A 288,358-nucleotide genomic window follows, 5' to 3' on the forward strand; every position below is an offset into this window, starting at 1 on the left:
AATAAATGAGGTCAAAGCAGAAATATCATGCTATGCAAGACTCTAAGTGAAATCGGAAATTTTTCAAAGTCCCATCTCATTAATAATTAATAGTAACCAAGGTTCAGCAAAGCCACAAGACACAGATTTCTCTTCATCTGTAAAATAAGATAGGCAATATAACACCAGACACATTTCTGGCAAATTGGCTTCCCAAAGCAGATGTGTTTCTAAACGGGTCACTTTTTTGTTATTTGCATAGCTATATTCCTCTCAGGGATAGAAATTATGAGTAATGGCCTCCTGGAAAGACAGAGCTTTCTGCTGACTGTGTGAATCAGCTGACAGAGCTGTACACGATGTTCATATAATCATCGTCATGTGACCTTAAGGAAGCATACCAATGCTCACAGACTGTTTTCAGGATTTTTCTAGCCCAACATACCTGAAAGACCAAATGAGACAGTCCCCATGGGTCACATCAACTCCTTGTGACAACAACTTTTAGAAAAGAGAGTTTGAATATGCAAGCTCACAGAAACACAGAGGTGGCCTACGCTGAGAATCACTGTCTAAAGAATGTTCTCTTCAAAAATAAAAGACATTGAAATCAATCAGGGAATTCAAGAGTTAGCAAGAGATATGTCTTTCTTTATTGAACTGTTTGATCTTCCCATAGGATTTTGAGGGAGTAGAAGAGGTGAGAGAAAGGAAGAAAGCCGAACAGGTTGGGAGAAAGGACATGCCTGCAGGGAGATGAGCCTGGCCAGGCCTGTGCTGAGGACTGCTGCTGGGTGCAGTAATTTTGCATTTTCAGATATTCCTTCAGTAAGATTTTAGGTGTTGTGTTCCTATGAGGGTGTAAATACACATACACGCACACACACACACACACACACACACACACTTACATATCACATTGCCTGGTATAAACAACATGATCAAGAGCAGCAACGGTGAAAGATATTCAGGACGATGGAAATGTTCTGGGTCTTCACTGTCCAGTCTCATGAAGCTGTTGATCTCATCTCAAGATCCTATGTGTCTTAATTATATCAGCAAAGACCCTTTCTCCACAGAAGGTCACATTCACAGGGTCTAGGCATTGAGATAAAGACATTTATTTGGGGGAGCCACCATTCAATTCATTCCAGACCACACCAGCCTGGAGTCCATTGAAAGACCCATAACTCCCTCAAAAGAACTTTTGTGGGGAGCAGTGCTGCCTGGCATGCCCAGATAAGGTGCCACAGCTCAGATCTGCTGTAGCAACATGTCCAAGCCACACTTGACTGTTCCAGGTAAATGCTGAGCCCAGCGGGGCAGGTGATTGTGGGGGCAGGAGGGCGGTGACCAGTGCAGGAGATTCTTGCCCAACACAGGATTTCTCTAAAGAGCAACTTCTGCTTGGGGACCCCACACTGACCTGGCCAAGATTTTCTCAAAATTGTACTACAGGCTGACTTCCTCTTCAACCCTTCCTTCCCCCTCTCCCTGACTCTCCCTACCCATTTCTGCCCCCTCTCCTCTTTCTCCTTCATAGCATTTCACCTAAGGAATCTCTTGAATGTCTACCCTGCCTTGAGATCCACACAAGAATGGCACAGTCAGGCACTGGGGATGCTGGACCCAACCCTTGTCTCCATGGAGTTTCAAATATAGAGGCAGATATGTGAGGAATCATTTTTTCTTACTATTTTGAGAAAAGCTACAAGTGAAGTGTATGCGGTTCCCTGAGAAAATGTGCTGTGGTCTCTAAGCTGGTCAGGGGGTTCAGAGTAAGCATCCCCAAGGAAGGGCTACTTAAGATGGGACCTGAAGGATAAATAGGAGGTTTCAGGGGAAGATGTAGAAGGGTTTTCAGGCCCAAAACAATAAGGTGTGTCAAGACCCTAAGAGAGGAGGCCCTTTGGACATCTAAGAAAGGTGGTGACTAAGGGAATGGTGACATGATGATAGACAGTGAGAGGTAAGCAAGGGTCTGGTTATTTTATTTACTCCTAACAAGAGATCATAAGTCATTATAAATAATGAGGATAGGATAAATAGTGGCCAAATCATATCTGAATGAAACATAGAAAATCAAGAATTACAAATACCACCTAAACATTGTCAGAGAAAATGGAAAAATTACTTACAGAGGAATTAGAATTAAATTTACAGAGTATCTAACTAGCAACAGAGGTCAAAAGGCAATCAAACAATGTATTATAGATCCTATTTTGTCTTATAAACAAATAAATTCCTTTATTCAGAGTCCATACAAATACAGGTATCTTCAAATGTGCGATATTACCTGAGAAATAAAAGTTGAATAAATGCAGAGAGCCAATACTGCCCATATCCCTTCATAGGATGAGGGAGTTATCCAAGCTACACTGTTTACACTACCTGATTCCATCAACAACCAAGATAGAAATGAAGTGGAAGCAAACTGAGAGAAATCCAGGGTATTGAAATATTTCTGTCTCCCTCTGTCCATTTTGTATTGCTCAAAACCATTTTGTGATCTTGTAGTTGATAGATAGCATTTTAGAAAAAAGTCAGTGATGTCCAGTGAGGACTGGGAACTTCCAGGAAGCCTTATAGATATTATAGAATTTTATATCCCACTAAACCCTTATTGGCAAGTTAGAACAAAATGAAAGCCTCTCTAGTTATAAAAGCATAGTTCATAAGTCCAAAGACCCTAATTTAAAAAAATTAAAACTGGGCAGCCCCGGTGGCTCAGCGGTTTAACACCACCTTTGGCTTGGGGTGTGATCCTGGAGACCCAGGATCGAGTCCCACATCGGGCTCCCTGCATGGGGCCTGCTTCTCCCTCTGCCTGTGTCTGCCTCTCTCTCTCTCTCTCTCTCTCTCTCTCTCTCTCTCTCTCTCTGTCATGAATAGATAAATAAAATTTTTAAAAATAAAAATAATGAATAAACAAATAAATACTGATTAAAAAATGCACTAAAGCAAGAAGAAAGATGAACCCAGGAAAAAAAGACAGAGGAAGTCCAGAAAGAGTCACAATATATTCTTTTTTTTTTTTTTTTTACAATATATTCTTAAACTTAGTCATCTGATGATGGCAAAAAAAAAGCATGTTTTTTAAAAAGCAAATTCTAAATAATAATCACAAATAAAAAATGGTTAAGGGAAAGGTAAAGAATGTTAGATTTTGTAGTGGTCAAGAGGAGGAAGAAATATTGAATAACTTTTCTCATTATTAAAAAAATATGCATTTAAAATTTTTAAAATATATATATACATATATATACATCTGTTAAAGGAATAGAAATACAATCAATACACAGCTTTAAAACCAGCAGAAGAATAACAAGCACGTTTTGAGGACTTTCTGTATGCTAGCCACTGTTGAAGTGCTCCAGGCCACCCTTAGAACCATCTCATGAAAGAACTGCTTCTAGTCACCATTTCTCACAGGTGGGCAGCGAGGGTACAGGCAAGTGAATGATCCAAGGTCACATTGCTAAAAAGTGGAAGCCAGAACTCAAAGCCAGAGAGTGTGCTTTCAGAGGCTATGTCCTTTTTTTATCTGTGCTATGTAAAGGCAATTTTATTAAGCCATCTGATGACAGAGGTAAGGGAAGAAAAGGAAGTCGAGAGAAAAAGAATTGCAGATAGAGAATTACATGGAAACAAGTCCAAATATATCCATAAGAAGCGTAAATGGGTTTCATAAATTCATTATTTGGGAAAATAATCTGAAGTCCACACAGTAGCTTGCAGAGCCCACCTGCTCTGTCTGCCCCTATACCTCCCTGACTCTTTCTCGTACTTTCTCCCATTTCCCATCCTGTTCAGATGGCTCTGGCCTCTGTGATGCCGGCACACATGACCAGAATACAGTTGCCTGTGTTCTTTCCATTCACTATGCCAGACATGCTCTGTTCCCATCGGTTTTCTCCCTCCCTTCCCCGGGTCACCTTCACAGTGACACCTTTCCTTGCTGCCCTGTTTTTAAAATGAATTTAAAATCGAACTCTCACTGCCCTCACCTGGCATTCTCTGTGTCTTCTCCCTGCCTTATTTTTCTCCATAGCCGTATCCCTTCTAGTGTGCTTTACATTTTGCCTATTTATTGTGTTTCTTTGCTGTCTTCCTGACTAGAATATGAATTCCCCCAGGTAGGGAGTTCTGTGCATCTTGCTTTTCAGTGAACATCCAGCGCTTGGCACATGATGAGGAGTAAATAAATATTTCTGGAGTGAGTGCATGTGATGATAACAATAGAAATGACAAAATATTTAGGGCTACATGATAAGACAAGTATTGCATAATAAAACACATGCAAGACTCTACTGGATAGAACTACGAAACCCCATGAAAGTACTTAAAAGTAGATCTGAATAAATGTCCTAATAAAGACTTAATACAGTAAAGATGTCGACTCTTCCCAGTTGACCCATAAATTACAAGAGGGATTTTTCAGAAAGTAAAAATATCGTGGCTCAGCAGAAAGGAATAACTTGCTTACAAAGACACAGCTAGTAAGTGCCAAAGCTTGGACCAAGCTCTCTTCCCCGCCTTCCTGTCCCCCTCCTGGCCTCCAAAGCTCCCCTCCCTGCAGGGCTGAGGCTGGGTGGCAGAAAGAACCATCAACCAGCAATCATCAATTTTAACATTTGATGTTATTCGACTAACACTTACTGAAAACTGACTCATTTCAATGTACTTTTGGTAAAGTCATTTACTCTTCACCGTTATCCGTGGAGATAACTATCCTTCTGTTTTATATACAGGCTCAGGGAAAAAAAAAAAAAAAAGGAATGGCTTGGTTTTACAATGTAGGTTTATCCAGTAAAGGTTCTTCACAGGTTGTCTTGCCTGGAGGCTTAAACCTGGTGCTCAGTAAACGTTCATTAAAGCAGGTTGATCTTGGAGAGCTATATTACTTTTCTGGTCCAGAGTTTCTCATGGGAAAAAGGAAAGACTTTGTTTCCTAGAAGCCACACACATTGGAGACCAAGAGAATCTATTCATTCCTTCTAATATGTTTTGTTGGGTCTGCACAGTATATCTGAATGGTTGAATTAGTTGCCCAGCTTTAAAAATGTGGAGTTCTCATATAAAATCTGGATTCCCAGCTTTTGGGGGAAGAGTCTAAAGGACTAGAGCCTGCATTCCTTCATGGCAACAAATGTCGGGAGGTGAGTAGTTGCTGAACTTGGCATCATCGTTCATTTACTGTACCTGCCTCTCTGTGTAAGACATTTGATGTATAATTTCTGCAATGCCCAGATTCTCTGAAGATTTAATTATGAGTTAGGGTCAGAACAGAAGTTAGAACCCATGATTTGGCCCTGTCGATCCTCTCAGTGCAAATTCTTTGTACACATGCCAGTCTCAAGAAGGCCTTGAAATTCTTGGACTCACTAGAGACCCACCACAGGTCAGCAGTAGCCTATCAGATGGGGGACATTCCTTCCCATCTGTGTCTCCATGGAAGTCTCCTCATGCTCACACAGCCAGCCAAGGCAAGATCATCTCTCATCAGGCTGCAAAGGGAAGCAGCTAATCTCTTTCATGTGAGTTGACCCAGGGCATCCTTAAACATCCCTCTCACAGACTTATCAGCATTTCGTGGATGCTGTGCCCATCAGAAACTTCTCATCTCCTCCTTCCTTTCCACATGGCTGCTCTGCCACTGTGTGGTACCCAAATGTCAAAACAACAGCGAGATGGCACACTGTCAAATCTGCTCCCGAGTCTGGGCTCATTGCAGAGCCAGATGCTTCCGGTCACCTGGGAAATCACTCTGACAATAGCTACATATCGAGTTCAAGGTCAAAGTGAATTCTCAGCAGATCCTGCAAAAGTAGAATTTCTCAGCAGCTGTTTAAATAATTCATAACAGCAGAATGTATGCCTGCCTGAAAAGTGAGACATAAGATTTCACGTAAATGACATTTTTCTCTTCTGTCTTAGAGGGGAAGGCAATTGGGTATCTCCACACAGGGCATGTGGTCTAGTGGTAATGATGCACTTAAATCCCCGAGTTCTAATCTGACCTGGTTCATCCTCTGTCACCAAATAAAACTGAAGTTTCTGACAGATTAAGGAAACCACATCAGACCTACACACCATAGTCTAGCAAGGCAAGATTTTATGTCCAGAAAAAAGACGTGCTGTGTCATCATTTATTCAAGGTAGATCGAAGGAAGGTACTTGAGTGACAAGTCTGTTTTCTGGAAAGCAGACCTTCTAATACAGCTCATCTCCTTTCTTAAACTCTGTCCTCGGATGTGGGAAAAAGCCAAAGATCTACTGCATTCCCACCAGGCAGGCTCATGCTGGAGGCTTGAGGGGAGTGGTTGATTAGCTGATGTAGCAGATGAGGGAATTAGCTAAGTAGATGCCTAGGGAGAAGCACTCACAGTCACAGGGACGGCTGAGACCAGGGTCCTCAGGCAGGAATGTGTCTGGAGTGTTTATGAAACCAAGAAAGCCAGCGTGACTGGGGTGGAGTACAGTGTTGAGCGAGGGGAGGGGCAGATGACATCAGCGGAGCCAAAGAGCAGATGGCTAAGACCTGAGGAGTCGCTGTGGGAACCTGCCTTTTACTCCCACTGCACTGGAAAGATCAGTAGAGGCTACTCTGCAGAGGGCAGACTGATCCAAGTGCATTTAAGTATGTTTGGACCTACTTGGGTGTGCAAATCCACTTTGTCAAATGTCAATTTTATAAATCTGAATACAGATCAATTCTTTCCAAAGAAAATTTAGAGTCTGAATTACAATGGGCTGTAAGTGTAAAATACACATTGCATTTGAAAGACTTAGAGAGAAGCCCTGTAAAATATCTCAGAGGCAATTTTAATATTTATTTGCATGTTGAAATGGTAATATTCTGGATCTATTGTGTTAAATAAAACACAGTAGAATTAATTCAACTTTTTTTTTTTTCACTTTTTAAATATGGCTACCAGAAAACTTATAATTGCTCCCAGGAAGCTTCTTATAAGAAGAACACAATTTACCAAATCTGCTGCAGGAGAATCTACAACACGTGTAGGGTTGGACCTATAGACATGCATTTTAAGCAAGCGCTCCCAAGTGATGCTGATGGGTGTAAGGGCTCCTGCTCTAGAAACAAGCCCCAGAGTCTTTATTTTGCTAGTTCAAGATAAAGTTCCAAAGCCCCATCAAGGAGTCATGGTGGCAGTGACCGTAGCTCTTTTTCTCTTCTCTTTTTGAGATTTTATTTATTTATTTGAGAAAGAGAGTGAGCAGAGGGGAGCCACAGAGGCAGAGGGAGAAGCAGACTCCCAGCTGAGCAGGGAGCCCAGTGTGAGACGGCAAGGGGGCTCGATCCCAGGACCCAAGATCAGGACCTGAGCTGAAGGCAGATACTTAACTGACCGAGCTACCCAGGCACCCTGGCCGTAGAGCTCTTCTACATGCCAATAATCACCTGCTCTGCCATTCATCAGACTGGATCCCCATGCCAGTTTATTGCCTGGAATATTCGTTGAAAATACATCACAAATAATTATAGAACCACCAGTCCTAGCATTTATATAAGATTTTACCAATTCTAAATAGCTTTCACTCAAATGTAAATTTCAAAATTACTATGACAACTATTAAAGACCAAAACTAGTTTAGTAAGGAAAAACTCCAGTTCTCACAGCCATCTGACTTAATCACCAGCTGACTTAATCAAAAGTAAAAAAGAAATCCAGGAAAATTAATACTGATTCGTTTTATTAAATTTCTTTTCAATTATCTATTTTCATTACTTAATTTTTTCCTTATGGAAGTCTTTCATGTAACTATGTATTTTTAATTCAGATAGCATAGAGAGATAAATAAAAATTATCCCAAATCTTACCAGAAATAGGAATTGTTTTCTTTTTGGGGTGTTTCCAATCCATTTTACATGCTTTTAATCTTACTCCATTTACAGTTGGATATATTGTATTTTCACTTAACATTTTCAGGGTCAGAATACTATTTGTTTTATAACTATTCCATATTTTATTTATTTATTCTCCTTTTTTGAACATTTAGATATTTCCAAGATTTTGCTATTAATGTGCAATGAGCATACTTTTACAAAAATCTTTTTTTTTTTTACAAAAATCTTTAAATGTAATTACTGTCTTAGGTAGAGTGAGTCTAGAAAGTAGAATGTAAAAGGCGAGAGTTAAAAACTTTTTAAATATCATTAATACTGGGATCCCTGGGTGGCGCAGCGGTTTGGCGCCTGCCTTTGGCCCAGGGCGGGATCCTGGAGACCCGGGATCGAATCCCACATCGGGCTCCCGGTGCATGGAGCCTGCTTCTCTCTCTGCCTCTCTCTCTCTCTCTCTCTCTCTGTGACTATTATAAATAAAAATTTAAAAAAAAAAGAACTTTAAAAAAATATATCATTAATACTTACTGTTAAATTGCTTCTCAAAAAATCCTATCAATCCATAAGTATTGTCAGTTGATGTGTCAATAAACAATTATTAATAGTTTTGTATTGACTTTATTCACTTTTCAAAATCTTTGCTAACTTGTTAGGCCCGTTCAAAAAGAAAAAAGTATTTCATTGTTTTAATTTTCAGAATTAATTAGTGATGTTGGGCTTTTTTCATGTTTTTTGTCTTTTGAGTTTCTTCTAGGAATTGTCTGTAACTTCTTATCTACAAATTCACTAATGTTTTCAGTTTTCACTTTTAGAGCTACAGATTATATTGAAAATTTTAATAAAGTGAAGACCCAACAAATACTCTTTATTTTCACATACTTCAAAACTGTTGTCTCCAGATGATCCCTAGAATGGGTTCATCAATTTTTTTTAAATCCCATAGAGATTTCGATTGGGGTTCCATTAAATCTATATCTTACAAATAAATTGACTTCTTTAAAATATATAATCCCCTCACTATGGATTTTTTAAATAAATAAATGATTACTATCTTGTCATTTCCAGCAGTTTCACAAGTTATTTTTATTTCCTGCTCTGTTGTGCTGGACATAATTTCAAAAATGAGTTTTACTGCCCACCTTCTTGGAATATTTTCTTAAAAATATTCTGATATTCTATTCCACTCTATAGAAGTTAGGACAGTGTCCTCTAGGTTATTCTAATCCTTTGGGAGAATGCATTTAGGCCTGACATCCTAATTCAAGAGGCTTATAAATAAATGGAAACATGTTTGAGGGAGAGTGTCCATGATAGACTTAAGACCTTTGATCCCACATTAGATCACAAACAATTGAAAGAATTGAGGATGTTCATTCTGGAAAACAGACACTCATTAGAACATGATGGAACAAGAATTTTCATTAAAACAAGGATTGGTTGTGTAACCTCTCCAAAGAAAAGAATGAGAAATAAGCTACATTGAGGCCAGTTTGTGGTCATTGTGGATAGTCTTAATTAAAAAGTAAAGAGCATACCTTGGTAGGAAGGAGATCCTCCTATATGGGAAATACCCAAATATAGGGTCAATAATGAATTACAGAGATGCTTTGAAAAGATCTGAACATCAGATAAGCGGTTTGACTAATAACCTTTAAAATCCAAATTCCAGGGACTCCTGGGTGGCTCAGTGGTTGAGCATCTGCTTTGGGCTCAGGGCGTGATCCTGGGGTCCTGGGATGGAGTCACGCATCAGACTCCTCGCAGGGAGCCTGCTTCTCCCTCGCCTGTGTCTCTGCCTCTCTGTGTGTGTCTCTCGTGAATAAACACATAAAAATCTTTATAAAAAAATAAAATAAATCCAAACTCCATATTTCCACAACCCACTTCTATGGCCTATAGAGTGCCTTGCACAGAAATGTTTACTGAAATTCATTTAAACACAAATAGAAGTAGTATAAACAGCCATATTATTTTTAGACTTATTTTTTAAATAAGCACATCTTAGATTTAAATATATATAAAAATGTGTATGCATAAAAAAGGAGGGGCAGAGCCTGTGGTTCAGCGGTTTAGTGCCACCTTCGGCTGGGGGCCTGATCCTGGAGACTCAGGATGGAGTTCCACGTCAGGCTCCCTGCATGGAGCCTGCTTCTCCCTCTGCCTGTGTCTCTGCCTCTCTCTCTCTCTCTCTCTCTCTCTCTCTCTCTCTGTGTCTCTCATGAATAAGTAAATAAATAAAATATTTAGAAAAAAAAAGGAGTAAGACTTTCTCCAATCACTCCTTCAAACTGCAGCCTTGGATCAATCAACAAATATTTATTAAGCTAGGCCAAAAAAAAAATCAATATATACAGAAAACAAGGAAATGAATGTGCAAGGAAAACTATCACCATGAAAAATTTTCCAATCATTTTTACCCTATTGCAGAAGTGCATATGTTTAAACCTTAATTGAATTTCCAAATAGATACTGCTATCAGAGCATATGCTATTTAAGATTCATACTTTGCATTCCCAACAAAGAAACCTCGTCAGGAAATAGGTAACGAAAGCTGTCAATCGTTGCATGTCCTTCTCATTCAAGATTAATGTTCAACCTATATCTTCTTACATTTCCAAAATATCCCTGGGCAACCTTTGCCCAAGCAAATATTCTAAAACCAAATAATAGCAAAAATGCTTACAAGATAGAAACCTACTAAAAGTGATTGTCTGGGTCCTTGACCTTATCTTGAAAGATTTAGGTACAATTAACTTTTATAGTAACCTCACTGCAATCATATGTCCCCTACGATTAATTTTATCCTCAATCAACAAGTGTCAAAATTAACAATTTACCCCCAAAGTACAGAACTATGACATATTTTATAGAAAAGACAAGGCATAATTCTTATGCACCAGTTTTCATGTCCTGATGACAGTTGATGATTCTATAAAACATTTGATACCAGAAGTAGTAACAGAGAGAAACTGAGTAGCTGGTAGGATGGCGAGTTCATGACAGAAATAAGAAACTACATTCCTCCCTGGAAATTTTTGGCATGCTCTCTTCTCTTCGGGCACAAAGCAATATTCTAAAACTGTGGATTGATATGAAATTAAAGATACAAAGGAAAGCTCTATCTGAAAAACAAAACCCAGAATGAATAAGTCATGGAGATCCTTTTCCTCCCTGACAGTCTAACTCCCCAGGTGTTGAAAGACGGTCCAGAGAAGAGTGACATCTATTGTCCAGGAAGGTTTACTGGTGGGATCAACCAGTCCCACTGAGTAGACTGTGCATTTGGTTCATGAGCAAAAGGTGACCAGAGCCACCCAAGAAGGGGCAAATGGAAGCTAACATCCAGTTCATGAGAATTATCCAGGAAATGCGAGCAGAGATCAACAAGCTGGAGAAAGAGAATCATGTCCTTCGGATGAAGCTGACTTCAAGTAGTCAGAGAACCCCGGGCCCCAGCAGAGAATCAGGAGATGAAAGGGAAGAAGAAGTCACATACCTTGGTAACCTTGAAAAAGCATCTGAAAAATCTCCTGCAACTCTTCACTGTGGTGCTTCCACTGGGGCAGCTCCAGCTGTGCACGAACACCAAGGTACCAAATGTCCATAGCTCTTCTGGGCTGTGCCCGTCTTTGCAAAGCTCTCCTAAATTCGGGTTTATTGTGCCTCTCACATATCTGCATAAGTTGGTATTTGCAACGGTGAGTTTCATCCTTTTTCTCCTGGTAGATCACCTTTAAATCCCTAGGGGAACAAATCGTTAGCATCTTCAAGCAACATATTTTAGCAACATCAAAACTATTTCTAGATATTCCTGGAAAGGTAAGAATGACAGGTTGATGAAAACCCGTCACATTATAACAACAAAGTGGGTTTTTTTTCCCCTTCTTGACCTCAAGTCTTTAAATGTCACATAATAGCACACTGAATGGGTATATGTCAAATGCCATGTTCACTTATTAAGCCACAATATTGCACAGTAGTTAAGTGTATGGATATTACAGTCAGATAAATATGGTTGCAAGTGATTTGTCATTCATTATCCACTTGACTCAGAGATACGAGAAATCTCTAACCTTTGTTTTCTACATTAGGAAGCCTCAGAGTACTTACCTCACAGGGTTGCAGTACCTATCTCACTGCAATAATAGACTAAGTGCTTAACATAGCATCTGGCCAACACACAACAAATGGCAGATGTTGTTTCTTATCCATGTTTTACAAAGAACCTTACTGCCCTATAAGAATGTGTGTTGCATGTAAGTCAACCTCCTATACAGGTTGAAGATTTCAAGACGCAGGGTCAGTGTCTGATATATTCTGAAAATCAAATCCCTCATTTTTTATGGGAAAGTATTTTGACTGCGAAGACTACACACACGAAGTCGGAAATCAGCAGAGCGAAAAATACATTCTACATTTAAATTATCAGTGCTTGCCTACACACAGCATATTCAAATAAAATTGATGTACATAATTAAATACTCAAATCTTTTAATATTATCTGTCAAAGGCTTCAGGCAATGCCATTTAGAGGTTCTAAACAGCTTGGCAAGGGAACACGTCATGTTTGCCAGCTGGTTTTCTCTGTTGGAGAGTTCTCTCTCTAGCATGGGGCCCTACATTTCAAAACTGGAACAGATTCCAATCAGGGCTTTTTCCCTTTTTGCCAAGTGCAACTCTGGATCTGAGTAGTTCTGTCTGCTGGTTATTTAATAAAATTAAAGAATAACTGATAAAGAGGTTAGACTTTTTCCTGGTTAAAGAAAAGAAAAAAAGAAGAGAAAGATAGGGATATTTATAATACACACTTACCCCATAGTTCCTCAACCTCTGCAATCTTGGACATTTTGTACTAAATAGCTCTGTATTTAATGCATCTGTCTTGGATACTGTACACTGTTTAGCAGCTTTTCTGGCTTCTAAATACTAGATGCCAGTAGTACCTGCCTCTTACCCTCCAGTCGTAACCAACAAAAATGTCTTCAGACATTCCAGATGTTGCCTGAAGAACAAAATTCCCTCCATTTGAAAACCACTGCCTTACTCCAAAGGTAGATGACATTCCTTGAAATCTATTCTCTATAAGCTTATCATTAGCTTAACCTAATGAAAAAGTATGTTGAATCTTAGTATATCTGTGGCTATTTTACAACAAGAATTACACCATTCAAAGGACAAAGAGTATTACCCTTTAAACTCTCAGGGCCTGAATGCTATCAAGCTTAGGGGAGTTTAGACTATTAATTAGAGCTAAACACACAATTGATATCATACTTCTTCAGCATATGGATGGTAACTGCCAACAAGAACGCTAGCATTAAGTTTAAAAGGACTGGTGAAAAACTGGTAACATTTGGGGAACCCTCGTCAGTTGCATTAACAAAACAAAGAAAGAAATATGATTTAAATTTGTGCTTGGAAGCCCCGTTGAGTTACTCTGCATGTCTTTATCTGTGTCTTATATTTTATGTGCTATTACAAAAGTAAGTGACATAAGCAGGAAGAACATTGGCCTGAGCATGAGGACACTGTATTGTAGTCTCAATTTTGTAATAGTTGGTCAGTGCTAAGTAGGACACATAAAACTCCTGACCTCAGCATCCTCATGTAAAAATGAATGGAATAGATTAAACACCTTCCCAAGCCTCTCCTAACTGTAAAGTTCTGTAAAGTTCTACACATCCTATGAATGTAACATGCTTTTATGATCACTCACCTCATCTGTGAAATGGACATAGTGATTGAATCTATCTCCTATGGCTGTTGAGAACATTAAAAGAGATAGCACAGGTAAGATTCAACATGAGTTACTTGGTGGTAGTTATCTTCATATCATTGGATATGCAAAAAAAATGCTATTTGACTTTGGCATAAGTATTTTTTTTATCAGCAATTTTAATTTTAAGACATTGCCAGTATCTTAACTTCAAACTGAAGTGGCACTCATACTTAAAACTGAATCATAGACCTTTGCTACTAGAAAGGAATTTTCAAGATCATCCCCTTATTTTACAGTTGAGGATATAAGGCCTGGAGGTTAAGCAACCTGTCCAATCCTTTAAAAACAGAATAATATAAACCTATTCTTTGAGAAGGAACAATATGAAATCAGAAATGTGAATCTCTTTAAGAAAGGGAATAATTAAAGAGAACCTGGAAGAGAATCACTTGGAACTAAACGTTCTTTTGTTGGTTGTGCAATATGTGTAGTGAGACAAAAATGAGATTTTATGAATAGAGAAGCCTACTTCCCCATCATTCACCTGAGGGCACAGAGCTATGCTACATCCCAGGGACACAGCTGCTTGGGGATATATATAATATATATATTATGAAGAAGAATGCAGAAGAGCACCTGATTAGAATGAATCTTTGTTGAATAAACTCTCATGGAAGCATCTGTAATAGTGGATAAGCATTTGGTAGATATGAAATGCAACCAGCACTTTCAGGGATGCTGCCCTTACCCTCCTGCCCTGTGCAATGTCACCTTGGGACCATCAGGAGAGAAATACTTTGCTGCAAGGAAGATAAAAGAAATGATTCTTTATAGGGATCCCCCAGCATTGCTGGACCTTTGATTCTCTGCAATGTATTCATATCCTTTGCTGGCAAATACACTGCATTTGGCAGCGATCTCTGAAATTATGCTAATGACCCCATGATGTTGTGTTGAATATCCTTTCCCTTTTACAGATAAGAAGTGAAAGGATAACAGACTATTTGTGACCCAGAGAGATGAAAAAAGAGTAAAGTTGATCATCGGTCAAGTTGGAGAAGTTGGAGCATAGGTTTCCAAATAAGAATAAACTTCCCCTGGCCATCATCGGCACAATTTCCTCTATTGTGATTTCCTACCGTTCACTATAAAAAGATTGTTCCATAATCCTTTCAAACAAAAACTTTTATGATTGTCAATAGCCATAAACTTGTTTTTAGACAATTTAGAAGTTATAGATCATGGCCAAAGTAGTGTTTAGAAATAATTTAGAAAACAGTATTTGCATGCAATTATTAACTTCAGATAGATTTGAACTTAAACCACCTCCCCCCACCCCCAAACTCTTGCTTAAAAGTTAATCTTCTGCTCTTCCAAACCATAAAAGCCAGGGCAGCCTCCACTTTTTGCAATGGCCTTAATAATCAGCGGTCCACATTCTGCAGATGTAGGCAGCAAACCTAAGTAAGAAACAATTGTGCTTCTAGCACTCTTAAAACTGAAACACGATGCAGGCCTTTCTTAAATATCCATGCTAGTTCATGCCAGAACTGTAACAAGAAAGAAAAAAGATTTGACAAATATTCCTTAAGTGCTCCAGAAAATGAAAACCAACCCATGAGGTCAGAGTTCTTAGCCCCCTGGGTAATAACTGGATGTCTGGTCAGCATTAGTACAGTGTCATGAGGATTCAGACAAACTAAACTCCCGAAAATAAAGCTCTTTTAATCAAGTGCCTAAGTTACAAGGAACAGAGAACCTTGATTCACATCAAGAAAAGAACTTATTGAAAGTCCTTGGAAACTAAGGCCATTAATCTCTCCATCTCTCTCTCAGGAACACTCCAGTTTTCCATGCAAGGCACCTCTGCTTCTTTCCACATATGGTCCTGTGCTTTTATCTCTCAATCAACAGGCTTCCTCCTAATGCCAATCCCAACTAAAGTCAAGACACACCAGATATAGGCCAGTTAACAGCAACCAGTTCAATTATTTGTGGCCGTTCAGGTGGTGAGGGTCTATGATGAACAAGTGCTTCTACAATCTTCTAGAAGGAGAGAGAAAAGCTGTCCAGAGTTGGCGTCTCCAGAATGTCCATGGTCATCCCATTGTAAAGTCTTGTTTTATTATTTCTACATGTCCAGGTCTCTTTTCTAATGCATCTTCACAAAGGTCTTCCTGACCACACTATTTATACAGTTGTCAGAGCCCCTACCTCATCTGTCTCTATCCTTTTGCCTTTATCAGCCTAACTTGACTTCTTAGGACCTATCACTACCTGAATTTTATCACATGATGTTTGTTTATCATCTGCCTGCATGCAAGAAGGTAAGCTCGTGTGGGCAAGAGTTTTATGTGAGTCACTACCATATCCCCATCTCTATCTCATAAAAAAGTGCCTGGCATGTGACTGGCACTCAATTATTTGTGAAATAAATCAGGGAACAGATATAGTTTATGTGAGAAAAAAATGAATCAAAAGCAATAGATATATTTAGTTCATTTTAATGAAGTACTATTAATATAATTTGCCATTTGTGGATGTCATTCAAGGTAAAATTTTCATGAACTTAAATTTTGTGTCTCCTATACAGACAATGTCATGATTGTTAGACGCTATTCCATTTCCTCACCTATTCATTCATTTACTGCAAAGGATCCTCGGAAAGGTGGGGAAAGACACCCCAAGAGTGGGATTCTAGAAGCTCAGAGAAGAGTTAAATCACTGGCATGTTCTTCAGTTAAGAAGCAAGACAATGAAGAAGAGATGTTTGTAGCAGATTCTTTGACCAGCATGAGTTCCAACCAAAGAGCATCTCCTGAGCATGTTTTTGGTCAAGTAACCAGGTAAGATACAATCTGCCTCAATCCAGGTGATTGGCACATGCTGTGATGGGTGCTGAGACATTCCTCTGGATAAACAAGGTCTTAATCTAGTGGAGGAAACAAAACCAAGTAGGCTCTTAGGCCTAAATAATTTCCATCTCACTTATGTGCATTTAGGGATCAAAAGAAAGAAAAAATTCTTTTGAGGTCAAATGGCACTCTAACAAACTCCTCTATGAGCAGAACACCTCATCAGTCTGCTCATCGAACACCAATGACTGTACTCTGAGCTGGCCACTGTTGATAAAATATTCAGCAAAAGCAAAATGTTATGTTCGAAACTTTCATTCAGTGGCAAAGATACACAAGTGAACGATCACTCTAATAAAGTGCTTCTCAGGGAAAAGACACACTTCTTTTAGGAACTGAACACAAAATTCCTCTCTGAGAGAGGACTGTTCTTGTGCAGGAAGTGACCCAGTGGGTTTTGAGGGGTATAAAAAAGGCATAACTGAAAAGGGCCAAGAGACAAAGAGAAAAGGAATTTGTTCTGCCAACTATAGGAGCTGGTGTGTAGGGAGGTAGGCGCAGCCTGAGGAAAAAAGAGATTTGAGGAAATATTTGAGAGATAGGCAGGGAGTCTTTAAGAGGAATGTCGGACAGTGACACCAGAAGTGTGTAGAGCCAATGGCCCTTTCAGAACAAAATTGTCACTATCAAGTCTAATTTATTCCCTCTACAAGGCTAGAGCATGATCTGCCCTCCCCCATCCTTGCCTTCTGATTCCCAGTTAGGCCTTGACTCTCTACCAAGAGTCTCTACACATTTGTCTCCCTCAAGGAGAAAAAGAAGCCTGGGTTCACATGGAGAAGAGAAATTGGAACAAATGTGGTTGTGGGAAGAATAAAAGAGTCATCAAACTCAGCAGTGGCAAGAAACCAAATCGAGGGATAATACCAGTGATAGGCCTGCTAGGACTCTCATCAATATTGGAAAGAGCATGGACCTCCCACAGGATGCAGGACGCAAAGGCTGAGCCAGTTTCATTTGAATTTTATGAGACACGATGAAAATCGTGTTTCACTTATAGAAAGTTCTATTATAGGAATAGAGTAGCCTGAGTCATGAAAGACAGCGGCATGTAGCCAGGCAAAGGAAAATGGAAAGATCACCCCAGGTAGAGCAGAAAAAGCAAGGAGATAGAAGAAAACATGACTGGGGAAAACTAGAGTAGTCAAGTGAATGAGGTTGAAGGAGGGAGCAAGATCCATATGAGAGGCCGTGCAATGCTCACAAGTGTGTGCTTTGTCCTGTAATTATTGGAAAGCTAGTAAAAGAGGTCTTTCTGAAAAGTTTTAAAAGGCAAAAATATTCAGAAGCTAATGTTACAAATACCACTGTTTTCATCTGCAACAATTCTGTCACATTTTCTTCAGATGCTTTTATACATAAAAGGAAAAAAATGTTACTAACAGAGAGAAAGATCCTATATCTCTCTTCCCTGGTCCTGTCAATGGGCAGGTGTTATCCTAAGTTTCATTTCTATCCTCTTTATCTATTTTTTTATACCTTCATTACATTCATTCATTCATTCAATAAATAATCCTGGAGGCATGTCACATACTGGACAGGATTCTACGCCATGAGGATACAGTAAAAAATGACATTGTCCAAAGTCCCTGCCCACGGGGAGCATGTTCCTTTGTAACACTGATCATCCATAAACAAGAAAATACATAAAAGTGTATCATTTGTGTTAGATGGTGATACATATGAAAGATAACGTTAAACCAATTAAAAGGGGGAAAAGAAGGGTTGAAGGAGCAAGCATTGTTGAAATTGTACATATCATGGCTAGAAAATACCTCGCCATCTGAGTAAAAAGGGAAAGCGTCCTGATGATTGCTGGGTGGGAAAAACTTTCCAAGAATGGAGGACAACAAATACAAGAGATGCTGGGGGGCATATGACCAGTGTTTGAGGAAAGGAAAGGAGGCTGGTGTGACTGGAACAGAGTGAGAAAGCAAGAGAGAGGGAGAAGATGAAAGCAAAGCATGAGGGGATGACCTGCTACTCCCCTGCAATGATTCTGGATTTATTCCAAGTGAACTGAGTGCATAACATACTCCTTTCATTAAAATAAATAAATAAATAAATAAATAAATAAATAAATAAATAAAGATAAAAGACCATGTTAGGAGTTCTGCTTGAAAAAAGACTGTAGGAAAATGATACAGAAAATAAAAAGACCAGGTTTAAGGCTAAAAAAATTTATAATAATTGAGGTTAAGACACCTGAGTGGATCAGCAGTTGAGCTTCTGCTTTCAGCTCAGGGCATGATCCCAGAATCCGGGATCAAGTCCCACATCAGCGTCCTAGAAGGGAGCCTGCTTCACCCTCTGCCTATGTCTCTGCCTCTCTTTCTGTGTTTCTCATAAATAAATAAAATCTTTTTAAAAAATAACCGAGGCAAAAGATGATTATTTCTTGGCCAAGGGCAGTAATAGAGGATGTGGTTTCTGGATATACTTTGAAGATGAATCTCATAAGATTCATTGGCAGAGCAGATGTGGGATACAGAAGCAAGGGTGGACACCCAATCATGTGTTCCAATGGCCATGTGTTTTCCAAGAGGAGAGAGGGAAGAAAGGCAGAGAGGTGACTTTTGCTTAAAAAAAATTGTGTGTGTTTATGTATATAAAAGCACTAAATGTTCATCGTAAAAAAGAATGTCCGTTGTTTTAAAAAATTATATATATACACATATACTTACATATATATACATATGTATGCATGCATATATATATATATACAGTTTATAAAGGCACTAAATATTCATTATAAAACGAAAATTACAAAATATAAATGCATTCAAAGTAAAAAAGTATAAAAAGGAAAATCTTCTATAACTTCAGTCTATAACCACCATTTAGATTTTGATGGACATCTATCTTTCCAGTCTGTGTCTGCATATTTTGAAATTGTGCCATGCACATATCATAATGTTTTATTTTTTGCACTTAAACCATTACATTTCGCAGACCTACAATGCTGAGAAATATGGTATTATTAATTTTCCCACTTCAATTCATGTTATTTTCTGTGATCATTTGGCAGCCTAACCAACATTTATAGCGTATTATTTTTCTGAAGTAAAATGTTTTCCAAATTCCAAGCTGCCAAAGAATAAACTATTTAGAACACAGTTCATTGGTAATTTAGAATCTACTTTAATGGGAAAGACTGAGCCAATTGCAGGTTTGTGTTAAAACAAGAAAATCAGTAATGGCTTGAAATCAACAGCTGGGTTGGCATAAAATCCAATTGATGCAGATAACTGTTGAGAAGAATAAAGCATGTACTTTTTTGTTATAGTGCTTTTTAATTTTGTCTTTTACTTCCTCAGTAATTAACTAGTAAAGTAATGTGTCATCACATTAGTCCTCTAATTTTTTTGTAAATCCATTTACTTTCTAATAGCTCTCAAAGAATTCACAAAGATTTATCAAGAACCAATTTGCTTGGCTTTTGAAGCAGGCAGACATCATACCTAATTTGCTTGTGAGCCTTTTCATTATTATACCAAGAAAGTGTTTTACAAAATAATGCCAATGTCAATATTTCTAATAACAAACACTCTCCAAAAACCAGATAGAGAACTTTATTTTTTCCTTAGTTTTCATAGAAACTACAAACCTAGAAATCTAATGTTCTCTTGTGTTTAAGAAAAAAAAATCTCTGGATGTCAAAAAAAATGGGGGGAAAGGTCCATATAGAGCATAGCATGAAGCATAGAAATGTGTAATCACTATGTTGTAGACCTGAAACTAATCTAACATTGTGTGTCAACTGTACTCAAATTAATATTTTTTTTATTTTAAAGATTTTTATTTATTTATTCACAAGAGACACAGAGAGAGAGAGAGAGAGAGAGAGAGAGAGGCAGAGACATAGGTAGAGGAAGGAGAAGCAGGTTCCATGCAGAGAGCCGAATGTGGGACTCGACCCCTGGATTCTAGGATCACGCCCTGAGCCAAAGGCAGACGCTCAACCACTGAGTCACCCAGGCGTTCCTCAAATTAATATTTTTAATAAAAGTTAATTAATTAATTATGAATTTAATTAGAAATACTATATTATTCATTTTGCTGGTAGGAGAAACCAGACACATTAAATAAATACACAGTTGACTCTTGAACAACCCAGGTCTGAACTGCACCACTCCCCTTATATGTGGAATCTTTTCAGTAAGTACAATATCTTATGATTTTCTTAAGGAACATTTTCTTAACAATTGCCTTTATTTTCTCTAGTTTGCTTTATTATAAGAATACTGTATATAATACATACAATATGCTAAATATGTACTAATAGACTATTCATGTTATTGGTAAGGCTCCCAGTCAACAGTAGCCTAGTAGTAGTCAAGTTTGGGGGGGAATCAAAAGTTATGTGCAGATTTTCCACTCCCCCAGGGCTGAGAGCCCCTAACCCCTGTGTTGCTCAAGAGTCCAATGTATCCTTTCCTTTTCTTATAGCAAAATGGTTAAGAAAGCAGCCTCTGGAATCAGATGGATAAAATCTCAACTCCATCATTGGCCTTAGAAAAGTTATAACTCTATTTTATACCATAGTTTATTCTTTTGTAAAAAAAAAAAGGGGGGGGATCATAATAGCAGTTATCTCATAGTTTTTGTAAAGAACAAATGAGATAGTCAAGTGAGTGCTTATAAGTGGCAAAGCAGTTATTATTTTATTGATCCCAACATATGGAGCCACTAGCCTTCCTCCCAAGGGAGGGAGCAGATGTGTTCCCCTGGATACAGGCCACTATATGCCACTCAGTGAAATGATGGCCTTATCTACTACAAAGAGAGAGAGAGACAGAGAGAGGATGAAATTGGAGAAAAGACAGTGATTTCAAACACCATTCTTTTGACTTTTTCCTGAGAGTAGCATATCCTAATTTATGTCAAAATTCTATATAACACTGTTGGAGGTGAAAGGAGTGGGCACAATGGAACGATTTAATCCTTCAGATGACAGGAGTCCCTGACACCTCTCCTTTCTCCCCTTTGTTGTTCAGGTGTGATGGATATTCTGTTAATTCAAAGTCTATAATTGCAGGTTGATCTGGATTATAAAATAATGGTCTCAAATTTCTGCTTCATTTCACCTGAAGAGCTTCAATGTGAAAGACTCTTCGCCTGAGACAATATGATATTCTTTAACTTTAAACATTAAGAAAATAATCTTCCCTCAATTGTTTAAAGTTTAGTTTTATCAGCACTTAATGAAAAGTCCAATTCCAATATATTTTTGGCATTATTGTTAAATAACTAAACAAAATATATTATGATGTATTTCAAATGAGCTTTAATGCTTTAGGTAGTATTTGGTGGCTTAGAAAAATAGTTAATATTTTATATAAAGGCTCACTAAAAAGTCTTATTTACCTTCTCTTTATTCTGCTTTCTTTAGGGACAAGATAAAGACAGTCAGTTTCCTGTTACCCATGGATGTGTCTTCATATTCCAGAAATTCAAGTTCTTTGAAATGTTCACCAAATCAAACCACAAACCAGCTAAGTACCATTGCAGAATAGGCTGTGTGAGGTGATGAAATTTAAGAAACAGCTAATTCTCAAGACATGGAAACACTGAGGCCACTCTGGGTCAGTGTTCTCTCCTATAAAGAGCTCTGGAAAGATGCCCAGTAAGACATACAAAATGCTTGGAATCAGGTCAATGGACTTGTCAATGGACTTGGCCAAGAAATAGAAGTGATTACTTTCTGTTGTTGTTGAATACTAATGTTGATGGCTGTACAGTGACTATTGTAGTCTCTCTATGCAGCATGTGAGCAATTAAATGTAATTAAATTAAATTGCATGGTAGTGTTCAGTAGCTGCCTTATGCCATCAGGAAATGCTGCTGTTTACATTATAAGTGTCACTTCCCAGATGAACCTGTAACAAATTTAGGGGGAAAAAAAGTACTATTTTTGATTAATGGTATAGAAGCAATAGTGATTATCCTTATAGTTAATTGTTTGTTGATATTTCACTGATACTAACTCATTTGGTCTTTTAATATTCTGTGTCACAGGCATGGGAGCACAAATACAGCAGACTCCCATATGGTGGGCTCAGAGCAATTGTGGGCTGGCTAATGACAAAGCCACTAAACTTGCTTGGAAGGAAAGAAAAAAAGATTCAGACGATCATTACTTAGGGATTGGAAATGTCAGAATTCCATCAATTCCTGAACTTCTTTTCAGGAAAACATCTCCCCCTCCTGGTTTACAGCAATCACGTTCAAATACCAACGCCCTTTTAAAACTAATATATTAAAATATTCAGAGCTGGCAGCCCAGGTGGCTCAGCAGTTTAGTGGCTCCTTCAGCCCAGGGCCTGATCCTGGAGACCTGGGATCGAGTCCCACGTCGGGCTCCCTGCATGGAGCCTGCTTTTCCCTCTGCCTGTGTCTCTGCCATTCTCTCTCTTTCCCTCTCTCTCTCCTCTCTCTCTCTGTCTTAAATAAATAACAATCTTAAAATATTCAGAGCATTAAAATGCAGATTCCTGATGCATCTGGGTAGCTTAGCTGAGTAAGCATCCAACTCTTGATTTCTGCTTAGGTCGTGATCTCAGAGTCATGAGATCAAGTCCCCTGTTGGGCTCTGAGCCCAGCAGGGAATCTTCATGAGATTCTCTCTCTCCCTCTCCCTCTGCCCTTTCCCTTCATGTTCTCTCTCTCTCTCTCTAATAAATAAGTAGATCTTTTAAAAATGCAGATTCCTTGTTTCCTCCCCAATACCAACACTCTTTTTAAACAAATATTTTAAAGTCATCAGAATGTTAAAATACAAATTCTTTGGTTTCACCCCAGACAAATTGAATTGGCTGAAGAAGTAGGGGGACAGACAGGGAGCAAACAAGAAATTCTCATTTTAAATAAGCTTTCTCAGCTGATTTCTGCTAGTGTCAGCTATGCTTACAATTCACTATTGTAAATAATAACAAGCATAGTCCAGGGCTCTCAAATCTGATGCCAAGTTGAAGTGGAAGCAGTGAAGCAAGGAAAGGATAAGAATGGTCCAATCTGTTTCTAAGAAATGATTTTTTTTTTAGAAATGATTTTAATAGTCACAGACAAGCTCTTAGAAGGGAGATGGATGAATCAATGAAAACCCTGAGGTAAAAGCTACATAATGGGTCAAATGCTTCTTTTATTTATGATATTCATTTAAGATTAACAATATTCTCAACATTATAACAGATGTACAATAGGGTAAAAGTTACAACCAGAGGGGAAAGATACAAATGAAATTTAAAAACACATTCATCTGGAAATAAAGACACAATTCAGTGGATAATTAGATAGTAACCTATGAGATTCTTGGTATTTTTAGTCATGCACAATTATATTTTCTGCCTACTTGCAAAATAAAGACTTTTGTGTTAACATCAGTTAAAAGAAACATTTCCTAAACAGTAAAAAAAAAGGCAATAAATGACAACCACCCAAATTACAATGTTAAAACTGGCAGAGATATAATGACAAATTATCCCCAATACCAAGTTTGATGACTAGTATGTGATTGGCATTTCACACATGTTCTGTGAGCTGAATTGAATTAATATTAACAACTACATCATTCTAATACTGTCCGGTAAAAAACACAGCACCATCAAATGTTAAACTTTAATATTAAAGCATTTAATATTATGATTAAAGAAACAAAGCCTCATTTCTGGTCCCTGACTCACTATACTGTTTGATAGTAAATCTCCTGAGAAGATTTTTAAATATAGCGAGGTACAAAGAACATGAAGTGTATCTCAGTCATGCTCTGACCAATATATTTGTCTTCTTCTATGCCCCAAACTTAGTTAGTCAGGAACTCAAATGGCTACTAGGAACTGCAAGAAACAGAAATGAGTAGAGGCTCTGGGGAATAGACCTGTGCATGCCCCATACAAAAAGAGCTGCAGTCAACATTTGGATTCAAGATGACGACATAGGAAGACACTGAACTCACCTCATCCATGGAACACACCAAATTACAGCTATTGATAGAATAATTCCTCCTGAAGAATTGAGGGCTGACTGAATAGCTACTGAACAGGCAAAAACAGAGAGAATGGCAAGAGAACAGTGAGAGAGATGGAGAAACAGTAACAGAGGGAACTCCTAACACAATGGGAGCAGATCCTTCTGTCCTTGGGCACAGAAATACAAACAAACAAAAAAACACAGAGCTAGTATGTTAAATACACACACACACATACACACACACATACACATACACACACACACACACACACACACACCAGAACTCTGTCAAACAGTGAAGGAGCTACAGAAAAGCTCTCCAAGTCAAATGGACTGGGGAACATCACAGTTGACATTCCCAACCCCACTCTAAAAGCCTAGACTGAAGCAAGGTCTGCACACTATAACAGCCCAGTCCAAGAGTCTCAGGGAGCTCATGACTTCCAAGAGCCCAGAGTCCAGAATCACACACCAGCTGCTGTGCAGTGCTAGGGCTCAGAAAAACAGCTGTAGTTTGGGGGCAGAGAGGGTGTGGGTTTTTTTTTTTTTACTGTTTTATCCTGTTTTATTTATTTTTGAATATTTGTTGTCTTACTTTGTTTTCATTTTTGGTTTTGTTCTTTTCTTTTGTGTTTTCTTCATTTCTTTATTTCTTCTTTTCTCTTTTCTTTTTTCTTTCCTTTTATAATGTTCTTTTTTATTTTTTCATTATTCACTGTGTAAAAAGCCATGATCTAAAAGAGCAACTAGCACATACAAAAATCCACCAAAAGCCACCAAGCTCATACAGTCTGCATAGAGGTCACCATGCAGACCACTCCTTCAACTATAGAAGTAATCATTTCACCTAATCCATAGAAACAAACATAGAAAGTCAAGGAAAATGCGGAGACAGAAGAATACGCTCTAAAAAAAGAGGAAGAAAAAAAAAACCTCGGTAAAAGAATGAAATGAAAGAGAGTTAAGCAATATGTCTGATAAAGAATTTAAAGTTATGATCACAATGATATTCACCAGGCTGGAGAAAAGAGTGGAAGAAATCAGTGAGATCTTCAATAAAGAGATGGAAAATATTAAAAAGAACCAAACAGGGCTGAAGAATACAATAACTGAAATTTTAAAAAACACTCAAGAGAGAATCAGCATGCATTAGAGGTCACAGAAGAACATATCAGCAATCTGGAAGATGGTGTAATAGGAAGCACATGAGCTTAATAGCTAAAAGAGAAAAGAATTTTTTTAAATGAGGGTAGATTAAGAGATATCTTGGACATCAAGAGATTTTTGTTAAGGCTCCCAGAAGAAGAAGAGAGAGAGAAAGGTAGAAAACTTACTTGAAGAAATAATAATTACAGACTTCCCTAACCTGAGGAGAATAGACATTCAAGTCCATGAAGCACAGCGAATTCCAAATAAAATGAACCCAAACAGGACCATATGACATAACATAATAATTAAAATGTCAAAGATTAAAGATAAAGAGAGAATCCTAAAAGCAATAAGAGAGAAACAAAAAGTTACCTACAAGATAAACCCTATAATAATATCAGCTGATTTCTCAGTAGAAACTTTGCAAGCCAGAAGAAAGTAGCATGATATATTCAAAGTGCTGAAAGGAAAAAAAAAAACAAAAAAAAAAAAAAATAAAAAATAAAAAAAAATAAAAAAAATAAAAAAAAAAAAATAAAAATAAAAAAAAAGAAATTAAAAGGGATCCCTGGGTGGCGCAGCGGTTTGGCGCCTGCCTTTGGCCCAGGGCGCGATCCTGGAGACCCGGGATCGAATCCCACATCGGGCTCCCGGTGCATGGAGCCTGCTTCTCCCTCTGCCTGTGTCTCTGCCTCTCTCTCTCTGTCTCACTGTGTGCCTATCATAAATAAAAAAAATAAAATAAAATAAAAAAAGAAATTAAAAAAAAAAAAAAAACAAAGTGCTGAAAGGAACAGAACCTACAACCAAGAATATTCTACCCAGCAAAGTTATCACTCAGATTTGAAGGAGAGATATAGAGTTTCCCAGAGAAACAAAAAATAAGAAGTTTATCACCACTAAACCAACATTACAAGAAATGTGAAAGAGACTAAGTGGAAAAGAAATGGCCATAATTAGACATAAGAAAAATATGAATAAAAAGATGTAAAATGCAACAACATATATATAAACTGTGGAGAAGGGAGTAAAAAGGGAATAGAAGGGAAAAAGAAGAAAAAAAGTTTTTTTTTTCATTCCCCGCTTTTCTTTTTTTTTAAGAATGTGTTTGAATTTAAATGACCATCATATTAATATGGATTGTTATTTACTTAGGATGTTATATATGAACCTTGTGGTAACCACAAACCCAAAACTTATGATAGATACACAAAAAATAAAGAGAAAAAAAGCCAAATGAAACACTAACAGTATTCATTGTTCAAAAAGAAAGAGAGCAAGAGGAAAAAAAAAACACAGAAGAGCTACAAAACAAGAAAACAACTGTTTGAAATGGCAATAAATACATACCTATTAATAATTACTTTACCTGTAAGTGGCCTAAATTCTCCAATCAAAAATACAGAGTGGCAGAATGGAAAACAAGCAAAGAAACATGGAGAGGCTACACATCATACTAAATAGTCAGTGGGTTGATAAAGTAATCTAAGAGGAGCTCAAAAAAAAAAAAAACATGGAAACAAATGAAAATGAAAACACAATGGTTCAAAACCTCTTGGAAATAACAAAAGCAGTTCTAACTGGGAAGTTTATAGCAGTACAGCCTTACCTCAAGAAACAATAAAAAACTCAAATAAACCATTTAACCTTATTCCTGAAGGAACTAGAAAAAGAAGAACAAACAAACCCAAAGTGAGTAGAATAAAGGAAACAATAAAGATCATAGCAGAAATAAATGATGTTAAGAAACTTAAAAAAGTAATAGAAAAAAATCAATTAAACCAAAAGCTGGTTCTTTAAAAAGATAAACAAAATTGCAAACCCTTAGCCAGACTCAGCAAGAAAGAAAAGAACAAACCCAAATAAAATTAGAAAACAGAAATAACTACTGATACCACAGAAATATAAAGTATTACAAAAGAATACTATGAAAAATTATATGCCAACAAACTGTACAACGCAGAAAAAAAGGATAAATTCCTTGAAACATGCAGTCTTCCAGAACTGAACCAAGAAGAAATAGAAAATCTGAATAGATTGATTACAAGTAACTAAATTGATTGGTAATATAAAAAAAACTACCACAAAATAAAAGTCCAGAACTAGATGGATTTGCAAGTGAATTCTTTCAGACATTTAAAGAAGAGTTGATACCTATTCTCAAACTGTTTCAAAAAATAGAAGAAGGAAGGCTTACAAATAGATTCTATAAGGCTAACTTTACCTTGATACCAAAATCAGACAAAGACATTACAAAAAAGAAAACTACAGGTCACTATCCTTGATGAACATAGACGCAAAAATTCTCAGCAAAATATCAGCAAACCTCATAAAGCAACACATTAGAAAGATCATTCATCACAATCAAGTGGGATTTATTCCTGGGATGCAAGGATGGTTCAATATTCACAAGTCAATAAGCATGGTACACCACATCAACAGAATGAAGGATAAAAATCATATGATTTTCCCAAAAGATGCATTTGACAAGATTCAACATCCATTCATGATAAAAATTCTCAACAAAGTGGTGTTAGAGGGAAAATACTTCAACATAATAAAGGCTATATATGAAAAACCCACAGCTAACATCATTCTGATGAGAACTTTTCTTCTTTAAAAAAAATTATTTGAGAGAGAGAGCACATGAGCAGAGGGAGGGACAGAGGAGAGGGAGAGAGAAAATCTCAAGCAGACTTCATCTGAGTGCAGAGCCGGATATTGGGCTCAATCTCACAACCCTGAGATCACAACCTGAGCCAAAATCAAGAGTCAGACTCTCAATGGCTGAGCCACTCAGGCCCCCCTGAGAACTTTTCTTCTAAGGTCAGGAACAAGACAAGGATGTCCACCCTTAGTGGGTACTAAGGTGTCCAACATAGTACTAGAAGTCCTAGCCACAGCAATTGGACAAGAAAAAGAAAAAGAAGCATCTATATTGGTAAATAAATTAATCTGTCATTATTTGCAGATGACGTGATACTATACATAGAAAATCCTAAAGATTCCACCAGAAACTACTAGAAATAATAAGTTCAGTAAAGTAGCATTATATGAAATTAATACCCAGAAATCAATAGTGTTTCTTATATACTAATAATAAAGTCACAGAAATTGTTTTTAAAAACATCATTTACAATTGCACCAAAAAGGATAAAATAGTAGGAATAATCTTAACAAAGAGATGAAAGACCTATACTCTGAAAACTATAAAATACTGATGAAAGGAACTGAAGAGGACACAAACAAATGGAAAGATATTCCATGCTCATAGATTGGAAGAATTAATACTGTTGAAATGTCCATACTACTCAAAGCAAACTACAAATTCAATGCAAACCCCATCAAAATACCAACAGCATTTTTCACAAAACTAGAAAAAATAATACTAAAATATGTATAGAAGCATAGAAGAGTCCAAGTAGCCAAAGCCATCCTAAGAAAGAACAAAGCCAGGGATATCACAGTTCCAAATTTCAAGACATACTACAAAGTTGTAGTAATCAAAACAGTCTGGCACTAGGAGAAAAATAGAAACAGAAATCAATGGAACAGGAAAGAGACCCCAGAAATAAAATGCACACTTATAGAGTCAATTACTCTATGACAAATGAGGCAAGAATAGTCAATAGGAAAAAGTCTTTTCAATAAATGGTGCTGTCTGGGAACACTGGATAGCGACATGAAAAAAAAATGAAATGGACTACTTTCTAACACTTTACATAAAAATAAACCCAAAATGGATTAGAAACCTAAATATGAGACCTGAAACCATAAAAATCCTAGAAGAGAGCACAGGCAGTAATTTCTCTGACACCAATCATAGCAACATTTTTCTAGCTATGTCTTTCTAAAGCAAGGGAAACAAAAGCAAGAATAAACTATTGAGACTATTTCAAAATAAAAATGGTTTGCACAGCAAAAGGGGCATGTGGCTGACTCAGAGCAGTATGTGACTCTTGATGTCAGGGTCATGAGTTAGAGCTCCAGGTTGGGTAGAGAGATTACTTAAACTTAAAAAAATTAAAATTTTGGGGGTACCTAGGTGGATCAGGTGGTTAAGCATCTGACTCTTGGTTTCAGCTTAGGTCATGACCTCATGATGGTGAGATTGAGCTCTTTGTCAGGCTCTATGTTGAGCATGGAGTTTGCTTAATATTCTCTCTCTCCTCTCTCTCTCTCTCTCTCTACCCCTCCCTGCACTCTAAAAAAATGATTTAAAAAAAGCTTTGCCAAGCAAGGCAAAACAAAACAAAAAGGTAAGTCATTGAATGGAGGAAGATATTTGTAAATGATATAACCAGTGAGGGATTAGTATAGAAAATACATAAAGAATTCATACTACTCAACACCAAAAGAACAATCCAAGTTTAAAAATGGGCAGAAAAAAATAAGTAAATAAAAAATAAAAATGGGCAGAAGGGGCACCTACGTGGCTCAGAGTTTAAGTGTCTGTCTTTGGCTCAGGTTGTGATCTCAGGGTCCTGGGATTCGGTCCTGTATCAGACTCCCCACAGGGAGCCTGCTTTTCCTTCTGCCTATGTCTCTGCCTCTGTCTGTGTCTCTCATGAATAAATAAATAAAATCTTTAAAAAATGGGCAGAAGAGCTGAATATCCAATTTTTCCAAAAAAAGACATCCAGATGGCCAAAAGACACACAAGATGAAACTCAAAATCACTCATCATCAGGTTAATGTAAATCAAAATCACGAGATAACATGTCTAATCTGATAAAATGGCTAGAATAAAGAAGAAAGAAACAACAAATGTTGGTGAAAATGTGGAGGAGGAACCCTCATGTACTGTTGGTGGGAATGTAAACAGGTGCAATCACTGTGAAAGGCAACATGTAATTTCCTTAAAAAATTAAAAATGGTAATAACATATGATCCAATAATTCCACTATTGGGTATTTACCCAAGGAAAGTGAAAAACTAATTCAAAAAAATAGGGCAGCCTGGGTGGCTCAGTGGCTTAGCACCGCCTTCAGCCCAGGACCTGATTCTGAAGACCTGGGATCGAGTCCCACATTGGGCTCCCTGCATGGAGCCTGCTTCTCCCTCTACCTTTGTCTCTGCCTCTCTCTCTCTGTGTCTCTCATGAGTAAATAAATAAAATCTTTAAAGAATGCATATATATATATATATGCATTCCTATGTTTATTGCAGCATTATTTACAACAGCCAAAATATAAAAGCAGTCTAAGTGTTCATCAATAGATGAATGAATAAGGAAAATGTGATGTATATATACACAGTGGAATATTACACAGCCACAAAGAAGGATGAAATCACACCATTTGAGACAACATGGATGGGCCTAGAGGGTAATATACTAAATGAAATAAATCAGACTGAGAAAGACAAATGCCATATGATCTCACTCATATGGCAACAAACTGTTGTTGTTTGAATAAACAACAACAAAAAAGCAGAATAAGAACTATAAATACAGAGAACAAACTGATGATGGCCAGAAGGGAGAGAAGTAAGAGGTTGGGGAAAATGGGTGAAGGGGAGAAGGAGATACAGGCCTCCAGTTATGGAATGAAAAAGTCATGGGAATAAAAGGCATAAAGACACATGAATACCGTCAATGATATTAATAGCAATGTGCTGAAATATATGGCAGCTCCACCTATGATCAGTATAGCATGATGTATAAACTTGTCAAATCACTAAATTGTACACCTGAAACTAATGTAACATTGTATATTAACAATACTCAAATTTTAAAAAAAAATACTTACAAAAAAAAAAAAGCCAAAGGAACTGCAGCTACACACCTTCAGGAAGCTCTGTGGAAAAGCAGACACTGTACTGCCACATGCCCTATATTCCAAAGATGCTAAAAATCTGGATTTTTATGCAAAATCTCTTGGTTCATAAATACTAGCAATTTGTTCTATTTTTAAAACATTGTGAAAATAGGGGCGCCTGTGTGGCTCAGTCAGTTGGGCAGCCAACTCTTGATTTCAGTTTGGGTCATAGTCTTGGGGTCCACATGGGGCTCCACACTCAACAGGCAGTTTTCTTGAATATTCTCTTTCTCCCTCTCCCTCTACCCCTCCCCCTGTTTGTGTGCTCTCTCTCTCTCTCTCTCTCTCTCTCTCTCTCTCTCTCTCTCTAATAAATGAATAAATAAATCTTAACAAAAAGCAAAAAATAAAAATAAATACACAAAACATTGTGAAAACCAAACACAAAATATCTAGGGACCATCAAGGATGCCATATTTCAACATCTGACTTAAATTCAATTTCTTAAACGTAGAGATCTAAACCAAGAAAGTGGATGTACAAGGGAAAAAAGAGAGAGAGAGAGACAAACCAAGAAACAGCTATGGAGAACAAACTGATATGGGTACCAGAGGGGAAGTGGGCAGGGAAATAGGAGAAACAGGTGATGAGCACTGGGTGATGCGTGGAAGTGTTCAATCACTATGCTGTACACCTGAAACTAATCTTATAGTCTATGTTAACTCTATTAAAATTAAAATAAAAGCTTAAGAAACAAAAATCAAGAAAGTGAACCTGGAAAGCTACAGTTGAAAAACAGAAAGGGGGAAGAAGTTTAAGGTTGGGAAAAGAAGGTAAGATGGTATGAGTAAAATCTACTTAGATAAAAGGGCCAAAGTTCTGTTTCATCACAAAAATGTATCCTAATCCAGAGTCAATACATACTTGTTCACAGAACCAAAACACAATGCAAAATAGCATAAGCTGTGTTTTGTTTTGAAACTTTCTTCATTGTATATTTTTATTTTATATCTTTCACCTACATAGAACTCTTGGGGAATGGGGAATAATATATAAGCAAAAGCAAACGACCTGGTTGGTTTTTCTTCTTTTTGGTAAGGAAAGAAGCTTCTGAAGTCACGGGATCACAGAATTTTCCAGCACAATTGTAGTTTCAGACCAGAATTTTGAAGGGTAAGTATATAGCTCAGGGAAGTTACTCCACCAATCTGAAATGACAGAGTTTGTAGCAAAACCCAAACCAGACCTGGTATCCGATGATGCCAAGAATTCCATGCTGCAAGACATCCTGAATGTGTTGAGGTATTTTTAACAAGTGAAGATGACCTCCCTGTTGTCGATGTCCAGGGTACTGAAAGACCAAACAAGATCATGTATGGGGATATGTTGCATAAAGCACTAAGCAAATAAAAGACACTGTTACTTTGTTCCCTTCAAAACATAGACTCCCAACATATGTCTAATTTTAATTTTAAATAGAAGGTATTAAATTGGTGAAAATTTATATGTGACATTTCTAGCCTTTGTGTTTTCTAGCTTTTGATTTGCTCTTGATTAAGTTGATGAGTCATCAGCGAATATGTGGACAGCAAGCCCCTACCTACAGTCATGTACTTTAACCTGTAAAGAAGAGAAAGAACAAGAGAAAGAGGAAGAAGGAAGAAGAAACTGCCCCATGATGGTCACCAACCTGCCAATAATGGCAAATTAATAACTGGCTGAGCAAAGCCAAAGGCTAACAACTGCATCAATCTGTCATCAGAGTATACCAGCCTCTGCCAGAGTTATTTGCTTTCATAAATGTGACCTCCTGCAAACTTCCTTTAAAAAATAAGCATGTTGAAACAAAGGAAGACTTCAACAATGTTTTCAGAATCAAATGGAAAGCCCCAGACCCTGCATCTGCTGACAATTTTTCTAGCATCTCAGTTCAGTCTGCTCCCAATTTGTTGAGCTGCTTCTCCTTCCTAAGCTGTGAATCGGAAATAAACTTCATCAGAAAGATGGCTGTGTATGGGGACAATATGACCTTCATCTCATTCCTTGGGCCAAATTCTGATTTATCCTCCAGAAAACAGATCTTAGAAATCTCTAAGAATCTTGGCAGGTACAGCCATTGAGCCTGATGTTTTTGACACCAAAATAAGTTGCTTAAAGAGACTGAGTTCTGCCTCTTGCAGCAATACTTAATTTTTAAATATGATGCTGGGAAATAGTCGTTCATGTGTCTGAGAAAGCATGTGCATAGTTGGGGAATACACTTTCTCACATAGGAATGAATAAAAGACCTGTTGGAGCTTTAGTTCTTTTTTTCACTTCTGCCTTTTTCGTTAGTGCCATGAGACAGTCAAAATATTTCATGACTTCTATAATCGGCTCACAGAGAGTTTTCCAAAAGGTAAGAAATCAAAGACTGAATTTATCCAACTTCATACATACATACTTAAATGTTTGACATTATTAAAACTACTTTGAAAGTTGAACTTGATACTCAATTCACCCTGAACGGAGACAGAGATTAAGCGTGTTTCCGGCCAGGTTTCACTAAAAGATAATTCTCTGTAGCACTCAGGTTTCCATTCGGGAAAAAGCTCATTTTTCTTTTTTCCTTTCACTAGAATTTCTCCTCCTGCAATGACCTCAAAATTCTTACACTTGAGATGTCTGAATCTGAGGACCGACACTAAAACCCTATTCTTACCAATGATTTAAAAAAAAAAAAACCTCATTCTGCTCTCTGCTCAATATCAATTTATGAAGATCATATATACACCCAACTTTTTAAAAAGCAGTCCAAGAAATACAACACCTCTCTTATCTGTCTTTATCCATTCATGAAAATTGTCCCTAATTCCATCCAACATTAACTCCCAAGCCTGTACCCTCTTTCCTCCCTTTCCCCCTTAGTCTGGAGGATGTTTTAATTCACGCTAGGAATTCCCCTCTAATGGAAAGACAGGGGTGCAAGCAAGATTTTCCAAGCAGGGGAAAAATCTCACTCTCTAAAACACCCAGATTTTTTATTTTGAAATACCATGTCATCCAACAAATCCCATTCTTTAAAACAAGAGAAGGATTTCTAGACCTGCAATGAAGCTAACCCCAGCCACAGGAATCTAGCATTTATAGATTATAGCCCAGCAGAACGAAGCATAGTCCCTCAAGAGGCCATTGCAAGAAAAGCCAGGTCTCTCGGAAAACAGGAACTCCAAAAATCAGAAAGTGCCTCAGTCTTTCCAGCCTTCTCTCCCCAATCTCTGCGATTTCATATCAAGCAATGTTTATCAAGCAGAGTTTCTCAATCCTGGCCACAAAATGAAATAAATCCAGGGGCATTAAGAATCCCATTGCCCCGGCTGCATGTTAAATGGATGACGTCAACATCCCTGGGGAGGACGTGGGCATCAGTATTTTTAGGGCTTTCCCAGCAATTCCAGGGAGCAAGCAAGATGGAGATGCACTTGCAAAGATGAGGGATTGCTCAGACCAACGCTGCTTGCCATAGTTTTGGAAGAAGGAAGTGCACAGGTCTTGATATCAGACAGCCCTGAGCACACGACTAAGATCTGAGGCCTCCTTAAGCCTCAGTTCCCCCATCTGTAAAAGTAGAGATATACTAACATTCTCTGGCAGGTGGAGATTCAATGAGCTCAATTATGGAAAGCACCTACAACAGTACCTAGTACCCGGTTAGCACTCACAAGTAATAGTCATAGTAGTGGCAGTGGCCGTCGTATGTACGAGCCATGGTGTTTGCCTGCATGGAAGACTTAGGGGGAGAGTCATTCCCACCTCCTGCCCTGCACAAGGAGCTAGGGGCACACCGAGAAACCCCGTGTGCCGAGTCATGGGCCAGTGGTACCTTTTCCTCCACAGCTCACTTTTGTCCTTGACCAGCTCAACCCTCCTGTAGAGGATTTTTGCACCAAGACTGAAAGTGATCCCTATGTTCTTACCCATAAGAAATACTATGTTAAAAAAAGAAAGAAAAAAGAAAAAGAAATACTATATTTTGTTTTGCCTTTTTTTCCCTACTTCTTGAATGTATCCTTAGGGTTCCTGTCTTGTTTGAATGCTGGAGCAACTTCAAAAGGTTTCAATTAACTCTGAGCCACTTCTCATGAGTTGCAGTCCTTCTACAAGGGACCTGCTTCCCACAGGGATGGTCATTTACAGAGCTGCTGAGCTGAGCTGCCGTAGAAACCTGATGAAGTTGCAACTACCCTGGTGAAGGTTCCCAACCACGTGTCTACGCAGAAGACAGTATACCAGTGAACCACAACATCATTCCCCTGCTCGGCAGGACCTCAGAACAAAACGGGGTGTATAATTAACTGAACAAGCTCCTAAATAGAATAGGTCAGTGAAATTCTACTTATGGAGCAAAAATCACTTTGAGAGAGTATTAGTTAGAGGCAGATAAGTACATCTTGGTCGTTTTAAAAATAAGTTTGCATTCAGAGCTTTCAAAAGAAGATTACAAGCCTTTAAGGTAATGGGCACTTCCACAGCTACTCACTGAGAAGTACTTACACTGAATTAAATTTTCTTTGATATCCCATGACACTCTATGCATGGTATTATATTAACTGTGTTTCCAAATATTCAGTAAACGCACACCTTCTTCACTTGGGTCAGAGTGCCCTGTGTGCCAACTCTCACCCTTTTCAAACATGACAAGAGCATGCAGAGATTCAAAGGTCACTCACCTACTCAGCAGCATATCTCAATATCCACACAATTCCTGCAATGTTTCCTTTAGCTATCTCAACTTGAAGATTATTACATAGAGTGGACAAAAACCATTCTGCTGGTATGAGAAGAAATAGGAAACCAAAAAACTGAGAAAGAAACACAAGATCATTTTCCCTTCTTGACTAAAGAGTGAGTTGGGGGATGAGATGCTTGGAATCAAAACAGCAATCTTGTCACCCAGAGGCTTTAGGCTCCATGAAGAGAGGAGCCTAAAATCAAAAGGGAAAACCACACTGAAGATGTCAAAGAGAAATTTCAGAAAGAATTTCGGTTCTTGAATATGTCATTAAGCTGCTAAATTCAGCAACCCCTGAAACCATTCTACGTCCTACCATCACTCTGGGAAATCCTTATTGATTTCCTGTTGTTGCCATAACAAATTACCACAAACTTAGTGACTTAAACTACACAAATAGAAGTCAGATGTGCTAAAAGGGCTGTGTTGCTTCTGGAGGCTCAAGGGGAGAATCCACTTCCTTGCCTTTTCTAGTTTCTGCTGCATTCCTTAGCACATGACCTCTAGCTCAGAGCTTCATGGCCAACAGAGCAGCATCTTCAAATTTCTGTCTTTTTCCATCTCTCTCCCACTCCTCTCCTCCTTCCCTCCCTCCCATGTTTCTACCATTACATTGCCTTCTCTGACTCTGACTCTCCTGCTCCTTCGTGCCCTTATAGGACCCTTGTGATTACTTTTCCCTTTCACTCAAATAATCCATGATAATTCTCCAATCTCATATCTTTCACTTAATCAGACCTGTGAAGTCCCATTTGCCATCTACTGTAACATATTCATTGATCTGGGGAGCAAGACACGGACATCTGGCAAAAGAAGGGCGTTTTCCAGCTAACCACAGATGCAAGGAAAGGCAGATTTCTTCGGGCTATATTATGACAGAGAAAAAGAGGGTTGACATTGCCCTGGGGTAAAACTATAAGTGTGTTCTAATCTCTTCCATGTGAATGAAAATTGTTTCTCATCGTCTTTTCCAGTCGGCTTCCAAAAGAATGTGTTTGCAAAATCAATGGCCATACATCATATATCTGAGTTTGTATTAATCTGTTCTAACAAAGATACCTTAACTTGCTTGCTTAAGTTTTGGGGGGCCTGCACTGGTGAATTAAATGGAGAGATGGTGAGGATCACCAATCCAGCATTCTTCACAATCTCTCTGGCACTGATCTCTCCAGGACCCTTTGATGCAATATTGTTTTTTATGTACTGTCTTGTCCTGGGATAGGTAGTTTCAGATAGTTTCAGAGGCTTCTGCTTGAATTTCCTCACCCTATAAAGATCTTACTCCATAAGCCAATGACTGAGCGTGAGGGGATAGTTAAAGAAAAGAAGAAAGGAATATGTGGGTAATACTAGCCTTCTCTTTGAGAAGAGGAAAAAAATATATAAAATCTTGATGAGAAATGACTGTTTATATAATATATAGAAATCTCTCAAGGGAAAATAAGCAATCTCAATAGAGGCATTATTTTTAATCCTACAAGAGATAGTTCATATCTTAAAAAGTAGAACATAAGTGATTTACAGAAGAAAAAAATAAGTTGGGGTAAGTTTATCATAACAAAGAAAACAATAGCTATTTTTAAATGCAAGTAAGTATAAAAAGAAAAAGGGAAAAAAAAGCCACAAGTCTGGGGTATAAGAAGATAAAAAATTACCTTTTTTCCCGTCCTTTTATTTACCATGTTCTTTAATGTGTTCTGTTATTCTCCAGATTAAATAAAGCACCTGAGTTTTTATTGTCTGAGGTGTATTTTGAATCGCTCATGTTGATGAATGATAGCATCCATTATCTATCTGCCAAGCAGACACAATGAGAGTTATCTCAGAAAGGAAATAGAATGAGGAAGGAGATTCACTCAGCAATTTTCAACCCTATCTGTCCACAGAATCACAGGAAGAACATTTAGGAAATACAGTCTGGAGGAAATCCTGAAAACAAGGAAGTACCTAGAGGTACCCAAGTGATGAACTGAGCCCCACACTTATTCCTTCCTGTCCCCACTTTCCCACAGCAACCTTGGTCCCCCCGAAGATCAGGGTCAGTTCCCTGCCATGTTGTGGACTCTTCTCAGCTGCTGATCCCTGGATGTAAGGAGCTCCAACTGCCGGGCTACAGCAATGGTTTTTAATCCAATGGAACTTTTGCTGCGTTGCCTGGAAAGAGAGCACCCACTCTGAGAACCAGGACCTCTAACCCTAAAGCCCAGAGGTGCAGGCATCCAAAGGGCCCCAGTCAGGGATCAACCTGGAGGCCACAGTACACCCCTCATGCCTTAAGGAAGAGGCTCTCTGGAGAAGCAAGTTCAGAGCCTCTCTTGCTGGGGGAGAGAGTAAATGGAGCCTCTCTTGCTGGGAAAGAGAGTAAGTGGAGCTTAGTGGGATGAACTACAGCCTAAGTCACCCAGCCCTTCCTCCACTATCCATTCTTAATCCCTTGCTCTAAGATATCAGCACTGCCAGTCCTGGTGGCCCCTGGTGGTGTGGCCCAGCCCCTTCCTAAAGGTTCTCTGGCTCTGATAACTGACCCTGCTCAGCCCAGGAAGATGGCACTCGCGATCCCCAGGCACAGGAGAGGGAGGAACAAACAGCCCACACCCTCAATGCCCCTCAGTCACCATTCCTACCACGTAGTTCCATCTCCTCTGATCCTTAGCAACTTTGTCCAGGCCACTGTTTGGCATTTTTACTGCCCTGGTGGCAGGAATCATTTTTATATCATTATTTGAAGCTTTGAAGCTTCTACCCCAACCAGCACCATGTTTTTCATAGAGCAGATGTTCAGTCAATAGTTGATTGACAAGTTCACAATATGTAACCTAAGGATATTTTACAATCTATGAGTCCTTCAAATGATTTATTGACTGATGATATTTATCATAAAACAACATGTGTATTTTTGCTTCTAACAGAAACAAAAACCATTTGGCTACCTATAAATGACACATCACCTTTCTGAGAACATTCAAACTTGAATGAGTTGTAGGATGGTGTGTAATGATACACAAGTGTGTGTGAGAACATGCAAGAATGTGCCTGCATGTGCCTGTGCATGTGCATGTGCCTTGACTATGAGACTGTATTAGAGAAAGAGTTGGAAATTAGCAGAGGTAAACCTCAAGGTCACTAGCCCCAATGCTGAGGTCAGATACTCCGTAAGAGTTCACCACCCTTCTTTCCCATGCCCAACACAATGCACTGTCCTGTGCATCTCCACGCCTTCCCCCAAAGCCACAGAGATAGGGGCTATTTGGTCATTCTTCTATCCCTAGTGGCTTCAGGCACTTGTTCAATATGTGTGGATTGAATTAGTAAATTAATGACTAGAATAGCGCTGGGGATGCACAGAAATGACTTGATGTGATCTAAGCACCATGTTTGGAAGCACAGGGAAAGCAGAGTATGATAGTAAATATAGACTTTGAAGAGATCTAGCTTTTCACATAATGTCAGATTTGAGGAAAGTCCTTTCTCTGAGGCTCCATTTCTTCATTTGTTAAATAAATACTGAATTAGGGGAGAAAAACTGTTTTGAAAAATAAAAAAGATATATAAAGAGCCTAGGGTGATACCCAGATCAAAGGTGATTTCCCACATTTGGTAATTGCTATATTCTGTGGGCAGTGTGGGTATTTTAAAGCCTAAGACTATGGTTAGAAACATATGAAAGTTTTATGTGCTCCTTGCTCAGTGAGGAGCCTGCTTCTCCCTCTGCCTGTATCTCTGCCCCCCTCTCTCTCTCTATGTCTATCACAAAAAACAGGTGCCTTCTCTGATATAATCCAGGTTATGGTGCCTACATAGGCAACTGCTGTAAGTGTAAGAAGGAACTAAATGGCTTACAGGAAAGTGAGAGTGGTTTTCCTTGGATAAGACAGTCCAAATTTATTTACCAGTCCCTTTTATTTTATTTTTAAAAAGATTTTATTTATTTATTCATGAGACACACACACACACACACACACACACACACACACAGGCAGAGACACAGGCAGAGGGAGAAGCGGGCTCCATGCAGGGAACCCGCGATGTGGGACTCGATCCCCTGTCTCCAGGAACGGGCCCTGGGCTGAAGGCGGTGCTGAACCGCTGAGCTACCTGGGCTGCCCTTACCAGTCCCTTTTAGAGTCTATAAAAAATATTTTTAAAAAATACACATGCAAAGAAAGAAATTCCAGATCTTTTCTTTACACAATGCTTATATGTATTCAGGGTTTCAGGTGGGAAGGGTTACCATGCTTAAAGGTCTTCCAAGGCCACTATGCCCGACCTTGTAAATGTCGTTAAGAATGTCCTAACAGTCAAAAAAAAAAAAATAAGAATGTCCTAACAGGAGGACCACCTGGGTGGCTCATGAGTTAAGTGTCCAATTCTTGATGTCGACTCAGGTCATGATTTCAGAGTTGTGAGATCGTGCCACATGTAGGACTCTGCCCTGAACTTAGAGTCTGCTTAAGATTCTCTCATTCTAAGTAAAAAAGAAAAAAAATTCTCATGTTATCCTTCTTTTGACCTCATCCCTCCTCTAAAAACAAAGCAAAACAAAATATCCTAATAGGAAAATGTGTGTCAGGTCCTCTACAGACTGAGATTTTCTGGCTCCAAGAAAAATTCAAAAGAGGAACAACCTCAAATATGTATATTCTCCTTTTAGATTTTCAAACAGTTTTTGGGTCCACGTTACCTTTTTTTCATCAACTTACCAGCCTTAGTCATAAAAAGTCATTCTTTGCAGGTTCAATTTAAACAGCGAAATTTTTAACCACAAGTACTCCCCTTCCAGGAAAATGGTTAAAAGAGAAGCTATTCTATCAAAACAGAATATTAGGCTGAAGCCCAGAAATATATTCAGAGGGGTAGCTCCCCACCCCCAACAAGGAGGACAACCACCTTCCCCTCCAATCATCTGCATCAAAAGGCCCTACCACTGGAATGTGGCCAGAAAACACTGAGCCAATATGAGGAAAATTTCCAGATTGCTTGACCCAGTAACTATGGGTCTAGGAATTTACCCTGAGGAAGCAATCAAAACAACGCAAAATATATGCAAAGACACTCATTGTGATGTTATTTTAAAGAGCAAAAAATAGCTTTCATATCCAAAAATTGAGGATTGCTTGAATAAATCGAAGGACATAGGGATTTTATAGTTCCAGGAGAATATTTCATGACATAGGAATATACACATGATAAATGTTACAAAATAGAGCATATAAACCCATTTTGTTATTTTAAAAAGGAATATCACACCAGATAAAATACATCTCAACCCTAATGTGCTCATCTCTGAGTGACAGAATGATGAGTAAATAATTTTCTTCTTCACTCTTTTATTTTCCAATTTTCTACAGCGAAATTTTATGGTGTGGGGAAATGTTATTGATCACACAGAAAAACAAGTCAGATCTATCATGTGGACAGGGTGAGCTGATAGCATCACCTTCATGCATGAATAACAGCATAGTTGAAACATTCTGGAACCTTGCATTTTTGGCATGGTTGCTTCTCTCCATATTGTAGCATCATCCTTTTCTTGGTACAAAAAAAATTATACATAATTTTACTATATATGTATATACATACACGTATATATAATAATAATACACAATTAAAATTTAATATTAGCTAGCAATAGACATCGAAATAAGATATTTTGAAAATTACTTGAGGTTGTACAATGTAAAATTAACGGTCAAATTGAATGTCTGTGTTCTGAAGATCCGGAACAACTTTTCAAAGTTCATGCCAGTCTGCATCCCTCTGAACAGGTGAAAAAAGAATGCTTTATGTCCATGAAGTCAATAAACCAGGCTTCTCCCAAGTGTAACTTTAGCTAACCTGTTTCCCACAACCCATCAAAACTGCAGAACATTCCTTCACACAGAGACAGAGTGAGTTGGCGATTTCTAGTCAAAAGATGTCCCCGCAGTGCAACCTTGTCAGTTGAAAACTGGACTTAGAATGATGGAATTCTACATTATCTGAGAAACTAATACCTTACTTTGTGCTATTGCCCAAGTCCACATGATGCTAATGATACAGAATTTGCTCTTACTATATTGGTTTTTTAAGATATATTTATTTATTTGAGACAGAGAGAAAGAGAGCAGAGCGGGGGCAGGAGTGGTACAGAGGGAAAGAATCCCAAGCAGACTCCCCACTGAGTGGGGAGCCCCACATAGGGCTCCATCTCATGACCCTGAGATCATGACCCAAGCTGCAACCAAGAATCAGAGGCTCAACCGACTATACCACCCAGGTGCCCAACTATATTGATTTTTTTTTAACATGAGTTTCATATATTGCTATTGCCATGTGCTCTTCTCAATTTGATTCATATTTATTAAATAAGCAGTGAAATGAATGGAATTCGAGATCATGGCAATCCCTCTGCCTAGCTAGACCTCAAATTTCTTATCTGTAAAAAAGGACGTTGGATGGATAGATTTAGTGTCTTGCCACTACTGTCATACTATGATTTTATGACCATTGCCACAAGCTTATCTATTTTAACAAGGAATCATAGACCTGAGCACATACGAAGCCATGTGTCCAGCACCTAAAGGAGATCAAGAGGGGCTCCTATGAGATTTGGCTACGAACCCAAATAAATCCCATCAGTAGGTCAACACAAACTGAATGCATCCCCTTATTGCTCTGTTAGTTTGATATGTTTTATCATTGGGAGTTTTTCAGGGCTATCTCACTGGGCTAAAATCAAAGAATTGGCAGGTTTGTACTGCTTTCTGGAGGCTTTAGGGGAGAATATATTTTCTTGTCCACTCCTGCTTCTAGACACCACACACATTTTTTAGCTCATGATCCCCATCCTCCATCTTCAAAGCCAGTAATGGGGGTAGAGTGGAGTCCTTCTCACAGTGCACTGTTCTGACCTCCAGTTCTGTCTTCCTCTTCTGCTGTTAAGAATTCTTCTGATTTCATTGTCCCCACCCAGATAATCTAGAGTATCTCAAGTTTTATGAAGTAATTCATCAGATTTAGGACAGATGCCAACAGAATCCAAACTACTAAAAGTTAATTCATATTTCACTAGTCTGACATAAATAATCAGTCCAATTTAGCAGTAAATCAACTATCCAAGCTGATGCTTTGATTTAGCTGAAGGACATATGCAAAATCTACATAAAATATAACAGAGCATGCAAAAATGTTATGCAGCTTAAAAATCAATTCATCTGTTTGTCTCGTGCCCCCCAAACTAACTTACTCAAGAGATTATTAACTGTTATTTGATATTATGGATCATTTAATTTGCAGTTAACTTTGACTTCTAACCAGATAAACAAGCCAAGAGCTAAATCATTATCCCAATCTTGAAGGTTTTTATTCTGAGCTTCCTACTTAAATTTGCAATTGACTGAGAAGTTCTTAAAACTGAAAGTTTTTTTCAATTGCACAAACATTAGCTGGTGGTAAGATGAATAAAAATAGATGCAAAAGAATGGTACCAGCCTTATTTTAAAAGGTATTTTAGCTATTGCTTTGTTCTCCTTTAAAAAATATATTCACAACAGATACTTGCTATTTAAATTAAAGTATTTGTCTAAATACTCCACCATATGGTCTCAGTTACATTTGCACTATTTTGCCAATATGTATTATCACATTCGCTTGAGGAAAAAGAACTCGGTGAATTAAGTAAGAAAATAACATAAAATGAAAAGCCATACTTCTGGCCCTGTGCCAGCCTAATCCTGCTTACCTGTGCACCTGCTGCTCTGTTAGAGATCTGGGCCATCTTGCTTCTAGTATACCCTCTAAGCCTGGATATTGTGCCAAATATATTTCACTAGAAGCTGTATTGCTTCTCCACTGAATATAAATAATACTGTACCTGAACACTGGAGTTTTCCAGGTAATGAGGATAGTCATGTATTTATTTGCCAAGTGACTTCTCACCACATGTGAGATTGGAAGTGCCTTTTGGTCTCAAGAGTTCCAGGGAAAAGGAACTTTAAATTGGGAATTTAGCCCTCAAAGGGAAAAATCCAGGCATCAACATTGATAGGCAGTGGTTCAGATAATACAAGTCACTCTCCCAAAGTCATACTGCCACAAAGTGATTAACGCCTACTCAAACCATTCATTGCACTGTTTTGTGGCCTCCCAAGCCACAGAAGTCATAGTCATGTGTGCATACACCCTAAAAGAAGTCCACCTCTATTCTCTATGCACTAGCTGGTCAGAGAGGAAGAACACAGTGTTCCCTGTTTTTGATGATATTTTGAAATGCCATGGAGAGTCCAATTCCAGACTGATTCCAGCTCAAAAGACCTCAAAGAGTTGCATATGTCCCCAGAATTTCCAAGCCACACTTAGGTATACTGGCCAGGGAGGCAGCTCCAGAGGCATCTCAGATTCATTAGGATGATCTAGGAAATGAAAGCAAGATGCCACTTCAAAACACACTTGATTTCCCCAGTGTGAACTCACTCAGGAAAATATCCTAGATGCTGAGCACATCAGGATAGCCAATATCGTTTTGGACTGGGCAGTTTTCAAGGAGGCCACAATAAGAGACTCAAGATGGGTCATCTTCTGCAGCTTTTCTCACCTTCCAAGCTGAGGGGCTGTAAACACACAGTTAGCATTACCAGGAATACTCACACTTGCTCGTAGAAACATGGCTTTCAAATTCCTAAAGATATAGTATAGCTTTATATCAACGGCAATGTGCCTCCATGAAAGCCTGCCATTCAAGGACACATGGTTGCCACATAGTCCTTCCCAGAAAGTCCATTCCTTTTGTGTTCAAGCAATCTTAATTTAGCACCCACTAAATAGTGTGTCCGTGCTGGGATTGCTGCCATGAACTGTACAGGCTGGTCCCTGCTGGGCTAGCATTTACATTATGGTTGGGGAAGTAGACAAAGAGATTTACCAAGCAAGCAAGCAATGAAAAAACTACATAGAATAAATACTTATTTTTAAAAGATTTTATTTACTCATGAGAGGCAGAGAGAGAGGCAGAGACACAGGCAGAGGGAGAAGCAGGCTCCCTGTGGGGAACCTGATGTGGGACTCGATCCCAGGACCCCAGGATCACAACCTGAGCCAAAGCAGATGCTCAACCACTGAGCCACCCAGATGCCCCAATAAATACTTATTTTAATTAGTGTTGAGAAGAAAATCCACTGAATGCTGAATAGAGAATAATTAGGTCCCACTTTTATGAACTAAGGTTGAAGGGTGAGGTAGAGCCAGCTTTTGAAGAAATGGGAGAAGAGCATCCAGGGAGAGGAAAGAATAATTGTATTCCTAGCGCAAGTGGGTGCAGTCACCCCCAGTCGCAAACTCCCAGGAACCACTTTCCACTACCAGTGTCTCCATGGTCTTCCATGAAGGAAGAATGAGCATTATGCAAAATGGCCCTTGAATATGATCTTTTTGAGATCTCAGACCACAATCTTCATATATACATCTCAGCTCTGTGAGGAAGACAGCGCAGTAGAGTGTGAAGACCTGAATGTCTTCAAAACCCAGGCCCTGGCCCCAGCGCTGCCCTTCTCCGGGTGCGCCCTAGTTAACTGTGCTTCCAATCATTTAACTAGTCTGGGCTTCTATAAACTGGAGGCGTCAGATCATAAAGTCCCTTTCATCGCTCATACAGCTTATAATTAACTGGCAATTGCAAGGTTGTACCATCCCTTAATCTTTTTTATTATATCACATAAAACATACTATATTATATAGTTTTATTCCATATTATTGGCTTTTAGAAGCTTACCCTTGTGGTTTTTCAAGTGGATACAATACGGGGCCATTCCAAAAGTCCTCTCACCCCAAACATCCGAACGAAGAAAATGAATTTTCCATAAATGTCCTACCTTACACTTGCCCGTTATAATTTGTCCTTCATAGTGAGTTGACCTCCCATTTCCCACATTTTTAATTCCATGTGGCGTTTTTTATCTTTTATCTTTAGTTCTGTTTGTGCATGCTCAAAATGTCTCCTTTAGAATTTCCTTTGTACATAATTTTCCTTTCTCTCCAGGTAGACCGCACCACCTGTTACTAGAGGACTCCGGGAAAGTTGATTCCAAACCTGGCCCAGCAGCACGCTGCATGGGCACAGGGGTTTCTCAGCAAAATTTAAAGGCAAATTCCACTAAGATATCATAGTTCCCATTGAATGACTCAAGCATTCCAAACTAGGGCAGATTTTTGTCCTAAAAAAAAAAAAGCAAATCCTGTAAGTCCATTTATATTAAGTCCAAAACAAGCAAAATATAGCTGTAGCGTCGGAAGTCAAGAGAGCAATTACCTCTGGGGAGGCAGACAGGGTAGCAATTGGGGTGGGGGACATGCTGGGCTTCTGGGCACCAGTAATGGTCCACTGCTTAACCTGAGGGGTGTTTACTGGCATGTCTGTTTTGATAACTCACCCAGTGCACATTGGTGATTTTTATACTTTCTTGTCTGTGTGTTATATTTTAATTTAAGGTTCATTAACAAAGAAGCCCAAACCGCTGGCTTAGCACCATATCCTAGGGTAGGTAATTTAGTGGTTAAGCGTGTAACTTATGGAGCTCTGGGTTCCCTCATTTTATTGCTACACACCTTTCCTTGTCTGTAAAGTGGTAATGATGATTGGACCTACCTTGTTGCCCTAAGTACAGGAAGTGCCCTTAAACAATGCCAGGGCCATTGAGGGCAGTAATTTTTTTTTTTTTAATTTTGAAAAGCACTTGATAGCATTTACCATGTAATCAACCTCCTTCCACGTGGCTTCCAGCCACCAGGACACAGCACTCCCACCCCCAACATACAAACACACACCCTAATCTTCTCCTCAGCTCTTGTACTGGAGAAGTTGGCCTTCAAGACGGCAGCCTGTTCCGGAAGCTTTCCTTTCCCCAAAACTTTGTAGTAGACCGACTGCACCACATCGATGACAGGAGCAAGCAGCTCCTGTCTCATTTCTGGGAGCATTTGCCCATGTCTGCTCCCTGGCCAAAGGCCACAGTTTATCAAAGTTTAACAATCAGACAGAGGCTCTGATTCCTCTCTAAGTGGTATTGCCTCATACCAGCCTTTCCAAAGTACCCTGGGTAATATTTGTTGAAGTGGACCCTGTGGTGATGCATGCCACCAGCATTACCTGGGCCTCCTCGGTGCTTTTGATGCCTGCCCGTGAGGCCATGGCCTATGGCTCACGTGGCCCAGAAATTTCCAGGTTCCTCCATCTGGATGGCATGTTGGCAGCCCAGACAAAAGAGAGGGAGGGCAGTATTTACATATTATTTCTCCTGTAAACAAAATATGACTGGAGTCCTGAATAGACTTTCAGAATGCAACTTTCCCAAAGCTCAGAGCCTAAGATATCCTGAGGGCCCAGATGCAGCCTACATGGCCCTGTGATCCCCAACCCAGGTAAATCTCACCATTATTCACCCAGTCACTAAAGCCCAAAACCTAAGGCTCATTTGGGAAGCCTCATGGTGCTTTGATGGAAGAGGAAGGAATCCCCAAATCCCTTGCCGTGCCCTACAAAGTCCTGTGTGTGCTATCACCTTGGTTTGCTCTCAACTTCTTGGAGCCCCAAATTTTACAGATAAAGACAGCAGGGCACAAAGGGGCTGAGAAACTCGCTGCCGGGGCTACAGGGCTAGTGAGCGGCAGAGGCAGGATTGGAACAGACTCCAGGCAGCACTCTTCATCCTCATGCGAAGAACCCCCTGTTCTTCCTGCCCCACCCCCCCACCCCTGCCCCTGGTCTTCCCTCAGACTTCTTGTGTAGTTCCTTTATTCTTACCCCTAAGATCCCAGTTGAAATGTCATTCTGTCAGCCAGGTTTGCCCCCAGACCTCCCACCAACCCTTTCTTCATTTCCTTTGCGATCTTTATGCTGATGTGCAATCATTTAGTCCGTCCAGTTGTTTTTCCCTGTTTTCCTCATTAGTTCCTAAGCCCCATGAGGGCAGGCACTGTGTCTGCCTTGTTCTCTACCATTTCTGTTTCCTGGGACAGAGTGGTGTTCAAAAAAAGACTAGATAAATAAAGGGTGAGCGATTTCCACACTGGATGATTGTTACTCTCTACAAGGGAGGATTAGCCCAATATTTAGCCCATTGGTTTTTACATACTTTCAGGTATTACTAGTTAATGTTCAGGATGCCTGGGTGGCTCAGAGGTTGAGCGCCTCCCTTCAGCCCAGGGTGTGATCCTAGAGTCCCGGGATCGAGTCCCACGTCGGGCTCCCTGCATGGAGCCTGCTTCTCCCTCTGCCTATGTCTCTGCTTCTCTGTGTGTGTGTGTGTCTCATGAATAAATAAATAAAAACTTTAAAAAAAAATAGTAAGAGTTCTAAGTGGTGAGCAGATTTTTTTCATTCCTATTTTATAATCTTTTTGAATGTGCACTCATTCAAAACACTCAAGAAAACGAAGTTCCGTGGCCTCATGAAATTTACATTCTAATGAAGAGAATCAGACAACGGACATTTTCTTAACAGCAGGGGTCTTCTTTACAATTTGCCTTCAAAGATGAAATCATTTGAGGTCAAAGATATTTGAAAACATTATAGGTTTTCCTCCATTAGCTCCCAGGAAGGGAGTTGAATCTCACCAGAATTAACACAGGATACCAGATGAAAACTTAAGAGAACTAGGCTGAAGGAAAGGAGAGAAAGCAGAAATCATTATCCAAGGAAGGAATGAACGAACCATCATAAATTAATCCAACCAGGGCCATTGTAATCTGGTTCAAAATTCTTTTTGAACTCCACATCCAGTGAGAATCTGATGGTAAGACATAAAGGAAGTGAGACTTGAGAAGTGTCTCCAGGATAAGTCATTCAGGGAAGATGGGGGGAGTGCTACTGGGAAACTGGATGGGAAATGAGAAATGCAGAGTTCTGAGAAAGGTGAAGAAATGCCAGCTGGGATAACAAATAGTGTTGTCTGCTCTCAGGCATGTTTGGGTAGGAAGGAGAGTGGAGAGGTGATAGTAGCATCCAAGATTCTGTCTAAGTCAGATATGGCTGAATAATAAGTCATCCCAAAATTGTGTGGCTTGAAATAGCAGTAATGTGTTACTTTTCACAATACTGTGAGATGGCTCGGTTGTTCTTTTTTTTAAGATTTATTTATTTGAAAGAGAAAGAGAGCACACAAGCTGAGGATAGGGACAGAGGCAGAGAGAGAATCCCAAGCAGACTCCCCACTGCACATGGAGCCCTACACAGGGCTCAATTCCATGACCCTGAGATCATGACCTGAGCTGAAATCAAGAGTCAGACATTTAACCAACTGAGCCACCCAGGCACCCCAAAGCTGGGTAATTCTTCTGATGTCTTGCCAGGGCTGTCTCATGCTCTGCACTCGGCTGAAAGGCCTTCTGGGCTAGAAGGTCCAAGATGACTTTACTCAAATGCCAGGTAGTTGGTGTAGCTGTCCAGTAGGGTGCCTTACTTTCCCTCTCTGTGGCATCTTGTCCTCCAACACGGAGACAACTGCTTCCCTAGCTGGTGGTCTTAGGGCATATCCTGAGAGAACACAGAGGAAGCTAAAATTTAGGCAATAGAACTCTCACTATGTCATTTCTGCCACATTCCTTTGGTCAAGGCAAGTCTCAAGGCCAGCCTAGAATCAAGGGGAGGGCAAATCAATCTTACCTCTTGAGAGGAGCTACAAATCTGGAGACTAGGCTTTTCAGTTTATCATACCATTTGTCATAATCAACAATTATCTTCAAACTCTACTAGATTGCTGAGTGAAAGTTAACTCTGCACTACCTGGTACAATCTTCCATGATTCCAAGTTTGAGTAGAGGCAGCCTGCGAATAGTTGGACAACCGATGAACAATAATGAGGTCATGGTAATGTTGGGGCTGAAACTTATCATGAACATCAGAGGAACTTACCATGATTCCTGAGAAACTAAGCGTACATCTGAGAAAACTGCCTCATTTAAAATAGGGATACTCATCCCTTAATTAACAAAAAGCCTTTCAAGAATGTTCTGTTTTTTTTTAATTCTCTATGTATGGCGATAAATGTTAACTAGACTTATTGTGGTGATCATTTTGCAACAAATACAAATATTAAATTACTGTATTATACACCTAAAGCTAATATAATGTTGTAGGTCAATCATACTTCAAGGACATCTGGGTGCTCAGTGGTTGAGCATCTGCCTTTGGCTCAGGGTGTGATCCCGATCTCGGAATCGAGTCCCACATCGGGTTCCTTGCGAGAGGCCTGCTCCTCCCTCTGCTGTGTCTCTGCCTCTCTCTCTGTGTCTCTCATGAATAAATAAATAAAATCTTTTTTAAAAATCATACTTCAATGAAAAAATAAAAACAAATGTTTTAAAAAGAATATAACAGTAGCTATTGTTATTAACGCTATGTATGATCACCTTTCTTTAAAGTGATTTTTCTAGAAACATTACTGGCTGTGATGAGCTTCTCCTACTTCAATAACTGAACTCTTCATAACTTAAAAGAAAAAGCAAAGACTCTGAATAATAATACCATGTTTACTTTTGTGAGTTAGCCTAAATCCCTCCTTTATAAAATGAATACAAACAGCTGTCTGCCATTTAAGTTCCTTTCGAAAGCATAATGCTATTTGGTTGGGCCTTGCCAGGTTATATTTGTTTTGCCTTTAAGCAAAATGAGCTCTGCATATGTTCCCAAAGCTCAATGTGCTCAGTTGTTTATAAAGTGCCCTCTTGGAACAATCCTGTGCAATGCCTCTCATCCCAAATCAGTACAAACAATATGCCATCTCTGATTACTGATTTCTCAAGTATATATATAGAAGCAGAAAAATATTAATTAAGAATCATTTCCAATGGTTCCTTGGATTCAAACCTTTCGAGAAACTAGATGATTTTGTTAAATTAATTCATTCCTATAGGTCACTGGATTAACTCTGAATCTATGGAAAAGCGGACAGATTTGAGAAAAGTATCACTAATCTAGTGCTTTTATCTAAGAAGAGGTCTGATCTTAGATCTGTACTTCTCAATTTTAGCGTGCATCAGAATCACCCGAAGAGTTTGTTAAAAGTCCAGATTCCTGGGCCTCACCCTAGAGATTCTAATTCAGTAGGTCTTGGGTAGAGCCTAAAAATGTATACTTCTAGCAATTTCTCAAGTGACACTGATGCTTCTAGTACATAGGACACATATTGAGTAGGACTTTCCTAAATTAAATTACATCAGGTATGAACAGTCTGCAAAAGAAAGTACACCTTTTTTTTTAAGATTTTATTTTTATTCAAGAGAGAGAAAGAGCACAAGCAGGGGAGAGGAACAGAGGGAAAGAGAGAAGCAGACACCCTGCTGAGCAGGGAGCTGGACCCGGGACTCCATTCCAGGAGCCTGAGACCATGACCTGAGCTGAAGGCCGATGTTTAACTGAAAGTACACTTTTTATCTTTCACCTCTGCCTAAAGGTGATACGCAACATGTTCTTCCAATCCAATAATCTGTGAATGCTCTTTAACTTGCTCTATGAGGGATTCCTGGGTGGCACAGCGGTTTGGCGCCTGCCTTTGGCCCAGGGCGCGATCCTGGATCCCACGTTGGGCTCCTGGTGCATGGAGCCTGCTGTTCCCTCTGCCTATGTCTCTGCCTCTCTCTCTCTGTGTGTGTGACTATCATAAATAAATTAAAAAATTAAAAAAAATTAACTTGCTCTATGAAGAAGCTTAACTAGTTATTGCTAAAAGTAGATTCCACTGAAATTTGAATTTTGTTGTTGTTGTTACAAGTAGACCTTTCACACAGTTCTAGCAATGGTCTTTGGAATTAAAGTACCCAAATCACCTAAACAATAAAGGCAACCTCTTATATTGTCATTGTGGTAGACCGTTTAAAGGCCAGAAATTCCTCCCATCCCACACTGATTCTCACCCAGAACTGGAGTCTATCTTTCCATCTCCTGAGCTGAAGCTGATCTTGTGATTTGCTTTAACTAATGGAATTTGCTGACAGTGACTTTATGCAAGTCCCAGCCCCTAGACGTGGAAAGGCTTTGCAGTTTCCACATTTGGCATTTTGGAAAACTCTCCTGAAATTGCCACATGAGGAAGCTAGTGTAGCTTTAGTAGAGGATGAGAGACCACGGAGGAGAATCAAGGCACCGCAGCCCATGGCCAGATCCAACTGCCAGGTATGCGAGTAAGGCCATCTTGGACTTTGAGCCCAGTTCCCTTCTAGCTGAATGCCATCGCATGAATGAGCTCAGACAAAACCAAGAGAGGATCTGCACAGCCAGCCCTTAGAAACCTAAAAAGAATAAGAGGTCATTGCTTTTAAGCGACTAAGTTTTGGTGTGTTTTGTTAAGCAGCAATAATGAACTGACACGACCAACATACATGTGTCAGTGAATCTGGGTAAGGAAGGATCCTGAGACTCTCTAGGACAGAAATAATAATATAATAATATAACCTCACCATCTACAGTGCCTGCAACAATATGAGAGAGTCCAAATCAATGACTGGCAGTGGCCCCCCACTTCTGGAGGCCTTGGCCCACCCTCATTCTTCTCTATGCAAAGAGAAAGTGCATTCATCTAAAAAAAAAAAAAAAAAACAAGAAGCATTAATTATTCTATGTATGAAGGAGTAAATAACAATATAATCAAGCAAATGACCCTCTGCTTTTCCAGGTTCACCTTAAACTCAGACAATCTGAACAACTTGCTGAGAAGCACAGTACCTGATGGTGTGCAAAGAGAAGAGGAATTTCTCACCACGCAGCGAGGCAAAGCATTGACTTTGATAAAACAGAACCAAATTGTTCTGAAGTATAACCACTGATAACTCAGCTTTAACTCTTTCGAGACAAATGAGGAGGATTTGCACTGAAGTAACATCATCCTCCATGTCCCCCACTCAAATGACCTGAACGAAGACACCCTGTAACGTTAGCTTACCTTTCTAAAACCCTTTATGATTCTTTAACTTTCCTTTTCAAGGGACTTTGTTTTGTCCTCATTAAAAAAAAAAAAAAAAAACTGAATCTTATGTCCAGGTAAAAACTTGCCCAACATTTAATTGACAAACAAATCAGCATCTCTCAGGACTTCCATCACCCCAATTCAGTAGATCATAGCGAGGAGGTTGGAGGATTCTAATTGCAGAAGCAAAATCAGTAAGAAGGGTGTTTATTTAGATTTCATATTCTTGCCCCATTTCCTCCAGCTTCATATCAGTGAGTCTGGGGTAAAAACCCCCAATCTGCACTTTTAACAACCATCGCAAGTGGCCCTTGAACCAGTTTTTGGAAAACACTGGAGGAATTTAAAAACACAGTATTGGAATAGCCTAGATCCAGCCCCTGCTCTGCCACTCACTGGCTGTTGGATTTTGGCCACAGTTATTCCTCTGAGCCCCAGAATCTTCATCTATAAAACGGGGAGCATAATTTACTGACTTAGTTTGTTGGGGCTGTATAACAAAACACCACACACAGGGTGGCTTAGTGATAGGGATTTATTGTCTCACAGATCTGGGGGCCTCAAGTCCCTGATCGAGGGGTCAGCAGCAATTGGTTCCTTCTGAGGCCTGTGAGGGACAGTCAGTTCCATGCCTGTCTCCTAGCTCCTGGTGGTTTGCTGTCAATCTTTGACATTCCTTGGCTTGTGGATCTCTGCCTTCATCTCCATCTCCCTCCACAGATGTCTGCATTTAAATTTTCCCCTTTTTATAAGCACACCAGTCATATTGGATTAGGGACCCACCCTACTCCAGCATGACCTCATCTTAACTAATGACATCTGCAATGACTTATTTCCAAATACAATCACAATCTTGGGCACTGCGTGTTAGGACTTCCACATAGGAATTTTAGAAGGACACGAATACCCATCTCTCAAGGTTGCACAGATTTTAAAAAGGAAAATGCAGGTAATGTACTTAGCACACTGTCTGGCACTTATAAGCCCTAATAAATGATAGCCATTAACTCTGATTATATTCCACTGTCTCCCACAGCACTAGGAGTGTGTGTCTCCTTTCTACCTTCACTCTAGGTTGAGACATATAAATATCATTTTAAGAAAAGAATTGGCCTTTTCAAAATGTTTTTATATGTTAGAAAGAGAAATGATCTGCTATGTTTTCTGAATTTTACAGAGTGTAAGAAATAGAACAATTATGCAAATCCTGCTAATGCACTCAGGGTCTGAAAGTTTTGAGGAAACCAGGCCACTGCCTTGGTGCTTTCTTCCGCTGTAGAAGACAACTGCTTTTTTTTAAATGCTGCATTTAATTATATTACTTATGCTCCAGGGTACTAAGTCTTTTCTAATCTTTGCCTTTGTAGAAGTGTTTTCCGATTGTTCCAAGGTTTTATTTACTCATTTATACCTCAACTAATAGAATTGTTGAATCTCTTGGAAATTAAAAGTAATTTAAAGAGTTTATTGTTTAACTTAATTAAATTCTCCATGTCCTCCCATAATGTGGCGCTCCGTAGAAAGAAAAGACCCACTATTAAAAAGTAAGTCAATTCGTGCAAGAGCAATTCTCCAAGTAACAGTGTCTACCCTCATTATCTCCCAGCAAATTATCCACTCTGCAGATTATCTGCTGAAAATTAAACTCTTATCAAAGAGAGTAAGTGAGAGCTAAGGTACTTGCTCTGCCATGAACTCTTTGGTAACTTTTTGCCAAAGTCTGAAAGCTCTCAGATGCGGCATTCCTTGGCTGGTATGGTAGGGACTGATAACTGTTTAAAGCACTCAAGTTTTTCAAGAAATTATAGAAACTTCCAGCGAGGGTCATCAGCATATGGTCAGAGCCTGGACGTTTTGCAAGACTCAAAAAAATACTCTCCAAACTCCTTGAAAATCATATTGGAGTCAATATCTGGTACGATAAAGAAAATTGGGTATGATTTATCTCCCTCCCTAATCCCTTAGTCACAGACCTGAGAAAGACAACTTAGAATCTTACCCCACCTTTGCAAATCCTTTATAGCTTTTAATGTTTATTCTAGGGATTGAATTGGATCCTGTATAATAAAGTAAGGCACATTTTATTGTTCCCTCTTCCAAAAAAAAACAGGTTCAAAAGCCTATTAGATTTTATCAGGTGGTAGGAGACATCTATTGTTTTAGCCTGGCCGACATCCAGCCCCATTCCAGAAGTCAGCACCTGGTCTTCTTTCAGGAACCTGTCCCTTCCCAACTCCTAGGCCACATGATTCGATGAGTTGATCCCATCCTCAACCATCCCCCAGGCTCTAGAAATGAACATGTGATTCAAATTAGCCAAAAGGTGCATTCCATTTTCTAGGCCACAACTACAGGTTCAGGGATGGGCCAGTGACCCAAGAAGTTGCAAAAAAACATCTTTATTAGAATGGTAGATTAGAACTGGGAAAGATGAAGTATTTTCCCAGAAGGTGCTAAGCTGGCGTGATGCCATCTTTGTCACTACAAGGGAGAACCTGCCCAAGAATAAAGCAAACATGGAGAACCAGGAACTGAGACAGACATAATTAATGATGTTTAGCATCTGGATTTCACTGTCCCTAAAATGCCACTGCTTGACTTCTCAGATATGTGGGCAGATAATATATTCTCTTTTTGGCCAGGTTAAATAATATTTCTTTCATTTGACACTAAAATAGCCAAATTTCTCCACTATGTTTATTAACAATCATATATGTAAAGTTCCTAGTGATAACAAGCAGAACCATAGATAGGAAACAGAGCCACTAAATTGTGATTTCCTTTTGAAACAATTTCCCTTGCTGCAGTCACATGATGACTTAATAAAATGTTAACAAATGTCCAAAACAAGCACACTCCGAGAAACCATGCAATTTTGTAAATCCGTTCATCTCTTTCCCTTTGTTCCTTCGTGGTCTCAGCTCTGGTTCCCAGAAGCTGACCTTGAAACAAGGATTCATGTGCAAGGAATTGATTGAGGATGTGGGGAATGTGGTTAAGAGAAAGGAGGAAGCCCAGCAAGGTACAATCCCAGGCAGAGTCCAGAGACATGGCATCAGCCTGACCCTGCTGGCTTGCTCTGGAGGGTCATCTGCACCTCAGAGTGGTTCCCATTTGAAGCGCGGAGTTGGGACCCCTGTACTCCTGCACCTGTCAGTCAGAGAGTAGAAATTCTGTGCATAGGCAAAGGCATCCGGTAGCCCAAGGGCAGACCTCTGAAAGAATCATAGACTGTTGGAGAACAAGCAGAGTGACAAAGAAGTGGATTCAAAAGCAGTAAAAAGGAATGTAGAAATGTCTCAGCAGACCCCCAGTATGATCTATTACATTCATCCTACTTTTCTGCTACCAGTGGCTTTGGGCAGGTTTTTATACATTCCTACTTAAAATAACAGGGAGAAAGAATATGATGCAGGCTTTTCAATCACTGTTTTTAATTTTCTGTAATCAGTGTAATATCTAATCGTCATCAGGGCTAAAAAGTCTGTCCCTAAACTTACTAAAATAACCATTGTCAGTTGGGATTCAGAAATTCTATAGAACTCTCATGGCAAAAAGCCTGACTCTTCCATTCTCTGCTCCTCTGTCTAGGAACTTTAAACGCTATTTAAAAGTCCTTTAAATTCCTTGATTTTGATTCACAAAATGCTTTGGTGGCCTTAGAAGACTCAGACCTAATTTATGAACAGAGAATAGTTTTATGTTCTATTCTACTTCAACCTTTAATCCCTTTGCAGGTTTGAAAAAGCATGTATTTTCATTCATCATAATACATTGTGCAGCCATGTATCAAAAAATATTAGCATATTTTATATCTACAGATATGCTTCACAATGGTCTGGAGGTAGACTATATAAACATGTATACAGAACTCCTGAACTTACGATGAGGTTAAGTCCAGATAAACCCATCATAAATGGAAACTGTCCTAAGTGGAAAATGCGTTTATACGCCTAACCTACCAAACATCATAACTTAGCGTAGATTATCTTAACGTGCTCAGAACACGCACATTAGCCTACACTTGGGCAAAATCATCTAACACAAAGGCTACTTTATAACAAAGGGTTGAATATCTCATGTAATTTATTGGACAAGTATTGAAAGTGAAAAACAGACGGGTGGTAGGGGTACAGAATGGCTGGAAGTGTTTTAGTTGCTGACCTTTGTGGTCATATGGCTGAGTGGGACCGGCAACTGGTAGCAACACAGGAATCATCACATATCAAAGATCAAAATTCAAAATATAAACTACACTTTCTAGTGAATGTGTATGGTTTCTATCATTGTAACTTTGAAAAAATTGTAAATCCGACCATCATAAGTCATGGAATGTCTACATATATATGTATATATTTATTCATACCCAAGCTTATCTTCTAGGAATAGCAGGTAAGTACTAAAATTATATAACTGCCATGTGATATCCTTTTGTATCTATTGTTCATGGCATCTATTTATCAGTTCTTTTTTTTTTAAGATTTTATTTATTTATTAAGGAGAGACAGAGAGAGAGGCAGAGACACAGGCAGAGGGAGAAGCAGGCTCCCTGCAGGGAGCCCAATGCGGGGCTCGATCACGGGACAATAGGATCAAGACCTGAGCCAAAAGCAGACGCTCAACCACCGAGCCACCCAGGTGCCCTATTTATCAGTTCTTAACGTCATCCACATTCAATGAATTTGTGTTTACTGACTTAACTAATTCACTCTCAAAATACAAAGTTTGAAAGATTAGCCAATCTTTGCTAATTGCATCCTTGATTTACCAAAAAAAATTTCTGCGTATTCTCAGCCACTGAAATAATGCCTGAGTTCTTCCACCTTCTTTAAACATGTTATAGAGCCTATGAATCATTTTGCTCTCAAGTTATAAATATCTGAAAATATGAGATAGTTGATAGGAATGCTAATAGATTTCTAGGAACATCTCTGACCACATCAGTAACCATTTCTTGCTGCTTTGCACTTCAGTTAGAAGGCAGCTTCCAATCATTATACTCTACTGCAAAAGGAGCCAGGCACAACCATGGGGGTCAGGATGACAAGAGAGTAAAGAGAGGGATTCATGTCTTCTTTTGAAAAGCTTCTCTCTAGATAAATCTTGCCCGAATGAAAAGAAGCAAGTAGACTTTGTTGATCTCTGATTCCTGAAAGCGGAGAGAGGGAGGAAAGACATTTGCAAGGGTGTGAGATGGGTATCAAATTAGAGTCTCATTCTTTCCCCAAGTGATTAGCCTTAATACTCATGGAATACTGAAGTTAGGGTCTGAGTCTCACGTTGCCAACAGAAATGAACTCTTTTATAACCAACTAGAATTTTTTTGAGAGAAAGAGCACTCGGGAGGGGTGGGGGGTGGGGGATAAAGGGAGAACCTTAAGTAGGCTCTACACCTAGCACAGAGTCTGACACAGGGCTCAATCTCATGACTCAGATCATGACCTGAGCCGAAATCAAGAGTCGGACTCTTAACGGACCAAGTCACCCAGGTGCCCATTAATGAACTAGAACCTATATAAAAACTTGAAACAAACAAAAGAATGAACTCTTTATTTGAAAACAAACAATTCACAATCAACTGACCACCTTTTCTAAAGCTTACAGAGGATTTCTAAGGGGACTCTTTTCCAGAAAAAAAGAAAATTATGTCATTCTCCGAATACTAATACACTTTTTCTCTTTGTTACTTTCTTTCTTGCATGCACATTCACACTTGTTTATGTCAATATCATAGTACTATTAAAAGACAAATGTGCTGGCATAACACTTTAGCTTCAGGGCAATCAGTGGGCAATCCTCTTTTACTGGAACAATAAAAAAGTTTCTATTAAAAAAGTCAGTACACTAGAAAACATTCATGCCAATTCTCCTCACTTCCATACAAAAGTTGAAGTTTTCCAGACTTCTTGATTCCTTTAGCCCACAGTAACTGCTCCTTCTTAACCTTCTACCCTCACCCCACTGCCACTGAGCAAATACCAATAGGCTGTTAAGCACTCAGAAGAAATATAAAATGCTTTCCTCATTTCTCCATTTTGCCAAAACTAAAATAAAGTAAAATAGAATTATATATACTAAATTATACTTACCTATATAGCTATATATTTTTCTCTAGTTGCCGGTCAGGGCCAAATGCCATTGGGTTTCCACGTGTGTTCTTAGTCCGGCCTATCAAGTGACTACCAATTTGTGATCGGACCACCACATTTGAAGAGCTGTTCTGGGCAAAGTGCTTAACCAATTAACCCACACTGAGGCACCTGCATTCATTCCTCAGATCCTGGAGACAACCCCAGGTGCTTCTCAAGTCAAAACTGTCAGGTTATTCTTGTGGGCATCCTCCAAAAACACAAGTCACAAGAAAATAATTTGCCAGCCAAATTGCCGTAGAAGGCAAATCTCAGGAAAATATGCAGCTAGTTGACAACTACATTGGATGCCAGAAGCCAGGAACTCAAACTTGATCAGATTGGGGTATGGCCCTGATCTCCCCTGTGACATAAAGGTCTTTGCAACATGAAACATTCTGGATTGATGCAGATGCTACTGTCCATTAGGAGAGAGTATTACCTTAGTCATAAGAATGTACTCCGCTCTAATTGAGTTCTGAACCTTACACTTCTGTGGGTAGAGCCTATTTAAGAAAATAAAAGATATTTTTTAAGTTTGGGGGTTGCATGTGTATGACATCATGCATTTCTTGTCTTAAACCATTATTTGATTGGTCAAGCGATGTTACCATGCTACCTAGGTTAGTTGAGTAGTCTTAGAGCAAAAATAGTGCCATGTGTCACATGCAGGGTGGTGTGTATGTATGTATTTGCTTGTTAGGCTCAATTTGTCACAAAACGTGTGCCAGTCCTTTCATAAGTACTAAATACTAAATCTATAACTATTTTCCTTTCTTTTCTAAAAGACACATCAAAACACAACCAACCCCATCATGTTTTTCATAACTTCAAATGCTTAGCAAATCCTAAGTGATTTCATCACCCAAAGGATAATGTTTGAAATTTCAGGTTGATAATCGTTCCATTCAACATTCTTTAAGATCAACAGAGACAATTTCAGATTATTTTTGAACGATACTTTCCTTTGTTTACCTGACCTTATAAGGGATATAATGAGGGGGAAATATATGTCAACATGTTACTTCAGTTGCAATGATATTTAGTTCCTTAAAACTACACACAGTTCAGATCCTTGATGCAAAAAGTACTTCTCTGTGCATCTTGTTCAATGTAAGTCAGTGGTCCAGTATTTCTGTGTTTATCCAGAGAATATTCTTTTCTCCCTGGTTATCTGCATCTGTATCCTGAGTTTTAAAAGCTGTATCTTTCAAGTCAACCTCACATCCTGCTTTTAGAGACTCAGAGTTGTACTTCACTCATGCTCTAACTCTTGCTTACTGATTTTATGCCTGACTCCTAAAATTGATGGTCTGGAAAGAGCAGCCAACTAAGATCCAATCAGCTTTCAGCTCGCTTTCAATGAGGAACCAAAAAGCTATTCCAAAACATAACATCTTAAAAAGAAAGGTAATTTTTTTCCTTTTCTTGAATCCATTTGTTTTCCATTCATTTCTTGAATGGCACTATTTTTTGCAGTTTTCTAAACATACTGACAGTAAATAGTAGAGAAGTGACACTAACTACAAAGCTACAAAGCTTCATTACATATCTATTACAAATTTATTAAAGGTTCACATATATTAAAAGATTAAATGACTTCAACATTTGATTATTGGCTTGTTCACTAGATGTAAATTGTACTGCTCTGACTTTCCAGCTCTTAAAAGTTATTAATATTGAAATGAATGCATTGGATCGTCAGTGATCCAAGTGGATCGATTCAAGCATCTTCAGTGAGTGCCATCTTCACAAGGAAGCAAATTTTGAATGAAAATATTCTGCTTAAATTTGGATGCCAGTTTTAACTCCGTTCAAACATTCATAAATATATTTTATTAATTGTCACTGCAACTGTATTTTCAAAAGGATTTTTCCTGCGCTCCACCCAAGCACCCACAGCTGTGACCATGTTCTTCTCACCCTTAACTCTTTGCACTTCATCAATTTATTTCAGGACATTCATAAACTGACAATATTAAGAAGAGCACAAGCCAAAGTTAGTGGACCTGGCATTTTAATACCTTTTGTCCAGTCTTGACAAACTAACCAAATTATGAATCCAAAGTTAAAGCAATCACTCTTGTGGGGGCAAATGAAGGGAAATGCGCCACCTGTCCGTTGCTGGTGAGCTGTCTGGGCTTTTATTAACTGCACTTGAACTTCCTGCTACAAGAGGGATTTGTCATTAAATATTTGCTGTTTTATTTAATTACTATAATGGGGAAGCATCAGAAGGGAAGTGAGCTGGATTACCTAATTACCTGCACCATGCTAATTAGTCCCATCGGTAAAATCCCTTGCCCTCTGCAAAATTTAAAAAACATCTCCTCTCCTCCCAAATGAAGACTTCCTTTCAGTTCTCAAGTCCTCACCTGCAGAAATCAAATCCACTTTGCAGTCTCTCTTCAGTTTGACCTCTAGGGGGCGATCCTTCCTAATTTTAAAAGGATCTTATTCCGCGGGAAAGAGTGAGACTCCAACCAAATCCCAGAATTGGAAAGGACCGTAATCATCTTCTGTGAAGACTTTGCAAGGAGAAAACTATCACTGCTTTCAAGTTACCTGAGACACACCTTGCCACCCTAGTCTTCAGTTTTCACGCCATGCCTCATGCGTGAAATTTTGAACCACCTTTAACTATGTTGGTGTAAGAAGTAATCCCCCAAAGCCTCTTCCAGCTTTATAAATCCCATCATCTTCCTTGTGTAATTCTGTTTCTTGGCACCAAGATACCTAAAGCTGTTTGCCACCTATTGAAATATTGACACATTGGGTGTTGTACCTTTAGCTGATTCTTCCTGGGTTTTGTTTTGCTTAGTATTTTTTTTTTAAGATTTATTTATTTATTTATTTATTTATTTATTTATTTATTTATTTTAGAGAAAGAGGGCACTTGAGCAGGGGGAGGGGCAGAGAAAGAGAGAGAGAAGCAGACTCCCTGCTGAGGGTGAGCACAATCTGGGGCTCCATCTCATGACCTGAGCCAAGATCAAAGGGGTGGCTTAACCAGCTGAGCCACCCAGGTGCCCCTCCCTTGACTAGTACTGTTTTGTTTTGTTTTTTAAGTAGAAATGTGCCATCTAGTAAGTGGTAGAGATAGCCATATATTGTGGGTTCATACAATACTCAATACCTGTCCTTTATAAATTAAGGTTTCCAAAAAGTCAAATAATCATCCAAGGGTCATTGTATTTTTGGTAGTAGAGCCAGAATTTAATCTGACAGTTTTAAAATGTTCATCTGAGGTTTGCTTGCTAATCCACTCACATTCTATAATTCCGCCATTAGGCTCCCTGCAAAAACAAGAACTAACATTTATTAGGCACTTTCTAGGTGCCAAGCACTGCCTTAGGCATTTACCTGAATTATATTATTTCATCCTTACGACTCAAGTGTATCTTATTATCTACTTTACTAATGAGGAACCCAAGGCTTAGAGAAGGTAAGTAACTTATCCAGGGTCATTCAGCTTAAATAGAATTCAAGCCTTTCCTGTCTAACATAGTCTGTTTTCTTATCTATGGCCACCTAAAAGTCTCTAAATCTGGAAACTATTAAGGACTCCATTCTTTCAAGGACAGTAAAGAGAATTCAAAGACATCTCAGAAAAAAACAAGTTATCAATTTTCTCAAAAGTTCCCTGGCAAAACTGACTCCTGTGGCTTAGAAAAATTCTAAATCCTAATTTCAGACAACATCAAGTAACATTTATGTTCCAAATTCTGAAGCCAGACAGCCTAGATTGAAATGTCAGTTTCTCATTATTAGCTAAATTATTTTTAACAAATTATTTAACTTCCCTGAGACTCAGTTTCCTTATTTGGAAACTAGATAATAATATGTATTTCACAAGCGAGAAGTAAATCAGTAGTTCCTCATGAAGTGCTTTTAACAATACCTGGTAAATACTCAGTAAATGTAAACTCTGTATATTTTTGTCTAAGGCCAAAGGAAAGAGAAGCCTAACAATGGGAACTAGGAGAAAGGTTCATCAACCTGAAAAAATAAATAAATACAAAGATGTGCACATCACTTAAGCTTAATTAATAAGACTTTTTAATGACCCCATGTAAACATGCCAGTTTGGTTTTGGTTTCTGTTTGGTTTGTCTGGGCGATAGGACTTCCAGGTTGCATAATGAGGTTGTTTCTAAAAGTCTACCTAGTTTAACAGGTCATGTGCACATTTCATTCCAAATGCCAGACCCCACCCCTGCCTCTGCGGTGAAACTGAGATGCTTTATTTCTTCAAGAATATTGCAGAAACCAAAGCTATCCTTGCAGAAGAAGAGAAAAATCAAACACACCAATCTCGATTCCGGTCTGTAGCAGACATTTCACAAAACTCAGTATTTCCTCTCAATGCCCCAGCCCTCCCTGGCCACCCTATGTTGCCCTCTGTCTTCAACAGCTCAGTCTGAACTTCAGGGTAGGGCCTCTCCTTTGGAAATGATAATTTGCATCTTTGATCTAGGGGTGCCACCTAGTAAACACTGTGCTTGACGTGGGTGATGAGTCCATGGCATGTTCGTTGTGTAAACGTCTCAGCCTCTATTTACCTGCCTTTGAGTTTCCTTTACATTGAAAGCATCTGTCAGTAGAGCAAGATGTCAAAGTGGATCGGGAACCCCTGGGTGGCTCAGCGGTTTAGCGCCTGCCTTTGGCTTTAGCGCCTGCCTTTGGCCCAAGGCAAGATCCTGGAGCCCCGGGATCGAGTCCTGAGTCGGGGTCCCTGCATGGAGCCTGCTTCTCCCTCCTCCTATCTCTCTCTCTCTCTCTCTCTCTCTCTCATGAATAAATAAATAAATAAATCTTAAAAAAAAATTGGATCAACTCTATCACCTCCTGGGAGCAGTTGGTGGAGAAGACACAACCAGTAGGTGCATTTGGAAGGATGAAGGACCCTAGATTTTGTTCTTCAGGCTGTTTGTATGGTTATTGCCCTGGATATCATCACATCTGTCTTTGGGGAGCTTCCATGTACAGATTTAAATTCCTTTATAGTGAAAAGTTTCTTGTTACAAGAGAAGGCGGGTTGCTTCATATATATACATACATAATCAGTTTGATCTAGCTAAGAGTTCAGGAAGAAAGCAATGTGCTGTGATCACACATATGCATGCCTGTAACCCAGTGCATGGCGGCCTTTAATTCAGGCTCCTAATTTCATGTCTAGAGTTACTTTCTTACATTAATACTCCTATGAACTGTTTTCGTTCAAACTATTGCAGATTTCTCAGCCTGGACACTATTGACATGTTGGGCTCTACAATTCTTTGGTGTGGGTGGACTATTCTGTGCATAGTAGGACGTTCTGAAGCATCCCTAGCCTCAATCCATTAGATACTAGCAAATGCCACCCTCACTTGTGACAACCAAAAATGTCTCCAGCGGGATGCATGGGTGGCTCAGTCGATTGAGCTTCCGACTTTTGGTTTCGGCTCAGGTCATGATCTCATGGGTCATTAGATCGAGCCCCGTGTCAGGCTCCATGCTTAGCAAGAAGTCTACTTGATGATTCTCTCCCTCTGTCCCTCCCCAGCCCTGCTGTCTCTTGCTCTCATTCTTGTGCGAGAAAAAAAAATTGTCTCCAGCTATTGTTAAATGTTCCTTGGGGAGCAAAGTTGCCCCTGTTAGGAACCACTGGTGAACCAATATTGTCCTGTAACTTTTAAATGACGTTAAGTGCTGGAGTCTCATCTTGTAAATGAGTAGTAATTATTAAGGTTTTATTTTTTTCCCCCCAATTATGTCCTTTGCTTTTCTCTGCCTGTAGATGGAAAAGCATTCCTTACATACCACAAAGCCTCAGGACACCTGGGTGGTTCAGTAGGTTGAGCGTCTGTCTTCAGCTCAGAGCATGGTCTCCGGGCCCCGGGATTGAGTCCCCCATCGGGCTTCCCACAGGAAGCCTGCTTCTCCTTCTGCCTGTGTCTCTTCCTCTCTCTCTCTTTCTCGAACAAATAAATAAAATCTTTAAAAAATATATCATAAACCCTTAAGTCAGCATTTTTGAATTATAAAAACAATAACCAACTGTGTGATCGTCCCAGTCCCTGAAACTAAGCTCCACACCATCTCCTCACCTGTTCTATAGCTCAGTTGAGAATGCTGGCATACGTGACCTGAGGCTAGCAGTCTTCCTGTTCATGCTCTCCCCAAAATGCCAGCATCACAGAAGGTCCACAGGAGCCTCAAGACAAAGGCAAGCAGTTGCCTAACTGTGGATGATGCCATTATCGAAGCACAGCAGGTGCAGCTCGGGTCCCAGGAAGCAGTGGGAATTGAACAATACCACCTCTGTGTAACCTGACTGCCAAGGAAGTAAAAACAACCTGTATATTCAAAGCACAGACATCTGTGGCATTGAGACCAGCCCTACCTTAGGTTCTGGAGTATGCCCAGGTTACCTTGGGTCACGTGCTTCATCTCTTCAGCATCCTCTTCCATCACTCACCCAACCTGTCTCCTAGGCCCATGGGAGCTTCTGAGCATCACTCACCTGGCTGCCCCCTGGCCTCTCATGCTTCCAACGTCCCCTTATAAATGTACCTTTCCTGGATCCCATTTGTAGCTGAGATCACAACTAATCTGCAGTAACCTGGATCAAAATCTCTAAACTTGTGGCCCATGGGCCAAATCTACTCCCTCCACCCCCGCCACACACACACACACACACACACACACACACACACACACACACAAAACATGTATTCTTTTAGCCGGCAAGGCAGTTGGAAAATCTTCAGTTTCACTGCCAATATTTATAAACCCAGAAATATTATCTAAGAAGTCCGGCTTTCCAGCTTCACTTGAAGAATTTGCATGTGACACCACTGGCATGGAAATAGTCGCTGTGGCCAAGCCGTGGCAACCTGTTTGGGCAGATCAGACTGCATGCTCTCTGGCTCCTCCCCGGCCCGCTCCCCTCATCTGTGTTACCTGCCTCACCCCTGTGGGCATCTGAGTAGGTGATCCTCTCATCTGAATCCCAGAGAGTCACATGCTAACACTGTAATTACTTTTGGAAAACAGAATCAACAAGGCTAATGGAAGATGCAATAAAATTAGAAACAATAGCTAACTTTTTAATGCTCTTAATGCACTGTTCCTAGACATCATTTTTTCGCAGTAGACCATCAAGTGCCTCTTATCAAGTGCTATTTTTAGGTGCCGTCATCAAATGCCAGTCACACTTGGAAGCACTTTTCATGCAATATTTCATCGACTTCTCACCATAACCATTTGAAATAAGCACCATCACTATCCTCTTCCTGGAGATAAGGAAACTGAGGCACAGAGAATTGAAGAAACTTGTTCCAATGTCAGAATCCAAGTGGGAAAGAACTTGGGTGGCTGGACTCTAGATTCCAGGTCGAGTTTGCCTTGGCTCTTTGCTGCGTCTCACATGAAGTCAGTTCTGACAATTGCCCAGGAAGCAAGAAGCCAGGAAGGCATTTTCAATTCACCCAGCCAGGAGGCCACGGGTGAAGGGCGGGACCCATCCAGCAGGGTCCAAGCCAAGTCTGCTAAACTTGCCCTGCCCTGAATGGGGGTTCCTGTTCTGCCCAGGGACACAGGAAGTCACAAAGTGGGAGCCAGGGAGGTGGGGGCATAGCTGCAGAATAACTGAGGCAAAAGATACCAAGTAACCCACCACCTGTACACAGAAAGGACACCACCTAAATGATTCAGGAAGTGATCAACGTGTCTTTCTAGTTCTGCATGTACCAAATCTACAGCCTAGCCTCGTTCCTCATTGAAAATCCCATGTCCAGACCCAAATGAGCTCAGCTTATGCAAGGCAAGAGGCTACTCCCTCCCGAAACACACTGGGGAGCAGTGGAGAGAGCCCTGGACGTCCCACAAAACAGTCAAGACGAAAGCCTAGGAGTCATCCCTGATCCATCCCTTCTTTCACTGCCCATGCTCTGGACAAGTCAGTCTTACTGGCTCTTCTTCAAAACCTATCCCAACTCCCTCCTCTTTTCTCTGTCTCAACCACGAAAACCCTTGGCCATGCCCCAGTCCTCTCTCACCAGGACTCCTGTAACAGACTCTTCACTCACTCCTCCATGTGCACCCCTCTGAGCCACTTTGCAAACACCAGAATACATAGTCCTTATGAAGTATAAATCAGCTTACGCCATTGCAACGTTCAAAACCCTTCCATCACATTTAGGATGAAGTCCCAACTTCCTGACTGGTCCTAGGAAGCCCAGTCTATTCATCTTCATCTCCTGCACTCCACTTGCTCAATGCTGGGAATCCTGACCTTTGCTCCTCAGGCACATCCCGTTCATTGCACTTATATACACTCTGCTCCCAACTCTTTTCCCACATTTTGCCATTGCTACTTCCTTCATGTTTCTCCCCATCCCCTTTGTGGCTATCTCTGTGTCTCTATACTGCCTCGTTGTTGTTATTCTTACTATTTTTTTTATTTTAATTTTTACTTCAAACCATCTGAAATTATCCAATAAATGTATTTGCCTACCTGTGTCTTCTTAGCGTCTCTTCACTAGAATGTAATCTCCATGAGAACATAGATTTTGTCTTGTTCAGAGTTGTGTCTTCAGAACCTAGAACCATGCCTGGCACATGGTAGCTACTCAATAAATACTTACTGGATGAAAGAATGAAGTTATAGACTCATCATAATATTTCCAGCTTTGGAGAGAAAAAAAAAGGTAGGGTGGGGAGTAAGAAGACAAAGAGAAATTAGAAAGAGGGAAGGGAACACAGTCATGTTTCTTTCTTTTTTTTTTTTAAAGATCTTTTATTTATTTATTCATGAGAAACACAGAGAGGAGAGAGAGAGAGAGGCAGAGACACAGGCAGAGGGAGAAGCAGACCCCATGCAGGGAGCCCGACGTGGGACTCGATCCCAGGGCCCCAGGATCAAGCCCTGGGCCGAAGGCGGCACTAAACTGTTGAGCACCCGGGCTGCCCCACAGTCGAGTTTTTTAAGCACCTACAAGGACTAAGTACAGTGCCTCAAATGTAATAAATTTCCTCCCTGAATGGTAGCTGTGTTTGTTGGGACTTTATGCCCACTGATTTACCTGCACAATTGCATTTAATATTTTCATGGATCCTATGAGGTAGACATTAGTGTGGCCATTATATAGAGAAGAAAGCTGAGGCTGAGAGGTGTCAAGTAACATGGGCCAGTTAAACAGCTAAAAACTGATGGAACTGACCTGAAACCAGAAATCTTTTCCATCCCATCACTTTGTGACTTTGACTGCTGTCTTTGAGGTTCATTGCCGTGACCTTGCATCCTTGTTACTTTCTCCTTCAAAAAACTGGCTGAAAGAACCTGCCTCCTACATCTTAGGGATGTGGCTGAAGCAAGAAGATAAAACTCAAAAATTGTTTCAGCATCTTGAAAGAACACCATTTGATGGCCAAGTGCCTCTTGATTATCTGGAATGCCAGCACAAATTGTGTTCACGTTGATAGAGTGAGGTCAGCAACTGAGGTCAGCTTTGCCCACTCCTGCCCAGTCCATCCAACTTAGCCTCTGTCTGCTGGTCTTCAGTAAGATACGTACTAGGATTCCAGTTTTTCCCATCAATTATGATGTCTTACCTTGCAAGAGGAACATAATTTGGTGAGACAGAATGATCACAAACCTATTGACATACTAGCTTTTCTCGTTTGAAGAATCTTTATCAAGAATCAGTTCCCTAAAGAATCGATGCTCTATTTTTTTCCTAGCATGTTGTTAGGAGAGCAAACTGGCACAGCCGCTCAGCAAAACAGTTGGGTGGTTTCTCTAAAAAAAAAAAACTAAACATATACTTAGCATATGACCCAGCAATTGCATTTATCCCAAAGAAATTAGGATGTATGTGCACACAGACCTGTACAGGATTGTTCCTAGCAACTTTAATTGAAATGGCCAATAAACATGGTGCATTCATAGGTGGGATATTACTCAGTGAGTGATACAAAGTAATGAGCTATTGATACACCAACAGCTTGGCCCCAGCTCAAGGGCATTTTGATGAGTCCCAGAAGCCAATCTCAAAAGTTCACACTTACCTAAGTCTTCAAAATGGCAAAATGATAGAAACAGAAAACCGATTAATGGTTGCAGGATTTATTATGGTGGGAGGAGGAACAGGTAGCAAGAGGGAAATCTCTGTGGTGTTGGAATAGTTCTGCCTCTGAACCCCAATGGTGATTTCACAAACCTACACATGAAAGGACATAAAAATATACACACACACTGTACTAGCCAGGTACTATATGTACTATAATTGCATAAAATGTAACATGAAGGGAAAGCAGATGATCCCATACAAAGGAATTCTCTGTACTGTCTTTGCAACTTCCTATGAATCTATAATAATTTAAAAACAAATTTTAAGAGCATATTTAAGTCGTTCTGAATAGCTAACATGTCATATATGTATAAGGATTTGTGATATATCTCTTAAAATGTTCTATCTTCACAAATAACCTGAATGAAGTTTCCCTTAAATCACTGACTTACCATAACTGTTCTCATTTTTCAGAGCTTCTCATGCAAAGTTAGCTTCCATCTGTTAGGCAAGGGTTGTTGGTAGACCCTGGTTCCAGGAGTGCCCAGTACATAGTAGTTGCTCAACAAACATTGGTTGAGTGGATGCATGAATATAATATAGATAGTAGGAATAGATGTGTAGGACTATTAGAAGGCAAATCGCTAGAGCAACCAACATGGAAAATATGGAAAGAAAATTAATTATTGAAACAACTTACAATTGAGCAAGGGGGCTGCTTCTTACACTTAATGCCATGGTGCTTTGTGCACATATAGAAAACACTATTCTTCTCTTCCAAATTAAGCCGTCTAATAGAAACTGTTAAGATGAAACACAGTTTTATGGGGTGGCACAGTTGGTTAAGCATGTGACTCTTGGTTTCAGCTATTGTGATCTCTGAGTCATGAGATCAAGCCCCACGTCAGGCTCCACATGCAGTGTGAAGTCTGCTTGAGATTCCCTCTCCCTCTCCCTCTGCTCCCCCCCCCCACCATGCTCGCTCTCTCTCTCTTTTTCTCTAAAATAAATAAATTTTTTTTTTAAAAGATGAACCATGGCTTTAGAGAAGTTCTAGAAAACTCCTTGGAGTTCCAAGTCAATCCAAAGCCACAGTTCTTTCTAGATAGGTAAAGGATAACCAAGCTCTGAAGGTCTTTCCAATCCTGGTTTCAACCCGGTTCTGGAAGTGATGATTGAAAATGGTAAAGATCATATTTATTCTTGGGTGATGGAAAGCCTCTGTTTTTGTTTTTTTGCTACTCAACCTGAATAAACTTAGCCTCCATGTCTATTTTCTTCTGTGGCTTAGTTTGGGGTGGCAAAGTCAATGCTTACAGGGGCCCAAGCAGGTAATGTAAATGCATGAAGTCAAATAGGAGGTGGCGAGGCTTATAGTGAACAAAAGAACGTGCCTCACCTAAAGTCATTCAACTCTAAATATTATAAAAAGAAAGAAAACCACACAGCTTGTGCCAGCTCAACAAATTTGCAACCTCTGGGCTCAGCTCAGAAGGGTGGCTCAATTGGTAAACAATCTTGCAGGTGTGCAGTCCCTGAGGTGGAGGCCAGGCTTGTTTGTTTTCTTTTGAATCTGGATGAAGAAGTAGCCATAATGAGGAAGTGCTCACTTTGTTACAATGGAACGCCCAGGGCTCCTCCCACAGACACCCACCTGTTGAATTGTTTACTTTTTAAGAGTTTGGCATGAGATTTCAAGGTATCCCCAATGCCCTGACAGAGGCTATAACCCTAAAAAACAGCAGTTGGGTGGACATATTAGGGACCAAAAGGTTGTTACAAAGCATGGGTGGAGAGCCTGTGCCCTGTCACTCACAGTTCTCCAACTCTGGGAATTTGTAACATTTTATTGTTCTGCCTAAACTGCTAGAGAAGCAGAAGAAAATTCACATCAACAGAGAAGTTCCCAAAAGCTGGTGCCAGTTGTTCTCTGCTGAACTTCTGTTGAGCACTACAGTTGTAAGTCACAGCAATCACAAAATCTGTTAGCAATACCTGCAAATTGCCAACCCATGAGTCCATCCCTCCTCATCTTCAAGCAAAATAATTCTAACTATTAATGCAGCCTAGAGGTCTGGAAGCTTCCATTGTGTGAAATTCAGAAGCTAATATGATTCAGGACACAAACTGTTCATTAAAAGAAAATGTAACACTAACGTCTGTTTACAGCTAAATGTCACTCAAATGATTGACATCTGGTCTACTATAAAATCCTATGTAATTTGAGTCCTGGTTTATGATTGTATCTTCCTCTGTCCCCTCCAAATAGAATGTTCCTACAAATACCTTAGCTTTTAATTTCAGAAAACCAGGAATTATTTAGACTTTATTTTTTTAACTACGAGACAAAAATAGTCCCTTCTAGGTACTAATTTGATTTACTTATTCAATGGCATCTATTGAACTGCTACTATTTACTAGCCACTATAATAGATGCCAGAAATAAAGAATGGGTAAAATATGGTACTCACCCTCAGCAAAATTCAACAGATAAAAATTGAGTTGGTGGACATTGGCAATTGTCTATCCAGCATGCCTTCCATATAGAGCTTAGGCCTTCCAAACAGAGCTCCGGCTGGAGGGTAAATCCATTCCTCTTGTCAGTGATAAGGCAAATGAAAATTCTTGCCTATGAATCATGAGAAGAGATATCCCCACGCTCTTCAGAATGAGCTTCTGGAAGCATTTTATTGTCATCCAATGGTGATGTTCTTTGTGGATTGTATGTCTGGCACTTCTGCATCCAGTTCACTAACCGGCCTGATGGTGCCACTGACCCATGGGGAGATCCAGAGCTAAGAAAGGAAATGAAGCAAAAGTCAATGGATTAAGACCACAAAATATGTCATATGTCTTGGCTTCCAGTTAATGGGAGTCAATGAATTTCTTTGTCAGTAAGGCAATTTGAGCTGGATTTCCTTGTACTTTACTTGTAAACAAGATTGTTTGATAAGTTTTCTAATTTTTTATAGAGGACGAGAGAAAAAGAAAGAGAATCTTAAGCAGGCTCCATGCCCAGTGTGGAGCCTGATTCATGCTCAAGTTCACAACCCTGAGATCATGATCTGAGCCAAAATCGAGAATCAAACATGTAACCGACTCAGCCATGCAGGCGCCCCAGTTTGATAAGCTTCTACAAACAGCTCATCCCATTAGATGATCCATGGTTTGTACCATTTTTTCTCAATGGTGAGAGTGACATTTCATGGCATATTTAACTGTGCCTTTGCTTCTTAGTTAAGACACTTGGGGTTATTGGACACTTTATCCTTTTTCTTTGCCCTTATATTTGCAGCATCCCTTCCCTTATTTCCTGCTAATTTAACCTAAAGGAGAACATGAGAAATAGAATATAGGCATTGGGAAGTTTCTCAAAATATGCTTGTTTCTGTGGCTATATACTAAGTCATAAACATTTTTCCCAGTGAAAATGTATTTAAAATTAGAGCTCAGTTGCCTTCATCTGGCATGGCTTAAGGATAATTCAACTGAAACAAGGCCATAAAGAGTGGATGCAGATAGAGTAGACAATCTCTCAAGAGTGGTTCCAGATGGTAACTACACTTACTGTGGGGAGCATTGTGTAATGCATAGAATAGTCAAATCACTCTGTTGTACACCTGAAACTAATATAATCTTGTATGTCAACTATACTTCAATAAAATAAAGAAAAGGAGAACAACTGGTTCCAGCCCCAGGAACCTATGCATCATGGCACTTTGTGCAGCAGGCGGAATAGAAATGTTAAGTGAAACCACTTTTTTCTATCCTCTGTTGAGAAGAGCCACAAGTGAGAAAAGCAGCATATTTGGGGGGCTCAACTGTAGAACAGGGGCCCATCACCTATATGGTTAATTCTAACTCTGTATATCTGCTCATCTTGAATTAGTTGTGGCTTTGGATTCTTCACCTATCAGTATTTTTATCTCAAATGTAAAGGATACCATTCTGTGCTTAAATTATCATAGATTCAAAATTGGGAGGGACTGGTAACAGGGAGAATATTCCAGAAGTGACTTTGAGAAAATTGTGTTTGATTGCTGGCCCATACGGGGATTAACTGGGGATTATAGTCAGATCCCATCCTACCCACCATCTGTAGCCTCGCTTGCCCTTCATTCTGAGCAGCCAAATAAGTTCCTGCACTAAAAAACAGAATAGAACCCCTGGGTGCTCACTGCCACATCCACCATCCGTTTGGAATAGTGACTGCAGGTGATCATTTATTTAATGACCAAATCCTATCATTTAACATTAGGGAAGAAGAGCAGTATATAAAGGGGAACAACAAAATGTTAAAATTAAAAAAAAAAAAAGAACCAACTTTTTTATATCAGAAGTGCTTAACTAAAATACATTAAGAATAAAATCTTGTAATGTTTATCATTTTCCTTTGAGAAGAAAATACTTCACAGTAATTTCTAATGTATATAAAAATATTAAAATTGTCTCACTGTATAGTCTACATTGCTAAATAAAGCAAATGATGACAATTCTATTTTGAATATTTTTTCTTTTTCTTTATTATATTACTAAATCCAAGAAGAGATCACCATTTTCAAAGTACCATTGCTGGTTCCTCAAGCTCCTGGATGGGGCGCAGGGTCTGCTGAGTATTTTAAAGTGTGTTTTCAGGCAGCTCGGGTGGCTCAGCGGTTTAGCACCGCTTTCAGCCCAGGGCATGATCCTGGAGACCTGGGATCAAGTCCCACATCAGGCGCCCTGCATGGAGCCTGCTTTTTCCTCTGCCTGTGTCTCTGCCTCTCTCTCTGTGTCTCTCATGAATAAATAAATAAAATCTTTAAAAAAATAAAAAAAAATAGTGTGTTTTCGAGGCTCTCCTGGCGCTCACAGATTAAATATACAGAAAAACATTAAACTTTTCTCACCATGATAATAACACCTTATATGTCCATGTACCTTTGGGTTCTTTGTAACACTTCTTTACATGCAATTTTTATATTTTATTTTTCATTTGTCTGTGAGGAAGATTTCATTATGCCACTACCAACAGATATTAAAAGTGAATATACAAAGAGCATGAAATTCACAAAGAGTAAACTAAAAAGGGAAACTTCAACTTGAGGGACACCTTGGTAGCTTAGTCGGTTAAGTGTCTTTCTTTGGCTCAGGTCATGATGCCAGGGTTTTAAGATGGGGCCCCACATCAGGCTCCCTGCTCAGTGGGGAGCCTGCTTCTCTCTCTCTCTCTCTTCCTCCACTACTCCCCCTGTTTATGCTCTCTCTGTCAAATAAATAAATAAATAAAATCTTTAAAAAAAAAAAACTTGAACTTGAGTTTTCTGACTGCCAATTAAATTGGCAATTGCCTTTAAAAATAATGTTCTGGGGCACCTGAGTGGCTCAGTGGTTGAGTGTCTGCCTTTGGCTCAAGGCATGATCCCAGGGTCCTGGGGTCGAGTCCCACATCAGGCTCCCCACAGGGAGTCTGCTTCTCCCTCTGCCTATGTCTCTGCCTCTCTCTGTGTCTCTCATGAATAAATAAATAGTTTTTTTAAAAATTAAAATAAAAACAATGTTCTCATAAGAACATTAGCCATTTTGAAGACTATCACGGGACAAAATGCCCTCTCCGAGGGATTCTTCCGAGATATATCAGAGTGACACAGACTGCCACTATGCTAGACTATGATGAAACTATTATTTCAATTTTAATATAACCATCACAAATAGTTTAAGGGCAACACCCACATGACTTCTCTGTGCCCCACATTGCTTAGCCTAGTACTTTAAATGTAATACCATCTCAAATATCCCATGCCTTCTACCTACATAAACAGGACTCAATAGAGGGCACCTGCCAGGGCAACTTCTGTCTTCCCCAGAGGCTCTTAAACACATCAGCCAGGTCAGAGGAAAGCATCTTGCTTTGATCACCTCTAACAGGGTCAAAAGAAAGCCCTGGATACCCGCCTTTGGCCAGCCCCTGACATTCAAAGCCTCAGCACCACTGCCTTGAATCCGCCAGGACAAATCTCATTATGTCCCATATACTTGTGCCTGTCAATCATCTTAATAAGGCCCAGACTTTCAGGTCATCTGGAATCTTCCTCACTGTACCCCCCAAGGCTTGGCTTGGCCCCTATCTGACCCCATCTTCCATTCCCCCTCAACTCTCTGAAACCTTCCCACACTGCCCTCTGTGAGGCACAGTTCATCCTTTGTATAATCCCTCTCTGAATGGTCCCTCCTTTTTCTCACTAGAACTGTAACTCAGCTCTTCCCTGAGGACACTGTGTCCCCTGCAGCCTCTCGCCAATGGACCTTCCTTCTCTCATACTGTTTGCATCACCTGGATGTCTGAAAGGTGTCTCAGGCTGGCATACAAAACAACTCCTCTATGGAACTCCTCTTCTCCAGAGTCCCCTGTTTCACTGATGGCAACTTCACCCTTCCAGTCGTTCAGGTCAAAAACCTTTCAGTCATCCTGATTCCCTTTTCTGTCATACCCTACATTCGATCTATAGGGAAATCCTGTTGGCTGTCCTCTCAAAATATATCCAGAATCCACCATCTTCCTGTCTAGGTTACTATAATAGCATCTTTAAAAGTGTCCCTGCTTCCACCTGAATATAGTCCACCTTCCTAGAGTCTCTTCTCAACCCAGCAGCCAGAGCAATCCCCTAGGTCAGATCATGCCACCGCTCTGTAGGAAAGCTACCAAAGATTCCTTGTTTGGACTGTAGTAGTACAAACCAAAGTCCTGACAACAATCCATCAGGCCCTACGGGACCTGCCCCTTAGCCCATCAGTTTCTCCTCCTCTCCCAGAGTCACTCTGTTCTACACACTTCATGCCACTGTGCTGCCAGAAGGAACAAGCAGGCACTGTGTGTCTTGTGCCCTTGAGCTATTTCTTCTGCTTGAAATGCTCTTCCTCCAGATACCTTCCCCCATCCCCACACCAACACCCTTGATCCCCATTCCTTGCTTTATACTTTCTCCTATCTCTCATCCCTTCTAACATCTATAGAATTTTCTTATGGATCATGTTTTTGTCCCTTATCCTCCATGAGAATGTTATGGCAGATGCTGGGATCTTGCTTCTTTCGTTCACTGAGATGTGCCCACTGCCTGCCTAGAGCATAGGACTGATTCCTGGTCATCTCTCACAAACCTGCTCCACCACAGAACCACCACCACCACCCCCATCTCAATTGATGGCAACTCCATCCTCATGTGGCCCGGGTCAGAAACATTGTCTTGAAACATCCTTGACTGTTTTATCTGTTATACCCACATCCAATCAGTCTCAGAGGACTTTAGACTCCACCTTCAAAATGATTGCTCAAGAGTTTCATGTTGAAAGAAGACCTATCGACCCTTACAAAATGAGCTAATAATATGACCCAGTCCCACTAAAAGACCATGAGCTAATCCCAATATCTAAACTTTTTACATATCCCACACACTTTTACCCTACCGATTACCTGCATGGAGATGGGTAGTCATTCTAAATATTAATTTTGATTCTACTTCTATCTGGCTTAACTTCTACTTTGTATCCACTTCACTAACTGCCTAAATGTTGGTAATGTGTGCAGGATGTGTTATAAATCTTATAGGTCCAGCTCAGTCCTTCTAGCTCTGACTGTAATGCAGATAGTGATTTCACACACTGCACTCAAAGTCAGAACTCAGATTTCTTAAGAGTCTATTAAAAAGTCAATCCAATTCGACAAACCTTTATTGCATGGCTGTGCTAGGAACTCTACTGGATGTGGAAGAGAACAAAATTCACAACTCTCAAGACACACATTGTCTGATATAGAACAGAGTCATTTAAACCAATAAGGTCAATAGTGTGCGATAAAACGAATACGAGTTTCGATACAAGGTAAGAGAAATTAACCCCCAGCAAGCCAGAGAAAGAAAAGAGCAAGTCAAAGTTCAGAAGAAATACTGGGGGGCGGGAAATGGAGACAACCCAAGCGAGAAAAATTGAACAGAATTCTTTGTTGTTAAGCTCCTGTTCTTTATCATTAGTGATGCTGCTTTTGGCCCTAAGAGGGCAGATTGGGAAGCAGAACTGAATTCATAGACCAGAATATGTGCATTGGGTAAAAAATTGGAATTAAACTGTTTCTAAAGTCCCTTGCAAAACTTCAATATTTGATGACCCAAATGATCAAAAAGGACAGCATTAATCTAGTCAAGCTTTGACTCATAGAATGCTTTTGGCAAGGTTTGCATGAATAATACTATCTCATGGGTCTGATGCCAAATCTGAAATATTAATAGACTGTGTTAAGATTTAAATCGAGTCATAAACATGTCTCCAAGAGAAGATGCATGACAATTAGGAGAAAAAATAATCTGGAGCTGTTTCTTTCCGCGAACCATTAGAACTGCGAACAGCTACAATCTGTCTTTGAAATTTTCCTTGAAAGTAAAATCACGAAATAACAAAGGACAAAACTGCAAAACTGCTTGTACCTATACAGCAGCCTGGGTATAATTTTGTTTTAATTCTGTTTTAAGAAATTTTGACCACTTGTAAGGGAAACATTTTCTTCTGGAATCTGTAAATTAGTCTTGGCATCGCTTTTCCAACAGGCAGGGGTAAACACATTCCCATCTTCATCAGACTAAAAACAGACAACAAATTTCATCTTTCTTTGGAATAGTGTGCTTCTTTTGACATTCTTTCAGTGATTCTTAAAAATAGAACTAGATTTGGGACGCCTGGGTGGCTCAGCAGTTGAGCATGTGCCTTCGGCTCAGGGTGTGATCCTGGAGTCACGGAATCAAATCCCACATGGGGCTCCCTGTGAGGAGCCTGCCTCTCACTCTGCCTATGTCTCTGCCTCTCTCTCTGTCTCTCATGAATAAATAAATAAAATCTTTTTAAAAATTAGAACTGGATTTGAATGCTGACTCCAGCTTGTATAAGGCAGTTTTACCTAGGATCCTTTGTCTTCCTATGACATTGAAATAGCAAGACCTGCCTTATCTCATAAAGCATTTATGAGGTCCACATCAGATCTGAAAACACAGCAGAGGTATAAAACATCACATACAAATGAAAACTTGTGCATGAATATTCATAGTAGAGCTATTCATAAAAGCCAAAAAGTGAAAATAACTAATTCAAAGATCCATTGACTGATGAATGGATAAACAAAAATAGCATAGGTATATGATGGAATATTATTTGGTCATAAAAAGGAAGGAAATACTGAGGCATGTTACAACATAGATGAATCTTCAAAACATTATACTAAATGATAGAAGTCAAACACAAGGGGCCCCTGGGTGGCTCAGTGGTTGAACATCTGCCTGTGGCTCGGGTCATGATCCCAGGGTCCTGGAATCAAGTCCCACATCGAGCTCCCAGCAGGGAGCCTGCTTCTCCCTCTGCCTATGCCTCTGTCTCTGTGTGTGTGTGTGTCTCTCATGAATAAATAAATAAATCTTAAAAAAAAAAGAAGTCGGACACAAAAAGCCACATGATATGACTCCACTTAAATGAAATGTCCAGAGTAAGTGTATCCACAAAGAAAGTAGATTAGTGTTTGCAAAGTAGGGGGAGGGGACGTAGGGATGGCTATGGAGTCACTGCTAATGGGGACTGATGAAAATGTTTTGAAATTAAGATCATGGCGATGGCTACGTGATTCTATGAATTTACCAGAAACCATTGAATTTGTACACTTTCAAGGGGTCAATTTATGGTACATGAATTATATTTTAATTTTATAAATTATATAATAAAAATACAGTATACAAATATTTCATTATTTAGGGGTCCCTTTATTTCCAAATTAGGGATGCTTCCTATCCTATAGCTCCTATTTTCCCCTCCCTCAAAATCTCTCTCTAAAGTACCAAAGCTACCCTACTAGGCTTCTGAACAATAACTAGAAAGCAATTGGTAATTTAAAAAAAGCAGCTGGGCAGCCTGGGTGGCTCAGCGGTTTAGTGCCACTTTCAGCCCAGGGTGTGATCCTCGAGACCTGAGATCGAGTCCCACGTCAGGCTCCCTGCATGGAGCCTGCTTCTCCCTCTGCCTATGTCTGTGCCTCTCTCTTTCTGTGTCTCTCATGAATAAATAAATTAAAAAAAATCTTAAGAAAGAAAGAAAGAAAGAAAGAAAGAAAGAAAGAAAGAAAGAAAGAAAGAAAGAAAGAAAAGCTGTGGAGGGGCACCTGGCTGACTCAGAACAGCATGCAACTCTTGATCTCAGGGTCATGGGTTTGAGCCCCATGTTGGGTGTAGAGATTACTAGAAATAAATAAATAAACTTTAAACGTATTTTTAAATAAATAAATAACTTTAAAAAGCAGGTGTGGGGCAGCTCGTGTGGCTCAGTGGTTTAGCGCCGCCTTCAGCCCAGGGCCTGACCCTGGGGACCCAGGATCGAGTCCCACGTCAGGCTCCCTGCATGGAGCCTGCTTCTCCTTCTGCCTGTGTCTCTGCCTCTCTCTCTCTCTTAATCTCTCTCTCTCTCTCATGAATAAATAAATAAATAAATAAAATCTTTTAAAAAAAGAATAAAAAGCAGGTGTGGAGAAAGAGTTGGTATTCATAAACATGATCGTATAATAAGAACTTCTTTTTCCTCGTAAGTTGAACATCATGAAGAAAAGAGTTATCAGTGCCCTCTGGGGATACATGTGTTGTGACATCATTTTTTTACTCCATCATTTAGGGCTTCTTTTGCGCTTATAATTTCATCTGAGTAAAAATGTGTGCATGAGCGCACACATGCACATTTGTGTGTATGAGGAGAAAATGTAAAGGCACAGCACAATTTGACCAGTTCACCTAATTCTTACCATTTCTGAAGAATGTTTTCTTACTTTCTACAAATTCTGAATAACTGGTTTAAAAAACGGTCAATAGAAAATGATCAAAAATATGACATTAAAACTTTTTCTAAAATCATATAACATCATTACCCCAAATGTGGCATATTTATTTCCTATCCACAAACTATTTTCAAACAAAAAGAAATGCAATTGTATTTAGTTTGGTCATTTTGTAAGAACGACTAAGGACTATACAACATGAGTTTTCACAGAGAATTAACTTGTAATTGTACTGATTATTATTTTTACCACCCAAAGAAATAGCATGGAGCAATAAAGGCAAAGAGATTTTTTAAATTAATTTCTTTAACAGTATAGATATGACACAAAAGTGAACACCTTAAAAAGTAGCAGAGTAATATGCTCCCATCTTCACTGTTGTTACTGTATAAACTTGAAAAGAGGAGGTTGTGGAGGGATATTAATAGCCATTGTCCCTGAGCGGTGCATGGTGCATGGTCTTAGCTTCTTCGTGCTCATCTATATTTGTTCACTTTTCTGCAGTAAAGACGTAAAAAAAAAAAAAGGTAGAGAATCATTATAATAAAAGAGAAGAAGGTATTTATAAATAGAAACACTGTCATTGTTTTAGCTTTATTTTACCAAAAGATGCCCTCCAAAATAAGGCCAGCTTCTCTATGATTTTTAGGAAGATTGATTTAAAACTCCAAATAAAACAAAGGAAATTTGCTCAAGACTAAGCAAGGTACGTACAAAGCAAGTCCTTGTAGGAGAGAAACTTGTTAAGTCATTTATATTGTTTTACTAGATTTTTTCCTTTTTCAGCTTTTTGGTAGTCACTGGGGTCTCAGCCTAAATTATAGAATGTTTTCAGAGAAATGCCTTTTTTCTCATTTTAAAATGTTATTTTAAGAATAATTTGTAACTAAAACACAGTATGCAAACAGATGATCCTAAGTTTATTCTTAAGTAGGTATTTTTGTTTACACAATCTTTTGCATCAGTAAAATCTATCTTCGTAGAAAGCACAAAAGCAAGGTCCAGTCCATCATGTATATAACTATAGGACTTTCACCTGATTCTTAACATGATCATTAATGCATAAAGAAGTCCATCCAATACACATAGACTTAGAGTTCTGTCTTCCCTGACATCACTCACTCACCAGAAATTCATCTTTTAAAAATTTGGGACTTATTTTGCCTGTATAATAAAGTTCCTATTTATTTGTCATCAGACAAAGAAAAAATTTAAACAACCAAATATTTTTCTCAGATAAATAACAACCAAATAAAACTGATATGGAGAATTTATTCAGGAATTTATCCTACTTACACACTTACACAGGTACATACACTTATATTTATAATTGTGTTAATTGCAGCATTACTGGAAACAACCAATATATTAATCAATTCTCAACTGGTTAAGTTAAATCAAGGTGCAACCAAATGATAGAGTATTGTGCTTTCCTTAAAAAGACACGAGTAGATCTCCAAGATATATCATTAAGTGAAAAGTCTAAAGTATAACCCAGTAGGTATTATAGGATCCCATCTATGTAAAACACAAAAGGGTATACATATAGGTGTATCTATGCATAAAAAATATCTGTAAAAATACCTCCTGGGATAGCTCAGCCTTTTTGTTTCATTAGGCCTTCAACTAATTGGATGAGGTCCACTTATATTAGGAAGTGTAATCTTTCTCATCTTCTACTCAGGCTACTGATTTAAATGTTACTCTCAGCCTCAAATACCCTCACAGAAATACCCAGAATGTTTGATTAAATATCTGGACCCCTGAGTAAAAGAGATTTTCTCCTGTCTGACTGTCTTCAAACTGGGCCACTATTTTATTGAAACTCAAACATCGGTTCTTTCTGGGTCCAGACTTCAGATTGGAACTCCATCACCAGCCCTCCTAGGTCTCCAGCTTGCTGACCACAGAGCTTAGGACTTGTCAGCCTCCATAACCACATTAGCCAATTCTTTCAAAAAATCTTTTATTATTTATTTATTATTTATAGTAAGTCCTCTTTTGAGAATCTATCTGTATATGTCTCTCTCTCTATATATATATAGACACATTTTTAAGGAGATACATAGATATATAGACATGTTGGAGCCATTCCTTCAGAGAACTCTGACTAACACATGCCAGATTCAAAGAAACATAATCCCAGAGAAACTGAGAAACTCAGCTCGTGCAATTTCTCAACTCTTAGAAGTGGCCCCTCCTGATAGAAAAGTATAGCAAGGTTTGGAAAAGGGTTTGGACACATGCTCCTAGCACTTTTACTAGAAATATTACTGAGAAACCTGTTTATATGCTAGCTTCTTTTTTTCTAATTTGTTTCACATATTCTTAAAACAAACCTCAAATTTGTCCTATAAAATAGCAGCTACTGTTTGCTCCCGCTCATCCAGTGTCTATGGGCATAAGCGAATTGTGTATAAAGGATTGCTTATAAATAAATGGATTTGCTAAACCCTGAGAAGACGCTGATTTTCAACACTCATTCTTCCAGTCATGGCATGTAACTGCAACCACAACAGACAACACATGCATTTTTGCAGGTGAGTTGTAGATCAACCAAGTAGCCAAGCAGCAGTTGGGATAGATATGCCAGGACTGGGAATTGTCTTTGCTCAATCCAATTGCAATCGACAGAGGAAGTTTTTTTTAATAAAATCTCAGAATTTATGGATACTCCTGACATTAGAATTGTGGAACATAAGGATATTTTCAAAAGGAATATATTTTATCACTCACAAGGGAAGCCAAAGACAAATGAAAATATCAAGGAAACATACAATTTTTAAGGGGGAGATTAAGAGCTGAACTCAAACTTTCAGAAAAAGGAACAATTGGATGATAAAGTCCAGTGGAAATATATGCAGACAGTAAGAACATATGCAAGTAAATGGGCAGTGGAAATTGTAACATAGCAATGCCTTCCTAAGGCTTCATTTGACACGTCTGTCTCCATGAAGTAATAGTAGGATCCTGTTTCACAAATAAGAACTGTGAGGCTTGGAGGCTCTGGTAATTTCAGAATCCTAGACTCTGAATCAGGGTAACGCACCTCTTTCCATCCATGTCTCCCCAATGTGCTGCTTTTCCTGACAGTTTCATTGTGCTCATTACTTTCCCTGCAGTTCCAAGCCAATACTAATTGTATTCTTCCCAAAGTGCACTGTTACATAACCCCTGGGGTAGACTTTTCCTCTCTCTTTGTCCCTTTGTAGTATTCACTGTCTGGAAGACGATTCTTCTGGACCTAGAAGGCCCTGGTGACGGCTCTGGGAAACAAAGGAGTGGCTGGGGAGAGAAAAGAGAGCCATACCTCTCCCTCTTACAGATGCTGCTTCATGAACCTTTGTCCAAAGCCACCTTGCTCAGGACTACTTGAAGAGTTAAGTAAATCTCAGAAAGACCAAAGACATGCAGAGCCATTTGGTACAGAGGGCGATTTTTGTTTTAAATATTTGAATCTGAAGGTCTTTAAGTGAGACATACACTCACCACAATCCCCAGCTGTCTTACACTTGGCTGCCTCAGACATTCGAGACACATCTGTGGCCCCTAAAGGCATATGAATTTGTAGTTTCTGAGGCAGTTCTTTCCTGCCAAGTCACTGGTGTTTATTCCAAAGCTGCACTGAATAAGGAGTGTAGAGAATGGGTGTGGGATCAAAGATTGCACCCCTGGTCTAGATGCTCAGTTCTCTTAAGCTTCACTGCAGTTAAGACTTCATGTCTCACCTCCTGGGCAGGGGGATGAACCCCATGAGGAAGCATCTCAAAGCTTTCAAAGCTTTCGGAGAGTACCATACCTGGGTCTCCTTGCTTCCACCTACAAGCTTTTCCTCTACCACCATCCCCTCTAATATCCTCTCCCTTATCTTTTCCCAGTTCTTTTCACCCCTTCCTAGAGAAATAACCGGGTAAATCATAAACCCAGGCACTGAGTGCCAATGATAACAATCACGATAAGAGGCAACATGCATAGAATTTATACTATATGCCAGGCACTATGCACTTTATTTTTTTTTAATTTTTATTTTATTTATTTATGATAGGCACACAGTGAGAGAGAGAGAAAGGCAGAGACACAGGCAGAGGGAGAAGCAGGCTCCATGCACCGGGAGCCCGACGTGGGATTCGATCCCGAGTCTCCAGGATCGCGCCCTGGGCCAAAGGCAGGCGCCAAACCGCTGCGCCACCCAGGGATCCCAGGCACTATGCACTTTAGTATTTTAATATAATGCTCAAGGGAATTACCTTTTTAAAAGATTTTTATCTCATGAGAGACAAAGAGAGGAGAGCCAGAGACATAGGCAAAGGGAGAAGCAGACTACCCACAGGGAATCTGATGTGGGACTCAATCCCAGGACCCAAGATCATGCCCTGAGCTGAAGATAGACGCTCAACCCCTGAGCCACCCAGGCATCCTTGCTCAGTGGAATTATTAACTCTATTTTACATATGAAGAAGATGAAGCTCCAGGCATAGAATGACATTCTGATGTCACAGGCTATGGGATTCCAATCCAGATGGCCAGTCCTGGGCGCTCTTCTGCTTTCTACCCTAGCCATCCAGTGTATTCTGGCTTTAAAGAGGAAAGACCTGTGTTCCAACTCAGGCTACAAATGTCTGCCCCAAGAAGGAGAAGCAACTGGGGGTTGGGGCCGGGCAGAAGGGAAGGAAAGTGGGAGTCTTCTTGGCTGCAAGCCCCCACCTACCCCCTCTCTACAGAGAAGCGAAACCAAACATTTACCAACACGATTCATTTCGTTTTGAACATTGGCCTGGGAGTATAGAATAAAAATTTATATTCTTCCCATTAATGTAACTTTGACTTTATTTCCCACAAATTAATATCCTCATCTTACTAGGACTAGAATGCATTCTCTCTTTTCTCTAGACAGATCACATCATAGAGCATCCCACATGAATCAGACAGTAACACAAAGCCCGAATACCCTTTCCAAGAGAGGAGGCAGGGGACAGGAAGGGAGAAGAAGGTAGGAAAGAGTCTCAATGAACCTTTTCATAGTTTAATATATGGTACATTCTCATTGAATGTTGATACCTCTTTAATATTAGGTCTTTAAAACTCTACATAGAAGAAGAAACAAGACACCCAGAAAATGTATCCTATTAGAAGGCCCCAGGGATCCAGGAACCCCTACAGATCTCAAACCTGGCTCTTTTCCCTGGATGTTGCAAGAGGCTAGCTTCCTTTATGGAGGCAGGAGCTTTGTGAGCCCCTGAGAGAGGCTGCTAAGTGACCAGAGCCTACTGTGATCTAGGACTCATCCCTGATGGTCAACTACAGAGGTTTATAGAAGTTAAATAAATGACTAAGAAAAATAAATAAGGCATAGATGCGTTCCTACATTTGTGATGTACTCAGAGTGGAAAGCCATTCAGAGCTAATTGCTAAGCAAATTAACAGACGAACCGAATTGCCCAGAAATTGTCATTTGGTTTGGGTAACATAATGCAGTGTATTAAGCACAAACTATCATTGACCCTAGAGGGGCTTTTATTTAAGAAGGGGGAGAGATTATGCCTTAGAGCATTCATTTTTTAAGCTCTTTACCATCTGTTTGGGTGAAAGACTATAAAAGCCGGTAATCACCATTATCACCAATTATCTGTCACTAGAAATTTTTTTTCAGTTTATCATTAGCATTGAATTTGAAGCAAGAAGCAGGCTTATTAAATCCTAGAATAGATTTTTATTCTCTTTGGAGACATGTAGTTCACAAAACACTTTTGATATTCTAACTCTAAGTCCTAAAATCATAGGATCTAAGCCTCACCAGTCCTCAAAGTCAGAGGTGTAGCCTGAGTTGAACTAAGGTAGGTTCCAGCTGGATGTTACCAGGTAGACTCTGACAAGGTAGGAGTAACAGGTAAGTATCAGAGGAGACCACCTCTGGCATGGATTTCGAAGGCCCTCTAAGATTTGGTGAGTCTAGGCCCTGAAAGAGGAAGGTAGCGTGTGTTTACTAGACAGTGAATAAAACTTTTATTTCCTTATCCTCTTGCATTAACATAAATGCTTAACACAATGTCAGTCCATAAAGGAAGCTTGATAAACATTAATTGTTGTCAGTAGTTGTAGGAGAATGGTTCTTGGTTTTGCTTGACTTAATCAAATTACATCTAATAATCTAACTCTATTTTAAGAGTTGGGGTATCAGGTAGTCTATCTTTCTCACAAGATTACTAAGCAAACTCTTATTCCAGTTGCCTTATATCTAGATTGTTTCATTTCATAGCTTGATTTCCCTCTCAACACACAGTAAAATCAAATTACCCTGCTCCTTGACTCCAGAGTCAAGGATTTACCCAAGAATGAAAAAATATTTTCTGGAAGAAACGTGGCAGTCTCTCTCCACAATGTGTCTTCAGAGGTGATGAACACCTCTGAAAAATCTAAATGCTTCAGCCAAATAATGCTTAATGCCCTTGACAACCTGATACCATCTGATATTTCCATCCTCATTACCTGATTGCTCCCTTCATGAACCTTGGACTACAGTGAGTCCAGGGCGCACAATGATCCCAGAACCTCAGAGTTTAATTAATCATTGAGTTTTGTCTTTTAAAAAGCATCCTTGGGATACCAGGGTGGTCAGTTAAGTGTCCGACTCTTGGTGTTGGCTCAGCTGGTGATCTCAGGATCACAAGGTAGAGCGCCACTGCTCTCTCCCTCTCCCTCCGACCCTCCCTGCTAATGCTCTCTCTCTCTAAAATAAATTTTAAAAAATTTTAAAACAAAACACCCTCCCTCAGAGGACAACTCTTCCACAATACTTTTCTAAATTGTCCGAACTGGAACGATTTTCACCTTTCTATGCTACCTTGTCATGACCTGCCTGCTTGTCTATTCTCACTGCCTCCTAGTCACTGTATCTCCAGCTGGAGGCTTAACCATCACTAAAACCAGAGTGTGGATCGTGTTTATTATCTGAAGAAACTGTCCTAGTTCAATCTCCTAGTCCTTCTCTGATGGGAGTAAGAGTGGTCAGACTTGAGCTCGTTTCTATGACCAACCTTCTATCTTTGTCCTCATTTAGATAATTCAGTGTATGAGAGGCTATCAAATTGACCTTATCTTGCCCTGATCAGCCATTTTCTGAAACCACCATTCTAAGGCACGAGCTCAGCCAGACCTCCCTAACCTTGATGACCTTGTGGTGTTAGAGCAGTGGTTTCTAACTGGACATGTTTGGCAATGTCTGTTATCACAACCTGATAGGAGAGGGGTGCCACTATTATCTAGTGGGTAGAGCCCAGAGATGCTGGTAAACATCCTACCATGGACAGGACAGCCCCCCTCAACAAAGAATCATTTAACCCAAAATGTGAATGATGTTGAAGCTGAGAAACCCTACTTTAGACTACTGGGCAAATGGCCTTGAACAAATTACTGAATACCTCAATGCTTCAGAATTTTCCTCCATAAACATACAGATATATTTCCTGTATGATTATCACATTACCTAACGCACTTCCTTTGGAACCTTTAGTACTTTGTCATAATTTGTGCAATGGAAAAAAAACTTAAATAATTATGCAATTATCTAACTATTCCTTCCTTATTCTATCTATGCACCTTGAGGTTGGAAAAATTCTTGGCAGTAGTGAATTCCACGTGTATTCATCAAAACTTGGGGGATTCCAAAGGCTTTGATCACATTTTTCTCTTGATTTTTTTATTTTTATTTATTTATTTATTTATTTATTGCTCTCTTGATTTTTTATATAAGATTTTTCAATAAAACTTTGTTTTATGGTGGTAAAATAAAATTAACATGAAATTAACCACCTTAACCATTTTTAAGTGTGCAGTTTAGTCATATTAAGTACATCCACATTCTTGTGCAACCATTCCTGCTATCCATCTCCAGAACTCTTTTCATCTTGCAAAATTAAAAAATCTAGATATACTGATTAAACCAAAACTCTTCAATTTCTTCTCCCCCTAAGCCCTGGCAATCAGCATTATACTTTGTATGTCTATGAATTTAACTACTCTAGGTACTCGTATAAGTGGAATCATACAGTATTTGTCTTTTTGTGACTAGCTTATTACACTTAGCATAATATCCTCAAGGTTCATCCATGTTCAGTTCATCCATGCATCAGAATTCCATTATTTTTAAGACTAAATAATGTATTACATTTTATCCAGTCATCTGTCAATAGACACTTGAGTTGCTTCCACCTTTTAGCTACTGTGAATATGGTGGTACAAACATCTCTTTAAGGCCCTGCTTTCAATTCTTTGGTGCATACACCCAGAAGTGGAATTGCTGAATCATATGGTAATCAAATTTTTAATTTTTTAAGGAACAGCCATATTGTTTTCCTCAAGGCTATCCTATTTTACATTCCTACCAACAGTGCACCAAAGTTCCAGTTTCTCCACATCCTCACTAACCCTTGTTATCTTCTGGTTGTTTTTTTTATAGTAGCCATCCTTGCAGGTATGAGGGAGCATCTCACTGCAACTTTGATCTGTATTTACCACATGATTAGTGATGTTGAGCATCTTTGCATGTGTTTATCAGCCATTTGAATACCTTCTTTAGAGAAATGTCTATTCAAGCTCATTTTTTAATTAGGGTGTTTGGTTTTGTTGTTGAGTTTTAGGTGCTCTTTATATAATATTAAATTATTAGGGTGCTTAGTTAGTGCTTAGTTTGCACTTAGTTTGGGCATGCAAAGCCTTGCCTGCCCAAATATTCACATACATGTGTTAGGGTGTCACTTGCTGCAAGAAATAGAAAAACAATTTCACAAAAGTATAGGAAAATGTGGGTATATTATATAGGCTACATGAATAACTAAATAAATAAATGTCAAAATGTGAAGCCATTCAAATGAACAAACAAGTTTATGCTTTGCTTAGGGTGCCTGGCTGGCTCAGTCAGCTGATTCTGCCTTTGGCTCAGGTCATGATCTCAGGGTCCTGGGATTGAGCCCCACATCTGGCTCCCTGCTCAGAGGGGAGTCTGCTTCTCCATCTCTCTCTTCCCCCCGCCCTTCCTTGTGCTCTGTCTCTGTCTCTCTCTCAAATAAATAAAATCTTTAAAAAATATATTAATCCCTCATCATATATATAATTTGCAAATATTCTCTCCCATTCTGTGTGTTACCTTTTGATTCTGTTAATACAGTTTATTGGTGCATATAAGTTTTTATTTTATGAAGTATGATTTGTCTATTTTTTTTCTTCTATTGCCTTTGCCTTTGATGTCACATCTAAAAAATCATTGCCAAACCCAACATTATGAAGTTTTTGTCTCATGTTTTCTTCTGAGAGTTTTATAACTTATCCATGTCCTCCTCTCATCTGTTTTCAGTGCTTTATTTTCTAGATAAAGTCTGCAAACTAAAAATGTCCTGGATAAAATACACACAGACGAATCACTCATCCCCAAAGCCTTGCCTGCCCAAATATTCACATACATGTGTTAGGGTGTCACTTGCTGCAAGAAATAGAAAAACAATTTCACAAAAGTATAGGAAAATGTGGGTATATTATATAGGCTACATGAATAACTAAATAAATAAATGTCAAAATGTGAAGCCATTCAAATGAACAAACAAGTTTATGCTTTGCTTATTCAACATCCAAAACATCCAAATATTTCCAATTGCTGGCAGGCTCTCTTCAAAGTAATGATTTAAAGACCAAAACTTCCTCATTGTGCCATCTTTAATAGGCTCCATGGCCATTTGCAATCAGCTGTGAGAGGGGACAGAAAGAATGGACAAACCACATTTTCTTCTTAACCCCTGTGGTTTATAAGTGACATACATAACTTCTATTTCCAAGCCTTTGGCAATACCTAGTTACTTGGCCCTTCCTCAATGCCGATAGCCAGGAAATGAAATCTCTGATAGCAGAGCTGCTTGCCAGTCACTGCTCTATCCCTGCACTGTCCAATATGGTGGCCACCTGCCACAGGAAGCTCTTGAGCACTTGGAATGTGGCTCATTCAAGTCGAGCTGTGCTCTAAGTATAAAGTGCATGACAGATTTTGATATGACTTAGTACAAAAAGAAGGATATAAATATCCCATTGAAAATTTTTATATTGATTATGTATTGAAATGGCAATACCAGGGATACATTGAATTAAATAAAATAAAAGATTAAAATCAATTTCACCAATTTCTTTTTATTCTTTTACCATAGTTCCTAGAAAATTTTAAATCACATACATGGTTGACATTCTATTTTTATTGGATAGTGCTGCTATGGAAATTAGCCTCTTCTGTTACACAGATTATCTCATAGCATCAAGATACAGAGCAAATCTGGACTGCCCACAGAACTGGAAGAAGAAATCTAAAGCTCTGTGGAATTAGGATGTGTGCTCCCTTTTTTCCTTTCTACCTCGTTCTCCCTCACTGTAGCCACAAGGTCATTGGCTTCTGTCTGGATACCTTCTGATTTTACTCTTTTTTCTCTCTGCCTCTCTCTGTCTTTGTCTCTCTTTCTCTAGCTGTCTCTTTCATCTCTGCTCCAATCAGCTGCTGTCAGGAGGGTGAGGCCAAATGGCTTGCATCCCATTTGCTAGAAGCAATAGGAACAGGTTCTCAGGAAGGGGGCACAGGTAGGTCAGACAAACAGATTGACTTGTTTGCTCACATCATTTAAAATGTGTAAATGCTACATGAGCTTGGCAGCTGTCAACATTCCCCAATTTTTACACTTAATAGACTATATTTGCTTGAAGGCCTTTTGTAAGAATTCCGTGTTGAATAGATGACAAATTTAATCTGAGTATATGCTATTTAACTCATGTCATCAGCAAAAAAAAAAAAAAAAAAAAGTAACTAATCTTTCTTTCTGGGGCTTGTCCCAGTGCCGAGAAAGTCAACCTCTCTGACAAGCCTTGAATTTTCAACAGTGTACCTTGGACTCCAGGTATATTCACATAACATCAGATTCACCTCATAGGATTAAGCTTGTCAAACCATAAGCAGAAATTATCTGAGGGTATAGTTAATAAATGGAGAATATACCCCTAAATATAATCTCCTAGAGGGCTACAACTTTTAAATTTTAGTGCCATTCTATGGAGTTTAAGAAATGTCTCCAAGGAGCCCCTGTTAGAATATATATACATACAGATGACCTAGAGAGGTTATCATATATTTTTATATTCTTGGGAAGCATTTATATGCCAGATATTGCCCTAATGTTATTATCACTTAGTAATTTATCAGAAATGGATGTTTCAGATTACTGACTTCCACCCTGCAAAACAAAAATAAAAACAAAACAAAACAAAAATGGGTCTGGAGGCAATACAATACAGGGTAGTAACAATCGTTCACAAGAGATTTGGTTAGCTTCAGAGTGTGTCCAGGAAAGACGAACTTCAGTGGGGCTCTTGTAGAGGAACAAGGGACAGTCAAAGGGCAGGCTAGGATTCTGTATATCTGTGAAGGCAGGGAAAGAGGGAAAGAAGGAGATGTTGCAGAAACAGGAGGCAATTGTGTCACAGACACACATTTTGCCTCCATCTTCCTGATGAAACTTGAGCTTAGACAATGATATTCTTCTTGCTAAAGGCTATGGGCTTCAAAGTCAGTAGGACTCTCCTAAGTCCCTGGGGTTCTTTTGGATTCACCTCAATAAGCAGATGACCTACCAGCAATGAGCTGATGCTTCCTGGGGCATTTTTAGGATATTGGACAGGGCTGACTGTAAGGTGACTTGTTGAGGATGCATGCTTTGCTTTTCTGCCTCCTACAAAACCATCTCAGAATCCAATGGGTGCAGAGGTCTGCCAGGAGAGATGACCTCCCCTCCAGTACATTTTGTCCGGCCTACCATTTCCCACTAAAATAGAAGATCTACCTCCAAAGAAGTCTAGCCTTTTCCCGAGGGGCATTCTCTTTCCCTGTTCCTGGGTAGAGATGGGGTGAGCAAGCTTCTGCTAGCTATACTTCTCTCTCGGCTTGGAATCCAGACAAATGCCAGAGGGGCGTTTGCCAGGGATGGGGAATGAAGTAATATAATCAGTTTAGGTATCTTCCACAATTCATCAATGGCTTTGAGGTCTATGCATAAATCTTTACTGAATCATTGGCTTTGTAATTTCTGTAACAGAGAGTACTTCTTGGCTCATGTTCCTTCTAGTACATGTTTTAGAAATCAAACGTTTATCTTGCACATATTCACAACATTTGATTAAAACCAGATTATTGGCATTATGAAGACAGCGATCACTTTTTAGTGTCTTGTATTTGCTAGGATCCTTAGAGCTAAAAACTGAATGAATGAATAAAAGAACAAATGAATTTACCTATCTTCTTGGTGTTGTGTTGTTTATGTTGATTGCACATCTTTGTTACAGTCGTTCTTTCAAGGAAGAATAAAGTCTGTTTTACTTCATTCTGTCTAGGAGAAAGCTGTATCAGGGAACCACTTACTAAAAATTATTTGTTAATAAGCAACCGGGTAAAAACACTTAGAAATTTTAGTTGTAGGTGACAAATAACCATTTCCTCTAAAGCACCAACTCCTTTTGTTCTCCTGCTTTATGAAAATAAGTAAAAGGGAGATCACATAGAGATAATAAGTAGTGTTTGCACATAATTATGCCATGTTAAAAAAAAAAAAGAACCCTTTCTCATAACCTATTCATTTTATTTTTAGAGGAACTTCTGAGAAAGAGAGCTAGCATTATCAGTTGTCTTATTACTAAAAGAGTAACATGGGTCAGAGTTGTAGTGTAGTCAAGGGAGCATATCTCTGATGAAACCAGTGGGGTAGGGCTCACTAATTATGATGCGCTACTTCCTTTAACTGTGAAATCTGAATAGAGAATTCTGCATATTGACTCTCAAGTTACAGACTTCAGATTGCAGCCAAAACCACATTTGTCTGACTCCTACACATCCCTCAGATCTCAGTTCAAATGTCTCTTCCTCAAAAAAGCCCTCCCTTTATTCAACAGGCTGGGTCAGTCTCCTTAGGACATGTCCTCATAGCGTTAGGCAGCTTTCCTACGCAGTACTTACCACAGTTGCCTCTCATGAGCTTTGCTTGTGGCATTCTTTGATTATTGTCCTGTCTTCTTGGCTAGAGAGCTTGCTGTTTACCGAGGTATTCCTGGAGCTTAGCACACAGTAAGCACTTAATAAATACCACAGCATTAGTGAATAAAGGAACAAATAAGTGTTGAATTTTCAAAATGGAGTCCTAGGAGGTATTCAAAGAAAAGTCCAAACTCTCTGAAAACAAATTTCTATTTTTACTTTTTCTTTGAATTAATGAAATTCAGCATTTAACCTGTGACTTTATAAAGGAAGCATAAAATTAAGTTTTTGGAAAATAAGCTTGAATTATATTACTGATTTATGGATGTTAAGAAGTGTTTTAACCATCTTTATTTTTATTTATTTTTTAAAAGAGCTATTTATTTTAGAGAGAAAGAGGGAGCATGAGCGGGGGGAGGGGCAAATATAGATGGAGAGAGAGAATCTTCAAGTGGATTCCTCGCTGGGCGGGGAGCCCAAGAGGACACAGTCCCAGGCCTCTGAGATCATGACCTGAGCCGAATTCAAGAGTCAGCCACTTATTGACTGAGCCACCCAGGTGTCCCTTAAATGTTTTTAAATATTTTAAGTAATCTTTTTGTGTATCTGTATAATTATAGAAATAATGTTACTTAGATTTAACTGAATTCTACTTCTTTGCTACCTTTATTTAAATTTTAAAAATTCTTTGTACTTTCTTTATAAAGGCACAGGTTAGGTGCTGAATTTCATTAATGTCTCCTCCGTAATACCCTGAGTATCCTATGCTTAAGAAAAAAAATATTTCATTCATATTATCTATAGCAATTTATTTTATTAAACTGATACTGAGCAAGGAAGAAAGTGGCTGGGAAATTTCAAGAAATAAAAACTCTGTCCTAGAATATATGGATTAAATTTACTGGAAACTTTATCCTACCTCCTACTTGAAAAAGTTTTATAAGGCCAGTAAGACATCTACAATTAAAAAAAAAAAGTTGACCAATGAAAGAAAGAAAGCCTACAGGTTTTTCTTACTCTGCTTGGTCCATAATAAAAACTAAACATAGAAGTGAAGTATAAGTCATTTAGGTGTGGAGAAAAACAGAAGCTAAAAACAAAACGTGTCTTATTAAAACTCAACATTTTAATGTGGAAGATTATGGTTCATTTTCTTTCAGCTTAAATGCTGATAAAATATTTATAGAAAGATGATCATTTTCTTAATTTTTTCATATGCATATATGTGTTGCTAAGATATCCTTAGACAAAAGAATACCTACATGACCAAGTGCAAAAATTAAAATAAAAAGGATTCTTTTTTTCAAAGGGAAATTCTTGAGACAATTTTCTTAATATAAAGACTCCGGTAATAGGTAAAAAGTGGCTGAGATCTTTAAATAAGAGATTCAGAGCAAGCCCAGCAGATTGTTTGGGGAGAATAAAAAAGGATGGAGACCAGGAATGTAACTAGAATAAGAAATAAGCAAATCTATGGATTTATAGATAGAAGAATTGGCTTCCCTAAATAGGAGTCTCTTCCCTGGTAAGCTGTCATTTCCTACTCGTGTTATTTAGCTTAACAGTAGAATTTTACCTTAATCAAAAGTTAAGTAGGCTTACTAAAATTCTTGAGTGCTTTGTTTTGGTGAATTCCACGGTTACTATGATGCTGATTCACAGCAGTATGACATAAATGATACATAATGCTAGAAAATTGAGTTTAAAACACACACTTCTCTTTTATATTCTCATTCCCATAATAGAATAGAAAATCCAGTCTGATGCTGCTGTGTTACTGACACTTCAAATAAGATTTAATTAGTTTCTCTGACAAAGCAGTAAATCTTTAAATTAAAGAGTTCAGGAATGCTTAGCCCCATAAATTCTCTAAGGAAATTTAAATAGGAATAATAAGTTTTAAACACATCTTTCTTGGTGCTTTCCATGAGGCAGCCGATGTTGGTCCTTGACAAATGGTGAGCATAAATATACCTTGAATCTGTAAGAATCCAATTTCAGGCACTCACTAAAATAAAGCTCCAGTGTTAAGGCATTAGAAGTCAACTTACAAAAAATGATATAGATAAAATACCGATGAATAAATGTCATAGTCTTCTCTAACAATAGCCAATATTTACTAAGTGCTTACAAAAGGCCTGTTTTAAGTGCTTTACATAGATTATTTCTTTAATCCTTCTATAAACACTATGTAGTTGGTGCTATTATAATTTCCATTTTGGAGATGAGGAAACAGCAGCATAACCAGGTTGAGTGACTCCCCAAAAATACAGCGCTAGAGGATGTCTATAGCAAAGGCTGTGGATATGCCAACTATATCCCCTTGGGCCTTATCAATGTAATGTACACCGAGGCCTCACTTCTAACTGCCAGGGCCTGCTGCAGCCCACTCTGTGCTATACGCAAGACAGGCCAGAAAATCCAGAGGTAGAATTTGCACTGACCTCCACCCAGGAGCTCTCAATCAATGATGGGTTGGTATTTGGTATATGATATCCCAGGCAGGTCCCTCACTCCTCAGGCAGGATAACTCAGAAACAAAAGTACTCTATTGGCTACAGGAGTTCCCAAGAAAAGTAACTTTTTTGCTCTACACAGCCATAACTTGCTTGAAAAATTCATTACCTACTGGCTGTTTCTCCTTCCCTCCTTATTTCCTCAATCCTTACTAATGATTACTGGGATTACCTCCCAAATATACTATTTTTACTCATATCCTTATCAGATTGTCTGTTTCTGGGGAATTCAAAATAAAAGACAGGATTTGAAACCAGACACTCTGCCACAGTGTGTGTTTAATTGCTATAATACACTACTCATTCTCCCCCCAAATGGCATATGTTTTGTAAAAAATGGTCTCAAGACATGATAGGAGGAAAAATCTTTGTTTCCATTTTGCATCTCAACTTCTTGTCAAGAACTGTGAAGGGTCTGAGATTTTACTTTCCTTGCCAGCAAACAAACTGGCATGCTGTTGTTTGATGAAGGCTGGGAGAAAACACGAGACTCCTGGGTCAGAGACAAGAGACTGTGCTACACATAGCAAGAGCCAGAGAATTCACATTTGCACCTCAGGTTCCTGAGGTTCACTTCCCACAGGCAACATGGACAAGACCATATAGATAATTGTATGGGCAATGGACTGTGTTATGGGAGAAAACCACTGGGGTTAGAAACCCAGATTTTTTTGGTAGACAATAGGCAGGCCTGCTCTTTGCTCCAGAGACACTGTCTGTCTTTCAAGGCTGTTAACTGTACAAAAATCTTTTGAAAAGATAGTCCATAGGAAAGGTAATCAATACTTCACTTGAAAGGTATGCCAGTATGCAAGAGACCCATGGAGAATTGTCTTCTATGTTTTGAAAATAAAAGTTCATGGTTTCATCATACAATGGAAACATAATTATGCCTTACAGAAAATGGCAAAACCAAACAAATGACAAAAGTTTAAAAATTGTTTACTATCTTGTTCTTAGTTTTTATGTCTTTGTTGTTTTGCTGTCAAGTCCTAAATACATTTTCCTTTGATGCCCACAATAATCCTGTCAGATAAGTATTTTATAGCTGGTGAGGAAATGGCTCAGAAGATCAGGAGCTTCACTGACACTCATCTAGTTACACACGCAAAAAGAGATAAACCGGGCAGCCCGGGTGGCTCAGTGGTTTAGCACCACCTTCAGCACAGGGTGTGATCCTAGAGACCCGGGATCGAGTCCCACATCAGGCTCCCTGCATGGAGCCTGTTTCTCTCTCTCTCTGTCTCATGAATAAATAGACAAAATCTTAAAAAAAAAAAAAAAAAAAAAAGAAAAACCGAAGACTTCTAACTCCAAAGTTGCCAAATATTAGACTAGTAGCACTAGGGTAGATGGACAGCTGCCTGGAACTTAAAACCTAAAAGATTTTGTGGATCCCTTCATTTTTTTTCATGCCACACATGTCCTTTGCCAGAATTTTGGGAAATTGTGTTAGAGATGAGTTCGGGTAAAGAGAGAGATGCAAGCAGAGGAGAGGATGTACACATGTCTTTTTTCTTGTTTAATGGTCAGGTTCTCTCTTCTATGTTCATTTTTTTTCAAGTGGTTTGCATCGTGTAAATCAGTCACTGCTTAAACTAAAAGAAAAATAAAAAGGTTTCAGAAAAGTCGTGGGTTTGGAATTGAGCTATGAAAACAAAATTCCAGAATTATCAGAAGGGGTAGCACTTTCACTCAAATGGATGCAATCCATATGATTTCAGACTTTCATGCCTTTTTTCCACCAGGCGGACATGCATAATTTAAGTACATTCAAAAGCCCAAGATGCATTGTTGGACATACTGTTTACAGCATCAGGGTGCCATTGATTATGACACATATGATACTCACAAAAAGCATATAGATGAAATTCTACTACCAATTATATTAAAGTGCATTATGGAAATTTGTTACTTAAAGGAATCCTATAGTAAATCCATTTTGTAAGAAAAACAAAAAACAAAACCCAACAGCCCTTAGAGACACATTATGATTAGAGACAAAAGCCTTGGCCAAAGAGTAGAAATTCTGGGATTTTAGCACTATTGATTCTTTGTGTCTTGCACATGGGGTGGGAAACTAAACTGGATAATCTCTAAATGTCCCCAAATCAGATTTCCCTTTCCTGGAGCTCAGTGATTCAGACAGATGTGGTTTGACTCTAAGTTGTGGCTGTTTACCGGATACACAGTCTCCAAAGTTAGGGAAACTTCTTACACTTTTCTTAACCTGTAAAATAAAGATAGCAATACTTACTCTAAACAAATACTTATGAGTATTAAATTAAATTAGATAACACTTACTAAACACTTTGTCCACTGCCAGGCACATACTAGGCACTTAATAATTTGCAATCAATATCATCGTTAATTCTATATTTTCACGTATCAAATTCATTTCCTGTGAGACCATTATTTTCAAAAAAGTCTGACTATAAGTAATTTAATCCAACGTATTCATGTTTTTCCAAAATTTTATTGAAATTTTTCAAAGCTGCGATAAAGTTGGAAAAAACTATGCAGTGAATATCTGTATACCTACCACCTAGATCCTAGAATTAACATTTCACTAAGAGTGTTCTCACATATCTGTCTACCTGTTCCTGTAGCCATCCAACAAGATTGTTTTTTTTTTTAAGATTTTATTTATTTATTCATGAGAGACACAGAGAGAGAGAGAGAGAGAGAGAGAGGCAGAGACACCGGCAGAGGGAGAAGCAGGCTCCATGCAGGGAGCCCGACGTGGGACTCGATCCTGGGTCTCCAGGATCACTGCATGGGCTGAAGGCGGCGCTAAACCACTGAGCCACCCGGGCTGCCCCCAACAAACTTTTTTTAATGCATTTCAAATGCAGTGGGAAATATCAGTGCACCTCTTTCCTAAATATATCAGCCTGCATATGTTAAACAGAGTCCAGGATTTGTTTGTGGCTTTTTTTTTTTTTCTGTTTGAGGTAAAACTCAACATATAATGAAAATATGCATTTATTTTTTATATTTTAGGGTGATTTAAATATTCCAAATTCAGATGAATAGATAAAGATATTATACACACACACATACACACACACACACAATGGAATATTACTCAGCCATCAGAAGAGACAAATACCCACCATTTGCTTTTATGTGGATGGAACTAAAGGTTATTATGCTGAGTGAAATAAGTCAATCGGAGAAAGACAATTATCATATGGTTTCACTCATATGTGGAATATAAGAAATAGTGAAAGGGATGATAAGGGAAAGGAGAGGAACTGAGTGGGAAAAATTAGAAAGGGTGACAAACCACGAGAGACTCCCTAACTCTGGAAAACAAAGGGTTGCGGAAGGGGAGGTGGGTAGGGAAATGGAGTAACTGGGTGACAGGCAATGAGGAGGCACTTGATGGGATGAGTATTGTGTGATATACTATATGTTGGCAAATTGAATTTAAATTTTTAAAAATGTAAAATAATAATTATTCCAAATTGACTCTTGTGATGACTTCAATATTCAAAATCAAATCACCAATTATATTTGCTATAACCTGTAACATGCATTGGAATGCCTTACAGAGAGCAATCTAACCTTCTAGGCACCCTGAACCATAACAAGTTTCCTTTTGATGTGGGTGGGCATCACCCAATTGTTGAGGGCCAGAATAAGCAAAAAGAGGAAGAATGAATTTATTCTCTTTTTCTGCTGGGACATTCATTTGCTCCTGTTCTTGGACATCAGCACTCCTGGTTCTTGGGCCTTTGGACTCAAAATGAATTATACCACTGGCTTTTCTGGTTCTCTAGCTTACAGATGGCACATCAAGGGACTTCTCGGCCTCCATTAATAATGAGCCAATTGCTTATAATAAATCTATCTACCTACCAACTAACCTACCTACTTCTCTCCTATTGGTCCTGTTTCTCTGGAGAACCCTGATTAATATCACCTCATTCCCAAGTTCTATTTATTTATGCATTCATTCATTCATTCATTCATTCATTTTTATTAATGAGAGACACAGAGAGGCAGAGGGAGAAGCAGGCTCTCCTGTGGGGAGCCTGATGTGGGACTCATCCCAGGACCCCAGGATCATGACCTGAGCCAAAGGCAGACACTCAGCCACTGGGCCATGCAGATGGCCCAGGTTCTTGTCATTTAGAGTTTAATTGTATATTGTACTAAACTCATTAGCACACATTGAGAGCTTTTTCAAAGCAGAGGGTGGTCCAGCAGGTGGTCAGGAGCATGGGTAATGCAGCCACACACACTTCCCACCAGGGTTCTGTTGCCTACTAGTTACATACATGACCCTGAGCAAACCACATTACACCCACCCCTACCCCACACCCCGCCCCATGCACCAGAGTGTTGGGCCTAGACATGTGTTGGTCTCTCCAAGTGCAGAGAACTCAGAGTAATACCAAAAAAGTACTACTTTTCAATTCTTCAACTTTTAGGAGCTTTGTCCTGCTCCCCCATGTGGAATAGAGTGTGTGAAATAGGCGATTCAACAGAAAAATAACAGAGTTGTGAAATGTGCAGACCCTAGAACTAGACAAACTTGGAACTAAGGGCTTGAATCCCTCTCTCATGATTTACATATGTGGCACCCTTAGGCAAATTACTTAATTTTTCTCAGATATGACAAGTTACTTTGTCTCACTCAGATAGGACTCTGATCTGTAAGATGAAAAACACAGTGAAATGAGAGCAGACATTTACTAAGTGCTTGTTATTTGCAAGGTGCTAAGGGCAAGTGATAATTTTTTTTTAAGATTGTATTTATTTATTAGAGAGAGCACAAGCAGGGAGAGCCAGAGGGAGAAGCAGGCTCCCCGCTGAGCAGAGAGTCTGTGGGATTCTCTTCTGGGACCCTGGGATCATGACCTGAGCCAAAGGCAGATACTAACCAACTGAGCCACCCAGGCGGCCAACAACTAAGGCTTCTTACTTCATTTAATTCTGCCAACAGTCTAATGAGGTAGGTACTGTTATTATACCCTCTTCATATAGGAGTACCCAGATCATTCAGCTAATTAGTATGGAGCCTGGGGTCAAATCCAGAGCTTTTTGTCTCTGCATGGGACAGGATTGCCAGGAAAACAAAGTGAGAAAAATTGAGTAGTGAAACAGGCATACATGTAGTAAATGTTTAGCATTAGCCCTCCTTTCCTCTGCAAAAGTGTAACCAAATAAGAACTCCCAGAAAATGTACTTTAGAATTTTTTTTTACTTTAAGGAACTAGTGAATGTAAAAAAAAAGGGGTGGAGGGTAATAAATTAAGAATAGATCTGACCTAAAGTATGAACTCCTGTTCCCAAAGAGAAGTCTCCTTGTTAAACCAGCTCTTTACATCTTTGGGAGACACATACACCTTTACTATCAATCAGTGAAGATGGGATCATGAGTTTGAAATATTCCAGAATGATCAACAAACATTTCCGCATCAAGTAGTAACATTTGAGCTAAAAATCCCAATACAAAGTTCTCACATATCCACTCATTTCCTTGAGGAGGGGCTAAAATGAACCCAAGGTCATAGTTCATTCTTAAGAGATGTCTTTATTAACTTCCATTGGAATGTGGAGAGGAGCCAATCTCTTGTTCACAAACAGGCAGTGAAAAAAAGAATCTCAGGATCCCTCTCACAAAGTAGACTAGCAGAAGAGGAGCTCCCAGGAGGACACAGACTCCTCTCCTGAGAGTTTTAATTTGATGCCCATCAATTGGCTCAAATAGGCCTGTATGTGATTCCATTGATCACATTATCTTCCCATGTGCTTTACATAGAAACCCATGTATTGCTGGGAATACAGGCAAAATGGTAAAGAAGTTGCTTTCCCCTTTTTAAAGATCCTGCCTATCTAGGGAATTTGCTTGTCTCCAGGTACACTTAGTTTCTATGATGTAATAATTAATGCTAAGGTGTTGGAGGCTTACTGTAGTCTTCTTCCCACAGCATTTACATCTGAAAAGACATAATGCTTTATTTGGTAGTGCAACTGTTGACTTTGGGCCTAAAAGTGGAGTGTTACTAGGTTCAGAGAGACAGCACAGTGCTTCTCACAACCTATCTCGTATCTTACTACCTTGCTCACTTAAGCAGATGGCTAGTTTAGTCTCTGTTTTCGTGCATTTGGCTTGTTTCATTTTGCTTTTAGAGGGGAGAATTTGGAGGGTCAAGGGGTCTCTTCATCACCTGTCAAATTGCCTTATATGAGCAACCACCTTGTCCTCATCTGCTATGGATACCCTTGTCTCGAGATCTCATGAAAGCAGGGAGCAAAGAATAAGTTATATCCAGCACCTCTGAAAGAGAAGCTAACACTACCAGAAAGGAGGGTGTAGGTGTCTATGTAAATGTGCATGACTCTGCTATCTTTTTGAAACAAACTGTACCTTTCTGTGGGTCCTTCATTCTTCTCTTTGATCTCCTTATTACGTTTAAGAAATATTCTTTCAGTGTGTTTTGGGGACTGAGATCATGCTCCCTTCATTAACAAAATACCCTATTATTCACACAGACACACACACACACTTCCCACCATACTTCTCAAACGCATTAATTCCCATATAAAGTCTCTTCAGAGATAAATGAAAGTGCTCTGTACTAACAGGTGGTAGTAGTAGACTCTCAAGATCTATTCTACCCCAGTGATTAGTATAAACTCCGCCCATTTGCCCTTGCCACTGTGTGGGTTAAAAAAGACATATAACTTAGTCTTGGCCAGCGAGCCATGAGAGAGTCTCCTGAGTTGATTCTGGGAATAGTTTCCTAGCTGGTAACACAAAGCCCTAAAGAAGAGATAGTCTCTCTTCTCTTCTAGTCTGGACTTTGCTGTGTCTGGTGAAGCAATACTCATAATGGGCTCCCGCTGCTTTCGCCATCCTAGGGCAGGACCATGAGAATTGCCACAGAGCTGGGCCAGAGCCCTGGTGGACCATGCCTGGAACCCATACTAATTCTGGACTGCTTTCACATGAGATAATAGATTCGATTACTGCATATGCCAATGAGTTAGGTTTTCTGTTACTGGAAGCAAAAAATAATTTAGCTAATTCAGATGCACTATTTTTATGAATAATTTTAGTTGTTAATAGTCATCTAATTTCATAGATTTCCTCAGATGCTCATCTACTTGATTGCTTTGATATAACCATCTGATAACTGCTAATCTTCTTTGGGTTCAAACTACATGCCAGGTATTGATATAGAGGAGGGTCTGCTGGCTTGTTTTATTTTTTTTTAAATTTTTATTTATTTATGATAGAGAGAGAGAGAGAGAGAGGCAGAGACATAGGCAGAGGGAGAAGCAGGCTCCATGCACCGGGAACCTGATGTGGGATTCGATCCCGGGTCTCCAGGATCACGCCCTGGGCCAAAGGCAGGCGCTAAACCGCTGCGCCACCCAGGGTTCCATGCTGGCTTGTTTTAAAAAGTGATGTTGTTATATTCAGTTAATGTGTAATCCTTCCCTATTCCTTCCCACAGTCACTTGCTGTCGTATATCACTGGTTAGTGTCATTTTAGGTGCTATTTGTGTTAATTCAACAAAAGCTGAGGGTGAATGAGTTGATCCAATAAGAGACTTGTGGACCATTTCTTTGGCTTCTAAAAGTCTGGATACAATTCTGGAAAGAACTGCCTTCTTATCAGTAGACAAAAATTTTTCAGCTAATATAGCATCATACATTGATCAAAATCTTAATGATGAATTTAATTTGCCATGTGTTTATTTTTCAGTTACCGTCATGATGTAAGGCTCAACTTAGCTGTCCTCTTGTATATGACAAAAGCAACATGGCAGTGGGAAAGGGAATGCAGAGGCAAAATGAAAAATTGAACCATATGTTATTTATATATTCAAAGTTTATCATTTGTGTATTTTAGTAAGAAAGAAGGCAGTGTAAGAAAGATCATGAGAAATGATAGGAGCCATTGCTTTGTGTGTTTATTTTTCAAAGTCCCTTATTAAACCTTAAAATAAGCATAATAGATTGAAAGTTTTCATCCTAGAGTTGTGGTGAAATCAAATATCAAAGTACAGAGAGGGTGTCTTAGTAATTTAAAGCTTGTTGGAGATGTTGACCTAATTTGAAAGCCAAAGCTGAATTCCCATCATTGCTGCTTCATTTCATTTGTTTATAGGGGGCTTGCTGCTCCTCAGTCTATGAGGATAGATGACTCAGGAACTTCCTCCACAGAGAAGAGAAATCTAGTGAATTGGCCCTATAAAAGCAAAAGTTGCAGGTAAGATGAATGCAGACTGGAAAATGACATAATTGAGAGGACGGAAGTACCTGTACCAGTACAGATGATAGGGAAGTAGCCATGTAAGGGGGCCATGGGTCTGGGCACTGGAAATTAGATGGAGCAAACTGAGTGTTGTGGTGACTGCATGAATGCAGAAACTAGTAAACACTTGTTTGACATTTATCAAACCTAAAGAGTCAAAAATGGTATTAGCGGGGTGCCTGGATGGCACAGTCGGCTGAGCGTCAGCCCTTGGTTTGAGCTCAGGTCATGATCTAGGGGTCATGAGATCAAGCCCCATATCGGGATCCGTGCTCAGCCCTATGTCTGCTTGGTATTCTTTCTCCTTCTGCTCCTCCACTCATGCTCTATCTCAAATAAATAAATAAATATTTTTTGAAAATGGTATTAGCAATTAACCATAAAATAATCACTAATATTTCTTGGATTCAAACTATGTGGCTGGAGTTATACAAAGTACTTTATCTACATTATTTAATTTGATTGTCACACTAGCCTCATGAAGTTGGCACTACTATTCACCTAATTTTACTGATGAGAATAAATGATTCACTCTAGAACTCGAATTAGAATCCAGGTAGTTTGATTTCAGAGCTGGCACTGGAATCAGCTACCTATGGAGCTGTATTATTTCACAGTTTAAAATATTGGCAATGCACAGACACTGCTAGTGTATATGATGGTTTTCATGTGAATTAGAAAAGGCCAAAGAGCCTTGGCTACCACCCAGAGAAATCCAACCCCATTCCTTCACAACTTAGAGGGCAGTTGGCAACTTTGATCAAGGAAACAGGTGCGCTTTCCATCAGGTAATGACAGCACTTGCCAGGACACCTGCTTTGGATATCAGCCTCCATTTATTTCCTCAACAAGTAAACTTCCTACATTGCACACGTTCTACAACTATATGAGGGGATTTCAAAAAATTAATGTACAGGTCTACTTTACTTCATCAACCAAAAGTCTGTTTGCAAGCACTCTACATGGACATTCCTTGTTTGTCTCTCCAGATCTATTCTCCACCCTTCTTTATTCAGTTTTGTGTCTGGGAAGATTGACCTTTATGGGCTCCATCAGTGGGCTCCCTTGCCTTCTGGCTTCTGGTTAAATTCATCCAATGGAAGCCACCAGCCAGAAGTCCAGGGGAAAGAGGGGAGTGAGGCTAGGGTATTTTCTCTCTTGGCTGTCTCCTTACTTTGCCTACCTTGGGTCCTCCCCTAAGCCTCAGCTTGTTAGGCAGTCCCATATCACAACTACAGAGAGAATTCTCTCTCCAATTCTGATGGCCTAGAAGTGCTGCAAGGTTCTTGACTGCTACTAGTCCTGAGGTGCTTCATCATCCCTATCACTCCCTAACTCTGCCTGCACTTCTGTAAATAGTCCCTGAATTAAACTCGCCTCAATTTCCCTGTTTGAGGGAGCCATCTGTTTCCTGTCAGGACCCTGACTGCTACACAACAGAAACAAATTTTGACTATTTTAAGAAAAAATGGAATTTGGGGAAGGCATGTTTGCACAGAAATGAGGGAAGGTGGTAAAAAAAAAAAAGCAAATGAATAAACAAACAAAAAGCAGAAACAGACCCATGAATACAGAGAACAAACTGATGGTGGCCAGAGGCGAGGATGGCAAGGGATGGGCAAAGTGGGTGAAGGGGTGTGGGAAATACAGGCTTTCAGTTGTGGAATGAGTAAGTCATGGGGATAAAAGGTACAGCTTATGGACTATGGTCAATGATATTGAAATTGCATTGTATAGTGACAGATGATAGCACACTTGTATGGAGCACAGCATAATGTGTAGACTTGTTGAATCACTACATTGTACACTTGGAACTAACATAATGTTGTGTGTCAACTATACTTACATTAAAAAAATGCATAATAATGATAATAAAGAAACGAGGGAAGATGGGAAGACCAGGGTTGGAGAACAAACAGGAACCATGGGCCCGCTGGAAAGCTGAAGGGCAGGTCATGCTGAATGACAGCTAGTCTTTCAGGAAGAAGAGACTACGCCACCCACTGCCATTGTCCACATGCTCACCAACTGTCCCTGTGTCCTAAGGTCACCTACTCAAGAGTTGCTGGGAGAGAGGGTCTCATTGCCTGGGGTCTACATTACACATTCACAGGCTGAGCTAGGAAGTAGGGAGGAGTGGCTACTGTAGTAGGAAGTGAACACCAGCACCCACTAAGCCCATCCCCAATGGATGAATCCTTTAAAGCAAGAAATCAGGGTGGTAATAAAAGCGCATCCCCCCTCGAAAAAGGACAAATGCAATTAACAATAATTTATTTTAAAAATGTGAAAGTGTCTTCACAATCCAAGTACCTAAAGCAACTTTTTCCCAAAAGATAAAGGTTCGTGGAAAGACAGGCACTCCTCAACAAGGATTTCAGTAGTAGAGAAGTACTACTTCTAAAGGTCTCATAAATGAAAATGCTTTAAAAGATTTTCAACCAGGGATGCCTGGGTGGCTCAGTGGTTGAGCGTCTTCCTTCGGCTCAGGGCCTGATCCTGGGGTCCTGGGATCGAGTTCCGAATCAGGTTCCCTGCAGGGAGCCTGCTTCTCCCTCTGTCTATGTCTGTGCTTTCTCTCTCTGTGTCTCTCATGAATAAATACAATCTTAAAAAAAAAAAAAACAGTTTTCAACTGGATTAGATTTAAGTTGCTGGTTTCATTTTAAAAAGGTGTCCATGTTGCCCCTTTCTCAAAACTACCCATTCAATGGGTCTTCTGCCCAATAACCAGCCATTCAAAAACTAGAAGATTCAGAAACCAATAGCTTCAAATCAACCTCTCTTTAGGACTTAATTATATTAATATACAGCTAGAAATTGTCCCAAATAATTTTTTTCTTGTTTTTTAGTCTCTTAAAGTTTATTCTTCACCTCTGCCAGATTTTGCTTTTTACTAGTTCAAGATACAGTAAAGAATACCATTTAACTATGAACTAAAGATAAATAGCTTATTGAACAAGTTTGAAGATAATGCTATTTTATTACATTTGCTGACTGTTGACTGTTGTATTTATAATTCACACAATTACTATATCTAGCATAAAATGTAAACTATTTACTTTCATAGCTTTTTGGAACCGTGCTTTATCTCAACTCCAAAATTAACTTACTTCACAAAGAAGAGCTGATGAGTTATAAAATTCAACATATACTTCATTCATCATGAAGGAAAGCAATACATATTCATAATTGTCCCCTAGAGGTTTCTTGACACAGTTACTGCTATCGGTAAGAGGAAATTCTTTTTCCTCAAAATAAATTCTTTTTCCTCAAAATAAAATTACAAGATTGCATGAAATACCTATAATTTTAAATAGAGAATTTATATTCTGTTAAATTCAGTTAGCTGTATAGGTATTTTTATTCCAAAATATTAACTTTCGTGATAAATGTAGAAGACAGAACACTGTCCAGGCTAACTACAAAGCTTCCAAAGCTGCCAGTGAGATGACTTTATTTAGCATGACAATGTGATGAAAAATGGAGATGAGTTTTTATGATATAACAGACATTTAAGATTTTTCTTTAGGGATGCCTGGGTGGCTCAGCGGTTTGGTGCCTGCCTTCGGCCGGGGCATGATCCTGGAGTCCTAGGATCAAGTCCCGCATCGGACTCCCTGCATGGAGCCTGCTTCTTCCTCTGCCTATGTCTCTGCCTCTCTTTGTGTGTGTCTCTCATGAATAAATAAATAAAATCTTAAAATTTTTTTCTTTAATACAAGATGTAACTTTTCTCATATGCTCTCACATCTTATATACTTCTTGCTTTGATAATGTATATATATATATGTGTGCATATATATGTATGGAAAATAGTAAGGACACAGTAGAAAAAGTACATAGATACATGAAAATCTACAGTTTTCATATATGTAAGTGTCTGTGGTTATACTCTCAATAGGATAGCCCTATAACATGTCCTCTTATAAGATACATACGAATGCTACTAATCTAAACACATGCAAATCTAATGACCTACAATACTTACTGGTCACCTACTGGAAACAAGAAAGAAAGTAGAAGATCTAGCCTTTATTTTCAAAGAAGTGATAATATCTATAAATCTTTTCCTTCCAATCTGAAAAACATACGTTTCCCTAACAGTCTTTGTCCAGTCAAAACCATCGAACGGGTCTTTCTAATTGAATTGGTAGGCTGTCAGCTGTTTTAATAACCAGTATCTACACAATCAAATCAGGTCTGAAACAGTGATTAAAGTGGGTTGGTATCCTGGATACCTAGAAACTCATGGTCAAGAAGAAGCTATTCTCTTTCGCTGGCTTCTCACAGCCTGTGCTGTCCATTTTAGATTGGGATGTAGAGAAGGCACTGGCCTACCCAGCCTCCTGGCTTCTCTGACTGCACGTGTTCCATACAAATAAATGGAAATGGGGCCACTGTTCTCCTGTGTCAGGACATGGTCAGCATAAGTAAGAATACCAACCAGCAGGCATGCAGCGTCTAGTGAGTTCCTATTTCAGCACTGCTTTCTTTGCTAGATCAGGTGGCAGTTGGCAGAAAAACTAGTATTTTGAAAATTCATTTGCTACTTTGCTTCCTTGCAAGTCAAGGAATACCACCCAGTACAGAAGGATAGCCCATGCTTTTGAGAATGTTTCATATATGTTTTGAGATTGCTGATTTTCTAGGAAGGAAAATCTCTGATTTCTGGACTGCAGTGTATAGGAAGTTGTTGCCAAATCCAACTTGGGTCTGTGGTTTCCAAATTTTGAGATGTGAAAAGGACTATATACTCAGTGATGGCAGGTCTCGTCTGTCTTATTCACCCTAGTGAATGACATATAGCAGCCGTAAATAAACAGATCTTGAATAAATGAATTCATAAATGAACAAATAAGTTAGTAGATTTCTTAATGTCAGTGACAAATTCATTTTGAAGAGTTTTTCTTGGTCTGTTGTGGTTAAAAGCCTAACAAAAGATGCAACTGACGGTGATTCTTTGAAGATGCAGCCAAATTTTGCTTGAACAAAACAGGCGTGTGAAAAAAGTCTGGGTTCACAAAACAAATACTGTAAATTTAAAAAGTTATTATATGATTCACAATTACGTGGAAATATGCTTTAATTCAGAAGGTTCCTAAATGCTGGCCCATGATATTTTCTCAGGTTCACGATGAAATAAGAAAAATAAGCTAACTATATTATTCTTCGTAAGGCAAAATTAATGAATTTAAAGAACTGGCCTTTATTCAAAAATTACCTTCTCTTGTTTCTATAGTAAAAATATATATATAAGATAATGAGGCTAGTCTATGCTAGTTATTCCTTTCTAATGCCCTCACTTGCCAAAATAAAGTCGTCAACCCTATATTAGTTCCCCAGCTTTTCGAGGAGTATTTTATTGGCTTGTGAAATCCAAGTGTTGGAGACCAGCTTAGTTTTAAAACAAGATTTATTTTAAAAGCATACAAGTATTTTTCAAAAAAAAAAAAATTGAATGAAGGAAGATAGCAGGCCCTTGGTCTTAATTACCCAGGATAACAATAGCTAAGAGGTATTGAGTGGCTTACTCTGTGCTGAGCGCTGCTCTCAGGGCTTTTAAAAATCTGTTAATCATCTAAATTTCATAGTAGCCCAAGAAGGAAATACTACTTTTCCCCCCATTTTACAGATGAAGACTCTTTCCCACAAAGACGCAAAATACAGCTAGTAAACTGACAGAGCTGGCTCTAGAACTTATGGTCTTCTATCCAAAGAAATTGGGCCACAGGCAGTGCAACCAATAGAAAAACACCCGTCGTTATTATATCCTAATGATTATGGAAATGAAGGTCCAATCTGCATATAGATTATACCCTCCTATCCAAGACTCCTACCATCTTATATTAAATCAGAGCCCTTCCCACTTCCCAATCTTATCAACCCAGTTCTTGATGACCTATTTTTAGCTTCAGTATTTACAGGGGTATGGCTTCAAGCAATATCCTTATTTCTTAAACTCAAGTTTTCATTAGCAAATACCAGAAAACAAAGCAAGAAAAATACATTTACAAAGGGGCATTCAACAAAATAGGGGATGAAAGCACAACATCCCTAAATTTAGCCATCACGATTAAGTTAACTTAGGGCAAATTACACAACAAAGTATATTTCTGTTGACTTAAAGAGCATAAAACCGCAGCTTTCAAATGCTATAAAAAAAAGTATTAACATCCTTGCTTTCAAAAAGGTATCGAAAAAAATTAAAAAAAATAAAAACAAATTAAAAAGGTATTGAAAAGCATCACAATAAGTAAACTATTAAAACCTCAGTCTCCACATGTTAGGTGCCCATCCCAACAATAGGTTCTCACCTAAAAGGAGATCATAAATTTTAGTGGGAACTCCCATAATTCTTTGCAGTGTCAGAAGTCCAAATAGAACACCAATTCGGCAAAGAGGTAAGTTAGGAAGCAAAATTCACAATCAATGAAAAGATAAAGAGCAAAACGGATGAATCCAACTAGACCCTTTTGACTGCAATGACGAAAACGACTTCCAAAATTACAACCACCTGGGATCAAAGACAGTAATTTCGGCTTCCGAAATCGACAATACTCTTGGTCAAGGTAGGAATGATTCGGCGGGTCAAGGGCAGGTTCCTATCATCCTACCGCTCTATTCACCACCACTGGGCCGAAACAGTACCTGAAGGGAGTTGTCATTTTATTTCAAGGATGAGAAAGAGGTTTCAACGCTCTGGAGTCCTGGGGTCCCCCAGGAAGAGGCCCTGGGACCTCCGCGGGCTAGAGGAACGGCCCCTCAGTCCCGGGAGCGGGGGCGCGCACCCTGTCGGAGCCCTCGTAAGGCAGCACCCCGGCCGCAGGGGACCCCTGCACAAACTCTTCCCTGAACTTTCTGGCTTCCACTCAGACACCCCCTCCCTAGCTCACATGCCCTAGAAACTCGCGCAGGAACCAGTTCTGAGCCCGCAGTCCACCACCTGCCCCCTCCGCTCCTCCCGCCCCCGGCCCAACCCCCCCGCGCGGCGCGGCGCGGCGCGGCCCAACCCCGCCCAGCCCACTACTGTCCCGCTCCGGCTCTCAGGCTCGCCCCGCCCCCTCCGTCCACGTGACCGGGACCCCGCCCACTCCCGCGCCGCGCTCCACCAATCAGCAACCACCTCCGCGGCTCCGACGCTCCCCTTTCAAAAAGGCAGCTTTCTCCTCCCGCCTTCAGCCCCGCCCCTTACCCAACCTCCCCGCCCCGCTGGCCACGCCCACTTCCCCCAACTCCCCGTTCCCCTCCTCCCCTCCCGTGGACCCCTCCCGCTCTCAGGCTTCGCCCCGCCCCGCCCGGGGCAGCGCGCTCGCCCTCGTCTCGCGAGATCTCGGCGTCCCCGCCCCGCCGCCGCGGCCGCCCGCCTCCCCCTCCCGTCCTCCCACCCCCTCCCCCCGATCTCTCCACTCTCCGGCTCTCCTCCCTCCCTCCTCCCCCCTCCACCCTCTGGGCCGGATCTCGTCTCGTCGAGGCGGAGGAGGAGAAGGAGGAGGAGGACGTTCGGCCTGCGCAGTGAGATGTTTGTCCGTCGCCGCCGCCGCCGCCATCGCGGAGGAGCGCGATAAAGGGAGCCGAGCCGGGCGTGAGGGGGACCCCGCGGAGGCGCCGCGCCAGCGCAGCCCCCCCAGCCCAGCCCAGCGCCAGCCCGAGCCCGAGCCCGAGCCCGAGCCCGAGCCGCCGGAGCCCGAGCCGCCGCGGCCGCCCAGGGGCCGGCCCGCTCCCCAGCCCAGCCCGGGGGCCGCGCCGCCGCCGCCGCCGCCGCCGCCGCCGCCCCCCAGCGCAGCCCCTCGCCGGCCCGCCCGCCTTAAATGTGACACCGGCGCCTCGGAGAGCGACCCGAAGCCGCCGCCGGGGAGGGGACGAGCACCATGTCGAATCTGAGCAAAGGCACGGGCAGCCGGAAGGACACCAAGATGCGGATCCGGGCCTTTCCGGTGAGTCTCTCCTCGGCGCCTGGGACCCCGGGGCCGGGGGGCCCGGCGGAGAGCCGCACGCGAGGCCCGGGCTGAACTCCCCCAACAGGCCGCAGGCCCGGCCTCCCCTCCCCCACGCCGCCGGCCGCGGGGCGCGAGCCTTCCCGGCCACGGGGCGGGCGGCTCGGGGGCCCCGGCGCCTCAGGCCGGCGCCGCGCACCCGCCCGGGAGCCGCGGGGCCGCCGGCGGGCGTCGGCTGCCGGCTGCGGCGGGGGCCCCTGGGCCGGCCCCTTCCCACGTTCCTGGGGTGTAGGCCCGGCCCCCGGTGCTCCCCTGCCTGCCGGCTCCCCGGGACCAGCACACCTGCGGGGACGGGGACCGTGGAAGTCTTCCGTGTGTGGGGGGGCGTGTGTGTAACTTTTCACGTGCGGTCTCAAAAATAACCCGGCCTAAAACGTGGCCCGCCAGACCTCGGGGGGTGGAGGGGACTGTCCTCTGCCTCCTCAGGAGGGGGCTCGCCGCCCGCCTACCCGCCCCCCGACGCAGTGACCGACCGTGGCTCCTTGCAGTGCTCGGTAGTAACGCACGAACCTAACCTCATCAGCTGTATTTATAGCCTCTTTCGTCCACAGGCGTCCAAAAGCACTTTACAAACTCTTCTTGTGCAGGAATTGGCCTCGCCACTTGTAGGAGGGTCCGGGGGAAGCCAGAGAAAACACGCTGGACAATGGCCTCTCCAGATCCCAGCCGTGGAAGCCCCACAGGAGGGGGTCGTCACTGCCCCGAGTTGCTCTACGCTGTGGGTTTCAGCGACAGCAAAGCCTGTTCTGTTTAGAAACTTTCTTTTTTAGCGTTACGTTGAGTCATACGCTGGCATTATTTAGTGTAGAGAGTGTGACTTTGGATGCCATACCTGATTCAGATAGCCCATGGCAAGCAATTAAAGTGTACTGTTGTAACAGAAACTGGACGCTCTTGCCTCACGTCGCTACAGTAGCAGGTATATGTCAAGATAGGCAAACCAGCAGTCGAACGGAAGGTTGTTTTTTTTGTTTTTTTTTTTTAAACAGTAAAACTGGGGAAAGATCTTGAATGTCTTAGAATCCTACACACGTCATATTTTGGGAAGGGGGGGAAAGATGGGGTTTGTATTCACTGGGGTAAGGCTTGCTTTTTTCTGAAGTGTGATTTGCAGTGAGGGAAGACACTAATCCAGAAGAGGACTAATGAAGTCTGTCAGCATGTTTTCTCTCAACAGTGAAGTGAGCTGGGCTTAAGAATTTTTGAGTAATGTTAGTTTTGCTACTAAAGCAGTTGGGAACATGTCTAGCAGGATTTCGAATTATTAAGAGTTTTAAATAGTTTTCTGTATGACAAGTTTTCCAGGAAAAATTTGCTGTTCTTGAAGTCTGAGTTCTTCTAATTCAAACTTACTACTATAATGCGGCATAGCTCACATTTGACATGAACTCACTTTTGTTAATATTGCGATTAACCAGTTGTACCTTTAAGCGTGATTAGCTTTTTCGTCCATTTAGGTTTACCTCTTCCTACCTGGTCTTCATTCCCTCATTCGTTTAATGAAGACTGAGTACTGTGTGCCAGGCACTGTTCTAGGAGCTTGGAGTAAGTCAATACAGCTTGAAGACTAAAGATCCCTTCTTTCTGGATGTTGTATTTATTATTGCGAGAGGCAGGAAAGAATTTCATGATTCCTTTGGCAAAAGAGTATAGTATATGATAGGTTAGCATATAGTCCTGAAACTGATTTTTTTTTTTTTTTTTTAGTTGTGTTAATGATTGTGAGCTAATTTGGATCTTTTCTGTCCACAACTTGTTGCCATCTAAGATTTTCTAATATTCTTTATTGAAGTTTATAAATGACAACTGTTTGATACTCAGTAGTTTAATACCTGCTAATTTTTAAAAGCGTAGTTTTTCATTGTTTCATAATTTATAATATTCATAACAAGTTTCTACTGAAAAGAACCATGATTTTTTTTTTGATTTATAAACCTCTAAGTTACAGTTTCTTGGATAAATGCCTCAGTGGTAAATTTCACCGACTTACCCTTTGGTAAATGAGTCCTTATAGACCTTCAAAATTTCTCTTTTCTTACAGGTTAGCAGTCTTCTAGTAGTAAATGCATACTGTTCCATAAAGAAAAAATAGCATTTGTATGTGGTACAGATGTACAATATTTATAGCTATATAGTATTTTGTATTAATCTTTGGACATACATTGTAGGTACTGTAGGTCTCAGGTGGTCATTTCAGGATTCTGTTTTATAAATCGACGTGTAAAAAGTGTAAAAATATGTCTTGAGATTGTTTTGTTTTCATTGCAAAATTGAGTGGTAAGTGAACTTACAGGCAATTCAATTCTATAAGATGTGTAAGCCTATTCCAGATACAGACCCATCAGTAAAATCAGGTTCTTTTAGTGTTTTGAGTACATATTTTAGGTGTTCCTTCATAATTGTTCCCAAGAGTAAGTTATGCCATAACCACAGTTTTATCTACAATTTGCATTTTAAGTAGAACTTTTCGTAAGATTTTAAGAGAAATTAGTTCTTTTTAAGATGGAAAACAGTGAGGACTTTATGCATTCATAAATTGTTGATGGAGTTAAAGTTTATCCCAGCTTGAAAGCTTTCCTACACTGCACAAAATATGTCATTTCACTTTTTTTTTTTTTTTTTTTTGGTACCCAAAATTAACAGCAAGGGGCAAAAAACTTTTTTTTTTTTTAAGGAAGGAAGCTGTAGTTGCGAAACTCTTGGAAGCTATATGGATTTGGATCAGAGTGCTGCCCCAAGAAGTTTCTGCTCTTCTTTCCTTGCTGTTGTTGAATGTCTCACTCCTGAGTTTTTCTTTTGTTCTGCTGTGTAGAATTAGTTGCTGTCAGGTGAACCTTTTGTCCTTTATCTTCGAAAAGCCATTCCTCTCCATCTGTACTTTCCACATGGGTTTTGTCCACATGGGCTTGAAAAAACTTGAGGGGATATGTTTGAATGAAAATGCTCATCTCTCTTCTGATAGTCCCTTCTTGACTTAGCCTTCAGAGTTTAGAAGTCATATTATCAAAGTGATGGTCTGTAGAAGTGTGTGATCTGGAAGTGGTTTCAGTTATTATAGAGCATAGTCATGATGAAGAATCTCTGGTTGTGATGTCCACTTCATAATCCTAGATTGGCTTTTTGGAGCTCTACCTGTGTAGCATGGACAGTGAGTCATGTAGAGGTTATTGTTAGATGGAAACCACAGAGTGAATGGCAATAGAAGGAGATGAATTTTAAGATCATTTTGTGATGTACTTAAGAACACAAGAGTTTAATGGTAATTGGGGACACTTAATTTTGTTTTTCCTAGCTGTGGTAAAATTTGCTAGATTTGGGAAAAAACAGCTTTGATCTTCATAATAGATTTCCTTAGAGAAAGTAACAGTTGCCTAGGATTACCTGGACTATATACAGGAAAGCTGAATAATAGTCCTGGAAATCAAACAGGGTGGGGAATTAACTATATTTACTTATTCTCTAGCATACAGAAACTATGGAGTAAGTTATAAAAGATTCATTAAAGCATTGTTTACACTTAGACTGATTTGTTTAGTAGTTTCAGGACATCCAGTTATGTTGTAGCTGTTAGTATGTTTTCAGCTTTAGAAGTTAAAAAACAAAAGCGTAAAGTAGTTACCTATAAGGCATTTGTATTTTGCATGATCTTCCTAGATACTTCAGAGGAGCCTGGAAAATGATTAGTACCAGTATTGAATTTGAAACTATTTTAAAGTATAGGGTATATTGTAGAATTTGGCCTTTTAAATAAGATTAGTTCATTGAGACAAGATGGAGAAAGCTTTATTTGTACATCATTCATTCATTAAATTTAGCTAAGTAATAACAGCATTTCTCTAGTTCATGAAGATAATATAATTAATACTTTGTATTTTAAATTGCTCCCATCAGATAATTTTTTCCTGTTATTTTCATTGAAGAGTATCTGATATTTGTTAGCAATTTTGTTAAATTTTTGTAAAAGTTACTGGACAGTTCGTTGTTTCAAATGCAACTCTGAAAATAGATCTCATTTATTCATCAAAAATACAGTAAAAAAGTAAAGGTGTTACTAGTAAGCACAAATCACTGAGGTATAATAGGACTTGCAATTAATGTCTGTCAGTGTATTGTGAAAACTATTAAGTTATAATCTGTCAAAGCAATGAATTAATTTTAGTAGATTTTCTAATTATAAAAGTGGTGGATGTTCATGATAAAAAACTTAAGTATCTAAATTTATAAATAAGGAAATAAAAACCACCTCTTAACCCTACTGCTTGGGAATAAGCAACATTTACATTTTGATGTGTTTTCTTTTAATCTTCGTGTTGTATACTTGTGAGCACCCAATAAAATTGAGGTACTACATCATTTTAAAAACTATTTTTAAAAATATGGTATTCTCATGTTAAATGTATGAAGAATATGATTTGTAAAGACAAGTACTTTATGGTACCTCAGTTTGCTTAACCATTTCCCTGTTGCCAAGTGTTTTGGTTGATTCCAGTTAATTCATATTTTTAGATAATAAAATTGTGATTATTTAGGCACGTAAATATTTGAGTCTATCCATGATTATGGAGTTACTATGCCAAACAAAATTGATATATATTGCCAAACTGACCTTCAGAAAGGTAGTAATAATAACAGCTAACACTCAGTGAATGCTTATCTTGTGCCACACACACTGTTCTTTGTGTTTTGCATGTATAAATTCAATTCATTTGCACAACTCTAGTACTGCCACTAACATCTGTTTTACAGAGGAAGCCTTGAGAACCTAAGAAATTTGCTTCAGGTCACTACTTGTAAGTGGCAGGACTAGGATCCTAATCTGGCTCTAAAGTGAATGTTCCTCAGAATTAATTATACCTGTCAAGGTTGTATCACTGTATTTCTACTATATAGCAGTATTTTAGCCAGCATTTTATATCTTTACTTTCGTAAGTGAAAAAAATAGTACTTTAATGCTTTAGTTTGCATTTCTTTGACTACTAATTAGAATAAAACTATGGATAGTCTGTAGGGGAATTTTCCTTTAATTTTCCTTTAGAGTATTCAACCTCTGTGTTAGGAGTATGACTAAAAAATAGACTGAGAGTGTAATAGTGTGGGCTTTGGACTGCCAGATTTTGAATGTCATTTCCACCTTTTTTTTCGCTGCATCATCTTTAACAAGTTACTTAACCCCTTCTAGCTTCATTTTCATCCTCTGAAATGAAACTACTAGTAGGATGTACCTTATACGGTTGTTGTGAGATAAAGCATTAGAACACTACCTAGCACATGGCTATGGTTAATAACCACTATTTAGCCATGATTATGCCACAATGTAAATGTTAAAATTGAGTGTTATTTTTGCAGGTAGTTGTATTGTAATACTGTATGCTTGTTTTAGTGATACTGCCACTTTTTGGTACTGTTTTTCATTTTGAAAAGCCTGCCGGTCCAATTTGAACCACACTAAGTCTCAAAGGATGCAGGTTTGGTGCCACTGGGGCACTTGAGAAGAATGCTGCTGGCTCTTGGGGGTAGATTTAAAAAAAGTTCCAAATAATGATTCTCACTTAATCATTGGAGTAGGTATGTTACTTCTTGGGTAACTTTACTGAAGACATAAGCCTTCATTTGATGTGTTCTTCACATCCTCCCTTTCTCATCCATTCCCTTTGTTTGTTTCACTCTTGGACTAGAATGTGGTCCCTGCCCAAAGCTTATAACAGACACCCTTTTGAACTACAAAACACCGTAGTGTCAGACACAGTGTGGGTGGTTAGTGAATGATTAAATGAGAAACTAGTCCCTTAAGCCAAACCATAGTAATTGATTAATTGGGTAAGTCAATGCAAGTACTAGTCTGAAATGTTTGAACTGTTGTAAGTAAAGTCTTAAGATGTAGTCAGTCATTAATGATTTGAAGTCGGCCTATAGTCCCCTGAAACAATAACGACTTGAAAGTAAAGATAGTATGATACATTGGCAATAATCTTGGCTTGAGTTTCAGAAGACTAAACCTGTGGCCCAGTCTTCTCTGTTAACTAGCTCTACTCCATGTTTTACTCCCTCCACCATAATTCGTTCTTCCTAGCCTATTCAATTATTCATTCTGATCTACTTTCATTGTGGATCTACTCTTCTGTATCTTCAGCCTATTCTCAAAATTCTTTGCCTTTTCATCTGAAATCTGGCTGTGTCTGAGAATACAGGCTTATCTTCTTAAATTGAGGTGTCTATTTCCTTGTAATCTTGAATCATTGGGCCCAGCTACCATTTATTACCACATCCATCATCCTTTTTTGTGGCTCAGGCCCTTGCGAAGTACTCTTTTGTGCACTCCCTGTGATTGTTTCCTAACTTCTTGTACATGTTCCTTCGATCATTGAAGACTTTAATAACTTCCTCACAGACATTCTTTCCAGTTCAGGTCTTAATTTTATTCACTATGTGTGGCATAATCGTTCATTTATTCAATTTAAAATCCGTTTATTATGTGTTCTACTGGAGGTTAGGCACTAGATAAATGAGGATGATCAAACAGACCTGGCCTCTTCCTATTACAGTGGTCTTCACTGTCTTAGAACTTGTCATTCCATCGCTTCAGAAACCTTAAACTCCCAGTATTGCATTCTGTCCTGGCTTCTCCATTTATTAGATATAATAAGTGAGCAAATCATTTGACCTGTTTCTTTTGTAAGAAGGAGAAAACCATAGCACCTACTTCATAAAAATAGTTAATACCTGTAAAGGTCTTAGAATGGTGCCTGGTGGAAAGTAGGTGTTGTAAATAAATCACAGTTACTATTTAATTATTCTGTCCTACTTGTTGCTTGTTTCCTTCTTATATTAATGTGCTCTTAGATCTCAAGAAGACCCCTTTCATTCTTTCCAGCCATGGTGCCTGTTACTAGTTGCCTCTTTTTTCTTACTACTTCCCCAGAGCAGGGCCAGAAATAGTATAAAGTGTCTTGGATCATTCCACCCATCTGCCTTCACTGCTTATATTTTTTAGGCTGTTGTGCACTCCTGGGGAAAATTGGAAGATAGTGGTTATCTAAGCTGGACTCCCGGGCCTCTGGGCAGTTTTTTGTGTGTGTGTCCCTGGTAAGCTCCCTCTCCCTTTTCCTGTGTGAGCTATTCCAAACTTTAATCATTGCCCTTAAGCTCTTTATTGAGAATTTTCTTATCTGTCTTCTTCCAGAAACTTAACTACTCCTTCACTGTGAAAACTAATGTTATCTTGTATAAGTTCCTTCAGCTTTCTTTCCTTTCAATTATAGCCTTTAACCTGTATCTTTACTCATTCTCACTGCCTTCCCTCAGGTCTCAGAGAAGGAAGATACTCTTTTCCTGTCTTCCTTGTCATAGTAACTATCATATTATATTTTTTCATATCCAAAACTCTGCATCTCCTTTATTAAAATGTGATTTTCTTTAGAGGAAGCATCAAGTCTTTTTGTATTGGTTTCTTTTTATTTTTTTATTTTTCAGTGCAGCACAGTAGTATCCAACAATGTTGAATGAGTGGACTAATAAATTATTTTGTTTTCTCATCTTTAAGATGGGAACTGTAGCAATATTTCTCACAGATTAGTTGTGGCAGTTAAAAGAAATGTCATAAAGTGCTTTCTAATGAACGGGCATCACAGATACTTGAAAAAATTTTCTAATCGTAAAGGCAGAATTTTCAACTAAAAGCGTGATGCTTTTCATGTGGGCCAGTCCTTTTCAAACTCATAATCTCCAGGACCCAGGAGGCATAGGAGCAGTGGAGTTGGTGTATCTTCAAAAATCTCCTCTTGTTATTTAAAGCTGTTGTAAATTGCCATTTGTATAAAAGACTTCAATTTGGAAAAGTTCTATTAACCACTGCTTTAAAATCACTAATCATTAATCCAGTCCTTTTAAAGTCAAGGAGAGTCCTACTTGCCCAAGTTGAGATAATTAATATAAATTGAGAACAGATCCTTTAGCTGACTTAACCCGCAATTCAGAGCTTTTGCTACTAGAAAGCATTCCTTTATTTTTTAAGTCAGTTTGAGGTTGAAAATGTAGTGGAAGTAAAACTTCCTAATTTGACTTTTCATTCTTTCACTACTTGTAATCATTGAGGAAAGGGATGGACCTAAATTTACTCTTTAAATGAGAAAAGGTTACTGCTAAACAAAAGAATAAAGACCTCAAAGGAGTATCTTTGCCTACTTTAAGAAAATACAAGCTTCTTTAGTGTTGTTATTTTTTCCATAAAAGCAAGGCCTCATTGCTAGGAGGTATTCTTTAACATGATTGCATGTCGTTCATATCTGAAGCAACTCTTAACTGAGCAACCCCTTAGCCTCATCTGTTTCCCCTATCCTCTTGAAAGTAATCATGATACATCCTTTTTCCTTTTTCCTTTACAATTTTTAGATAGTATGAGAAATTGCTTTATGAGATTAGTAACCTACAACTTGTTGAATGTCGACCTTATGTTAGGTTGTGTTTTAGGTGCTTGGAAGTATAATTATCTCAAATCCTTAGAACCTTTAGATGTTGTTACTGTTTTAATTCTAAGGCTCAGAGAGACCTAGTAAGGTGTGTATAATATTACATGTCTACCTAAGAAAGGGCAAAGCTGGAATTTAGATCCTAGGTGGTTTGATTCAAAAATTCATGTTCTTTCCACTACACCACACTACACTGCCTGGTTGTATTCTGTTAAGCATTTGCTAGATTCTGAAACATTTACTTTCTTAAGAGGAATATATTAGAAAATTAATTCTAAGATTGCTGTTCAAATTATTAGCCACAGGCAGATCCAGGCTTATACAGTGCAGTACTCTTACAAAGAATTGAAAATTAGTTTTTGGCCCTTGGAAGAAGCTTTTGCAAGTGCAAGCCTCGCTAGATTCAAGTAAATGCACCTCTCATAAGAGAATAAAAGTAAGAACTTCGAATCAATGAAAGTATATATTCAGTAAAATTTGAGTATATAAATTGCTCTATGCTAGTGTGAATTGGCTTGAATAAAGCAAAGTCAAAACCTATGAGAAAGACAGTAGCTGACATATTTGTGAGTAAACGCTTTTCTTTTTAAGCTATAAGGCTGATAGCACATTTCTAACTTTTTCAGTTAATAGAAATTTATCTTCTTTTTTTTTTTTTTGATAGAGCACAACAGGAGGTGGGGGAGGGGCAGCTAGAGAAGTAGACTACTGAACAGGGATCCTCATGTGAAGCTTCATTCATCCCAGGACCCTGGGGATCAGGACCTGAGCTGAAGGCAGATGCCTTCATCTGAGCCACCAAGGTGCCCCAGAAATTTATTTTTTTAAGTATATGTTTTTAAAGTATGTGAAGTTAACATGTTAAAATACTTTAATCTTTAATTTTTGCCTTTGAGAACATATTAAGAAATATATTAAACAGTAAAATTTTGAAGCACAAAGATCAGATACTTTAATTCACTTTTCCTTATAGCATATGCAAATGAGACATGAAAGAAGTAGTTTTGCTTTAACACTATCCCTAGCCAAATAAACAATTTATTTGCTCCTGTTTGTATTCATATTTTAATTTTTAAAAGCTAAAAGGGATTTTAGAGAGAAGCTGTTCCAGTCTTACTTAATAGATGAAGAAAGGGAGGACTAGAGAGGATGATTTACTCACGACTTGAATTTATGGAAGAACCATGACTAGAAACCTGATTTAAGTTAAAGGCTCTTTTCTCTAGACCGAACTGAAACAAGCATCTAGCCATAATAATTCAGTGTTAACATTGATCTATTCAATTATAAAAAGATGTCTTAATACTAAGCACCCAGGTGATTTGGGGTTAGTGGGAGGACTCATAGTTTAGGACACTTGGATTTCTTCATTGCTCTAATTAGCTGTATGATCCTGTTAAGCCACTTAGCCTCAGTTTCCTCATTAGTAAAATGAGATTTTAATTTTTATCTTAAGCTCATTCTGACTCTTAAAAATTTCAGTTAATTAGGTGTATGTATACATAAGTCTAGGAATGGTATGTTGTTATGTTCTTTTGTGGCAAAATATTTTGTGTGGTGTTGCAAAAGTCACCTACCTCTCTTTTGGATTTAGGACTTTGTTTAAAATAAGAATGGTTGATTTCAGTGATGATGGTCAAATAGTATGAAGTAGTGGGAAATTAGCTATGTTTTTGTATACTTCTTTTGTGTGAGTTGGTAGTTTTAGAGAAATTTTGAGAAGATTTGACACCAGCTTTTTGCAATTTCGTATCCTGGGCTTTTGCTATCACATCACATTTGGTTACAGTTAGTCGCTCAAAGACAAAGCTAACGGGTAGTTTATACTTTTTCACTTGTTTTTTTCCTCTTTGGATTGTGTGTAGCTGATTCCAGTGTAATTTACAATTTGTAGAGCTTTTTACACACATTACCATAGTTTTAGAAAAATAGGGCTTACCCATTTCACAAAAAAACACATTACCTAAAGAGAAGAAAATACTGTCACTTTTCATTAAAATTAATAATTTTAGATTGTAGGATGGAAACCTGCAACTCAAACATGCACTTAGATATAAAGTATAAGCAATTTTCTTTATAGTGAATGTCTCTAATTATAATGTTTGAAGATTTCTGGTCAAGATGAATTTTGTATTCTCCAGATAATTGTGTTTCACGGTGCCTAGATGGTAGCCTCTCTTTATTCATTAGTGAAAACAACACCAGTAGTAGAACAGTGACAAACTTCTTGCTTCAGTGAGAATACTTAAAATTGCATCTTACGGTGATTATCAGACCATGAAATGTCACACATATCTTTTGTCATATACGCAAAAGTCCTTCATAGAGGTATATTTGAAATACATTGTCTGTACTCAAGTCAGTTGTGACTTCCATGGACTTTAATAGGCTAATCTGTAAGTTTGATCTTTGGTATTTGAAAAAATAAATTGTTCCAAATTTTCAAATTGATTTTCAATCAGCCTACTCATGCTGAGGACTAAAATGCAGATTATAATTGAACCCTCCATTGATGATTTAGCTTTCTCATTATAAACATTTCTGATCCATAGTGATATTAAGAGCCCAAATAAACATAGATCAGACTTGGTTTGTGATTTCACAGAATTGTCCCAGGCTCTTGTGCTTTTCTAATTGATAATCTTTTTCTCTGCTCCCTTGACATCAGTTTTATTACTTTTGGCAGCACAGTTCTGCGCCCATCTGATGTCAACTGTAACCACAGAGTAACCATTTGAACAAACATCAGTCTCAACTTTACATTCTGGTTAAGTCATTAAGTAAGGCTCTATGTCAATTTTGTATAGTAAAGAAACGAACTTACTGAACAAGTGCTGTGTGCCAGATGTTTTCACAAACTTTGTTAATTACCACACAGTACATCATCTTCCAATTCTACTGCCACGAGCATGTGAGGAAAATAAATTCCGGAAAATAAAATAACTTGTCCAAAGTTTGAATGTATCCCATTGTACTGTTTTCCTTAGCCCTTGGGTCTTTGGTTATATTTTTGATGGTTGAGGTTGGTTAAAGATTAACTGATGGATAAATGGGATGCTTGCAGGTGTCATACGTCATTATGTAGTTGTTGGTCATCAAATAAGATTCATCATCATAATTAATTGTAACTGGACCACATTCAAATCATATTTTTTTGAAAGTCAGGCATTGTGCTATGTATTATAAAGGGTACAATAAAATAAAGGAAGAGAGACTTTATATTACTCTGAGGTGTGTGTAATCTGGGAGGGAGCTTCCTTACATAATTTATGATTTAGTGTGTCTGACTAGAAAACTGCCATTCCTCAGATATTTGTACCAGAGCAACTTTCTTTTGAGGCTAAAGCTCAAAATTAAGATCAAGCATTTTTCCTTGTTTATTTTTTTCTAGCTGTGTCATTCTGAATTGCTGGAATTTCAAATTCTCACCCTTTTTCCCCACCCACCCTGTTCTAAATTTCTTGTTGCGAAAATTATTCACAGGAGACTAAAGACTTCTTGTGCTTTGTATATAGTGAATGTGAAGAATACAGTTCTCTTCATTTTAGTTTTAATTACTTCAACTCTTGATTATTACAGATCCTTCAAGATGTGTAAGTATAGACTGTCATCCTTTCAAATTCAGGCATTTTAAAGGTGGTTTTTATATTGTTTGAAATAGTGTAGATGAATAATCAAAGATGTTTGTGAAAGAAAATTAAGACTGTAGGGTTATTTTTGTTATTGATACTTACTAGTGAGGAAATTGTAACCCTGGATTAGGAAGAGGCAAGGGAGTGGAGGTCAGTTTTAAAAATAAAGTCTCGATTTGGTTTTTAAAAGTCTCATTAAACCATAAGCATTTAAGAATGTTTAATTATACCTTTCCTTTAAAAAGAGTTTTTGTTTCTTTTCTTACTAAATGAGTTTACTGTCCTTGCTGATCACTTTATAACTTGAACTTGGAGCCGAATACCTCATATGCCTAATAATTAGCAAACATTAAATGTTTATATGTGTGCATTTTATTATGTTATTGTTCTGCAGCATTATAAACAAATTCCTTCCCGAGTGTATTTGCAGTTAATGGAACCTAAGGAAATCTGTTTCATCAATGAGTTTAAAATCCTGCTTGAATAATTTAGAATATTACTTTTAAAGAATGTTATCATTTAAAAAAAAAAAAGACACAGTCTTAAAGACCTATAAGTTTTATGGCTCTAGAGAAGTATAGACTGATGTTTTTGCAGTTAGCATATTGATGAGATTAGGGCTTAACATTTAGTTTTCTTTCTTTTTTTTTTTTTTTTTTTTTTACAGATTTTATTTATTTATTCAGGAGAAACAGAGAGGCAGAGAGACACAGGCAGAGGGAGAAGCAGGCTCCATGCAGGAGCCTGACGTGGGACTTGATCCCAGGTCTCCAGGATCATACCCTGGGCTGAAGGTGGCGCTAAACCGCTGAGCCACTGGGGCTGCCCATCTTTTAACTTTCATTGACAGTTAATGGTTATATTCTGTACCAAAGATGAGTGAGAAATTAAAGTTCATCAGTAACATAATTATTTTGCCACTGTTACTGACACGTTCACTTGATACCAAAACATGCATATGTAAGAATCTGCACTTGAAGCCCATTTCCTTTGGCATATTGTTTTTGGACTTGCTTGATTTAGGGAAAGATTGTAGCTTGTGAATCCTCTCCTGAAGGACCTTTTTTATTATGATTTTTCCTCCTAGTTAACATTTACTAATAAAATTAATGAATAAGCAGTTAAGTGAATGTGAAAAACTGAAAATACTCCATGATAAGTGAAATTTAGGAGTCTGTTGTTCGCACATTATATTTCATTTGAAAAGGACATTCGATTATTTTAAAATTATATTAATCGCTGTGGATAATAAGCACATTGAAATATTTTTCCATATCTTTGTGCTTACTAATTCAAAGTTTCAAAATTGCATTAGTATAATATAGGTAAAACAGTATTCACCAGACATTTGTTTATGGCCATCTAAATAACATTGAAGGAAAATGCATAACCCCTTAAGTAGCTCATAATCTAGTGGAGGAAAAACATGCACAGATAATTATGAATCAACATGAAGTGTAGTGATAGGTATGTCTTGAGTATTATCAAAGAACTAAGAAGGAGGGGGATCCCCGGGTGGCTTCGCGGTTTAGTGCCTGCCTCTGGCCCAGGGCGTGATCTTGGAGTCCCAGGATCGGGTCTCACGTCGGGCTCCCTGAATGGAGCCTGCTTCTCCCTCTGCCTGTGTCTCTGCCTCTCTGTGTGTGTGTGTCTCTCATGAATAAATAAAATAAAATCTCTTTAAAAAGAAAAAAAAAAAGAACTAAGAAGGAGTCCACTTTGCTTGAAGAGGTCAGGGAAAGATTCCTGGGAGATAGGACATCTGAGTTGTGTTCAGAGATTATGTAAAGAATTGAATAAAGAAGAGCAGAGGCAGGGGGTGGGGAGGCTTTAAGAAGACGTGGGAGGAAAAAAAAAAAAAAAAAAAAAAAAGAAGACGTGGGAGGGTGGTGAATGAGGGGGAGGTATGTCACTGGATTGAGAATAACCATTGGTTTAATGTTATCAGGGAATAAATGTAAGGTAGTAGTGAGTAAAGCGAGAGAAGTAGGCATAGACTAGATTTTAAATAGTATTAGAGTACACTTTTTTAAAGTACATCCTTCCACCCCTGTTCTTAACGAGAGCTAGATTTTAAACATGCCTGTGATGCTTGAGTTTGTTTTTTAAATGGTGATTCTGAGAAAGATAGATTCATAGAGGTTATTGGAGTTCATGATAGTTGGAAGGCTGTCATGGTGATCTTGATGCAAGTTTTAGGACAAGAGTATGTAAGGTGAAAGAATGGGAGCATATTTAAGAACTATTTTGGGCCTACTGTTAGCACTTGATTGAATGAAAAGGGGACGAGAGATGAAAAGAAAAGTTAGAGCATATGCTTCTAGCATGTATAACTAGGTGGCTTGTGAATTAGAGAATACAGAAGCAAGTTATGTGTGTGTTTTGAGGATCACTTTAACAGGGATTTTGGACTTGATAAATTTGATCTGTATCTAGAGCATTTTGAGATGTGTCCAGCAGGCAGTTGAATAAAGTAGTTTTAGACTTTGGGGGAATATCTGGGCAGGCCATACAGATTTGGGAGCAATTAGCATATAAGTCAATAATTTATTCTTAGAGATGTCGGCCAAAGTTCTTGGGAAATCTGATAAAAGCACAGGACTCCTCATCCAGGAAAAAAAAATGCACACATTATATTTGCAAAATTTTGTGTACAGTTTTAGAGGCTCCAGAATCTCTTGCTAATCTGGTGTCTTGTAAATTTTAGAACTTCAGATGTGTGGGTAGTAATTGTAACCATGACAATGATGGAAATGCATAGTGACCCAGTGTAAAGTGAAAAGAGCCAAGGACGGGACTCTGGGGATTAAAATGTTTTAAATGGCACTGGAAGAATACGAGATAGGAAGTAGGGAATTGTGTTTCTAAAAGAAGGCTACATTATACTGACTTGCATTTAGCCTACTTGTACTCTTTCAGTACTCTTGTTTTTATCTCGCATCCGTTTATTTATTAAGCTTGAAAAGTTATTTTTTTCCTTCTGACAGTTGATGCCCATTGATGACAGTTTAAGAGAGCCTTCCATTGGACACTTTTCATTAGTCGGCATGTGAGGGATTGTACGGGGCTGGGCTAAATTTTGACATTCTTACTTAATCTTCATGATAGTCCTTTGAGATAGATACTGTTATTAAACCTACTTTACAAGAGAGGAAATGAAGATTCTGAAGAGTTAAATTTGCCCAAGGTCACATGGCCTTTTAAATTAGCAAAGCCATGACACAAACCCATGCCTTCTGGACAGCAAAACTTATATTCTCTACTAGTATATACCACATGATAATCAGAGACTCACACTGTGATATTACTATACCGTATTAGCAGAATGTAATGTGAGTCCAGCAGTTTGGACTAGATTTGGGGATGTATAAATTCTAGTCTCTGCTCTGAGATTTGGGGTAAGTCATTTAATGTCTCTGGGTCTATTTTTTCATTTACTTGAAAATTTTTATACCTAAAATTGCTGTCCTGTGGCTCCATATCTGCCCTGCCTTATATAGCATGAGTACTGAGGAAAATACTCCGTAAAATCTTGGATTATAAAACAACTCTTGATTTATATATGTGAGAAATGATTTATTATAATGTTAAGGTTATTTCTACAGTATTTGAAGTCTCTTGGTTTATGTTTTTAAAATTCTTTAGTTTCTATTAAGTAATTCGTGACAGGTAGGGATCTTTTTGTACATTTTCCAGCTTTCATGGGATCTTATTTTATAGAGCCTGAAGAGATCATTTGAAGTTATGCTCAACTATTAGTAATATAGTTACCTCTGGAGTTGATAGTCCACATTAACTTTGGTCTTTCTCTGGAATTGTTTTGAATGTTTTGCTTTATATGTTCATTGTTTAATGTCAAGAGATGGTGTCTTAGTCTGCTTTTTTATAACCTGCATGTGCTGCCCGCAGACTAAATAAAACCATATTGCACGTATATGAAGTACTTGAGACCATCATTATCATATGGACTTGAATCTTTTTATTTGTGAAAACTTAGGAACAGCTACATCTTATTTAAAATATCTTATATGAATGGCATCCTACATATCAGGGTATCTGATAAAAATAGTAGTTTGGACGTAGAGATAAATTCTCTTAAGGCCGTTTCAGAAAACTCTAGTAGATCTGGGATTTGAGTAAGATGTAAGTAATAAGAAAGAAGTAGTTCTTTTATAGAATTCCTTCTAAGCACTCCAGAAAAGATTAGAATAATAAGACTCTATTTGAGTCATCTGCTTAAGAATCTTCTATGACTGAAATTTGAGCTCATATATTATTGCTAGGGTAACTGTTTTGCCTATCTATATTCCGTATTCCTTACTCTTTCACATTCATATCCATTGGACATTGCTTGGAAGGAGTGTGGTATTTTTCATAAACCACTTTATTGAGGCTTGATGGACATAAAAAAGCTGTACGTATTTAACATATGCAACTTGACGAATTTAGAGGTAAGTATTCACCTGTGAAGCCATCACCATCATCTCTGCGATAAACGTATTCATCACCTCCAAAAGTTTCTCCTGGTCTCTTTGGAGAGGATTCCATTAGCTCAGTAATTTATGTCCAGTCCAGGTCAGAAATATTTGTGAAGCTGATGAATAATTATTGCGATGTTTCCCAGGTTGTGAATGCAGATCATGTGGCAAAATAACAGCTCCTTAGCCATAAGGAATTAGCAGGAAATCATTCCATCAACAAGTATGACTGTCTGTTATATGCCATGTGTTACTTCAGTAGCTGAGGGATTCTGCAGTGAAAAAAAATCCCTGCCTTCATGAAGCTGACATTTGGATGGGAGGAGAAAGGCCAGGAAACGAAATAAGGGAGGGGAGAAAAAGCAATCTGAGATTGGAATTTGGGGGTGAATTTGTAGGAGGAGACTGCTATTTTAAGTGGAGTGGGCAGTTAAAGCTTCATTTTATTGTGATGACTGAACAGTTTTGAGGTTGATAAGGTGAATGAGCCATGCAGATACCTGAGGGAAGAACATTTGAGAGACAGAATAGCAAATGAACAGACACCTTGAAACAAACCTGTTTGACATACTCCAAAGAATAGCAAGGAGGCTGGTGTGGCTGGACCACAGTGAGCAAGGAGGAAGAATAGGTGAAGTCAGATTATCAGATCAAATAACGTTTTGTAGTTTATAGAAGGACTTTGACTTTAACTCCAAGAGAAATGAAAAGTCATTTGAGGGTTGAGAGCAGAAGAGTGACATGATTTATGTTTTTAGGTCACTGGTTGCTCTATAATAGTGGGACAAAAGCAGTAACAGACCAGTTAGAGGCTGTTGGAATACTCTGAGAGATGATGGTAGTTTGGACGAGGCTAGTAGTAGTGGAAGAGGTGAGTAGGAGTTGGATTCTGGGTACATTTAGGAGGTAGAGACAACAGAATTTCCTGTTGAATTAGAATCAAGGTGAGGGAAAAAGGAAATTACAAGCTTTTTGGCCTTAGCAACTGGAAGGATGGAGTTGACATTTGCTTACTTGGAGGACTGCAGGGGAAGCGGACTTAGGGGCAAAGATAAAGATTTCTGTTTGGCACTTGGTATGTTTGAGATGCCTAGTAGGTATTCAAGTCAAAATATTGAAAACATGGCTGAATATAGGACTCTGTATCAAGGAGAGAGGACCAGAGTATATAAATTTTGAGGTTAACTTAAGCTATGAGCATAGATGAAATCGACTTCACCTGAAAACTGAGTTGTGGCTACACAAAAAAGTTCAGGTTTGGAGGTTGCTGTGAGGAGAAAGAACTGGTAAGCAGACTGAAATAGGAACTAGAGGAATAAGAATAAAAACAAGAGAACTGTAGTCCTTGGAAGGCAAGTGAGGAATCTGAAGGAGGAGTGATCAGCTCTTCAGTTGCTGCCAGATAGGTCGATAGTGGTAAGAGCTAAGACTCTGGGATCCCTGGGTGGCGCAACAATTTAGCGCCTGCCTCTGGCCCAGGGCGTGATCTTGGAGACCCGGGATCCAGTCCCACGTCGGGCTCCCGGTGCATGGAGCCTGCTTCTCCCTCTGCCTGTGTCTCTGCCCCCCCCCCCCCCACTGTGTGCCTATCATAAATAAATAAATAAAAAAATTAAAAAAAAAAAGAACTAAGACTCTGACCATATAGATTTAGCAGGGTGGAAGTCACTGGTGACCTTGAGTCATTTAAATGAAATGGTAGCGATGATGAAAGCTTTATTGGAGTAGATGCAAGAGATAATGCAAAAAATGAGACTTGGAGACAGTGAATATAGAAATGTCTCAAGGCCTGTGATTTTTGCTGTAAGTGGAAAAAGACAAATTGGATAGTATTGGAGAAATAGTGGGTTTGTGAGGATTTGTTTTTAGGATGGGAAACTGATGATTTTGAATGTGGATGGAAATTGTCTAGCAGAGAGGAAAGAATGTGATGATGCTGAGAAGGGAAATTGATAGGAAGGTCCTTGAAAAGGCGAGTTGGGATGGAACTAAACATTCTGTATACATATCATCTGGAGTCACCGCAGATGATTGTTCTGTTCTGTAGGTTTGTGGTAGAGCCTGAAATTCTGTATTTTTAACAAATCCTTGATGATGCCTATGTTTCTAGTCCCTGTCTAGTTTGAGTATAAGACCTTAGTACTTTGAGCACAAAAACAGTAGAGGTAGTATACTATGTAATAAAATTGGTCAACATGGTCGGGGTTTGTGCGTTTTCAGATTGTTTCTGTTTTCTGTAGAACAGGAAGCGAGTCATTATCCTAGAGTGAGGACAAAGGAGATGGTATAAAATCATGTAGGAAGGTAGAATCATTAGTCTTGTAGGATTATTGGGTTGTACTCAGGACCCATTGTGGTTAGTGGTGATGAATTTAAACTGAGGTGTATTGAATATGAGTGTATATATGTTCATTTACTTTGGGCTACACATGTTGGTGCGTGTGATGAGTAGGTGTGTAGATGGGGTTTAGAATGACATTTTGGAGGGGTGGGGGGCAAGTGTTTCATGGGTGTATGCGAGGTAGCTACAAATAATGAACTATGGAATCTAAATTGGGAAAGGAAGAAAATAAGAATGCTAGGTTAAACAGAAAATGTGGGCTTTTTTTGTTTTGTTTTTAATGGCAGGTCTCCTTCCAATCTTTAATTTGCTAGGGAGCTCTATAAATCTTCAAGAGAGGAAAATAGTGTTCATGTCCTCTTTTTTTTTTTTTTTTTGCAAAGATTTATTTATTTTAGAAAGAGTGCTGGGGAGGGCAGGGAGAGAGGGGGCAGTGGGAGCTAGAGAGAGAAACCTAAGCAGACTCTGTGCTGAGTGTGGAGCCAACATGGGGCTCAGACTCACTACCCTGAGATCATGACCTGAGCCGAAACCAAGAATCGGAGGCTTAACCCACTGTGACACCCAGCCACCCCCTAAATATTTTTTTAAATCAAGGAACTCTTTCTGTCTCAGTATCTCTCTGAGCTTGTATTCTACTAAATAAACTAAGTAAAAGATGTCTTACACTTTGGGCTAAAGCAGGTATTAACATCGGGGATTATGATTTCATTTAAGTTGGAGGGCATACGAGAAAGGAGGGAGGTCTTAAATGATTTCTTAAAAATTGCTCTGTCAGCTCTAAAAACTATTTTTATATGTATCCCTTTATTTTTGTTAAAATAGACTGTTAACATCCGTATAAGTCATGCAGATTTATAATCATAGCCATATAACAAAATAGTTACTATATGGACAAATACAAGAAAGATTTTCAACCATTGGTGTTTTTTTTTTTGTCTCTTTTTCTCTCGGATATTACAGATGACCATGGATGAAAAATATGTAAACAGCATATGGGACCTTCTGAAAAATGCAATTCAAGAAATCCAGCGTAAGAATAACAGTGGTCTTAGTTTTGAGGAGCTCTATAGAAATGCTTATACAATGGTTTTGCATAAACATGGAGAAAAGCTCTACACTGGACTAAGAGAAGTTGTTACCGAACATCTCATAAATAAGGTATCCAACTTTAAAGGACTATTGCTAATTATATGGAATCTAGGAAATCCTTTATATACTATGTTGTACTTTGACTAGAAGTATTAGTTTTAAAGGCTTCAGGAAGCCTATAGAAATAGTAATCAACTAATGGCTGTATTATAAAACCTACTTAAAACTTAAATCAGCTAAATCAGAATTTTTTATAATTGAGGGAAAATGAAGTTTGTGATTTATGATAAATAATTATCTGTAATCATAATTAAGGAAACAAACTTTGACTAATTTACAAATAATTGTTTATTAATATATGAATTAGAGATCATTTTTTCCTTAAAATGCTTGACCAGTCAGTCCATTTTATCTTTCTTTACTTTCTATGTATATACGAAAATAAAGTAAAACTACATTGTTTAAAAAATACCACCTTAAGACTTTTCGCCAGTTGAAATTGACTTACTTTAACTTGAGTTCTATAGTAAATGTGAATTAAAAACAAAAAGATTACTCTTGGGCTATTAAAATTATAAAATGCTTCTTAGGTTCTAAAGAGATGTTTTTGCTATTTTAAAATAAATGCTTAGCGCAAACTCTTCTCTTGCAAGTATGTCTTGCTTTAAGATTGTCAGATAAAATGTAAAATACCACAGATAGATAAAAACTTCTCAAGAGTTTTTGTGTGGTATTAGGGTGCTTGTTTTTTAAAATTTTATTTTGAAAAAAATGGAAAAGTTGTACCAGAATAGTACAATGATCTTTCGTATTATAGATATACCACTTGTTAACATTTTGTCACATTTTTCCTAATGTTTCTATTGATACTTGTAATTATTACTATTATTGGTATTACGATTATTGCTGAAGAATTAGAAAATAAGTTTTAAATTCATTTTCCCTGAAACACTTAGGGATGTTTCCAAGAACAAGGAAATTCTGTCACCTAACCAAAGAATAATGTTCAAAATCAGGCAGTTTATAACATTAGTATAATACCGTTATCTAATACAGTCCACATTCAAATTCATCAGTTGTTCTGTGTAGCAGTGATGTCCTTTATAGCAGTTTGTTTTCTGATCCAGGATCCAATCCAGGATCACACACTCAGCTCCTCAGCTTTTGGTCTTTCAGCACATTGACATTTTTGAAGAGTATAGGTCAGTTGTTTTGTAGATTGTCCCTCGGTTTTTGGTTTGTCTGATTGTTTCCTCATGACTAGTTTCAGGTTATGCATTTTTGGCAGGAATAATACATAAGTGATGTTGTGTCCTCAGTGCATCACATCAGGAGGCACATGATGTCAGTTTATCCCATTATTGGTGATGTTAACTTTGATCACTTGGTGTCCGCCAGATTTCTCCACTGTGAAGGTACCTTTTTTCCCTTTGTAATTCATAAGTAATTTGTTCAGATATATTTTGAGACTGTATAAATATCCTGTTCCCCAAGGATGTTTCATGTGATGTTCTAGCATCCATTGATGATTCTTGCATGAATCATTATTATTAAGGTGGTTACAAAGTAGTTACTTTCTATTTCTACTATTCCTTCCGTAATTTCTTTCTCTTACATGGGATTACATAAGCAGGTAGCTAGTATCTCATGAAGCAAGGTGATTGTGTTGTCCTGCAATCAACAGTTTCTTTAGTACCTACTCTGCACAGCGTTATAGGAAAATGCAGTGGATGCAAAGAGATAAGATATCCCTTGTTTATATTGTGATGTGAAAGATGTTGTAGACATTTAGATAACAGTGTGAGGCATTATATAATTAAGTGGCAAATGAATCGAATAGGCAATAAATGGATTGTAATGAGGGAGAGATTACCCTGGGCTGTAAGATTTCATGGGAAAGTATCAAATTGAACTGAGCCATGAGAATTTGGGATATAAGTGAACAATGTGGAAGGCATTCCAGGATGGCAGATGTCATGTGATTATACAGAAATATATTGAGTACATTTAGGTGGTAAATAGAGTGTGATTGAGGTATATAGTAATTTATGGGGATTAGTGGATTCTAATATAAGGATGGCTTGGGAACAGATTAGGGAAAAACTTGAATGCCAAGCTAAGGAATTTGGACTTAACAGAGGAAGTTTTTAAGTGGATGATAATGTGATAGAATATTTTAAGAAGATTAAGATGAAAACGATACAAATGTAGAATTGGGGAGATGTTTGCTAGCAGCTGGGGAGGACCTGGAAACATTTGAGTAAAGTGATAGTCTATAAATGAATGGCTAGAGGAGATAACAAATTTTGTTTTAGGTAATATTGGAGATTTTTATAGTTGGAAGGTACCTTAGAAATCATTTTGTAGTGGGGGAAATTGAGTGTGAGATCATCATAAAATGCTCAGCTAGAAATATCCTGTGTTTAGAGATACACAGATTTAGAGCCTGAGCAGGAACTCAAACTGAAGATCAGGATTGGATGTGTGGTAGCATGTACTCTGAGGAAGAAGTATTGGAGTTCAGAGAACAAAAATCCTAGAGCCAAAGGATGAATCTTCAAAAGCAAACTATGGTATGTAGGTGGGAAATGAAGAAGACTAATTTAAGAAACATGGCATCAAAAGAAAGAGGAAATGTGGAGTGGGAGAGTTTTACTTAAAGCTATTGAAGGGGTGAAGATTATAGCAACTGTTTTCTTGGATATGGAGAGAGTATGGAATTGAGAACAGTAAAGTAAAAGAATAGAAGCATTTGCCAGAGGTTCCATAGTGAGTACAGTAGAGGTCACAACTAACTCTTACTTAGCATTTCTATGTGCTAGGTTCAGTTTCAGTGCTTTTACATGTGTTAATGGTCACAACCAAGTGAGCTGGAGAGCATTATTCTGTTTTACAAGTGGAGAAACCAAGGTACAAAGAATTAGTGATTTGTCCAGATTGACATAGCTAGTAAGTGGCCTAACTGGAACAGTATTCGGGCAGCGTGGTTTCAGGCTGAGTCCCTGACTCCTCTTTAGATCTGCTCCTGAGGCATAATGAATGGATCAAGATGAAAAAAACATGCTGAAATTGAGGATGCAGGAGGGACTTCATGTCAGTTGGATCAGTGTTTGTAAAGTTGTAGTCTTTTAAATTCTAGTTCTTGGTTTACTTATAATTAAAATGAAGGAGCTAGCAGTAATATCTCCTGAGATTCTTTAGTTCTAAAACTATTACAAATCTAATAATTAAGCCATGCATCTTCTGAAAATGAGATGAAGAGATTTGGAGTAGCCTTTTTTTGGGAATATACTAAGGAATTGGCAAGTGAGGAAAAAAGATAGCTCGGTAGGAATTGGCCTGAATGTGTGATTCGCCTTTTTTGTTTGTTTTGAAGCATTGCTTTGCACCTTGGGCACAGTTGCGGAAAAAACATCTGTACTTACACGCTGTGTTGAAAATTGGCTCATTCAAAAAGTAAGGAGAGGAGGGGAGACCAGAGTGGGAAGTCCATGTTTAAGTGATTTTTGGACTCAGAAACATGGTTAGGTAGAAATTGAAGTCATGTGAACAATAATTCTATGGTAACTGTAAGAGCTTCAGTATATTTGTGAGTTGCTAAGGTGGTCCCATATCTAAGGTTAACTATAGACAGTTCCTATAATATGTTCCAAAGAACATGAATTCAAGTTAATGGTGCTGAAGAAATTATATACACTCAATTCTTTTTATTTTTCTTATATAGGCATTAGTGATACATGAGCAGCATCTGAAAATGTTAATTTTTTTTTCCCACAAATGCTCATTTGACCAGTTTTAACTAGGAAATGTACCAATATCAGTATATCTAATGATTGGTTTCTTTATTTCAGTTGAATTAAGTCTTTTAACCTCAGGTAGTGTCTATGCTTTCATTTTTGTCTTTCATTTATCTTCATTCTTATGAAAACTTTTAATAATTGTACAAATATAGTACTACCCCCCCCCCCAAAAAATACAATACTACTCTATGAAGGGGACACAGCCCAAAGAAATTTGTTAACTGACAGGCAGAGCCATCATATAGTAGCCTAAATGTGCTCTGATGTAGGAAATCTCCCGTTTTTTTCCTACCAGATGTACAGAAGTGTGGTTTCCATGAAAATTGATACTGGTATTGACTTGTTTGTATATTGTACTTTCTGATTGGAAGGTGAGAGAATGGGTTAGGGTTCTGGGGTATGAAAGTAGCCATCTTCAGTTCACAAAACGTTTTCCTTTTTTGTGGTTCTGAAAGCTTTACTGTGTGGTCTAGTAATCAGGCTTTTTTGTTGTTCACTGTGCTTTTAGCACTTTGCTGAACTATGTAAGCAATGATACTTCTTTTAAATCAGTTATTTTCTACTAAAGTGTACATTTTAGTGCTATGGTATATAGGTAGCCAGAACTTATTTTTTTCACATTGAGGATTCAAATGAAATACAATTTTTATGCAGAATCAGTTGCTAGTACCCTGGTTGTAGTATGAGAATAGTAAACATCTGAGCAACACCTTTGGTAAAACAGAGTGGCACAGACTATCAGGGCAGAGGAATGGAGGAACTTCTCTGAGATGAAAGTAATTGATTGTTGGCTTTATTTATTTATTTTTAAAGATTTTATTTATTTTATTCATGAAAGACGCAGAGAGAGGCAGAGACACAGGCAGAGGGAGAAGCAGGCTCCATGCAGAGAGCCTAATGTAGGACTTGATCCCAGGACTCTGAGATCATGCCATGGGCCCAAGGCAGGCACTAAACTGCTGAGCCACCCAGGGATCCCCAGATTGTTGGCTTTAGAAGTGAGTTCACAAAATTGAAGAAGACCTAGAAAAGCCAAATGTTTTTCTCTTACTTGATGTAGTATATTCTTCCTACCTCTAGAAGAATGTTCCCTTTGAGGAAAATTAGACCCAAAGGAACTCCGTGAATTTCTCTAGACCATACAGCAAAACTTAGATAGTGATATGGGTAGCGTTTGTGCCTTGCTATAGGAAAAAAAAAAATCTCATTTTAGTAAATATGAAAACATTTCAGAATTCACAGGGATTACCTTTTCTTTAACATTTGTTCCTAAATAAAATAACTTTAAAAGTGTGGTTATACTAGAGAAAAAAAATTCTGCTACTTTCTAGTTTTAAGGATTTAAAAATTTTTTAAGATATTATTTATTTGAGAGAGAGAGCGTAAGTGGGGTGAGGGATGGAGGGCGAAGCAGATTCCCCACTGATCAGGGAGCCAGATGCGGGGCTTGATCCCAGGACTCTGGGATCATGACCTGAGCTGAAAGCAGACGCTTAACCTACTGAGCCACCCAGGTGCCCTGAGGATTTTAATATTACAGATAATTTTCTCAAAAATAACCATATAAGACTTATTATTACCTTATTCCACATTCAGGAGTATGTATTATTTGCCTGCCTCTGACTTAAGTATAAAAAATATGTTGGAATTCATTTGATCCCTGTACTCTAGAGAACAGCTAAACAAGTAAACAAATGTTTAGTTATTATGAATCATGAACAGGACACAGTGATAGAGAAAAATGATGTGGGCAACTACATAGGGCAAGAAAGGGCTTTTTGAGTAAAAGGGGACTTGAAGAATAAGAAGGTGCTCATGAGAAAAGTGGGTTGCAGAGCATTCCAGGAAAGGGGGGATGGCTATAGAACATTTTACAGGACCAGGTAGTCAATATTTTCAGCTTCCTAAGCCATACATTTTCAGTCATCAGTTCCTCAACTCTTCTATTGTAGCATCAGAGGAGCAATAGACCATATGTAATGAATGAATGTGGCAGTTTTCCAATACAACTTTATTTTAAAAAGACAGCAGGCCATCCTTTGCCCAGTCCCTGGAATAGAGAAATTGAAAACAAAGCCTGTTGTGAATGGGGAATTAAATATTGACAGTGGGGAAGAATGGGACAAAGATGAGGTTTGGAGAGAGACATTGAAGCCATGGTATAAGGGTTTCATAATTATATGTACGTTAGGAAGCCATTCAAGAATTTAAGCAAGACAGTGACATCTGATACAGATTTTTAAAATATTACTCCTGTTGTTGTGTGATGAATAAATTAGAGGGCCCAAGAATGGAAGTGAGGAGAGTAGGAAGGAATAATCCAGTAATTCAGGAGAGAGATAGTGGTGATTTATACCAGTGTAGTGACAGTGGGAAGATTTCAGAGTCAGGATACTTTGAATGTAGAAAGATTGTTACTTCTGAATAGATTGGGGAATGAGGAAGAGAAAATCCAAAATGACTTCTAGGTTTTTGGCTCTCTGACAACAAGGTGTTTCCACTTTTTAAATTTAGGTTTGGGGTAGAAAAAGGAACTCTGTTTAAACAGGTTAATTTTAAGATGCCAATGAAATTGGATATGCAAATCTAGTTCTGAGAAATTTGGACTGGAAATGTAAATTTGGGGATCGTGAGCATATAGATGGTGCTCAAAGCTTTGGAAGTAGTTGAAATCACACAGAAAAGAGAAATGAGGAATTTAATCGTGAGGAATTAAAACATTTCAGGTAGATTTGAGGATTGCAATGGAAACCAGAAAATGGCCAGATTCAGCTCTGACTTTGTTATAAAATACTTTATTGTCAGCATTTATTTAGCAGAGTTGTGGTTTTCATAACCATTTTGTTTATCTGTGTTTGTGTATGTGTTTAATGGCTCTCTAAAGGCCATTTTAAACTTCAACGTAGTAGTGCTAATCAGTTTCATTTCTTGTGTGTAGGGTTAGGTAAGGATGGAGCTTTTTTTTTTTACTCCTTCAGCTTTATTGAGGTTTACATGACAAAATTATAAGATATTTAAAGTGTCTTGTTCCATTTTTTGGAGTCTTTACAAAGATTTCTTTTTGGGATTTAAACTTGACAAAATGTTTAAGTTCATAGTAAGGTAACTGAGGACTTGCTTTTGCATCTTCTGTCTACTACTGAATACTTAATGAAAATATCTCTTTGGGAGGAAGGCAGAATAAGGGAGCTTGATCTGCTCACTTTTCATTCATTTAGAGAACTTCCTATCGAGGACTTCTTATGTGGTAGGCACTGGTCTAATAATTTAGAAGTTACTGCAGTAGAAAAAATACTGGGTAAAAAGTAGGGAGAACTGGGCTTCAGACCTAATTCTGCCACTAACAGTCTTGAACAAATTACTAGACTTTTCTGGATTTAAGATTATTAATTTATAAAATGAGATTGGGATTGGTTATGTTCACTTAAATCAGCTTTAAAATTATATAATGATTATGTGTCTTGATTTTGGTTTTTTAAGACTGAGGAAGATTATAGTTTTCAAGTTTACTGTTGTCCTTTCCTGTGCCACGATACATATTTAGAATAAAAACAATTTTTATTGGTTTCTTAAAATCAGAGGAGAAACTTTCTTTGGTTTTAATGTGGCAGGAACTTTATTCCAATTTTGCGATGCTTAACAGGTTTCTTAGATTTGCCTTGTGCTTAATTTCGTCTTCTCTCTCAAATTATGACTCTATAGTAATAATTGAATAATAACATGGTAGCCTCATAAAGGAGCTAAATCTTGTGCTTTGAAAGTTTAAACAGAAAAGATGTTGACTTTTAGCTCTACTAGAAACAACTTCTTATTGCTAGGAAAGAACATTTATTTCAGTGGTTTTAAAAGTCTTTTTCTGAGCACTGGGTATTACATGTAAGTGATGAATCACTAAATTCTACTCCTGAAACTAATATTACACTATACTGTTAACTCACTGGAATTTAAATAAAAACTTGAGATTAAAAGAAAAAAAGAGAATTCATCCTATAGATACATTTAAATATGAATACATAAAGAGTACTTACACTAATATTTATTGTAGCATTGTTATTTAAATGCTAAAAATGCTGAAAACTAAATGTTCACTAATAGACTATTGAATAAGTGGAATTATATCTGCACAATGAAAAAAAATGAAATCATCCATATATTCTCTTCTTCAAATAATCTCTTTGGGCTGAAGGCAGAATAAGGGAGCTTGATCCTGCTCACTTTTCATTCATTTAGAGAACTTCCTATCGAGGACTTCTTATGTGGTAGGCACTGGTCTAATAAGCATTTGCATTATATCAAATGTCTTTGCCTTTGGGGAGCTTATGTTTTGGACTTAAGCATTTGAATCTGTGCCTAGTAATCTGATCAGTTCTAAGCACTTTGTTTTACAGGTAGAGAAACTGAAGTTTTGAGGGAGAATAATTTGAATTTTTAAATGGCTTTCTTGTTTTAGGGTGTGTGTGTGTTAAACTGAAAAATATTTTTTGTGAAATAACACCATATTTTTTGTGTGTAGGCTTTCATTTGCTGAAAATGATGTCTCTGTACAAGCTGTTTTTTCAACATGTTGATTTTTCTCCATTTTTGAAGGGAGAATGAGAAGAGCCAGAATTTTAAATATTATATTTATTCACCAGTAAATTAAAGTGTTTCTATGAGGGTACATGCATGTGGAAATGAAGATGGTATTTCTTGGTAAGCTTTGGACTATTTTGTAAGCCAGTTACTTAATAGACAGCTTTTTTTTTTTTTGTAATATTTATTCATGAGAGACACAGAGAGAGGCAGGGACATAGGCAGAAGGAGGAGAAGCAGGCTCCATGCAGGGAGCCTGATGCGGGACTTGATCCTGGAACTCCAGGATCACACCCTGAGCTGAAGGCAGATGTTCAACCACTGAGCCATCCAGGCGTCCCAAGACTTAGCTTTTTTAAATAAAGCTTTTTTTTATTGCTTTTCCTTTCTTTTTAGGCAAATGTGAATGAACGTAGAGAGTTTTTTTTTATGGCATTTATGTACAGAATATATTATAATGTTTGCAGTGAATTACAAAAGGATATTGATAGAAACAGGATAAGATTTTTGTTAGCAAAGACAGATTCGGTTCAGAGGCCCACAAATATTGAATCTCCTGTGTTTCATCTACCAAAAAATAATTAAGACACTATGCTTGTCAGCAAGAATCTCCCAATTTTAGTGAGGTAATCAGTTTTGAAGGGAAATTATTTTGCTGGAGGATTCAGGGCAAAGTAGAAAGAGGAGGTCACTTTTTTTTTTTTTTTTTGTATATTTTTTTATTGGAGTTCGATTTGTCATCATATGGCATAACACCCAGTGCTCATCCTGTCAAGTGCCCCCCTCAGTTCCCGTCACCCAGTCACCCCAACCCCCTGCCCACCTCCCTTTCCACCACCCCTTGTTTGTTTCCCAGAGTTAGGAGTCTCTACTGTTCTGTCACCCTCACTGATATTTCCCACTCACTTTCTCGAGGAGGTCACTTTTGATGACCCTTAAAGAATTATTAAAGATTCATCATGTGATCAAAGGCAAAAAATAGTCAAGAAAATCGCATGAATAAAGGCAGGTAGGTATGAGCATTGCCAGGTAAGATCAGTGTAGATGGAATATAAAAGGCCTTAGATATGTTTGTTGGGAATGAGAGTGGTAAATTTGGTTGGACTAGGTTTTGAAAAACATTGTAGGGGATTTGGGTTTTATTCTGTGGTTGATGGAAGCCATTGGTTTTTAGTCTCCCAAAAGAGACTAGTGAAGATGGAATGAAAGATTTGGTAAGTATGCCATCCTCAGTGCTTCGTTGTTGCATATCTTTTGTTCTCCTGACGTCTTGTCCCTTTTTTCTAACTTAAGTTGTTGAAGGAAACAGGACCTATTACGAACCTATTATGTTGAATATTGGAGTTGTTGAGGGTGATGACAGGAAGAAGGCTGTCTGAGCTTGCAGTACAAGCCTTTTAATGAATATGATTTGGAAGAGTGACTTGAATATGAATAATCCCAAAGAGGAAGAGAGATTGGGGATAAATGTAGGGAATAGAGCTTATTAGAGAGTTAGGAAGATAGCAGCCATAAGACAGGAGGGGCATAAGAAGTTGAAAGGATTCTACTTTGAAAGGACTGGTAAGAGAAATGATGTTGGGGAGAGCCAAGCGTAAGGTGTTAACTTTATTTGGTAAATTCACTTGTGTTAAATATCAGCTATTCCCACTTAAATTGTTGCCTAAAACTATAAGCACTGTAAGGGCAAGTATCCCTTTCTGTCTTGTTTTCTGTTGTATTTTCTAGTGATGTTCTTTTAATATTTATTTTGTAAAAATATTGTGCAACCTAGGACCTGTTTTATTCATCTTTTTGTCTGCTTCATATAGTTGGCACTCAATAATTATCTATTGAAATGAATCTCTGAGAATACTACTAGTCAAATGGGAACCATGGTTTATATCTACCAGCTGCCAGATTCTATTAATTGCTGAATAGTTTAAGCAGAGTGTGTATCACCATTTAAAAGCACAGTAAAATTTGGGGGCTATATATCTCTTATTTTTTGAGATGAGTGGGCTGGGAGCCAGATCATGTGATCCTGTGGAACCATGGGGTTTTTCTTCCTCCATATTACTCAAGAGAACCAAAAGACTAGTTGCTGAATTGCTATGCTGTGTTTATGTTTTACTACTTATTCTGTCAGTGGCTTTGTTTAAAGTTTAATTACAGTACTAACACTATAGTGGTTTTTAAAGTATAACTTTTGTCTTAACCATTGTGAATGTAATATTTTACAAGTGGTAGATAATTCCTGTCCTTCATTGGTATACTACTTTATCTTTCAGTATTCCTTTCCAGCCATTACGGTTTTCATGGCACTACTTTATACTCATCAGGAAATCCTGATTTTTCTGATGTTTATTTTTTTTAAAGTTAATATTTGAACTAAGAACGTATTTTTGTAAAATGATGCCAAATCTAGGTGATTTCTTATTTCAACATGTAGCAAATATTTTTTATGTATGAAATTATAAAAATATGTTGTCCTAATTCCCACTGAGTGCCCCTGCTTTCAGCCTTATGATTCTATAGTGCTATTCATTGTACTCTACTTTGTATTAAGGTTGTATGACTGTGGGGATCCCTGAATGGTTTAGCTCCTGCCTTTGGCCCAGGATGTGATCCTGGAGTCCTGGGGTCGAGTCCCACGTCGGGCTCCCTGCATGGAGCCTGCTTCTCCCTCTGCCTGTGTCTCTGCCTCTCTGCCCCCCCCCCCCGCCCCCCCTCCGTGTCTCTCATGAATAAATAAATAAAATCTTAAAAAAAAAAAGGTATGAATGCTGATATTAGGCTCCTTTTCTCCCTTCCCCCATAAAGATTGTAAAGTGGCTGAATACATTTTGTATCCCCCCCCCCCATAGTGGCTAGCACCCTGCTTTGCTTTTTTAGAAGTAATCATTAAATATCTGAATTGACAGTTTGAAGATTTTTATGTATTCTTTGGAATTGAGAGCTTCATTTTGGTTGCTTAAAGAGTGAGTGGGGAAATACTGCCACTAGAAATTAATTTTATGTTGAGATTACAAGTAATGTGCTTTTTGTAACATTCTTAAACTTGTATTACTAACTATATAACTCAATGTGTTAGTAGAATTACAGAAGAATCTTCTGACAGCAATCAAGAAACAAGCTTTCCCTGTAATAGCTATATTACTGTTTTGTCAGTGGTACTTGTAGGATTCCTCTCATCAAGACTGCCACCTTTATTCTGAAAGTTAGTGAAAATAATGGGAACCAATACTGTCCATCTAGAAAATATCAAGAGGGCAGTGAATTTTTTTTTAAGATTATTTATTTATTTATTCATGAGAGACAGAGAGAGAGAGGCAGAGACACAGGCAGAGGGAGAAGCAGGCTCCATGCAGGGAGCCTGACATGGGACTAGATCCTGGGTCTCCAGGATCATGCCCTGGGCTGCAGGCGGAGCTAAACTGCTGAGCCACCCAGGCTGCCCAAGGGCAGTGAATTTTTATCATTGAGGAATCTATTAGTGAATTCTTGGAAAGTTTAAGATTTCTACAAAAGTTAAGATTAATGCTCCTGAACTTAGCAGAATGTTTTGAAATACAGAAATCTTAAGGTTGTTATATATTGAGAGAGAGCAACATCTATTTACCAGGCTTATATTAAATATACAAATAATAGGATATTAACTGCTTTACAAACTCCTCATCTTATAGAGTAAAAGGATTCCTTCCAGTTAATGGAGAAATTTCTGTTTTTTAGCAGAAAGGAAAGCAAGAATCAAGTGGAAATTGGGAATTTAGGAAATATACTGTATAAAGTATGCAACCACATGTGGTATATGTATGTATGTATGTATGTTTTATGTCATATGTTTATTAAAATCTAAGATACTTAATGTAGATACCTAGGATCCAAGATTGTGCATTTCTAAAAAGCTTCAGGGTGGTGGTGGTGATGATGATAATGATGATGGTGGCAACAGTTTTGACCAGGATCCTGTTCTATGGACCACACTTTGTATAGTAGCAAGATCAGATATTTATGTGATAAGATTATGGTAGCAAATGCTTATATGGCATTTACTGTGGGCTGGGCCCTTTTGTGAGCATTATTTATATACACGTTTTATCCACACAACAGCTCCTTAAAATAGGTGCTCTTATTATTCCTCTTTCATAAAAACTTGAGACACAAAAAAACTAAGTTACTAGCGGTTACATATCTACTAAATGTTGGGTCTGTGATTTGCATCAGGCAGGCAAACTTTCAGCATCTATACTCCTTTCTTTGCTGCCACTATTCACTCTATGTGACTGTTACATAAAAATAGCAAAATGTTACACTATTTCTTTTTATAATCTTTGAAATCAGAGCTTTCAGGAGAAAGGGAAGAGCTATAAAGCTTTTAAAAAACTATTTGTGTCAGATTAGGAGAGATACCTTCTATGCTCCATGGTTCCTAGGACTGTAGAGATTGACTTCTGTAGGTAGCCACTTTTATTGATAGCTTTATGTCACATCATTCTGGGGTGATGAAAGGTTTTTGAGATATTCAAGAATGACTCTTCAGTGGTATTCCTTGGAAGAATAAAGTTTATGTAACTGGTAAAATTTGTGAAGTGACAAGCCCCCAGATCATATGTACAGGACCCTGAAAAAATTCTGATATAAGTGGGAACTTAAATGCTATTTTTGATCATGTAAATGTTGCATATTTATGTAAATAGTTTACTCAGGTGAAGTAATCAATATTTGCTTTAGAATTCAGAGCCAGATAGGTACTTAGCAGACATCCTGTGGCTCTCAATTTTTTTTTCAAACAGTGGAAAATACCACTTTTAAAATCAAACAAAACCAATATAAGTCACATTTATTTACTCAGGGAAAATGGAGCCTGCCCTGCAGGGGTAGTAAGACATCCTTGTGGCTGTAGTCCACCCCAGTGATACTATGAGTGAGAGGAGTTACAGACCAGCTAGGTTAAGTAACTTACTCAAAGTCCTAATTAAATTAGTAGCTGCCCTGGAAAGTCTTCAGATATTAATTTGATTGTTTTAACTTGTGAGTGATTGTTAAATACTACGTATTTCTAAGAGATTACATCTTTTAAAGTTTTAGTTTCTCTGTGATATTTTTAAAATGTTTTTTGTATAATTAGTGTGTGCTCCGTGTTATTCATGACCCACTTTGTGTTTTTAATACATGGTGTGTATTTCAATGCAAAATAATGCTACATGCAATTTTCTGTACTTGAGAGATTTGTCTGTCTTTGAACTAAATACTGTCCTGAGTTTTAAGACTTTTTAAGAAGGAAGGCCTTAATTTTCAGTAGTCCATATCATCATTAATTATATGGCTCATTTCTAGTTTCAGTGGACTTTAGAGCTAACATCTTTATAATTAGTTTTAGCTGATGAATTTCTTTGTATTACCTAAACATTTAATTAGGATTGGCTGGCTGGGATTTTGCCCAGGCATTGAAACTTACAGGGTGAAAAAAACCTTTTAATTAATGATTTAATTGTGTGTGTTGGGGGCAAGGGTGGGGCGGGGGAGACTGTGCAGATTATTAATATCTTTTGACTCTCCAACCAGCCAAGAGCTCCTGGCCCAGGGTTGGCCTCCTTGTCAATCCATGAAGATACTTCAATAAGAAGACTCAAGAGCAGAGCCTGGGAGCTTGTAGGTCTTAGGCCTGCTTACAGCTCTACTGTCATCCTCCTTTCCGTCCCCCTCTTCCTTTGCCAGTATTTTGATTGATTTGAGGATGTGTTTCTTGCAACTTCGACATTATCAGTGAATAGATTTTATCACAATGTTGAAAAATAAACATTTTTTTGACTTAGTAATTCCACTTTAATCTTTGCCTGGACGTAATTAAATGGACAGGAAAAGCTATGTTACAGAAATGAAAAATGTAGTATTCTGCTAATTTGAATTATTCCAGAGTCATTCAGAAGTTGACACTCTTGAAGTAATTAACAATTCTTTCGTTGTTTGGCTTTCAGGTTGCTTTAAAAAAATTTAAAAAGATTTTATTTATTTATTTGAGAGAGAGAGAAAACATGTGAGCGGAGAGAGCACAAGCTGGGAGGTGGCGCAGAGGGAGAGGGAGAAGCAGAACCACTGCTGAGCAGGGAGTCTGATGCTGTACTCTATCCCAGGACCCCAGGATCATGACTTGAGTGGAAGGCAGAAGATTGACTGAGCCACAGGGCACCCCTCAGGTTGCTTTTAAGAATAAACATTATGGCATCCTAGTTTATGCTTATGATATATAATAATAATAAAATGGCCCAACCTGAGAATCATAATTGTTGCAAGTTTTAAAAAGTCCGTATCCATAAAATTAGCCTTTTATTTTCATGTACAATTCAATGAATTTTAGCCCATGCATATAGATTGATATAACTGTTGTCGTGATCAATACAGAACATGTCTTCACCCCAGAACATTCCTTGTTTTTCCTTTATAGTCATATCCTCCTCCTTTCCTTTCCTTTATAGTCATATCCTACCCCTACCCCTCCTACCCCTGCCAGTACCCCTGGCAGCCACTGATCTGTTCTGTCACTATAGTTTTGTTTTCTCAAGAATGTCATGTAAATGGAGTAATACAGTCTGTAACCTTTTGAGACAAATATCTTTCATTCATCATAATTATTTTGAGGTTGAACCAAAATGCTGTATGTGTCCGTAGTTTGTTCCTTTTTATTGCTGAATGATAAATTCTGTTGTATGAATGTACCACAGTTTACATATCCATTTACCTATTTACTTGTTGAATGACTTTTGGCTTGTATGTAGTTTTTGTGATTATGAAGAGAGCTACTGTGAACCTTCATGTGTAGGTTTTGTGTGAATATAAGTTTTCATTTCTCTAGGATAAATACCTAGGAGTGGGATTTCTGGGTCATATACCAAACTTTTTCTACAGGTCTGCAATATTTTGCATTCCTATTAGCAATGTATAAGAAGAGTTCTAGTTGCTTGGCACTTGGTATTGTCAGTATATTTTATTTTAGCTACCAAAGTGGATTTGTAATTGTATCTCATTTTTAAAATTTTTCGTTTTCTTAATGGCCAGTGCTGAGCATCTTTTTATGTGCAGAATTGCCTTTATATAACCTCTTTGGTTGGTGAAGTGCCTGTTTGCCCCTTTCTTAAATACTTTCTTTACTGAGTTGTAAGAGTTTTTATGTCTCTATATATGGCGATATATTTAGAGATTCTGGATACAGATCATGTGATATTTTCTCCCAGTCTGTAGCTTATTTATTGTTTTAGCAGTGTCTGTAAAACAGTTTTTAATTTTGATGAGGTCCAGTTTATCATTTTTTTCTTTTACAGATCTTGCTTTTTGGTGTTTTGTTGGCAGTTGCTTAAAATCTCAGATGAAGCCTTTTTCTTTGAATTACTATCATGCTTTGGAAATGATATAAGTAGACATTTTTCTCCTAAAGCAAAGGTTAATGTTGAATGTTAATTGTTCTTTAAAAAAATCAGGACTCCAAATTGTATCAATATTATTACAACTATACAAAAACATACTTGTGTTGAAGAAATCCTGCAAAGGCAAGGAACAGAAATGGCTAGTGTGTGGCTCTTAAATCAGTGGTTTCCTAATCCTGACTGTTGTATGAGAATCACCTGGGTAGCTTTAAAAAAGAGATTGTCTTTTCTTGGTCTTGGGTTTTTTAAGTCAGTTTTAGATTGATAGCAGAATTGAGGAGAAGGTACAGACATTTCCCATATTTCCACTGCTTCCCCCACTATCAGCATCCCATGCCAGAGTGGTACATTTGTTACAGTGACATATCATTATCCCCCAAAGTTCATAGTTTATATTACATTCTTGGTGTGTTGTACATAATGTGTTGTACATTCTGTGGATTTTAATGAATGTATAATGAAATGTATCTACCATATGCAATAGTTTCACTACCCTAAAAATCCTCTCTGCTCTGCCTATTCATCTCTCCTTCCACCCTAATGCCTGCCACCTGATCTTTTTCTTCTTTTAATTTTTTTATAATCTCTTTAGTTTTGACTTTTCCAGAATGTCATGGAGTTGGAATGATAATGGTATGTAGTAGCATTTTCAGATTGTGTTCTTTTACTTGGTAATATGTGCTTTATCTATTTTCATGGCTTAATGGATCATTTCTTTTTAGTGCTGAATAATATTCTATTGTCAGAATATACCAGTTTATTGTTTCACCTATTGAAGGGACATTTTGGTTGCTTCCACATGTCAGCAATTATAAATTAAGCTGCTGTAAACATCTGAGTTGTGGGGTTTTGTTTGGACATAAGTTGTCAACTCCTTGGTTATTTATAGCAAGGAGCATAATTGCTGGATTGTACAATAGGTGTACATGTAGTTTTGTAAGAAACTGCCAAACTGTCTTCCGAAGTGGCTCTGTACCATTTTGCATTCCTACCAGAAATGAGCAAAAGTGCTTGTTCCCTATATCCTCAGCAATATTTGGTGGAGTCTGGGTTTTGGATTTTGGCCATTCTAATAAATGTGTAAGGGTATCCATTGTTGTTTTAAACTGCAGTTTACTTTTCTTTTTAGATTTTAAGTAATCTCTACACCCAATATAGGGCTCAAACATGGGCTCAAACACACAACCCTAAGATCAAGAATCACACACTCCACCAGGCATCCTTCAGTTGGCAATTTCTTGATCAGATACTGAACATCTTTCATTATGCAAATTTGCCACCTGGTTATCTTTTTGGTGAGGTAGCCATATCTTTTGCCAATATTTTAGGTTGGGTTTTCTTGGTGAATTTTATTAATTCTTTGTATATATTGGGTAGCAGTCCTTTACCAGGTATCCCTTTTGCAAATATTTTCTCCCAATCTGTGTCTTGTCATCTCATTCCCTTGAGCAAAATCTGTTGCTTTTCAAGTGATTCTGCTTCTCTGCCAGGTTCATGATCTACTTCTTTCCACTACTGTCTGTGTCTTGCTTTTTGCAAGGCTAGGTGTCATCAACAGTCATCAGTTTTCCACTACTCATTTCTTCAGCCTCCTTGTCACAGCTGGTCCCATCCTACTGTCAGTTTCCATGGCTTTGTTGATTGTTTTTACTTGTCTCATGAGCCCTTCAAACTCTAACTCTTCACCTGGATAACTTTCATGTAGCTTTTCTTATATAATAATGCTGGACATATCTGATCTGCAGGCCCCGTTTGATACTGGTACCACTTCTATAGCAGGGTTCCTTCCTGTTTGCCTTTGTTGATGTAAAAACTAATGGTAGTTGTTAGGGTGTGAGATTAACAATGTTATTCACACACACAAACTGACCCCACTTCCTATCTTGCAAATTTTCTGTATTCTGTCAACAACTTGTAAAGTAAAGGTTAAATCCTTTTATTCATTTAGTTTATATGCAAACTTACCTTTTAAAAAGCCCATTTTAGGGATCCCTGGGTGGCCCAGCGGTTTGGCGCCTGCCTTTGGCTCAGGGCGCGATCCTGGAGACCGGGGATCGAATCCCACATCAGGCTCCCGGTGCATGGAGCCTGCTTCTCCCTCCGCCTGTGTCTCTGCCTCTCTCTCTCTCTGTGACTATCATAAATAAAAAAAAAAAATTAAAAAAAAAAATTTAAAAAGCCCATTTTAATCTTCATAAAGGTTGAATTTTCATCTCATTCCTACAATTTATTATGTATATTTAAACAAATATTTGTTCACTTTTTGTGTATTCGAATAGAAAAACATTTTTCTGAGGCAGCATGAGAGGAAGAATTTTTTTGTTCATAGAGTGATCAGGATAATTAGAATGCAAGTGTATCTAAAGCATTTATTATGTCTTATAGTCGTATATCTATGTGTGTGTGCCTAATCATTCAAAAATAAATACAACAGAGTATGTCTGAGATCTTCTGGAGCACCTCTTAGAATTCCCATGTCCTGTGATAGAAATTAATTGTTGTGAGTGTATTTTAATACCATTGAATTTTACACTTAAAAATTAGTAAGATGGTAAAGTTTACATTATGTAAAAATGATGCGTCATTTCTTTGTGTCATTGGCCAAAGCAGATCCATCTAACTTCAGCAGTAAAATACAAACTAACTAAATTTAACAAAATTAATAGCAGTTATTTTCTGCTAAGTAAAATTCATTGTTATTGATTTGTCAGGATAAGTTTTTGAAATTTGTAAATAAAGCAGTTTTATCATTTATGACACATTGCACTAGTTGATCACATTTTTATTTTGTGGAAAGCAACTGTAAGTACAAATACTAAATACTTGACATGTTTTATTTTAAAGTGTATATAAATATAATCAGTGATTTTAGGACACGTGTCATATTTTATAACTTTTAAAAATTTAAGTGGTCAGTTTTTCATTCATCTCACAGATATACCAAGCACATATTTGCTTTCCAAAATTAGGGTGACTTTAATAGTTACCATGTAATTTGATTTTATAACAAAGGGTTACACAGAAGTTCACTTAAGTCCTTAAGAATAATTAATTGCTAGATATTTGATGTTCAGAATATATACATTTTTTGTCATATAGTACAGTTTCTCTAGAATTGTCATTATCTTAATTGCTACTCAAAATTTACTGGTTCACTGAAGATTGGTGAAGAATTCTGTAAATAGGTGTATTTTCAGTTTGTAGGTTTTCTTAGTGTTAGCAGTCATGGGAATCTGCATCTGACAAGTGCTAGACTTAACGACTTGAAATAAGTGATTTATTGTTTAATACAGTACTATATACAAACCTACATGTTTATCAGTTTTGATACAGTTGCCATACTTATGGGTGATGTATTTTTGAGCCAAGGAGCTTAGTCTCGTTTTTTTTTGTTTGTTTGTTTGTTTTTTTAGGAGCTTAGTCTCTTAGAACAAAATATATATAATAAAATTCTAATTTATGTGTATGTATAGGCTAGTGATTTTCATACTGCATGTTAGAACAGACATTTGTTTCATCACTAAAATCTCTTAGTGGCCATTTTTTCTCTGATATAAAAAATTAGGTACAGTTTTCTTAATTTGAATTTATTCTCATTTTTTGGGAATAGTTTGTTAGGTATATTTTGTTTTCAGTCTTTGGCACTTGCAACCACTTATTTAGACTCATTTATACTGGTGCTAATATGTAGTAACATCTACTGTTTATAATTCAAGTTTATAGATATCTATATATCTCAACACACATATTAATTTGTTTCTCACCAAACACCATGACTTCAGATTCTCCCCAACCTAAAAATGTTTAACCACTGCACTAAAACATGTCTGCTTAGGTAGGCTGGAGTTACAAATTGAGCTAGACCATAGTGGATTAGGTGGGTTGGAATAATAAAGAGGTTGGCAGTATTGTCCTAAAGTGTTACAGGAACTTAGAGGACAAACTGCTTCTTTGTGATAGAACTGGTTCTAGCTTTAAATTCTGTTTTCTCGTCGATAATCTTACATTGGACTACTGATAGCATAGCAGGAAGTAGTAGTAGTCAGGAACTTCTTGCTGGAGAAGGTGGCAGTATCCTTGTAGACTATGGAAAGGAAGTCTGAGTAGTCTTAACAGGATTGCATTAGGAAGGCATTTCAGGCTCAGGCCAACTTGATGTGCAAAAACAGGTATCACCCACCGTGTTGGTGGTGGATCATAGTATTGCAGGGTAGGATGAATGAAGTAAAGGGTCTTAAAGATGCCAGGCACTGTTCTAGGTGTGGGAAGCACACATGGAAAAGACCGAATCCCTGCTGCCATGGATCTTGTATTTTAGTGAGAGGAACAGCAAATGAATAAATTTGTAATACAGTAGGTAGTGACAAGCAAGTACTGTGAGGAAAATTTAGTGTAGGTTAAAGAGTGGATATAGTCATTGTTTGAGATAGGGTGGTCAGGAAGACCCTGAGCAGAAGTGAAACTTGAGCAGAAAAAAAATGAGGGGGTAGTAGGCTGTGTGAAACTTGCAGAAAAGGGTAGAACCCAGTTGCAATAGTCAGCTCCAGTGTAGCGGAGCACACTGAATTAATAGTTTATGCTCCTTAAGTGTTTACTGAGTGCCAGCCACTGTTCTGAGTGTGTCACTAGTGTTAATTTAGTCCTTAGAACAGTTCTACAAAATGATTACTATTTCATATGTAAGGAAACTGAGGCACAGAGATGAAAATAATTAGCCGAGGTAACACAGCTAGTCAGGGAGCTGGATTTGAGCCCAGTAGTTTAACTCTAAAATCAACATTTTCAACCATTCTATGAAAATGGGGAAGGGGAGGTGTAGTAGGAAATTTGATTGGAGCAGTATCCTGGGACCGCCAGTTCTATGGGGCACTGTAGTTCCTTATTAAGTATTTAGAATTTTATTTTGGCTGTCATGTTAGGTTGTTGGAGGGTTGAGAAATGCCCAGGAGGTTGCTTTATGATTCTGAAGATCAGGAGATGGGTCTGGACTATACAACACATTTGTTAGTAATCTGTATTTAGGTTATATTATAGCTTAAAATATTTCTACTGGCCTATATTTCTTTGATGTAAAATTGAAGGTTCCACACCACTAGTTTATTAAACAGATATGTGCATGTATACATATAAGAGAGTGTGTGGGTGTAAACAAACTAACGAACTCTTCTGTTAATAGGTGCGAGAAGATGTACTAAATTCATTGAATAACAACTTTCTTCAAACGCTAAATCAAGCTTGGAATGATCATCAAACAGCTATGGTGATGATTAGAGACATACTAATGTATATGGTAAGTAGAACTTTTCTGTTTATCCTTTAAGAAGTTAGACATTTAAAAATGTCTATGTCACATTTAGTTGGATGGTACAGGTCAGTGTGGAAAGTGTTATTTTTTAAAAAATAAAACAATATTTTTTTGCAAGGACCAACCTTAGCTTATATGAAGTAAAATCTTATTCATATATTTAATGATTAGAACGGAAGACTGAAAGAGAAAAGGTCTAATATTTTTCTCAGGATTCAGCACTTCAAATTGGAAAATGATGAAAAACCTTACATCTCTGAGTAACAGTGGTTGAATGACAGTATGAGAGAGGAAAGCTTAGTATTCTCTCACAAGTTTTTAAAACCTAATGTCCTTATACCTTTAGTGATGGGGGTGTCATTTTATATAAATATGCATATAATAAGTACACTCTAACAGCTTCTGTCTAAATAGTAAGTCGTTGCAGTATATATGTTATTCAGATACATATTCTCTTTTTTACCTGTTTTTACTGTTCTTTGTTTTTGTCAGTCAAGACAATTTGGAAAACATTGACATGAGCTAAGCTGTTCAATAACTTTTGAGAAGATTAAACTCTTGAGTTTTTTCTTACCTTTGTGTGATTGTAGAATGAAGCTAGGTTCATCAAACTTAATTACCATGTCAATGCAAAATTAATAGGTCTAATAACTTTCCTCGTTACTTCAGTGTTTATATTTGGGAATTGGACATATGATTTTCTTCTAAAGTTTTACTCTCTGCTTTTCAAATTTTTATTTTGTTTCTTTAGTTTGATTTTAGCTATAGTGGTGAGAGCATGTCCTAGTTTCTTTCACTTGATTGAATAAAGCAATGGTTGGAAAGGATTTCCGATGAGAGCAAACAGCTGTGGAGCTTTTTGTTCTGCTCAGAGAATTCAGTCAGGCCTATTACCCCTGGTTTTATAGGGTCAGGGAGAGGCTACTTCATTTTTCAGGGATTGATAAAAGGTATAACAGTATTTAGCCTTTTTGAGCCTTATTTTCCTCTTCAGGATATAGATTGATCCTGTGCTGACATTTTAAGGTAAATGAGATAGCACATGAAAACATACAGTGCCTGAGATAGAAATGTGAAATAAGTTAGCTTATACTCTTCTCATTAAGTTTTGGATTTGATGAGTCTTTAAATTTTAACACCAACAAACACTAAGAAAACCATTTTTAATTTCATGATCTAGTACTCTATTGATAAAATAAGTATTTTTAAATTAGGCACACCCTCATTCTTAAATAATTTTTCTTTTATTTCAGTTCCATTTTGTCCATCAGGGTGGGGAGGAAGGGGAGGGAGAGGGTTCCCAAATGAAATGTCAAACCTTGAATCCTGACTGTTATGTGACCATGGTTAAGAAACTAATTAGTTTATTCTTCAGCTTTCTCATTTATAAAATAAAAATAATATTGTACTGACTGGGTAAGGTAGCTATAAGGCTTGAGGGAGCCATTCATGTACAGCACTTAATAACACCTGGACCATAGCAGTGTGCTCAGTAAAAATTTACCAGGTTTAATATTTATTTCTTGCCCCTTCATCCTTTCATCAAACCTGTCTAGTTGCACCACAGCCCCGGGTACACCCAGGAGCTTAGCTTTCCTGCGCCTCTGCTGGAGGAAGCTCCACACAGAGTAGATCAGTGCCACTTTTTATCCTTTGTCACAAACTTCCAGTTGACCCATCACACTGTCCAGTGGTCTCGTTTTCCCTCCACTTGTAAACTTCGTACCTTCAGCTCTCCTGCTGGCCTCACTCTTAAATGATCTTGCCTTCCACCTCTCAGAGAAAAGAGCAAGCATCAGCTATGTTTGTTTACTACTATATCTACAGTTTTACCTGTATTTTCTCCCTTTTGTGTTTTTCCTTTTCCCTTTTGTTTTAATGGGACATTGTCTCCCCTTGTGTTAAATAAAGGCTAATTTTCCTTCCATGGTAAGCGGGATCACATCCCTTTCTGCCTTGTCAAAAACCTGAAATATTTTCAGGTTCTACCTTTTTACTGAGTCTTATTCATCAGCATGAGACATGTTCAGGCCAGTCAGATCCTCAAAATAAAATTGAACTAAATTTTCTGTTGAACTCCTGCACTGCCTCCCAGGGTCTCTCATTGCCATTCACAGGCAAATGTCTTGTGAGAAATATTGAACCTTGCTGGCTCCCTTTTCTCATCTTTTTTTCACTTTGACTATGTTCCATTTAAGCTTCTTCCTCAGTTATGCTGTTCAGTCTTCCTCTTAGAGGGATCACTGTGTCTGTACATCTCTGAAGGCAGAGATCACTGTGAATCCTCAGACTCCTTGATTTTTTTTCTGCAGCATTGGGCACAGTTGACCAGTCTTTTCTTCTCACTTGCTGGGTCCTCAGTTTCAATGACATAGCACTCCCTTGGTACACTTCATCCCTTTCCCACGGGTCCTTCCCAGTTACTTCTCCTCTGCCCTTTAAATAGAGGCATTCTTGGGCTTTAGTAACCTAGATTTCCTCCTCCTGGTTCACCTCAGTTACTACTATATCTGTAGCATTTATACAATTGTTATTAACAATTGTCTCAGGCCTTGTTTCTCAGGCCGAACTTCTTGAGGAGAGGCCAGTGTCTTGTCACCACTGTGTCCCCAACACCTGGCACAGCTCCTTGCACAAACTATGTAATTGAATAAATAAATGCACACGGAATATTTTTCTTAGATTATAGATTAAGCTTTTGCAAAATGCATTTTAAAAATATGCTATTGTTGGGGGGGATCCCTGGGTGGCTCAGGGGTTTAGCACCTGCCTTCGGCCCATGGGTGTGATCCTGGGGTCCCAGGATCGAGTCTCACATCAGGCTCCCTGCACAGAGCCTGCTTCTCCCTCTGCCTGTCTCTCTCTATGTCTCTCATGAATAAATAAATAAAATCTTTTTTAAAAAATGCTATTGTTGGGGCACCTTGGTGGCTCAGTCAATTGTCCAACTCTTGATTTCGGCTCACATCATGAGGGTCCTGGGATCTTGACCACAATGGGACCACCACCACACCTGGCTCCGTGCTCAGCAGGCAGTCTCCCTGTCCCTCTGCCCCTCCTCATTTGTGCGTGTGCTCTCTCTCTCAGATAAATAAATAAAATATTTGAAAATATATACATACTATTGAGGATTTGGAGGGAAATTAAAGTGTTGATATCTTCACATTCCACAAGATAGAATTCTTTCATTTTCATAGTCTGTTCTTTTTGCCTTTTTATATTTAGTATTCTGGGCTCAATTAAATAAGTGCTTTTTAAAATTAAGGTAAAGTTGAAATATGCAGAACTAGTTTTGACAAACTAGTTAAGAAAAATACAGTCTTTGGTCAAGAAATATAAATGCTTTTAATTTTTCAGAAATCAAAAGACTTTTCCTGTTGACATCTTCATTTCCTTTGAAGAGTATTACCCTCATTTTAGACTTCTCAGGTGATATAACCTGCTAGATAGGGGATATACCTGAAGCATACTGATTGTACCATCATGGATCCTAGACAAATATCTTCTTATGAATATAGGCTCTATTGGAATTATAGATCTCAGACTCAGAGAGGGAGGAGAGAAGATGCTTCACTGTCTACCCACCTGCCACCTACTCAGCTAGCTGACTTTGGCTCTTAACAAGGAGGTGTCTGTGTATAAAATGTCATGTATCAGCCTCAATATATAGATACTGTGGGGCAGGCACACTGACTTTTGGAAATGAAAATAGGATCATTGGTTACATGGAGGCAGCCATGGTCACACCACTGATTCGTTGTTTGGCATGTGCCAAAAAGAAATGTGTTTCAAAAAGAAAAGTGTACATGTCTCTAGATGGAACATGTGACCTCTAGTTTCTGCCACTACACCCCTTCCTAATGTTCGAAACTTGGATGCTGAATTTTTAAGATTGGTTTGGGGCTACTTAGTAAAAGTTTTGTTTTCAATTTTAATTGCTTAAAAGATTAATGACTGGGAAAGAGTTAAGCATTTTACAAGAATCTTTGTCTTGGTTCTATAATATGTTTAATTGTCAATATAACTCATAAGTATATGTTACTATTCAGTTAATTTTTCTTTTAAAACTATAAAAATAGGGGATCCCTGGGTGGCGCAGCGGTTTGGCGCCTGCCTTTGGCCCAGGGCGTGATCCTGGAGACCTGGGATCGAATCCCACATCGGGCTCCCGGTGCGTGGAGCCTGCTTCTCCCTCTGCCTGTGTCTCTGCCTCTCTCTCTCTCTCTCTCTCTCTCTCTCTCTCTCTCTGTGTGTGACTATCATAAATAAATAAAAATTTAAAAAAAAATACCACTCCCAGAGGGAGAGAAATAGTATGCATCCTTCCTCCACCAATACAATGTGCCAATATTAATCTCTCACTGGAGATTTCACCCCAGTGAGGTCAAATTCACTCATGCAACCATTCCAGACAATTGGCATAAGCTAGCGCCTAAAGTTGAAACCAAGATTTAAAAAAAAAATAAATAAAACTATAAAAATGAATATGAGAGGAAATTAAGTTTATGTATGGTATTCTATAAGCTACTTTTGAACAGCTTAGAATTAATGGCAAAGGAAATAGAAAAGCATTTCCTACTGTGATATATAAGGTTACCTGAAGGTTTGTAGAGAAATTTTCTGCATAAAACTACAGCGAATTTATTTTTATGCTTTTACTTGAATTTGTCCATATTTTCAGTCATTTTAACAAATAGCAGAGCTTTAGTGGTATTGCAGGTTTTCCTTAAAGGTTGGAGGCTGTCAATTCATAGGGACAGGGAGAGAGAGTGAACCCAGGAAAGGAGGACCACTGCTTCTTTGAGCTCTTTATTTGGAAAGTCATTAAGGATGAGAAAAGAGGTCAAGCAGAATGGCATCAGCTTTATGAAGAGGAGAGAAGCTGAGGAACTTTAATGTGGCAGGCTGAATAATGACCGCCCCCCACCACCACCACCAATGACTCTCTAGAAACTCAGGATTGTTACCTTATGGGTCAAAAGGAACTGTGCAGGTGTGATTGGGTCAAGGATGTTGAGAAGAGGAGATTGTCCTAGATTATCCTAGTTCAGGGTCAGTCCTAAAGGAGGGGCAGTAGGAGATGGCGATGATGTGACGACAGAGGCAAAGATTGAACGATAGACTCTGCAGGTAGAGGAAGGGCTACAGCTAAGGAATACAGGTAACCACCCGAGGCTGAAAAAGGCAAGAAAGTGGGCTTCCCCTCAGATCCTCTAAAAGGAATCAGCCCTGCTGACATCTTGACTTGAATCCAGGAAAACTTGATTTTAGTCTTCCAAATTGTGGAACTGTGAAAAAGTAAGCAAGTTACCGAATTTGTGGTCATGTATTCAGTAACAATAGGAATCTAACAAGGAAAAAGTTTGGAATATCCCCTGTCCTGGGGTCAGCTATCTGTAAATAAATGGATCATCTATAGTTGTGAAGAGATCATTTAAGTGAGTTGGCACAAAGTTTATATAGTAGAGGTGATCAGAGTTTGTACTTTTTCCAGGTGTACTAGGCAGTCTCAGACAAGAATGTTCAGATAGAATGAGTCTTACTGGTTATGGGGAGAATTCTAAGGTGGTAGCATTATTGAAATGGTTGGTTGTGGGTCTGTGCTCTTCAGTAAGTAGGCAGCTGAGTCCTAAAATCCCAGGAAATAGAGGTATTAGGGATCAGTAAACCTGGAGACCCCAGTGAGAGTGAGAAGAGGTTCATTTCAGTGTAAGAAAAAAGGGAAAGGTAGGAGGAAAGAAGATCTCTAGTGCCAGAGATACTTGCTGTCTTCTAATGATGAGGTTCAAGGTTTACCCATATCAATATGTGGGTGAAGGGAATCCTGATAAAGATGGGAATCCTGATAAAAATGTAGGCACCTGTAAACAGTGTGTCAGATTAGTCATTCTCATTGTTGTTTCCAATGAGAATAGGTGGCATAAAGCAGAGTTGACAGAAATAAAACTATTTGCTGAAGCTACCAAGGATTTGTGTGTTTGGGGAGGTCAGAAGATAGGATGAGAACATGGAGATGGTGGAATTCGTGTCCAAGTTTTCTCCTGTAGATTTTGAGGCTTTAGGTCCAAAAAACATTTCTTCTTTATGATACTCTAGATCGCGCATTTAGAGAAGTTTGAAAATAGCTGTATTCTGGAAGAGCACAGATAAGTTGTTTAAGAGTCTTTTTGGCACTTTCTCTGCTTTTAAAATGACATCTTAAATACAAAATAATAGAAAATAGGATCCAGTGGCTTTGAGATTATTAAGCTTCACACCTGTTCAGTGTTTTTCCTAACTCTGGAAAGACAGGCTTTCCCCATCTGTGCTGTAGTTTTTGTATTGTGACTGACAATATAAATACTTTGGCATCTTTTCGTGGCTAGATCGCAGGCCAAGTACCAGGCCTTTATGTAAAATAAAACTAGGGCATCCTCATAAATACTGTAAAGGTCAAGAGTGTTGAGCTTGATAATTAGGATTTCTTCCTTGCCTTCCATCTCAGTTCCTGTTTCTAACAAATTGATAGACCCATAAACCCCTTGATTACCATGCCCTAGTAACTGTTTTTGTGTGTGTGCAGTGATGATGTAGCAGTCTGTGACATTGACTTTAGGGAGGCAAGTATTTATTCAGCATGAAGTAGGCCCTGTGGTGCAGTCAGAAATAGAGCACATATTTCCTGTTATAGTAAAAGAAATGAAACTTCTGTTCATAAAGAAGACTATTCCCATATAGTGTGTGTGTGTGTGTGTGTGTGTTTCCTGGAAATTTGGGGTAGTGGAGAAAAAATACATGATGGAATTAAGAGACACTTTAATTCCTACATTATCATTAATTTGCTTGTTATTGAACTTCTCTAGGTAAAACTCATGTGTTTCCTTTTTAATAGGGGAAATAGATTTATTGGATAAGATCTCTGGTTTTTATCTTTTTGGGGTTTTAGACCCTTGGAAGAATGGTCAAAATTCATGGACCCTCTACTAAAAGTAGACATCTGTGCATCTACACACCACAGAGCATATACTTAAATATGCAATTTCAAGTGGTTTATGGGATCTTGTTGGGTCTATGGGATGTGTGGGTTAGATCATTTTAAATTTTCAAGTTCTAAAAATTTTTTTTCAAGTTCTTTCAACTCTGAAGTTTTACACCAATTTAAAATTGAAAGTGAACAGCTACCTGTGTTGTTTATAATGGGAAAAAAAAAAAAACCAGGTGAGAATAGATAAGTATTAAGTTGATGGCAGTTTCTTTAAAAACATTTAAAGTGGGTTGGTAGAGCCTCGGTTGGCTAGGAGTCTACCTAATACTATTTCTGATAATAGCACATAACACTTTCAAAGTCCTTAGCGGGTGCCTGGCATTGTTTTAAGCATACTTAAGGATATTTTGTTTAATCCTTAATATCTTTTTACTGTTGTTATTTTTAAGCAGTAGTTTGGGAAAGCAATAAAATGTTTATTTTTTATTAATAAAATTTATTACTGTATTCTCTAAAAAATTCCTGAATACATGACAACAGTTACTGTTTATTACATGGCTATATCCCTGTGCTAAATGTTTTAAGTATCTGATCTTCCGGATCGGTATTGTACCGTTTCACAAATGAATAAATTGAGGTTAGAGAGATGAACTAACCTGTGCGAGAGATCACACAGTTTCTATATTACTGGAGTATGAATCCAAGCCTTTTTTGAATCCAGAACCCATGGTCTTCACCACTTTGCCTGTAACCACCTCGGTACAGAAGAAGTATGTATATTGACTGCTTAACAGAATGTATGATAATTTTTTTAAGATTTTATTTATCTTAAAAAAAATTTTTATTTATTTTAGAGAAAGAGGGAGCACACTCAGGAGTAGGGGGAGAGGGAGAGGGAGATCATTTCCAGCAGACTCCGCACTTAAGAATAGAGCCAATGTGGCACTCATGTGATCTCATGACCCTGAGAGTTCATGACCTGAGCCACAACTGACTGAGCTACCCAGGTGCTCCCAGAATTTATGATAATTTACCTAGAGTTGAGCTAACATTAATTTACCTTTTTGCTTATGAGAATAAATTCACTCATTCAGTAAGTATACACAATGAGTGTGTATATGTATCAAACTTGCTCTAAACAACTATGGTTACCTTTTCCAAGTTCTGTCATTGGGTGGTTTTAGGATGTAAATAACTGTTTGGGCAGATAATCCTGGTTCCCCAAGTGTAGTTGAAGAACAGTGATTTTTCTATGGTCCTAAGTGTAAGCTGTTGAAGCATATTAGAATAATATTCTTTGTTTCTTTTCTTATTATTTCTTACTGTTCTGTTTGAATCTAATATTAAATTCTCCTTAAAGAAGTGACTTGGTAAGACTTCAGACTCCTAATTGTCATCCCAAGTAACTTAACACCATCATTACTGGAGTATTTACAAATTCACCAAAAATATTAGATACCTTAGTGGTTATTCTACCCATTCTTCTGGTTCTTTTTGACATTTTTGCTGATGTGTAACATAAAAATGGACAAGTCTTTTTTTGTCCTTTTTAAAGTCTGGGTTTTCTAGGATTTTTTTATTGTTAGTGATTTGTGGGAGTTTTTTATGTATCCTATGTAAAAGTCCTTTGTAGATGCATGATTTTTTTTGTCTGTTTTTTTAACTAGGCTCCGTGCCCTGTGTGGAGCCCAATTTCAGGGCTTAAACTCAAAACCCAAGATAAAGACCTGAGCTGAAATCAAGGGTTGAATGTTTAACTGACTGAGCACCCAGACGCCCCTGTAGATAATGTTTTAAGAGATACTGTCTTCCATTCTGTGCTTGCCTTTTCTCTCTTTTAATAGTGTCTCTGAAGAGTTTTATATTAATTAGTTTTTCAATCTGCAATTATTGAATAAAGTGTTATATACATATCTGTTTGGCCAAATTTATTAACCATGTTCAGGTTGTCCATATCTTTACTAAATATTTTTGTCTGCTTGTCCTGTAAGCTCCCGAGAAATGTTAAAATCTTTAGATTTAATTATTGATTAGTCTTTTTCTCCTTTTAGTTGATATATTTTGAGGTTTTGTTACAAAATGAACGTATATAAATTTAGGGCTGTTTGATCTTCTGTTGAATTGACTCTTATTTTTATGAAATATCCTTCTTTATTTCCTGTATATTGCCTTAAAGTCTACTTTGTGTGGTATTACTATATGAGTTTCCTTTTGGTTAATGTTTGTATGGCAGATTTCTCCCCATCCTTTCCTTTCCACCTTTTTGTGTCCTTATCACTTATAAACACCATACAGTAACACGCTTTTTAATCCCATCTGATAATCTTTGTTTTTAAATTGGAGCATATGGCTTATTTCTGTTTATTTATAATTATCGATACATTTGAGTTTAAGTTTACCATTATATTGGGTCTTTTTTCTGTTTGTCTCATCTATTCTTTATTGATTATCCCAGCTTTCTTGCCTTTTTTAAGTGAATGGAGTATGTTTTATTATCCATTCCCTTGCCCCGTTATGTTATTTATATACTTACCTATTCTTTTATTATTTTTATTATTTTAGTGGTTACCTTGGAGATTACAACATAGATCCTTGACTTAAAGTTTATCATATATGTGTGTGTATTTTTAACTACTTTCTGGGAGGCCCTGGATGGTAGTATCTTCCTTCAAAGCAAATATAATTTTCTTCTGGCAGGCAGGCACAGTATGGGTAGATCACCATGATCTCGTTGAAGCTGGCTTTTAGGCTGTCTTAAGGTTGATCTGTTTTCAGTTTGCCATTATTTCTGGGACATATCTTTACTCACGGAGAATAGCCATCTGGGGTCTAGAAGCCTGAAGTATTTACCAATTTGCTTTCCATGTTACTGTGCTATGAATTCTAGCTTTTGCCTCCTCACCACCGTAAGTCTACCACTGGTCTATGTTTGGCTCTTTAGCCTTCCAGTGAGGCTTTGTCTTTGGTGTTTTGGTGTGTTGACCACACTTAGGTGGGGTGTCAGTAAGGATCTGGATGAAAATTGCTTGCAGAATTTCTGGCTCTTCTTCTCATTGCTTTCCTTTTCAGACTTTGCCTTCATAAGTCCTAGCTCCTTCATACCCACATACCTGTGACTTTCTGCTGACTCTCCCATTTCCAGTCCTCCAAATAAAACGAATGACCCAAGGCAACCGAGTGAAGGTGAATGTCAGGCTCCTGTCAGTGTACTTCCTTGAATTTTCTCCAGAATCTTGGCCCCACAAGTCCTTGGTGCTTTTAAACAGTTGGTTACTCCTTGGTGCTTTTAAACAGTTGGTATTTGTTTGCTTATATTGTTGTAAAATGCACTTAGCATACAATTTATTATCTTAACCAATTTTAAGTGTACAGTTCAGTGATAATTAATACATTCATATTGTTGTATAACCATCACCTCCATCCACCTCCAGAACTTTTCATCTTGTAAAACTAAAACTCTGCCCATTAAATAGCAACTTCCCATTCCCCTCTCCCTTGAGCCCATGGTCACCATCATTGTACTTTCTGTTTATATGAATTGGACCACTCTAGATACCTTATACAAATGGAATCACAGAGTATTTGTCCATTTATGACTCAGGGTTCATCTGAATAATATCCTGCTGTATGTGTGTATCTCGTTTTGCTTATCCATTCATCTGTCAGTGAACACTTGGGTTATTTCCACCTTTTGGCTATTTTGAATAATGCTGCTATAAACATGGGTATACAAATGTTTCATTAAGACTCTGTTTCCAATTATTTTGAGTGTATAGCCGGATGGTAGAATTGCTAGGTCATATGGCAATTCCGTTTTTAATTTTTGAGAACCACCATGCTATTTTCTGTAGCAATGACGCCATTTTGCATTTCCATCAGCAATGCTCAAGAGTTCCAGTTTCTTCATATCCTTGCCTGTCGGCACTTGTTATTTTCTGGGTTTTTGTTTTACTTTATTTTCTGATAGTAGCTATTTTGATGGGTGTGAAGAGATGGTAGCTTTTTATTTTCATCCAGCTAATATAGTTGTTCTTGCCGAAAAATTGGTCTTGTAAAAGCTATTCTTTCAATATTAGGAGTGGAAGTGAGTAGCATAGCATTTTAAGGTAGGTTACTTTGAAAATGATAAAACAGGCACAGATGTTAAAGTCACACCTAGTAAATGGCACAGATAGGATTGAAATAACCTTTCTGGTTCTTTTTTTTTTTTTTTAATTTTTATTTATTTATGATAGTCACACAGAGAGAGAGAGAGAGGCAGAGACACAGGCAGAGGGAGAAGCAGGCTCCATGCACCGGGAGCCTGACGTGGGATTCGATCCCGGGTCTCCAGGATCGCGCCCTGGGCCAAAGGCAGGCGCCAAACCGCTGCGCCACCCAGGGATCCCACCTTTCTGGTTCTTAAATCTGAGTTCTTCACCCCTGAATTATATTGCCTCTCTAATACAGGCCTTCCTTTCTAAAGTCTTAGAATATTATTGTTCCAACACTTTGCTTTCTGTTACTTGAATATTACTCCTATGGTTCTAATAGGTACTGTTTTCTAGCGTTGATGGTCCCGTCGTCATCCCCCGCCACCCCCCACCCCTGTTAGATCCTTGAATTTTAGTGTAGGGAACAGTGCTTTTATTTTAGTATTTGGTTCGATTTAAACAGCTTTAGAGAAATACGACTAGGGTTTTGATTTGTCAGATATCCTAGGATACAATTCTTAAAACAAATGAAAGTTATTTTTAAATAGAATTTCTTACAACTACATTGTTTTAAAAACTTTGACAGCCTTGAGAGATTTGGGACCCATTTTACAGTGGTGGAAACTATGACTTTGAGCTTTAGTCATGGAGCTTTCAAGCCAACTGTATTCTGTGCTTTTCCATGTACTTTACCCAGTAACATTGTTAAGTCCCGAAATGTTATTCTGTCTGGCAGTTTACTATTAAATCTCTTACTGGTGCCCTTTTTATAGTGTAGTCAGTCACTGGCATTTTGGAAAATACTGGGATGGTTTTTTTAAATTTTGCTCTAAAGAGACTTTTTTTTTTTTTTTTAATATAACTGTACTAGAAACTTCTTGTTACTTTTCCCAGGTTTTTTTTTTTTTTTTAATTTTCTATTTCTATCTTCATAGTGTTAAGCCTTCTTAACTTGTATATATTTCATGGCTTGAAAGTGAACCTGTTTTAAAACACTTATATTTATTACTTGTTGATAGAAGATTGCCTAGTGATTAAGCTTGGGAAAGCAGGTTCAAACATGTTCTAACCGACAGTAGCTACTTACAGCATTATTTGCTTTGTTTTTTTCTTTTAAAAAATGAGCTAAACTTTTCAGGATGTATCTCTAGTTTATGAGGACAAATATTTACTATTTGTAAAAGATTTTAACCCTTGTTTATATTCATCTTTTATCCTCTTTTTAAAAAATAAAACTTGGTTAAAAAATTTGCTGAACTATTTCTTGCAAGTAAATTAAGTAGTAAGAGTTAATGTTATTTTTTGAATTTCATTATCATTTCTTTCTTTTATTTTGATTCTTTTAAATATCAATTCCTGAGAAATGAAGTTCTTAAACTCATAAAGTTACTTCTTGACTTTGCGTAGGTTTAGCTTTCATAAGCTCTGTGTGTCTGCATTGCATGCTAAGTTTGATCTCATAGTTAAAATATTTAGTATCTTGGTAAAGCCATCAGTTAAGGGGGAAAGCAGAAATTTCCCGAGTTGGTGGGAGTTGTAGTATCGGTGGCCTTATAGGACCAAGTACCATGTAGGCTGATGTCCTCTTGTCGACAGGTAATGTGAAGAGCCATAGGCCACGAGTAGGCATTTGCTGAAGGAGTTTTACATGGATATCAGTTGATTGAGGTCGCCTTTTGTGTGTGTGTGTGTGTGTGTGTGTGTGTGTGTGTGTGTTTTGTGGCAGGGGAAGAGGGACTCCAGTCTGTCTCTATCTCAAGTCCTAGAGACCTGCCTGCCCTAGCTGATGCTTTTAAACAGGTGGCACTTTTAAATTTCTTATCTAGCCTTTAGAGTTGTTCTTGGCAGGGAAGTTGGCCTTTAAAAAGCTATTCTTTCAAGACTAGAAGTGGAAATAAGTGGGGATAGCATTGTGAGATAGGGTGTTGGGGCAGTCTGGCTTTTCCTCATGTCTATGAAAGCAGATGGCAATGAGATGGCCCCATCATTAGTTACTCCTCCTCACTCCTGGGTTCATCTAGTTTGTGAAGAGGCATGCTTGTTGTAGTTTTGCTTGGCCTAGGAATAGCAATCCCTAAGAGAGAACCATAAATAGAGATTGAGAATATAGCTTATCTCTGTAGTGATGAAACTCCCATCTCTTTAGTAGATCTAATGTTTGACTCAGACATTAAGCTTTCAAACATGTTTTTCAGAACGTTTTATATTTAAAATGGTGTATTTTGGCTTAAAAAGGCATATAGAAGCAGCCACCAACTTTCTGTCTCTGCTTAGCTTTCTTCAATAGATAAATGACTAATGGGCTCATACAAACTATATTTTGGTGATAAAGCCTGAGATTTAAATACTATTTTAGATTATTCTTTAATATTTTTTCTTTCTTTTGGGGTGAGTTCATCTTGTCCTTACTTTGAAGCTATATTCTTTTAGCTAGTTAGAGGTTAACTGGATGTGAGATTTTAGATTTTTTTAAATTAAATATTCACATAGAAACATATACAAAATAAAAGTCCTCCAGTGATATAATTAGAACCTCATTAATATTCTATTACATAAATTCAGCTGTTAATTTTTTTTAAATGTTTTTTAAGTAATCTGTACACCCAATTGTGAGGCTCAAACCTATAACCCCAAGATCAAGAGTTGCATATTCCACTGCCTGAGCCAACTAGGTGCTCCCCAGCCACTTATTTTTTTAACAAAGAATCCATTAGTAAAATGCTGTTGTGTACCCACAGGCTGTATTCCTTCTGATAGTGCTAGTAGGCAGGAAACAGAAGGTTAAGCATGCTTAGTTAGCAAATATTTTAATATATATTGTGCAGATCACAAGTTTATTGTGAACGTGTGCATGCATTTCTGTTTAACATATACACCTATAAACACTTGAGTATATGCAGGTAGATCTTTTATTGTGCTTGATGGTAATCAATAATATATACCAAATGTGTAATATAAGTAACTTGTATTATTAATTTAAACAGCCACACTCAATTTTGTGTTTTCTCTTGTACATTTATTAGCACTTTCTTATGTATAATCAAATTTCAGGGTTAACAGATTTTCTTAATATTATAGTTCATTTAATTGCAATCATTATACACACCTTGTAAGTCGCATATTAAAAGACAAAAGTTTAGGTCTTATACTAAGTATGACGTTTGTATTTCGTCTCCAGTCATCTTCATGGACTTGAATGTTCTGTTCCCTACTCATTCTAACCATGTATTCCCATCACACCTGAATTCCTTTACTAAACCATTTTTTCTCCCCATACAGAATATATCTGAAGAATTCGTCAGTTGCACGTGACCCTTTTTCTGCTTTTTTGCTGGGCAACATTATTGGCCAAAACCCAGGTTATAGATTGACCCACATCATTGTGCTTAGGGTTGGGAGAAGGGAAACCCAGCCAGGGAGACTGGTAACAAATAGAAGGGGAAGAAATAATAGTGAAGTATATCTTGATCCTTCATATACATTAATTTTTTATCAGAGTTAAGCTTCATAGGAAATCATACTAGAATTTTAGAGATTACCTTTACATTGCCCAGGACCAGAGAGGATAATGACTTACTCAGAGTCACATAGACAGCTAATGGTACAGCCAGAGTTCATACGAAGAATTCCTTACTCCACATCTAGTATTTTTGCATTTAGAAATTCACTGTTGGCATGCCTGGGTGGCTTGCAGTGGTTAAGCATTTGCCTTAGGCTCAGAGCGTGATCCTGGAGTCCTGAGATCCAGTCCCACATCAGTCTTCCTGCGTGGAGCCTGCTTCCCCCTCTGCCTGTGTCTCTCCCTCTTTCTCTCTGTCTCCCATGAATAAATAAATAAAATCTTTAAAAAACAAAACAAAAATCCACAGTAAGTGGTAAATTCACTTGAAAAAACAGTTTAGCAGTTTCCATAATGATCTAGTACTTTCATTTCTAGAAATATGTTCCAAGGAAAATGAAAGCATATATCTACCCAAACATTCATAGCATTACTCATAGTAGACAAAAACTGGAAAAAGCCCCAAATATCCATCAGCTAATGAACTAAATGTGACATATCCATATAGTGGAGTACTATTCAGCCCTGCAAAGGAATGAAATAATGATAAAATGTTAACACCATTAATGAATCTTAGCAACTTTATGCTTGGTAAAAAAATCAGATATGAAAGATTACATTTGATTTAATTATATTAAATGACAGAAAAGGGAACTTGTAGAGAGAGCAGGAGTGCTGGAAGTGGGATTGACTACAAACAAGCTCGTGGGGTTTTTTTGTCGTGACGGAAATAGTCTAGAACTGGATTGTGGCCATGGTTAGACAACCATAGAAATAAATGTACTGTTAATTACTGGATTGTACTCTTAAAATGAGTGTATTTTATGGCATATAAATTATACTGCAGGAAAGCCAAAAAAGGAGAATATTAAAAAATTTTTCACTCTAAAATTCATAATTTACTTTGAAGATTACATTATATGTGTCTTTTGTTCTGTAATTCTTAGAGGTAGTGCACTTTGACCAAAATCAATAAAGTCTGATTCATTCTTTTGGCATTTCTTTTAATTAAGAACATTTGGTTTCTTAAGAAGTTAAACTTGCTAGTGCCATATATACATCATGTATGATAGGTATCTGACCCCCATACACCCTGCAAGTCCCATAGGCATGTAGAGTTGGAACTTGTAGTACTTGCCAGAATTACCGGTATTTTCTAGTCTAGCTATAAAACAGCCTGATGCAAAATTCTCTTGCTGCTTTCACTACTTTCAGTATCTCTTTTCTATTTTGCTTGTACCAGTTGAGCTTTACTTTGAAGATTACATTATATGTGTCTTTTGTTCTGTAATTCTTAGAGGTAGTGCACTTTGACCAAAATCAATAAAGTCTGATTCATTCTTTTGGCATTTCTTTTAATTAAGAACATTTGGTTTCTTAAGAAGTTAAACTTGCTAGTGCCATATATACATCATGTATGATAGGTATCTGACCCCCATACACCCTGCAAGTCCCATAGGCATGTAGAGTTGGAACTTGTAGTACTTGCCAGAATTACCGGTATTTTCTAGTCTAGCTATAAAACAGCCTGATGCAAAATTCTCTTGCTGCTTTCACTACTTTCAGTATCTCTTTTTTATTTTGCTTGTACCAGTTGAGCTTTATATTTACTTTATGCTTTATGTTTACTGAGAGTATTTATTTTCAATCCTGTTTATGCCACTTGTCCTTGTTATTAATACATCATTTAATACCATGTAAAACAGTAAAATGGTGCTAAAAACAATAGAATTTGTTCTTTGGTAAACTAGATTGTTTTAGACTTGACAAAGGCAACACAAACACTGGTTCGAATTAGGTGTGGATAATTTAAAAGAAAGGAACAGAATTGTAAAAATCTAGAAGGACTTTTTTACATTCAGATTGCTTCACAAATGTCTCTAGTTCATGCTCCATCTTAATGAAACAGAGTATGTGAGAGTGGATGTAAGAAAGAACACTGAACTCCAATCACAAGATTCATGTTCAAAGACAAAAGTCTTCATATCTCATTGAACATGTATTATATTTTAATATACAGACAAGTTGGTCTGGGTGTTAAGTGGTATTAGGAGGTAGCCACTGCCATCCAGGAAGGAGGCCATCACCCTGGCTCAACCTTTCCAAAATCCCCATGTGGTAAGGCTGCTGGGGGGAACAAGATCGACAAGCCCCACACTGTCCCATGCAAGGTGACCGGTCACTGTGGCTCTCTGCTGGTGTGCCTCATCCCTGCCCCCCCCCCCGCCCCCGCCCAAGACACTGGCACTGTCTCAATCTCTGTGCCAAGAAGTTACTGAAAATGGCTGGTATTGATGATTGCTACATCTCCGCTAGGGCCTGCACTGCCACCCTGGGCAGCTTCTCCAAGGCCACTTTTGATGCCATTTCCAAGACCTACAGCTATCTTGCCCTCGACCTTTGGAAAGACTGTGTTCATCAAGTCTCCCTATCAGGAACTCACCGGTATCTTGTAAAGACCCAACACCAGAGTCTCCGTGCAGGGTACCCAGGCTCCAGCTGTGGCCACCACATAGTTTTGTACAAGGGGGAAAAAGTGAAAGCCTATTTAAAAAAGAAGAAATAATAATTTTAAAAAACTTACGGGAGAGTCATCGGTGAAAATTTTGAACTTACCTAAGGGTAATGCACGATTTTAAAAATGTGAGCTTGTGCCAAGATTATATAGAATGTAGAAATGTGAGCAGCGAAGATACTAATCAAAGAGCGGCTTTCTTTGTAGCCATTAAGGTTATGCCCTGGATGAACTGAATGGAGGAAGGTTGCAGGAGTGACGTCACATGAAGAGAATGCTACTCGTGGAGAATTTAGTCAGCAATTGTTCAGAGGGTTGGTCGGTGCCATTTTAGTTGCATCACTGATGTGGTTGAGCTTCTGTCTATGTTCACCTGGTAGTTTTGCTTGGTTTTGCTTGTAATGACAGTGTTCCTTTTAAAAGTTCCAGGATCACAGTGTGCAGTGGTTCTTAACTGGTTTGGGATTATAAATGCCTTTAAGAATCTGGTGAAAGCTATGGGCTCTGTTTCCAAAGTACTTACATACTAGCAAACACATAATTCTATAATTTTTGGAAATTCACAGACCCACTGAGGCCCACAGAGATCCTGGTTAAGAACAGAAAGGAATTCTGTTGTTAATTCTTTTGTGAATTAAAAACTTGGTAGTTTTATTCCAGTGTATTTTGCTATAAAAGTGGATTTTCAAGTAATACGCAAAATAGGGCTTGTATAGCCAATAATTCTGGATTATATGTGCTCTGTAAAGTGAGACACACCTGTAATCAAGTTGGCAGGAACTTGAAAATAAGATGACAAGTAATCTGTTTGAAATGACAAGAGGTATTTTATTAATGCTGCTATATTCTAGGCATTAAAGCCTTCTAATATTTACCAGTAAGCAATCGGCTTAAGTTACATGGATCTGTATTTCATTTGGTTCTTAATTTTACTTCAAAGAATATGATCTTCAAGTATAATATTTGAGAAAGTAAGAACCATGGTCAGACATGATATGGCTCTAGAGAGAAAGGAGGATGTGTCTACCTTGCTATCTACCTTTCTCCTCTGCTCTTTACTCGCCTGCCTTTCCCTGGGAATGGTGCTTGCGTCCCCACCCCCTTTTTTCTTCAGGTTAAATGGGTGACCACATATATTCAATTGTTTGTAAATTGTACATTTGTAAATTGTAAAGAATAACTTTAATATAACTTGGGAGGTGCTAGAAAATTCCATGGTGCTTAAGATAGTTTGAAGTGGGAAAAAAAAAGATAGTTTGAAGTGTTTCTCATCTGAAAAACTGCTTTTGGATTTTATTTCCTATATTATTGTAGCTCACAGTGATTATATTTGCAGTAGTTGTGCTCACGTTTTATGGTATTGTTTTACTGCAGGACCGTGTATATGTACAACAAAATAATGTGGAGAATGTCTACAATTTGGGATTAATTATTTTTCGAGATCAAGTTGTACGTTATGGGTGTATTAGGGATCATCTACGACAAACGCTATTGGACATGATCGCAAGAGAGCGAAAAGGAGAAGTTGTAGATCGGTATAATCATCTTTTTTATATTTCAGTGTTTGGGTTTTTTTAATGGTTTTTTAATATCCTGAGAACCAATTTAGTGTCATAATCTTATTAAAATAAATAAAAGTTTTATTACCCGGCACATTATGAAAATCCTCAAAAACAATTAAGAAAGTTACCTGGATTTTAACTTAAAAGCACACATGTGTTGTTAGAAGAGACCATTCTGAGCTTCTATTTAATGTACTTTTTAAAAACAAATCAGCCATTAGTCTTCCCTTTTGGTTTTTCATGTATTTTTTATGCTGGCATTTTGGTCCTTTTTTGCTGTGTGATAACATTTTTTGGTTCTCTTTGTCTCTTTAAAAGGCTCTGGTCTAGCCTTGATTCTTAACATATTTGAAGAAAACTGTTGAACATAGTCTCCGATGACTAAGAACTACTCTACCCGTTCTGTTAAGTCATGTTGCCTCCCCTTACGTGACTGCAGTACCATTTTTGTGACACGCAGCTAAAGAGGCTTAAAGCACGAAAGACTGCTTTCTCAGTGTGTCTGTACACAGAGCAGCTAATAGAAGACTACTTGTAAAGTTTTTGTTTCAGCTTTGGTGCTTGGTCTGGGTTGCCCCAAAGCCATTCGATACCAAAAAATTAAAAAAAAAAAAAAGATAAAAATAATATCTAGGAGTAGCTGTGTGTTGTACTCATTTCAAGCAATATAGCCTCCCTCTCTCCTTACTGCTTTCTGATATTTTTATATTCTATGTTTTTATATACACAGAGATATTTAGACAAGCATATTTTCTTTCAAATTTTAAAGTTATAACAGTATGAGAACAACTTGACAAATAGCATTATAGTCAAGATATGTCATCCATTTAAAATTACTCTAAATACTTATTTTATAAGTGAGTTGCTTATGGGAGATGGATCACTCTGATTTAAAAAAAATGTTCTAAAAGTCTTTCTAAAGCTACTTCTGTTGCATTTTTTAAAGTGAGACTTTAACGTAATTTGATTATCAAGTGGTTTAACTTCTTTTGACAGAGGCGCAATAAGAAATGCTTGCCAGATGTTAATGATTTTAGGTCTCGAAGGACGATCTGTCTATGAAGAAGATTTTGAGGCTCCTTTTTTGGAAATGTCTGCAGAATTTTTTCAGGTAATCAGTGAAAGATATAAATAAATCCTCTCAAGATATTCTGAAAGTTACCAAATGTAGTTACTGATTGGACACTTGGCCTTTTTCTGTTGAGACCCTTTGGGAAGGAGGGCACAAAAAATACCCGTTAGATACCTACTCCCTCTTCTCACATTCCAGGGAAGGAACCCATTTAAAAAAAAAAAAAATAGAGTTTGGACTTTCTACACACATGATTTTTTAAACTATGTGTTATAAAACATACAAACCCAGAAATAACTTTAATATTTTGTTATATTCACATGTTACAAATTATTTACCATAAATTCACAGGCAGTGCATCACTAATGAAGTCTCACTATTCAGGCTTATGGTAATATAAATTACTAGTAAAGTAAGTATAGAAATAAACATGATCTTATAGCATGTGTATATACTTTAAAGACTATTGGTGAGGAAATTAGAGGTCAATAAGTATAGTTGGTAGAGTTTTGCAACAGTATAACAAACCCAGAACCAACTAAATTGCTAAAAGTAAAGTTAAACTAGTCCTAATTTGTAATGAAGTTACAAAATATAAGACAGTATTTATAAGATAATGAGGCATATTCCTGAAAACATCAATTATAGTAGGAGCTTTGTAGTGTTATCAAAATAGATTGAATTGAATCCTAAAAGCTTTTACTCCAATAATAGGGTTTTTAAAAAATAAATGAATACAAAGTTCTAGTAATTTGTAACAACAGTTCAGTAAGTCATTAATAAGACTGATTGGATGTATATAGGGATGGATCTCTGCATTTCGAATCATTTACACAAAGAAAGAATGAACTTGCCTTTTTTATTTATTTATTTTTTTAAATTTATTTACTTATTTATTTTTTAGTTTGTAACCAATCAGGAAGACCTTTGTGGCTTGCACTGGTGAACCTAGATCATGTTTTATGAGCTATTAATTTTATAATGTGGGAGGCAGACTCCATTTTCCAGTAATACAGCAACTAATACTAGATATTTTTGCAACAGTTTTGACCTTCACATTCATTTAATTTTCCTTCATTTCATTGTAGATAAACCAATGGAAGATTAATTGTCAGAATTCCAAAGTGTAGGGTGACTAAGTGGCTCGTCAGTTAAGCAGCTGCCTTCAGCTCAGGTCATGATCTCAGGGTCCTGGGATCAAGCTCTGTACCTGGCTCCCTGCTTGGTGGGGAGTCTACTTCTCCCTCTCCCTCTGTCCCCCTTCCATACACACCCTGTTCTCTATCAAATAAAAAAAATCTTAAAAAAAAATAAATTATAAAAAAGATTCCAAAATGTGCTACAGTGACATGTGCATGCATGTGTATATATACATAATACATACTGTTTTTAACAGGAGTGAGAGATGGTCTCACCAAGAGTTTTGTTTGGTGTGTTAATGTCTGTTCTTAGAAACTTGATTATTTTCAGGGACTAAAACTACTTTTTGTTAAAGTAGGAAATGTTATTAAATTTTGTACATAGTTTATATCAACATGTCTTCCTTTTTGTAACTCTTAGATATATATTCATTAATCCTATCAAATAGGTTAAAATCATTTGGATTAACATAGTTTAGTGGAATTTCTGTAAGGCTGGTGTTAGACAAGATTAAGAGTTATTTAAAGTTCTATTTCTAAAACTTCTGTGTGTGTGTGTGTGTCTGTATACACATGCATACATACTCTTTTGAGACTGGGAGTGGGGTGGCAGTTGGACTTCAGTAACTGGCAGTATGTCAGCAAAACTATGATAAGCATGTATGAGTCTTTCTAGACATCATCACACATTAAATCAAAAAAGAATTTCCGACTCTGAGTTGGGTCAGATGCTTCATTTTATACTTTTGACCCTTACTGGCAAGTGCTTATTTTTTCTACTATTTGAAGTACATTGGCAAAGTTTGAAAAACACTGCTTAAGGATAATGTATTGATAACTTGTTATGTAATCAGTGCTTTAAAGGATATAATTAAGACTATGTAGATATGTGTGATAAACTATATAAAATGTTAACAGTACTTATGATATTTAGTTTGACTTATGAGGAACATTATAGATACTCAGTTAAAAGCAGAAACACATTTTGCTTCTATGTTTAAAAAAAAAAAATCATGCTTTTTTATTTGCAGATGGAAAGCCAGAAATTTTTAGCAGAAAACAGTGCTTCAGTATATATAAAGAAAGTAGAAGCTAGAATTAATGAAGAAATAGAACGGGTGATGCACTGCCTTGACAAATCAACTGAAGAGCCAATAGTAAAAGTGGTCGAGAGGGAACTCATTTCCAAGCACATGAAAACCATAGTAGAAATGGAGAATTCGGGCCTAGTACATATGTTGAAAAATGGAAAGACAGAAGGTAAGTGTCAGCAATTGAAATATAATTAAATCTTTATAATTCTAGCAGGTGCTTAGTTAATTTTTTTATTTTCCTATAATTAAAATAGATTATAAATATGAGTCTTATTTATGTGTGTCATTAATTTATTAACTTTGATAGAATTTAAGAGTAAAGTTTTACATTTTTATTAATGAGGATTTTTGGTATTTCTTGTTAATTGAGTGGCTCTTTTTACCTGTCTTTCATTTTAGTCTCCTCACTTTTTGTGTTTTTCTTAGTCCAGAAGACTAATATTTCTGTCCTTTTTGTGTACAAGAGAGTTAGAGTCTCCATTTCCACATACTATGTGATTTTTTTGTGATTCTTTTAAAATCTGACATTCCAATCATAAAATTTCTATAGGCTTTTTTTGGGAATTAGTTGTGATAAAGGTGTTAAAAATGCAAAAATAGTATCTTTGATGTAACATTTTAAATAAATTAGTAGATTGATTCTGGGAACTGTGAAGTTCCAGATTTCAGAAAAGGAGAATTGCTTTATAAAAGTACACAGTTTTGAGATAATGGTAGCATTTATTCTTGTTAGCTGTTTACCCTTTTCTCTCCTGAAAACAATACTTTGTGATTTCCCTATGAGAAGTTATAAATAAAAGAGTAAACAGTTAGGTTGTCCTTATTTTTAATTTCTGAAGTTTTACTTTAAAACTATGACTTTAGAAATCACTGATACGATATTAAAAAAACAAATAAACATGGTACTCTTGCTGTTTTCCTGGTTCTTAGATGATGTCTTAGCAGTGTTTTAGCTTCTTGCTTCTTATAAAAGAAACATATTGCCTGTTAAGAGCTTGTTGGGGAATGAAAAACAATTTTTAAGTGAATAACAAAGGAGAGGAGGAGGGATGTAAGAGGAGATAAAAAGTAAGATGGTTGGAAAAGAGGTTTTCTGTGCTTCCTCTTGTGTAATCCTTGCTATGTGTTTTGAAATAGCTTATATTTCTATATATTTCTTCCTTGAAAGTTGTATGTAAATTTGTTTTTATTAAACCAGAGAAAGTTACTTTTTAAAAAAGACTCTTCTTGGAGCATCTGAGTGGCTCAAACATCTGACTTGGTATTGGCTCAGGTAGTGTGATCTTAGGATCCTGGGATCAAGCCTAGCTTCGGCTCAGGGTGGAGTTTGCTTGAGGTTCTCTCCCTCTGCCCCCCTCACTTCATTCACTCACTCTCTCAAAGTAAATAAATGTTTAAAAAATTTTTTTTGTTATAATTTATGCGAAATGTGAGAAACTGTAAGATTTGCTGTAACATTGATTACTTTGGACACATATTATTGGTGAAAACTTACTTTTTAATACAATTTGATTTTGAAAGTCACTAAAACTAATTTTAGAAGCTCTTTTGTAAAACTTCTAAGTATTTTTAAAACACAACTTTAGTTTTAGGATCTAAATAGTTGTTAAAATGAAGACTGAGGTGGGTAAATTATAGCCTATCTGTGAAATCTGGACCACCAGCAGTTTGGTTAGGGGAAAAAAATCGAAAGAAGAATATTTCATTGCATATGAAAATTATATAAATTTTTAGTGTCCATAAATAGTTTTATGGGAACACAGTCATGCCCATTCATTTATGTGTTATCTGTGGCTTCTTTCTTATTACAATGATAAAACTAAAGTAGTTGCAACAGAGACCATATGGCCCATAAGCCCATAAAATACTTACTATGCATTTTAGAAAAAAAAATTTCCCAGCCTCCCATCTAGAAACTGCTGTTCTAATTCCATTGTCAAAAGTTCTTGATTATAAAGCTTTTTTTATATCATTGTACAGTTCTGACACTTAGAGTCTCCCAGTAAGTTCTTATTTCAAAGAAATACTAGACATATGGGAAAGCAGTGTTCTGTTACCACATTTTAATCTTGTGAAAAATGATATAAAAAATGGACAGAATCCAGGATTTTCATTCTAAGTAAGAACAGTATAGTGTGGTAAATCAATTTTTAAAATATACGTATTGGCCTAGGATATCACCTGGGAAGTATTAGGGATTCCTCCAAGGAAAATACTAAGGACTGGGAATACATGCTATGAATTTCATATAAACTTTGTCACAGCATGTCATGGATTTTAATTTCATATAAAACTTTATTTAAAATAAAATAAATCCTAGTATATTTTATTTTTACTTACTGTCATGTTGTTTGAACTTTGTGATAGACATACCTAAAAATACCCTGTAATACTTGTAATTGATTATTATATTTTCCTTATTATTATGTTGACTACTAATTATAAAATAATTCAAGTTATCCTTTTGATAGACATTTTGTAGTATTACTGGGTTTTAGATTAGAATCGTGTAGGAACTCAAAGCTGCAGTTTCCTTTTTTTTTTATGCTGTATGGGTATCTTCCATGTAAACTAAAATCTACTGAGAGATTTTATTGGTGGTCTTATCTGAAAGCTGTATTTCATAAGTTGCAATAATAACCATTAAGTAGCCTAATTTTTTTCCTTTTGTTTGTTTTGTTGAGTGTTTTTTTTTAGTCCTTTTTCACATGATCAACAAGTGGCAGTGATGGAAAAATAAGCTTTGAGTTCACAAATTAGAATAAACAGATTCACATTTTTTCTCTTAATTTTTAATGTAGTCGATTTGTATGTTCTTTCTGATTGCAGACCTTGCTTGCATGTACAAGTTATTTAGTCGTGTGCCAAATGGCTTGAAAACAATGTGTGAGTGTATGAGTTCCTATTTGAGGGAGCAAGGGAAAGCCCTTGTTTCTGAGGAAGGAGAAGGAAAGAATCCTGTTGACTATATCCAGGTAAGTGAATACAGAAAATTCTCTTTAAATTTGTGATAAAGTAATTTTGACACATGCTGGTAAAAAGAACACTTTTACTAAGCTGTATGTATTTTGTATTTTTTACTTTAATTTTCCCAAAGGAAAGATAATACGTGTGATTATCCTAGGTATTTTAGAATTTTCCAAAGTATGTGTATTTATATTGGAACCACACTCAGCTGCTGCTTTTCATTTATTAACCTGATGAAGACCTTGTTTAAATGGTTTTCAAGAATGAAAGTAACTACTTTTTTATGCTTTAGTGTTCATATACTTTGAGGTATTAGAAAAAATAACTTTTCAGCTAAATATTTTTGTTCTAAAATGCTGCTCTTTCAGGCAATTTTATGAATAAATTATGCCCCAAATTTTTCATGTTTCAGTATAAATACTTTTTGGGTGCATTTTTAAAAGCTGATTTTCTGGGCAGCCCCGGTGGCACAGCAGTTTAGTGCTGCCCGCAACCCAGGGTGTGATCCTGGAGATATGGGATCGAGTCCCGTGTCAGGCTCCCTGCATGGAGCCTGCTTCTCCCTCTGCCTGTGTCTGCCTCTCTCTCTCTGTGTCTCTCATGAATAAATAAAATCTTTAAAAAATAATAAATAATAAAAGCTACTTTTCTTGGGCTTTACCTTCAATCAAGATAGAGAAGGGTGTGGAGAAATAGTGCAAATGTTCTTTAGTTCGTCTTCAATCCCTCATTGCTGACATGTTTTAATACAGACTTATATAATGACTTGAAAATAATAATAGAGAACCTGTAAGTTTAACACCAAATGCAGCCATTTATTACCAGCAAAGTTAAGATAAACATAACTGATTGTAAGTGTATTGTTTATAGAAAAAAAATTATTATAATGTACCCTAAATTTCTTTATTTCTATTTGGAAGGGCTTATTGGATCTGAAGAGTAGATTCGATCGCTTCCTCCAGGAATCATTCAATAATGACCGGCTCTTTAAACAAACTATTGCGGGTGACTTTGAGTATTTTCTCAACCTCAACTCCAGGTCCCCTGAATACCTCTCATTATTTATTGACGATAAGCTGAAAAAAGGAGTCAAAGGGGTAAGTATTAACGCATTGGAGAAACACATTCAGTACACTTTATTTGTAGATTTAAAATTTTCTATAAAATTAGAAATATAAAAATAAGGAATTTTGTTGATATAAAATTAAGCCTATTCCTTTGCTGTGCTTAAATGTGTGCTGTGATCTCTGAAAAGGATTGTTTAATATCTGAAATGGTCAAAAGTACTTTGACGTTTCATTTAATATATAACATATCAGAACCAAACAACTACACAGCCACAATGTTCGACAGTCTTCATGAACTTTGAGGTTTTGATATGCTATGTAGATAATAGGGATCTAGCAGACAACTGTCTGTGGTCTGGAATTTTGCTTGCTGTCATCTGGTTATGGGAGTTCGGTATCAAACAATACTTGGATGCCAAGAACTTGAAGGAGTAGATTACAATTGCTATGAGAAAGTAGTTTGAAATCCTTTGATATGTATCTGGGATGTTGGAGCTTACTACAGTGTAGAAAATCAAATATTGTGATCATACATACAGTGGTCTTTTTAACTTATCTTGGAATTTGAGAGAAAAGGGAAAAACAGCAAATGTCACAGGTTTTCCAGGCAGCTATAACAGTGAAGAAACAAACAAGAGAAAGATCACGATAAAAAGACAACATCCATTTAGTCTTCATATTTTTAAATATATGCTTAGTAAAATCTACTACAGTATCATCTTGCCCTTATTTAAAAGATGAGGACAGGGGGCCCTTTTAGTCTTGGAATTAAAACCAATTACTCTTCTATTTGCGCAACATAGATTTTGAATGAGCTTGCGTGAAAATCTCTATCTTTTGCTTATATAAGTGTCTGCCTAAATACTATGGAAAAGCATTGGAAGATTCTTTTTTGTGATTAAAATTTCATTTCATTTGTTCTCAGTCATCCTTTAATCTAGTCATTATCCCCTCATTTGCTCCATTCACTTGGTAGCCCTCTTGGGAAGGGAGGAAGGCCACTACAGCCCCTGATCCCTGCTGTGCTAGATGGGAATAGAAGAATGAGAGTGTGCTACTCTGTGAAGTAGAAGACATGTTCTCAGACTAGATCCCGCCTGCTGATACCTCTCAACCAAACTTTTTATGTTTATTGTCCAAGTCTTATTTTCTATTTCTTTGAGGGGGTACGGGGCAGAGGAAGAGGGAGGAGGAGAATCCCAAGCAGGCTCCGAAACAGCACGGAGCCCCACACAGAGCTTGATCTCACAACCATGAAACCATGACCTGAGAAATCAAAGAGTCAGATGCTCCATTCACTGAGCCACCCAGGAGCCCCAGTCTTATTCTTAAACAGTAGATGAACTGTGGTGTTATTTTTTGTAGAACTAACGTTTTATAATTCTTAAATTGTCTTCTACTTGATTTTGCAGCTAACAGAACAAGAAGTAGAAACAATATTGGATAAGGCAATGGTCCTTTTTAGGTTTATGCAAGAAAAAGATGTATTTGAACGTTATTATAAACAACACTTGGCAAGGAGACTTCTCACAAATAAAAGTGTTTCTGATGACTCTGAAAAAAATATGATATCTAAGTTAAAGGTAAGGTGTATATGAGCTGGAGTGACGTACCTAACCAGTGTTTATCAAATGATTGAACACCAAAATGTGATTAGGAAATATGTAGTTGATTTTAAACTTATTTTTATAAGTTAATAAAGCTAGATTTTTTGAGCAGGTTGCACTTTTTCAGGTCCTGGAACATTCAGAGTTTGCTGGAATTTCTCATGGTGTGGCAGGATACATTCATGGAGATCTGGGGGAGGATTAGTGCAAGAGAAATGGTGAAGGGAGTATCACCATTTAGTTTTATTTTACAAAATGTGGTCTATAGACTACTATACTCCTATCACCTGAGTTGCCTATTAAAAACCTAGAGCATTGGTCTATACCTTTAGTGAGGTGTATTAGAATTTCCAAAAGAGTCTGAGAACCTGCATTTTAAAATAAAATCCTTGGAGTATTCTTAAACACACTGAAGTTTGGTAGCCACAGGCATAGGACAACTAACTATTGGAAAGATTTAGGATGTCCGTTACATGGAAGCATATTTCTTTGTACATTTGCTCATAGAAAAATACATACACAATTGTTTGTGTATGTATGCATTTTTCTTCCACAGACTGAATGTGGATGTCAGTTTACATCAAAACTGGAAGGAATGTTTAGGGATATGAGCATCTCAAACACAACTATGGATGAATTCAGGCAGCATCTACAGGCAACTGGGGTAAGATTCTCCCATTAATTTGTACTTAATATGTATGTATCTATGTGACGTCTTTGGTAATGGGCATTTTTATCCATGTTAAACTAAACTACTGGTGTCATTCCTTTAAATGTTATTAGGGGCAACATTTTTATTATCTGTATGTACTTGAAAAATTATTCTCCCTCATGTAAGCCCTTTTCTTTAACTACTAATGTTAAAATATTTTTCTTCTTACTCTCCTAAAACTTAGTTTATCCTCTCCACTTGAGGGAATATGCTGAAAATTTAATAGAATGATTCCACTGTTAAAACCGTTGTAGATTGTGGAAGGAAGACAGGGCTTAGGCAAGCTTGCTGAGTCTTAGTATTAGTACTCTTGCTCTCACTTTACCCCCCAGGATTGTGCTATCTTAGAATCATTACCTGACCTTCCTCTGTATAACCTCAGTATTCTCATCAGTAAGCAGAGGAGCATAAAGGGATCTGACATTTTCAGAGCCTGTGGGAGCTGACATTAGTGTGTTATAAATAGGATTTTGTATTGTGATTCCCAGAAGACAGTAAAGCTATATAGCTTGCACAGCTTTGGAGTTTGATGAGTTTTTTGGGAGGGTTTAATGAAGTTCAGAAAGTTTTGCTTCTCAAGTGACCATATACAACTTCATAATTAAGACATGTAACAGCCACTTAAAAAATTTGGAAGTTAAATCCTCTGATTTTTTTTCTTCCTCCTCCTCTTTTTTTTTTTTTTTTTTTTTTTTGAGAGAAAGCATAGGGGGGTGGGAAGGGCTGAGGGACAGAAAGACTCTTAAGCAGGCTCTGTGCCCAGACCCACAACTCTGTGTAGAGTTGGACAGGGGGGCTGGATCTCACCAACCATGAGATCATGACCTGAGCTTAAACCAAGAGTCAGACACTTTAACCAACTGAGCCATCATTCCTCTGATATTTAGATATAAGACTATCACTTAAACTGTTCCCAGTCTCATTTCACAAATTATATGAAAACACCTAATTCTATAGAAATGGACATTTATCTATATTAAGGCATTCTGACTCAGAAGGACTTCCAAGTCTCTCCCCATTGTGAATAGTTAATATGATTTGCCTCCTAAAGCTTATTGTGGAGAAGAGCTGAGAGCAGGAAAGATACAGCAACAAGTCTGTGACAAATAGAAATCTGGTTGGGCAGGAACTGAATAATGTGAATATCCAGGATACTTTTTTTCTTTTTTAGATTGTTTAGAAATTTATACTTGATTCTATTTAATACATTAATATATTTTAACGTGATACAGTTATTTTTCCTGTTTATTTTTTTTCTTCCACTAATCTTACACATATTGAATGCAATAGGTATATAACCTGGTGTGGGTAAATATTCTGTTGAAAGAAACCATCTGTAAGAGAAATGTTCCTGGATGGGTTCAACACTGTGTCTAATTACCTTGCCTATGATCGGTGAAGGTCTTGTGATAAGAAAATTACGATCTTTATTCTTGACCACTTTGTTGCCATTGTTTCATTTTTAAAAAGGGGCTAGGGCTAGTTCAACAGAATTTTATCAAATCCTGTTTGCCTTTATTATTTTCTGTTACAAAGTTTGTGAGTCTTTCATTTATCTTAATATATCAAGTATATCTTGCACTCTGGTAGAATATTTGTTTAATAATTAATTACAGTAAGTAAAGTACTTCTAATCACGATGCTCAGAGTTACATATCTGCTAATCTGTTGTGATTTCCACTTATTCTAAGGCCATTTGCCTACAGTTACTGGCCTTTTTATAATTGTTTATGCTAAGGATCTTAAGCTTTAAGTCTTCTAATTTGAAGTCTTAATATACATTAGAAAGAATTGATGAAAAGTGGCAAAATCAGAAGAAATACTGAGCTTTCTGCAATCTTTGAACCCTCTTAAAATATCTCCCAATTGTCAACAGACCTTTCTCTGTAACTTTATTAAGTTCTCTTGGCCTGTTGAAATGCAGAGTGGCTCTTGCATTTACTTTCAGAAGTTATATAACAGGTGCTTTCTTAAAATCAAATAATACTTGTGGTATATTTTATTTAGATAAATTTTAATTATTATGCTGAAGGAAATTTTAAGTATTTGTCCATTTTTTCCTGTGTTTTTATTTTAAAAACTGTGACGGGCAGGAAAACTAAGCTTGCTATTATAGTTCTCTTTATTTATATCAGCAAGTCATATCATATCCTGACTGACTTTTCTGGTACCCCAGACTCTATATACTTCACCCTGTCATGTGCTATCTTTGAATATAAGCTGAATGTCTTCAAAATATTACTAAGAAAGCTAGAAAGAAGAGATAGAAACCACTAAAGCAATAGTTATCTGAGATTCTTCTTTTTTTTTCCCCCTCCATTTAACAAATAATTCATTAAGTGCTTTCTGTGCCAACCATTGTTTGGGCACTGGATATACAAGAGAGAATGGAACAGATAAAATTCCCTTCCATGATGGAAGGGCAACAGATGAGAAGTAAGATAAGCAAGCCCATAGCATCATAGCTGGTGATAGATGATAGGAAATCTGTATCAGCAGAGTGAACAGGGAAGGCTTCCTTCTAAAAATGACATTTTGAGGAAAGATTTAAAGATTAGGGAGCAAGATATGTGGGTACATGGGAGAAAGAAGAAAGGACTTCATTGTCTTGGGTGGATTAAACAAAGTCCTGATGCCATTAACTACCACTTGCAAATGCACCATTCTGTAGCACTGCCAACCTCTGTTCATCATCTAAGAGTCTTTCTGTGGCCATCTCTCCTCTGTGTCATCTAAGATTACTAGTTCAACTTCTTTAGAATTGAGTAGTCATTTAGTAGATACTTGTGAGGAAATCTGAGCATGGTATACTACTTGATATTTATGAAGTTTATTCCTTTAAAAAACATCTATATCACTAATCATCCAGGTTAGATAGATACAGAATAATGGTTTACAATAAGCTGTGAATATCCATAACAATATAGATAATATTTTACTCTTAAGAATTATTAATATACTTTCTTGTTTTCTTTAAAAATATACTTATAAGGAAGAAAATATCTATGACCATAATGCTAGCATATATTTTGTAGAGGTAGTTACCTATTAAACAGTATTTGTAAAGTGTACTGTGTAGAATTGGATCTACAGTAACCTGTGCAAAGGTTGTTAAAATAAGAACTTAATGTGAAAACAAGGTTTTGATCAATGTAGTTGAAATGTGAATGGGATATTAGAAATAGGTTTTTTGTTAAGATGGTAAAAATACTTAAAAACTGAGATGAAAGATTAATATCCTTAAGATGAAAGATTTAGAATGCTTTCTAAAATGATACTGATATGGCCCCTTGTCTTCTCAGTGACACCAGTAAGACTTCGTTCATATACTAAGAACTCTCCCATGGTCATTATTTTAAAGTAGATATCTTAAGCAATGATTAAAAATATTTGCCAGGTTAGTTAAAATTTAGAAAACACTGATCTAATCTTTAAGAAGATACATTTCATTTGCTTGATATTGGACACAGTTAACTACTTGGATAATTCTAATGGAGTGTCTATATGGAATGGAAAACAATTCCTGGTTCATTTGAGGGGGGCATCTTTTTGTCTTTACACAGGTGTCTCTAGGTGGTGTTGATCTCACGGTCCGGGTGCTCACAACAGGATATTGGCCCACGCAGTCAGCCACACCAAAGTGCAACATCCCACCAGCACCAAGACATGCTTTTGAGATATTCAGAAGGTAAACCTAGATGAGACTTTGCAAGTACAGATAACTGTCCACAGTTGAAATAAACTTGAGCATTAGTGCTGTCACTGATTGAGGATGAATTTACTTCATTTTTTACCTCATGGTCAAAAGGAGAATTTGTCCTTTATGCTTTTTAATATGTAAAAATGAGTTGCGCAAACTCTTTGGAGAGGACTGTTTTACTAGTGTCCTTTCTTCAGCATGAGTGTGTGGTTAGAAGTGTAGTTTGCGTTGTTGATGTCTGCCCCTGGCTTGGAGCAAATTGATGACTGTTACTTTGGAGAAAAGTGATCTTAGGAATAGTAGTAGCAGGTGAGCAGTGGGCAAAGCGACATGGTATACTAATAGAAATTAACATTGTCCTTATTACATAGATGCTTATTAAGTGTTGTTATCCTGTAGTTTATAATTTCAAATATGTAAATCATATGATTCTCTAAAACTTGATTTGATTTGCTAAAGGTTTTACTTAGCCAAACACAGTGGTCGACAGCTCACACTCCAGCATCACATGGGTTCTGCAGATCTCAATGCCACATTTTATGGACCAGTTAAAAAGGTAAATATTGTATGTTTGAACATACTTACATTAACTAATTTAAAAATAAGATTAAATTTGAGACAATATTGCATAAGATAATAAGATGTAAATTGATTTGAGAGTGTACGAAGCTTTGAGTCCCTTTTCAAAATTCTGTCTCCTAAAATCCTTATTTCCAATAGATCAAAATGAGGAAAATTAACACGAAATTTGTGAGATGTACAAAATACTACTAAAGTGATTATTATAAAAATTAGCAAGACACTAGTGAATTGCCTTCATGTAAAAAATGTTACTGCTTTTTTATATAGAAAATTATGAGGTTTAGATGAGTAATTTACTTTCATTGCTTTGGGTGTACATCAAATCAGAATCAGTTGCCTTCAAATAGAAAAATAATAAAAAATGTTTTTAGAAAAATATTAAAAAATATCCAAGTTGCCATTTAGGCAGCAAATAACAGTTTTATTCTAAATTCTGATAGTAGTGCTACTGGTTTCATATGTCACAGTAACACTCTTTTTTTAATGTTGTCAGTGTCTACATTTTATAATTTTTGTATTTAATTGAAATGGGAAGTATTCTTTACAATTCATTTATTTGAATAATATTTGACACTATTATATATTTGAGTGTAAATTGGAAAGTTAAGGATACTAAGAACTCAACTTTTACAATTATTGCTTGCTTTTGTTTTAAAGGAGAGGGTTTTTTCCCTAAATAATCATGTTTTCTTTTGAAGTTTTGTTAAACAGATAAGGGGTTTTTTAAAACAGTTCATATGTTAATTACTGAAGACTTAAAATTTCTATTTTTGTACTTAATCATAGAGCAGGAAAAGGCTTAAGGACGGCAGAGACACCCCCCCCCCCCATTCCTGTGCTGTTACATGATCTCTTACTGTGATCAGACCACACTGAAGAAAACCCCCACTACTTTTGATAGCAGTATAATGGCAGTGTTGTCTTTTAAGTCCATTATGATCCCATCGTGTTGTATTAAAATAATTTTAGCTATAATTTTAAGGATTTGTTAACTCATTACTTGCTCAGATACATTAAAATGTTCATGATGGGGGAAAAAGACAGTACTTGAAGACTTAGTATGTGTCAACACATACCTATGCATTCACCCACATTTACCCATTTTTTGAAGTAACACTTCCTTTTCATGTGGGAATAAGTTATGTAGTTTTGCTAAGGGGAGAGTTGGATATTACAGTGTTTGTGTTTGAAATGTACGGTTAGAGTTATCAGGAGATAATTATATCTTGTTTATATTTTTTAAAAAACAAAACAGGAAGATGGATCCGAAGTTGGTGTTGGAGGGGCACAAGTGACTGGCTCTAATACACGGAAGCACATATTGCAGGTCTCCACTTTCCAGATGACCATATTAATGCTCTTTAATAATAGAGAAAAATACACGTTTGAGGTATGGGTCGGTTATGTAAATTTTAAGCATCTCTATTGTTTCTGCTACTGGAATCTTTCTTATTTGAGTAACCTTTAAAGTCATTGAGTATTATTGTTACTATTAAGTAACGTTTGAGTACCATTAAAGAAAACAGCATAAAACTGGGCTATGGAATTATATGGACATCATACACTTATTGGGTCCCATTTCATTTAGTTTGCTAAAAATCAACTTTATTGAAGTGTAAGTTTCAGATGACAAAACATATCCCATCTAAGTGTGTAATTTGATGAGTTTTAACAGATGTCTTACCTGTTTAAGTGCCATCACAATCAAGATACAGAATATATACCCCTTACATTTTTATATTTCTTTGCAGTCAGTTCCCTCCCCCTGTCCTCAGACTGCTGGCAGTCTGCTTTATCTTGTAGATTAGTTTTGCCTTCCTAGAATTTCATATAAATGTGGAATAATAGAATGTGTGTTACTGTTGTCCAGTTTCTCTCACATCACATGTTTTTGAGATTCACCTATGTTAGTGTGTTCATTCCTTTTTTTATTGTTGAGTGATATTCTAATATACGAATTTACTACGTTTTCTTTACTCATTCACCTATTGATGGACTTTTGGGTTTTTCCCAGATTTAGACTGTTAGGAATAGAGAGAGATGTTGAACTTTTTAGGAGACCCAAACTGTGTCCCAAAATGTTGTGGTGCTATTTTACATTCCTGCTAGCAGTATAGGAGGGTTCCAGTTGCCCTACATCCTCTACAAAATTTAATAGTCTTTCAATTTTAACTGTTTAACTTGGTTTGTAATTGTATCTCGTGGACTTAATTTGCCTTTCATTGATGATTATAAAGAAGTTGAGCATCCTTTGTGTATTCCTGTGCTACTTCCATGTCTTGTTTGATGAAGTGTCTGTTCCTGTTTTTATTGGGTTGTTTAAAAGCTGTTTATAAATTTGGATACAAATCCTTTGTCAAATCTACGTACTGAGAATATTTTCAGTCTGTCACATTTTCATTTTCTTTAAATGATACTTTTTGAAGAGCAGAGTTTTTAATATGAAAAAGTCCAGTTGCCACTTCTTTCCTTTTGTAGTTCACACTTTTGATATCCTAGCTAAGAAATATTGGCTATCCTGAGGTTGCAAAGATTTTCTTCTGTATTTTTTTCTGAATGACTTTAGTTTTAACTTTGTCATTTAGGTCTATGATCAGTTTCAAGTTAATTTTTTTATATAGTTAAGATTAAGGATTAAGAATTCTTCCCCCCACCCCTTGGTGTGGCTGGCTGGCTCGCTCCGTCAGAACATACAGCTAGATCTCAGAATTGAGAGTTCGAGCCCCATGCTGAGAGTAGAGATACCTTAAAAGTACATATAAAAGTAAAGAATTGTTTCCCTTCACATACAGATATTCAGTTGTTCATTCCATCATCATTTGCTGAAAGCGTTTTTCCTTTGAATTACCTTGGCATCTCTATGAAAAAATTAGTTGACTATATATGTGTGGGTCTGTTTCTGCACTCTGATCTGTTTCATTGATTTCTGTGTCTATCCCTAGGCTATTTTTACATTACCTTGATAATGTAAATTTCTTTTTTATACCCATCTTTTTTTTTTGTTTTTTCCTCCATTAAGTAACTTGATTACATTAAATTCAGTTGGTCTTTTCCCATACCTTTAATGAGTATGTTGAAATAAAGATCATGTGAATCTTAAGTTTAAATTTAAAATGAAGAATAAATATTTGGAAAAGCTATAAAATTACTGCCCTATTTATACTTAATTGAAAGCCAATTTGCAAATTTGGATGAACATAGACATGTTAGAGTCTGAAATTTAGAGCAAAATTAAATTGTAGGCCTATTTTAATGCCTACCTCCATACTTCCATTTATGTAATAGATATACATAAGAGATGATCATTTTTATGTGGTAGACCCCAAGGAAGTGTTTTGAAACCCAAATATTTTAGGTCAGTGGCAAAGTCAAGAGGTTTTGTTCTTATGTATTTCTGGATGTGTCTTACCTAGGGAGTAACCTTAAATGTCAAGCACAAGTTACATGTGATTTAGTACCAAGGATATTGATTAAGCAAGTATTGAGTACCTTACTCAAGTCATAAGCCTCTTCAGAGGTGGAGTTAGATTATCTCTAACAGCTTGAATGTTTTAATCTGCAGCTGCCCTGGGTCGTATATTTTAAGGAAAATAAACTGGTTGGTAATGCTAATATTGGTTTTCAGAGTCCTAGTTTGTAAAGAGTTGGGGAAAATAATGAGAGAAACAAGAATATAAACTCATTTTCTAAAGGCATTATTAGAATTACTAGTAATTTTAGTGGTTCAGACTTACTCTTCCCTTTCCCAAACTGGCTTGGGATCACTGATGCCGATGAGCATCATTAAGTAGAAGGTAAAATTAAGCAGAAAATTCCTCTAATGTTTCACAGTTTAGCCACGTCACAGACCCAGATGCCTGAGCATAAATGGCATATGTAGAATGCCATTCCTTTGGCTCCCAAAACCTTCTGGCTGCTTGCATCTTGAACAGGTGGCATTGTGAGAAGGCACTTAAAGTTTGTACTCTTACTGTATGTTTCATTAAAGTGTGCTGGATAAGTTATTATTAGCCGGCTCTTTGACAGATTTCCACAAATTAGAGAAGATAGTTATAAAAGAATTTAATACTTTTTTAGTAGTACATCTTAAAACTTAGTGGTTTAAAACAACTACTGACCATTATCTTCCCTGGTTTCTGTGGGTTAAAAATTTAGGAGGGGCTTGGTAGTGTATTTTTGGCTCAGAGTTTCTCGTGAGGTTGTGAAGATGTCAGGTGGGGCATCAGGCATCTAATGTTTGTCTGGGGCTGGAAAATACACTTCCAAGCTATTAGTATACTCTTCCTTCCACAAGGCTGGCAAATTCATTTCAGCTGTTGATAAAGAGGACTTAGCTTCTCTCCACATGGGTCTTACCAAGGACATGACTCACCTTGCATCCTGGTGGCTAACTCTACTCCCTAAGCTATCCAAGAGACCCAGGCAGAACCTGAAGTGACATATTGTCGCTTTCTGATTTTCTTGATCACCCAAGTCAGCCCTGATACAGGGAGGAGATCGCACAGGGTTAAAACATATCAGGATCATTACAGGCCTTCTTGGAAGCTGCCTGTAAAACTTGGCATTTATTCATAGTGTCACATTTAATCCACAGTAGTCAAGCTGCTGAGACTTTTTTCTCTTTTTCTGTATTTCTTTAATGAATAGAAGTTGTATTATGATTTAAAACAACTGAAATCAGGAAATACATAAAGCAGTAGTCTATACCTTGAATTACAGTAACTAGCATTTGGTTTTTTTTTTTTAATTTTTATTTATTTATGATAGTCACAGAGAGATAGAGAGAGAAGCAGAGACACAGGCAGAGGGAGAAGCAGGCTCCATGCACCGGGAGCCCGACGTGGGATTCGATCCCGGGTCTCCAGGATCGCGCCCTGGGCCAAAGGCAGGCGCCAAACCGCTGCGCCACCCAGGGATCCCTGAATATTCTTTAATACACGTTTTAAATTTTTCTAAGAATGAGTCTGAAATGTAAAAACTAATTATGGATAATAGCGAAATTAATGTCAGGCAGTAGAATATAAATAGAAAACAAACTACAGTGACAATTGATACTTCATTAAGAATTTGTAATAATCACTAATGATAAAATTTCACATCATATAAAGGAAAATGGTTGAAAGTACAAGGTGAAATATTTCACAATCACAGAAGTCCTTCACAAATGTACTGAATGACCAGACAATAAAAAAGAAGATGCAGAAGATTTCATAATTAGCATATTAAAATTGAAAGCTTCACAAAGAACTTTAAACTCAGAAACAGAATATACATACTGCTCTTGGGAAATATCTGAGGCTAGCATAATCTTATTACTAAAAGTGAACAAAGAAAATGCAAAAACAGCGCTATAGGCTATTCAACTTTAAATGTACAAATCTTAAATAAAATACTAGCAAGTCATATTCAGTGTATTGAAAGAATGATTCATTGTGTACAAATAGGATTTATTCCTAGAATATAAAAAAGGAATTTGTAAAAAAAGGGGGGGGTTGTTAGTATAGTTAAGGTTTTATTATAATGATTAAGTTAACTGAGTACTTGCTGTATTGCCAGACATTTCAAGGAGAAAATCAATGATTTCTACAGATGTACAAAAAACATTTGTAGAAGTCCACCTCCATTTCATACTTTCTAGACATGGGGGACTCTTAGCCACCTAAGAACAGAATGACATGCCTTTAATATCATAAGGATATATCTAATGAGAGATCTAAGCAAGCAGTAGTTAGTGGTAAAATATTAGACCCCTTCCCATTAAAGTTAGGAATAAGTTTTATTTTATTTTATTTTTAATTTTTATTTATTTATTATAGTCAGAGAGAGAGAGGCAGAGACATAGGCAGAGGGAGAGAAGCAGGCTCCATGCACAGGGAGCCTGATGTGGGATTCGATCCCGGGTCTCCAGGATCGCGCCCTGGGCCAAAGGCAGGCGTCAAACCGCTGCGCCACCCAGGGATCCCCAGGAATAAGTTTTAGATACCTGCTTTTATTATTGTTACTCAGCATTGTTCTACAGGTCCTAACACACCAAGAAAAGAAAAAAGGAGTTTTATAAAATACCTAGAGGTGACAAAATTTGTAGACAATGTGATTGTCAATTATGATTATCAACTGAGAACATTTCTCTGTAAAGAGTTCAGTTGAAAAATTAACTTTTCTATAAATCAGAGTTAATAAGAAAATGACACGAGGGAAGTTATATTTTAGTAAGAACCATAATCTTCCTAGGAATCATTCTAACAAGAAATTTAGAAGACTTCTACCAAAAGGGCAATAAAAGCAAAAGAATATGAAAGGGTAGAAATGCCCAAATGGGAAAAAATCACATGTATCCCATTGATGTTTAACATTTATGCCATTATAAATGGGCATGTTCACGTCCATACATGTGTGTTTGTCTTCCTGTGTGTGTGTATATAGATGTATAGGAAATGTCATGAAGGATGCACACTGAATTGCAATAGTCACTTCTGGGAATGCTATGTAAATTGTAAAATATCATCTGAGAAGGTATTTCTATTTCTTTGAGTATGATTAAACAATAGAATAAAAAACAATAGAATATGTAAATAAGTCACTTTTAGCATGTACATAATAATTATAATCAACATTCTGATAACAGCACCTATTTAATTTGCTGGAATTAACATTTATAGCATTTGAAATGGCTAACATAGGTAGACATAGATCATTTGAGGCCTCATCATCACTAAATTGACATTTCTCTCAATCCTCCCTCACCTGACAGTCCTTTAGAGCAACCTGAGCTGTTGTTCAGACTTGTAAAAGAGAGAGTGACTGCAGGTGAGTTACATACTCAGTGTCTCCATCTTCATGTCCATTCTTCCTGAACTGCTTTTGAGAAAGAAATAACTCTATACAGTAAATTAGAGCTGTATATCCTAATGGGAAAACTTGGTCTCCTCACCTACCAAGTGTAGGAACTAAGTCCTATATGTGTACAGTTCTCTTACTGTCTGTCCCCTGGATCTAAGAGGAGTATAATGAACTAAAAAACTACACATTCATTCTTTCCCATGCTGGTTTTTTTCCCACTATTACACTTTGTTCATACATAGTATGTTGCAAAAATTATCACTTGCACCTCAAAACAGATTACTTACTATTTTTCATGTTTAGAATTAATTACCAGGTATTTTTCTTAATGTGGTCATACAGACAGTATAAATATGGTCAACTTAAAGATTATAAATTTTGATTTTATAGTAGAAGGCCTTAGCTCAGGCTCAGTTTGCTGCTTTCTATGAAGGAAGTTGCTGAGCAGAATCAACTTGGAAGGAAGAGTGTAGAGTATTTTTAAAATTAGCCGTCGTAAGTTGGTTAACACTTTATTTTTACCTAAATATTAAAGCACGTCAGTAATAATCTCTACTGGATGTGACATTTTTAGACCAGGCCTTGTATTTCCTGAAACAAAGTACATATTGTTTTAGTATCTTATGATTTGAATCACCTTTTTCTCTAGTTTCTTCAAATAAGTGAGATTTTTTTTAGCCACGTGTCCTGATTCTTTGTCGTAAACTCTTTATTGTAAATTATCTCTTTAATGGAATTACCTCTAACTACTACTGCTTGGTCAATTTTACTTACTAATTTAACTAATCTATAACCTTTCAAGAAGTCTAATTATGTCAATCTGATGAAATTTCAGGAAATTCAACAAGAAACAGATATCCCTGAAAGAGAACTTGCTAGAGCCCTGCAGTCCCTCGCCTGTGGTAAACCAACACAGCGGGTTCTTACAAAAGAACCCAAGTCCAAGGAAATAGAAAATGGCCACATATTCACAGTTAATGATCAGTTCACATCCAAACTACACAGAGTCAAGATTCAAACAGGTATCTAGAATTATATTTTCCTCTTACAAACATGATACTTTTTCCTTTAAAGAACTTATCATCTGTTCGATTTCTGTCTTTTAGAAAAGTAATGCTTTTCTGGCGCTGCGTGACACATAGGCTTAAGAAATAAAGTAGATTTTATGCATATGTGTTTCTGTCAAAATACAGTTGAATCCAAGTATAGTAAGCATTTTCAAAAGTAATTGGTAGTATGAACAAGGTACTTCTTTCCATATGATTTTCAACAAGGAAATATAGTTTTCTTAATATATTAGTACTTAAAAAATAATTGTTCTTAATTGGCTGAGTTAACTAATAAAAGATATCTATTTTTAAAACTGTTTACAGATTTTTCAAAGTTGGGGATTATCTAGTGTGATTCTTAGAAGCAGCTATTTCTGTTTTGATAGATAATTGTTGAAGTTTCAAAACCTTAAAACCTGTATTATCTCTCTAATTTAAAAACAGAAATGATCCTGTTAGGAACAATTTTTAGTATGTTTTTATTTTTAGTTAATAATGAACATCCTATTTATTATATATTTAATATAATGTAAGATGTGTGTTTTCTATGTATTTAAGGGGGGAAAAGGCACTTTACCTTTTGCTAATGTTTAAAATTCTAACATAGTTTGCTCCCTGATTTCAAATTTAGTGTTAGATATGCTTCCCAGGGCTGACTTCATCCATTGCAGTTATGTATGTAGTCTATGTAGTAAAACAGTACTTCAAAATAAGTTTTTAAAATGACTTCTTTTGATTTTAAAAAATTGTATTTACATTATACATTAATAAAAAGATAAAGTCTTTAAAATTATGTCAAATATGTAATTGATTGCCAGATTACACTCATTCAGAAGCATTTTGTACACACTTTGACCTTTTTGACTCTGATTTATACCTTCTGGAGCAGAGTGGTGTATCTCTTCTACAGCATTGCTTAATTTGCCCTATAGTTGCAGACCTTATCATAGTCATTCGTCACCAAAATGGCCCCATGTTTGGACACAGATGTAAATTGAAAATAAAACTATACTAGAGAGTCATGTAATAAAATAACCTTGTTTTCCCCAGTTCAAGACATAGACTTTATAGTTTGGGGCAGATACAGGTTTTACATTTCAAGACTTATTTGTGGGCAGCCCCAGTGGCCCAGCGGTTTAGCGCCGTCTTCAGCCCGGGGTGTGAACCTGGAGACCCAGGATCGAGTCCCACGTCGGGCTCCCTGCATGGAGCCTGCTTCTTCCGTCTCTGCCCCTTTTTCTCTCTCTCACTCTCTCGCTCTCTGTCATAAATAAATAAAATCTTAAAAAAATTTTTTTTAATTATTTGTATCCTGGATTTAGTGGAAGATGTGTGGTGATATACATATATCTGAATTACCAGACCTCACCCTGCTTTACCCTAAATAAGTATCTCTTTGTAATTCCAGATTCCATTAGCAAACATCACATTTCTCCCCACCTCAAATACATCAGCATATATTTATTTCCTTAGACTAAGTTATTTTCCAAAATAATTTTAATACCATATCATACTCAAGAAAAATAATAACCCTATGCATGTTTATTTGTCCATAGTTGTTTCAGAAATGCCTTTCAGGGGCGCCTGGGCAGCTCAGTTGGTAAAGCATCTGACTCGATCTCTCCCTCTTTCTCTCCCCCTCCCTCTTTCTCTCCCCCTCCCTCTTCCCCCCCCCTCTCTTTCCCCACTCCCCTTCCCCCCACCCATCTCCTCCCTCTGCCCCTTCCCCATACCCTCCACTTGCTCACACTTTCTCTTTAAAATAAATAAATCAGGGGTGCCCGGGTGGCTCAGTGATTGAGCATCTATCTTTGGCTCAGGGTGTGATCCTGGGATTCTAGGATCGAGTCCTGCATCAGGCTCCCTGTGAGGATCCTACTTCTCCCTCTGCCTATGTCTCTGCCTCTCTATCTCTCATGAATAAATAAATAAAATCTTTAAATAAATAAATAAATGAAATCTTTTAAAAATGCCTTTCATATCTTACTTTTTAGATCCAGGATTCAATCATGGATTCCCTGTTACATTGACTTTTTTCTTTTTTAAGATTTTTTTTATTTATTCATGAGAGATAAAGGCAGAGACATAGGCAGAGGGAAAAACAGGCTCCCTGCAAGAAGCCTGATGTGGGACTCTATCCCAGGACCCCAGGATCACGCTGCAAGCCGCAAGCAGATGCTCGACCACTGAGCCACTCCAGCATCCCCCCGTTACATTGATTTTTATGTCTTTTTAGTTTCTATTTATTTTAAACTAGTACCTCTGTTATATATATATATAAACATTGACTTTTTTAAGGAAAAGCATTTTTTCTTAGTAAGTCATCTTAATATCTAATATTACTCTTTTTGTTAAGGTGTTGGTTGTCTTTTTAACTTGGGGAAAACAATGTCAAATTCTTAACTACGGGGCTCTAATTAGACACAGCTGAATGGATATACACACCAGAATGATCCTGTAAATTATACAGAGCATTGCCCATGCCTAGGTCAGCAATGTCTTATGTGCCTCTTTGTAATTTTTCGATTTCTGCCTGAAGAAACTTCATATCTCTCTCCCCTTGATGACCAAATAAATGAAAAAATGAGTTGCCACTCTTCTTTCTCTGTTACTTCAGTTAGAGCAGAGTTGTAAGAGAGAAGGGCTTCTATATTTAATCCCTGAGCAATTGCATTGAAGACAGTAGGGAATAAAAGAGTAAGACTTCTCTTCACCAGAAGATTGGAATAGAGTATGCATTAGTGATAATGAGATTGTGACATAAAAGTTAATGATATAGGAAATTGTTAGGTAATCTGTGAGAGGTACAAATAAATTACTTGTTACGGAGTTCCGTTAACTGACATCCAGTGATACTTCTATTTCTTGAGGAAACTACATCTTGGCAACACGTAACTCTTTCCTCCTCTTACAATATCTTCTCATCATGTTGGTAAAATACTAGTTGGCCTTCAATGAAAATTACCGATAATTTTTCTACTAAATATATCCAACTACCACTTTTCTTCTAGGAGAGGAATCATTATATTTTATAAAAATAAAATTGTTTTTATTAGCTCTATAAAATTAAATTCCTAATATTTAATAATATTTAATAAAAAGTAAAAGTTAAAATTGCAAGATTTCTTTTTTTTTTTCAAGATTTCTATATCAGTGATTGTTATTTAAATATTTGTTAAAATGTTTGAATTAAATCTTTTGAACGTATACTTGAATTAGTGTGTATACTCAGGTTGCAATTGGTTTTTCTACGTAGGTACTACTAAATTGTATTCTTTGTTTATAAAACTGCATTTTTCATTACATAGTAATTACATGGTGTCTTTTTCTTTCAGTTGCTGCCAAACAAGGTGAATCTGACCCAGAAAGGAAAGAAACGAGGCAGAAAGTAGATGACGACAGAAAACATGAGATCAAAGCTGCTATCGTGCGGACAATGAAATACAGAAAGAAGATGCAGCACAGCGTGTTAGTAGCAGAGGTGAGAGCACTTCAACACTAGATTAATATAGGAAAAATAATAATATAAACAGTACAAATTTAGCAAAGTACTATATTCAAGTTGTTAAAAATACAATTTTAAAATTAGGAAGCCAGAGTCAGGTAACATTTATCATTAAAAGTATGGCACTTACTTGATAATTAAACACACTAAATGCACACTTTAAAAACTAACATATTTGTAATAAAAATCACAGAATATTATCACACAATAAAAAATTTTCACTGCTACTTAATACTTTTGTGTTAAGCTATCTTTATTGCTAAAAATAATTGTTACCATTTGTTGAGTGCTTACATATTATAAATTCCAAAACTAAGGAGGGAAAGCCCAACTGACAAGCCATGGAAATAGGTAAGAAATGGTTAGGGCAGAAGAAAGTATTGATAGAGAATAGAGAGCTGAGTGAAGATGAATGGGAAATAGAATTGACAGGACTCCTTGACTGGCCATGGGAAATGAGGGGAGTCAAGGGTGTGTAGGTTTCTGGCTTAAACGCTAAATAGAGGGGGAGGCATTGTGCTGCTTTTTGTACAAGCTAACTTTATATCACATGGAAGAGGAAGAGAATTACATGAGTGATTGGTCAGTAATTTCAAAAATCCTGACATGTCGGTAATTAGGCAACTCATTTCATTTTCCCCAGCCATTTTCACTCCTCTGGTAGAGTGACATTTCTGGTAGTGTGACATCAATGGTAGTGCTTCGAGAAGGACATGGAGCTGAAAGCACCAAGTAAGGGCCTCATCCCTTGAGATGCTGGCTTGTGGGAAGGGGCAGAGAGCAATCAAAGAGGACTCAGTGTTAAGTTGAGGTGTCCTGGATTTTGTTTTTCTGATGGGAAGATACTTGGCATGTTTATATCCTAAGAATAAAACAGGAATACTTGAAAGAAAATGGGCTTGCAGGACAGTTGATGATTCCAAGTCTAGGGAAGGAAAGATGAGAGGACTATGTAGGGAACACAGGTGTGTGGTGGATGTGTTGAGAGAGATATTGCTGACCATGCCTCTGGAGAACCCAGGGCAGGGTGCAGGGAATGTGCTGACCAAGGGTGGATACAAGTGTGAATAAATGTGTATGTGGAAGGTGGTGGGAGTTTGAGGAATTGCAAGCTGAAACTGGATGTGAAGTGATGGTGCTCAGAAACTGGCTGAACATGAACACATTAAGTATGTGTTATCAGTGTCTACCAGAGAAGTGGCAGCCTTTTTTTCTAATGGCCAGTTGTGCGAAAGCAGCCACTGATAACAAATGAGTGTGGCTGTGTTCCAGTAAGGATTTACAAAAATAGGCAGCGGGGCTGTGTTTGGCCTGTAGGCTGCATCTTTTAGGCTCCCGATCTACCCCCCCAGTAGTAAAAACAATGACCTTACTCCGCAACGACCCGACTAGTAGATTTTGAATGATGTAGTAACTGTGGAGTGGGTGTTTAATGGGAAAGAACCAAAGGAATTCAAGAGTTGGAGTGTGCTGTTGACAGTATAGCTGAAGGGATCTTGCAAGCAGGCTAGACCCTGTCAAGGAGGTGAGGTCAAAGAAGTTGTTAGTAGCTTTAGAAGAAAGGATCAGAGAATGAGGGATCTCACTGGGGTTGAGAACAAGTTTGTTGATACTGGAGTGATAAAGGAGATAGATTTTAGTTGGAGACGGAAGTACTGAAGGTCAGACTTCAGAGAATTGTCATCCCTTATGGCCTTGGGAAATGAACTCTCCAACTGGAGTAAAAGGAAAGAAAGCTGGCTTGTGGATGGATGAGTGCTCTGAAAGAAAGGCAAGGTAGGTCATTAGGGAAAGCGTGAACATTGGGGGCAGAAAGGTTTAGAGTCTCATCTCTAACAATTGGTTCTTCTAGTGTCTGTCAGTCTTCCTATCTATTTTCCTCATTTGTAAAAGGATACAGCCTACTTTGCTCCAGGGTTAAGAGCATTAAATAAGTTAATATACACAGTGATTGATTGGTAGAGCACAGTGAGACTTCAGCTGCTACTGTAGCTACTTTGTTATTATTACCAATGTCACAGTACCTGGAATCCCAACAGCAGCTGGAGAAAAGAATGACAACGGTAGCAGTTACAATGGACCAGGTGGCACTGTTAACTCTTTAGCATGTGCAACGACTTCATGACCTTCAGTTACTTTTTGCAGGGTCCCAGCATCCCAGTACCCGTAAGTGGGAGAGCTAGGATTTGAATTTAGGAGTCCAGTCTGCTTCCCAAATCTGTGAATTGGGAGAATAACCCAGAAGTTAGTAGATGATAGCACCAAAATGGTTAAACCATGGTGTGCTATTCATTTCATGCTAATACATTCCAACTAACTCCACTACTAACCCATTTCTGTGTTCACCTTCTAATGTTCTAATCCATATGTTAACATTTTCAAATAAAACCGTTTTTAATTTTAGATTAAATTTTTTACTTTGCTAATCAAATTACTAAAGTTTGATCTGAATTTTAAAATGAAAAATGACATTGTACAATGTCAGTTGTATTCAGAGATAGGAATTTGGATGTGTTTAAATGGAAATGTTATACATTTTTAAATTTTTCTGGTAGGAATTAGTTTTTTTTTTTTTTACTTTCTCTTTTAGGTAACTCAGCAGGTGAAGGCTCGATTCTTACCAAGTCCAGTTGTTATTAAGAAACGTATTGAAGGACTTATTGAAAGAGAATATTTGGCATGAACACCTGAGGATCGCAAAGTATACACATATGTAGCATAAAATGCGTTCAGAAATTTGATTTATCCTTGGACTGTACTCTTCGCATGGACTGAGAAGTTCTTTTAAATCATTAAATATTAAGACGACCATCTCTTCTATTAAATTACAGTACATGTTCTAGACCATTCAGATCAAGCCTTTACTCCCTTTGAGAGTTTTCAACATCAATTGATTGAGCTTCAGGCTTTACAGCGTTTATCCCTGTAGAGATCATCTTTACAGTTCCTCGGGAAAATGTGAATGTGCCGCGTTTTGTTTTCAATACTGTATGGAAACAGGAAAAAATAAAACAAAAATTTAGAAAATACAGCTCATTAAAATAAAATTGTTGGATTTCATTTCCCCAGGTCTTCAGTGTTGATGTAAATGTGTTTTTGTAGTGTTGCTTAGCACTTTGCGCATTGTATAAGTTGGGTAACAAAAATGGTAAAAGAAATGACACAGTTCCCAGTTATCTTGCTCTGCTTAAGACACTTCTTTAGCTAGTCTTGTTTAATTTAAAGGTTTGATAAATATACAAAGACCCAAGCATACATTTGAGCATGCTTTATTCTACCACTTGCACTTACTAATCTTCTAGCCTTATGACCAGGAACCTTTATTTTGGGCTTTATACACTCCCTGATTTGGTTTTCCCCTATTGTATTTTGAGATTTCCCAAATGAAGTCATAACATTTAGGTTTTGTTCTACGTTATCTCTAGAGAGAGAAAATATTTTAGTATGTATAAATTGTACAATAATTTTTTGCTGTTGTACTCACTGCTAATAGTGGATTGTATAGGGCAGTGTTTTTATTTCATTTATTGTAGACAAAAAGAAATGATTTAGTATACACACACCCACTAATTCAAGTATGTCAGAGCACAAAGTTGGCAGCTGGTTGTATTTAATTCAGATCCTTTGAAAAGCACATACAGCTGATACTTTGTTTATAAATATCTTAGGTTGCCCCTCTCTTAAATATATATTTTGGTGAAGCTGGGGTGCACTGTTACTTTTCTGTTTGAAATGCATTCTAAAGATGCAATAAATATGATTACCTTGATATTTTTTAACGAGATCTTCAGTTCTTGCAGCTAACTGTGTTTTGGGAAGTGATTAAGCAATATTTTTCAAACCTGATGATTCTTGGGTATTTAGCTATTGTCCTCCAAAGAGTCATCGTTTCATGTTTTCAAAGATGTACTTTGTGCTGAAGATTCATGTCAGTTATCCTGTGCTTCCAACTCTCACCAATGTTTTTTACCTGATTGATCCGCCAAGGATTGTAGTTTGCTTTAACTTCAGAGTATTTTTATCTTCAATTTTATTTAATTTAGTTTCATTTTGTTTTCATAAGACAGTGTTTCAGCTATGTAATTGGGGCAAACCACTATGGGCTTATGTTGGATAGAAAAGTGAAATGTTACTAATGAGTTGAAAAATAACCGACTTTTGGTTGCCTATCAGTACTGTTGATACATATATTAGAATGTATGTCTCAGACGATGGTTTCTATTTAAATTTATGGTCAAGTTACAACAACTGAATTCTAATATGGATTAAAAGCTCCACATAAATATTTTTTCCCATTGCGTCTCTTGGGTTATAATTTTCCTTTTAGACTTGGCAAATATGCTCTCGCATTTAATTTTGTCTCCATTTGTACTGTAGAATTATAAGCCTTATGCTCTTAATCTCTACATTTTCCACTTTTACATGATGCAATTAAGATGCAGATGAAAACTATCATGAACATTATTCTCAGGATATTTTTACCATACTTGAGCGATAATAGGGCAGGTGTAGAATGGAAAGCTGAAGGGTTTCACTTTCTGATTTTTACATAATTGGATTTCTGTAACGGGAAGGTGTTTGTCTACAGGAAGATACTGGTAGTTTAGGTGGCACAGTTTTTTTGTTGCTCTCAATGCCCAATTAAATAATGATGACACCTTGGGAAATAGAACAACTCAGATTGTCAAGTTAATAAATATGAAAGGTGTAAAAGCTTCATAGGAAAGCTCAGTAAACACAAATTTAAGTGCTATTTTAAGCCACTAAAGATCCATAAAGTTAAATTTGTTTTGTCTCGAGTGTGGATGTACAAATCATATCTTGAGCTTAGAGATGCTTGTTTGGGAGCACAGGTTTGATATTTATGCTTCTAAATATATTAAAACATATTTCTGAACTGCAGTTGAGTTGAATGGCCAGAGAATGATACTGCATTAAACAAAATTGGGTCACCTAACACAATTACATGTCTTAGCTCTTAAGTATTGTTTTAGCTCATAAAACTCATAATGGTACACGTCGACATTGCTTTTTTTTTTTTTCAGCTAGAGATCATTCATGCTGTTTCAGTTTTTTAATGTCTTAATTTCAAAGAATAATACATCCTAATCATTTAATCCTGTTGATGTGAATAAATTTTGATGACTTACTTGAAGAATTTTGAGGGTGGATACATAGTTTTCTAACTGCAAAAATGATGTAATCTTTGTTCACTTGTTAAGTTGTAATTCTCTGCTATCATTTTCAAATCCAGGACAGTGTTTATTTTGAATTGTTATATAGTTATATTATTTAAAGATTGAAAATTCATTGCAATTAGGGAACACAGCCTCACAAAATAAAATGTGGTTGTGAATACAAGGATTCTTTATGTCAGTGAATTTTAAAAGGGGATGGGGGAAGGGCTGCATGTCTCTCTAAAGGATGTATTAGAATCACCTGTGTAGCATTGTACACATAGACATGTACCACTCCCGAACCCCATGATGCTGATAGACCTCGGTAAGAATCCTTGTCATAGTAAAGCACTGTTGATGTTCCCTTCCCCACTGTGTTATGTTAGGTAACAAAGGCTTGGGGACAACCAGTGATTTTAAGATTATGCCTACATCCCTAGAAAACTAGTACATTGGCATCATTTCAGGCTTCTAAGTGTTATTTAGTTCCTCAGTTTGGAAAATAATTTTAAAATGTTAACTCCAGATAATGCTTTTGTTACCGTTTTAGATACTTTTGATTGACTAACATTCAAGGCTTTATTTTTGCCTGTCTACTATAACTTAATAGCCAATTTTATGTAAGCTATCTGACATTTACTACTACTAGATTGTCTCCGTTTGGGGAGGAAAACTGTTAGATAACAAAATTGAAGGTCATATAATTTTACTATATGATGCATATAGTCATTCAATACGTATTTCGTACTCTATGGATATGAATGTTAAAACGTTCAGGTTAGCAAAATTATGAATAATTTCTATTCCCCAAAGCAGGGACAATTAGATGTGTGAAGTAAACAGTTAATAACATTTAAGTCCTTATTGCCACTTGCCAGACACTGTTCTGAGTGCTTTATGTGCATTATTTAGCTTAGTTGTCAATGAGATGGGAATTGTTCGTTGTGTCATTGTTGCCCAAGGGTACTGCTACGAAATGGCAGAGTCTAGAAGTTGGACCTGGGTTTGATCCTGTGTTCTGACTCCTGAGCCTATGTTCCATGGTGTTGTTTGACATGACTTCCTGTTTATATAAATTATTTTACTCCATACTTCATCCACAGGAAGGAAAGTTAAGGATATAGCAAAACAATTCTTACTTACAAACTAAACTTCATACGTGAAGCATCTCAGTATTGAATTTGGGATATTTCATCATCATATTTGGTGTTCATATTTGGGTAGGAAGGGAAATGGAAGGTAATGCTTGCTATTCCAGAACCTTAATGAAAGTTTTACATGTTTTAGTGGGTCACATGGATAGATGTTTAACTTAAATTCAAATCTTGAATTCTAAAAGACATTTTCTCCATTGCGTGCCTTCCTTGTACCAAAGCCATCCAGAGTTAAGAGGACACATAAGACAGTGACTGCAGAGATTGATCATGAAGCTAGCTCGGGAGAAGGTGAACAGCTAGAAAGTCTTGGAAAGTCCTTGACAAATTTTAGAATATTAGAAGTAGCACATTTGTGGTTGTGTCATTGTTTAATCCTCGTGTGAGAGTCTAAGTTGAACATCCAGTGAGCCATGCAAAAGTGGCCTCGGAATTCTATGGGAGGAGCTCAAAATAATCTTGCATACTTTTTAGTAACTTAAACTGTCAAATTTGAATAGTTGGATAACAAAGTACAGTTCAAATACATAAAACTATATAAGAATTCTTGCAGTGTTGGAAAATTAAAATTCTAAGTCTCAAAACCCTTTGTGCAGTTGTGCTTCTTCAATGCCTCAGCACAATGTCTGGCATGTGGTGGGTGTAGGCACTCTAAGTCAGATGAATGCGCTTAATGATCACCAAGTGTCTTAGAAGAAAGTTTTAAAAGAATTCACATTTAATTCATAAATTTAAAAATGTACTGCTTTATTGGAGGTATGACATGGTATAAGAATTATGTTTTTTACTTTTATAAATGGAAACGATTTGGTCTTTGGTTTTCAATTAGGTAAAAAGTGGAAAATGTAGACCAACTGCTGGGTTGTTCAGATGGTATTTAATGCTGATTTTAAAGCCCTCTTGACTCTCACAACATCCTATGAAAAAACTCAGACTGGATGTAAAACCTCATTCAGGATCCTACTAATGGTTAATGGGGTGAAGGGATTTGGGCCCAAAGCTGTCTGATTCCAAAACCTACACTTGTAATGAGTGTTAATGTGTCCCCAGTAGCTGGTTGATTTGATAAACTGTGGACAGAACTTTATAAATTGAATTTGAATCTGAAAGTAGATTTTTTTGTGTATTTTGGTGGAAGTTTGCCTTGATTTATTAGAAAGTGTTCCTTGGAAAATTTGATATCGTGAAACTTAAGGCATTGTGCACAAGAGAAAAATTGGTAATACTAGCCGTGTGTTTTGGTGTATATGGTATGTGCAAATTATTGTGTTACAGTAAGTTTACATAACTGATGACAGATACCAATATCTGTAGAATTAATTCTTTTATTCCCTATATGATGGTGTCCTCTGTATTAAAAAAAAAATAACCACTAAACTAATTTTTAAATGGAATGGGTTTATAGGCCAAAAGAGACAAAATCTACCAAAAAGGCAGGGAATCCAGTAGGAAAAGGACAGAATCTGCATTTTGTCCCCATGCGTGAAGCTGTAGCAATAGGCAACCAGTGTATGTAACCATAAAATTGTCGAAAATCTATTATAACTTAAACATCTAAATAAAGAAGGAAAACAAACAAAAAAATAAATTAATTTTTAAAAAAAGAAGGAAAACAGAGAGGAATGGCCTTCAAAGTAAGACAATCTATGCACACTATGGTCAACACATTTTCATGTTTGCCCGCCAACCCATTTCACAACATTCCTAAGAAAAGTATTAATGATTTTAACAAAAATTGGTATTAATCAAATTTGTAATAAGGCATCCATATTCACCAAGCAGACTTGGACTAATTTAAAAATAATGCAGTCCACTCTCAAAGAAATGAAGAGTTGTAGTCCTTAGGGTTATACATGTGTACTACAGAATTTAGAAAACTATTCCAAAAGTGGAGCAGTAAGTACACTGATGTTTTAAAACCTAACTACACCAGGATTTTCTAGAGAAGCTTTAAAACAAAACTAAAGCCTCTTGTAGATTTTGACTTAGTAGGTCTGAGGTGATTTCTTTTTGTTCGGCTAAATTTGGGAAGCATTGCTTTTGATTATAGGTATTAAAGATTATAAATTACCGATTTGACTAAGAAGAGAATGTTCATTTGATATGCAATTTGTGAGATTTTCTTTTAACATTGTACATGTACTTATTACATCTCAGCTGTTTAAGCCAACATGTTGTGTTGAGAGGTTTGATTACAAAGTGGGCCAGTTAATTTCAAGTTCGTTGTGGCCACAGATAATGGGTATTAGTCACAACCCACTAGTGGATCCTCTTAAATGGGGGGAGGGGGAAGAATGACTCAGTAATCATGCCCTCATAGTCAAAGAACAACCTGTGGTCTTAAAATTTTAATCAGGCATTCCCACTGGGAGAAATTGATCCAGAAACTCAATTATTCAAAGTTCAGTTACCTTCATGCCACTAGACTTAACCATTGGTTGTGAAGCAGTTAACTGAGATCCAGGTAACAAGAATGGGTATGTTTATGCTGCCAGCTTTGTGAAATCATAAAGTATAAGCCATAGTCTTGGCTATTATCAGTGTGATCCAAATGATGAGAAGTGTTTCCAGTGAAATTTAGTCTGGTTTAATGGTATTCCACTTAACCTGACATGAGGTGACTCCCTTCGGAGTGTGATACTCCCAATTCCCTAAAACCCATATCTGGGATTATTTCTCAGTAATGAGCTTTATAGAATCATCCATATTCCCTTCCCATACCAGTAATTTAGCAAAATACATGTTTTTAATTGTTTTTCTCATTCTGGAAAACAAAATTGAGACTCCTAAAAATCGTTCCATCAGTTTGGTGTGTAGATGAAGTAAGATTTAAGTGTATAAGGACACCCACAAGCTCCTCGACAGGCAAATCCCATTCTCAAGGTTGGTAAGACAGGGAGGGCCCCCTTCCAGCCTTGTGCTTTGGTCCATTAGTGTACTTTGGAGATTCCTCACTATTGCTACTGTGCTCCTGACCCTGGCCACAATTATTGCTGCTACAACCCGAGTGTGGATACACAGCCTATCAATGTTCACTTGTCTTTATAACTTTTACTTCTCCATAGGCCTCAACTCTAAATCCAGTGGTAGATCTGGATGACAAACAGCATTACTGCTCCTGAGGGAGATTTGCCTCTGTAGCTTCTCTTTAGAAGATTTGGAGCTTGAATTTGCCAAAGGAGCAGCTGGTAGCATGCTCTCACTCAAGCAGTTCTTTCCTCCCAGTTACATAGTTCTCAATAAATGAACTTCATTCCAACCCACTAGTGACAGCATACCCCCTTCTGTATAGCTAATAGCCCTGCATTTTAACCCAAGCTGTTGCATTAGCCTTATTAAATACATCATGTTCCAATCAACTGGGTTTATGGCCTAGAAACTTGCATTTATAAATGAAACTAGTTCATAATATTACCCCCTCTCCTTTGAGCTAGTGTAAGTTCTTGAAATATGCTTATCTACTATGAACTTCCTGCAGCCCTTCCTTAAAAGGCCCATTTTTCTACTTGTTTTTTGCAACCAATATGACCAAAACAGCTACAATCCAATCACATTGTTCAAATCCCATTTTGTGCAAATGATCTGCACATGTATGTGTGCATATGGATACGGGTGTACATGTGCACATGGGTGTGCACATTTGTGTATGCATGATGAGTGACATTAGATCTTAGAAGTAGTACATAGCTGATACATAGATTGATGATTTCTGTTATAAATTACTAGATACATAATTTATTAGATGGGAAACCACTTAAATAATAAAATGAGTTAAACTTGTTTTATTTCACTATCTTTGTGAATAAACGGTGTATTATTAAATATTAATAAAATTCTATATTAGGCAAAAAATGTACAGGTACATGCAAGCCTACATAGATGGAACTCTTTAGGAAATTTGTTGACTAAGAAATAAAGTTGTATTTATAAGTTAATTCCCTATGGTTAAGTGTGTCATTGTCAGGTATAATGATGTAAATAACTCCCCTCTTTGGTAAAAAGTACAAGAAATATAAACATCTAATGATGTCTACATTTATACAAAAGTGTGATATTTACTGCAACCAGAGATGTACATAATTTACATTCTTTTTATAATTTCAGATGTCAGCTTTCTGCAACTGTTATACACATCTATAGCTTTTCTTTTTTTTTCTTTTTTCATCTATAGCTTTTTAAAAGGAGGTGGGTGTATGCATAACCTGATCTGTCTCTAAGGACTCTGAGTCCATTGCATCAACTGAAGTAGTTCAAGGTCTGTGCCTTTTGGATCATCTATCTGGCCTCCCTCCCAGTCTGGCTGTAAGTTGCCTCCTTTTTCAGGGTACCTGATTCTTTTTTTTTTTTTTTTTTAATTTTTATTTATGATAGAGAGAGAGAGGCAGAGACACAGGCAGAGGGAGAAGCAGGCTCCATGCCACCAGGAGCCCGACGTGGGACTTGATCCCGGATCCCCAGGATCGCGCCCTGGGCCAAAGGCAGGTGCCAAACCACTGCGCCACCCAGGGATCCCATGGGTACCTGATTCTAATAGCCCCTTAGCTCCCCCTGTATTAGAGAAGAAACAAAACAACTGTAAAGCACAATCACTATCTATGAGTGAATGAGGCAAAGACAAGAGGCAAGGAGAGGAGAGGGCCTGCCTGGCTTTGTGAGAATTTGCCTAGATACTGAGCAGAATTTGGGTTTGGGTTCTAAAGTTAGGGGAAATCCAACATCCAGAATAACAATATGTAATAGTATAGTGTGAAATTGCCTCTCTATCCTGAATTTCAGTCATTCCAGGTTTACTAAGAAAAGAAACAGAAAACGAAAAAGTGAAGACATTGAAAAGGGACCACGGAGGATAGTGTGACAAGACTAAATCCCACAAAAAAGTCTAATTCATTCCTTAATTCACTCAAGACAGAGTGTATGCAAACAATTTCTAAGATACACATCTTTTCAGAAGCTACCAATATTATTTTTTTTTAAGATTTTATTCATGAGAAACACAGTGAGAGGCAGAGACAGAGGCAGAGGGAGAAGCAGGCTCCATGCAGGGAGCCTGATGTGGGACTTGATCCCGGGAGTGTGGATCACGCCATGGGCGGAAGGCAGACGCCCAACCACTGAGTCACCCAGGCGTCCCAAGATGTCCCATTCATCCCCAGGTGGAATTGGGATGCCATTGCTAAGTGAACATTCCCCCTCTGTTACATGTATATCATGCATAAGCTACTGCATTTAAAGAATGTGAACGTCATGAAATATGTTTAAACTATATTTAATGACATTTTTTCATAGAATTCATTTGTGTAACTGTTTATTATGTATCTTTAAATATTTAACCATATTTGATATGTATTTTCAAATGTATTTATCTATACATCTTCTATGTGCCAGATAGAGTTTTAGGCTCTAGAGACTCAGCAGTGAACAAAACAGACCAAAGGCTTTGCCCTAAAAAAGAGTACATTGGGGGGAATTTCCAAATATGATAAATTATATAATGTGCGAAGTGTAAGGACTATGAGGAAAAGTAAAGCAGCTCGAGGACATGAGGAGTGGCATGGTGGAGGGGAGATCACACTGTAATTGTAATTCAGCTCAGGCCTTCTTTAGAAAGTTATATCTGAGCTAAATAGGCCCAGAAGGAAGTAGAGGAACAAGCAAGCCATGCCACTGTCAGGGAAGAAAGTTCCAGGCAGGGAAGTAGGACAGTTGAAAGACCTGCCTAGAGTGTTCAAGCAACAGGAAAGAGGCTGACATCAGTGGTGCAGGGTGAAGGAGGGAGAGAGAAGTAGGAGTTGTTGGGGGCACAAAGGGGAGGAACCTGGGGGTTTTGCAGGCCTTTGAAGACTGGCATTAACTGGAGAGGATTGGAGAACTGTTGCAGGGGCATCAGCAGGGCCATGACAGAAATCTCACTCAGGCTTTAGAAAAATCACTCTAGCCACTATTTTATAGCTATTGTAACAGTCATAAGATAAAGACAATGAAAGCTTGGATCCGATTGGTGGGCATGGCTGTGCTGACAGGTGATCAGATCTTGCATGTATTACATACATAAAATCTGAGGAATGGGATGTGGGCTCTGAGAGAGATGTCACCAAGGCTCTTAGTCTGAGAAACTAAGGACATAGTTTTGCCATTACCTAGCTGGGGAATAGAGAGTAATGATGAATGGGGTAGTTTTATTTCATTTATTTCTTTTTTTTTTTTTTTGCTTACTTTTTTTTTTTTTAATAGTTATTTTTAGGGCAGTTTTAAATTCACAGCAAAATTGATCATTTCACCCTGAAAAAGGGGAATAGGTAAGCTGAGGTCAGTTTAGAGCCTGTTAAGTTTCAGTGTCTGATAGATAACCAAGTGTAGACATCAAATGGAAGCTGGATCTACTATCAGGGGTTTAGAGCAGATGTGTGGGGCTGGAAATATAAATTCCAGAGTCATCAATATGTAGATGGTATTTATAGCCATGAAACTAGAGAAACTCACCAAGGATGTGGTCTGTTCTCACCCTCCCATCTGTGCCAGTGGATCCAAGTCCTTTAATGGTTTTCCTTTGCCAGGTGACACACTGTTAAGCTTTGCAGTAGAAGGTACGGAGACATCACAAGAGGAATGGTTTCCTGTCCTGAGTCTGGTGTTCACCAACCAGGTTTTGGGAGGGTACTTTCTTTTCTTCATCCACTGCCCCACTTGTGTGGTTTCTCCAGCATTCAGTGTCCCAGGGCCTAGCTCTCTCTAGCATTTGACTGCCCTGCCCCTGTCCCAGTGCTTTCTTAAGCTCTTAACCCAGTCATGGCAGTTTGACTGTGACCACCAGGCAGTGTGGGTCTGCTCCTTCACCCCCTCCTCAGCCTACCATGCCCAAGCACACATGCTGGGAGGCATGAACACCCTCCCATACAACTCTGGGGCACCTCACTGTTAAAAGGCTGGGAAGAGAGACTAGGGTGAGAAAGAGTAAGCAAGTGGCTGAGGAAGGAGGAAACTCAAAAGAACATGGCATTATAACAATGGAGCCAAGCTAAAAACATGTTCACAAAGAAAGAAGTTATCAACTGTGTCAAAAACTACTAGTTTCTCATGTATGATGAGAACTGAGCATGAAACTCAGGATGTAACAACATGAAGACCACCAGCAGTCTTCACAAGAGTAAAAACATTAGAAGGCACCTAAAGAGTCATCTACCAACCTGCTACCCAAGGCAAGACTGCTTTTCAGATGCTCTTGACAGATCTTCCATCTAAATATACACATCTGAATTTGCTTACAATATTACTATTGAGATAATTCATTATATTTATGAACTTTTGGGCTTTATATAGTCTTCAAATGATCAGAGGCAGCAGCTACTGTATAAAAGGCCATAGAATGATGAGATGTCCTCAATATTGTATATATTAATTTAACAAATATCTATTGAGCATCTATTGCATTGCAGGCATTGGCCTAGGAACTAGGATATGATAATGAAATAGGAAAGTAAAGAGCTTGCCATCATGAAGCTTCTATTTTGGTAGGAGACACAAGTTATAAACTACTGAACAAATAGATAACCTAGGTGTTTTCACCTAGTTTATTTCAGAGTGACACGTACAATGAAGGAAATAGAGTGGGTGCCAGGAATAGTAGGGAGTTACACTGTAATTGTATATGGTTAGAAGTCCTGTCCAAAGAAGTAGCACTTGAGCTAAGACCTAAATATGGAGAGTGGTTAACTAAAATCCACGCAAAAAGCATTCTAGATAGAGCGTGTGACAAATAGAATGAGTTTTGTGGATTCAGGGAGCAAGAAGAGAGCAAGACCTCTCTTGACCTCAAGGCCTCTAATTCCTCAATTCCACAGTGTGGAATCTGGGAAAGAAGTAGAAGATAAGGTAAAAAGATACACAAGGAGAATTATAGTTTCTGTCATGATAGAGCGACAGGGGTGAGACTTACACTCCAGCCCTAAGCAATTAGAGAACTCAATAAATTATATATTAAACTGGTTTTTCAGATTTTGGACAACCTGCAGTTATAACTAGGATCCTTGAAAAAAGGAGAAAAGGAAGGTGATCCCTACAGTTGTACTAGGTTATGACGGGGAGACCACTTCCAGGCTTGAGTGCAGGAAGGGAGGAACCTGGACCCTGGAAGTCTCTCTACCTTGAAGAGTATGAGATCAGAGTTTAGGGTGGTCAAAGAGTGGATGGAATCTGTGGGTCATAGTTCAGAGAAGAGAGGGCTGCACCTGGAGAGAGCCCAGGACACCTAGAGGTGAAGGAAAGATCCACCAGAAAGGAGACGACAGAAGAGTCTTGGAGCTTAAACAGGATTGGGAATCACTTGTGCCCCTATCAGCTGAGTGGAAAACTCTTACAAAACACAAGGCATTGGATAGAATCCTCAGAATCGTGTCAACTTGGTAGTGAAGCAAAACTAGCAGCAGACTAAAGGCTACTCTAGACCTACACCAAAAAGGATCAAAGCAAACCTCAAAAGAATCCAACTGAGTCCAAGTACTTTAACTGTGAACCAACAGGTAAAGGAATACAACAAAATCCTGTAATCAATCAATACATAAAGTTCACAGTATCTACCAGTCAATAAAAAAAACTACTGGAAGACCACCTGGCTGGCTAATTGGGTAGACCATGTGACTCTTGATCTCAGGGTTGTAAATCCAAGCCCCACATTGGGTGTAGAGATTACTTGAAAATAAAATCTTTACAAAAATTTACTAGACATGCAAATAAATATGACCCATAATCAGTAGAAAAATAAAAGAAATAGACCCCTAAAGTGGAGATGATGCAACTAGCAGGTAAGCACTCTAAAACAGCTCTTATAAATACAGTCCACATATTCAGAAAGGAGAGAAACACAAGATCATAAAGAGGAGAGAAATACATGATATAAAACAGACTAATGGAATTTTGAGAGATGAAAAATATAGCATTTGAAATGGAAAACATATTGGATGACATTAAAGCAAAAAAGCTCAACTTTGAAGATATTGCAGTAGAAGCTATCCAGGCAGTACAGAGATATCAAAAACAAACAAGACAAAAACAGAATAGGGCATCATTGACTTTCAGGATAGTATTAAATGATGTAAAATATGTGTAATTGAAGTCCCAGCAGGAGGACCAGGGAGACAGGGACTGAAAACATATCTAAGAAATAATCAAAAACATTTTTTTAAATCTCATGACTACAAGTCATTGGTTGAAAAACTATCACTTGTGGGCCAAATCGACCTGATGCCTATTTTGTAAATAAAATTTTATTGGAGGGGTGCCTGGGTGGGTCAGTCTGTGAAGCATCCAACTGTTATTTTGTCTTAGGTTATGACCTCAGGATCCTGGGACCCAGCCCCTAGTCAGGCTCCCCATTCAGTGGGGACTCTGCTTGAGATTCTCTCTCTTCCTTGCCCTCTGCCCTTCCCCAACATGCGCCTTTTCTTTCTCTCTCAAATAAATAAATCTTTAAAGAATTTTTATTGGAACACAGCTGTGCTCATTTATGTATTGCCATTTACCTATTATGGCTGCCTTTGGTAGTTGTAGAAACTGCATGGGGTGCAAAACCTAAATTATTTGCTATCTAGCCATTTCCAGAAAATATTTGCCAGGGGACTGAGGGAGGAGATTAACTGTAAGGGACTAGGAGGGAATTTTGGGGATTGCCGGTATTGTTTTGTATCATGAGCATATTTGTCAAAGCTCATTGAACTATACCCTTAGGACTGGTAAATTTTATTGTATGTAAATTATGCTTCAATAAAGCTAATATCTCAAAATACAGTAAATAAATGGCTAATTCAACATCTTGTGGCCTTTGATAGATCTTGGCTTATATTTTTTATGTAATCAGTGGGAAGCCAATGAAGAATTTTAATCAGAGGAGGGAAAATTTGAACCTTTATTTATTTTTTTAAAATATTTTATTTATTTATGCATGAGAGACAGAGAGAGAGAGAGAGAAGCAGAGACACAGGCAGAGGGAGAAGCAGGCTCCATGCAAGGAGATCGACCTGGGACTTGATCCTGGATCCCAGGGATCATGCCTTGGACTGAAGGTGGCACTAAACCGCTGAGCCACCCAGGCTGCCCAACAATTTGAACCTTTAAATGGTCATTTAAATAATAGTGTGGTGAATGAGGGACAAGAGCCTGATTTCAAGGGTTTTGTAGGATTCTCCTAAAAAGATGATAGTGACTTTGAAATCTCACGATGAGGTGGATTGGTGATGTGATTTTGAGGTAGATCCAGCCATCTCGCTGATTGAATGTGGAAGCCAAGCCTAGAACCAGACAAACTTTAAGGGCTTGGACGTGGAGGTGGGCGGTGGTGCTCCTTACTGGGATGGGAAACATGGCAGGGGGGGGGGGGGGGGGGGGGGGGGTTGGGGGTCAGGCAAAGTCCAGAGTGTGAAAGTTAAGTCTTGTCTGACTCGTCTTATGTATGCCAGATAAGTTATAATGTTCAACCACATGATCCTTTTGTTATTGCAGTTGAATTTAGGCATTCCTAATTTGGCAATAAGTTCACTTCCACTATGATCTAATGCTTTTAGAGAGAAACCAGCAGTTTGACAACCGACAGTTGTATAAAAAATGAAAGATTCCTGTTTTAGATCTAGTATAGATCTACATCATTGTGAACTCTTGCATAATTCCTCTTCCCAGAAGATATTTAAAATTATGTTGAAGCAAAATTAAAACAAAATCAGCGAGGAGGCATTTTGAATAGCAATTCTACTCACTATAAAAGTAATCACTAAGGAGATTAAGTAAGATAATTTTACATGATTAATCTTCAGCAAAGTCACTCTCCTTTCACACCTTGAGTTCTCATTTCCCAAACACCTTATTCCTCCCAAGATTCTGACAGACTCTATCATTTGCATGCTCATTGTCTTTAATGGTGTGCTAAACAATTAACCCATGTGTTTCCTTTTAATTTTTATCATAAAAGAATTTTCTGATGAACTTAACATACAGTATTGTGTCTATTAATTAATTATGTGTTTAACTTTATTTTGTGAAAATCAATACCAGAAAATCAAATTCTTAATGTTTAGAGGGATCTCTCCTTTTTATATTTGCTCTTTGAAAATGAATCCTGCTTTTCTCTCCAACCTCCTCCCACCACTGCACTGCAGCAAAACCCTTCACCAGTTATGTATGTCTTCTCAGGGTGTGGCCAACAACATACCTGAAGCAAAGGCGAACCAAGAAAATTAGTTCCAAGTCTGCTGGTATCTGGAAGCACCTTGTCACCTGGAGGTAGGGCCCTAACTGAATGAATGTGTTGGGTTCACCCATCCTGGCTCCAGCTTGGATCCTTCCATTCCTTTTCTGGATCAGAGGTATCCCTTCATCTTATGAGTTCCCTGATTGCTCCTACTACTCATCTGGTTTACCCCTCCCAGTATATTTCCACACCTAAACTTACCCTTGCTGTTCCTCTCTTTCTCTTACCTGTTGAACTTGAGGTAATATATATATTTCTTTTGTTTCCAACTAGAAGAAGAAATTGGTGCTTCTTAAGGGAGTGAGCTCCCTTCAAAAGCATCTTCTGCAGGCTGGGATTCTCACTATTCAGAAATGAAATTGAGACTTTACTGTGATACAAAGGGGAAAAACTGCCAAATTTAATCTAGTCTCCAGCTCATGGGACTTGACATCCCAGTCACACTTAATTCTTCCACTAATTGGCATTTTCCTTTAAAAATTGTGATCTACAAAAAGTCACAATTTGCATTTTTTCTTCATCTGAGCTCTCTGTTCTGTTCCATTGATCTATTTGTCCATTCTTTCACCAATAGCAGGCTGTCTTGGTTATTACAGCTTTCTAGTAAGTCTCAAAGGAAGATAGTGTCAGGTCTTTAGCTAGAACATACAATTTTTGATACAGGCCACACATGCTTCCGTGAAATATGACCATTTAGATGAAGTTCTTTCCTTGCAATTTTAAATCTTTTCTTTGTTCATGAACACCATCCTATTACACTTCACTATAGCTCCAAATTCTAGGATACTTTACTTTCCAGCCTCTTTCATTTGCAGAACATTTTGCAGGTATTGATGGACTTGGAGTAGGAAATTATTATTGCCTTGTAAGGGCATCAAGGATTTCCTCTTTCTAAACTATGAGTGCGCAAAATGGATTATATAATAATATGATACTACATACGACACTGGGGTTGATATGCCTCAGTCCCTCCCAACCCCAGTTGTTATTGATCAGGCCCTTGTGAGCAAGAGTGCAACCTGGACACACGTTGTCTCAATCTTCATCCCTCTCCTATCTCTTTACCCAGGAATCTCAGCTAGCTAACGTGGAAAGAGAATATCTCTCACCACTAAAACCAGAGATGGGTGCCATCTACAGCTCTGTACCCCAGATGTCAACCAAGATGATACCAGTGAGACAGACACGTTTGCCATGTCTCTTGCAGGGGAAGCTTATGCACCCAGGAAATTCCCTGTGACACTGTGAAAAGAAAATAATCCCCATAGGGTTCCCAAAGCTCAGGAAGATCACCTTTAGCTTCCTTCGTGTACCTGAGCTAGGGCCTCCTGTAGTCCGACCCACATGGATATTAACTATGTCGGAGATACAGGCTTTCTGACAGAGCAACAGGGCTGCAGCATCATAGGAGAAAATGGAGACAGAACAATAATAGGACTTGAGCAGGATCAGCCACCTGAAAATATGATGCCACACTGAATAGTGGATAAATGGCTCTAAGAAGACAAAATTACTGCAGAAAGTGGAAAACATTTTAACAGCATTTAAACATATGTCTTCTTGCTGATGTCAGGAATATTGCAGTAATAAATCAATCTTGTCATAAGAAAGGACTGTTTTCAAAAATAAGGAAGACGTCTTAAAAGTAAAAAAATAACAAAAACAAAACATAATTGGCAACAATTTTTTAACTTATTAGAAGCGCTGATGGGGAAAACATTCCCCAAAATGGAAATAACCATTTAAAAGGGTAAATAATTCTTCCAGGTACAAAGGAAAAACATCAAGGAAGAGAATTTCTCAAAGAGACCAAAGAAACCCCATGTTCATGAATAAGACTGCTAAGAAACCAGCAAGCAGATGGATGATAAGCAAAAACAAACAAATCGCAAAAGAAAATTTCCCCAGTTTAAGAATTCTGTGAATTTTGACTCAGAATGGCTCACAAATGTTTGGCAGGATTATTGAAAAAGTGGAAACAAATTGAAAAACATATATTTGATTTCTAAGGATAAAATAAGCATTTTCCAAAATAGACACAAAATACACTTTGCCTGCAAAGGAAAGAGAATCAGACTCACATCAGAATTCTCACTTGCAATACCAAATGCCAAATGCAGTGTAGAGCAATGTTGGCAAATTTCTGAAGGAGCATTTTCTGAGAGTTCCATATCTGACAACCGGTGGACCCTTGTCCGTTCCAGCTTAGCTCAGCAATCTACCCCACAGCCTACCTCTTGCCTGCTGCTTCTCAGCTCTGTATCCCCCACACCAACAAGGATGAAGGCCACAGACTTAGATCCTCGTCTTGTGTAACTACATGGCCCTCCTTCCTTAGAGCAGAGCCATCCTGCTCCTCAGGCTCCTTCCATGGCCCCCCGGGGAAGAGAGGCCCCATCACCATCCTAGCATGTTTTCCTCACTGAGCCAAGACTCCGAGCAAAATGGGGAAATACATTTGACTCCCTTCTCCTATGACACAATCTCTCCTGAGCCCACCTAGGCCTCTTCGTCTTGCTCTTCCAACTATCCCTCCAAGACCAGAATAGACAATCTGTCTCTTTTGCTTCCTCTGCTTAACATCTGCCACCTTGCTGGTTCCAATTTCTTGGCTAATCCCTCCTGGTGGACAAAACTATTTTCTATGAACTTTGGGAGAATTACTGCTTTGTGGTCTGGGTCTAGCATTTGATATATTAAGTACAAGCAAAGGAATTTAGACAAGTCTTTGTTTTCAACAGACTTTCAAGCATATTTGCCTATTGTCTTCCTGCAAAATGCCATCTAAATGTCAGAAACTGAAAACTCTTTGTTCATCCTTACATTTCTTCTCCACAAATGAATCTTAATGGTTCTCATTTTCCAACATCTGTTGGTAGCAGATGAACACCTTACTTAGGCTTATATGTGTGGAAAGGCAGAAGAGAAAAGCATGTAAATATTTTTTAAAACATTGTCTCATTAGCTACACAAACTTTACAGTTAAACCCAAAGAGTTTTCTTAAGGGAATTATGAAGGTTAAAGGCAAAAAACAATTTTTTAAATAGGAGAGGCATAATATAAAAAATAATTTTAGTAAAATGCTATAGTTCTACTTTATCTTCCATTCAGTGAAGCAAGGTCAAACATTGATAAATAAAAAGATAACAAAAATTAATCCCATTTGGGAATTTAAGACTGTTCATTTAAATAACTCCTGTCAGGGCAGCCTCGGTGGCCCAGTGGTTTAGCGCTGCCTGCAGCCCACGGCGTGATACTGGAGACCCAGGATCGAGTCCCATGTCAGGCTCCCTGCATGGAGCCTGCTTCTCCCTCTGCCTGTGTCTCTGCCTCTCTCTCTCGCTCTGTATCTCTGATGAGTAAATAAAATAAAGTCTTAAAAAAAAAGTAATAACTCCTGTCAGCCAGAACTTCTGTCCTAAAAACTTAACCCCTACCCCCTCCCAAGAAAAGGCCCCACACATACCCATTTCACATTCTAAATAAGGGAAGAACACTTCCTCCCTTGTTCCCAATCTCCTGTGTCAAGACCATTCCTTGATGTGATTCATGCTAATACACTTTTATTTGGATGAAACAAACCTACTTTAATCTCTCCAGGCTGAGAGTAGAGGGAAGCAGAAGCAACGAGGGGGGCCTTGAATGTAGAAAGTAGGGTCAGGAGACCAAGAAAGGAAGATGAATATATATCCAAGACACTCAGGAACTTCTATGCAGGTGCAAGAAACTTCTGTCAAAGTGGCCACAAGATTGTTTAATAGGAGAGAGACGAATGTAACTCCATGTTTACCGCTAGAAACCAAAGCTTTGTGAAATCTTGAATTTATTGGGGCGGGGAAGGGGGTGGTGGTAGGAAAGCGGTACCTATATGTTCTTAACCTGATCCCTTCCCCTCATTTCTGAACTGCAGGAGACTGAGCCCTCTTGGGGTTTAGTGACTCCATCTCTGGGGAGTGTTTGTTTGATGGTTGATGTTGCTGTGCCGGGTACTTTCTTTCCCACTTGCTATTGTCTTGTAACACACATGCTGGTCCTTTTCCCTTCTCTCTTTACCTTGGGAAAATGCAATGAATAAAAACTTCTTGGTACTGAAAAAAAATAAAAATTAAAAAAAATAATAAATAACTCCTGTCAGCAAGAAAATAAAAATTAAAGTTACAAGCTCCTTAAAATTGAACAGCAATGGGAATATTAGGTATTAACAGCGATAGAATTTGGTCACAGTCATACTCCGAAGAAGATTCAGGATTCAATGCTTCTATTATTTAATAAGAGACAAAGCATTTAATTCCAACACATAATAAAAATAATCACAATACAAAGCAAAAAAGGAAAAGAAAATAATAAATATAAAGCTAGAAATAATTGATAAGCAAACTGAAGTAGAAGTAATGGATAAAATGAAGACTTCAACCTTTGGTGGAAGTGAGTAGATTAATGACAGATACATTTTTACAAAACAAAAAGGTTCTCAAGGTCATCTGAGAGAATAATTGAAGACCACCATTGAAGATAACCAGGTTGGATACATATTTAACCTTCAGGCCCTCCTGAAATCCTACAAAAATGAGAGTAAAGGTGTATTTCTGTTTGATATTTGCAGAATTCCTCAAGATTAAAGGGGAGAAAAAGCAATAGCCAGTGCTAGGATCTACAAAGCAGGTGGATAATGGCAGCTGACTTAGCAGCTCCTCAAAATCCTAACCTAGCAGAGGAGAAATCAAGAAGTAATCCGATTTACAGTACAGACCTTTCAAAGTCTCAGGAACTGGACATATTGGGAACTTATAAAAGTAGAGAAAAAGTGATGCTAAAAGCCAGAGAGAATTGGTTCCTAGTCTAAGAAATAGAATTTCAACATGCCCTCCACAGTCTACATGGAGCTTTTTTACTGGCTCTCTCCCACTCCCCAAACTGAACTGGAGTTGTTTGTTTTCCTGCAGAGAATAATACAGAAGGTACCCGATCAAGTTAGATGTGGGCATATTTTGCTAAGAAAAAGGGAGGTAAACACAAAGTTCGATGTGGGGATATTTTGCTGACAACAGGGAGGGAACTACAAGTTGACACAATGGATATGAGTCTTCCAGCTTTCTTCCCCAAAGAAGCCCCCACAATACTGGCAGCCAGAAAGATATCCTGAAGGCAGGATAGACTGGACTCCTTCAGGGAGGGAAATGTAGACCAAAGATGTTGATGTGTTAGGGGTTTTCCTAAGGAAACAGTCCAGCCAGAGTTTCTTAAAGTGAAGATCACAGTCAACAAGTCTCACACAGGCATTCAAAGCTTCCAATCTGCTTTTTGGTTTCATATTGTAACAGCCAAAGAGCAAAGCATATAATATGAGAAACCAAGACAAACAGGGAAAAGCTACTTGGAAGGCACAGGGAAAAGATAATTTCAAAACAGCCATAAGGATCTCTAGAGGGCTAAGAGAAGATGCAGTGTTAACAGAGTGAGAACATGTTGCTCTAAGAAAAAGAGCATTTAGACAGTAAAGATTTCTTATAAATTAAAAATACCATCACAGATCTGAAAGACCCAATGGAAGAAGGATTAGAAGACACAGCTAAGATAAGAAATTTACCAGGAAATAGGGAGAAAATAGGAGAGAAAGATGATGAGTAGAATGATCCAGGTCAGGGATCTCAACAAAAGGAATTCCAGAATGACAGGCAGGAAGGAAAAAAGATAAGGGAAGACTATCAAAGAAATAATTCAGAAAAACTTTCCTACAACTGACTGATACAAGTTTGCAGCTGGGATGGCCTTACAAATTGCTCAAAATAGAGCCTATGCAAAATACATAATAATAAAATGATATTTCAGAATGCTTGGCAATGAAGAAAAAAGCATACAAGTTTCCAAAGATAGAAAGACTTCACACAAAGATCAAACATTAGAATGAATAGAATTTCTTAATAGCAACCCTGAAAGATCATAATAAAGAAGTACATTCTGAATTCACAGAAGAAAGACTGTTTCCTAATAAATATGAGAAAGTTGCTCAATATCAGTTATTAAAAAAGAAAAATCAAAACATCAATGCCTTTTGTCCATTTTTATAATGGAAGGAGTAAAAAATACTGATCTTGTTCAGTGTTGCTAAAGACCATAGGAAAATAGAGGCAGTGTGCATTTACTTGGAACAACTAAAATATCCCATGAGTCCACGCTTACCTGTCAGAAGGACCAGAGATCATTCTCGTGTCAAATTCTTATTCTGGGTCTGATATTGGATATGGGAGCTAGAAAATCCAACAGCCATTTAATTCATCGATCATTCACCCCAACAAACTTGATGCATTTGATATTTTTCATGCCTCAAGACTTATTTCCAGGCCTGTAATGATAAAACTAACCTAACCTCAAGGTGATCTCGAGGTTCCTGTGCATTTGGGTTTCACTTACCTGCTCTCTAAGATGAAGGCATTGGGGCTGTAGAGAATTAGATGGTTTCCAAAGTGTCTTACAGCCCTGCAGTATGACATTCTTCTCTTCAATAGCTAATGTATGTTTTGTGAGCACTATGACACCGAACAAACTTTGCATTGCTGTAGCATGAGGACATCATGTTTATAGTAGTCTTACTCCTAGTCAATAGGCTCCAGGTAGTACAGTGGAGTCCAAGTGATTCACGATATCCCATCTCTCTTTACTTTTCCAACAGAAGGTTGGCCTGGTTAGCCTTCTGTGATTGGGAGATACTCTAAGGAGAGAAAGTTTGTTTCAAAATTCTGGTATCTGTTGTTTGAAGAAAAAGTCTTCCCTAACATTCATAAAATACTGACCTCCAAAATATTATACAATATATCCAATGAGAATTCCAGAATCAGGTGATTTCTGTATTTGATTATCTATCTTAAAACCAATAGAAATATACCCAGGGGGGTCCCTGGGTGGCTCAGTTAAGCATCTGCCTTTGGTTCAGGTCATGGTGTCAGGGATCTGGCCTAGTACAGCTCCTCGCTCAGCCTGGGGGTCTGCTTGTTCCTATCCTTGCCCCACTTGCACTCTCTCCTGAGTGTGGTCTCAAATGAATGAATGAATGAATAAATAAATAAATATTTTAAAAATAAGCATATAATAAATAAAATCTAAAAAAATAATAGTCTTAAACAAAAATCAATAAAAATCTTACAAATAAAAAATAAAATCTTAAATAAATAAAATCTTTTTTTTTAAAAAAAGAAACATACCAAGGAAAATGAATAGTAAACTTTTTTCAGAAGTTCAGAAATGTTACTTGTTGGTATATTTTTTAAAAGATTTCTAGGGATCCCTGGGTGGCGCAGCGGTTTGGCGCCTGCCTTTGGCCCAGGGCGCGATCCTGGAGACCCGGGATCGAATCCCACGTCAGGCTCCCGGTGCATGGAGCCTGCTTCTCCCTCTGCCTGTGTCTCTGCCTCTCTCTCTCTCTCTCTCTCTCTCTCTGTGTGACTATCATAAATAAATAAAAAAATAAATAAATAAAAATAAAAAAAAATAAAAAAAAAATAAAAAAATAAAAGATTTCTAGCATGCAGACTAAAATATTTCTGGTAATTCAATAAATGAAAAAAATCTGCTAGCTCTTTTAATAAATGAGAAGGCTGTACATGAAAACCTATTTAAGAGAATTTTAAGTGGCATTTAAAAAAATGCAAACATTAAAAAATCCAATACTTGGTAAGACTGAAGTTTTTAAAATTTATGTTTTAGATTTTCATAATTTAGCTTATGAAATAAGCACATTATTTTAAAAATATAGAAACAAGAAAGGTGTTGCTTTATTTAGGGAAAAAATATTCCTTCAGCAGTGTTTCTCAAAGTTTCTCAGAATTACCTCTGATGCTTGCTAAGAAGCTCTGTCCTCTGGACTTCTTCCCATCCCACTGAATCAGTCTCTGTAGGATGGGCCTGGGAATTTTCACGTTTAACAGTAGCCACAAAAATGTCTTCTACTATACACAAAAATATAAAGACACCTTCTTAAAACACTGTTACAGTCTGTATGGAGATGCCCTAGGTGTCTGGCATTTGTACATATTAGAGTTTGTATGTATGTGTCATTTTTTTAAGTGGAGTCATCTCCATTTAAAATCTTTAGAATCACTGTATAAAATTTGCATATTTTATTTTACATTTAATAATTTCTCTTAGGCAATTATTTTAAGCCACCAAAAATATATGCATGTATTTGTGTATATGTGTGCATGTGTATACATGGCTGCACACATGTGTATACAAGTATGCACTATACAAATACACACACACACACACACACACACACATACAGAAACGATTGGTGAAATTTCTCATGCTGCCCTAATGTTTTGTCAGGAGCTTGAGTGGCTGTGAGTAGAGCAATGACATTTCGAGGGAGGAGTGTGTGAAGCAAGGATCTGAACCAAGAGCCCCATCTTTGCTGGCACTGAACACTGGATTGGAGATTTGCCCCGGAGAGACTGTGCTCCCTTTCTTTACACTCATGTGAAGCATGTGGAAGGCTCAGGTTGAGAAGATGAAACCCTGCATGAGAGCAGCAGGAAGATTTTCTTGAATGACACAGTGAATATCAGAAATATGGTGGTTAAAACAGATCCCGGTGGGGCCTCTTAGGCTGAAAATGTGTCATTTTGCATGGTAGATAATAAGATACCACTGAAGTTTTAAAGTGGGACATGATAGAGGTCCTGGAAAAGAATTGGATAAGTAAGTTTAAATCAATTAGAAAAAAACCAATTAGAATTAAAATTAATCAAAGTATAGAAATGTAATTAATCCTTTATAGAAATGTCATTTGGATTTTTCCAAAGTATTTGGTTCTAGAACATCACTACTCTTACCACTCTTACATGATTCACTCTTACTCTCTCTAATTATGCTCTCCAGTTAAAAATGTGGCAACTGGGGATCCCTGGGTGGCGCAGCGGTTTGGCGCCTGCCTTTGGCCCAGGGCGTGATCCTGGAGACCCGGGATTGAATCCCACATCGGGCTCCCAGTGCATGGAGCCTGCTTCTCCCTCTGCCTGTGTCTCTGCCTCTCTCTCTCTCTCTCTGTGTGACTATCATAAATAAATAAAAATTAAACAATTAAAAAAAAAATGTGGCAACTGGAGACTAGTTTCTGATTTCAAATTCTTAAGCTTCAAGTTGACTGCATAAATAAAGCAGATAGAAAAATTTAAATTTGTAAAACATTTAATGTTATAAAATAACAAGTTTCTCTGTACAGTGTCTTAAATATATAGCACACATGTTTTTTTGCTTAAAACAAAGAAATGATACAGGAAAGTCACAAAAGATGAATATTTTTCTCCTTTGGGTCTTATCAACAAATGTCTAACTTGATTTAACAAAAATTGCCCATTAACGCATTGTTAAGTATTTGTTACATTTATGAGAAGTAAGAGTGGATAATGGGAAGAGCATTCATTAATATTTTTACAAACCAATGAGAAGACAGAGGCTTAACCTGTGTTAAATATGGAAAGTTGGGCCAACCTGGCCAATCAGGCTCTCACTGTGGGTTTCTTTTGTGAGTGTGTGTGTGTGTGTGTGTGTGTGTGTACATGTGTTGCCAATATATATATATTTTTACTGAGTTTATATGCCTTTGGTGGGGTCTGCATTTTCCAATTTTACTGTACTTGGCACCATGATCTACTATCACATACAGGGTTACTTAATACATTTATATAACAGGTCTGACCACTGAAGGTGTTTTGAGTCTGTGACTAGAATAAGATCTTTTCCAACTCCAAAAATTGTAGTAAATAGGCACTTGCTGGATCCACCAGGGGTCAGCACACAGCATTATCACTCTAATATTAGTGTGAGTTAAACCAAAAAAAAAAGTTGGAAAATCCAAATACCTTTTGAAACTTGCATATGCCTGTAAGAAAAAACAAAGAAACATTCTTTTGAGACATTTCTTCATTGAGAACACTGAGAATGTCATTTGAGACATTTCATCATTTTGAAACATTTCTTTTGAGGTAATTTGCCATAAATGCTTTTTTTGAGCTGCTTTGTTCCCTCTGGGGACAAGGAACTCAGTAACCATTAACTCTGATCTCTAGTCAAGATGACTCCATAAATTAACCTCTTAACTCATCCTCCTTGCTCCAAACCTAAAGCAAAGACAGGTTATAAAAAAGAAAAACCATTAAGTTGGATCAAAAACAAAATACATAATTTCATAGACCAGAAATGGAAAATGGAATAGAAATGCAATGCTATGAATGGAGTTAAAGCCACAGAAAGACCTTCACTGAAATAATTATTAAAGAATATGCTTCATTCATTAGGAAGAAAAAAGAACCTAAAAGAAAGGAATGGAATACAAAAAAAAAAAAAATCAAAAACAGGGGAAGCAGGGAAATTGATAAAGTGTAAGCAAATGTTTATTAACTATTAAAAAAAAAACTTTTGTTTGTTTTGTTTCAAAAATGCCAAACTAAAATTCTAGATAACTGTAAATTGAAGAGAAAATGTCCACAACAGTTTAAATGTCCTAAAGGCTTTTTCGCTGTTGCTTTTCAGAAGAAAAAATTACTGAGCATTTTGGATTACTAGGAAAAATGTATGGTCTAAAATGTATGTTTTTTAAAAAAAAAAGATAAGCGGTCAAAAAATGAAAACACTGTCACTAGTTTCCTAACCATGAAAGGGAGAGTATGGAAAGTGTTCCTGGTTCAAGAGAATGCAAGAAAGGGGGATGAAAAGAAACAAAGACAAAGGAAAGTGAACAGAAAATCAAAAACCAAGAGAGTAGAATTTTAAATAAATCAGCAATCCAAAAATTTGAACATGGAATGAACTCACTGTAAAAAAATAAGAAAGTACATGATGAAATTAAAATGTAAAAATCTAGTCATAGTCTCATAGAATAAACACACAAAATTAACTACCCAGATAAGCTGAAACTAAGAAGGTGGAAAAACATGAGCCATACATATAATAAAAATAATAACCTTGGGGGGCCTGGCTGGCTCAGTCGATGGAGCATGAGATATTGGTCTTGGGGTTGTAGTTCGAACCTCACATTGAGTGTAGAGATTAGTTAAAAATTAAATTTTTATAAAAGAAATAATCCACATGGCCAACAAGCACATGAGAAAATGCTCCGCATCACTTGCCATCAGGGAAATACCGATCAAAACCATAATGAAATATCACCTCACACCATTGAGAATGGTGAAAATTAACAAGACAGGAAACCACAAATGTTGGAGAGGATGTGGAGAAGGGGAAACCCTCCTGCACTGTTGGTGGGAATGTGAACTGGTACAGCCACTCTGGAAAACTGTGTGGAGGTTCTTCAAAGAGTTAAAACTAGATCTGCCCTACGACCCAGCAATTGCACAACTGGGTATTTACCCCAAAGATACAGATGCAGTGAACGCTGGGACACCTGCACCCCAATGTTTATAGCAGCGATGTCCACAATAGCCAAATGGTGGAAGGAGCCATGATGTTCGACAGAAGAATGGATAAAGATGTGGTATATATACAAATGGAATATTACTCAGCCATCAGAAAGGACGAATATCCTCCATTTACTTCGACGTGGATGGATGGACCTGGAGGGTATTATGCTGAGTGAAGAAAGTCAATTGGAGAAGGACAATCATATGGTTTCATTCATATGAGGAATATAAGAAATAGTGAAAGGGATTATAAGGGAAAGGAGGGAAAATGAGTGGGAAGAATTAGGGTGACAAAACATGAGAGACTCCTAACCCTGGGAAACAAACAAAAGTAGTGGAAGGGGAGGCAGGCAGGAGGATAGGGTGACTGGGTGATGGGCAATGAGGAGGGCACTTGATGGGATGAGCACTGGGTGTTATATACTGTATGTTGGCAGATCAAGCCTCAATAAAAAAAAAAATCCTAGGGATGGAAATAATCAATTTCATACAAAATGTAATTCATGTCAAAACATTATATGGATGAAGAAGAAAAGAACTCAGTAATAAGAGGAATAGATAGTACTTATGGGCTTATATGTACCTAAAAAAATAGCCTAGAAATCCAAGAGGCAAAAATTAACTGACATAAGGAACATGGACAAACTTATCATATTGGAGGATTTTAGCACATCCCTCTAAGATACTGATTGGTTATTTTGTTTTCAAGTGTCAGTATGTAGAAATAAAGAATAGAATTAATTAGTTTGATAGATTCTTTTCAAAAATGTCTTCAATAATCGACAATCCACTAGATAGTCAAGTCTAAATAAATAAAAAAATATATATGTATAACACACACCACATTCAGTCTCTAGCTACACTGAAATTAGACAAGAACTCACATATAAAATCAAAAATAACTAAATAATAAATGGAAGTACAAATAATCTGCACACACATTTGGGAACTCTCCTGAATAATGTGTGAATTAATTTAAAAATAGGTCATAATGAAAATTGCAGCATATTTAAAACCAGAATGATAATAAATTTGCTATGTATCAAAATTGGGGGGATGCCTCAAAAACCGTTTAGAAACACATTTTGTAGATGTATGCTAAATGTATCTTTTGGAGAAGAAGTTTTGAAAACACATGAGTAAAGCACTCAGTTCAAGAAGTTGGCAAAAGAACAGTAAATATAAAGAGAGTAGAGGCAGGAATTTTAAAGGACAGGAGCAGAAAGTAATAAAGTATAAATGAAAAAATGATTTCACCAAAAGTAAAGTCCAGTTTTTTTCACTGAATTAAGACAATAGTAAACGATGAAAGAAAGTAAAAGCTTACACACATGTAGACGCAAGGATTGTTAGGAATTAAAAGAAAAGACAGAGCTGTAGTTTAACTGGGAATTTCGAAAACCACACGTGAACATTTAAAACTTTGATAATATTTTATCAAATGAACCAATAGCTGAACCAGAGATTAGCAATCAAAAGTTTCTCCTGGCATTCTCCTTTACCCTTTCAAAAAACCCCCACCAGGTCAGATGATTTTACAAAGGTGGGAGGAGTCTTACCAAACTTTCAAGGGGCATTTATTGTATCTTAAACTATTTCAGAAAAAAAATTCAGAGAGAGAATGAAGTTAACCAACTAATTTTATAAGGCTACGTAAACTTGGTTGCCAGACAGGATAAGGATAGTGGAAGAAAGAAAGTCAGGCAAATTGCATGTATGATTTAGATGTGAAAATCCTAATTAAAATACTAGCAAACCTAATTCAGAATTATGTATTTCTAAGAGGCCAAAGTAGAAACTGGAGAGGGTTGTTTTTTTTTTTTTTTTAACCTGGTGACCTCAGAAGTCACACAGGGCAGTTTTCTCTTGGTTTTGTACACCAGCCGAGATTTAGTGCAGGAGATGCTTGCACCAGGGTGTACCTTCTCCATTACCACCCAGGAAGCAGGACCACTGGGGGCCACTTGGGGGACCCGCTGCCACAACCAGGTCCCCTCCCTCCTGTTAGACATTAAGGAACTGCATAGTGTATTAGCTTCTCTAAGAAGTGCCACTGTGCAGTGCCTGATTTTTTTTAAGTCCAGTATTTGTTTAATCCACATCTGTTTGACCAAGGGATTCTTCTATTCACCTGACACCTACTAATCCTGCACAGTGCACTTTGGAGAAGGCTGCTTTCGGCTGTGTAGTTAAAGGGAGTGTCACGGAGGATGCTCTGCAAAAACTTGTGAACTTTTTGAGTGTTCCACATGTAATAGATCATCTGACTTGTTTCTTGAGGCTCATTAGTGAAAGGCCAACAGTAATGACATGGCTTCTCTTTCTGTTCGGGTTGTAGGTGGTTCATCTCTGTTAAAGTCAAGGTTGGGTATGATTCTCTAGCTTCCGGGTCTGGAGGGATTGCTTGGGAGTAGGGGTTTGCTTCTGGAACTGGGTGGGAAGTAGAGTCAGAACCGCTAGGATTCCAGGATTCCAACCTAACTAATGCCTTTGGGTTCTCCCTTTGCATCCTCCTGTCTTGCATCTGCTTTGAAATGAATCAGCACTTTGAAGGACAAGCTGGGTGGTCCTCCCATTACCACATGATGTCATTCTAAGAGAATTAATAACCCCCAGTGAGGCTGGCAATGCCTTTCATATGTGTAAGATACCCGAGACTCATCCTCCTGAAATAAGTAACCCCTGAAGTTAGCTGGCACCACTTTGCTGCACATTGGACTTGAGATCATCTCAGGGACCACACACCTCCCAGGCTCTGACAAGACCTCCCAGGGGAGATCCCCGGCAGGAGGGCGAGAAGAGCCTAAGGTTTAGGGGATATCTCTGGGTCACCCCTGCAAGACACCAAACGGAACCCGAAACCTCAAAAACGGATTTTTAAAAATTAAGTTTCATGATTTTAAAAAATAAAATAACTTTTTTTGGATTTTTTTTTTTTTTTTTTGTCTTGGACAACCCTAGCCTGCCTCAACTGCCAAGGGAAGACAGTGGGAATGCTGGCGTCGGACCAGACCCGGTGGGAAGGAAGGGCAGCAGGGGCCTGACGCGATGGTGTCTGCAGGACGGACTCTCACGGAGGGAAGCAGGGGAGAGAGTAGCCCAACCAGAGCAGGTCTGCAACTTGGGGGGCTCCCTGCCGCGTGCTCGGTTCGTGCTGTGCAGAGAGCTGGAAGGTGGCAAGGACCTTACAGGCTGTGGATGCCCGGGGAGGGAGGGGAAATCCCGAAACTGGGGCTCTCTATCTCTCTTTTTTTTAAGATAGATTTATTTATTTATTTATTTATTTATTCATTCATTCATTCATTCATTCATGAGAGACACACAGAGAGAGGCAGAGACCCAGGCAGAGGCAGAAGCAGGCTCCCTGCAGGGAGCCGGACGCGGGACTCGATCCCGGGTCTCCAGGATCACGGCCTGGGCTGCAGGCGGCGCTAAACCGCTGCGCCACCGGGCTGCCCGAGGAGCTCTTGCACATCGCAGTGGCTTCCGCTTTTTCAGGGAGGGGGAGACGCTGTGAACTGCGGGGAGCTGGGGGGGTCCCGCGCCCCTGGCCGGGTGCAGGTGGCGCAGGACCCCGCGGTGCCCGGCTCGCTGCGGGCGGAGGCAGGCGCCGGGCGGGCCCCGAGGGCTGGCGGAGCAGGGCGCGGGTCTGCAGGGGAGGAGGGTCCCGGAGCGGCCCGGCAGGGGGAGGGGACCCTGCGACCAGTAGGCGGCTCGCGGAGCTGCGGGTCCGAGGCGCTTCGGGCCCCGCCTTGGCGGCGGAGCCCTGCGCGCGCGGGGCGGGTCCCAGGCGGCCTGGGCTCGGCGGGGCCCCGGGTCTCGGTCTGGCCCGGGGCGGCGGGGGGAGCTCGGCAGCCGCGGGAGGCAGCGCGGGGCCCGGGGACCAGGGCGTGGGGACGGCGGAGCGCAGGGCGGGGGCGGGGGAGCTGGCCCGGGGCGGGCCTCTGGCCGCACCCCGGTCCGCGTGGGGGCGCTGGGGACGCGCGTCCGCGGGGGCGGGCTGGGGGCGGGCTGGGGGCACCCGGGCCTGCGCCCCTTCCTCCTCCTCCTCTGTCGCGGGTGCTGCTCCAGGGTCTCGGGCTTTGCCTCCGGGCCCCTGTTACCCGGTTCCTGAATCCTGACACCTTCTCTTTGGCCTCGCGTTGAATCCCCCTGAGATCCACCCCCCCCCACCCCATCTTTCGCTGCGCATAATGGTCACCTGGGCCTTTGGCAAACACTGACCCCTGCCCAGCCGCTGCCCTGGCCCCTCGCCACGTCCCTCTGGAAAGATCCAGTAGCAGAGCCGGGTTCTCAAACTGGGTCCCATGGTCAACCGAGCCCCATCTTCTTCGTTGGACTGGAGTTGGTGCAAAGCCACTCGGGTGCATCCTTATTTTTCCCTCTTGCACTTAGGGCTTTTCTCATGGGTATGAAAAGGTTTTCTTTCTTTGCTCTCTTTGTACTGAAAGGTGAGTGATGATAGCGGTGCTATTGTAGAGTAAAAGTTAGACAGTGAGAGTGGGTGACTGGGGTGCATCTGAACAGAGGGCCCGTGGCAGCAGGTGTACCACCTGGGCTGTACCTGAACCTGCCACTGGAGTAACTGCAGTATCCAGGGTGGCTCTTCTCTTCCCTTCCTAACTGGGGGTGATCCCGGTTTGCTTTATAGAGGCCACGTTGTTACAGGTCCCTCCTGTGATGCCGAGGCAATGAAAAGCCAAAATCCAATGGTGACTTGGCCATTTGCTGCCCGAGGGGCCCTCGGAGAATCCAGGCCAAATTAGAGGCCAATGGCCCCTAGATGCCCATGATGACTTTTGGGATAGGAAGGAAACTGTAGGAGTGAGGGAGAGCTTATCCTTTGACTCCTGGCACTAATCAACAACGATTAAGTTCAAATGAGTGGATTAAGTAGCTGGGGAATGTCAAGTGCAGTAGGCCCTCGATGAGCAAACATAGTGCAGAAGAGTCCTCCTGTCACAGCCTGAAGCTGGAGATTATTGGGCAAAAGAAAAAGAGAAATGGTGGTGGTGGACGGAAGGCTCAAAAGCATCATGAGTTGAACAGAGAAGTGAAGAAAGGTAACTTGGGGTAAACCTAATTCAAGAACTATCACTTCAGTGGATTGGGTAGTTATGGGTAAGCTAAAGATGGAAAATGTTTATGGCTTTAATACTGATCCATACAAAAATATTTTCTAGACTGAGGATATTGATTCTCTCTTCTCTCTTCTTTGGGATACAGCCTTCAGGGGAACATGATGGTTGGGGTAAAAAACCAAAAATCTCTTTGAATCCTAATCTCGCCTTTCCAAGCTGCAAGGAAGGGAGAGAAAACTATTGACCACGCAGGCTGTTTCTCTAAAAAATAGGATTGTAGGGCAGCCCGGGTGGCTCAGCGGTTTAGCACTGCCTTTGGCCCAGGGCATGATCCTCCAGATCTGGGATCAAGTCCCACATCGGGCTCCCTGCATAGAGCCTGCTTCTCCCTCTGCCTGTGTCTCTGCCTCTCTCTCTCTCTCTCTCTCTCTCTCTCTCTCTCGTGTGTGTGTGTGTGTGTGTGTGTGTGTGTCTCATGAATAAATAAATAAAATCTTTAAAAAAATAGGATTGTAGAATTAAATGAGTCACAGTGCATTGTACACCTGATGGGTGCTATTAATAAATAGAATTGTCATTACTCAAACTACCATTCATCACAAACTATCTTTGTAGAAATCATGCTATGGTCTTAATAGGCACTCTATAAATAATAATAAAAATAAATGACCCTAATTCATAAGTAATACCATATCGTATAGTGAGTCCCAGACTTCTTGTATTATCCTAAAGACAATATTACACAGACTAAAATACAGGCATTTTCTTTGTTTTGACTCGTTCCACTGAAGAATAACAGAAAAGTGTATAGAGCATGGCATACGCGAGCTGGTACGACTGCCGTCAAACGTATAATCAACTAAACCAAACCAAAGAATGAGAAGGGGGCATAGTCAGGGCTATGAAGAGCCACCACTTCTGGGGCAAGTCTGTTTGATTTTGGGTGCTTCCTAATTTTTCCTGTCGTTCTCAAGGCCAGCATGGAGCCTTCCCAGGATACAAAAGTGCTCTGGAATGTTAGCAAGAGTGGAAGACACTCTTCCTGTCCCTGGAAAGCCTACCTCCCAGGGGGTGTTGGGGGAAGAGAGAATAATTAAATAGTAAGTAAATTAATATTGCTCTCATTCTGCTTGCAGGGGCCAGACGGTGGGATTTACATTACAAAGGTTAAATTTACATTATAAAGAAGCCCTTCAGGTATTTTATAACTAAATTCTCTTAGTCAAAGACTTGTAGAAACTTGCCTTGACTAAATGTTCTTTTTAAAGGCAACCCAGTTCCACATAAAATGACATGAACAGTAACATGATGAATGCTGTTTTGGAGTGAATCTCCAAGGGTTTGGTAGAAGAAGGGGAGGCATGTGGAGAGGGTTGTGCTGTAGCAGCAGTGACTTCTATATCTGTGTGACTGCTCCTGCAGAGGTGGACGATGGGAGGGTCTGCACGGGGGGATCAAAATTAGCTCACAGATCAAAAGAGGGCAGGGGGAAAGGGGAAGGCTGCTGTGAATGAAACTTCAAGCCCTGGATAGGATTTTAGCATAATGCAAGGAGCAAAAGCCAAGGAAGAATGACCAGGTTCAAAAGAGAGTCAGTGTCTCTCCTGGGACAGCCTCAGAATTTCCAGTGTGGGAGGCGATTTGGGGCAGACACCTCCTTCTACACCTAAGAGTATTTGTCTGGATGATCTCTGCAGGTCAGATGCTGCAGAGCTGGAGTTGGTTGGTCTAGATCGAAGAGATGGGAGTAACTAACACACTCTCTCTCTCAACCACTGCCTGTACGCTTTATATTGTTGTCATGCCCAACAAATTGTTGTTGGGCAAAAATGGAGTCTTATCGTAAAGATATTAGGGAAATGAGAGCCCTGGTTGCCTCACACAGAAACCCAGCAGCCTTCACAGGGACCATAAGAGAATCAAGGGCACTGGCAGAGAACAAAAAGACCTAGGAACCAGGTTTCTGCAGTCTTGTCTTATCTTGCGTTGTGGTGACGTGGTGTCTTATTGCTCTATTCCCCAGGACTGCTGCTAACCAAGACCATCCAGCTTCTTTCTGGGGTCTCTTTGACATCAACTGTTCCTCCATTGGCCATTTATACCTCCCTAGAGAGAATACTCAACTGCCCCAGCTTAGTCTCCATGAGGCCAGGAGACGAGCTTTGTTCCTCAAAAGTTGCAGAAGAAGGAGACATTCTGGAAGAACTGACTGGGGCTGCTTCTCTATAGGTGGGTGTCCCTAGAAGGCACCTCCATGGAAGGGGCTGTGACTTCCCAGGAAATGTGCTGTTTTCTACTCTAGGTGCACTCAGATCCAGAGCACAAAGCCCAGGGAATGTGCTCGGGTTACCTTGGTCTCAGTACTCACTGAATATGTGGACAGGAAAAGCCCCTCAAAGGGGGTGTGAAACAAGATTTTCCTTAAGAACAATCTCCCCTTACAACATTATTGGCGGGTTGTACTGTGTCTCTTTGTCAATAGCAATGACATCCACTCTGATGGAGTGTTCAGTACCCGGCGGGTACAGGGACAGCACCACGCACTTTCCCTGCTCACGGAATCATGCGTATTCACTACACCTCACCAGTGTGAGCAGGTACGTGCCCTTGATAGAACTGGCCATGTGGTACGGATGAATCATCTATTTCTAGGTTACAGGCTACTCCAAAGCTTACTGGACTTAATCATCATTGTATTTATTCAGGTCTTGTGAGTCAGAGATTCAGGTTTGGTTCAGTAGCCAACACCTCTCTGCTCTGATGTTAGGGCCCTCAGCTGAGTGGCTGGTAGGGCTGTGACTAGCTGGGAATCTCTCTTCTTATCACCATGAGGCCATTCACCTGCTGCTGGGAAACCCAAGATGGTTTCACTCACTGGTCTAGGGCCTTGGTGTGGGCTGTTGGCCTGGGGGATTTGGGTTCTCCTTTGGGTGATCTTCCTCTGTTCCTCTTTCTTTCTTTCTTTCCTTCCTTCTTTCTTTCTTTCTTTCTTTCTTTCTTTCTTTCTTTCTTTCTTTCTTTCTTTCTTCCTTTCTTCTTCTTCTTTTTCTTCTTCTTCTTCTTCTTCTTCTTCTTCTTCTTCTTCTTCTTCTTCTTCTTTCTTCTCCTTCCTTCCTTCCTTCCTTCCTTCCTTCCTTCCTTCCTTCCTTCCTTCCTCTCTGTCTCTCTCTCTCTCTCTCACTGTCTCTTTAATTCTGTCTCTCTCTGTCTCTCTGTCTCTCTCCATGGCCTCATCATTCAGTAGCCCAGCCTGACCTTCTTTGCATGGTGTCTGGCCTCCAAAAGGGCAAAGATGCAAGCTGCAAAGCCTCCTAAGGGACAGGCTTGAAACTCACATAGCGTCACCTGTTCAGCATCCATTGGGCAAAACAAATCACGGAGACCCCCCAGATGCAAGAAGAGGGAGATGAGGCCACCTATGCATGCAGGGAGGGGAGGAATGTTGGTGGCCATCTTTGCAGATCATTATTTTTCCTTTTCAATGATTAGCTGATGATGGTTCAGACAGGAGAGCTCAGGGGTAAAGGACTTACACACGTTTCTACTGTAAAGTGGTTCAGCCTGGGGTGGTCACAGGAGAAAAGAGAATGTCACAAAGATTCTCAGTGAAAGCCCTTAGAATGCCCTGTCTCCATGGATCCATCTCACATAAAATGGCAATGCTCACAACACCAATTATTTTTCTTTCAAATAGGCCCCATTCCAACTATTTACCTTTTTCCTATCTGGTTTCAGTTGATGATGTATCACCCCAAAAAATAATTTTACAGAGTTAATGCTTTTCTCATTTTTGTAGAATATAAGCTGTGTACTGAGAAGCATCTGGAAAGTCTTGGGCCATTGGAATGCTTAGCTGTGAGCTCCTGGAGCTTTTGGTTTTCTGGTTAACTGAATATTTAGCTTCAGTAAGCTCTTGTTGGAAGGTCTTAGAAAATGTACTAATTCACTTTACTTCCTTTATAACTAGTATATGAAACACTATTGAATTTTTGGCTCACAAGCAAATACCTCTAGGCTCAGAGTCAGCTTCCTGAATCTTGTTTTCTGAGCTGCTGTAGCAGGATCAAGTGGCTGAGCTGGATATGGAGTTTCCGTGAAGTGAATGGTGACCAAGTTGGATCGTTTTATTAGTATAACTTTATGCTTTCTGAAAAAAATGAAAGGCCACCCCTCTCTTCAAGAAATGCCATTTATGTGGAGATCTTACCATAAACTTAAACACTTTTTCAACTGGATGAAGGGGAACTATTTTGTTATTTAATCATGGAAAGTGTTACTCTTGATTCGTAGGACTCTTTAAGAGGAAATCAGTAATTAGTATGGGATCGGCGGACGTCAGTGTGGGACCCAGTTCTTCCCCAGAGGAAGGCCTGAACAATAGGGGATGTGATGTTTCATTGGATTATCATTATAGAAATCAGGCATGTCTGTCTGGACATATTCTCTTTTGGGCTTTTGTTTCTATCAGACCTTTGGTCCCTCACACTGTTCCTAGTCACACTCTTGATGGCCTCTGCAGGGTAAGATTGGGCATTTAAACTCTGAAAGTGGTTGTAGGGCAGGGTGATATTTGTATCTGATCGAATAGAGCTTATCTTTGAAAAAGAGTTACTTGATTTTGATTTTAGAAAGGAACCCCTCCCAATGACATCATTTGCCCAAAGATGATTGAGAGAAGAAAGACTCCATGTACATATTCCAGCTTCAATATGTAATCAGGAAGTGTGATGAGCAGAGATGTTCTGTAGTTAAAAAGCTTAGAATTCATTATTTGTTTAAAAAAATGTGTATACATAATGGATGTTACATCACATCGCTGCCCACAGCCATCTCTGTCGTTTCCTTTGTACTTGTCCTGTGCAAATTCCTTTATCTGATTTTCACTTATTTATGTATTCAGCAACTTTTGGTGAACCATGCACGTATCAGGTGCCAGGGTCCTAAAGATGATGGAGCTATGGCCCTTCCCCCAGGAGACAGACACGTTAGGAGATGGTAGCAGCGCACCAGGGGCTGAGGTATGGACATGGGCCTGGAGAAGCCTAGGGAGGTCAGTGAAGGCTTCTTGGAGGAAGAGAGGCTTATGCTGAAACTCTGAGAGTAGAAATTCATCAGGAACAACATGGGGGTGAGGACTGGAGGTTATTTAAGATGGGGTTAGAGGTGAAGGGGCAGAAGAAGCTTCTAGCAGCCCTGTGGAGCTGGGGGCCCTTCCATTTGGGAAGAGTCACAGCCGCAGTGCAGAGGCTGTCAGGATCAGGTCCTGGAGACCCTAGCTGTCAAGGCCAGGAGTTGGGGCTCCATCCTGCAGGGTAAACACCGGGAACTGGGAAGAAGTTAAAGTCTCTGTCAGGAAAAGTGAAGAGGGGGTAAAGGTGGGAGAAGGTGGAAGCGACGCAGAGGCCAATAATGCAGGGGCCCGAGGCTCGTTAATACTCTCTAGGTTCTTCCTGGCTGAGTGTACCTGCAACATGTCACTTATCCTCTGTATTTCCATTTGCTCATCTTAAAGTGAGGAGCAATTTGATAATTTACAGAGCAAATTATCAAAGTATTGGGATGTTTAAGTGATTTAGTATTTATAGAGCACTTAGAACAATGACCAGCCCGTCATAATAATCAGTAGCTGTTATTTATAGTGATCAGTGATGTCATCAAATGTGGATGCAGAGGGATGCCTGGGTGGCTCAGTGGTTGAGCGCCTGCGTTTGGCTCAGGCCAAAGGATGGGGTCCTGGGATTGAGTCCTGCATCGGACTCCCCACAGGGAGCCTGCTTCTCCCCTCTGCCTGTGTCTCTGCCTCTCTCTCTGTGTCTCTCATGAATAAATAAATAAAATCTTTTAAAAAAAAATGGATGCAGAAAGCTTGTAACAGTGGCCCAGTAGAGGAGGTTGTTTGAGATTCCCCAGAGGAGAAATCATGGGGCCAGCAGAGAAATAGGTTAGAAGACTGATTCACAAGACAATGCAAGATAAATTCTTCAGGACTTGGCACCTGGTAGGACGTGCAGGGCAGACGGATGAGTCGTGGGTGACCCTCAGGGTGGCTGGCCTGGGAGTCTGACTGAGGGGTGAGGTGCTCATAATAGGAATAGGAATCAGGGAGGTGGAGCCTGGGGACAGTTTTGACATGTTCTGTTTGAGGTGCTTGTGTGACATCAGAGTTGGGGGCTTGACTGAAGACATGGATCAGGCCTAGGAATCTGGATTTGGGATTCATCATGATATAGGCAGTGGGAGCAGTCATGGTATGGGCGAGCTGGCACAGGCCACGTGTTCAGAGAGAGAAAGGGACACAGACTAGAGATCTGAGCAGGACCCGTGGAGACCTAGGTCCAGACCACTCTAGACATTTCTCTTTCAGGGTATGGGTAATGTCTTAATGAGTTCAACTTGTGCTGGAATGACCCATTAGGAGGCCAGCATGTCTGAGGGACAGTGGCTCCTGGGGTCAGCGAGGAAGGAAGGAAGGAAGACCCTAGGAGTGACTGGAAGAGGTGGTTAAGGATGAAAATCAGTTTTGAGAAGTTAGCAGAGGAACCCGCATGTCAACATCTCAAAGGCGGCCAATGGCAGGATGGTGATTGGCTGGCAGGGTCGGACAGATGAGGATGTGTAACCAGTGAGGTCTAGGTCCAGGCTGGAGGGCTGCTGTGTCTAAAGAGAACTGCTCTTCATTGAGCTGGCGCTGCGTGCTACCCCGCGCGGAGCCTCTCAGATGGCTGTATTTATCCCCACGGCAACCTTCAGTAGTGGGTACTAGTGTCCACTTTATTTTACCAAGTAAGAAACAATTTTTTTTTTAAGATTTTATTTATTTATTCATGACAGACACAGAGAGAAAGAGAGGTGGAGACATAGGCAGAGGGAGACGCAGGCTCCCTGCAGGGAGCCCGATGGGGGATGTGATTCCAGGACCTCGGGATCATGACCTGAGCCAAAGGCAGATGCTCAACCACTGAGCCACTCAGGTGCCCCCCAAGAAACAGTTTTAAAGAGACTAAATCACTTGTCCAGGATCCCCCTGTAGTAAATGACGGTGACAGTCTGTGAAGAACCCAAGCGTGTCTGCCTCCTGAGGCAGCCGATGGGCCAGGGCCTTCCACATGGGTGCCCTTCCAAGCAAACAGATGGCAAACAAAAGTGGGTGACCTGCAGGGAAATTAATAAAGGGACTATTTTATAGGTGTGAGCAGGGCTTCAGGAGACCACGGGGATCGTGCAGGACCTCAGGGTAAGGAAGAAGGAGGCTTGGAGGGGTGAGGGCGGAGGGCAGCGGTGGGCTCTGGGAAGGGGCTGTGAGTAGGAGCCAGCCCGAGGGGACCCTGTGGGGAGGAGCCCTGGCAATAACACCCAGCTCTCACGGCCCCGAGTGCTCAGTCCCCCTCACTGGCCAATCACCCACATGCCACAGGGCAAGAGGTCAGTCTCAGCACACAGAGCAGAGAGATCTGGAGAAACAAGTACAAGCTTCCGGTACAGTCAGGCCACGGGAGCTGGAGAGAAGTGGAGGAGCAAGTCCAGCAAGCCTCACTGTACCGCCAGGGCCAGCCACCTGGAATTGGTGACAGTAGGACCACCCCAGGAGATCCACCAGGGGGCATCTTTGTGGCTCCTTTGGCATCACAGACCCCTTAGGCTTCTCCCCTTAATTCCAGGACTCAGGGGCCTGACAGTGAAACAAAACCCACCCTTGGTGGATCCATGGGGTTCCCCTCTCCAAGAATCTCAGCCACCATTCCACCCTCCCTCCCCCTCCACACCCCTTCCCGGGATCCTCTTCCCCCTACTTGCCCCACAGGACACTTCTTGACACTTGTTAGAGAAGTGCTGCCAGATTTCCCAGCTGCTCCCAGCAGTCAGGTGCACGCTGAGGAGGTGAACCTGGGTTATGACCTGTAGACCATTTAGAAAGGCCCCTGTCTTCTAACTTCAGAGTTAAGAGAGATGTGTATGTGCCTGTGTCTGAGTGTGTGTATGCAAGATGGGTGCATGGGTGCACGGATGCACGGATGGATGGATGCATGGGCTGGAAGTGAGATAGGATAAACTGAGTCCAGAGGCAGACTGCACTCCTAAGCCAAGTGCCTGCTCTGTGTGTTTCTTCTCAGCATCCCTGGCTCCTACACTGTGACCTGGTCCTAGATCCTTGGCTGAGGGCTGGACCGTTTGGTGGGCATGCTGCGGAATAAAGTGGAGACAGTAGTGGGGATTCCAGATTCATCATGAGGGTCTCATGATAGTGACAGTAGCAGTCTTTGGATACTGCAGATTTTGGGAGCCAGGTGAGATCTGTGGTGAAGAGTTTTCATTTGCTGACCGGCAGCCATGCCCTTGCTGACTCACATGGAGCATAACTGGCATGTGGCATCTATGCCTCCACAGTGGTTCTGGGATGGTAACCGGGTTTTCAATTTCCTTAAGTTTTGCCCTGGATGCCAGGAGACTCAACACCGATTTCTATGTTAGTTCTTCCTCCTGGAATATATTTCTTTTTTTTTTTTTCATGATTTTGGTTTCTCTCTCTCTCTCTTTTTTTTTTTTTTTTAGAGAGAGAGAATACCTGCAAGGAGTGGTGCAGGGGGAGAGAGAGAGAGAGAATCTCAAGCAAGCTCCACGTCCAGCATGAACCTGAGGCTTCATCTCATGACCCTAAGATCATGACCTGAGCCGAAATCCAGAGTGGCAGCCCAACTAAACCAACTGAGCCAGCCAGATGCCCCAGGTGGTTTCTCCTTTGACTCCAATGTCATCATTTCAGTTTAGGCCTTTTATACTAAGGACATTCAAACGTGTGTGGTTGGAGGTGGAGGATAAACAAATATAATTGGAACAGGAAGAAGAATGGAATCTGAGATGCAAATAACATACAGAGTTTCCCCCCCACCCCCAAATTAGGCTTGGTTGGTCTAATATTACCTGTCAAATAAAATTATAAAATGAAATCATCAGAGATTACTTCTCAAGGATCCTTACAGCAGGGTGTGGTTTCAGCTTTGTCTGGCTTGCTAGACAGACTGGGTTTGTGTTGGGTCCCAGACCATGGAATGTGATTTGAGCCTGGTCTGTAGGACATCACAGCTATTGAACCCTTTTCTGCAGTCAGATTTCATTTTGGAATTCCTTCACGAGGTGCATTCTGCTTATTTACTGAGGACCTCCCTAGAATGGGCGAGTGACAAGAATTTTTGTCTGTGTCATTCACAACCTATATTTTCATCACCTACTGTGAACAATACCTGGCACACAGTAGGAGCCCAATAAATAATCACTGAATGAATGAATGATGGTATGGATTTTTAAGTGAAAAGGGGAAAATATTCTGAAATTTCTGGAGTGAGAATTTTCTGCAAAAGTGATGTTTCAGGTTCATAGCAAATAGCCATTCACACCACCCTCAAACTGTCTTACTGTGTATTCAGTTTCAAGCTACCCATCCAGCTGCGCACAAAGCCAGTAAAATCAGATGAAAGAGTCAAAGGGCATTCTTTGGAATAGAAAATACGGTTTCTTATTCTTGATATATCAGATGACTTCTCACTGTGGTGATGCTCAAGGCTCCCATAATAGCAATAGTTTCTATGACACTTGAAATAATCTATTAATTTACTACCTGTCCCTCCATTATCAATCAGGAATTTGTATAGCTTTGACAACCTGTTTTTAATAGTTTCTAAAATTTCTCAAAAGTATCTCATAACCAGTAGTTATTTTGGCCTACGATAATTCAAGGATAATATCCTTTTTGTGTGTGTTTGTTGGTGCTGGTATTGAGAAGAAAAACATGAAGCCTTGGTTCTAAATTAGCATCTTTTTTTTTTTTTTTTTTTTTTACAGTCAGATCCACATCATCATGCTGATACAGGTGGAAGTGGACAGTGGCCACCAAGCCAATGAAGCTGTGTTCTTTGTCTCCCTGGTGCTTGTCCAAATACCAGGCAAAAAAGTCATGATGACTAAAGGTTTACGGAACAGAACCAAATTCATTGAGCGTTCCTAGTGTTCCTGCCACCACACCAGGTACTGTGAGGAGCAGAGCAAGATTTTAAGACAGCATCTTCTCCTGGGAGGAGAATGGGGGATGAGGGAAACAGGTGAAGGGGTTGAGGACTACACTTATCTTGATGAGCACTGAGTAATGTATGGAAGTGTGGAACCACTATATTATACACCTGAAACCAATAGGACACAGCATGTTAAGTACATTAGAATTAAAATTTCAAAAAAAAGACAGCATCTCTGCCACCTGCGCATTTGCAGTCTCTCTAAGGAGACATTACTCTGAACGAAATGACCAGGAAATGGAGTAGAGTTGAGTGCGAGTGGAGTAGACTGAGTGCGGACTAACTGGGGTATTGAGTAGTTAGAGCTCTGCTCCGGGCCACCTCGTGACACTCACTCTCTTGGTGATGTCATTCGGGGCTATTTTTCTTAAAATGATTTTATTTTATTATAATAATTAGTTATATTGTATATTTTTGTAACTGAAAAAACATCAAATTTCATGCAGGGCTTTGAATGGCTTTTGATGCTGTGTAAGTGCTGCTGACTCTCAAATGTGTGTCCTCTACCCAAAGCAGAGGTGGAATTCAGATGCTCAGAGCGGCTGTGACCCAACCTGCTCCTTGACTAAGCATCTTCCAATCCTGGGAAATGACATTGCTGACCTGCCTGGCTGTTCGAGCCAGAAATCTGGAGTATTTTTTTTCTCCCTTCCCTCCAGTTTACCCCAAGCCGGGTTGACTCCCCCGCTTCTAGCTCCCAGGAATTTCATTGTCATGTCACTATCTCTGCTGTTTCCCACGCTGGTTGGAAACACCACTGGGCTCTCCCCTGAGTAGCAGACTCCTAACTGAGTGTGACCCAACTCATTTTTCTCCCAGCCACTGATGTCAAAAACAGAAATCAGATTAGATCGCTCATTTAAAATCCTTCGCTAGGGGCAGCCCCTGTGGCCCAGCGGTTTAGAGCCACCTGCAGCCTGGGGTGTGATCCTGGAGGCCCGGGATCGAGTCCCACGTCAGGCTCCCTGCATGGAGCCTGCTTCTCCCTCTGCCTCTCTCTCTCTCTCTGTCTCTATGAATAAATAAATAAAAAATCTTAAAAAATCCTCACTAGAATCTATACATGGGATAAAATTGCACAGAACTATACACACATACAGATGAAGCTATATACACACAAAATCTATGAAGCTGAATAAGAATCTATGGTCTAGTGAACAGTGTTGTACCAAAGTCAATCACCTGATTTTGGTTTAGTACTGCGCTCATATAAGATGCCACCACTGGAGGAAGCTGGGTGAGGTACAGGGAAATCGATGGGCTATTTTTGCAACTTCCTGTGAGTCTATTATTAGTTAAGAATGAGGTTAAAAAAGACCTGAGTAAGAATGCAGAAAATTACTGGCTTTCCACTGTAACCAATCCAACTCTTTACCACAGCCTGTGGAAATCATTGACTGTTGTCATTCTTGCCAACCCCCTTTCCAATCCTACCCAACGTCATGCTTCCCTTAGTTACTCTTCCTCAGCCACACTGGATTCCTGGTAGTTGCTTAAACATGCTAAACACCTTTCTGCCCCAGGACATTTGCTGTCCCATATGCCGAGAATGCTCTGTCCATGGTTCATTTTCCGTCATCAATAAGAGAAGTCTTTCCTGACACCTGACGCCTATATTGGATTCCCCCCTCCCCACTTGGCTCTTTGTTTTAAGAGAACTAGTTATCATCTGTTATGAATGTTTGCCTACTACTCAACAGAATGTAGAGCCTAGGGAGAGAACATGAACAGAACAATAAAACATGTCTGTTTTATTTACTTCGTCTCTTGTGTCCCTAGCATGGTGCCTGGCCTATAAGTGGTGGTTAGGTTCCCCCAAAATGAGGAGGCCAGTGTCAAAAGAAGCTTGGAGAAAAAGTCTCATACAAGAACTCATTAAAATTTGAATTAACAGAGAGTATCTGGTTTGATACATGTTGTTGGTGTGTGTGTGCACAATTAAGATTTGGTCCTCAAAATATAGATGTGCATCATGGATATGTACAATTCCATTTATTTACTTTGAACTTTTGCATTCTATTTTATTTTATTTTTTTTTTAATTTTTATTTATTTATGATAGGAACACAGTGAGAGAGAGAGGCAGAGACACAGGCAGAGGGAGAAGCAGGCTCCATGCACCGGGAGCCCGACGTGGGACTCGATCCCGGGTCTCCAGGATCGCGCCCTGGGCCAAAGGCAGGCGCCAAACCGCTGCGCCACCCAGGGATCCCTGCATTCTATTTTAAAACCAACTGCAGAAACTACTCTAAGGTCTAATATTTTAAGCCTCCCCGAATAACTTTAAATTTTAAATTTAAATAACTCATTTTACCTGATATTTTTATGCAGGGTAATAAAAAAGGGAGATGCTGCATTTACGTTGCTTTATTGAAAAATACACGTATTTATTGTTTTCTTCTTATTGAAGTTCTAAATGCACATTTCAGATAATTTGGAAAGTACAGAAAGATAAAAACGAAAAGAAATATCACAGCTAACCCATTATCTGGAGATCACCATTATTCACACTTGTACTTTCTTACTGTCATTTCGATGAATATTTCTTAACCATCAAGAAACAACTGCAAATGAAATATTTTACCCTGGCTTTGAAAATGTAACATTAACACAAGCAGTTAACATGGTGTTATCTGAAAGAAGCTTTTCAAATGATAGTGCCATGATTTATTTCACTCTGTTCCTATTGCATAGATACACTCCAGCTTATTAGTCTACTTGAAATTTAGGCTATTTTTCCCCTACTTTCACATATTTGCAATGTTGTGATTATCTCTGTCCACAAATGTGTGTCAAAGTTTCTTTTTTTTTTAAGATTTTATTTATTTATTCACAAGAGACACACAGAGAGAAAGAGGCAGAGGGAGAAGCAGGCTCCAGGCAGGGAGCCTGATGTGGGACTCGATCCTGAGTCTCTAGGATCACGCCCTGGGCTGAAGGCAACGCTAAACCACTGAGCCACCTGGGCTGCCCTGTGTCAAAGTTTCTAATATTTACTTAGAATGGATTTTTAGGAGAATTACTGAGTCAGAAGGTTGTTTTTTTGTTTGTTTGTTTTCTTTTTTGAGAGAGAGAGAAAGAGAGAAAGAGAAACGTGCGCAAAGGGGAAGGTAGAGGGATCGCTGGGTGGCTCAGCGGCTTGGCGCCTGCCTTTGGCCTAGGGCATGATTCTGGAGTCCTGGGATCGAGTCCCACATCAGGCTTCCTGCATGGAGCCTGCTTCTCCCTCTGCCTGTGTCTCTGCCCCCCCCCCCCCCCCCGTGTGTGTGTCTATGATGAATAAATAAAATCTTAAAAAAAAAAAAAAGAGGGGAAGGCAGAGGAAAGGGGAGAAAGAGAATCCTAGGCAGGCCGCACGCTCAGCATAAAGTCCGACTCTGGGCTGCATCTCGTGACCCTGAGATCATGACCTGAGCCAAATCCGAGAGTCATATGCTTAACCAACTGAGCGACATAGGCGCCCCAGTATTCACATTTTTATTTTTATTTTTTTTAAAGATTTTATTTATTTATTCTTGAGAGATAGAAGGAGAGACAGAGCCAAAGACACAGGCAGAGACAGAGCCAGAGACACAGGCAGAGGGAGAAGCAGGCTCCATGCACCGGGAGCCCGACGTGGGATTCGATCCCGGGTCTCCAGGATCGCACCCTGGATCAAAGGCAGGCGCCAAACCGCTGCGCCACCCAGGGATCCCAGTATTCACATTTTTAAAGCTCTTGATAATGTATGGCCCAATTGTTTTTCCGGGAAAAATGCATTCCTGTGGCTATGACTTTATTTCAGAGCCATCTTGGCGTTCCACCTTACCTGGACCAAAGTGGGTATGACTCAGGCCCAGGTTGGATCCCTTCCAAGAGGTGTATTACAAGGTGCCAGCATGGCTTCCCTCCGGGGTGGTCTTGCATAAAATATAGTCCAATGCACGGAAATACCCAAAGACCCAAAGACTGTATTGAGCCTCCTGCATATTTACTTCCTCATTATTCTAGGGAGAAATGTTAGTATTCGGGTCTGGTTTCCTGAGCTTTAATTTGGAAAGAAAGTGGAGGAAGTGGGTTAGTTTAAATTCCCAGAGCATTCCTTTGCATCAGTGAAAAGTTACAATTTTTGAATAGATACCTGTATTCCAGCTGGTCCCATGGTGCCTGAAGAATTTAGGGCATGATTAAAAGAGTTGAAAGGAAGCAGTGTCAAAAGACCCAGAAAATCTAGTGTGTCGAGTCTGAAAACAGGATTTCAAGCTTTTGAATTTCACCAACTCATTCACAGCTGCACATCCTGTCAGATTTGGGCGACTGGGTAAACATCTTTGGAAGAGAGCCTTTGACATTTAAGATAAAAATATTTTGAACCTGAAGGAAAATGAACAATTGCAGTGACAAGGGGCTGACAAGTTTTCTGGAAAGTAGTTCTTTTTATTCTTAATGAGGTAGGAGATGATTGCTCTGAGTAAATTGAGCATTTCTGGCTCTTCCATCTGTGTCTCAAGTAGTTTCAAAATTATGTTGACTGAACACAGTGAGGATTTTTTTCACACCTTTGGTTGTGGTGATTAATGGCGAGTACACAACGCCTTTGTGTGTATGTGTGTGTGTGTCTTTGCGTGTGTGTCCACATGTATGTGTCTACAGAGAGAGAGCCGCTGACGTAGACTTGTATATTCTGTAGATCACGGAATCCAATATATCCATGTAGGTTGGAAGTTTCTGGTTAGACCTCGTAGGAGCCCATGTGGTGACTGATAAGCCTCAGTGGCTCCAGAACAACAAAGCTTGGCATAAATATTCCTATCTTCAAAGCAGCAGTTCTAGTGGGTTAAAGTGCTTTAACTCTGAATTTCCTTTGTTCCGGAGCCTTCTTTACTAACAGATAGAGATCACTGCGCATGCATGTGTCACACTTTCCTTTGAAGGTATGCTAGGGTGTTTACTAATTACTAGGCAAATGAACAATTACTTTAAAGAGGTTCTTTTTTTTTGAGCATGTTTGTTGATACTCTGATGAGGATATTTATAGTAATCTTTTCACCAGTTTCTGAGTCTCTGTAAAAGCAAAGAGATAAAAATCAATAGGCATGGTAGATGGGGAGCAGTGATGTTAGCTCTTTTTGTAACAACGGGGTGCTAATGAGGGCATGATTTCCCAAACACCAGAAAAACAATTCCTCTGGTGCCAACAGAGACTTCTCACCTCCAGCTATCTCGACCTTGGGGGATTTATCATGAGAGGAAATGGGTCAATGTGAGAAGACGTTCAGGGCCAACCTGTCACCAACCACCTCGGCTCCCCTCCCAGGCTGGCTCGTCATCATTCCCAGCCTTGAGTAGGATGACTTTCTTCTTAGTTAACAGAGAATTAAAAATATGCCCCGTGATTTCTCTGGGGATTCCCCTTGCAAACGCTGGACGTCAACTGCCAAAGCTCATACTTCAGGGCCATACAAAGAGGACATTGCCTGTGCTTGCAGGAGGGAGGAAGTGCAAGGTGCCTGGAGGGCCCCAAGGAGGGCCTGGGTGCCAGCTTCACACACACACATCCTGTTCAGCTGTCAGGGGCCGGCTCTGGGCATGGCTGTCACCACACCACAAGCAGTCAGTAAATATTCATTGATGAAATCAAGAATGATGAAGGCTGGGACGTCTGGGTGGCTCAGTTGGTTAAGTGTCTGCCTTCGGCTCAGGTCATGATCTCGAGTCCTGGGATTGAGCCCCAGATGGGCTCCCTGGTCAGTGGGCTCCCTGGTCAGTGGGGAGTCTGCTTCTCCCCCTGACCCTCCCCTTTCTTGTTCTCTTTTTCTCTCAAATAAATAAACTAAAAAATCTTTTTAAAAAATGATGAAGGCTGTCCTTTCAAAACCACACCAGACCATCCCTTACCTTCCAGCTCCCACAGTGTATAATCCATAACTGGCCTAATATAGGAACAGAATAAAGGAGGCTAACAAAGGATTTTTCTGATCATTTCTTTAACACTTGAGAAATATATTTTCTAATTTATTGGACTTTACTGCTGTGTTCCTCTACCCCTTTTCCATCGTGTGTTTCATTACTGCCTGAACTCTATTATCTCAGACTGTCACACAGCTAGAGCCAAGTGCTGCTAAAGACATTTTTTTTTAATTAAGAATAATATATATATTATAAAGATATAAGGGTTATAAAGTTTTATCTTTATAAAGTTAGTAATCTTTACTTTCAAATGATCCTAATATCCAAATGTAACGTGTTCCATTTCTTTTAAAGTATATAAAAGAAATACAACTTTCATGGTACTAGATAGAAATAGATGGACATGACCAGGGAGGTCATACAGGATGGCTATTATTTCCCTCAAGGAAATCTCAAGGTCTCTCAGCTAATTTATTTCATCTATTGCTTTTATTTAAATATTTTAAAATGATTATAGTATCATGGCATTTTTCCTGTAAATAAGGACTATGGATCTCTAAAAAACAAGGACATTTTCCTACCTAACTACAGTACCATTATCACACCTAACAAAATTATTAGTAATTCCCTAGTTGTATTTAATACTCACCTCCCCCCTCCCAGTTTTCCCAATTGTCCCTAAATGTCATTTACCGTTGGTTTACCTGAATCAGGCAAGGTCCACACATTGCACTGCTTATGTTTCCTAAGTCTCTTGTAATCCAGAACAGTCCCTCCCACTCCCTCCACCTCATCGACTTGGTGAAGAAACAGTCCACTGTTTTGTAACGATTAGTCTCACTTCATTAATTGCTAAACAAGAAGCCAATCACAATGGGTTAAGAGTCTTGCCAACCTAATGAAGCCAGGTGTCTTCATTCCATAATTGATATTTTTGATCTGGTGTTCACTGACGTTCAACCTCAAGAGCAAAGAAAACAAAACCAAGACCAAAACCAAATGCTGACGGAGACTTGAATGTGACTGCACATACACGAGTCCTGCAGCAAAATCCGTGTCATCTAGTTTCAGTGGCTGCTTTTCACTGACTTGGTGCCTGGTTTCTGTGAATACCTGCTGCGATTTCTTTCTACCTCCCCTGATTCTCAGGTCAGTTCTCAGACAGCCAACAGTCTTTACCTGTGGGCCACCTTCTGTAGGTATGCCATCCCCTGGCACCTCTATGAAGTATCCCCTTGGTAAGGAGACTGTATGAAGGGGAAAGATGTTGACTGAATTTCCCTTTCACTTGGGTACCTCTGACTTTCTTCTTTACCTTTTGCCCATCTAGAGAAGAAAACCCCCATGACAGAATGGTAATTAGTACTAGCAATCTCTCCAGTGACTCGTAACCCTAAACCTTACAATGCACATGTATTAGGGGTGTGGGGAAAGTGTCTTTCATTCCCAATGAAAGGAAATTGCCATTTAAAAATTATGACTCCTATAGGAAGTATTGAGAAATGGTACCCACTGGTTAACTATTATATATTAGAGGTTATCCTTTCTTACACTTGTGAACCAAAGTGCATCCATCAGACCAGGTTCTAGCTCCAGTTGAATCGTATTAAACTGGGTGACCTGGGACAACCCAGCCGTCTTCCTTAGCTGAATATTTTCAATCTAAAAAGTCAGAGGAGTGGACTAGACACCTAAGGTCCCATCCAGCAGTTGAGCCGGATGACTTAATTATGTTAATAGCTACCTCAGTGTTCTCATTTTGTCTCTCCTCTCCTCCCATAAAGAACCTTTCCTAACAGGCACCTGCCCTTTGTGTGTGTTGGGAGCCTCTATAATGTTTGGCAGCCACTAGTCAAGAGGTTCCTGTTTTTAATTTTTAAGTATGACTTTGCTAAACAGGTTATTTTATGTGCTGGAGGTTTCCCTCATACTGGACAGACTCACCTTTCAAATGAAGAGCAGTGAATCCAAATACATTTATGCTAAAATGTCATTTAAAAAAAAGTGTGTCATCAAAGGATTGCCAAGATCTGGTCAGATTAAGAAAACCTGGAGCATGCAAATATGCTAGTACTGAATAGAATTGTTGAGAATGCCCTGCACTCAGTGCCTGCACTAAAAAATAAAAATTAAAAAATTTTAAAAAGCATTGGCATCGGCCCTGCTCCGGGCATATGCGGGGTCCTTATCTCAGTAATCCCCATGGGGACCAAAGAAGAGCCAGCCCATTTGGGGAATGAGCAAAGAAACGTGTCCTTGCCCACCACAGAGTGAGAATTCACCTCAAATCTTCTCCCTCTTCTAACCGATTCTCTTCCTGGTGTTGCAACTCAACTTTGGAAGTCACGTATCTGAGCAATATTATTGTTTATGCTTCGATTTCGTGTGCAATTCAAGAGCTGTCCTTATTTTTCTCTTGTGTCATCCCGCGGAATAGATACCGCAGACAAATTTGGAAACCGTTTCAGAATGATTCATATTTGGGGAAAAATTCAGCCACAGGACATTTGTACCCGGGAGCCATAGAAACTGCAAGCTCAGTTTGAGTCTTATAAACAGTTCTTTTATGAGGTCGAATAGACCAAAAATCCTGCTTTGTGGTTTAAAAACAGATTTGTTATTAATGTGTATGGTTATTTCCCCGTCTTTTCTATTTTTGCTGTCGGGTCGGTGCAGCTGTGGCCCTTTGCAGCAGCTGGGGTATAAATATAAAGTGGGAATCGAGGCACGTTAGAAGGGAGGGGGCAGCCGAGGAGCACAGCAGAGCCCCAAGCTCTGCAGGCCCGACGTCGGGTCCGGGCATGTTGGTTTCGGTCTGATTGCCTTGTCGGCTTTATGCTGAGCAAGCTTTAATGATTTACAGGTTGGCATGAGAAGCGGGGTTTCTTGTCATGAGCGTGAACATCCATCTCTGCTTGTATCCTACATAGTAATTAAGGCCAGACTTTTTTTTTTTTGACATTTGTTTTGATGTAAGTTCGATTTGCCAACATATAGTACAGCACCTAGTGCTCACCCCATCAAGTACCCTCCTTAGTGCCCGTCACCCAGCCCACCTGCCCCCTCTGCAACCCTTTGTTTCCCAGTTAGAGTCTCTCATGGTTTGTCTCCCTCTCCAATCTTTCCCACTCAGTTCCTCTCCTTTCCCTTATCATCCCTTTCACTATTTCCTATATTCCACGTTTGGGTGAAACCATATGATGATTGTCTGTCCTTCTCTGATTGACTTACTTCACTCAGCATAATACCCTCCAGTTCCATCCACATCGAAGCAAAAGGAGGATATTTGTCCTTTCTGGTGGCTGAGAAATATCCCATTGTGTATATATATGCCACATCTTTATCCATTCATCTGTCAAAGAACATCATGGCTCCTTCCACCATTTGGCTATTGTGGACATTGCTTCTATGAACATTGGGGTGCAGGTGTCCTGGCATTTCACTACATCTGTTTCTTTGGGGTAAATCCCCAGTAGTGCAGTTACTGGGTCTTAGGGTAGCTCTATTTTTAACTCTTTGAGGAACCTCCACACAGTTTTCCAGAGTGGCTGCACAAGTTTGCATTCCCACCAACAGTGCAAGAGGGTTCCCCCTTCTCCACATCCTCTCCAACACTTGTTATTTCCTGTCTTGTTAATTTTAGCCATTCACACCAGTGTAAAGTGGTATCTCATTGTGATTTTGATTTGTACTTCCCAGATGGCGAGTGATGCAGAGCATTTTCTCATGTGCTTGCTAGCCATTCTCTTATACCATCCACAAAGATAAGCTCAAAATGGTTGAAAGATCTAAATGTGAGACAAGAATCCATCAAAATCCTAGAGGAAAACACAGGCAACCTTTTGAACTTGGCCACAGCAACTTCTTGCAAGATACATCTATGAAGGCAAGGGGAACAAAAGCAAAAATGCACTATTTGGGACTTAAGATAAAAAGCTTCTGGACAACAGTAGAAACAGTCAACAAAACTAAAAGACAACCTACAGAATGGGAGAAGATATTTGCAAATGACATCAGATAAAGGGCTAGTATCCAAGGTCTATAAAGAACTTATTAAACTCAACACCCAAGAAACAAACAATCCAATCATGAAATGGGCAGAATACACGAAGAGAAATTTCGCCAAAGAAGGCCAGACTTTTTGATGGAGCATGATCTCTGGGAGGATTTGAGGCAGTATCACATTATATGCTCATTTCTAGGTTATTTTTGAAGGTATACATTATATGTTAGTAAAACGTTTAAAAATGATTCATAGCTTAAAGTTTATACCAATGTATAGACGTGTCACTTCATGAATGGAAGTCCTTCTGGAAAGAGACTTGTCTAAAACCAAGGGGAGAATTTGTAATAACAGCGATGATCCCTTTTTGCAAATGCTGGCAGGGTTTCTGTTTTTGCTGTTTTGTTTTGTTTGTTTGTTTTGCTTTGTTTTGGGGTCATTTCTTAAACTTCTAGTGAGGAAAGACAGCTTTGGCTTATCAGTTACAGTAGTGAGCCTACCACCAAAATTGTTGACAAATGGCCAACATGTCTCTATGAGAGGAGTAGAGATGGTGTGCATGTATCAAGTAGAAACTTCTCTATATACCTTCAGCTAACAGCCTATGTTAGCAAGAATTTGTCAAGTGTCCACTAGGTGTCAGGCATTGTGCTGGGTGCAGCGGAGGGTCATACAGATGGGATCACAGCCCCTCAGGGACACATAACTCTTTTCTCCAATTCAGTGAACCCCACATTTTCTGCAAAATTTTTATATGCATATAAAAATGTAGTTTTCTTTCTAGCACTACTATAGCAACAAAAAAAAGGTGCCAAATAATTAAAGGTTGATTTGGTTTTACATAGCTGGATGTCATGTGATAGAAAGTGCTCAGTAAGTATTAGCGATTGTTGCCATCTGTCCGGTGACTGTCTGGATTTGCTTCTTCTCTGGTTGCTAAGATCATTCTGAGTCATATGACATTTTCCCAGAACCCGTATCTCAAAAACCTTCTAGCTACAATCCCAGCCAAACCTGCTCTTCTTCCAGAATTTTCTGTTAGCACAAGGTACCTCCAGCCACATAAGCCAGTCCTTCAGTCCACCATGCTCCTGACTACTACAGGGTCTTTGCATGTGCTGGTCCTTGCCCTAGAATGGCCTTCCCACTTCTCCTTTTCAAACATCAGAGCAACATTCTGCTGAGGTGTCCTGTCTGACCTCCTTGAGCACCCCAAATCCTCTGCACCACTTGTCTGTAACATTTAGCACAGATGCCACTTTATATTTCATTGAGTGATTATTTGATTAATGTCTGTCTCTCCCACCAGGATATAAGCTCCATGAGAACCAGGGCAGTATTTTTTTTTAATTAATTTTTATTGGTGTTCAATTTACCAACATACAGAAAAACACCCAGTGCTCATCCCGTCAAGTGTCCACCTCAGTGCCCGTCACCCATTCCCCTCCAACACCCGCCCTCCTCCCCTTCCACCACCCCTAGTTTGTTTCCCCAAGTTAGGAGTCTTTATGTTCTGTCTCCCTTCCTGATATTTCCCAACATTTCTTTTCCCTTCCTTTATATTCCCTTTCACTATTATTTATATTCCCCAAATGAATGAGAACATACACTGTTTGTCCTTCTCCGATTGACTTATTTCACTCAGCATAATACCCTCCAGTTCCATCCACGTTGAAGCAAATGGTGGGTATTTGTCGTTTCTAATTGCTGAGTAATATTCCATTGTATACATAAACCACATCTTCTTTATCCATCATCTTTCAAAGGACACTGAGGCTCCTTCCACAGTTTGGCTATTGTGGCCATTGCTGATAGAAACATCGGGGTGCAGGTGTCCCGACGTTTCATTGCATCTGAATCTTTGGGGTAAATCCCCAGCAGTGCAATTGCTGGGTCGTAGGGCAGGTCTATTTTTAACTCTTTGAGGAACCTCCACACAGTTTTCCAGAGTGGCTGCACCAGTTCACATTCCCACCAACAGTGTAAGAGGGTTCCCTTTTCTCCGCATCCTCTCCAATATTTGTGGTTTCCTGCCTTGTTAATTTTCCCCATTCTCACTGGTGTGAGGTGGTATCTCATTGTGGTTTTGATTTGTATTTCCCTGATGGCAAGTGATGCAGAGCATTTTCTCATGTGCTTGTTGGCCATGTCCATGTCTTCCTCTGTGAGATTTCTCTTCATGTCTTTTGCCCATTTCATGATTGGATTGTTTCTTTGGTGTTGAGTTTAATAAATTCTTTATAGATTTTGGAAACTAGACCTTTATCTGATATGTCATTTGCAAATATTTTCTCCCATTCTGTAGGTTGTCTTTGAGTTTTGTTGACTGTATCCTTTGCTGTGCAAAAGCTTCTTATCTTGATGAAGTCCCAATAGTTCATTTTTGCTTTTGTTTCTTTTGCCTTTGTGGATGTATCTTGCAAGAAGTTACTGTGGCCGAGTTCAAAAAGGGTGTTGTCTGTGTTCTCCTCTAGGATTTTGATGGACTCTTGTCTCACATTTAGATCTCTCATCCATTTGAGAACCAGGGCAGTATTAATTTTTGATAGTCAACAGAATCATATGCTCATATGCTTCTGTTTTGTTGAAGCCTATACTGAAGCTACTTTTCTAGGCCAGTATATAATTCAGCTCTCTCCTTAAGACAATATGAAATCCTTCAGAAAGTTCTAAAAACAGTACAATGAGCACTCATGCACCCACCACCCAGCCTATTAAATAAAGATTATGCGGACATTGACCACATTCCTCTCCTTCCCCGTCATAAGATGAGGCAACCACGATCTTGAATTTGCTGTTTCTCATTCCTGTGCATTTCTCTGTTGACTACCTATGTCTGTCTATAACCGTCAGAGAGTCTTTACGTATTTCCAAATTTTGTGTAAATGGTATAATTCTGTGTGCATTTTCTTGCGACTTTATGTTTATGAGATTCAAACTGAAATGGGTAGTTCAGGTTCATTCATTTTCCTTGATGTGGTATATTTCCACTGCAAGAATATGGCATAATTAATTACCATTCTTTTATCAATGTGCATTTACGTGGTTCCCCACTTTTTTTTTTTTTTTTGCTATTTCAAATGCAGCTACAAAACATTCTTGAATTTGCCTTCTTTTGTGCATACGTGAGACAGTTTTTCCAGAGAGTATACCTGAGAGAGGAAATGCTGAAGTGTAGGCTATGTTTTTCTTCAACCTTACTAGGTGGTGCCAATCTTCTTCTCTAAAGTAGAGAACAGCTGCACAACATTCCATTAAAATAATGTCGCTAACTGATTTCCCCCCATTCCCTACTGCATTTGCTGGATACTATTGTGAAGGGGGTGGGGCCGATTAAAACAATATTAGGTATAAAATCTTTCACGTTGAGATGATTACTCTAATAGAGCACTCAAGACCTCTCTACTCTCTGGGGTATTTGAGCTCATTTGGTCTGTGTTGAGAGTCAGGTCAATTACTACCATCACTACTTTTTATTTCCATTGGAGATAATGAGACCAAACCTGAGAGATTAGGCATCTCAAGTCCTGGTGGGGTAAGCAGCAGAGCCATGTGGAGTGGCCTGGTCTCTGGCACACAGCTTATTCCACTCAACTTCTCTCTCTCCTGACCCAGGAGTGAGTTGTTTCAGCCACAACTAATACCAGTCAGAGCACGGGAAATGATGTCACAGCCGCAGACCACAACAAAAACATGCCTTCTTTATTGCACCTGTGAAAATGCAGGGTATTAGCTCACAGGCAGCAGTTGGGCTGCATTGTCCTGGACCAGGGGGAAACAGATGGCAATTTAATAGGAACCTGATAGCATTGTTTTGGGTTGGACAGGGGGTAGCCTCTGGGGAACTAGGAGAGAGGCTCTCAGCTACCAGGCACAAGGGCTTGGAGAAGGAGCTTGCTGTGGCCACTTCCTCCCTCCCACCTCTACCCTAGGAGGAGCCCAGAGGGGGTAGGAGTGCAGAGGCCTCTATTTGCCTGCCCTGTGCGTGTGTAGGTGTGTAGGTATATGTGAGTGCTCATAAGGACGCAAGCACATGTGCATATGCATATCCATCTCCGTGTGTGCATGTGCTTGTGTGTGTGAGCGTACGTGTGTGCTCATGTTCATCTCTGTGTGCGCGTGTGTGCGTGTGTGCAAGCGCATATGCATGTCTATCTCTGTGTGTGCATGTGCTTGTGTGTGCCTGTGTGTAGGCTGTGTGTGTGCACATATGCATGTGTGCGAGCGCATGTGCATACACATACACATCTCTGCATGTGCACGCGCTTGTGTGTGTGCATGTGTGCACTCGCATGCAAAAGGGCCAGCGCTGCCACGCCCGGCACCTGCCGCCTGGGGCTGGGCTGGCCCTGCTAACCTCAGACCAGGAACCAGAGCTGAGGTGGCTCGGGAGCAAGGGAACCGGGGGCCTGAGCGGCAATGGGGTCTGCTTGGTGCTTCTCCGGAGTCGGCCTAGTCCCGAAGGTAGAGGGCCTCCAGCTGCAGCTTGTCTGGCTGGTGCGGCTCCTGACCCCGCGGCCCGGGCACCCCCGCGGGGCTCAGCTCACCTGCTCCCTGGATGCCGCGGACACGCCACCTTCCTTACGCCGGCCCCAGCGCCCCCCTTACCTACCCTCCCCTCACCGCGGGGGCCGCCTGGGCCGCCGCCTGCCCCCCAGTGCCCACAGACCCTTGGCTCCCGGCCCATCTCGGTCTGCTGCCCTGCGAGCCATCTGGGCCGTGGCCGCCGCACAGCCCCCCCGATGGCCCCCGGTGTCCCATCTGCATGCCCCGTCCTCACCTGCGACTGCTCTCTCTCCGGGGCTCCTTACCTGGTGGCAAGTAGCCTCACCTGGGCACCTGGAGGCCACCTGCAGCGTCACTGCGGCTTTGGGCCCATATCCGACCAAAGCTGTTCGTTGACTTTGACTTCCCTTTTTTTTTTTTTTTTTCAAAGATTTTATTTATTTATTTGTGAGAAACACACACAGAGAGAGAGAGAGAGGCAGAGACACAGGCAGAGGGAGAAGCAGGGTCCATGCAGGGAGCCAGATGCAGGACTCGAACCCTGCCTCCAGGAAGGATCAGGCCCTGGGCTGAAGGCAGGCGCTAAACCACTGAGCCACCCAGGGATCCCCAGATTTTGACTTTCCATGTATCTTCCCTGTCTATGTTTTTTCAAGCCAACTTTTCCGTCATTCTGTTCCCATTAGAAAAAATCCTAAACCCTTTGGGGCGACTTGTGAGGCCTGGCTGCCTTTCCAGCCTCTTGCCACTTTCCCCTTTCGTTGTCCCCACCCTCCATCCGTCTTGAACTGCCTACAGTTTGGCCAGTGGGTCACAACCCCTACCCTCTTATCCAGGTCTGGCTGGTCCCCATCAGCATCCTCTCCTTGGAACCCCTCCCCCTTCCCCAACCAAGTCTCCTCACCTGCCTGGTTCCTTCCTTCCAGTAGCATCTCCTCCTCTCCCTGAAAATGAGGGAGACTCATCTCCTCCTCTCCCTCCCTATCCTTGGCCCTCTCATCTAGATTGGGGGCTCCTCCTAGGGGTTTCCATGGCATCCTGCGGTGACCTTTACTGAGGCACCGATGACATCATTTTGGGTGCTCCTCCAAAGTGGGACTTGGTGATTATCTCTTCTCGGCTCCTGGCGCAGTGCCTGGCTCTCTGTATGTGGGATGCATAAACACATTTTACAAGTTAAAGAGAGAGAAACTTTCTCAAAGTTGTCTTGGAGTGGCAGCAGGGTGTCAGAGTTTTAATGTATCCCATTATATGTATGTGACTTGCAGCAGGGACAGATCCCGGTGGCTGTCCACAGGTTCTGACAAATCCTCATAACTAGCTGATTTCTTACCTTTCCTTGTAGTACCTGTCACCTGCTCCTCCATTTTGCCAGGAGGAGTTGACCCTCTGGCTGCCATCCAGGAGCTGATGACTGACAGACCTGGGCATCTTTGCCAAGTTTAAGAAAAATAAGGTAGATTGCTGAATGTCAGCTGTCCAGGAACTAGGAGTCAAAGCTCATGATTTCCCTTCGTACATTTATCTGCACCTTCAGCAGCAGCAGCTTGCAAAAATAAAGAGCACAGTAGGAATCGAGCCCTGGCTGAGAATCTGGCCATTGTGGTGGGTGGTGGGCCGGAGGAGGAGGGAGGCAGTTACTCCCAGGGTCAACATTTCAGGTTGTTCCCGGAAAAATAATTGCAAAGGCAACCAGTCAGAAAGGAGATTGGTGGCCTCCCTCCCCCGCCCCCTGTATTTCTTGGCACTTTGGCTGCCATCAGATTAATGAAATCTTCCCAGTCCTGACAGAAATGACAACCTCAAGAGGAAAAAAAGTATGTTTCCGCACTGGATAAAAGATTAAAACAACACGAAGGAGCAAACCCGTTCCTATATAAGGGCTTCAATACTTCCTTGTGCCAAATGATGTGAGTTAATACCTTTGTCTCAGGGGGATATTTTTTTCTCCTTGAATCTTTAGAGGTTATTTCCAGAGTTGTGAAGGATATTTCAAAAACCATGTCTGAAGTCGAAAGTGCCCAAGTACAGCCAGCTCTGAGCCGAAGGACAGAGAAAAGGGGAGGGTGTCCTATTGAGAGATGAGAGTTATTGCCTGCAAGTGCTAATGTAGGTCATGAATGAAGAGTTGTTGTTGTTTTAAAGATTGAGAACTATAATGGCTTAAAAAAAAAAACTAATGATTTTTGGAAAATTGAAGCACACTGAATTTAATTACTGTGATAGTTAAAAAACAATTCATTTGGTATCAACTATATTTCTGTATTTTTCCAGTGGAAAAAAGTATAGGAGTTTTGAACCTCAAATGATTGGAAGTGTAGGTTTGATTTAGAAAAGAAACCTGAGCAGAAATGATTCTTTTCCGTAGATAACAGTATTTGACTTTAAATTTGGTTATTAAACTATTAAAAGAATCAGCCTACATAAAGTTGTCATATTTAAAATCATAAAATGCTTTTTATTTTTTTTAAGATTTTATTTATTTATTCATGAGAGACACAGAGAGAGGCAGAGATATAGGCAGAGGGAGAAGCAGGCTGCCTGTGGGGAGCCCAATGGGGAATTCGATCCCGGGACCCGGGGATCACACCCTGAGCCGAAGGCAGATGCTCAACCGCTGAGCCACCCACGTGTCCCACAAAAGTGCTTTTTAAATTATAAGACTGTCACAATGAGTTTCATTGATAAGTATTAATAAGCAGCTTACTTTAAGAATTCTGTTTAAGGGATCCCTGGGTGGCGCAGCAGTTTGGTGCCTGACTTTGGCCCAGGGCGCGATCCTGGAGACCCGGGATCGAATCCCACGTCGGGCTCCCGGTGCATGGAGTCTGCTTCTCCCTCTGCCTATGTCTCTGCCTCTCTCTCTCTCTCTGTGTGTGTGTGTGTGACTATCATAAATAAATAAAAATTAAAAAAAAAAGAATTCTGTTTAAAAATGTGCATATCCACACCTTTTTAGGAGCACAGCTCTCCGAATAGCCAATGATTTTCCAATGGATATTCAGAACATGTTAGGGTGGGTGTTATGTTTAGAGCGTGAATATTCTAATTGAAGAAAATTCATTTTAAGATTCAACAGCCCCCGAGTCTCTAGGATAAATACATGTCCTCAATTAGAGTTTGTTTTGGTGTCCTCGCCCTATCCTTAGGAAGGAAATGCAGGCCGGGCCTTGCAGGTCCGTGAGAGGCGCCTCATCTTTACTCCTCTCAGTTCCTGGGTGCAAATCCTCCCTCAGCCACTTTTTAGCTGTGAAACCTCAGGCAAGTCGCTTAGCTTTTCTGTGGCTTAGCCCTGGGCCCTTTGCAAGTATTCTGGGGATAAATCGTCTTTTCTTCACAGGTTTGCTGCAGAATTAAATCCATTTATGTCAAGTTTTAGAACCGCTTATGACTGGTGCCTAGGAGATCCTCAATAGATCTGAGCAATCCTACTGTCCACATCCGGAAGCTCTCACTCTTCCTGAAGAATCAGCATGAATAAAGGGGGAATTTTGTTTGTTTGTTTGTTTGTTTGTTTTTTGTTTGTTTGTTTTTTTAACAAATAGACAACCTCTCATTTATTTGAACACAGCTTCTGGATGGATTTCCATCTACAGGATATGTGGCCACATGGTATCTATATGCCACAGAGGCTGCAAAGAAGATGAAGGTGGCTAATGAGGCAGCCACACGACTAACGGGCCGGTAGCAGGGATGGCAGCATTACTGGGCAAAGTGAGAGGAGGGCAGGGACTACATCCCCACCAAAGACAAGCCCAGGGTTGGTTGGTGAGCCCCCTCAGTCCTTCTCTTCTCCGTGGGTGATATGCACCAGGTTCTTATAGTCCAAGTTGCCAGTCACATCAGGGGGGAAGGCGGCGAAACAAACAAAAAAATTTTTTTTTGAAAGAACCCTGCATGGCTCAGCGGTTCAGAGCCTGCCTTGGCCCAGAGCGTGATCCTGGAGTCCTGGGATCGAGTCCTGCGTCGGGCTCCCAGCATGGAGCCTACTTCTCCCTCTGCCTGTGTCTCTGCCTCTCGCTCTCTCTCTGTGTCTATCATGAATAAATAAATAAAATCTTTTTAAAAAGTCAAAAGTCTTTTTCTTTTTATTTTTTGCAACATTTCAGTACATGCGCTCAGGCTTCGCATCACAGCAAATCATCTGCAGGGAACGCTCAGTATCATTTAGATACAGTGTCTTCTCTTCGTTGCCAGCATCAGTTGTCCCGTAACAAAAAAAAAAGACAAGGGGGGAAAAAAAATCCTGGCCAGGGGACAAGTTTCGAGAATTGTTTTAAAGCAGTCATTGTGTTCAGGTGGCCTGGCAGGCTACTGTAAACACAGAGAGATGCAAGGAGGAAATCAGAGCCCATTGTGGGCTCATGAAATGGTTGTCTTTTCAACCAAACAGATTGCAATCAGCCCCACCGAGCCCACGGCCTCGTGTTCCTTTCTGCTTGGTCATTTCCTTTACTGAGTGTCTGCAAGAACCACCCACTTGGGTGGTTCTCAGGATTATAGGTTTTTAGGTCAAACAGAAACCCAGGGCTGGGCCTGGACAAGCCAACACGCAGTTACACGCCGGGAGAGCCCGATGACACGGGCCCCACGGCTGGCGGGCCCCCATCCGCGTGGACTCTGGCGTGTGGCCCCCCGCAAGCGGCGCCCGGGCTGCGAGCTCTGCTCTGAAGGGGCCGCAGGTCTCCGGCCGGGCTCACGGCTCCGCAGCGGGCCCCCCGCGCTTGCTTCCTTCGCCCCCCCTCGTTCGCCTTCCAGAATGGACGGGGCCCCGGAGCCCCTGGCCATGACCATCCACCTCCTGGCCAGCTCTGGCCAAGGCTCGCTCCTGCAGCAAACCCTGGATCAGCTCCTGGCCTGCATTTGCCCAGACGTCCGACCCTTCCTGGTGTCAGAGCGGGTCAGTCCGGTGAAGTACTACGACAAGTGCCACTCCAGGCGGTCACGGTTCCCGGGGATGTCTGTTTTGCTCTTCCTGCACGAGAGCCTCGGAGAGGAGCGGCTCTTTCGGGTTCTTGACTCCCTAGGGCGCTGGCCGTGGCAGTGCTACCCCGCCCCGAGCGCCCAGGGGAGGCCGTGTCCCTACATCCTTGCCAATCAGGAGTTCTACAGTCTGGACAGCCAGATGCCCGTGTGGGGCGTGAGGCAGGTGCACCGCGGCACCGAGATCCTGAGAGTCACCCTCTACTGCAGCTTTGACAACTACGAGGACGCCATCAGACTCTATGAGCTGATCCTGCAGAAGGAAGCCACGTTGCAGAAGAGCAACTTCTGTTTCTTTGTGCTCTATGCCACCGAGAGCTTTGCTCTGCAGTTGTCGCTTAAGCAGCTGCCCCTTGGAGTGTCAGTGGACCCCAAAGAGTCTTCGGTGCTGCAATTCAAGGTTCAAGAGATCGGCCAGCTGGTGCCTCTCCTACCTCATCCGTGCGAACCCATCAGCCGCACCAGGTGGCAAACACAGGACTATGATGGCAACAAGATTCTGCTTCAGGTATTCATCCCTGTTTTGCCTCTGATCTTTATAGATGCGCATGGAGCTGTGTGGTTTGACCTCTGAGATGGGCCTTAGTGATGATCGAATGCAGTGGTTCTCAGCTTCGGTTGCACATCAGAATCCCCGGGGAGCTTGCAAAAATTCCCATGGGCCTGCACCCCAGGCCGGTGAGATCAGCCTCTCTGGGGGCGCCTGGGGTGACTCAAATATGTAGTGTCAGGGCTGAGAGGCACCGATCTAATAAAATCCCCTCATCTGCCAGATAATGGAGTTCATGCCCCGTGAGCTCACGCAAGTGGTGCAAGTGGTTCGCAGGAGAATCAGGACATCCCATTTCTCAGCTTGACCTTTGAAACTGTATGCAAATACTTTGCCCACAGCTTTGGGTTCAGGAGTAGTGTAAGCTTTTCCATCTGACCTAAGGAAGCTGAAGTTGTTAACTATGGTTGGAGATGTTAAGTTTGTAGTCCTGTTGACTTCATTTTTTTTTTCCCCCCTGGTGACTTAATGTTTAAGCAGCTTGTATCACTATCAGTTTTATCCCCAATCTAATTTGATGGTTAGAGCACCTTAGTTTAAAAAGAAAATCTTGATTTTAAAGGCTTCTCCTGTAAGCATCCCGTCTAAGCCAGGCACAATCATGATCGCTACCATGTGTCGTCCCTTGCCGAGTGTTTCGTGGCAGTTGGGCCTGGCAGCTAGTAGCTGCCTGGCTAAGCCTCGATTCCTTCATTAGCACAGTGGAGGGAGGAGTAGCATCTTCCTAGAGTGTGGGTGGTCAGCCACACGGAATGACGTCATGCTTCAAGTGCTTAAGGTAGTGCCCAGAATGCAATTTTAGCTATTACTATCTGTTCTGACCTAGGCTAAGGGTTGTTACATGGATTGCTTTATTTAATTCTTATAACAACCTAGGGAGGCACTATTTCTCCCATTTTGCAGATGAGAAAACTGAGCTACTCAGTTAATTGCCTAAGACACAAGACACAGGTAAGGAAGCGTCTACTCAGCTCCAAAACCCAGACAGTTACCCATTATCGTCCAGTGCTCAGTGGGTGTGCAAGTGTGTGTAAGTGAGTGCAGGCAGGGAGGGGTACATGACACCACAGCAAAATGTTCTGTGGCTTCTGTCCTTAAGAAAAGGTCAGTAACCCCTTTAAGGCCTGTTGGGTCAAGTAATAATAACAGGATAGAAGATGAATAGTCTTTCCCTTTAATTTTACTATCTGCCTTGAGTTTGAATCAGTTGGATTCCTTATGAAATGATTTCTCAATTATTTACCTGTCACCCAAGGTGGACAGGCACTGTTTCTCTTAGTGCCTCTGATTTAACTCAGCAATTTCTAAGGCATCTAAGTTTTCTCCTTCAGCTTTGGTTAATCTCTAGCATTTAAAATCAAGCTCACTGTCGAACAAACATTTCATATGTGTGTGCAGCAGGGGGCACATTTTTAACTGTTCCTATTTTTCAGATCAACCCACCCAACTTGGATCAGATTCTCCTCTCCTCTAAACCAATTATTGCATCCAAGGGAATGGGGTTGCATGGGGTGGTGTAGTTCTGAGGCAGAGGCTCTGCTGGATTGCCTGTGGAGTCAGGCCCTCCTGGGACTCCCAGGGAAGAGTGAGGGCCGCCAGCGAAGATCAGTAGGGGAACAAATGCAGGGTGGCCCAGATGACTGATGTTGACCAAAAGAAAGGAAATAATACCCATTCAAGAGAAAACCACTAATTAACCTCTCCATGAATAACCTTTCCTGAAGGCCAGAATGGACATGTGTGTGGGCATACTAGACCTGCAGGGGGCGGGTGATGGGCAAAGCTTCCTGAGGAGTGATACCTGGGCCTGCCAAGGCTGGACAGCCCAGAAGGAAATAGCCAGATGGAGAAGGGTCACCCACGGTCTCTTCCAAAGAGAAGCATGTGGTGGCATTTCCTTAGCAGGGCATGTGCAGAACACTGCCTAAGGTTCTCTGTGGCTGGGGTGAAAAGAGGGGCTCAGGGGAAGATGAGCAGGTGGCTGGAGACCACATCATTAGGACTATGGTCAGCCACTGGAAGATAAGCTCCATGAGGGCAGGAAGCTCTTCATCCACTTCTGTACTCTCAGGACCTAGAACAGTGTCTGGCACACGGTAGGCCAACCACATTCTTGTGTGAATGAACCGGAGCCTGGCTAACTAGCTTCAGTTTTATCCTCACTGCAATCAGCAGTCACTGATGGAGGCTGTGAGTGACGCTGACACATAGAATTTGTTCTGAGTTTCAAAAAAGAGAATGTACATGGAGGTGCTGTGTAAAGTAGAAACTGTAGGAGATTGTGCAGAAGCAATGCGATGATTGCGTGTGTAAGAAGGCCACTAGCCATCTCACCAGATGCACACAGTGAACAATTCTTTTCTCTGTCAGTGCAGATGGCCGGATGCTTCTCAGAGTCTAGAATGTTTATTTTTGATGAGAGTGACTTTAGGGTACATAGTGGATGCTCAGTAAATGAATGAATGTATCAATAAATGATCAAATATGTCCAAGTTTCTTCATTTACCAAATACTCTTCCTGAGTGCCTATCCTGGGCCAGGCCCTGTTCTAGGCCTGTCCTCCATTTGTCTTAGTTCTTAAGGGCTGCAAATGTATGGTAGGTTAATTCCTCCCTTCCCTCTCTAGCAGTCCTCCTTTGTCCCTGTGTTTTTCCCACAGGTGCCCTTTGGCTAGGGGTTCTGTGTGATGTCACACTGCCTTTATAGGCTGATGGGAGGCCTGATTTCCCACAAGTGCCAGGAATGGCAAGTGGCCTATGGTAAATTCTCTGTCCCCACCTTGAGTGTAGGGACAGAAAGGGTTAATTTGACCATGTTTGGAAAAGTTGTTTGAAGGATGTGCCACTTGGAGGGTGACCAAACTGGGGGTAGCAGGGTGTGCAGCTGGAGAGCTCAAAGGAGTTTAGGAGAATGCTTGTTGGCCCACTGAGTATGAGAACAGGAGGACATACAACAGGCATTAGAGAGGCATTTATTGATGTTTTTCAAGAAATGGCAGATAGTCTGTAGTATACAGTTTAGAATGATAACCCTGGTACCATCACGTAGAGTAGATCAGATGAGTGCTAGACTGATGCATCCAGAGTGACTTCAGTCATCCAATAGGAACCAGCAAAGTTTAGAGTAAGGGGACTCACAATAGAAGCGTGAGGTTAAATATGAATTATATTTCAGGGTTGGACTTAACAGATTTGGAAATGAATTAGATGTAGGGGTAGAAAAGAAGGAGGTGATGATGAGTCTGGACGCACTGAGTTTAAGCTGCTTGCAGGTCATTCAGAAAGATATACCCAGTCATGTGGCCTCTGGGAGCTGGAACTTGGCCTGGGGACATAGATTGGGGGTGATGGTTGAAGCCCTGGGAAGAAGTGCTAGTATCAAGGAACAGAGGGTAGAATGAGAAGAGATCAAGGCAGAGCCTACAAAACATCCACACTCCAGGAGTGAGAAAGAGAAGAAGAATGAGTGAAGGAATGTGAGAAGGAGCAGCCAGAAAGGAGGTAAAGATTATGATGTCACAGAAGCCAGTATGTCACTTGGTGGTGTGCCATAGTCCCTAAGATGCAATTTCTCGGGTGCTAGGTCTCTCCTCACCAGACCATCGTTCCCCGGTTGTGTTGCCAATAACCCCTAGAAGACTGGCACAGGCTGCAGGGCCAGCTCTCCTCCACTGGCAACTGCGGCCACCACCGCCCTCCACTTATGGGCATGTCCTTGCCAATGCCTCCACAACACTATTGAAACCAGGCTGCAATTTTCAATAAGATCTTTCTGAAAGTTTTAGGATAAAAGGGGAAAACAACAAAAGATTCTGTACAGGGACAGTGAATTACAAGCACCTCTGGGTGTCACCATTCAGAGCTCCTTTGCTAAGATGTGACCTTGAGATCCTTTCCCAGGTCTCCTCTGTGTGTTCTCCACACCCGTCACCAGGAGGGGCTCCAGGCCAAACACATAGCAAGAGAAGGGAGGTTGCCTCTTAGCCCCTTGAGGGCCCAGCTTCCAAGTCTTTCTTAACAAGGGTTGACTGAGAGGAAGGGAGAAGAAATGGGTAGGAAATACCAGAAAGGGAGACAGAACATGAAGACTCCTAACTCTGGGAAACGAACTAGGGGTGGTGGAAGCGGAGGAGGGCGGGGGGTGGGGGTGAATGGGTGACGGGCACTGAGGGGGGCACTTGACGGGATGAGCCCTGGGTGTTATTCTGTATGTTGGCAAATTGAACACCAATAAAAAATAAATTTATTATTTTAAAAAAAACAACAACAACAAGGGTTGACTGCCTCCCAAGATGAATGAAGTGAGAAAGTTCACATGCACCTCTACTCCTGTTCCACAGTGGGGGCGTCTTGTTCATGGACCTGGACAGGGGGGTTCAGTTATGCCAGTACATGACCCGGCATCAATACAACCCAGGATACTGAGTCTCAACAACAGACACTGGTCATCAGCCATCCTTCCTGGCAGCTCTTCCCAGTTTATCCTGCTGAAAGACTTAGAACTCGTGCCTGCATATCCTTCCTCCAGTCCTTGGCCTCACCTCTGAATCCTCTACAACTGGTACCTGAGTTAGAATCCACACCGCTCTCCAAGAACAAGTTCTTCCTCCAAAAATCAATTTCATTGATTTTTCTCTACTGATTTCCTGCTTTAAATTTCACTGGTTTCGGCTCTAACTCTCATTATCCCTTCTTCTGCTTACTTTGGACTTTTGGGGGCAGATTTTATTTATTTATTTGTTGGTTTGCTTGAAAGAGAGCGAGAGAGAGTACGCGCAGAGAGAGAGGGACAAGCAGACTCTGTGCGGAGCATGGAGCCTGGCACAGGGCTCAATCTCATGACCCTGAGATCATGACCTGAGCTGAAAGCAAGAAGCAGACACTCAACTGACTGGCTGTCACACAGGCACCCCTGCTGACTTTGGATTTAATATGCTTTTCTTTTTCTAGTTTCCTAAGGTGGAAACTTAGATTATTGACTTGAGGTCTCTCCTCTTTTCCATGTACATCCAGTGCTAATATATGATATAAACATAAACATACATAATTAAACACACTGTTGGTGTTATTTTTTTAATAAATTTATTTTTTATTGGCGTTCAATTTGCCAACATATAGAATACGGTGTTATTATTTTAAATAAACTTTTTCATTAGATCAATGAAGAATGAGAAAAATTGGAAGTTTTGCATTTACCTTCACTTATTTCTTCTTCAGTGCTCTTCCTTTCAAGCTTCTGACCATATTATTTTGCTTCTCTCCAAAGACCTGGGATGTGTCTTGCAAGGCAGGCCTCCTGGCAAACAAATCCCTTCAATTTCTCTTTGTTTGAGGCCTTGAATCTCCTTCACTTTTGAAGGAGAATTTATAGGATGTGAAATTCTAGGTTGGTATTTCCACTCCATTCTTGTCTTGCTTGCATAGTTGTTGAAAGGTGAGATGTGATTCGTGTCTTTTTTTTTTTTTTTTACAATTTTAAAAATTTATTTGAGAGAGAGAGAGAGAGAGAGAGCACTCAAGAGGGAGGAGGGGCAGAGGGAGAGAATCTTCAAGCAGACTCCCTGCTGAGCACAGAGCCTGACACAGGGCTCGATCTAATGATCCATGAGATCGTGGCCTGAGCGGGAAACAAGAGTTGGATGCTCAACTGATTGAGCCATGCAAACACCCCAGTCTTGTCTTTTTTTTTTTTTTTTTTCTGGTGTCTTAGGATTTTTTTCTTTATCTTTGATTTTTGTAGTCTGGAAAACAATGTGTCAAGGTGTAGCTTTTGCGGAATTTTTTATCCTTGGTGTTCTCTGAGCTTCCTGGATTTGTGGTTTGGTTTCTGACATTAATTTGGGATAGATTTTCAGTTTTTGTTATTTCAAATACTTCTTCTGTTTCCTTTCTCTCTTTCCTGCCTTCTGGTCTTCCTATTATCCATCTGTTACACTTTTGGTGGTTGTCTCACTGTCCTTGGATATTCTGTTCTAGCTTGTTGTCTTTGTTCTCTTTGATTTTTAGTTTTGAACGTTTCTTTTGAGGTCCCCTCAAGCTCAGGATTCCTTCCTCAGCCCTGTCCAGTCTACTAGTAAGCCCATCAAAGGCAGTCTTGATTTCTGTTGTTGTCGTTGTTTTTTAATCTCCAGTGTTTCTTTCTATTCTTTCTTAGGGTTTCTATCTCTGTTAATATTGCCCATCTGTTCTTGCGTGCTGTCTACTTTATCAATTAGAGCTCCTAGTACATTAACCATAGCTGTTTCAAATTCCTGGCCTGATAATTCCTGCAATTCTGCTATGCCTGGTTCTGATGCTTAACCTGGTCCCTTCAAATTGTATTTTTTACCTTTTATTATGCCTTCTTTTTTTGTTTTGCTTTTGCTAGCCAGACATGATGTAGCAGGTAAAAGGAACTGCTGAAAATAGGCCTTTGTAATGTGGTGGTGAACAGTTGGGGGAGGGACAGCATTCTATGATTACATTGCACACAGTCTTTTAGTGAGTCTGTGCCTGGGACTGTGAATTCACCAGTATTTAAAAATTTTTTTCTTCCTCTTTTGGCGGGAGAGGGTGGCTAGAATCAGTGGGAATTGAGTATTTCCCTTCCCCTGGGTCAGTTAGGGTCCGATAGTACCTATCAGGGTTAACTTTTGCTTAACTAGTTTACTCTGAGAGCAGGCCTTTTAAGAACACAGTTTTCTGGTGGATTTAAAAGTGCTACTTTTTCTCCTTCCCTTCCAGAAAGACAAAGAGATTTTTCTCTGCTATTTATTGCGAGCATCTGGTCAAGCTCCTGGAGGGAAATCTCACAAGTTTGCAGGGCCCCTCTGTGACTGAGACCCCCTGGAGTTTTTAACTCACAGAGTTATCTACACTGAGCCTTCTAGCATTCCTCAGTGATAGTTGAGGTTTTCCTTGCTTGGCGCTGGTTCCTGCTGTGGCTTCCACTTATGAATCTCTGCTCTGAGAAGCTGTGATTTTCTGTATTTGTCTGTCTGTCTCTCCTATCTTTGGGGGCTGCTTTTTGCCCTGCGTCCTCACCTCATGTACAGATGCTGGAAGTGTTTTTGCTCTAAGACCACCAGCATCAGTAAATGCTGACTGCTCCTGCCTCGAAAGTCTCTCCTCTAGAGGCTTCAATAACCCAGCTCTTTAACTCAGCATTTTCTCTTCTTTGTCTGGCTATCCCTTTGCTATTTCTTCCCAAGCACTCACCTTTTTCCTCCTGTCCCTGAATCAGGTTTTCTCATCTATGATGGTATTGACATTTTGAACTAGATGATTCTTCATTGTAGAGGACTGTCCCATGCATAGCTCATGTTAGCAGCATTGTTGGTTCTGCCACTAGATGCCAGTAACAACGACCCCTCAATACCCTGCACCCTAGTTTTGACAATCAAGATGCCTCCAGACCTTGTCAAATGCCTCTGGGGGGGAGGGGTGAAGTTTGAGAACTGCTGAGAAGTTTGAGAAGTTGAGAACTGCTGTCCTTGATTAAAGATTTCCCTAAGATTAAGAAATACAGAGCGTCCTGTGGATTTAATATCATCTGTCTTACTTCTGTGTTTGCATCTGTAGCTGTTGAGCTTTAGCTTATTTATTTGTTTATTTAGCTTATTTCTAGCCCCCTGTAAGATGATTTGAACATAAGGTCTCATCCTCACCTTACATTCAGTCCAAGCAAAATCTAAGTCAACTTCTCCTCCATCTTCTCCAGCTCTGGCCACTCTCTCTTCATTTTCTCTGGCTTTGAAAAATCATCATTATTAAAGCCCCTTTTTCCAGAAGCCCCACATTCAGTCATACCCAACTATTGTAGTTTTCCTTTGGGGACATTCCTTTTCTGCCTTCCTTTGTTCAGCCCACATAGCTTTAAATGTGTATTATTATTATTACAACATTCTAACTCTTCATTCTAACTCTTCACTCTTGCTTCAGGCATCCTCTTTTATCCAGCACATCACAGTTGAATATATCTTTAAATGATTGCTAAGTTTATGGCTATCCCAACTTTCTTTCCAGAACTCTAGGCTCACTCCTACACCCAGGTTTTTTTTTTTATTGTCATAAGATACACAGAGCATAAAATTTATCACTTGAACCACTTTTAAGTCTTGAATTCAATGCCATTAAGTACATTTACAATGTTGTGCAACCATTACCACACTCTGTTTCCACGACTTTTTTTTATCACACCAAATAGAAACTCTGTACCTATTACACCATATAACCCACTATTCTCTCCTCCCTCTGTCCCTGGTAACCTCTATTCTTCTTTCTGTTCCTATAAATTTGCCTCTCCTAGGCCTTCCATATGTGGAATGATGTAACATTTACCCTTATGTCTGGCTTGGTTCACTCAGTATAATATTTTCAAGGTTTATCCATGTAGCATGTATCAGAATTTCATTCTTGTTTAAGTTGAACATATTCCATTTTATGGATATCTGCATCTATGTTTTGCCTAAGCTGCCGCTGTCCAGAGGTGTTTTTCTCTTTGTTTTTACTTATCCATCCTTCAGGGCTCTGCTCAGAAAGTAATTTCTCTGTGGAATCTGCCGTGAAGCTCAAGTGCACATTCACTCCCATTTGGTGTACATTTTACGTGGAAATTTTTGTAATACACAACTGATTACATATTTTTGTATTCTTGTACCATATAATTTGGGAGTTTATGACTCTCTTCATCTTTTTGGTATTTTGTTGTAAATGTCTATTTCCAGTAGACTAGTAAGTAGACAGCTGTTCTGAAACATGGGTTGATTGACTGCTTGTTTTCAGGAAATAAGTCTGTCTCTTCAGAAAAAGGTGTATATTCCAGAAGCTAGATTGGTGTAAGCAAGCGTGTGATTCTTTTCATTTTATCAACAGACATTTAGCTAAGTTGTCCTTATGTTCTTCATTAGCCATTGAAAAATGAAAGAACATAGCCTCTCATGAAGAAAGTAATTCATTTTCTTCTGTAGCATTTCTTGGGAGTCTTTTCTCATTTTCAGATCTCTCATCTGAAACTCTCATCTCAGACTCTATTCCTCCCTTTGTTCCTTCTCTGTTTCTTTTCCATTCTTTATCCACATCCCTAATGTACCCCATACGGCAACACACGCACATACACGCACACACACACACACATACACACACTCCCATCCCTGCTCTTCATCTCATTCAATACTCCCTGAAAGAACACTTGGAGGCTATGACTTAGAAGTTTTTCACTCTTATTGAAAAGCAAGTTAACACCAGTGGTTTTGGTTAATCAGTTAGAGTAAGTGATTTTAATCTAAAGATCAATTAATTATAAAGGAGAGGTTTCAACTCTTTGGTAAGCAAGTTTGGCCTGTTTTGATATTTCTTATTATCTGTATAATTTATTTCCATTTAATTTTTTTCTCAATGTAGGAAAAATTCTCTTTTGCTATCTCTTACAGTCACTTCTAGTAAGAGACAATATTATTTTCCCTTCATGATGTGAATCTGTTCTTAAACAGCTTCATCATTTTTCAGTGATGTATATTCTCTTGTTTCTCAAGTGTTCAGAGTCAAATGAGTGACAAATGATCATTCTATTCATCAAGATAACTGCTAACATTCCCTGAAACTTGAAAATGCTAGCTCTCAATTTGTAATATTTTATGAATATTTCTTGGAAAGATGAGCTCTAAATGATCAGAATTTCTACAAATGAGTTTCAATTTATTTTTTTGGCAAGAGGAGCTTTTCTTCTCCCTCAAGGGATCTCTCTCAATCACCCAGCATTATGTTTCTCCTAGAAATTCTTCACTCTATCTGCACACATCTGCATTTCTGCATTAATAATGTTACATTCAGTCGTGCTATGTGGTCTAAGGATCTTAGACATTTCTATAAGGAAGGAAAGTTGATATTTCTTTCTCTTTAAAAGTTGGCAGAAATGGCCAACCAAATGATGAAAGTCTTTTTGAATTTTCTAAATAAGACTTTATATCTACCTAATGTCAAATAATTAGGGGCCCAATTCATACATTCTACACTTCCATACGTTTCTACGTGTAAAAATTTATATTTTCTTAGGTGTTAAGCTTTACTTATGTATCCAAAAGACATCTAGTGATTACCTACAACATGCTAGGTACTGGAGTTACAACAATGAAGAAGATACATACAATCTTTCTTCCAGATGACAAGTTAAGAGGAAGATACAGAAAAGTAAGTGGGCAGATGCATAACAGTGTGGTAACTACTATAATATGGTAAGGCCTCTAGAAGATCTAATAATAATACTAATTACTATGATAATGACCAACTTGTATTTAGCACTACTATGTCCTAGGCACTGTTATCATTTAATCCTTTCAACAACTCTCTGATGCTGGTATTTAGGATTATCTCCTTAGAAACAGAGGCCTAAGAAGATTAGGTAACTTGTCTAAAATCCAACAACTAATAAGTGACAGAGCCAATATTTAGGGGACCCACCCCAGATTTAGTGATATCAAGAAAGCTTCCAAGTGGAAATGATGTAGAAGCTGGCATTGGCCATGGGTTTTTAGGAAAAGGGGTTAGAGGAGACATATTTCAGACAAAGGAAATAATATACACAAACACTGGCACTAGGAAAGAGCAAATAATATCCGAGAAGTTCGATTTTGAACAACTAGAGCCTAAAAGGGAGGAAGTGGTAAATGACCAGGCTGGAGGAAGAAGGGGCAGATTGTCGACGGTGTGATAAGACATTTTAAGGGCTTAGATTTTTATTTCAAGAAGAGTAGGAAGCCATCTGAAGCAGGAAGGTGACATGATGAAAACTGTTTTTGAAGCTCCTCTTGTAGTGGAGTGGAGAAGGGATTGGAAGGAGGTGAGAGCATGGGGGCTTTATCATATGACCATTGCAATAATTCAGACAAGAGATGTGAGAGCCTAACCTAGGGTTAATGGCCTTGTACATGGAGACACAGAAAGATCTGAGAGATCTCTGTGAGGCAGAGTCCATGGGAATGGATAACATGAGTATGAAGAAGAAAAAATGACGTTCTTGCTTGACTAACATGGAGCTGATGTATTCGAAGAAAGGGAAAAGACTAAACAGAACAGAACACAGAGGGGAAATGAGTTCAATTTTGGACATGTTGAGTTTGAGTAGCTGGTGCCTGGAAGACAGTTGGATAGGTAAGTATAAGCTTAAAAAACTGGTTTGAACTGTAGTTATGCTTTGGGGAGCTTTCATCATTTAAATAGTAATTGAAGGCATGGGTGCCCATGAGATTGCTCTGGGAGGGTATGCAAAGAGAAGAGGACTCAGGTCAGCACTGAAGAAACACAACATATAATGAACTGACAGGGGAAGAGGCTCCTTCAATAGAAACCAAGAAGGGGTAGATGGAAAAGAAGCAGAAAATTTAGAAGAATGTGTTGACATAAAAGCTTAAAAAGAAGAAGACTTCAAATGTAAAGGAGAACAGTCAGCCTTGTAAAATTCTACCAAAGCTCCGGTAACAATGGATGACAAGGAAGTTGATTGTGGATGATCTTGGCAAGAGCAATTTCCATGTATTGGTAGGAAGGAGAGTCAGTGGTGTGGGTAGGGGAAATGGGTGGGGGGTGGTTAATAGGATAAATGAGTGTGGATGAATTTTATAGAGAGGCTTGGCTGTGAAGGAGAGGAGAGACGGAGCTGGAGGGGATAGGGGGGGAAAGAATGCTTTATTCAAGAAAAACAGGAGTAGGTTTAATTGCTGTTGCAAAGGAGTGAGCAGAGCACCAGGAAGAGAAAAAGACTGGAGAAACAAGATAACAAAGTGAGAGAAAATGAATCATTGATAAGCTGGGGTGGCCAGGAATTCACAGTGCAGACAGACCGGTCCCTTTTCTTGTGGAGAGGATGGGAACATTCCAGATGTGTTGGGCAGCGGGCAACAGAGAGTTGCTAGCTGGTGGTGACTTTTGTTTTCTCTCTAATCTAGATGGTGAGACCTTCTGCTGGGAGGTTGTGGGGAGGTTGTACGACTGAAGGTTTGAGGACAGTTCTTGAGGTTTGAAACAACTGCCTATGGTGAAAGGACAGGTGGCTAAGGAGACAGGACTGGCGGGGAGGCAGGGCTAAGTGGAAAGCCACACCTTCACAGTGATGTCACTCTGAACAGCCATGTGCATTTCTTGGACAGCTTGAAGTTCAAAACACAAGTTCAAAGAATGTGGGCATGCAGATGGACCTGGAGGTGAGAGGTCTGGAGGGAAGCTTTGATAGAAAGGGAGTGGCAGAGGGGAATTGGAGATACTGGCAAGGAAATGGATGAAGTGAGAGTCTTTGGACTCCAGTTGACATAGAAGGAGCTGTTGATGTGGAAGAGCTGATGTAAGAGAATGAGTGTTGGAGCAGAAAAGAGCATGCAGTTTGAGTCCCTCAGAGGTGGAAGGCCCCCAGAGCTAAGATTAGTTTTTCCATTTTTAAATGGTTGGGGGAAAAATGTCACGACACGTGAAAATTGCACAAGACTGAAACTCAGCTACACCCACTTACCACATTGTCCATGGGCTGCTCTGCAGCAGATTCTAGTCATGGCGAGAAAGGCCATAGGTCCACGGGGCCTCAGATACTGATTGTTTGGCCCTTTACAGAGAACATTTGTCAACCTCTATGCTAAAGGAATTGATGGAAGCAGCTTTTTTGCTTTCTGCAGTTTGGAATGGTTACTCCATCATTCCTATCAGAGAAAAAATTGAGCGGAGGCCATATAAATGTATCACGTACCATATGCACATGTGTGGTGATTTACTCATTTCTAGACCTGCTTTCTTACTGTTCTGATTTCTTCCTTCTTGCCTGGTGAGATAAATAAATTCTTGCCTCCTTCCTTCTTTTTATTTTCTGGCAATAAATTTAAAAAAAAATATTTAGAGTAGTGCTAAGTTCACAGCAAAATGGAGCAGAAGGAACAGAGTCCCATATGTTCCCTCCCCTACCCCTCACAGGCACAGCCTCCCCCACTGTCAACATCCCACCAGGGTGGTGCCTTTGTTTCAATTGATGAACCTGCATAGAAACATCATTATTGCCCAGAGTCCATAGATTATATTAGAGTTCACTCTTGCTATTGTACATTTTAACAGTTTTGACAAGTGTGCAATGACATGTATCCTGCATTGAAGTATCATACAGAGTAGCTTCACTGCCCTAAAAATCCTCCATTCTCTGCCTGTTCATCGCTCCCTCCCCTCTAGCCCCTGGCGACCACTAACCTGTTTATGGTCTCCATAGTTTTGCCTTTTCCAGATGTCAAATAGTAGGAATCATACAGTATGTAGACTTTTTAGATGGGCTTCTTTCACTCAGTAAATGCACTTAAGGTTCTTTTGTACCATCCTTTTTGATATTTGATTAAGGACTGGGCCAGGCAGGGGTGGATCCTGGATACCAATTTCTAAGAGCTACTGACAAGATAGAGAAAATTGTCTTTTCCAGAAATCTCCTGGGCAAGAGTGTTGCATAATGAATAGGGGATGAGGCTCCCAAGAGGCCAAGGATGGGCCAGTGAAATCTAGTTTGTGGAGGGAAAGAGCACTTAACTCTAGAGTGGCAGTTCTGCTGAGTAGGGTCTCTAAGTTTAAAACCAGAATGGAGGGACACCTGGGTAGCTCAGTGGTTCAGCATCGGCCTTTGGCTCAGGTCATGATCCTGGAGTCCTGAGATCGAGTCCCACATCAGGCTCCTCACAGGGATCCTGCTTCTCCCTCTGCCTATGTCTCTGCCTCTCTCTCTGAGTCTCTCATGAGTAAGTAAATAAAATCTTTTAAAAAAGTAAAAATAAAACCAGAATGGAACGGCTAGGGATTAAGAAGACACCACTGCTCCTGCATGGGCAGTCTCCCTCATTTCTTTGTTGTTTTGCCACATGCCACTGTATATAGCCTATACTAGAAATAAATGGTGCCCCTAAATTTAAAGAATATTGACTTAGAAGGTGTCTAATTATGAGTCTGCCCGGAGTGCCCACATGTCTCGCAATAGCTCAAGATCTATATCATTAGCATGATGTAAAAAGGACTTTGAAAGATTGAATTCTTATTCCAGTTTTTATCTTGACTATAACCACATGTTTTGGTGGCTTTTTATTTTTATTTTTGCATAGTTGATAATAAGTTATTTACAACCTCAAGTGAGGCCACCAAGTAACGTCTGTGAACATCCTGCATATTTTGAACAACATGACCTATGGGAACTATATTGTTGCATATGATCCTCAGATTCTTCGTCTTCTCAAATGTTAGTTTAGGGATTCTGAGAGAGATGTTTGGAGCTGATACTGATACCTCGCCTGATTACATTGTACTTACTGCTTCGCTTCAGCTGGCTTTATTGAAAGTCTGCTGTGGGCACAGGATGGCAGAGGATGAATGGGACATGGCCTGTTCTTGGCACTTAGTTAATGGAAAACATCTATTGAATTTGTTTCTTTTTCCCTCGTCCCTCAGGTCCAACTGAATCCAGGACTTGGGGTTAAGAATGGTGAACTTTCCTTCCTGAACGGCACCGTGGGAGCCAACACACTTCCCCAGGGCTCCAGGCTGATCCCTGTCTCCACAAGGAGGACCTTGGAGCCAAGATGCCGAAGGAGCCGGGCCCGGAAGCTCCAGGTGGGTTCCCTGCAGCGCCCGGAGTCTGGCGAGAGCCCTGTGTCAGACAGCTTTAGTGGCACTTCTGGGAAAGGCCCTGGCTGCTCATCCCAGGACAGGAGCTCAGCCCTGGGGGCCCAGATGCACCTGCCTTCTCCCCACCTCCAACCTGGGGCCAGAGAAAAGATCCTCAGCCTGCAAAACAGCTTTGAGGAGCTGGAGGCAGAAACGAATGTTGACACAGGATGCACTGTGGTCAATCCTGAACCCCGGCAGTCTTTTCTGAGCAGATTTTCCAGGGGTCTCCGGACCAGCCACCCACCATCCTGCCTGCCAGACTCCTCCGTAGGGGCAACCGCCTCCATGAACAATAGAACCCTTAAGGAAAGGATCCATTCTTTGTCACTTGCAGGCCAAAAGGATCTTGGGGCAAGGAAGATAATCTCAAAATGTCCCCTTCACCTGCCAGTCCAAGGTGAAGAAAAAGAAGAAGAAGAATTCTTTATATAGCATAAAGCAAATGCGATTTCCAAAAACACAAGATCAGATCCAGTGTTCTAGAAATGGAGCACTGACCTGGGACAGATGGTTACTTGTTCACGTGAGGGGGCCTGAATGTTAGCCACGCACAGATTATTTTATTTTATTTTGATTTTTGCTTTTATTTGAGATGTGCATAGTCTAAGGTGCTGTGAAGGGTTGTTTATTTGCCTTCATGGTCATAAGGGAACACAGCCAACGCATAGGGAGAAAGCCCAAGGCCCTGGGTCCCTGGAGACACACTAACTCAGCGGGGTGCACCGAGTTCAGCACCCGTCAGGAGGGATTGCGTTCTCTGCAAGCGAGTCGGATGTGCTATGCAATGCTGATGAGTGTAGGCAATTTGGTTTTAATTTTTACTTGGGTTGCATTGCTCATCCCCCTGGACAACATGGACTATTTATTCTGTAGTGTTTTTTAATTTTTATGTGACCTCCTTTGGTAACTAGGCCCTGTACACCACATAACCTCTAGTGATTTTGCCTTTAAAGCTGTCTGTGTCTGGAATGAGTTCACATGCAAGTGTTTTGAAAATTACAAACAATTAATTTCTTTCCTGTTTAATAAGCAGAAACATTGGAAGTCAAGAAACTAGGTGAAAAATGAAAGCGAGGCTCTAGGATTTCCTTGCTTTTCCATTTCTCATCTGTTTCGGCTCTACTCCAAAGGGGCCCGTGGTTCCTGTTTCTAACCAGAGAGGAACATGACATGAATGGATCTCTACTCGACATGGCAGGAAGATTGGATTGGATGAGTTGTTGGAGCAGGACTTGTATTCTTCTGGCCATGTTCGAATTCCTAAATTTCTTTGCAATATGCATTCATCCATTTTTACATTCACTCATTCATTCAGCAAATACTTAGTGAGCACCTCCCTCTGAATAAGACATTGACGTATGGTCCACAAAGTTCTGTAGTCATCAAACCCAAAAGGTATATATGGTCTCACCGGTATAAATCCATTCTATCAACACTTGAGGATATGTTGAAGTCTTAATTCCTCTAGGACCCTTTCCCACAGCTGATTTTCTCACTTGCTGCATAAAGGCTGTGGTAAGCAGGCGGAGACTGAGCATATTATGAATTGTAATTATAGCTGCAATGGACAAACTCTTGTTGCTCATGTGCTGTAGTTTTTGGTTGGATTTCTACACACATTTTTTAAAAATCTGAGGTCTGTGTGTTGTGGTTAATTTATAAGGTTATCTGATTCCATGAACTTTATTCTCCAGGACAGATGTTACATCAGATTATAAATGCTGATTTAGCTGGATCTTCTGGTGATCCTATTACTTAGTATACCCACTTGGGGTGATGGATGAGTTCAGGCCCAAGGATGAGTCTTCAGGCAGGGACACCTCCTAGGTTTGGGTGCTCTGCTGAGCTTAAAGAATAGAAATGAAGAAGAGTGGCAAAGACAAGATTTCCATGTCGATTTTACTTTTCTGGGCTCATGACATCAGTATATTCCCATTCTCATTTTCTTTCTCCCTTCCCCCTCCACTGCCCCCCAACCAAGACTAAAGTTAGATTTTAGACAGTAGAATGAAGAACTTAGTTTTGGTCTAATTTTCTAGAATAAGAGTTTTAAAAAAATGAAAGTCTTATTTAAATTGAACTATTGAGCCGCCTTGAAAAGCACAGCGGGGGGCAATTCTAAAATATCTTTCCCACTTTTTTTGAGGTTACCTGAATTCTTTAACATAATATGTGGGTGAGACTATAAGTACATGGAAATTATGAAGAATACTGGAAAATGTGAAGGAGTGCCTTACAAAATTGACTTGTAAAATAATACACTTTTGAAATGGCACCGACTGTATTCTTCAACACAGAAATCCAATTTACAACATGGTAGGATGGTCATTCCCGTGGGCTAGGTAGGGTGCCAAAGGCCCCGCTTTAAGCCTCAGCTTTTAAATTTACTATTTATGGCACCTTGAACTGTCAGCCTCCTTGATCCTCTGTTGCTTTTCCTACCGTAACAAAAGGTTGTTAAGAGAATCAAGATGACCCACATGAAAGCATTAGACCCATGTTTTTTTTTTTTTAAATGTCATGGAAACAAGAGTTTTTTTCTTTTTTCTTTTTCTTTCTGGAAACAAGTTCTGGTAAAATCAATGATTCAATTAAAAAAAAAAAAGAAAAAGAAAAGAAACCCAGCTCTCTAAGAATCTTTGCTACTTGTGCCGCTTATTATGTTCCCATACCTAGGAGGGAGATTGTGGATGGAAAGAATCAAATATATCTTAAAGTTCAAAAGTGATCGTCTGTAACAGGAATAAACTCTGAACTAGTTTAACCCAATGTATTGAATTAGCCAGACTCTTGACTTACTTATGCTGTATCTTTTAAAATGTAGAATGTATCACTTTTCAAATCAGAGGGACTCTCAATAATCAAATTACTTCATATTTCTGTACAGGTACACTAAAATCCATTGCATTACAATTGTTTGGCTATTTTTAACCCTGTTAATAGTATATCATACTTCTTTGCTGGTGTTATTTGGACATTGCTAAACAATAGAAATGGTAGCCTGTGGAGACTTTGGAATATGTGTGTCCATTAGGGAAAGTAGGGCAGGGGATGTGGGGCTGGGGTAGGGGAAGGCAGACACCCCTTGATTCACAAAGGGAGGTGGGACTTTGTAGAGGTGTGCCCGTCCTTCCATGGCCCCCAAACTCTGCTCACCCTTTTTCCTTCCTTCCAGAGAAAGCCAGGGAAAGGGGAAGGGAAGCCAAAGAGAAGAGAAATGGAGCTCACTCTCTGTTGATTAGAAACTCCTGAATTTCATCTCTGTGTTATAAAAACAATTCAGAACTTCCTGAGGTAACTTGATACTGTCTGCCTTTCTGGACTCTTCTCATGCTCTTGGGCTTTCTCTCCTTTTTTCCTTCCTTCTTTCCTTCCCTCCTTCTCCCCCTCTTCTGTTCCTTCTCTTTTCTTTCTTTCTTTCTTTCTTTCTTTCTTTCTTTCTTTCTTTCTTTCTTTCTTTTCTTTCTTCTTTCTTTCTTCTTTCTTTCTTTCTTTCTTTCTTTCTTCTTTCTTTCTTCTTTCTTTCTTTCTTCTTTCTTTCTTTCTTTCTTTCTTTCTTTCTTTCTTTCTTTCTTTCTTTCTTTTTCTTTCTTCTTTCTTTCTCTCCTTCTTTCCCCTTCCCTGCTTCCCATCCTCTCTCCTGCCCCCCTCCTCCCATCCTCCCCTGGGCCCCGCGCATAGATCTGATCCTCTCTTCATTCTTTGTTCTGTTTTGAAACACTCTGTCTGGGAGGCATCTCTCAGGATTCCCGAAGAGGCTGTAAACGGATCTTTTGGCTCAGCTCTGGGAAAACGAGAAAGAAGAGGCCACCCCCACCCTGAGGAGGAAACGCTCCCCACTTTCCAACTCACGCTCAGGACTCTGCTCTGGGACTACGAGGCCCACACCACTTAGAAAACAGTTGGTCTCTCCACCCACAGCTCTCTCCTTTGACAACTCCTAGACCTTTCTCTGAGGTCTATTTCTGGGTCTGTTCTCCCAATTAGCAACTTTAAAAATTGGCTGTAGTATGTGATAAGAAAACAACGGGTGCTGATGGCCCCAAAGACCATGTATCTAGGACTTACGTCATCAAGAACTCAATCCTCATAAATTTCATTTTCAAATATGTCATTTAAAAGTCGAGTTATTCCAGAGAATCTACCTGGAAGACATGCCAAGGTCCTCGCTTAGCGTGAAAGGAAATGTATTGTTTTTACAAGTCCTATGTCTGCCAGAGATGTTTCTGAGGAGTTTCTTTTAAGGACAATCAATAAATACTTCAAAAGAGGGCTAATGACATCAAATGTGAAGATGATGGCTGGCCTGTGCAGCCCTTCCTACCTGTTGGTGCTCTCCTGAGTATTTCCGTCTTTACACCAATCCTTTGAGGTACATGCTATAATTATTCCCATTTTACAGGCGAGTAAACCAAGGCACAGGGAGGTCAAAAGCCTAATCCAGAACTGAACAATGACTAAGTGGCATGGCTGGGATTAGAACACTGGCTGTCTGGCTGGAGTCTGTACCCATAACCACTCCAGCAGCCTGTCCCTCGCAGGGGGTGCAAGAACGGCAGACCCCAGCTTTCTGCCTGGTACCCACAATGCCTCCACACCGTGAGTCTGGACAATGGCATGTCACCTCAGTTTCCTTTCTGCTCCTCAAGCATGCCCCACTTGTGCAGTCTGCCCAGACCTGACCTACGGGAGCTCCTTCTCATCATTTAGGATCCAGGTTGAAATCCCCGCCGCAGGGCACCTGACCAGATAGCACCTTATTGAAGCAGTTCTGGAACCCAGCCCCTAGCCCAGTGCCAGGACCAGAGCAGGTACTTTTACAAATATTTTGCTCAATGAATGCGCAGCAAGAGGAGGAACACAGATGAGACCTCCACTCTCTGGAGGCCAGAGGAGAGAGATTGTCCTAGGTAGCTAGGGTTGCTATGACCAGATACCATAGGCTGGGGAGCTTAATCATCAGAAATTTGTATCTCCCATCTCTGGAGGCTGGGAAGACCGAGACCATGATGCTAACAGGGTTGCGTTCTGGTGAAAGGTCTCTTCCTGTCTTGTAGCAGGCCACCTTCTCGCTGTGTGCTCACATGGTGGAGGACAGAGGAGGTTTCTTGTGCCTCTTCTTTTTTCTTTTTTTTTTTTTTAAGATTTTATTTATTCATGAGAGGCACACAGAGAGAGGCAGAGACCTAGGCAGAGGGAGAAGGAGGCTCCCTGCAGGGAGCCTGATGTGGGATTCGATCCCAGGATCTCAGGATCTCGACCTGAGCCAAAGGCAGATGCTCAACCACTGAGCCACCCAGGGGCCCCTCTTGTGCCTCTTCTAAGGGCACTAATCCTACTCATGAGGCCTCCACCCTTACACCTAATTATCAAAGTCTCCAACCACCATCACAGTGGGGACTAGGGCTTCCATGTATGAATGTCGGGGGATACAACGCTTCAGTCCATCATGGAGATGAATCATTTCATCCCTGGCTGTGTCCTAAGTGCCAGGTCTCCTCTGGACAGCCCCTTTTCCTCTGTGTTTTCTCCATCTCTCAGATGGAGAGATTTTCCTCTTTTTTTTTTTTTTTTTTTTTTTTGAGATTTTCCTCATTTACCTGTTGGCAGCAGGTCCATTACAGCTGGCCTCATCTGGTCTGTCCCCTTCAGTGTAGGAGCGTCGCTGTGCTTTTCCATCCTTGTTTGTGCTGCTGAGCCCTACCTGCAACTCACTCTTCCATTCATTCTACAAACACACCCTGTCCCATGTGCCTGACTCCAGGGACGCGCTGACAGCTACCATCTGCCACCATCTGCCACCATCTGTGGGACCTTGTCCGTGCTCCCCATTCCTCGGCCAGTGAGCCTCACTTCAAAGGAGCAGGTTTTGTCTTTAAGAAATGAAGCCACCCTGGACAGTCCCAGCAGAAATGATGCTGTCGCTCTCATCACAAGGCGTGAATTCCCACAGGCACACACTGGCTCATTCAAGCTAACCTCCATCATAGGTTATGGTCCATTTTATGTGTCTTCTCACAGAAGAGCATTTGCATCTCTGAATTTTCTCTTGCTTTGCACAACAGTCTGATTCACTGAACTAAAGTGTGACTGAATTTCAGCAGGACTCCTTAACGAAGTGTGCAAGGAGTTACCTCGTTTCATCCCTAGCACGAGTCTGTCACCAGAGGCCACAATTGTGACAATCTAATCGCTGTGGAGACCAGCTCCAACCTCTTTTTCCCCCTCTACTTCACCCCAAGGGAGGGCATGCAGATACTTTTAAATTAATCTGTGTCCAGGAAATTTCCCTACAGGCATCTTGATAGGAGGCAAAACTACCAGAAACACGACCCATGCTGTGTGTGGGGGTTTTGTTTTTGTGTTTCATTTTTTTTGTCTCCTTTTACTAAGGGAAACAAACCGTGTACTGCAGGGTGCTACCTCAAAGCATAGCAAGGTGGTCAATGGATTTCACATGACAGGTCGCCTGCAGGCCAGGAGTCCCATCACAGCAGGAGGACCAATACCACAAAGCTAGCAGGAGGTAGCAAGAGCTTGGCCAGGCCTTGTCAAAACAGGGTCCCTTCAGGCCTGAAAGAGCAAGGGGACCTGCAACGTAGACGTGGCCACTGCTCTCCTCTGGGATTCTGATGCTCCCAGCGGGGATGGGAAAGCTCCTTTAGGTGGGTGGTGGGGGCGGGTTGGGGCGGCGGCAGCATTGTGTCCCCAGTACATATGCTGTCGCCCTGTTGGCTGAGGCCTCACCCCAGGTTGGTTCAGGGGCCTGATTTTGGTTCGAGGCTGCCTGCCTACCTTCCTACTGTTCTTGTGCATTTTCTGAGCCCAGGTCCCCAGCCTTCTGATGAACTAATTCTCAGCTTAAATCAGCTAGAATCCGTTTTGTTTATGCACCAAATAACTGAGATCCATACAGAGCGAAGCGCTAACAGGGGCTAAGACCCAGCACAAAACTGGGGCACTGTATTAGGGAATCGGGTTTTCAAAGGGATAAACAAAGATGTGAAAAACTATTCATTTGGGGGTTCGGTGTCTCTTTGAAGTTTTCTTAGCTTTGATTCTTTGATTCTCCTTTCCTTTCGGATTGCTCCTTTCTTCTCCCTTATGGCTGTGGCAGTAGGCCCGCCGCCTCCCCTTTCCCACGCTAAGAAGGAAGCAGGATGGGATCCACAGAAGGGGGGCAGGGTCCCTTCTCAGAAGTGCTCTGCCTCTAGACTTTTGTCCAGGCTAGACAAAAAAAAGCCAACATGTGGTCTGGCATAGGTCACCAGGACAGGGCCTTGAATTAGAACCCCTGCATTCACAAGCAAGAGACACTGAGAACTCATTTAAACAAAAAGGGGAGAAAAAGGAAAGCTGTGGGGTCATGTGGCTAAAAGACTGTCAGGGAACCCCAGCGACAGGGTCACATCCCACCAGCGAGCTCCCAAGTGGAGAGATGGTCCATTCCCAGCGCTTCCAGGGAATTCCCTAGAGAGGCCTCTGATTGGCCTGACCTGGGTCACACGCTCGCCCCTGAACCAATCGCTGTACCGGACGATGGCTCCGCTGATTGCTGGGCCAGGGCTCTGCATCTGTTCGTGGGAATGATTATAGGAGGAAGGGAACAGCCCTGCCTGAACAGCATGGGGAGACCTGCTTGCTTGCTTCTTTTCTTCAGAGATTTTATTTATTTATTCCTGAGAGACACACAGAGGCAGAGACATGGAGGGAGAAACAAGCGCAGGGCTTGATCCCAAGATCCTGGGACCATGACCTGAGCCAAAAGGCAGACACTCAACCACTGAGTCACCCAGGTGCCCTGGAGAGACTTTCTATGAATAAGAGGACGTGAGAAAAAAATGTCAGCAGGCAACAAAAAGAGGTGTCCACTCCTGGCCCCAGCTGTAGTGGCTAACAGAGGAAGAGCCCCCTCTGCATCGTCCCTGTGAGGAGGACCCTGGAAGCGGGTCCTGGTCACCTCTTTCTCATGAAGAACATGCCTTTTGACAACGTGAGACCTTCCAGCATCTGGCCTCCATCAGTCTGTTTTGTTCTCTTCAGAGTCTGTATTAGTTGCCTGGAGCTGTCCCACCAATGACCGCTGTGGCTTAAAGCAACAGAAAGCTATGCTGTCACAGCTCTGGAGGCCACAAATCTGAGATCAAGGTGTTGGCGGGCCCCACCACCTCTGGGGGCCCAAGCAGAGAATCCTTTATGGACTCTTCCAGCTTCTCCCCGTGGTCCTTGGCTTGTGGCTGCAAAATGCCAATCTTGGCCTCCACCTTTGTATCACCTTCTCCTCTGTATGTTTCTGGTGTCTCTTACAATGACAGCGGTCATTGGATTTAGGGCTCTCCAGAGTAACCCAGAATGATCTCAAGATCCTTACCTTTTTTAAAAAGATTTTATTTATTTATTCATGAGAGATAGAGAGGGGCAGAGAGGCAGAGACTTAGGCAGAGGGAGAAGCGGGCTCCCCTTGGGGAGATGTGGGACTCCATCCCAGGACCCGGGATCACGACCTGAGTCAAGCGCAGACTCTCGATCATTGAGCCTCCCAGGTGCCCGTCAAGATCCTTGACTTAACTACATCTATAAGACCTTTTTTCCACATCAGGTCACACTTGTTATTGTATTGTCTGTCACCCTTCCTTAGCCTGCTCTGCTTCTCTCTCTCTCTCTCTCTCTCTCTCTCTCTCTCTCACACACACACACACACACACACACACACACACATACACATACACACACAAATATAACCTCCATCACAGTTAGGACCTGCCTGTCATCTTTATATCTGTATTCATAAGGCCTAAAACAGTGCCTGAACCAGAGTAGACACTCTGTAAGAGTTAGTTCATTGAATAAAAGAAAGAAAAGAGTGTATTTGCCTGGCATCGTGTCCCTTAGTGCTTCCTCCATACATTTAGTACTGCTCCAAACCCATTCTATTAGTTGAGTATACCTGGATCTCTGTCCCTCATTAAAATACGCACTCTCTGAAGCTTCTTTTTCGTGGTTGTGGGTGATCATTTTGCCGTTTAATTCAGAGCAATGAAATTTATGCACCAAATATTGTGCTACTAGATGCACCTTCAGAATTAATAGGAGATGAAGACAAATATAAATCCATCTTGCATAGTTTGGGTTTTCCACTCATTGCCCATCTATCTGTAAATAATTTTGACTTTTCCCCCTTCCTCCTGAAATGTTTCTCATCTCAAATTACAGGTGAAGTGAGCAGTCGCTGGACCCTGTGTGCCCAGAGCCTCTATTTTTTGGTCTACCTCTCCTTTTTCAAGTCATCACCTCCCCCAATTCTTATTTCCGTAACTTGGTCCTGAACATTGGAAGCATGAAAAGGAAGCTTCAGCTGGACATTAAACAGATTTCAAAAGGTTGAAAAGCAGGAGGCTAACACTTGTTGTTGACTGCCTTACATCTAATTTTTTTAAAAAACCATAATTAACATGCTCTGCTATCCAAGCAGCTGCCTTGTCAGTCTGAAACACCGCCTGGGAAAGAAGTAGTCATGGGGTAATTTCTGTTGAGACACTTCACAGACACAAAGATAATTAAATGACAGCGGTGATGCCCCACAGCTTTGAGGGCTGGCGTGCAACCACCCATGTGTGCATGGAAGCTTCCCAACCGCTCCCAACAAGCCTTTCTGGAGCCCCTACCACCAAGCAGCACAGGGCTAGACACTCAGGAGACATGTGCCTGGGTAGGGGTCAGAGAGATTTAGATTGACCTCTGGCAGTCTTCTCATGGGAGCAAAGTCCTCACTTTTGCAGCAAGTAGTCTGTGTACACCAGAGAACCGGGTTTCAATTACTTTGTGCACGGCTGTGCTAAATGAGCAAGCTTTAAAGGGACCCTGCAGACACCACAAAAAATGTTCCCCCAGTGCAAAAGTGTAAAACATAATCGTCCTGCTGGAGATGTTGCCCTACAAAACACCAGACAGGGCTCCTCGGGAGTGAAAACTAGACTGGGAGCAGATCCATGAGATACATAATTAGTGAGGACCTCACCTCCTCACCGGTTTTCACCACACCGATGTGGGCCAGGCTTTGTGTTCAGTCACACCCATGAAAGTCTCAGGGAGGCGGAGATGTTTAACACATCATCTGACTTTGGAAATCTTTGCAGGTGGCATGTAAAAAGGAGATATGCTGGGGCCCTTGGGTAGGTCAGTCAGGTAAGCATCTGCCTTCAGCTCAGGTCATGACCTCAGGGTCCTGGGATGGAGCCCTGCATTGGGCTCCCTGCTCCATGGGGAGCCTGCTTGTGCTCTCTTTCTCTGTCAAATAAATAAATAAATAAATAAATTTTTTTTAAAGGAGATATGCCCCTGAGGTGATTAGCATTGACTTCACGAGACGATTTCTCCCCTTTTGTTGTGAGCATAATTTAGGGAAGAGGCAAAAGCAAAACTGTGTTCTGGGCAGTCTTTCTGAAGTCTGAAACGTGCCCCTGTAAATTTAGTATGTTAAATTTAATACATTGGGCACCATGTAGTTACACTACAGGCATATTTCTGTCCTACGTTGTGCTAAAATTAAGCTGGTATTTTCTGTGTCTGTGTTAGGCTTTGTGAGGTTGCTTCTGCAGGAAGCCTACGGAACTGGATGAAAATAGAAAGGTTCATAGTGAAGTAAAGGAATATCCTCTCAGCTGTCCCCTGGGGCAGCGACCGGTTCCCCAGCTCCAAGTGGAGGGGTCCAAGAATAGGCAGCAAGGACAGATATTTTTAAATCCATTAAGAAAGAGGTGCCAAAGCTCAGTTTTTACACAAAGGGGAAGGCTCTGCCTCTCTAAGCTGATGCTTCTGTAGTTTCTGCTTCATATTCCCTGGGTCACGATCACAGGAAGATCCAGCGAGGTCCACTGCCACAGGGACTGTGAGCACCTCTGGGAGCTGGGAGTGACTGTGGGAACTGTCCCACGAGATCAGATGAAGAGAGGAGTGGGTCTCTGGTCGGTGACAGGGGGCAGCTGGGGGTGAAGTAAGGGGTGAGTCTCCTGGGATAGAAGCTGGCCACAGGAGCACCAGGAAGGGCAGGGACCAGTCCAGGATCTTGCTCTCAGTTGCAAGTGGCCATGGCAACAGTGACTTTGATTTAGTGTCACAAGAGCTGAACCAAGTCCCCTGATTCCCTGTGGATGAGTTGTCATGAGAAGTGTAGGATCCTGAGCACCTAAGCTATGATGCCTTAGCCAACATGAGATCAGTGCCAGAGCCCACTGGCTCTGGGCCTGGAACTCAGGTAAGGCCCTTGAAGAAGAAAAAGTGAGATGTGTGTGTGTGTGCCCGTGGGGCATTCAGGGTCTTTAGAAGGATTAATAATCATCATCATGGGTGTGCAGTATGTCTGAGGCACTGTTCTAAGATTTTCTTATTAAGTGTACAATTCCCATTCTAAGATTTTTTACATATATTAACTCATTGACTCCTCCTATTATTATCTGCATTTAACAAATCAGGAAGTGGAAGCAAATGGAGTTTAAGTAACTGGTGCAACCGGTAGGTAGAGCCCAGGCCTGCTGACTTGAAGTCCTGGCCCCATATTACCTCGCTCTGTGTAGTCTGCCCCAAAGATGTCCAATCCCTAATCCCTGGAAGTGATGAACGTCAACTGGATGTGGTAAAAGGGACCATGCAGTCGTAATTGAGGTGGCATCCTGAGATGGGGCGATGATTCTGGATTGTCTGGGTGAGCCCTAAGCATAAGCACAAGTGTCCTTATAGGACAGAGGCAGAGGGATACTTGACCACAGGGGAGGCAGAAGATGACATGACATTGGAGGCCAGGTGATGTGAAATGAGGAAGAATCAGGGGCCAAGGAGCGTCGGCACCTTCCAGAAGGTTCAAAGGCAAAGAAACCGACTCTTCCCTAGTGCCCCCAGGAGGGACCACTCTGGCCAACGCCTTGGTTTTAGCCTTGTTGTATCCATTTTGGACTCTGGTCACCAGAATTATGAGATAATAAATTTGTGTTTGAGGATCACCTAGGTGGCTCAGTTGGTCAAGTGTCTGCCTTTGGATCAGGTCATGAGGATCCCAAGGACCTGGGGTCCAGCCCCAACATCAGGCTCCCTGCTCAGCGGGGAGCCTGCTTCTTCCTCTCCCTCTGCCCCTCCTCCTTGGCTCATGCTCTGTCTCTCGCTTTCTCTCTCTCAAATAAATAAATAAAATCTTTAAAAAATAAATTTGTGTTTAAGTCACTAAGTTTGTGGAAATTTGTTATAGCTGCCGTAAGAAACTAATACACCATGGTTCTCAACACTCTCACCAAATTTTTTTAAATAAATTTTTATTTATTTATGATAGTCACACAGAGAGAGAGAGAGAGAGAGAGAGAGAGAGAGAGCAGAGACACAGGCAGAGGGAGAAACAGGCTCCATGCACCGGGAGCCCGACGTGGGATTCGATCCTGAGTCTTCAGGATCGCTCCCTGGGCCAAAGGCAGGCGCCAAACTGTTGCACCACCCAGGGATCCCAGAGCTCTCACCAAATTAAGTGGTGTGTGTGTGTGTGTGTGTGT

The 288,358-nt window shown here is 39.4% G+C and overlaps 3 protein-coding genes across 6 annotated transcripts; all 3 read left to right on the forward strand.

Moving 5' to 3' along the window:
* Window positions 1-11,174: 11,174 nt before the first annotated feature.
* Window positions 11,175-34,043, forward strand: LOC121497653 (putative coiled-coil domain-containing protein 195). The gene is made up of 4 exons (XM_041767415.1): window positions 11,175-11,436; window positions 16,159-16,411; window positions 33,691-33,754; window positions 33,975-34,043. The coding sequence occupies exons 1-4, from the start codon at window positions 11,175-11,177 to the stop codon at window positions 34,041-34,043; spliced, it is 648 nt and encodes a 215-aa protein (XP_041623349.1).
* A 77,677-nt stretch (window positions 34,044-111,720) lies between these two features.
* CUL3 (cullin 3) lies at window positions 111,721-200,183 on the forward strand. Of its 2 annotated transcripts, XM_041765542.1 has the most exons (16): window positions 111,721-111,848; window positions 131,788-131,985; window positions 152,868-152,981; window positions 171,602-171,762; window positions 172,786-172,900; window positions 175,032-175,260; window positions 177,924-178,069; window positions 178,982-179,158; window positions 180,541-180,711; window positions 181,292-181,399; window positions 185,011-185,135; window positions 185,607-185,703; window positions 186,985-187,119; window positions 193,405-193,591; window positions 196,954-197,099; window positions 199,714-200,183. In XM_041765542.1, the coding sequence occupies exons 1-16, from the start codon at window positions 111,783-111,785 to the stop codon at window positions 199,804-199,806; spliced, it is 2,268 nt and encodes a 755-aa protein (XP_041621476.1). In that variant the 5' UTR covers window positions 111,721-111,782; the 3' UTR covers window positions 199,807-200,183. The 2 variants fall into 2 exon arrangements, with proteins under 2 accessions (XP_041621476.1, XP_041621477.1); XM_041765543.1 differs by lacking the exon at window positions 131,788-131,985 and having other exon boundaries at window positions 111,752-111,848.
* Window positions 200,184-260,185: 60,002 nt separating this feature from the next.
* On the forward strand, window positions 260,186-279,220 carry LOC121498184 (protein FAM124B-like). Of its 3 annotated transcripts, none has more exons than XR_005989630.1 (3): window positions 260,186-261,135; window positions 275,607-277,220; window positions 279,001-279,220. XR_005989630.1 is itself a non-coding variant. In XM_041768279.1 (3 exons), the coding sequence occupies exons 1-3, from the start codon at window positions 260,221-260,223 to the stop codon at window positions 279,075-279,077; spliced, it is 1,608 nt and encodes a 535-aa protein (XP_041624213.1). In that variant the 5' UTR covers window positions 260,186-260,220; the 3' UTR covers window positions 279,078-279,220. The 3 variants fall into 3 exon arrangements, 2 of the variants coding, with proteins under 2 accessions (XP_041624213.1, XP_041624214.1); XM_041768279.1 differs by having other exon boundaries at window positions 275,607-276,222; XM_041768280.1 differs by having other exon boundaries at window positions 275,607-279,220.
* Window positions 279,221-288,358: the final 9,138 nt, after the last annotated feature.

This window comes from Vulpes lagopus, chromosome 8 (genome assembly GCF_018345385.1).
Source record: "Vulpes lagopus strain Blue_001 chromosome 8, ASM1834538v1, whole genome shotgun sequence".
In the NCBI taxonomy this organism is placed as follows: domain Eukaryota; kingdom Metazoa; phylum Chordata; class Mammalia; order Carnivora; family Canidae; genus Vulpes; species Vulpes lagopus.

Excerpts from the sequence above, each read along its gene's own strand:
- LOC121497653 (XM_041767415.1), top strand. The coding sequence starts at position 11,175 with ATGGAAGCTAACATCCAGTTCATGAGAATTATCCAGGAAATGCGAGCA. Across the intron at positions 16,412-33,690 it reads GTTTTTGGTCAAGTAACCAG|TGCCATGAGACAGTCAAAAT; the intron begins GTAAGATACAAT and ends CTTTTTCGTTAG. Across the intron at positions 33,755-33,974 it reads CACAGAGAGTTTTCCAAAAG|AATTTCTCCTCCTGCAATGA; the intron begins GTAAGAAATCAA and ends TCCTTTCACTAG.
- CUL3 (XM_041765542.1), top strand. The coding sequence starts at position 111,783 with ATGTCGAATCTGAGCAAAGGCACGGGCAGCCGGAAGGACACCAAGATG. Across the intron at positions 181,400-185,010 it reads AGCATCTACAGGCAACTGGG|GTGTCTCTAGGTGGTGTTGA; the intron begins GTAAGATTCTCC and ends GTCTTTACACAG. Across the intron at positions 193,592-196,953 it reads CAGAGTCAAGATTCAAACAG|TTGCTGCCAAACAAGGTGAA; the intron begins GTATCTAGAATT and ends TTTTTCTTTCAG.
- LOC121498184 (XM_041768279.1), top strand. The coding sequence starts at position 260,221 with ATGACACGGGCCCCACGGCTGGCGGGCCCCCATCCGCGTGGACTCTGG. Across the intron at positions 261,136-275,606 it reads GCAACAAGATTCTGCTTCAG|GTCCAACTGAATCCAGGACT; the intron begins GTATTCATCCCT and ends CTCGTCCCTCAG. Across the intron at positions 276,223-279,000 it reads CCTTCACCTGCCAGTCCAAG|AGAAAGCCAGGGAAAGGGGA; the intron begins GTGAAGAAAAAG and ends CCTTCCTTCCAG.